We start from the raw sequence: 288,358 nt of genomic DNA on the forward strand, positions 1-288,358 counted from the left end.
CTACTCGTCTCCCCTCCCTCCACTGGCCTCCCGGTCCTGCCCCCACCTTGGGCTGGAGGAGAGCCTTACAGGTTGTCAATGAAACATGGAATTATTTCCTTTGATGGCTTAGATAATAGTAGGAGCCAAAGCAATGAGTGAGGTCGGCTGAAGCCAATGCAGTCCTGCCCGGGACTGGAGAGCCAATCGCAAGAGCAGAGGGCGGGGCGTCGGCGCCAGCAGATAATTGCTAAGTGCATCGCTAGCACAGTTGGTCCGCGCTGCCGAAAGGTCTGGTCGCAGAGACAGGAACGCGTAATCCTCAGCGTGCTCCAGCCCACAGCTTCGCTCCACTGCTCCGCAGGGCAGCTGGCCTCTGGGCACCGGCCCTTCTGCTTCGCGGAAAAGGTACCTCTGCCTGCGTCCCGGGGGTGCAGCGCCTGCGTCTCCATTCCCAGTGGCTTTGCAGTTTAGCTTAGGTGGAGGGATTGCAGAAAGAAAAGTTTCTAGGAGGAAATGTGACAAAGGTGGGAGGGAAATCACTGTCTTTCGTTGGGAGGAAAACAAGCGGACAATTTGGAAAACTTCTGCGCTGGCAAGAAATGGGCTTGTTTACTATTCCTAATTAGCTGCGCTCAGGTCTGTCTAAATAGGTCTGCTCTCCGGGTAGGGTGTCTGCAGGGCCGGGGTGGGGATTCGGGTGTGCTAGGTGAAAGAAGTTGAATCCCAGGATGTGCTGTTTCCCGGTGCACCCATCATGGGTAGGCTGATTCCTAGAAACGTGAATGGTTGTTTGTGTTTTCCGCTGTAGGGTCTGTCCCCTTCGTATTACCTTGATCTGTCTTCCCCAAACTATTGTGACCTTCAACTGGAGTCCTTCCTCAAACTTCTGCCTCCTGCCCTGTCTCAGTTCATTTTATTTGGTGGAATGAGACATTCCCTGGGGTGGGGGTGGGGGGGAGGGCTGTCCTGTTTGACCTGGTGGACACCTGCGTGGCAACTTGGTGACACACCAGCAAAACAGTTCTCAGAGGAAAACATATCACATAATCTCTTACCTCCCGAAAACTCTGGAAGACTTTCCAGGCTTGGGGTGTCCTGAAAAAAAAAATGGGATAGAGTTCGGTTTGGTCCCGGGTGAACGTACACCCTTGTCCCCAGAAGGGGTGCCTGGCCCTGAGCATCCCCACAGCTCTGGGAGGTGGAGGCTGGTGGAGGGGCTGGCTCCGTGTAGGTGCGCAGGTTGTTTTGGTGCACAGGTGCATTTGTGGCAGAGGTGGTGCTGAAGAAACCATCCACACTGCCTCTGCGAACTGCTCTTCAAGTAAAACAGCTCACCCTGGCAGGCAGCTGATTCAGCCCAGAAGCACCCTTGAGCGTTCTAAATCGAGAGACCTCAGGGGCCTCTCTTGCTCTGAGACCCTTGGGAAACTCCTTTCTCCCCCCCTCGCCTCCCCCACCTTTGGCTTCTGCCAAAGGGAGGTGTTAGGGAGGTGAGCCACTGGGAAGCAGGGTCCCCATGGGGAAGCAGGTAATGCGCTTGGTCTTGAACTTCCTTCCTCTTCTGCGACGGCAGCTTCTGCTTGTGTGCCCGCCGCACTTCACCAGGTGCACTGCCTACCTGAGGGAAACTCTGAAGCTGATAGCCTGGGGCTGGTCATTTTCTTCCCTTTGATTTCGGTTAAACCTGCAACTGGGAGTTGGGTTCCCAGTCCAACAAGAGTGAACGTGGTGGGAGGGATTCTCTAGTGACACCTCTTCCTCAGGGCACCTTTCAGCAGAGATATAGATAAGTCTTGATTCTCCAGCTCCACAAATCCCTTTCACTTTTTAATTCTTATTTTTTTAAACCTCCGCAGCAGACTCTACTCCACCTCCTGTAGGCAGCTATTTTGGATGGGAACTGTGATTACTGAAGTTCTACTCACAATGGTTAAAAAAATGCCTGCCTTTTTTTTTTTTTTTTTTTTTTTTTTGGTCAAAATACCATCAGCTTTCTCTTCTGCACATCGGATCTGACAGTAAACACAACAACAAATTTGCAGCCCTGCCAATTATAATCTCTTTGTATTTGGGGGGCCTGGATTGGAATCCAGACTTTTCCCAGCCGGTGGGCATGGTTAGTCGTGGACCTCATCCTCTGTGGCCTCACTAGGGCATGCGGCCCCCAGGGAGCCCAGGAGAAGCAGCCCCTGGCACAGGGGGGATCTTGCAGGAGAGCACCTTGGTTTTCCTGAAGGCGGTAAGGAAACTGGAAAATGCTTTTGAGTTTGAGGATTGCAAAACTGGGGGTTCCCTCTAATTGATGCCGATCTGTTGGATTTCTATCGTGATAGGAAACATTAAAAGTAAGGCACTTGAAACAGCTCCTGAAGAGTGACTCATGCACAGAGGGAAGAGGCAGTGTGGGGGAGGGGGCGGAGGGGGCCTTGGAAAGTACAAATGGGACACGCTGGAGCGCTCGCTTTCCTTCCCTCTGCCTCCCCCTCATTCCTCTTTCTTGTATTTCCTCATTCGGAACAGGGATCATTAAAATAACAACTTTAGACCAAAAAAAAGGATCTTAGGAGCTGAAAAATATTTGACAAAGTGCAAAACATCTTCACAGCTTCACCTTGGTTGGGGTGAGGTGTGAAACCCGGGACCCAGCGCCTCCGCTACCATCTAGTTTGGAGAATCTAATTGCTGGTGTTAGACTGATTAACTCCTTGTGAATCTGCGTGCCTGTTTGTGTGTGCAAGGACCCATGGATACTCAGGAAATTAAATGTGTTACTTGCCATTTCATCAAACATGACGGCTTTAGCCCGGACCCTGGAGAAGCACCATCCACAGACCAGTGTTTTCTCCTCTTCTCAGTTGGCCAAACTGGATCTCTCTTAACCACTATGGTGGGGAGGGGTTGTGTCTTTCTGCTTTTCCAAGCCCCACATGAGTTACCTGGGAAATAAAAGTCCTCTCCTTACTCCTCTGTCCCTCCATCCCCGTCAGCCTTCTGTTACCCCTTTTCATCATAAACATAGCAGTAAGTGATCTTTTTGCCAACATACTTGGATCTTGTCATTGTATGCTGATTTTTCTCTTAAAATTGTCCCCTGAAATAAGATTGAAAACATATTAAAATTTTTATCAGAGAAGAGCCTTTCTGCCTTCTACTTTAAAATTGAATTTTGTGGTTTTGGGGAAATCTTAATAAGTACATCTGTTGTGTTAGTTGTTCTGGGAAACACTTTGACCTTGGTTTTTTCTGTGGTTGTGTGAATTTCCTGCCTGTCCTAGGGGAAGGTGTGTCTGGAGATCTGAAACCTTCTGGAACATCTCAGAGAGTTGAAGAGGTTGGAGCACGGTATTTCTGGGTATTCTAGGTGGGGCAACGGCTGTTTTGAAACCTAGGCCCTGAAATGTATTCACCATACTCTGTTATTTTCCCTCTTCATCTTTCATTTAGGAAAATTTCATAGCCAAAATTATGAGTGAATAGTTCATCTGACTCACTCTCCTTCCCATGCCCCTTCCTCCCTTCCCCCTTGGGAGCTATTTCACACTGAAGCAGGTACCTGAGTAATCTTGCTCAATCTGACATGTAGGGGCACCTCTCTTCCCTGGTTTCTTTTTGTTTCTTCCTTCATGTCATTTCAGGGTACTCCAGGGTGGAGATCTAATTGTAGATACCTTGCCCAGCTCACTCCTGAAAGGGTTAACCAGGGAACTTCAGGAATTGTGGGATGCAAGGGAGCCTTCCCTGGGGGAGCAATGAGGTAATCCTTTCCCCCAGTTCAGTTCTATGCAGACCTCCCCAGAGCACCCAGGGTGGTGCAGCAGACCTGCGGACCTGCACAAGGCAGATGCTTCTGAGCACAGTGCTGTCTGGCACCCAGGGAGTTCCACCAGGTGCAAGCGCTTGCTGTGCCACTGCCCTGAGGCCAGCGCCTGCTGCAGCCCCGTGCACAGAGCTGACCTTGGAAACATTAGCACGCAGGGAAATTTGTCTGCTGTGCGCTCAGTTTCTTTGTTCCCCTATGTCTATTAATAGTTGGAAAGGATCAAATCTACTCATTCATACTAAGGTGTGAGCAGTTAATAGTGTTACCACTTCAGAGGCATTTAAGTTCTTAAAGGAGATCAAAGATGTGCATATGTCCCCACTTGTAAGGGGGAGCTAATCATTGAGTACACATGGACATGAAGAGGGGAACAGTAGACACCAGGGCCTACTTTAGGGTGGAGGGCAGGAGGAGGGTGAGAAGCAAAAACCTGCCTATCAGGGACTGTGTGTATTATCTGGGTGATGAAAAAATAATCTATCTGTACAGCAAACCCCCATGACGTGTGATTTACCCATTATGACAAACCTACGCGTGTACCCCCTGGACTGAGAATTTAAAAATTGGAAAGAAAAATGAGAAAAGATGTACACAGTCAATTTCTGGGCACCTGCTAGTGGGATTAGGCAGACCGAGTTTGGACACAGAGCAGAGTGGGGAACGGTGGCCTCGCCTTTTAGCTCTGGCTGGTCCTGCTCTGACTGGTGCTGAAAACATGCTGCAGTGTCCCAGAGCATGGTGATGTTACTATCTGGGCTCTGGTACTTGAGGTAGATGCCTCGGATTTGACCTTGGACACGTGCTTATGTGCCTGTTCCGACTTTCAGTTCTTTCAGATACAGAGCCAGAGGTCAGGACTATGTTCTCACAGGCTCCATTATGCTCCAACCTTCTCTCTCGATTTGCCACAGAGCCCTACGTCCCACTGCAGATGCTACAGCTCTGGAAGGCCTCGGAGCTTGCAGAGCACCCTCCCTTATGGGCCATAGTGATCAGCGATGCTTTCAGAGCTGGAACCCACGAGGGCAGCTCGGAGGAGCGGTGGATGTTGTACCAGAAGAAACACAGGATGAGGGCTGATGTAATAACTGATTTTGGTTTAGGAGGGGATGTTATATGGAGGATGGCGACCAGCTGTTCTCCATCTCCAGCAAGGATTGAACTAGAGAAAACAGAAATTGCAGCAGATGTACTTAGATTAGGTATGAGGAAGAATTTTCCATCAGCAAGAGATGTTAAAAAGGGAAGGTTGTTGAGCCTCTGTGGTGATCTTTAGGAAATGGATAAGCAGGGGCTTTAGCTGGGGGAGGAGCTGTGGATCTGTGAGGAGGGAAAGCCAAGGGCCATCACGTCCAGGCTTCTGTGCCCTCTGCTGATGAGAACCCTGACCTATGTCTCCAGAGTCTCACCGTCCCTCTGGGGCTATTGAAGTGGCTGAAAACCAGAGTCCCTGGGATGAAGGAGAAAGGAGTGCAGCCTACCTGGGGTGTTCCCTTGAGCCTGGGAGCACCTCCCCCTACCCTGCCTTGTGCCAGCTGCCACCTGGACTGGCAGATCCTGTCTGTTGCATGGGAATCTTTCACCACATCTAATCTTTCACTTCTAGATGTGGCAAATGATGCCTAGAGAGGTAACAGGCCTTGGTGTTATCACACAGTGAAGCCAATAGCAGAGCGAGGACCAGAATCCCGGTCCTCCATCTCGCAAGTCAGTGTTATTTGCTTTATAGCTCATTTTCTTCTCATTTCCAAATTGAGTAGACCATTTGCTTTCTTTGGCTCCTAATTTCTCTGTAACCAAATGGCAAAGACAGGGACACCTGTGGTTAAGCAATATTAATTGAGTGCCTGTTACTAACACCGTGCATGCCACCAGCTTCTCTGTTGATTCTGATGACTCTTTAGTTCTGATTGAGTGGCTGGGAGGGGCTGTTGACCCATCCCTGTGGGGGCTCCTGAGTTTGGCTGCGAGGCCAGGGTGGCAGGAATGCATTCTACAAACCAGAGCTGAGAGGAGGGGATGGGTAGACTGGAAGAGGATGAGAGGAGAGACACGGAAGCAGAGAGATACTTAATCTGAATCTTACAAAGGGAAGAGAGACTTTAAATTTCTCTGCAAACTCCTCATTGGATATGTGAAATAAGACAGGCCTGCAGCATGGATCACTCTGGGTAAAACACATCACCTGTTACCTTATGAAACACAATGAACATACTATGTGAGGGAATTCAGGGAGGTGGCGTGGTGGCCCAGTGGCGGGGCGGCTTAGCTCTGAACCAAAAGGCTGGCTGTCAGTGAAGTCAGGGAGTCTCAGTTTTGAGAATGAGACCATGGCCAGCTGTGGAGGCCTTTGCTTTGTGTTTGTTTGAGCCAAGTAGGAAGCGAGATAAACTGGTGAACTCGGCACCACAGAATCCATCCATCCTGTGTGTAGCCCTGAGAAGAAAGAAGAAAGCACCCAAGTTAGTGCTGAGCTAGGCAGCAAGAGGATAGTGCAGGGTTGGCAGTGAGTGTCCTGTGGGGAGGGCATAGCCCTCCCATGTCCCTGGCTGGCCAGGGCGTCCCTGTGCTAACAAAGGCATCCTGGGCCTTTGTGTCCAGCATGGGGGTAGGAACTAGAGGGTCCTTCTCCTGCAGGAACTGGCCCAGCAAGACCATAAGCCCCTCAGACAGCAGGGCAGGCTGTCCTTCCAGAGTGGCTGAGACAAGGCATGGAGATGCCTCAGGGGCAGAGGGCCTGGGGAACACCAGGGGCTGGGTGGGCCAGGCAGGCGGCCCAAGGTGTGAGACAGACTCAAGCTTGGGAAGATGCAGACACGAGAGGAGCAGTGGGTCAGCCCAGAAAGGGAGGAAACCCAGGGACCGCAGTGCTCATCTGCAGAGGGAAGAGCAGCCCACGTGGCTCATGGTGAGAACCCAAAGGATACGCCTGCAGGGTTGCCGACCCAGTGCCCGCATACATCCATTCCACTCACCGTGATGTTCCACTGAGCTCACCACCCTGTCCTCAATTTCTTTCTTCCTTTCCTTCCCTTCTCCCTTCCTTTCCCTTCTCTTCCCTTTCCTTTCCTTCTCTTTTTCCTTCCCTTCCCTTCTTCCTTTCCTTCCCTTTCCCTTTCCATCTTCAGGGTCTCATTCTGCTGCCCAGGCTGGAGTGCAGTGGTGCAATTATGCTTCACTGTAGCCTCAAACTCCTGGCCTCAAGCAATCCTCCCACCTCAGCTCCCAAAGCTCTGAGATTACAAGCCCGTACCACCGCATCCGGCCCCTGCCCTCGATTCTGATGACACAGACCTTACTGGAATGTAGTCAGGTGTACTAAGTGGACAGAGTACATCTGGGCGCAGGGTACATCATGATTCTCCTTATTTGGGGTGGGCAGAGGAACCTCTGGGAGCGAGGAACACCTGAGTGGGACCTGAGGCGTGAATAGGTGCCATCAGGTGGATGGGAAGAGGGTGGGGAGGAGGGAGTCACGGTGGCAGGACTCCATCCAGCGCATGATCGGCACAATGTGTTAGTGAGACATGGATGTTCCTGAATCTGCTCATACGAGGCATGTTTTGGGGGCAAGGGGAGCTAGGCCTGTGGGTGCCCACCAGGTAGGGAGGGGCCGCTGCCTCATGGAAGGGCAGAAAAGTGTCAGGCTGGAAATGACATGCTCACATTTGCATCTAGGAAAAATGGTCCAGCAGTTGTAAAATGAAGAGTGGAGGTGAGGTTTGAGAGGGGCTCAAAGGGAAGGGGGTCACGCCTGGGCCCAAGAGGCCAGTTCAGAAGTAATTTGCTGCTGTCCAGCTGAGAAATGGCAAGGGCCTGCAGGAAGACAGCCGCACCAGGGAGAGGGAGGAGGCCGAGGCTTTGACTTCGTAAGTTACACTAGATCAGGCAAAAATGAAGAGGAATTATGCATCCCCAGGAGGAGAAGCTGACAGGTGACAAAGAAAGGTCATGGTGTTAGATGAAAGAGAGAGCAGTGTTCCCACTGAAGCTGGGGTGGGAGGAAGTGGGTTTAAACTATAGGAGAAGGCTCTACATTGGACGTTAGAATTAACACTCCAGTGGAGGTGATGCTGAGATGTGGGGAATGGGGTCATTCTGGGGGGTTGCAGACTTACTCTCTTTTTCAAAAAGTATTTTTAAAAATTAGCCTTCCTGATTGAGAAGTGAGCAAAGAATGGGAATAGACAGTTCACATAACAAAATGGCCAGAAAAATGTGTAAAAGGGTCTCTCCTCACTAATAATTAAAATGTGAAATGAAAATAAGGTATTGTTATCCATTTAACACATTGGCAGAAATTAAAATGATAATATCATATCCAGTGTTGTTGGGAATTGGGCATTTTTAGACTTAGCTGGTGGGAAGATAATTTGGAAATATGGGAGACATGTCTCAAAAAAATAGACCCTTTGAGCCAGTAAGCAATTCCTCTTCTAGGAATTTATCCTTAGGAAATAGAGATGCACAAAATAGTTCTAATTAAGAACATTCCTTTCAGCATTATTCATTATCAGAAAACATTGCATGGAGGCATTAGTTAAATATAATATGGCTCCTCCATAAAATGGAAATCAAGGGAACTATTAAAATTACATTGAATAATACATAAGAATGTAGGAACATGCTAATAATATATATTAAGTAAGTAAAGACTTAAAAGTAAATAGAGTATAATTGCAATTATAACAAAAGGTGTATGTAGTCCTGAAAACTTCACTGCCTTTTGGGAAATGTACGACTTTTGATTTCTTTTTTTTTTTGAGAGGGAGTTTCGCTCTTGTTACCCAGGCTAGAGTGCAATGGCGTGATCTCGGCTCACTGCAACCTCCATCTGCTGGGTTCAGGCAATTCTCCTGCCTCAGCCTCCTGAGTAGCTGGGATTACAGGCATGTGCCACCATGTCCAGCTAATTTTTTTGTATTTTTAGTAGAGACGGGGTTTCACCATGTTGACCAGGATGGTCTCGATCTCTTGACCTCGTGATCCACCCGCCTCAGCCTCCCAAAGTGCTGGGATTACAGGCGTGAGCCACTGTGCCCGGCTGACTTTTGATTTCTTTAAAGTTTTTTGTACTTTCCAAATTTCCTACGGTAAACATGTTATTTTATAAATTAGATGACATACTTTTTAAATCAGTCATTCCAACCACACACATTCAAGCAGGGCCTATCCCTATAGCAAGCTGGGTGCAATGCTGTTCATTAGGATGTGAAATGCCTGCATCCTGAGTCCATCTGGTGGGAGAAGAGAAATGCTCACATGAAATCCAGCAAGGGCCGCCTGCTTCATCAGAAAGGGCTGGACGTCTGTCGCAGCCAGGTGCGGAGTGTGCGATCCCTGTGCAGGGAACGTCTGTGTTCCTTCCTCCTGGCCACGCTCACACCTCCGGACCCTGTCACCTGCGGTGGTCAGGCCTACCTTAGCATTTCAAGGGGTGTATCGCATATATCTCCTCATTTCACAACCAGAGAAGTTGAGGCTCAGAGCAAGAGGCTGTGCCTTGGGGTCACAGAGCCAGTGAGTGGCTTTGCTACTATGGAAACAAGAAACTGTGCTGCCCCACACCATGCTTTTTCCAGAGTGGGCTACTTTGGGGGTTCCATGTGCTCTAGAAGAGGGTGGTGGATTTCCTCAAGAAAACATGAGCCACCTTTCCTTCCTTTCATCCTTCCTTCCCAGAAGCCACGCCTTTGGCTCAATCTACTTATTAATTAAGACCAAATGAATGTGAGGCAGCTATCCCATTTACAGCAGGGAGTCTGGGTTTTTCGCACCCCCATCCCCACCCTGTGGTGGCCCTCTGCGTCCCCTCCTGATGGATGTCGCATTTGTGAATGCTTTTCCTGAATGTGTGTGTTCCCCGCTGTGGTTTCCTTTGGTGCATAAACTCCAGGCAGCCCAAGACAGTCTGCACAGGGTGAAAGTCACAGCTGGCTGGCTCCATGATGTGTGCCAGGGTCACCTGGGGGCTCCGGGGTGCCTTCCCTAGGCAGGGCAGGTGGCGGCTCTGATGGGCACACCCTTGGACCGTTCACAGGCTAATTGGGAAAAGTGGACAGGCCTGCCTGAAAGTAGGGCAGGACAAAGAGGAGCGGTGTAGGCTGCTTGGCTGTTTGCTGCTCTGATTATTTTAATAATAACTCATTGTATGGTGTTTTGTATTCATAAGCCTCTGAGGTGGGTGGGGAAGGTGCTGGCACCCCCATTTTGCAGAGGGAGAAACTGATGCTTGGAAAGGCAAAGCCACTCTACTTAATTTTTAAGGGCAGCAGGAATAAGCCAGGCATGGAATGAGCTAGATTTTCTGTCTGCAAATACAGCCCTACCTGTCATCGGTAAGGGCTCCTTGCTGGCCTACCTGATGTTTCTGGAGAACGAGGGGTGCGAGTAGCACCCTGTGGAGCCCTGGCAGATGCTGGAGAAGTTAAGAGTAATGACTTTGGGTCCAAGGGTGTATTCAGCTGAGGTCGAGTGTAGGTGCTGAGAAAAGTGGATGCAGGAGAAGGCGAACATGGACTCACAGGACTCACGGGGGCAGAGGGTCCCAAGCCCTGAGCACTGAAGGATGCTGGCCTCATGGAAGGCAGGAGGGGCATGCTGGGTGCAAGTGCAGATCTGGAGCTGAGAGCCGGCACGGACTGTCTGTGGCTGCCCAGGGGCAGATTGCCTCCACCAGGAGATGGGAGAGGACAGTGGCAAGAGGTGCCCCAGCATGCTAGGCTCCATCTCAGAAGTCCCTCCTGTTTATTACACCTGCAATCACTGGCTGTGAGAGGACTAAAGGGAGGGGGAGCCCAGAGGCTGGGGGGCTCATAGCTGTTTTTTCCCCTCTGCCATCTCCCTGGCTTTTGTTCCTGTTGAGAATGCAATTGCTCTGTGGGGCTGCAGGAAGAGAGAAAGGGAGATTGGGAGGGTTGCCGTCTTGTCAGTTCTTACCGTGCCTTGGGAAACAGATGATTTTTTATTTCTTTAAACTTTTTTATATTTTCCAAATTTCCTATAACAAACCACTATTTTACAAATCAGAAAACACGCTTTTTTTTTTTTCTTCTGAGACAAATTCTTGCTCTGTTGCCCAGGCTGGAGTGCAGTGATATGATCTCAGCTCACTGCAACCTCTGCTTCCTGGGTTCAAGCAATTTTCCTGCCTCAGCCTCCCAAGTAGCTGGAATTACAAGTGCCTACCATGTAGGCATGCCTGGCTGATTTTTGTACTTTTAGTAGAGATGGAGTTTCACCATGTTGACCAAGCTGGTCTTGAACTCCCAACCTCAGGTGATCCACCTGCCTTGCCTCCCAGAGTGCTGGGATTATAGGTGTCAGCCACTGTGCCTGGCTTCCCCCACTTCTTTTTCATAAGGGACTGGGAAGGGGGTATGTGTTTAAAAGCCAAACAGAACAGCCTGAGCTTATGCTTTTAGTGTTCCCTATAAAATGATGACCTACCTTAACCCCTCCTGCCATTAAACATTGAAACAGACGGTGCCAGCTCTCTGAGGGGTGAGCCTCATACAGGTTTGCAGCAGCCATGTGGGTCTGCCCTGCCAAGTCCCCACTCTTTGGCGATGCCCGGCCTTGCTCCTGCAGTTCCTGACTCAGTCTCAACCTGGAAAGATGCAGGACACTCCTCGAAATGAGGACACCAAGGGGGAGTGAGGGGGAGTGATGCTGCCGTGGCTTGTTAGCAGTTTTCACCATTTATCAAAGGAAATGAAAAACAAACAGTGCAGTGATTTTAATTACTCTGCATTGAGGAGGTGATCAAACAGCCAGTGACTTTAATTATGGAATCCAGAGCCAGGCAGCTCCGCGGCAGCTTCAGCCTTGCCCAGGATACCCCACCCCTCTGTGGACTAGAGCTCAGCTGTCCCAGCCATGAGCTTTGCACCTTTGCCCTCCCTGTAAGTCCTAGAAGAATGTATGGAAATGGGAAAATCTGGCTTCCTCATGGGCTGGGGATTGGGTTGACTGGGATGATAGGGGCCATGGTAGACTGGATCATGGATGAGGGAGATATATATATATATAAAAGGTTATACATAAAAAAAGAAACACTGCAAGCATATTATTGGGGGTGGGGCATTTGGAAGAAAGTGTGCAAATAGTTGCTATCTCCCGATCTCAGCTGGAACCGGCCGGTCTGCAGACTATTTAGTGAAAGTTTGACAGATCCAGCTGCTGCCTCTCTTAATGCCTCAGGAAGGCTGTGGTGGAGATGCTCTCTCTGGAGTTTGAAAGAGGCTGAAGTCCAAACCTTCGAATTCCAGGATTCACAGATTAGGGAAAGTCCCGCTTCCTCCCTGCTGGAAGACCATCTGTCAGCTGGCTGGCTCTCCTCTTGACATCTTGCCGTCTTTTGGGCTGGTCCTAATTGATGCTTGGCTTTATCCTTGTTAAGTACGTTTTTCACCCTCACTGCCCCCTCTACCAGTAGTTTTTTTTTTTAACTAGCAAGTGCATTGAACTTGTGAGGTTGAAACATTTCATAACAGGCTTTTTTTTTTGTTAATTCCTTGGTGTCGACAGTGCAGTGAACACAGGTTTTCACTGTGTCTTCCCAGTGGACTCTTGGGATTCTCACTGTGTCAAGATTATCTTGCCCGAATGTAAGCATCTGTCTTGCCTGTAGTTAGATTATAGGACACTGCTATTTTTGTTTTTTTCAGAAGTCTGCTATAATCTACCTATTGATAGAGCATTTTGCTAACTTTAGCAAAAGCCACATTATGTTTCAGAAGCAGAAAAATTGTCAACTGGTACACAGCGTCTGGGAGAGAGCAAACCTGAGGGCAGCATAGTTTTAATTGCCTGGAGATGCCCATTAGTAACTTTTTGTCCTCTTCTGTGGACAGTCAACAGACTGTCAAATAATTTTCTCTAGAGGAAATATTTGAAATAAGAGTATATTCTCTAAAGATGCAAAGCTTTTGAAAATAGTAATGAAGATGCTTAATTTTTTTTTTTTTTCTTTTTGGAGCTGTTTGGCCATAGTGATCTGGGAACAGACCCAGGGTATCCACATACTTCTTTCAGGAGGAGATCCAAGTTCCATGAAAATGGAGGAACTGAGCTCATCGAAAAGTGAAGTTGTAAGAGCTGCAGATGCGATATTTATTGGTCATTGATATTCTACCTGCAGACTCACTCAGCACTTGCAGTCACATTAACTGGGACTGAATCTCCCGATGGAATTCAGTATCTTGCTTTTGTCTTTTCGATGCATGAGTTTGTACAGTTTATGGCCGTGAGGTCACCCTGTGGGCGCTGGAAGAATCTTGTTATTTGAGCTCACATCAATGCAATCGATAGATGCTTGAGTTCTTACCCTGATTCTGCCACAGACCACGTGACATTACGCAAGACATTTAATTTCTTGAGGCCTCAGTTTCTTCATCTGTCAGATGTAAGAAAGATACTTTTACTACCCCAAGTGAGTTTAAAATGTGATGAATGTAGGATCACTTTGGAATGCTGGAAAGTTTTATTGCTAAAGTAGGGTGTATTAGACAGGGATCTCCAGAAAAAGAGAACACACACACACACACACACACACACACACAGAGAGAGAGAGTGAGAGAGAGGGAGCACACATGCAGAGATTAGGAATCAGCTCACATGTTGCTGGAGGCCAAGGGAAGGCCTGCAATCTGACGTTTGCAAGCTGGAGAACTAAGAAAGCTGGTCATGTAATTCAGCTTGAAACTGAAGGCCTGACAATCAGGTCTACCCATAGTCCCAGGGGCCAGAGAAGATGGATGTCTCAGCTCAGGGAGAGAAAGAGCAAACACACCCTTCTCTGCCTTTTTGTTCCATTCTAGCCATCAACAATTGGCTGATGCTCATCCTCGGTGGTGGGGGTAATCTTTGCTCAGTCTACCAGATTCAAATGCTAATCTGAGAACTCCATCTTCTACATGCCCAGAAATAGTGTTTTACTATTTCTGGGCATCTCTCTGGGCATCTCTTAGCCCAGTCAAGTTGACACATAAAATTACCTGTCACATGTGATAAACTTATTCATTTACCTCCTTTCTGTAGAAGAAACAGTCTTCTCTTCTCCTGTTACTTCTCAGTGGTTAGGTTGGCTAGTGGAATACTTGGGCACTTTCCAGAGTCCCCCAGGCTGGGATAAAGAAGAAACCCAAGGTCCATTAGTTGGACTTTGGCTGAATTGTTCCATTTCCAGTTATATGAGTCCTGGTTTTCTGGGTACATGGAGGGGAAAGATGGAAGGGACCGATCTTAAAAATGTGTGTACTTTCTTAGTGGATTTATCTTCCAGTCATTGCCAATTGCCCTATCAGCCAAAACTCAAGGCCAGCATCAAATTTGTTCAACTGATTTTTATTTCTCTGATAGCTTCTGCCATCTCATGCCAGCAGGATGTAGTGATCACTTGCAGGCACACATTCTGCAGAAAGTAGACAAGGAGCAGTCTCAGGTGTGATGTTGAGTCTCCTTGAGATCGTAGAGCCGGCAGCTGTTGAGTCAATGTTGCACTTCTGTGTAGTAAGCACTGTGAGTGTTGAAGGCAGGAAAAGTGCTGAGAACATGGAGATAAAAGCCCAAAATATCAGGGCTTGCTGCTGCTGCTTTAGAGAGACCAGAGAAGACATTTTAGTCCAGCAGGAAGAGGAAGTGTCTACTCTCCTGGGAAGGCTTCTGTCCCTGGAAAAGCAGGATCTCATGGGTCCCTTTCTCAGCTCCCTTCCAGTTCTTTCCCATCTTCCAGCACACAAATGTCACCTTGGAGTAGGTGGACACAGGGGCCCATGCGATCCTGCTGGGTCGCTCATCTAGCCAGCATGTATAACTTGATCAGTTGTACAAGTGGGGCTTTTGTCATGGGGCTGTGGGACCGAGCAGTGACTGGAGAGGTTGCCCACATGCAATGTGTTAGAATGAAGGATTTGGTTCATGTTTATAAACAAGGTCCTAGCAATGAGAGACATTGACACAGTTAGAAGGAAACCCAAATTGCCTCCTAGCCTTGCCTTTCTGCCAGGGGCTTGCATTTCAGAGCTAAAGATGCTTTGGAGAAGTCATTTTAAAAATGTGTTTTAGGCTAGCTGTGGTGGCTTATGCTTGTAATCCCAGCAGGAGACCGAGGCAGGTGGATCACCAGAGGTCTGGAGTTCAAGACCAGCCAACATGATGAAACCCCATCTTTACTAAAAATACAAAAAAATTAGCTGGGCCTGGTGGCAGAAACCTGAAATCCCAGCTACTCAGGGAGGCTGAGGCAGGACAATCACTTGAACCTGGGAGGTTGCAGTGAGCTGAGATCGCACCATTTTACTCCAGCCTGGGCAACAAGAGTGAAACTCCATCTCAAAAATAAATGTATTTTACAGTGTACTGTAGGACTCTGGTTGACTAAAGACCAGCCAAGGACCAGCCAGATCAGAGCCCCATCATTATTACTTTCTTCTTGCAGAGATTTAAAGTGGAATTAAGTGATCAGAAATGCCTAATTGTTCATGGACTCTTTGTCACTGGCAGGTGAGGATGATTGTAAATCACTGCTTTCTCTTGACCCCAAATCAAGTGGCGGAGTGCAGCCAGGCACTGTGCAAGGCTGGGTAGACTGCGGGGTGCAACCAGCTTTGCCTTTTCTGACCGTGAGATCTGGAATTCTGTCAGAGCCACAAATTACTTCTCCTTGCAGCAATTGAAAAGAAAGAAAGATAACTGGAAGATAACTGGGATGCTTTAATAAGGATGACAAGAGCCTTGAAGCAAATGCTAAATCAACAGTTTGATTTAAAAGCTTGGAGAGACCCCGGATTTGGAGTCAGGACACATGGGCTGGAATCCCTGCCCTGTTTGTGCAAGTTCACTGTGGTCTGAATAGTGGATGAGGCTGCAGGATGGTATAGCTCAGAACAGAGGTGCACTTGGTGGGTAGAGGGAGAGTTGATGAGCTTGCTCAGTCCCTTGGGGGACTGCCATTGCTGCCCCCGGGGGCCACACTTGCTTTTTTACCTTAGTGCCACCTATAGGTTCAGGTGCCTCACCTACAGGAGGGCCTTGTGGGGCTGGGGGCCGTGTTGGGGGAGACCTAATACTTTCTACCCAGACCTGTTTCTAATCACAGAGGCATCATTTTCTAACCAGAGAGGAGCCCCTCCATTGGCTGTAGATGCTGGAATGTCTACATAGTAGGCACGTGCTGCCTGGCTGTCCTTGGAGACTGCCCTGCCCAGGACAGTGCAGAGATGAATCCTGCAGGTGCTCTGTTTAGGACCACCCTCTGGGCTCTTCTTAACAGTGCTCAGGATAAAACTCGAAATAGAAACAGGAAGTTCTATTGAGACACAACAGATTACACTAGTGCATTTTACTTTTATTACTGCATTTCCGGGGCATTTTATTTTGTTATTTTATCAGTTTATTATTATCTAGCTAAAGTACTTAGAATGGTGCTGGGTACCGAGTACAGAGAAGAGAGACAGTTTTTGCCTCTAAGGGGCTCACAGTCTAGAGGAGAAGCAGGCAGCCAAGCACAGCATCGTGGGAGTGCACAGGGAGCCAGGGAGCCTGAGTAGGGGGCACTGGCCCAGCGTGGGTGGGAGGAGTAGGGATGTCTCAGAGAGGTGATGCAGAGGAGAGAACCCAATCTAGACGTGGAGGGGACAGGGAGCAGGCACATTTTTGGTGGTAGTGGGGTGGGCCTCTGGAGTGGCTGGGATTGGTTGGCCATGTAGCTGAGCTGGACACCTTGCTGGTTCCAGATGCATTTACATCTAGTAGGAGTTAGCAGTTGCTCAGATGCATTTACATCCCGTAGGAGTTAGCAGTTCTTTGGGTTTCAAACTCGCTCTTCTCTGAAACTGACGGGTAGTCGAGGCCCTGGGGAGAGAGCACCTGCCATTGGGGCCACCGCAAAACACATTAGACTGTACTACGTTTCACCCTAGGGTCGAGCTGCAGATTGAATGATGTCACCCAGGACCATTGTTCCTATAGGACTAGGTAGCCTGTGATGTTGTTTTTCTTCTTGCCCCTGACACCAGCATCCAACAGGGTTCTATTGTACACAGTTCCCATTCTGTGGGGCTCCTTAGAAAATTAGCCGAGGAACTCCCCCGGGTGCCAGGTGGCTTGTAATATCTCATTAGGAATAGCTGTGTGGGAAGAAACAGTATTTTTAGCAGTGGGTAGGAAGTGTTATTGAAATATGACTTATTTGACATTATGGAACTTAGAATCATCGGTTCAAGTCAGATGGTACTATAGTAACTGTAACCACCTTGGGGACTGAGATCAAAAGAATGGGAACTAGATTTTGGCACTAGCTGATTTCTCTTTTGTATACGATTAAACAGTATTGAACCTATTTCAGAATACCAGAAACAATGCCTTGCCTAGTATTGCATAAATGTTACTCAGAGAATGAGTTTCTGGACTCCTGGAGGAGTTCTGAATCTTTGGGAATTGATCTGCTCTCTGACTAAAGGATGTAGCACGTTGCCAATTTCTAATGAGGTGAGAGCCACAGCAGGGCTGTGTGTGAGCTCAGCTTCATGGGGCGGGGGGGGCAAGTGAGAAGAAACGCCAGCCACAGGCAAGGTTTGCCAGGAAACAGACTTTGCAGAGTTTGGTGCTCAGGGTGCCTAGGGGTGGCTCTGGGGAAGGATACCCATAAAAGGGAGGAGCAGAAGCAGGATTGGGAAGAGGGAGAAACTGGGCTTTGGTGCAGGTACAGTAGCCTCAGCTGACCCCATGGGGAGTCGTGGAGCTGAAAAGGCTCATCAAGGTTGTTCCATGTTGTGTTGCAATGACTAGGCTTTTTCACCTTTGCGGCTGTCAGTTCTGGATGAGGCAGGAGCTGCAGGTACCTGGAGGAGTGTGACTTTGGGGCGTGACTCTCTGAAGCAAGCCATTCCTGAAGGGACAGGTTGCTGAAGGCTGAGTGCCAACTGTATTCTCAGCAAGTCGAGGCAAGTGTTTCTTGCTTGAAAGGGCACCTCAGCCATGCATCTCCCTTGTCCACCAAAGATGTTCCAAGGACTTATTTTAATGTGAGTCCAGGCCACTCCATCAGTAGGCAACTCACAGCCCACTGACTTGGGAGGATCACCACTTAGTTTCGTTTGGTGGCAAATAGGAATTACTACTTAAATTAGGAGTTGCTGTTTTTTTTTAGATGGAGTTTTGCTCTTGTTGCCCAGGCTGGAGTACAGTGGCATGATCTTGGCTCATTACAACCTTCGCCTCCCAGGTTCAAGTGGTTCTCCTGCCTCAGCCTCCCGAGTAGCTGGAATTATAGGCATGCACCACCATGCCCGGCTAATTTTGTATTTTAAGTAGAGACGGGGTTTTGCCATGTTGGACAGGCTGGTTTCAAACTCATTACCTCAAGTGATCCACCCGCCTCGGCCTCCCAAAATGCTGGGATTACAGACGTGAGCCACTGCACCCAGAGGCTTTTTAAAATTCAGATAAATATATGGGGTACTGTATGATTTTGTTATGTGCATTGAATGCGTGTTGGTAACATTAACGAGTTTCTCATTATCCACCCGTTACTCTTCTAAGACTTCATTGTCTTTCACTCCACACTCTACGTCCCTGGGTTATACTTTTTTTTAGCACCTACTTATGAGGGAGAATGCACCTGGCTTTTGACTTTCTGTGCCTGGCATGTTTTACTTAGGGTAATAACCTCCAATCCATCCATGTGGCTGCAAAAGACATGCTTTCATTCTTTTAATGACTGCATAGTATTCTGTGGTAAACCACGCTTTCTCTATCAATTCATTCATCGATGGACATTCAGGTTGATTCACTATCGTGACTAGTGCTGTAATAAACATACAAATGCAGGTATCTTTTTGGTATATGGATTTCCTTTCCTTTGGGTAGATACCTAGTGGTGGGATTGCAGCTAGCGCTCAGTTTGAGGTGGAATCTGCTTTCCACTTTGACCCTAACATCTTCATGTGTCACAGATCTCTGGGCTTTGCCATTTTAGACAAAATGCTTACCTGTAAGTTTCTGAGGGTGGCAGAAGAGGAAGGCACACCGGAGCCCAGCTGCCTGCCGCTGCTCTGTGCCTTCCTCTTGCCAGCCCCCGGAGATCTGACGTGGAAGCTGGTCTTTCTAGGCATCTCTGCACCACTGCGTCTGCTGCTCAGTCACAGAGGGCTTGTTTCCCCAAAGCTTAAAAGGGCGCTTTTGGTTTCTCCCTGCCCAATGTGATTCTTCAAAGGAAGATAGTAAATATTCTGGATGAGTTAGTGAGCTGCAGGGAAAGAACATTATTTCAGGAATTAGGGATCTCCGTTTTGCTTTTTATATACAGGGTCCATTTGGGTAAGTGTCATCATTTACCAGGGCATCTTTTCCATTTTCTTTGGGAATGTGAAAGGGTTAGGCTAGATGTTCCCTAAGGCCCTTTCTGGTGCTGTGATGTTTTCATTCTCACTTCCATCATTAATGTGACCTCATTCTCTCTATGCCACTCAGTTCCAGTTGCCTTCGTGTCTTGTCCCTTTATTTTGGCCTCTTCACCTTCCAAATTCTTTCTTTACTGTCTACCTAAGTGTTCATGTCTTCTGTTTCCTTCCCGCTCTTCCCTGATGCTGGTCTTTTTCCCCATGGAGCAGCTTCACCTTTCCCCTGCCTGGCAAGTAGTGTAAGAGGTTATTAGGAGGGGCAGGGCTGGTGGCATTGACTAAGGGTCAGTCTGGCCATGGCAGGTGGGCAGGATGGTTGAAGACACCAACAGTTCACTGCCAGGGTTAAGCAGAGCTAATGAGGAGAGTGAGGAGTACATTAGAAGGGTATAACCCCCAGCCTGGGCAACATAGTCGGACCCCATCTTAAAAAAAAATTAAAAAGTTAGCTGCACATAGTGGCACACACCTGTAGTCATAGCTATTCTGGAGGCCGAGGCAGGAGGATTGTCTGAGCCCAGGAGGCTGAGGCTACAGTGAGCTGTGATTATGACACTGCACTCCAGGCTGGGTAAGAGAGCAAGAGCTTGTCTCAAGAGATAAAAAATAGAAATAAACAAAAGAAGGGCATCACCAGCTCACAGCGAGGCTTCCATGCTGTCCCCAAAGCCAGGAACTTCCCAGCCAGGGAATGAATCTATATCAAAATCTGTATCAATACAGTCTCATTTCCTGGAAACTGGCCAGCTGCTGCTCATTTCAGCTAAAAGGCACGAAGAACTGATTTGGAGGAAGAATTTGACAGTGTAACTACATTAAGAGGTGGAGCGGTGAGATGTGTGCCTCCTCTCCAGCATCAGGGCTGTTGCCAGATGGCCCAGCTGTCATTTCTGACAAGACCCTGCGACTCTGATGTGTGGCACTTGCTCATTACCTGGCATCCCAGTGGTCAGGGCCAACTGCTCCATTTGCCCCTCACAAGATGGCAAAGCAGATTCCACAAGACACCAACACTAATGCACCAGGGGGTGAGGAGCATGGGTTTATTCCAAACTAGAGAAAGAGAGCAGCCTTCTTGGCAGGTGCCACTGCTACTCGAGAATATCCTCCTGGTCGGCACACCTGTAAAGATGCTCCTGGACCATGTGCCAGGCACACGCCTTGTCCTGCGATGATGCTCTGCTTTCTCATGAGTTGCTTGATTTTAGCCCCCAGAAGCCACACTCTGTTCAAATGAGAAATGGAGTGTCCCTGACCTGAATGAGCATTCTCATTGAGGTCTTCACTGTTTAGTGCCATGACCCAGAGAGCTGAGCCAGAGACAAGGGATCGGGTTTGGTCTCTGGACTCTCAGACCCTTGAACATCTCTGCTTTTTCCAGTGCTCCTCTACAAAGCACATAAGAGGTTTCACTGGGTAAAAAATGCACTTCTGTGTTTTGTTTTGTCTTTTTTTTTTCTAGCCATGCCAAGTCACTCAGGTTCAAGTAGAGTTAGTTAAGGTCATGCTGGGTAAATCCCGGAATCATGGTGGCTTAGTACCTTAGAAGTTTAGTTTTCAGTGCCATGAAAGTCCAGTGGGCAACAGGGGTTGGGGAAATGGGGTTCTGTTCCATGCAGTCATTCAGGAACCAAGGCTTTCAGAGAGCCTGCCTTCTTTACCATGTGGCTTCCAAAGTTGACCAGGGCAGTGGCATCCATGATTTTTGTGCACATTTCACCACCCAGAGCTCAATTATGTGGTGCCCTAACTGCAGAGAGGCTGGGAAATTCAGTCTGATCTTTTGTGGACAGGAGAAAGGAAAAAAACAATGTCCCTATTGCAGAGGGTGTGGAAGATTCAATTCTAGAAAATCAACTCTCATTATTGGTGCATACATGGTATCTTTCTACGTATCCATCCATTTTTTCGTCTTATGTATGTATCTATGTTTCTGTCAATCAATCCATCATCTATTTAGTTTCTATCTACCTATGTTTCTATCTATCTATCTATCTGTCTATCAGTCATCATTTCACTATCACTAACATCAGTTACCATCGTTGTGAATAACAGAGTGGGCACCCATACAACATCTTCTAAAGAAAAGCTGAGACCTGGCAACCACTTACATCTGTCCATGTATTTCTCTCTCGTCTCTTCTGCCTTCACCATCTGAGGCAATCACCATTGTGAATCCAGTTCTCATTTCTTTGCCAGACATTTTTAGAGTCATATCTTTTCTACATGTGTGCCCAAGATGTCTACATTTTCATTTCAGTTGTTTTTGACTTTATAAAAAGGATCTTGTAAGCATGATCTTTGGATTCCACTTTTTCACATAAATATTAGATTACTCTGATTTCTCCATATTCTGGTGTGTTGCTGTGCCCCATTCATGCTGTGACTGTACCTCGGTTTATTCATCCACTCTCCCGTAGGTGTGCTTGTGGGCTGATTACAGGCTTTGCTATTTGAACAGTGTTACTATCATCATCTCTTACATGCTTTGTGTCGTACGTGAGCAAGACTCTTTCTTGTCTGAGATTAGGAGTGCAGTTGCTGGGTTGTTCAGCTTGATGAGATGATGCTTAACTTTCAGCTTCTCCTCCTGTGAAAATGTGCACAGGAGCTTGTATACAGCAGGGCCAACTCTTGATGTGGCCAGATATTTTAAGTTTCATCAATCTTCCTGTTGTTTATTGATGATTCTAATACACAAACAATAACCTTTCTATGGTTAATTTCCCATCGTTGCTGAATTCCCAAAGAGATCATTATTTTCCCAATTTCTTACTGCATCCCAAAGTAGGGGTGTCCCAAGTTCTCAAACCAACTCTCAATGGAAATCTGAATGGAAGTTCTAATGGAAAGACTTCCATTAGAAAGGGTGGGGGAGGCTGCCATGTAGACATTCGTAGGGAGCTGCTGGGTAGTGAGTCCCTTCCTCTGCCTTCTCAGCATTTAAATTCCTGTGTCTTCCTGTTTTGGCTTCTCTAGATACTTTTACATGGACTCTACATTTTCACTGATTTTAGGAAGGTCAGGAGACAAATCAGCGCCAAGCAGTTAGAATTCCTCAAAGAAGCCCAGTCAAGTTAATATGCGGTAGAGGAGAAGGGAGCGAGAGTGTCTGCTGGCTGACTGACAGCACTTGCAGCAACCTCGGAGTATGAATTCAAATAAAAATAATGGTGTTCCCTGCAGCAGCTTGCTCTGTCTCGTCAGTGCTTTCCTCTGCAGTTGAATACAGGTGCAGAACGGTGCTTCCCCAGGCCTGAATGCCATTGCTGCATTTAAATCTGCCCTCAATCTGTCTGGTTTCGTAGGGGCAGTCTTGTGAAGATAAATCATGTAAACAAGTTACGGTAATGGAATACATATTTAGAAACTGCATTTTTGAAGGCTTGTATTCACCGTTGAAAGGAAGAGTCCTATAGTCGTTCAACTTGTTAGGAAAATCCACCTGTCTGGAGCAGGCACCTGCTTCACTCAGTTTGCCGATGCATAGTAAAATGGGGGGACCCACGTGGGCTTTTCTCCTTTGGGTGGGGGAGGGTAGGAGCCTATTTTTTAACATGTGAGTGGCTTTTCCGCCTGGGTGCGCAGCCCTTTGGTGTGATGGAATGAGCGATGGGAAACATGAGGAGCATGTTTTATTCTCTCATATTTTCTCCTCCTCTCCCTGCTTCTCTTTGCAGGTGGTGATCTTTTCTGTTTCTCTCTGCCTCTGGCTTTCCCCCGTGATGTGGGCTCTGTTTTTGCTCTGACTTGAAGTGGTAAACTAGTTGAAAATCCAAGCTCTCCACCCGTCACTCACTTTCTTCCCTCTGAAAGTGCAGAAAGAGGAAGCAGATGCTTTGGGCCTGCTGTGACCCAGAAAGGTGCTGGAGTTTATCCATTAGTGTCCTACAGAAGCACCTGCACTCTCCCTGACAACTGTGCTCCATCGTGCTGGCCGGACACACCAGCTGGGTGCATTTGGGCTTGCTGCGTGTTATCGCCTGACACCTTGGGTTCTCCCCAAATCTTCCACTGCAGGGTCCCTTTAGAAAGCCAGATAGAATGGCTTTTATCTTGCAGAGCCTCTGCTAGCCCCTACCTGCCTCTGGTCCTCAGGTTCCTGGTCTCCCTGTTAGGTGGAGGCAAAGGGACGTACTGAAGCCTTAGTGAGTACCTACAGGGTAAGGAGATGTTCCAGAAGGATGACATGGGGGCCTGCCAGAGCGATTGTCTTCCAGCTGGCGTGAATATTCTATTTATGTGTTGAAGCAGGTGGGAAGTGTGTCTGTGTTTATGGAGGGTGGTGTATGCTGGATCCCAGAATGTGAACCTTTTCCATGAGATCAGAACCTTGTTCATTGCTGCAGACTGAGTGCTTAGAGCAGTACCAGCCATAGAGTAAACTCTCAATAAAAATTTATTTCACAAATAAAGACAGAATCCAAGTGATGTTGTATGTCCAGGACTTAGGCAGAGGCCATTTGGCGAATTACATGGAAAATCTGTGGTATTTGCTTAGAATTTACAGTGAAAATCTGAAGCCTTGGGCTGGGCTGGTCAGCGCCTGCTCTGCTCATGTTTGCTGGAGTCTACAATTCAGACTTGTCCACGCAGACAAAGGAAAAGAGATCAGAGAGGGGAGAGGTGGTAAGGAATTAGCCGCATGTGCCTGCCCTCGGAGGCTGGCCCAGAGAGCTGCCCTGCAGGCCGGGGCTGGCTTTGCTGCTCTGCTTCCTGGATGTCATCAGGCCAGTCTGTGCCATGTGATTGACAGCTATGGTTCCACGGCCCGGGGCTGGGGGTGAAGCGCATGTGTCCAGCAGTGGCCGATGCCCCTGAGTCAGGAATCAAAGAGCCTGGTTTTATAAGTGAAGAAAATGGTGCCATTAAAAGGCAATTATTCAAGTGGTGGGAGTCAGCGATGCAGCTCCTGGCAACGCCAGGCAGGAGAAGGCAGTGGTGTGGGGAGTTTTTGCTCCATCTCTCTCTTTTTAAACAAAGCTCAGGCTGGAAAGCAGAGCTTGCACCTGCATCTGGGTGATGTGCAGTGGGAGACTTAGACTGCCAGATTCCTTTATCTGAGCAACATCAGGAATGGGGAAGACAGCCTCAGACCAGAAGAAAGGTCCTCATCCTGAGGAACAGGGAATTGAAAAGGCTCTTCAAGCTGGCTGTGTACTTGACCTTCACCCTGCTCTCAGCTGCTGCACAGGGGATTCCCCTGCCTGTCGACTTAGTGGGTGTGTGAATGAAGGGAGAGTGTGTGCTGGAGCCTGTGGCCCCAGGAGTGCGGGTCAGACGTCTTCCCCTGTGCTGCACCCTAGCTGCCTGCTGTCCCCTCTCTCTGATGGAAGATCAAGATGATTTCATTTCTAGAGTACTTTTCTTGTTTTTTTTTTTTTTTCTTTTTTTCCTAAGCCTGCGTTGTCTGCTGCCACGGCAACCAGCCCTGCCTTACCCACCTTCATGTGGGGGGAGGTGTGACCGGGACAGGACAGACCCTGCCTCCAGCTCATCCTCTGAGGCTCCTGCGCAGGCAGCCATGGCAGAGATGTTTGCAAAAACCACTTGCTTGCCTCCTGAATCTCTCCTGCTGTTGGTAGACAGCCTAGAGAGCAAGGAGGTTTTTCTTGCCTCAGAAGGACAGTGGCGGGGGAAAGGGAGCAAACATCGTACAACAGGCACCAAAGCAACAGATACGGTTTAAGGTTCAGGGAATAAAAACAAAATTATAACAAAAGAGCAGACCAAGGCTGGAAACAAGTCAGCCCTCACTCCCGTACTCCCCTCCCTTCTGAGCTGAGTCTCATCCCTTCTCCTTTGTTTTAGTAAATCAAAGTAGAAGCAAGTTCAATTGCTTTTTTGAGATGAAATTTTTTTTAAATTGGCCTGAGTTTAAACAGCAGTGGAAGGCCTTTTGTCTGTTTCACGTTCATAACCAGGTCATAGTTCATCTTAATTGATAGCATTTTTCGTCTGCCATGGAGTTTGTCAAAATTGAAGGAGATAAAAGTTCAGCCTCTCTGCCTTGGATCCAGGGAGCCAGTGAGCTGGTTAGCACTGCCAAGGTCAGCTGGGCTCGGGGACCAGGCTGTTTGGTGGTGGTGTGGGTGGGCAGGGGGTATCATCTGGTGGAAGGTTCCAGGCTGGATGGAGAAGGGTCAGCAGGACTGGGCAGAGGGCACAGTGGCTTTTTGAGGTGTCACGCCATGTTGGGGGCAGCAGTAGGTCATGGATCTGCTGAGGGGGAGTGAGGTTGCAGAGGGGCAGAATCATGGTTGTGCGGGCAGAAGCTGAAATAGAATGTCCGGGAAGATGTTAGCGCGTCCCAGCTCAGTTCAGGCAAACACGGAAAAGAGAATCTGGGCACTGAGGTCAGAAATAGCTTCTGAGGCTCCATCTGGACCATTGAGGCTCTTCAGGTCCCAGTATATTAATTCTGCACCGAATTTCTATCCTAGGCTTTCCTTTTGTAAATTTTTATGGTGGTCCCTAGCCGGAGGGAGCAGGGAACAAACTGAAGGGCATGCCCAGTGCTGAGGACAGAGGCCCAGGGGAGGGGTGAAGGCTGTGAGCACAGAGGTCAGCCCTGGCTTGGAAAACAGCACCACTTAGGAGCTGAGTGACCTCTGGGTGAGTTACTCAATTGCCAAGCCCGAGTCTTCTTATTTAGACAATGAGGCTGTCAAGTCTACACAGATCTTGGAGGGAATTAAATCAGGTGATTTATATAAAGCCCTCAGCACAAGGCCTGGCTCGGGAAGCACTTCAGTGAAATCTTTATGACTCTGGGTCAGGAGCTCTCACAAGAGGCCAGGCCTGTTGGGATCATTGTTAGAGCAGCCACAATTCCTGACACTGGAGAGCTTGCAAAGCTCTCCATCCTCAAATTTTCAAACCTATAGAACTTTCTTAAAGAGATTTTTGATAATCTTTTCTTCTTACTCAGAAGCTCAGAAAGATTTGGAAGACAGGAGTTGTGCCTCTGTTATCCCTGAGCCTGGGGACTGCCACAGGGAGTTCTGGTTGCTGGAGTGCCTGGGCCTCCGCCATACTTTGAATGACATGCTTCTCCCTTTTCACCCCCTTGGGAAGCAGGTCATGGGAGGTGAGCACTCATGGGAGGATGAGAGGGTGAGACAAAGTTCTCATCAAACCTCTCCTTCTGCCAGGGTCAGCGCCTTGTGACAACAAAAATAGATTTTAAACGTTTATGCAGTACGGGGTCTTCACAGGCCGGAGTTTCAGCTGGCAGGAGGAGTGGGCAGCTGCATTTCCATGGAAACGAGCCATCTTTGTGGATGGTACTGTTGATACCAAAGAGAAAGGCTGTAATAGCGATAAAAGCTGTGATTTCAGGATACCGACCGTGTTATCTTCTCGCTTAGCCTTTCATGTGGTTCTATTTATTTCTCTTCTTAAATATTTGCAGCATCCCTCTGAAAATAAGAATAACGATTATATAAAGTTAATAATATTAATGATAATGATGGTAATATCCCCTTTTCGCGTATCTCCGCTATGCCCCAGTCTGTGCTAGGTGGCTCGTCTACATTATTTCTAATCCTCACAATAACCCTGTGAGAATGTTCCCCCCATTTTACAACTAAGGAATCCAGGGCTTAGCGAGGCTGTGTAAGTTGCTGAACAACCTAGTTGGCAAGCAGCCACACCTGGATTTGAACCAGTGTCTTTCCCTCTGAAGAGCCCTGCATGGGTTTTGGACTCTCTGAGTCAGAAGTTATTTCAGCACCATCAGAAATGGAATGGAGTAAAAAATACTAATCTTTTTGAAACAATTTCCTCTGCACAGATACCCCAAAAGATACCTGCATTTATCTGTTGATTGCAGCACTATTTACGATAGCAAGGTCATGGAACTAACCTAAGTATCCCCCAATGGTTGATTAGATAAAGGAAACATGGTACATATATACCATGGAATACCACACAGCCATAAAAAGAATGAAATAATGTCCTTTGAAGCAACCGCGGTGGAGGTGGAGGATGTCATTTTAAGTGAACTAACTCAAAAGCAGAAAATCAAATGTTGCATCCCCTCACTTATAAGTGGAAGCTAAACAATGGGTACATGTAGACATAAAACACACTGGGGACTCCAAAAGAAGGGAGGAGTGGAAGCGGGGGTGATGGTTAAACCATTACCTATTGGGTACAGTGTTTAATGCTTGAGGGATGGGTGTGCTCTCCCCACCATTATGCAATATACACATGTAAGAAGCAAGTACCTGTACTCCCTGAATCTAAAATAAAAATGTAAAAAGAATATGACTCTTTTCCATGAAGCCCCAGATCGCTCTGGAGTTTTAGCCTGCATTCCTTTAATCTGTTCTTGAGAAGCAGAAAGAAGCAGAAAGGAAGGTTTCATATCTGCATCTGAGGATCCTGAAAAAGGCCATTCCTTTCACCTTGAGAAACATTTCAGGACCTGGCTGTTCTCCCCCAGCCTCATTTTACTCCATCTAGGTTTTGAGATTCTTTTCCTTGCATTTTTCTGCCTTTCCCCCTTATGTTGAAATATTCCAAATTAGCCCCACCAATGCCCCTCCTATATATATTCTCATGCCTAGTGGTAGTAAGAGTTCTTTCTCTGTGCCAGGAAAAAGAATTAACTTCTGAGTTGGAACTCATTTCTTTCCACTCTAATCCTATCCATCCTCAAATTTTCAACCCTAATAGAACTTTCTTGAGGAGTTTCTTGATAATCCTGTCTTCTCAAATCCTGTATCACTTTCCATCAGCCAAATTGCTGAAATTAGTTGCCCATGCCTTAGGTGTTGGTGTGTGTATGTCTCTTCTTACTCAGTAGCTCAGAAAGATTCAGAAGACATGGGATGTGCCTCTGTTATCCCTGAGCTTCACTCACAGTAGATTTCCTCAGACCATTATGGAATCAATAAAAGCTCTCCTCCTTGATATTTCCTTTATTTCTGACACCTAGCTGCACCTCTGAGTCTCACACTGTCACTGCTATATGCATGGATCTGTAGAAGCTAAGACCCCAGGACAGCATGTGAGAACGTAACCTGCTTTAGTACTGCATCCACCTCGGGTGGGGGCCTCTTTCCTCCATTGTGGGTAGCATTATCCTCTGTGAGTATTGCAGAGTGATAAGAGGTCATTCAGATCCTCCAGTGGTTGCTAGGCCATGTGCCTGCCTTTGCAATGTGCTGTGCCTGGGAGTACAGATGGTGCTTTCTTTCAGGTCCATTTCAGACTCAGGAAATCAAATTCCTGTCTTCCCCTACTCTTGTATCCCTCCTCAGAATGTCCCAAGGCTTGATGGCACAGCACAATATGAATGTTTCGGGGGAGGATACTAGACACTGGCTCTGATGGGACAGATTGGACTGACCAGTAAGTGATCAATGGCTCTGTCTTTCCTCCAGCTGCTGGAGTAGAGCATGGGCTTGTCAGGACCATGGACAAGGCTAAAAAAATGGAAATCTTTTTTTTCTTCCTTTTTCTTACCAGCTGTCTTGGTGAAGACAGTGAAGGCCAGTGAAGCTAAAATCCTCTTTTGAACAAACTAGAGGAGGGGAGCAAGTGACATCCTCTCTTCTTGGGAATTCCAGTCTTTGCATCATAAATTGGACCCTTTGGTTGTCTAAAGTGACCTACATGGACAGAGCTCTCTTTTCCTGTGGGAAAACCCTCATGTACCAACCAGGCTGACACTTGTCCACTAATTGCCTCCCACTGGAATGTAACTTGTTTGGGTATTCCACTCAGGTGTCATCAATTTCAGAGGGGTCCTTATTGCCTTTTTAAAAATTGCATGTGGACTTGTTCAAATCAATGTTCTTATATAAAACAGTGGAAAAAGCCATGATATTTCCTCTTCCCTTGAATTTCTTTTAGTATACACATTTTATATTCTGCATTTAAAGCTATTTCTATTGCACAGCTACTTTACCGAGACTCAGACTCCTACGGGCCTGCTTGGTCCGACACGTACCTTGAATATCCTTTCACAGTGTTTGATTTTTGCAGTTGCTTGTATAATGAGGAAGGAGTGTGCAGTGAGTGTGGAGATTCCTATTAACCAGGTCACCTGTGAATCTATTTTCATGTGCTTTTTTATTAGAAATAGCAGGGAACACGGTAATGTTTAAACGCAACCACTTATAGAAGCTTGGCTTAAAAATATACCTTAGTAAGTTTTCTCTTCTTATTTGACATTTCAAAATGTTGTACTACAGTTTCTCATCATCAAAACACCTCTTCTTCATTTACATTCTGGGCCGTGAATAGAGAGCATTACAAATGACTGTGATATTTTGGGTTGGCATTGGGACTGGCAATCCTCTGCCTCAGAAGTTCCCATCTTTGTAGTGCCCTATTCTGGTCTTGGTCTTGCTTTTGAAGAAGATAGACTATAATGAAATAGACTCAGAACAAGATGGTAAGGCCAGGTAGGACGTGGAAGTAGATAAAAGAGAGTTATCTTCAGACACTCGAGGGAGGATATCGCTTGAAAAAATGGAGACTGGTATGGTCCCATGTTGTACCTAATGACACAATCACTGGATGAAAACTTTGGTGGGACAGATTTTGATTCAGCCTAAGAAAAACCTAACAACTAGAGCTTCTGGACTTTCTGGAACAGGTTGCCTTGTGGGAGAGGAGGTGGACCTCCAGGCCAATTGGGCCACCTGCCAGGTGAAATAACAGGCCTACATCAACCATGAGACACAGTACATGGCATAGCTATTGCTTGCTGGGGGCATTGAAAAACCACAGGTATTATTATCTCTTAGGAGCAGAAACTGTAAATCCTTTTGAATTGCTGAATACAAATGCCCTGAATGAGCCACTAGAGCCAGGGCTAAGGACAGAATGTGAGAATGGAGTGTTGAGGCAGACAGCCTTTTATTTCAGGCAAATACTTTACTAATACGGCCTGGTTATTTAGATCATGTCAAAAACCACCTAAAATGAGTCACAGTACTTCATTTTGTTGCATTGCTCAGGACTTGGCCAACAACTTGACAACATCAGGATGTTATTTAAAAATATACTACTGTTCCCTTTCAAATGCAGAGAGTTTTATGGTTGCTATGGCACTTTCTCATATATTCCTCCCTGTGATCTTCACTATCACTTTCTAAGGAGGCATAGAAAATATTATTATCTCAATTTTTATATGGGGGAAACAGTGGCATGGAAAGTTGAGTGACTCACCCAATGCCATGTGGTAGCACCAGATCTGGGATGGATCTAGCCTGTGGAAATCTGAGTCCTGGAAGTGAGGCAGTATTTTTGGCTATGCTAATGACTAGCAGTGTAACTGTGGACAGTCTTATAGGTAAGATGATGGTGTTGGAATAAGATAAAGTCCAAAGTACCTTCCATATTACTGTTGTCTGAGCTTCTCTTGCCTCTCCATAGAGCATGCTGTCTGCCATGGTCCTGGTAGACAGCATGCTTGGCTGGTAGTAATACGAGTTTGCAGGCTGGGTGAAACAAGTGGAGTTTGCGGGCCGGGTGAAACAAGCGGAGTTTGCGGGCCTGGTGAAACAAGCGGAGTTTGCGGGCCTGGTGAAACAAGCGGAGTTTGCGGGCCGGGTGAAACAAGCGGAGTTTGCGGGCCGGGTGAAACAAGCGGAGTTTGCGGGCCGGGTGAAACAAGCGGAGTTTGCGGGCCGGGTGAAACAAGCGGAGTTTGCGGGCCGGGTGAAACAAGCGGAGTTTGCGGGCCGGGTGAAACAAGCGGAGTTTGCGGGCCGGGTGAAACAAGCGGAGTTTGCGGGCCGGGTGAAACAAGCGGAGTTTGCGGGCCGGGTGAAACAAGCGGAGTTTGCGGGCCGGGTGAAACAAGCGGAGTTTGCGGGCCTGGTGAAACAAGCGGAGTTTGCGGGCCGGGTGAAACAAGCGGAGTTTGCGGGCTGGGTGAAAGTGGTCAGATGCACTGGGGTGTGTTTCCGGGGTGGAAACATGACACTTCAGCTGCCATAAGATCCATTTCCAACAGATCGATTTCAGAAGCTTGAGATCCTTGGCTGCAGTTTGATTTCAGGTTTGGAATCTGAGAATATGTTTATTTACTTTGTGGGTCCAGTTGTGGCGCGCAGTGATGGAGGTGGCCTTTCTGAATTCAACAACTCTAAATGGAGAAAAGTCAGCTTGAACAGTGAGGTCTCTGGTGTTACAAAGTATGAGGTTGCAAGGAAAGTTATAGTTTAGTCTGATTTTATTTCTGAATTTTCTAATTGTAACTATCCAACTCCAAACTAGAGTTTATACTGCTTAAAATCTCTAGACAAAGCTAACTTCCTCCTTGACTACGAAAGTAATATATGATTGTTGAAGAAAAAAAATTAAAAATTGCTTTTGCAATTTTCTATCATTTCCCACAGATAAGTACTATTAAAATTGAGCTATAATTTCCTGGAATGTTTTTTATACCTCTGTACATATTTTTAAACAAATGCAGTATAATACCACACAGACTTATAAATCTCTTTTGCTAATGATAAACCTTTTCCTAATGCTCCCTTAAAGAAGGATTTATCTGAATTTGGATTTAGGAGCCACTTAATTTTCTAGTGTGATGTTGCATCAAAGTTCATTTAACCTACTTTCTATTGTATGTATTAGGTGCTTACGACATTTTGTTAATATATATAACATGTGAAAATATCTCACATACATCACTTTTTAGAATTTTTATGTTTGTAGAGACAGAATATCTCTATGTTGCTCATGCTGGTCTCAAACTCTTGGCCTCAAGTGATGCTCCCACCTTGGTCTCCCAAAGCACTGGGACTACAGGTGTGAGCCATGACACCCCACCTTCACAGAAACGCTTGACAAGGCATTAGATATAAGTCTGGTTTGTTCAAACAGAAAAACTATAGCTGGATTTCTAATTTTAGGGTATAGCAACTCTGTTGGGTATTTATGAGAAAATTATAACGTATAGACGTAATATGGTTAATCGATACGGTAACGTCAAGGGAGACCCGCCTCTCTGTCACCATTGTCAGACCTGTTACTGTGATCCATTTCACATGGTTAATATCCTGCATAAACATCAAAGCAGTGGACTCATTTTTCTTTTCTGTTGATTCTCCTGTAGCCTGATGAAGTCCTCCGATATCGATCAGGATTTATTTACAGACAGTTACTGCAAGGTGTGCAGTGCACAGCTGATCTCCGAATCGCAGCGTGTGGCCCACTTCAAGGTAAGGACAGCTTTCCCACTCTGTTTGCAAATGCAGGCGGGAGCATCTTGGGTCGTTGTTGTAGGACTCCAAGATCCTCCCTCTGGACTTGGGGCAGATTTTAAGAACCACGGGGCTTGAGCCCGTACAGTCTGAGGTCAAGGCCAGCACAAGTGTTTATGTGTGGAGTTAGGAGTGAGAGTTGGGGGTGTTGTTGTCAGATTCGGGCTGCTTCCCGGATCCTTTTTTAAAATTTGTATCTCAGCCTCTGGAGACTCTGCTTGGGCTTTCTCTACTTGTTAAATCTGTCATGTGCATCCACGAAGTTCCTTTCAATGCATTGTGCCAGCTCCTCTCTCCACCTATGACCCTGAAGATAAGCTCAGAAGACCTTTGTTAACCACTGAAGGGAAAGAGGCAGCAAGTAATGAAGGACCCGGGTCACTTCCTCCCTGCAGATTGCTTCCACCTGATGGCCAGTACCCAGCATGTGCTTATCACCATCAAGATGCCTTCTGCAGAGTTATAACAAAGTTTTAAAGTGCAAATACTCTCGAAAGTCATAAATCAGTGGCCCTGGCTCTTTAGGATGGGGGAACAAATGGCTGCTTTTTGATCCTCTATTGGGAGCAGAGGATGAGAGCAGAGAGGTTGGCCTGTGTCTGAGGATGAGGAAGGAATGAGGTGCCATGGATGGAGTAAAGAGAACTGTGGAATTCTGAGATGCTGGGCGCTACCAGCGCGTGTTTTGTTTTCAAGAGAACATATACCAGTAGGAATATGAGCTTCTTTCTTTTATTTCTCTCTCTCCCTCCCTCTCTCCCTTTTCTTCTTCTTCATCTTCTTCCCCTCCCTCCCTTTCTCCTTCCCTCCCTCCTTCCCTCCCTCTCTCTCTTTCTTTTCTTCTTCTTCTTCTTCATCTTCTTCCCCTCCCTCTCTCTTTTTCTCCCTTCCTTCCTTCTTTTTTCTTTTTTTAAGACAGGGTCTCACTCTTTCACCCAGGCTGGAGTGCAGTGGTGCAAGCATAGCTCACTGCAGCCTCCACCTCCTGGGCTCAAGTGATCCTCTCACATCAGCCTCCTGAAACAGTTGGTACTACAGGCACATGCCACTGAACTCAGCTAGTTTTTTATTTTTCTTTTTAGTAGAGACTGGGTCTTGCTAAGAACACGAGTTTTCAAGTGTAAGAACTTGAAAGTAATTTTAGGTTGGAAGGCTTAGCCAGCAATTTTCTTTTTGTCTGACAAGTCTGACAAATGCCAGTTGTCACTGTCAATCCTCAAACTCCTCTAGCCCTCAGATTCCTCTATGCACAATGAAAATAATTATAATGACACACACACATATGCACCCAGAGGGACAGTCAGCAGGCCCTGCATACTCCTCAGGGTTCTGTGATGACCAAATCAGATCTATCGAAATCGTAGCTGTGAAAATGCTTTGGAAGCTGTAAAGTCCACCAGACATGCAAAGTTATGTTCTTATTCATCATTAATTCCTCTGCAGCAATGTTTTGATGGAAGCAAATGTTTGGTGAAAACTTTAAAATCAGCATCTATGTAAAAAAATTAGTATAGGCATTGTTAAAAGGCAACCAAGTGTTAGAAGTCAATTCAAACTTAAAAGAATTATCTAAAAAAGTCAATCGTTTAAAATTAAGTACTTTCTAATTTCTGTGGCTATGGCTTCATAAACACATTATGGGTGTGTGAGTGTGTGTGTGTGTGTGTGTGTGTGTGAGTCTCGCTCTGTCACCCAGGCTAGAGTGCAGTGGTGTGATCTTAGCTCACTGCAACCTCCACCTCCCAGGTTCAAGTGATTCTCCTGCCTCAGCCTCCCTAGTAGCTGAGACTATAGGCATGTGCCATCACACTGGGCTAATTTTTTATATTTTTAGTAGAGATGGGGTTTCACCATGTTAGCCAGGATGGTCTTGATCTCCTGACCTCATGATCCCCCTGCCTCAGCCTCCCAAAGTGCTGGGATTACAGGCATTAGCCATCATGCCCGGCCATATGGTTTTATTCGTATGATTTCCCCCGTTAAGGAAATGGGGGAATTTGTCCCTCTCTGAAATTCCATAGCCTCCTATTAGTTCTTTATGTTCTTCCTTTATTAGACTTTTTGTGTTCGTTTGTAATCATCTTACTAGATTCATAAGGACAGAAATGGAGTTTCATTCATTTGGTCTTCCATAATTGCTGGAATAGCGCCTGCACATGACAGATGTTCAGAGAGTGTCTGTGGAGGGGGTGGGTGTGTTACAAAACTGTACTGGTGACCCTGTCCCACACTGTCTTATCAGAAAAGTAATGTCAGAACATTGAAAACAACGAAAAATTGTTAAACAAAAAATTCAGCTGCTCAATTAAGTGTTATTTGATCACACGTTTTGTACATCTTTCTGTTAGCATACTGTACTCTTGCTGTTACACAATCTAATTGTTTAGAGAATGCGTTAGTGTTGGTTGAATGTAGCTAGATGACATAGAGAAAATGAAGTGATTACAGTAGATCTGCAATTAACAGTGTTACACGTCATCGAGGTAACATTAAATGCATTCCCATTAAATGTGGATGGGAACTCTCAATGATAGTTTCCTCCCTTTCTCCAGTCAGAGGTAAGGCCCTTTCTACAGTGAGAAATAGCTGTGCATTCTTGCTGCAAAGCTGCTGAGCGTGTGAAAGGGACACAGTCAAGACTGAGGGTATCTTATATCAATCTCCGGTCTCCCCAGCTTTGGCTGAGGCTTCTCCAGCACCACATCTTTGTCTCTAAGAAGACAGTTTGCCTCAGATGATCTCTAAGGCCATTTGAAAATTGATATTCTGATTCTATCAGTCTGCCCCTTCCCTCCAGAGACACCTTCCCTGCTGAAGTGACTTACAGAACGGGTCTCTAGGAGATTGAAACTCCATCCAATTCATTGAAATTGTTGTCACACTTAGTCTCCATGTCCTATTACTGATTTGTTTTGGTATGATTTCATTGTTCATTTCAACCTGATAATTTTCTCAGCTTCCCTATGGGGCAAATCAGTGAGAATCCACCATGTATTTTCTGTATGTCCAGCAATATTAGTGTTAGTTACTTCAGGGGATTCTGAACCTATATGATAAGTGATCCTTGTCCCTAAGAAGTTCATAAACTTCATTGAGAGAAAAAGTCACAGATAGTTCAGTGGGGCAAAAATACCTGTGTGATTCCAAGCACGTGACCTGTAGAATTCTGCTGTCTTTTAAGGAGCTACTGATGGAATTTGATACAAAGAGAAAGTGTTAGGGTTTTTTTTTCCCCATTTGGTGTCCTGATACATGCTGCATCATGCTGTTAACTTTGTAGATATCTGCATATTACAAATTTAAAAGAGTGAGGCATCACTGAGAGCTATTATAGCCAAGAAAGACTTGCTGGAAGATGTCGTGGATTTCTCCATGCCTCCACAAATGGGTTAAGTTTAGGGGTGAGTGGAACAAGGACAATCTTAGTATCTATCTTTCAGGAGTGTTGAGGGGGCTACCCTGGCAGCATTGTGTTAGGAAAGGATGGGGTCAGGATGTCAAGGAAAGAGGAGTTTGGATTCTGTGAGGCTCTGAAGCGTCTGGCAGCATAACGCATTAACTGAACATTTCTAAGTGATACATAGATGGTGGTGGTCAGGGCATACTGTTGGGGAAGAAAATGGCTTTTGGTATGACTTTTGCTGTGAGACTAGTGTGTTAGCCTTCCGAAGTAGGAGAGCAAAAGAAAAGAGATGGGTTAATGCCAAATAATTGGACACCCCATTTGAAAGCCTGAACCTTTGCACAAGAGCACAGAAAAACCTAATACATGTCTAATCAACCAAACCTTTTCATGCTATGCTTTAAAAATCTCTTTTTGTGGCCAGGCGTGGTGGCTCCCGCCTGTAATCCCAGCACTTTGGGAGGCCGAGGCGGGTGGATCATGAGATCAAGAGATCGAGACCATCCTGGTCAACATGGTGAAACCCCGTCTCTACTAAAAATACAAAAAATTAGCTGGACATGGTGGTGCGTGCCTGTAATCCCCGCTAGTCAGGAGGCTGAGGCAGGAGAATTGTCTGAACCCAGGAGGCGGAGATTGCGGTGAGCTGAGATCGCGCCATTGCACTCCAGCCTGGGTAACAAGAGTGAAATTCCGACTCAAAAAAAAAAAAAAAAATCTATTTTTGCATATGAAGTCCTCAGGTGGAAAACAATGGGGAACATAGAGGCATTATTTTTCTTACCTGCTAAGCGTTAAGAACACATTAATGTTTCAGTGGGAAATATAATTAGATGTCTCTATTCACTGGACGAATAGTCTGAGTCAACACCACAAGTAGACACAGACACAGAAGGAAGAGAAAGCTTTCAAAGGAAAGGGCCTAAGCATTGTGGGGGTTAAAAACAGTTTTCCAGGGAGGCCATTTGTGTGATTTGCTGCAGTTTCAAGTGGCTACAGAATAATTTCCTGCAAAGGGAAAGAGTTGCTCGTATGAATGAAGGAGTGGCTTTCTGCAATGTGGGAAGAAGGAAAAAGTACAGGGCAGAAAGATGTACACTCACACACCCACCCACAACACATACACACACACACATACACAGAAACACCCGCATAAACACCCACACACACCCACAAATACACACATAAACACAATAAACACACACACAAACATAAACATACCCATATACACATACACACACTGCACACATAAAAACATAAACATGTGCTTATACATATACACACATACATCCGCTCCTAACACCCACATACCCACACATACACACATACACACACATAAACGCAATATACCACAACCTCTCACACATACACACATAGATACACAACCCCACACACATAAACACACATACACACAAACACACAAATACAAATACCTATACACATAAACACAAACACCCAGGTACACAAATGCACACATAAACACACACACATACACCCACATAAGCACATAAACACCCACACAAACACACATATGCACACATAAATGCACAAACACACCTCCACACGTAAACACAGATATGTAAATACACATACACTTAAACACACATAAATACACCCACCTCCAACACACCCACACCCATGCATACACACACACATATATATATACACACACACCCCCCAGACACCCTCTCTCACAAGCATGCCCACATACATATATGCAAAAGCACATGTAAACACACATACAGACACATAAACACCCCCCTACACCTTCACAGACCCATACACACATAAACACACCTACACACTCCCATGCTCACATAAACACACATACACAAAAACACGTACACACCCCAGACACTCCCTCCCCCAACATACACTTAAACATACCCACATACATATACACAAATGCACATGTAAACACACCACACCCCCTACACACACCTGTACATGCACACATACAATACACAGAAACACATACATACACCCCAGACACGCCCCACACACAAATACACACGTACACATGCACTCCCAAACACATACACACACATAAGCACCAATATGTACACATATACACATACACAAATGCACACACAAACACATATACATACATACACATAGATACACATATACCCCCCAACACCTCCTACACATAAACACACTATACACACACATCCCTGCATACCCACACATGTACACACACACACATACACATAAAAACACACATACACATATACACCCATAAATACACCTGCACAAACCCACACAAACACACACATACACCAATACATGCACACACATACACACAAACACACAGAAACACACATACACACCACCCATACCTACACACACATACACACACATATACTCGCATACACATACACACACACACACACAGAGGGAAAATCCTTATGTTGTGTATCGGTTTTTGTAAACTGTGACTTTAAGTGAAATGGCGTATAATTAAACCAATCTTTTTCTGCATCAGTGTTATACTGAAATGACATTGAATGAAACGATGTTAGTTGAAGACCTGCTAGACCTGGTTTCACTTAAAGGTTCAGTTTCCAAGAACCTGTGAATGATGTTAAGTAAGGACTTTCTCTCTCCATATATATATATGAACAAATAAAAACTTTATATATTCTCTATATATTATCTATGTACATATTAGAATATATAGTTAGAATATATACATATATATATCTGAAAAGGAATTCATAAACACACACACAGCCAAAGGAAGAAGGTACCGAGTAGACCTAGGAGAGTGAGAAGAACTGCTGGGCAGATCCCATCAAGCCAGCCATACATGCGCCTGCCCAAATGCTTGTCCCTTCCGGTGAACCCTAATAACCCTTGCGTTGATGTGCTGCATGTCTCATTAATTGCTCCAAGTGAAATCAGTGGTTAAACATCCTTGTCCCTCCCAAGAGGACTGCAAGCTTCCTGAGGGCAAGTGGGAGCCACGTGCTAAGTGTTTTTGTGCATTCCTGCCTTTGATGAAGGCCGAGGTGTCCGCACCAGAAGAGATGATGATGTATTAATACACTGAACGTAAGTCTGTACTTGAGAGCCCAATGTCAAGACATGGTTATGAGTGATGGTTTTATAGGTATGGCAAAGGCATTTCTCCAAGGCAGTGGGAAATTTTTCAAGTATCTCTAAATCTTGATGTAATATCAGTACGGGTGAAAGAGCCCCTTTAGCCTACCTGGGAATGGCAGAATCTAGTATTATTCACTCATCATGGTAGCAGCAGGCATATTGGACCTACAGAGACATGCCAAAAATATTTGTTTTCTGTTTCAGCTGTTTTGATTGCCTTCCAACAGAACTTTGGCCTTGCCTAGCATCTATTTAATCCAGGGGAGCAGCTGGAAGGGCATTTGCTAGCTTCTGTTAAGTCAGGTTGGAGATCAGGTGTAAGTATTCTGTGGGTGGTGATAAAAAGGTGAAAATGAAGGTTTCTAAAATGAGCTGATTAAAGTTTCACAACTTTCCAGAGCTATTAATGCCTTTGTCGCCTTTTCTCTCATAGACCCTCACACCTTCTTCTTACCTTTGCTTTTTCTTTTTTCTAATAGCTCGAAGTAAGCGTGCAGGCTAAACAGCTTCCTTCAGATGTATGAGGTTGTGGGTTTTAGATCAGGCTCTGACTGTAGCCTGTCGGTCCCACCCAGCACTGCACCAACTGGACCTGAGTCCAGCCGGGCCCACACTTACCCTAGGTATTGCAGGCGAAGTGTTCCTGGAGATCCAAGGGCTAACTGGGCAAAGACTAGGAAAGGTCTTTATGGCAGGATGCCTGCGAGGATCCCTTCTTTGCATTACACATTGAGAATCACTGTTTCAGTGTTTTTGAATATCCTGGCATCATGACTGCTTAATTCTCCCAGAGGCTGTTAGTACAATTATTGGTACATTTGTCCAGGGTAGTATCTTCATAATATCCTAGACTTACTGACACAGATAATATTTCTGATACGATAAATAAAATTATTCCATATATGGAAGACCTTTTTGGATGTTTGGTGTGTGGCGGCCTAGCTCCGATTATCTGTTAATGTTCACCTTTTGTTTCCATGTTCATTTTATTGAAGAGTCTTAATCTTCTGTAAGATTTGTAACAAAAGGTTATATTTTCCTTTTGTTTTGCTCCAGCAGGGCCAGCATGGGCATCTTACCTTTTATTAGTCATTGTTAGTAAAAATGGTTCATTGGAACACAAAATGAAGTGCTGGTAAGAGGCTTTAATGAAGTAGAGAACAGTAGGCTGAAGAACCCACCCAACTCATGGCAACACGCACGTGGCTAAGAGCAGCTGTTAGATGATGTGCTTCGTGATCGTTGGTTAAGAGAACACAGGTAGAGTGTGCTCTGTTGCCTGAATTCTCATTTGCAGAGAGCAGATGACGTCACTTAGTGGAGTTTAGGAGTCAGACCTACCTGCAGGAGAAGTTGGAAAATGCACCTTAAATGTGTGGGTAAAAGGAAACAGATTTAACAAACACATAGCATCATCTCCACCACTCTACCCTTCTGGTCACTAAGTATCCATTTCATTCTTCCTCCGACACAGAACACACACATCCCCTCTTAACAGGAGTGACTTCAAGTTTTTCCCAATCACTGTTCAGCTCAAATTTCAGGATCTCCAGGAGTGGGCCTCCCCTATTGAGTGGGAATGTGACTCCTCTTGGTTCAGCGGCTTAGGAGCAAAAGAAAAATATTACCACTTTCCCCCTACACTTTTAGATGGTGATGATAACAGTAACATTTCCCATGTAGAAAAAAGAAGAATGAAGACAGAGAATTCACTGATCCTTAGCAAAGGACAACTTTGCCTGCAGGGCAACACTGTAATGTTTCCCTTTCCATAAAGTGGGGCAAGTTCATGGAATAGAATCTGATCTTCCTCTGTGGGAGGGACTTTCTTTTTCATTTTCCCCAATGACCCCGGCACTGACCCCTGGCGTTCTCTTCTGTCCATTATTCTCCTGGCCACGTCAGAAATGGATCCTCTCCCCTCCTAGGGACTGCCAGCATTCATAGCCTACTTCCTTCCAGAGACTGATTTAAGGCTTGCAGAATATTAAAAGTGTTTCTAATTTAGTATCATAATGTCTTTAGTAATATTTTTTCAATAATGTAAAAAGATTTCCGATTTATTTTTTAAGAAAGTTCCATGTCTCAGTAACAAAACAAATTCTCTCCTAAATACAATTTCACGACTGCTTGTTTATTTTAATGCTTCCTTATCCCTGTGAGGAAGTGTTGTCTCTTTTTTCCAATTTAATGGTGGGTATCTTGAGGTTATCTTTAAAAAGCAGGTGGAAAGGCTATGCCCTTCATTTGATTTTTGCCAAAGGCCTGAGTCCCATGCTCAACTGAGAAGTTTCCCTGGATCTCCAACCCTCAATATGTTTAAAAATGCCATCTCTCATGGTTGGGTGTCTAGAAGCAATTGGCAAATGGCCTTTCCAACTCTCCATGTCCTAAATTTATGGATTATCTCTCTTTCATATGACTTCTATCTGCTAAGGGGTAAGTTGCATTCTGACTTTTTTTCTTGAAAAACTTGACCAAACACCAATATAGACAATTACTAACGAATATAGTAACGAAATAACATATATTAAAGTGTTTTTTATCCTCTTCCAATTCTTCTAGAACTCTATCCATGTCCTAGAATAGAACCAATCTGGTTCTCCTACAACTGTAAGCTCCGTAGGCAGGTAGTGTGACTTCCAAAGTATTGTAGGCAAGTTTTGTCAGTATTTTGCTACCATGTAAACTAAGTCCGCAATATCTGAACCTTCCCCATTTACTACACATCTGCCAAGCCAATGTCACATTTTTGTTGTTGTTGTTATAGGATAAACCCAGTATCTATGATAGACAAGGCAGGCTAATTCTGGCAACAAATACTTTCAGCATCTTAAAATAAAAAATTTTTTTCTTGCTCACATTGTAGCCATTGTAGGTTAGTGGAGGGAGATTTGGGGTTACATAATTGTTTAGAACTCAGACTGGCAGAGGCATCTGACATTGCCCTGAGTATCAAAATTCAACTGGGCCGGGCGCGGTGGCTCACGCCTGTAATCGCAGCACTTTGGGAGGCCGAGGCGGGTGGATCACGAGGTCAAGAGATCAAGACCATCCTGGTCAACATGGTGAAATCCCGTCTCTACTAAAAATACAAAAAAAATTAGCTGGGCATGGTGGCGCATGCTTGTAATCCCAGCAACTCAGGAGGCTGAGGCAGGAGAATTGCCTGAACCCAGGAGGCGAAGGTTGCGGTGAGCCGATTTCACACCATGGCACTCCAGCCTGGGTAACAAGAGCGAAATTCCGTCTCAAAAAAAAAAAATCCAACTGGTATCTGGGAAACTGATGGGGATGATGGGTGACTGCACAGGACATTTTACGGACCAGCCCTGGAAATGGCTGATATGATATCTCCCCGATTCCATGGAGAACTCAATCTGTTTTCTTCTTTTTTTTTTTTTTTGAGACGGAGTTTCGCTCTTGTTACCCAGGCTGGAGTGCAGTGGCGCGATGTCGGCTCACCGCAACCTCCGCCTCCCAGGTTCAGGCGATTCTAATGCCTCAGCCTCCCGAGTAGCTGAGATTACAGGCACGCGCCACCACGCCCAGCTAATTTTTTGTATTTTTAGTAGAGACGGGGTTTCACCATGTTGACCAGGATGGTCTCAATCTCTTGACTTCGTGATCCACTGCCTCGGCCTCCCAAAGTGCTGATTTTCTTCTTACTGTAGAGAGACTGGGGCATGTCACCTTGCTGGGTGCGTAGGAAGAAAATGAAACTGGTTTGGCGAACACACAGCATTGTCTCTGTGCACCGTATATGTGTGATACTGGAGGAAACGTGGTGATTAGGACCTGCGTTGTGGATGCTGGGGTGAAGAAGAAAGAGAAGGAGAGGAAAGACTGTGCTTCCCAAAGGGAGTGGTTTTGGCAAACGAATGAATGAAACAACCATTGAAACTGAGTGTTTTGGAGCTGCTGTGAAGCCGGTGCCCATTTTACTACAGTGCGGGGAGGAAATGGAAGCAAGCAAAGTGCTGTTTGTCTAAAAGACAAAAGAATAACATGCTATTGACTTAGACTTTTCTCTCCGTTTCCCCTGACTTAGTCGATTAAGCACAAAAGGTTTTCCGGTTGGGACTTGGAGCCTGTGTGCCAAGTGGCATGTCTGACCCGTAGCATTTCTCTTGTGCCTACGTTTTGGGGCCAGCTGTCTCTCAGGTCCTGAGCTGTGTGCCTCACTGCTAAATAGCCTGAACCATCCCACCTTCCACTTGGAGGTGGAAGGACAGGGTCCTCCTGAGGGTCTCCTTAGCTGTGCGCTGTGATTGAGGACACTGCCTGTGGTATCCTGGGGCCTTATTTAGATGGACGTTTGACAAACATTTTCCTTTGCTCTCCTCTTCAAGAAAAGCCATTCATCTTTTGAGTGGCAGCTCCACGTAGACACGTGACTTTGTTTCTTGCTTTGCTTTTGACCCCAAATGCATGGCCACATCCAGCAACCAGACAAAATGCTGTGTCTACATCTTGTGCTTGACTTACCTCTAGTTGCTGTTTTGTTTCTCCTGTTTTATTTTATTTTTATTTTTGGGACAGAGTCTTGCTCTGTTGCCCACAGTGGAGTGCACTGGCACAATCTCGGCTCACTGCAACCTCCGCTTCCCAAGTTCAAGAGATTCTTCTGCCCCCGCCTCCAGAGGAGCTGGGATTACAGGTGTGCACCACAACACCTGACTAATTTTTGTATTTTTGATAGAGAAGAGATTTCACCATGTTGACCAGGTTGGTCTTGAACTCCTGACCTCAGGTGATCCATCCTCCTTGGCCTCCCAAAGTGCTGGGATTACAGGTGTGAGCCACCACGTCTGGCCTCTCCTGTTTTATTTTAAATACGTATCACTCATTTATTTTATCTGATTATATTACATGTAGTTACATTTTGGTATGTGTTCTTGAAGTATCTGAGCAAAGTGGTGGAATATAAATATGTGAATATTTGTTATTTTAGCATTTTATTCATTTTTTGAAGATGCAGTAAATTCACAATTCAAAATTTAAAAACTATGAAAGAGTATGGTATGTAAAAAGTTCCCTACCTATTCCTGTTTCTTAGCTACCTAGTTCTCAGAGGAAACCAGTCTTCCCAATTTTCTTTGAAATATTCTTTGCATATAGATGCAACTTAATTTTTCCTTTTATCTATTTTTCAGAAATGGTAACATGTTATAAGTTTCATTTGTCTTAATTGTGGCATAGATTTTCATTTTATGATTGTATCATAATTTGTAAAGTACTTGATAAATTGACTGATAACTGCATGGTAGCCTTGATAAAACCCTGGTAAAAAAAAGACTTTCTCCTTATGAATACTTGTGCAGTGATGCATGTATCAGTTGCTTTTCAAATCTTGACCCGAACTGATTGGTTATTGACTGTGACAATTTTTCTTCCAGCTTTTCTATTCCCCCTGTTCACGTGAAAACATATGCAATCCTGACCCCCAAGTAGTTCAGCCATCTGGGATTGTTTATCTTTTCAAAAAGATATTAGCAGGCCGGGGAATCCCCAAAGTAGGTGGGGTTGAGTGTGGAGCAAAAACATGTGTCTTCGCCTAAATTCCTTCTGATACTTGGAGGTATTGAGAACAGCCTGCTCTCCTTGTTTGCTATGATTTGAGAATTAATTAGTTTCCTCAGGCTTCTATACTGAGATGATTTAATTCCAAGTGGAACTTTTCTAACTTTGAATGCTGTTGCTTTCTCAGAGGATCCTGTGAATTCATAACTGCACCCCCTCAGGTGACCAGGCCACCTTCGCATCCCGGCTCCGGTGCCTCCTCTCCACCCCCTCCCCAGCCCCCCTGCTCCCCCAACCTCTGGGATCACCTTTGCTGCAACTATGCCAGCTGCAGGAAAGGCTCTTATAGTCCTTTTAAAGTTTTTAGGTTTTACTGATAGGAAAAAGAACAAAACTGTTTTCTAGCTCTGCCGAATACTCCTCTTCTGAGCCTCTACGGGCCTGGCTCTGCCATTCCCCAACTTTGTTCTGACTTGGGAAGTTTCCCTGCCTTCTGGACCAAGACCTCCTTCCCATTGACGTTTTTCATTAATTCCATGGAGCTATCAACTTATCATCAATACATCTTCTGGAAATTTAGCTTCTCCAGGTTCTGCCCTTGATAATACCCCTTATCTGACTCTCCAGGTCTCTGGCCCTAAAGCCAGCTCCCATCTTTAACCTTTCAGGGAGCCCTCTGGGATGCTGTCACTATCTTTAAAGACCAAAAGTGACATCTGCTTTTCGCATTCAATGGAAAGGTTCAGGGTGCCTTTTGATTCACTTGCTGAATTTTCCTTCTATCCCTGGAGGTAATTCACTCTTAGTTTATCCTCAGAGCAGGTCTTAGCTATGAAAACAGCTTTTGGTGTACTCAGGGTCGGAAGGTCCGTGCTGGAGGAACAGCCTTAGCTAAATCACTCAACACTGCCTGATTTTAGTTTCTTCTTCTGTAACACAAGAAGGTTAGGGATCTTCTTTGTTTTTAACCCCTTTCCTCATGCCCATCCCCTCCCTCTGCCCTCATGGATAACTATTTTAGGACATTTGATGTGACTTTTATTTGTATATGTTCTTTAAGATGCGCATGGGTTTGTGGGTATGGATGTTTTTTACATAATTTTAAAAGTTTAGAATAGTTTTAGTTTTACATGAACGTTATAAAGTATGGAATATTTTTATGTACCTGGACACACATTGTTTCCCTTACTGTTAACATCTTATATTGCTATGGTACATTTGTCACAGCTAATGAACCAGTATTAATACATTATTACTATTATATGTTATATTATATATGTATAATATAATATAATACGTTATATTATAGTAATAATGTATTAATAGTTATATAATATGTATAGTATAAGATATATATATAGAGAGAGAGAGAGACAGAGTTTTGCTCTTTTCACCCAGGCTGGAGTGCAGTGGTGCAATCTTGGCTCACTGCAACCTCTGCCTCCCAGGTTCCAAGTGATTCTCCTCCCTCAGCCTCCCAAGTAGCTGGGATTATAGGAGCCTGGCACCACCCTCGACTAATTTTTTGTATTTTTAGTACAGGTGGGGTTTCACCATGTTGGCCAGGCTGGTTTTGAACTCCCGACCTCAGGTGATCCACCCACCTCCACTTCCCAAAGTGCTGGGATTACTGGCATGAGCCACTGCGCCTGGCCTATAACCTATATATTAAAGTGTCAAGTCCAATCTTTGTTCAGATTTCCTTAGTTTCTCCCTCATGTCTTTTTCTGTCCCAGCTTCCCACCCAGGATTCTGTGTTATATTTAGCGTCATGTCTCAGTAGGCTCCTCTAGACTACGATAGTTTCTCAGATTTTCCTTGTTTTGGATGACTTTGTCAGTTTGAAGATTACTGGTCAGGTATTTGGTAGGATGGACTTTAACTGAGATTTATTTGCTGTTTCTCTTATGATGAGACTGGAGTTTTGTGTCCTTGCAGAGTAAGACTGCAGAGGTGAAAGGGTCCTTCACATCAAGGGTACATGCTATCCATGTGACTTATCAGTGTTGCTGTTGACCTTATCACCTGGCTGAGAAAGTGATGGTCAGGTTTCTCCACTGCAAAGTCACTCCAATCCCTCCGTTTCCATTGTGTACTCTGGGAGGATATTATCATGCACAATGTATATAGGCATGCATTTTTGTTTTATTTTATTTTTTGAGACAGAGTCTCACTCTGTCAGCCAGGCTGTAGTGCAGTGGTGCAATCTCAGCTCACTGCAACCTCTGCTTCCTAGGTTCAATTGATTCTCCTGCCTCAGTCTCCTGAGTAGCTGCGATTACAGGTGCACACCACCATGCCCAGCTAGTTTTGTATTTTTGGTAGAGACAGGGTTTCACCATGTTGACCAGGCTGGTCTCAATTCCTGACCTCAGGTGATCTGCCCACCTTGGCCTCCCAAAGTGCTAAGATTACAGGCATGAGCCACCATGCCCAGCCTGGCATGTGTTTTTAACACATTATTGTGTGATATTGTGGTGCAAATCTCATTCTTATCTTGCTGTTCATTTGGCAGCGCATTTCCAAGAGCCATCCATGTTCCTGCATTTATATGTAATCTATGACTTCTAACTGTTGCCTAACACTCCATAAAACGCATCTATTACCTTTTGACTTTCCCATTCCTTCAGGTATGGATACTAAGTTTGCCTCCAGTGCCTTACTAACACAAGCGGTGCTGTGACAAACACCTTAACAGATGCCCTAAAGAACCATGGGGGATTTCTCTGAGATGATGTGGAGACAAAAGTGACTCCACCTTGGATGCTCATCCACCACGTTGACTTCCGATTACCCCAGTCCCGTAAATGCTTCCTGATTGCTATGACTGCTATTTTATCTCCTGTGTGTGGTGTAGGAACCGGTCAACCTTGATGTTATGGCACACGTTACAGGTTGTGACCCTGGCCTGTTCTGGAGGGTGCCTTTAGCTGTCTTGCACAGATCATGTATCCCCTTTCCCTATGGAAATATACCCAGCCCTGGGTCTGGGGGTAGCAAGTGTGAAGATCTACCTGTCTGAAAACCAACCAAGGCCACACTTCTGTCTGTAAGTTCCCCCAGTGAAACTTTTTTTTTTTTGAGACGGAGTTTTGATCTTGTGTCTAGGCTGGAGTGTAATGGTGTGATCTCGGCTCACCACAACCTCCACCTCCTGGGTTGAAGCAATTCTCCTGCCTCATCTTTCTGAGTAGCTGGGATTACAGGCATGTGCCACCAGCTAATTTTTGTATTTTTTTAAGAAGAGACGGGGTTTCTCCATGTTGGTCAGTCTGGTCTCAAACTCCCGACCTCAGGTGATTCACCTGCCTCGGCCTCCCAAAGTGCTGGGATTACTGACATGAGCCACCGTGCCTGGCCATTCAGACACTCCTCACCGCCAAACTGAATTCATCTCCCCTGTTTTTTTTGGCTCCTTCAGCATTTGGGGGCTGTACATACAGCTCTTTCATGGAACAGATGGATATACAGCCATCATAAGGTGTGTAATTACTGAGTCGGACTCAGCCTTGCTCTACTCTCCAACCAGTCACACATGAGGGTTCCCAGATCTCTACATCCCTGCCGGTAATTGGCTTTCTTCAGCTTTCACATTTTTTCCTAATCTAGTCAATATATTATTGTTACTTTAGATTGTAGTTCTCTAATTATTATGAAGGTTGAACAACTTTTAAATATACTTATTAGCCCTTTTGTTTTCCTTTTTAAAATGATTCCTGTTCATATCATTTGTCCAGTTTCCTATTGGTGTGCTTGTATCCATTCTCTTTATTTCCTCCTGTGTTCCTTGTTGGATTTAGACATTGTAAATATCTTCTCCCATTCTGTCATCTTCCTATTATATCTGTTCATGGTGCCCTTTGTTCGTTTTAATCTTGCCCATTTTCATATGATCAATTTGATAAACATTTTGCCCTGCAGTTTGTTTAAGAAGCCCTTTCCATTAATAGTTAAAAAATTAAGTAAACCATCTTCAGTTAATCGACACTTCCATTTTTCATCATATCTTTAACTCTATTTCGAGCTTACCTTTAATATTGCATAAGGTGGGCATCCACTTTGACTTCCTTCCATACGGTGAGCCAGTTTTCCTACGACCACTTACAATTCACTCCTTCCCTGTAATCTGGGGTGTCGCTTTGCCATGTGTTAATTCCCACATGTGCATGAGTCTGAATCAGATTCTTTTCTTTTGCTTTATGAATTTAATTTTCTTGATCTTTTCTAGTCTTTTGTATTTAGTGACTGTGCTTTAATATCTGAAAGGGACAAATCACGTACCTATCTTCTTGTATTGTAGAGTTGACTTAGCTATTTGTTTAGTGTATATTCTTTAATCCATGTGAATACTTGAAGTTCACAAATCCGGTGGAAATCTTGACTGAAATTTTGTCCAATTTAAGAAATACATGTGTGTGTATGTGTGTGTGTATGTGTGTACACACATGTATGTATGTTTTTTAAGATGGAGTTTCACTGTTGTCACCCAGGCTGGAATGGAGTGGTGTAATCTTGGCTCTGCAACCTCTGCCTCCTGGTTCAAGCGATTCTTGTTTCTCAGCCTCCCAAGTAGCTGGGATTATAGGTGCCTGCCACCATACCCAGCTAATTTTTGTATTTTTAGTAGAAATGGAGTTTCTGCCTGTTGGCCAGGCTGGTCTCGAACTCCTGACCTCAAATGATCTGCCCGCCTTGGCTTTCCAAAGTGCTGGCATTTCAAGCGTGAGCCACTGCACTCAGTGACAATATTTTTATAAGTCATCTTTTCTTGTAGCAGGAGTATCTATCTTTTCAATTTAAAACTGATTTCTATATTAAAATTTCAGAAAAAGGTAACTTAATAAACGTATACACCATGAGAACACACATAAATGTTGTGTGATTGGATTCTTACTACTATCTTTCCATCCTTTTGTTAAGGGTTAATCAGTAGGCTTTTAACTAAATTGTAATCATGTTGAGAACAAAGTCTATGCCTTTAATTTCTTTGCTTTCTATTTTTAAATAACACAAGTTGTATTTGAGATTCTGAGGAAACATGTGCAGGTTTGTTCCATGAGTATAATACATGATACTGTGGTTCGCTGTATGGATCCCATTACCCAGGTAGTGAGCATAGGACCCAGTAAATAGGTTTTCAGCCATGCCCCTCTCCCTCCCTTCTCTAGCAGTGTCTGTTGTTCCCATCTTCATGTCCATGTGTCCTCAGTATATAGCTCCCACTTATAAGTAAGAACGTGAAGTATTTGGTTTTCTGTTCCTGTATTAATTTGTTTAAAATTATGGCCTTCAGCTACATTCATGTTTCTGCAAAGGACATGATTTGTTCTTTTTAATGGCTTCGTAGTATTCCATGGTGTGTTTGTACCACACTTCCTTTATCCAATTCACCACTGATGAGTACCTAGGTTGATTCCGTGTCTTTGCTTTTGTAAATAGCACTGCAACGAACATACAAGTACATGTGTCTTTTTGGTAGAATAATTGACCCAGCAGTCCCAGCACTAGGTATATACCCAAAGGAAAATAAATCATTCTACCAAATGCTTTTAATTACATTTTATCCTTTCTGTGTCTCAACATAAAACATAAAAAGAGTTTTGGAAATTGTTTTTTTTTAAATTGGTTGGCATCCAGGGTAAGCATCTTACTAGAGGTGAGCTTTTAAAATTAGTTGGCGTCCAGGATAGTTGGCATCTTATTGCAGGTTTTCTCTGACCTCCTCTTTTTCCTTCTTCACTTTCCTTTTTTCTTCCTCTTCACTGATTTGCCTGCTCCTTCCCTCTCTTTCTTACTGCCTCCGCTGAGTGAAGATGTCTGATGTGACAGTGTAATGGGAGCTCGCGCCTACCTCCATTTATTGAGTGAAGCTCAGCACGTTTTTTTTTGCAGTGCGGTGCAGTACCTCTGGGAAGGAGCAATGTAACTTAAAACTAGCTGTGTCAATAAGTCAAGGTGAGTTTTCAGCTTCATACTACTGCATTGCCAACCATTAGAAAGATGTTACCATTTATTGCCAACCTGTCTCTTAAATATCCTGTAATAAAAAGCCAAAATATGCTGTCTTTGTTTTTCCAATTTCACCATAAGCTGCATTTTCATTACCACATTTTCTTTGCAAAGTGCTGTAACATTCTTTATTGAAAACTTTATTGTTTCAGGTGTTCACATAGTAGTCTCCTTTGATCTAAAGAAAAAACATTATTTTCTTAAATGAAGGGAAAGGAAAGTATTATAGTGTATCCTTTTTATTTTGCTAGTGACCTGTTTAACCCCTGCCTCGTGGGCTGTTATTGCCTCGTGTCTGCTTTTCAATCTATTTAATTATGATGATCCAGAGACATATTTGACCTGTACCCTAAGTCCATGTAATAATAAGCTATATGATAATGGAGTTTTCCTAGTTTAAAAAGTGTTTCAATCTGATTGTGTTGCTGTGCACAGAATTAATCAAGTCAGTTTTCTTCGAGACTATGTGCACGGGGAAGGCAAGACCATGTTTGAAGAAATAGTTATAAAAATCACATGCTGAATTTGCTGAATGAAGGCACTAAGAAAGCACAGTACGCCTTGCCTCTAGTATTAAGAACCTGAATGTCTTTGGAATTCCTTGGCATGGCTGAGATAATTGATACTGGTGATGCTATTTACGGAATAATCAATTTTCTGATCTTGTTGAGGAGAAAACAAAGTTTTGAAATTAATGATGTCACTGTGTCCCTATGGTGAATTTCTCATGAAATGTTTTCTGAGTAAAGAAATATGAGATAATGTTCACTACATTAGCACCTTAAAGACCAAAAGGAAAGCAATCCTGTAGCTAAAGTGTGAATGTGGCAGAGAGGCACATACTCTGTTTAATAAAAGTAAAGAGCCATGCTGGATCGTAAGGTCCAGGGTTATTTCCTTCCTCTTTGAGGTCATGGGACACTTCCATCATCCCTCGCCATTTAGACTTGATTCCAGAATTAAAGAGGGACTTTTGTTTTGTTTTGTTTGAGACAGCGTCTCGCTCTGTCACAGGGGCTGTGCAGTGGTGCAATCTTGGCTCACTGCAACCTCTGCCTCTCAGGTTCAAGTGATTCTCCTGCCTCATCAGCCCCCCATGTGACTGAGATTACAGGTGTACACTACTATGCCTGGCTAATTTTTGTGTTTTTAGTAGAGACTAGGCTGGTCTTGAAGCAGCTGACCTCAGGTGACCCACCTGGCTCAGCCTCCCAAAGTGCTACAGGCATGAGCCATTGCACTCAGCTGACTTTACTTTCTTTCCTTTTTTATCCCCCTCTATCCTTCCACCTCCCCCTGCCCAAGAGAGTCTTATCTTGGTCTCTGGGCATATTCACTCTAAAAAACTGCAAGTTCCTTCTGCTTGTTTTTCTGACAGTGGTACACAGAAAGATACACTGGTTAATGTGCTTATATTTAGGTCAGCCAGATAGCATAAGATCCTAAAGGTGGGTGACTCGCAGCTATTTCTGAGCGTTTTCTTCTAAGTTTGGAGTCTGGTGATGAACAACTGTGATGTGTGGCTGCATTTATTATCCCAACATATGTTTTGAACATCTGCACTGTATAAATGCACCATAATAGCTTCTATTTTCTCCTCTATGGGGATTCTAGATTTAAAAAAACACATCAAAAACCTTGCATTCATTTTGGGTAGGGAATTAAGACAGAAGCAGAAATGACATCCATACAAATGAGAAGGGTGGATGTAGCATTGTCTGCCGTTTGCAGAGACAGCTGAGCTCACTCTGAGCCTTTGGTGATATGCTGAGACGGAGAAGCAACATCCAGAGACAGGTAAGTATGAGCTATCCATCACAGAGATTTAGGATGACTTGGCGAGAAAGCAAATGCAACTCGACTTATTCTCTATTTAATGAAATGTAAATAATAGAAAGAACTGGTTCGGGAGCCAGAAGCTCAGAGACAGCCGAGGGTGCCATGGGGGCTCAGGACGCTCACCTCACGGCTCTGCCGGATCCCCGCCAGTCGGGCAGGAGGCGGACCCTCCGTAGTAGCGGCAGCAGCGAGGACTTGAGCGCCGGCGGCAGCGACACCATGAATCTCTCCTTTATGGCCACGCAGGGTGGTAGGATCTCTGGAAGGCAGCTAAGCCACTGTGAGTTAATGACTGCTGTGCTGTGAAGGTCATTGATCATTGTCTGCCGTTTGCAGAGACAGCTGAGCTCACTCTGAGCCTTTGGTGATATGCTGAGACGGAGAAGCAACATCCAGTGAGCTGCCCATGATGGGAGGAGCTTTCATGGACTCACCCGATGAGGACTTCGGCACTGAGTACTCCCTGTTTAATTCCTCTGCCAATGGCCACGCGGCCTCCAACGGCCAGGGCCAGCCGGAAGATCCTCCTTGATCCTCCAACGACGCCCTCTTGCTATGGATTGCCATCATAGCCACGCTGGGGAACATCGTGGTGGTGGGCGTGGTGTACGCCTTCACCTTCTGAGAACGGCACACTCTGCACCACCATGGGGTGAGGCTTGGCATGTGGCTCTGTCTTGCTGTTGGCCTTTAGCTGCTCCCATGTTCTAGAACCAGGAGTTCTGACCGGGGGCAGCGGCCGTCCTTCTGGAATTTCCGCCTGGCAGCCCTGATTTCAAATATCCCACGTTGTGGTCAAACTGAGTCAGAGAACATGGAAGTATGGGCCTCCTGCTCCTAGAGACATGACGGGGCAAGGCCTCTAGAAGGCAGATTGGGGATTCTTGAAACTATATTCCAAGAACAGGAGACCAGATGGAGCAGCTAGTTAGTAAACCCCGTCTCTACTAAAAATACAAAAAGATTTAGCTGGGCATGGTGGCGCTTGCCTGTAATCCCAGCTACTCAGGAGGCTGAGGCAGGAGAATTGCCTGAACCCAGGAGGCGGAGGTTGCGGTGAGCCGAGATCGCGCCATTGCACTCCAGCCTGGGTAACAAGAGCGAAACTCCGTCTCAAACAAACAAACAAACAAACAAAAAAACATAGACGTGGTTTGACGATAGCTTTCTGGTGGTAAATAATCACTTGTGTGTCTTGTTTTTATTCAAACTTAGGGCATGGGGTGCTGGGGCAAGAGCAGCCCTCAGAATTTCAGCATTCAACACCCAATTCTGGTTTCACATTCAGCCCCTTGGCCATCTGATAGGGCCATTGGATGGTCCTAATTTGACTTTGAAATGGCACCTTTGTCATGAGACACCCAGCCCTTTCCAAGACCCAAGTGCATCGGGAGACCCAGGAATGAGGGGTTTACTGGTAATAGGGTAGGGTTTCTGGGGGTGTCAGTGGTGGTTTTTACCTGTTGGCCGGACTTTTTCTTCTTCTTCTTTTTTTTTTTTTTGCCAGTCAGTTTGAGCTTATGAGGTTAGCCTTGAACTGATGACCTCGCCTTCGTGAGCGCCATGACCTCCGGCGGGAGCCACTTTGGACCCCCTTTTTCTTCTTTTTACGAAGAGGAGCGGATGTCTTTAACAGCTAGGTCTGCCAGGCCGTGGACTCTTCAGGCCACCCATGTGAAGATGCTCTTTCTTCTCTGAGGAATTGTGAAATTTTAGAGATGAGCAAGGTTCATGTCCACTGAATGATTCAATGGATGGGTCAGAAAGGGGTGTAATTCACCTGTGGTAGTTCGTGGAGGAGTCAGAACCGAAAGATGCATCTTCACTCCCAGCTCACTGCTCTCTCTGCCCTAGCTAAGCACTTCCCTGAGGAGGTTCCTGAGAAGCTGCCCTCAGGAGAATGTCCAGGCATCTTGAAGGTGGGTGCAGGATTGGCAGGCAGCTCAGATCCCCATCTTCTACGCTCAGTTTGGATACCGTGCACTCTCCTCCAGCTGTGAGTGCTTCTGCCCAAGCCACTTCCTTAAATTCTTAAAAATCAGTATCCGGGGGGCCTGGCAAACAAGGAAGCTTCCAAGTAAAAACACATAGAGAAGGGCCCACTTTTCTTTCTTCCTTAGGAAGTCCCATTGCACAGGACTCACCCCTGCCCCCTACACCTTCCCAAGGCAGCCTTCCCATGCAGATGGATCTGGAAAGGTCCCAGAAAGGGGCTTACTCACCTCTAGGCCCAGAGAGGTTTTCTGCTCACTTTCTACACTGCAAAAACAGAAAAATCACATCAGCAACCCCCTCTGTGATAGAGAAACTTAAAAAGCTGGTTAGGAAGCCCTGTGTATATTTAGGGACAATTACAAAAAAGCTGGGCTTGCCACTATGGTCTCAGGAGAAATGAGCGTTCTTGATGACAGGCAAAGGGACATCTTAGTTGTCTAGAAGTGGCACCCTTCTCTGGAAGCTGCCATAGTAAAAGGATTACTAACCCAGCTCCACACAGTGCCTGCTCGTGGCTGCCAGTTCTTACTGGTCACATACGGCACTGCCGCCGTATGTCATCCACCAGCTTTGGCTTAAGAGGAGGTCACAAGTGCAAAGAAACTGACCTTGGCAATGAGGGAGAAGGGACACGACCATCTCCCTGGAACCCCTGGAATCACTGACAGGGCGGAGGGTGGGCTGGGTAGTTAGCCATGGTGTGCATGGGTGTTTCCAGCAAGTCTCTCTCCATCAACCCCCAGGTCTGTCCCATAAGCAAGGTCTTTGACAGATGGATGTCTCCATGAAAAAGCCCAAGGAGAGAAGCCCAGAGCCAAGGCAGGGTTGCTTGATGTCTACATGGAGTCACTTCTGCCCACATGCTCAAATCTTCCCTTCTGACCCCACATCCCTAGGAGGCCCTGGTCCTTGTAAAGATGCAGGAGGCAGCTCTCTGGCCTCCAGTGGCCCATGGAGATGGCGGTTGGGAGAGAGGGTTCTGTGTTAGCTCCAGTGAAGGGAGGAGAAGGGAGGAGAAAAGAATGGCTTCTAGCACTGAAGACGACCAGCATCCCAGGCACTGGGTGCTTCTGGCTGCAGTTTTCCCTGTGGAGGCCCCTCAGCCTCCACCCCTGACCTAAATGTCAGTTACATTCAGTATTCAGGCCTCTCTCCCTCTTCAGTGTCAGAGCGGTAGATGATCCAGGGTGTTGGAGACTCGTCCACTCTGCGTTGCACAGATGACAGTGACTTCCTCAGGGTCACTCCATCTTGGTTTCTTATGGTTTCTTATCAACTTCTCACCACCATCTCTCAAATAACAGTGAGGATAGATATGCCAGTTAGTGTCTGATTAAGGAGCAAAGGATGGATTTCCAGCCAGAGTGAGCTGTGCTCTCCCTCCTGCCTCAGTGGGGGTCCATCTTAGCAGTTTGAAAAGGGGAAAAAGATGCTGGTCCTCACTGCTCGAGTACTGTGTCCAGGTGCCACTGGACTTGTGTGCACATTAACTCCTTACCATCACCACACAGCATCCTTGTCCCAGTGCACAGGTAAGGAACTAGAGGCTCAGAGGAGTGAAGTCACTTTCCTGAGCTTACAAGCATGAACGTGATGAGCTAGGATTTGAACCTGGGAAGCTGGGCTCTAAAACCAGGCTCCTTCTGCCTTCTGCGACTGGGTAGCACCTCCAGGGCACATTTACACCAGGCCTTGAATCTGCAGAGTCTGTTTCTCAGGATGCCACATCATGGTGTGACCTGGGCCTGCTCTGGCTTCCACAGGTTCCTGACCATCATCAGAGTAGAACACGCTCAACGTCCCTCCCAGTGTTCTCTCTGCCCGGACTTTAGGGGTGCTGGTCCCTGAGGCCTACCCCTTCTTTAAGGTTCAACTCAAGTCTCCTTGGAAGGCCCCAGTGAAGTTCCCAGACACCGGGTTTCTTGGGATGCAAACAGAAGGGGACCCCCCCCCACCTGGCCAACACCCAGAAGCCCAACAGAAGCACTCACACATAGAAAGAGGCTCACTGCAGCTCGAACTGCAGTCAGAGTCCTGGGACCATCCTGTTCTGCAGGGTGACCCCAGGCTCCCCAGGGTAGGAGAGGGATCCCCCTTGCTCAGGCTATAGCTGGGACCTCTGTTCTGGCTTCTCTCTGGGTGGGGTTGACCCCAGAGCCCACCTAGATTTGACGAGTCAGTGCTGAGAAGAGGCTTGCCTGTTAAATAGCTTCACCTCGGAGAAAGGGTCCTGCATTTTCTGGAATGTTCTCTGTGATCACCCCTCTGTGTGCCCCTCCATTGCTCCTCTGCAAGCAATTAGGTGTTCCTCACCTGTGTTTGTGTGTGGGACACTTTGGATTCAAAAGAACAATTTAGGCTGCACGCAGCAGCTCATGCCTATAATCCCGGCACTTTGGGAGGCCTTTGGCAGGAATAGGAGTTTGAGACCAGCCTGGCCAACATGACAAAACCCTGTCTCTACTATAAATACAACAATTAGCCAGACTTGGTGGCATGTGCCTGTAATCCCAGCTACTCAGGAGGCTAAGGCAGGAGAATTGATTGAATCAGGAGGCAGGGGCTGCAGTGAGCCGAGATCACGCCACTGCACTCCAGCCTGGGCAATAGAATGAGACTCTGTCTCAAAAAAAAAAAAAAAAAAAAAGAGCAACTTGTTGCTTTGTGAGGTTGTGAGTAGCTGCCACTGGAGGTCTTTGAGAAGAGGCCAGATGCCGCTGTGACCAGGCCTGTCTTAAGAGGACTTGGGCCTCCAGGGACCCAGGCAGGATGATGGCGCAGCTCTTCCTACTCCCAGCCGACGTTGTCCTTCCCCTTTCCCGTGAAACCAAGGTCAAGAGGCAAATAAGACTCCCAGCTCCACTCCACCCCCCAGAGAGGAATGATTCTCTCTCTTTTCAGATCCCCCAGGATCTGAGGGAGAAAGGATGGGAGGAGGGGCGGCAGCACTTTTCCAGCCCGGGCTGAGCTGGAAGTCTTGGAGGCCCGCCAGACCACGCTGGTGTATCCTGGGGTGGGTCTCTGGAGACTGAAGAAGGTTGGCCAGTCTGCCTGTTGTCAGCACTGCTGCCTGAGCACTGCAAGACAAATGGCACTTCCCTTCTTCACAAGCGTGACCTGCCTTTGTTACTAGCAGTAGTATTATTACCAGTTATTGTTCCCACTGCTGCCAGTTTTGCCCCTCTTTTTGTTGCTCTATTTGTATCTCATTTAATTCTCAAATTGCCCCTGGGGACAGGAATGAGGATGCAGAGAGATGCACATTAATTATTGTCCCGTTTTTCGTTGGAAAACACTGAGGCCAGGGCTGATTTCTCATATCTAAGAAGCCATGATTCAGACCCAGTTCTTCAGCTCCAGAGGCACCCTGCATCCATGCCCCCCAGGGTCGCCCTGGGATGGACCATCCCGGGATATGGGATCTAAGAGGCTGGGGCTGAGGTTTGGTTTGGTCCTCAAGAGCTTGTAGCCAGATTGCCACAGTCAAGTGTAAGTCCAGGAAAGGGGCAGGCAGCAGTGCACATGGATTTGTCGGTTTCAGAACCTCAGACTGATAAGAGGCTGTAGAGAGCATCTAGTCGGGACCTTCAATTTTTCAGGAAGAGCAGCTGAAGGCATGTGGAAAATTAGTGGAGAGCTGACAAGTTTCTGCCAGGCGCCCAGAAGTCTGTGATCCAGCACATTGTGCATTTGGTGGGAAGCAAAGGGCTTTCCCGGGATTACCTGCGTTGGTTCTAAGGTGGGTTGTGCTCACTGCAACTGCCACTGGCCCCCTTTGCTGCTTCCTGGCAGATGCCCAGTGATTGTCCCTGAGCAAGTCCTAGGGTTTGGCTGAGATGCTGTGACAGGGGAGTCCAGGGAGCTCCGCTCAGGGGTCCAAAGGGACCAGTCGGAGCCTGAATGTTCTGTGTTCACCTGCTCCAACCCCTCCCATCCTGGCCCACTCCAGGGGCCCCTGACCTTGATCACTCAGTGAGAAGGATGGAGGAGAAGGTGGCTGAACTGAGTACTGAGAACCCAGAGGAGAAGGTGGCTGAACTGAGTACTGAGAACCCAGAGGGACAGGGTCCGCAGCTTCCAAGCAGGAAAAGCGACCTCTGAAAAATCTGGATAACCAGAATTATCATAGCACCCACGTACTCCCAGTGCGTTCTTCTGAGATCAAACCTTGAGCACTTACTGGGTTTCTTTTTGAGGAGGAGGGAAAGTAACAAAGGACAAAGCAATGCAAACCATCATGATCGAAGACGAGGAAAGACTCCTCTGGAGCGAGAAAACAGTTACTGCCAGAAGCAGAGTGGAAGAGCCAAAACGTACACAAAACTGACTACATAAATTTTGAAATATAAGTGTATAGTGTGTTCTGAGTCACTGTAGAAGTCATGCATTGATTTTCAAGATAGAAAATAAAAGCACAGAACAACAAAAACAACAACAAAAAGAACTGCCTGTGTTTTTTGTGGACTAGATCTGTATGCGTAATATATTTAATGATTAAAAAGGGGACATGTGGTTGTTTCACATACAGAGCAAAGCTCTGTTTATGGCAGCACATCTCTGAGAATTAAGGCTGCCCAAAGCCAAGTTTCAGCAAGCACTGCTTTTCTGTATGTGGACGTTTTTCACATGCGTGACCATGAGGAGCTGGGCATCCATGGCATTAGGAAATAAAGTCACTGCTAACGCCCTGAATTAAAAGAAAGGGAGAAAGAAACAAAGCAAAACTCTGATAGTGAGGCTTAGTGTTTGCTTTCATAGTGGTGTAGATGTTTGTAACTTTAAGTGCTCCAGTGAGTATTCACACACTGTGGATTGAACTGCCCACACACAAAAAGTTGAGAATGCTGTTTCTCAAACTGGGTTTAACTTTGACCTTCTACAAATTCTTTCAGAGCTTTGAAGTTTTTCTTTTTTTAAATAATTCTTAATGCATATACTTTACCAGATCAAATGTTCCTCTTTTTTGTGATAATAATTAATATATGTTTTTTCTTGAACAAGATGAGATTATTCTTATTTTTTCTCAGACAAGGTTCATCAGATCTTAGAATTTTGTTCTTGTGAAAACTTGAGATCTTTTTTATTTATACTTGAGAAGTATTTGTTTAAATGATATTATAGTATATCTGAGCCTACTACACAATTACCCCTTTTTGGTCTTAATATTTTAAAATTGCTTTTGTGCCAATAATCTCCTAAGTCAGTCAACCAATAATTTAGATTATGAATATGATCATAATCTATGACCAACAATTTAGAATATGAAGATGATAGATTGATTGATTGACCCATTTCCCAGATATGTCATGGTTGCTGTTTTTAAAATGAACTTGCTTATTTTTTTAGGGCAGTTTTAGTTCACAGCAAAATTGACTAAAAGGTACAGAGATTTCTCGTGTATTCCCTGCCCCACACATGCACAGCCTCCCCCATTATCAATATCATCCATTAAAAAGGTGCATTGTTAAAAGTAATGAACCTATATTGACTTACATCATTATCACTGAGTCCATAGTTTACTTCAGGGTTCATTTTTGGTGTTATGTATTCTATGGGTTTGGACAAGTGTATAATGATTTGTATCTAAAATTATAGTATCATACAAAGTAATTATTTCCCAAAATCCTTTGTGTTCTGTTTGTTCATCTCCACGAATTCCTGGCAACCACTGATCTTTTTACTGTGTCCTTAGTTTTGCCTTTTCTAGAATGTCATATAGTTGGAATCATACATTATGCAGCCTTTTCAGATTAGCTTCTTAAATTTATTTTTTATTTTATTATGTTTTTTTTAGCTTCTTAAATTTAGTAAATGCAAGCTGCATTTAAGTTTCCTTCATGTCTTTTCATGGGTTGATAGCTCATTTCTTTTTAGTGATGAATAATATTCCATTGTTTGGATGTCCCACAGTTTATTTATATAGTCACCTATTGAAAACCTCTTGGTTACTTCCAAGTTTTGGCAATTATGAATAAAGCTGCTATAAATATTCATGTGCAGGCTTTTATTTTTGACCAAGTTTTCCACTCCTTTGGCTGTATACCAAGGAGTGTGATTTCTGGGTTATATGGAAAGGGTATGGTTAGTTTTGTAAGAAACTGACAAATTATCTTCCAGAGTGGCTGTACCATTTTACATCTCCACCAGCAATGATAAGAGCTCCTGGTGCTCCTCATCCAATAGTACCATTAGTGTTCTGGATTTTGGCCATTCTAATAGGTATGCAGTGGTATCTCACTGTTATTTTAATTTGCAGTTCCCTGATGACGTCTGATATGGAGCATCCTTTCATATGCTTATTTGCCACCTGTATACCTTCTTTGGTGAGGTGTCTCTTAAGGTATTTGGCCCATTTTCTAGTGGGGTTAGTTGCATTCTTGTTGAGTTTTAAAAGCTCTTTGTATATTTTGGATAACAGTCCTTTATCTGATATGCCTTTTGCGAATATTTTCTCTCAATCTGAAGCTTTCTTTTCATTTTCTCAACAGTATTTTTTACATAATAGAAATTTTTAATAATAAAGTCCAGCTTGTCAACTTTTTCTTTTATAGATCATGCCTATGGTGTTGCAACTAAAAAATTATCACTAATCCCAAGGTCATCAGATATCTTCCCATATTACCTTCTAGAAATGTCGTAGTTGTACATTTTATTATTTTATTGTACTTTAAGTTCTGGGGTACAACTGCAGATCTTGTAGGACTGTTGCCTAGATACACACATGCCATGGTGGTTCGCTGTCTCCATCTCTGCAGCACCTGCATCAGGCATTACTCCCAGTGTTATCCCTCCCCAACCTCCCCACATAGTTGTATATTTTAAATTTAGGTCTATGGCTCATTTTTAGTTCCTTTTAGTGGAGAATGTAAGGTCTATATCTAGATCATTTTTGTTTGGCATGTAGAGAGTAGATATCCCATTGTTCTAGCATCAGTTGTTGAATATACTCTTTTCTTCATTGTGTTGCCTTTGCTCTTTTGTGAAACATCAATTGACTCTATTCCTGTGGATGTTTCTGGGCTTTCCATTCTGTTCCATTGGTTGATTTGTCTATTCTTTCACCAATACTAAACTGTCTTTATTACTGTAGATTTGTAGCAGATCTTGAAGTCAGATAATGTCAGCCCTCTTACTGTTCTTCTTTTCTAATATTAAGTTGGCTATTTTTGTTTTTTCCTTCTCCATCAAAACTTCACAATCAATTTCTAAATCGATTTCAAGTTATCCACAAAATAACTTTTTGGGATTTTGATTGGGATTGAACTGAATCTATAGAATAAATTGGGAAGAACTGAGGCCTTGACAATACTGAGTCTTTCTATCCAGGAACATGGAGTATCTCTCCATGTATTTAGTTCATCTTCGACTTTATTCATCATAATTGTATAGTTTTTCTTATATAAATATTATACATGTTTTGTTATATTTATAAATAACTTTTTTTGGTGTGCTAACTTAAATAGTATTGTGTTTTAATTTCAAATTTCACTTGCTCTTGGTTATAGAAAAATAATACACTTTAATGTGTCAGCTGTGCATTCTCTAACTTTGCTGTAATCACCTATGAACTCTGGGGGCTCTTTTATTGATTCTTTGAGATCTTTTATAAAAACAGTCATGCCATTTGTGAAAAAGGATAGTTGTATTTCATTCTTCCCCAAAGGTATACTTCTTATTTCCTTTTCTTGCCTTATTGCATTAGCTAGGACTTCCAGTTCAATGCTGAAAAGCAGTGGTGCAAGGAGACATTCTTGTCTGGTTCCTGATCTTTGCAGGAAAGATTCTAATTCCTCACTGTTATGTATGGTGTTAACTGAAGGTTTCATGTAGATGTTCTTTATAATATTGAGAAAATGTTCCTCTCTTCCTTTTACTGAGATTTCATAACATGAATGGGTGTTGGATTTTGTCAGATGTTTTTTCTGCATCTATTAATAGAATCATGTGATTTTTTTTTCCTCTTTAGCCTGTTGATATAATGGATTACATTAATTGATTTTTAAATGTTAAACCAGTCTAGAATACCCCAAATCTCATTTGGTTGTAGTGTATCATTTATTTTGTACATTATTGGATTGAATTTGCTAATATTTTGTTGGAAATATTTGCATTTATGTTCTTAAGAGATATTGGTGTGTAGTTTTCTTTTTCTTATAATACTGTTTCATGGTTTTGTTATTAGAATAATGCTGGCCTCATAGAATGAGTTAAAAATCAGGTAATGAAATTATTGAAGTTTTTTGTTTTTTTTTTAATAAAAGAAAGTATCTTCTGAAAGAGACCATAAAGAGTTGAGTTGGTGTAATTTTTTCCTAAAATATTTGGTAGAAGTCACTAGTGAACCCATTTAGGTTGGTGCTTTCTGTTTTGGAAGGCTTAATTCAATTTCTCTAATATATATAGGCCTATTAACATTGTCTATTTCTTCTTTTGTGACTTTTTTCATATTGTGTCTTTTAAGAAATTGGTGTCATTTCATCTAGGTTATTAAATTTGTGGACATAGAATTTTTCATAGCGTTTTAAAATTATTGCTTTAATGTCTTGAAACTTGTAGTAATGTTCCCTTTTTATTTCTGATATTAGTAATTTGTGTCATCTCTCTTTTGTTCTTAGCTTGACTTGAGGCTTATTGATTTCGTTGATGTTTTCAAAGAACCAGCATTTGGTTGTGATAATTTTTCTATTAATTTTCTTTTTCTAATTTTATTGATTTCTGCTTTAATTTTTATTTATTTTCATCTGCTTGATTTGAATTTAATTTTTTTTCATATTTTTCTAGTTTTCTGAGGTAAAACCTTAGGTGACTGATTTTAAATTTCTCCTCTTTTCTAGTGTGTGAATTCAGTGCTATGAATTTTGCTCTAAACACTGCTTTACTGCATCTCACAAATTTTAAGTTATGTTTTTATTATCATTTGGTTCAAAGTATTTTAAAGTGCTTCTTGAGACTTTTTTGGACCCATGTGTTATTCAGAAGTGTATTGTTTAGTCTTCAAGTATTTGGGGATTTTTAAACTCTTTCTGTTATTGATTTCTAGGTTAATTCCATTGTGGTCTGAGAACTGATATCAATTTCCTTTATTTCTACTATGATTTTCATTATTTTAAATTTGTTAAGGTGCGTTTTGCAGCCAGAATATGGCTTATTTTGCAGCCAGAATATGGCTTATTTTGATGTATGTTCTGTGTGAGTTTGAGAGTGCACATTCTGCTGTTGCTGGATGGGGTATTCTATAGATGTCCTTGATATTCAGGTGATTCATGGTGTTGTGCTCATGTTCTCACCAGTTTTCTGCTTTTTGGCTCTGTCCACTTTGGGTAGAGATGTGGTGACATGGCCAACTATAGTAACAGATTCATTTATTTCTCCTCGAAGTTCTATCAGTTTTTACCTCATGTGTTTTGACACCTTGTTATTAGGTCTATACACATTAAGGATTGTCATGTCTTCGTGGAGAATTAACCCCTTTATTATTACATAATACCTCTTTTTATCCTTGTTAACTTGTCTTGGGCTGAAGTCTGCTCTGTATGAAATGAATATAGCTATTTCCGCTTTCTTTTCACAAGTATTAGCATGGTATATCTTTCTCCATTCATTTTATGTTAATCTATATGTATTTTTATATTTAAAGATGGTTTACTGTAGATGACATATGGTTGAATTTTTGGTTCTCTTCATCTAGTCTAACAATCTCCAATTTTTAATTTGTGCATTTGGACCATTGATGTTCAACGTGATTATTGATACACTATTATGTCATACTTAATGATATGATATAGTTTCTGAGAAATGCATCTTAGGGGATTTCATGATTGAGCAAACATCAGAGTGTACTTACACAAACCTAGGTGGTATATCCTACTACCGATGGTGTAGGTTTGTACTTACGCAAAGCTAGATGATATCACCTAGGCTACGTGGTAGAGACTATTGCTCCTGGGCTACAAACCTGTACCGAATGCTACTATACTGAATAATGGAACACAACGGTCAGTATTTATGTATCTGAACATAGAAAAGGCACAGTAAACATATATAAAATGTAAGAAACAGTCCTACCCATATAGGGCACCTACAGTGAATGAAGCTCGTGAGACTGAATGTTGCTCTGAGTAAGTCAGTGAGTGCTGTGAACTGAGGACCTTACTGTTCACTACTGTAGACTTTATAAACCCTGTACACTTGGGCTACATTAAGCTTATGAAACATATTTTTCTTCCATAATAAATCAACCTCAGCTTGCTGCAAATTTTTTACTTTATAATTTAAAAAATGTTATTTAACTTTTTGATTCTTTTGTAACGACACAGATTAAAACACAAACACACTGGATAGCTGTACAAAATATTTTCTAACTTTTATCAGTATTCTATAAGCTTTTTTCTATTTGTATATATATGTTTTTAACTTCTCAAACTTTTTTGTTAAGAACAAAGACACAAATATGCACATTAGCCTAGGCCTAACAGGGCCAGGATCATCAAGACAATAGATGATCCTAGGCAACAGAAAATCAAGACAATAGATGATCCTAGGCAACAGAAAATCAAGACAATAGATGATCCTAGGCAACAGAAAATCAAGACAATAGATGATCCTAGGCAACAGAAAATCAAGACAATAGATGATCCTAGGCAACAGAAAATCAAGACAATAGATGATCCTAGGCAACAGAAAATCAAGACAATAGATGATCCTAGGCAACAGAAAATCAAGACAATAGATGATCCTAGGCAACAGAAAATCAAGACAATAGATGATCCTAGGCAACAGAAAATTGTCAGCTCCATTACAATCTTATGGGACCACCATCATCCGTGTGGTCCATTGTTGACTCAAATGCTGTCATGCAGCAAATGACTGTGGTTAGATTAATGTCTAATATATTCGTTACTGTTTTCTATCTGTCACCCTTGCTTTAGTCTCTGGTTTTATCTTGTGCTCTTTTCTACATATTGTGGTTTTTATTGAGTATTTTATATGATTCCGTTTTCTCCCCTTTATTAACATATTAGTTATTCTTAGTTTTTACTCTTTTGTTGCCTGGACTACAGTTTGTAATATTTACTTGCAACTAATCCAAGTCTGCTTCCAAATAGTGCTATACCCCTTCATGATTGGTGTATCTCATAATATCAGAATGGTCCTAATCCCCTCCTCCCTTCCCTTGTTTTATTGCTTTCAGTCATTTCTCTTACAAATAGTTATATGATTGAATGCATTGTTGCTATTATTATTTTGAACAAACTATTATCTGTTAGATCAATTAGAAAAAAATCCTTATATTTTACCCTCATCCATGCTCTTCCTAATCTTATGCAGAGCTGAGCTTCTGACCTTTATTATTTTCCATTTACATTATAAAAATTGTTTTTAATTTTTAAAATATCTGCCTTTATTTTGGGCATTCCAATGGAAAACCCTTCAGAGAGCCCCCAGAGCCCTCAGGAGAAAGCTCCAATGGTCATGGGGCACAATCTTTCAATTTGGAATAAAGATAAAAATATTAGTGGTGCACACCTGTAGTCCCAGCTACTCCAGAGGCTGAGTCAGGGGAATCGCATGAACCCGGGAGACGCAGGTTGCAATGAGCCGACATTGTGCCACTGCACTCCGGCCTGGTGACAGAGCAAGACTCCATCTCAAAAAAAAGAAAAAACTTAGTCTTTCTTTTTCTCTGACTCCTTGCTTCTGTCTGTCTCTGCCCACACATATCAGAAAGGAAATAGAGAGAGAGAGGAACAGAAACCTTTTTAAACTATCTAAACATCATTAATATCTAAATATAGTTTTGGATTCCCTTTCTCCCTCTCTCCCTCCCTCCCTCCCTCCCTCCCTCTTTCCCTCCCTCCCTCCCTCTTTCCCTCCCTCCCTCCCTTTCCCTCCCTCCCTTTCCCTCCCTCCCTCCCTCCCTCCCTTCTTTCCTTCCTTCCTTCCTTCCTTCCTTCCTTCCTTCCTTCCTTCCTTCCTTCCTTCCTTCCTTCCTTCCTTCCTTCTTTCCTTCTGTCTGTCTCTCTCTATTCATCCAGCCAGCCAGCCATCTATCCTTCTATCTGTTTCTCAAGATGGAAACAGGCAGACAGACACAGCAAGAGAGGAGCTAGGCAGGATGCTAAAGTTAAGGCCAGCTGGGAGCATGTCCCATTCATAGTCAATTGAGGGGTCTGGCCTGAAAAAAGCCCCTCCCAATGGCTAGAAGCACAGTTCAAAAACCCAGAGTAGAGAAGAGGGATGGAGGAAAGTCTGTACGCTGCTAAAACTGCCTTCAAGTTTAGCCATTGTTTTATTTACTGATAGAACACTGTATCGGCTTAGGTTGAAGCCTCAGAAGTAATGCTGAGAAATAGTAGCAATAGCAATAAAGGCAAAGGAAACTTAATCTCAGCTGAGTGCCGCTCAGGGAAAGCTGGTAAGAATTATCCACTTTGTCAGTGAAGTTTTCTTCTGTCAGAGCTAACAGAAGTTTGACGTGATGACAACTATCAGGAGCATCAGCAGGGCCCTCTGTGGCTCTAAAATGGACTGGATTTATGCGGCATATGGAAACCCAAGGCAGCTCTTCATGGTGGAATTAGTCAGGGAGTAAGAGGTGTTTATTGGTTTCTAAGTGTTCTTTTCTGCTTTCAGCAATGTCTTTTCTCATAAAGCTTGCAAGCAGGGCTTGAAAAATAAGGTGTCCTGTCCTCTGGGGGTTGTCATACATTAAACAGCCTGGCATTGGGACCTTGGAGCGGAGCCATGCCAGTCAGCAAGAACGCATTCCACTGTGGAGCTTGATAAATGCTTGCCAGGGCAGGAGGAAGAGAACATCAGAAAGTTCTTTCCAAGATGCACGTGGGTGATTAACTTGCAGATCCAGTCCCCGAGCATAACTACTCAGTTTATTTGTGAATTTCCAGTTCTTTGAAGACTTTCCTAGGTCACAAAGAGATGCAGGAAAAAGCCAGTGAAGAGCCTGATCCCTTAACCTGAAGTAGAGGTACCCCCTGCCCCCCATTCTTGGGCAAGGTACTGTCCCTTCTTGCTTCCCCTGCTAGGAAGCTGGGCTGTGCCTGGTGGAGCAGTGAAGACCTGGAGAAGAATGAAAGACGTGGACACCTGATACTGGCTCCCTAGGACCTTGCCTTGCAGCAACCTGCCAGCACCTCAGTGCCCTGGCCTATTGCCTGGCTCACTCCTTCTAGGGTTCTGACCTGGAATTCAAGGTCTTGCCCCACATCCAAAGGCTGCCTGTTCTAGTGCATGTTCTAATGTTCAACACAGCAGCCTCTACATGGGGGATGCTGCAGGTGAGGAGGGTGTGACTTGTCCACAGACCCCGTGCCTGATAAGCTTCCTGGTGGCAACAGTTCAATTTACTGAGGACCGAGTGCTGTGCTAATCTTTCTATGCATCCTGTCATTTCTTTCTTCTGATGACCTCTTAAGTGGTAGCTATATCAATTTTGCATGCTCCTCTTTAGAGGAGATTGTGGCTCATGGAAGTCGTGTAATGTGCACAGCTACAATACCTGAGCCCTGTTATTTTACAGATTCTCCAAATATCACCCTCCTTAATCTTGCTACTTACCCAGCCCCCCACCTTCACTGTCTGAGGTGAAAGGACAGCTGACAATGCAGCTGAGATCGATTGTGGTCTCTTTCATTCAGTAAGGATGTATGGGGCTCTCAGAATGTGCCAAGCACTGAGCCTGGTCCCCAACACACAGGGTGGACAGTAATGTCGGCACTGTCTGGGAAGTGGCACGGGGTGCCTTGAGGGCAGGGATTAATGTGTGCAGCACAAGTGTGATGTCACTCAGGAGGCCATAAGTGCACAGGCAGAGGCACACTTCACAGACAGGTGCTGGTGCTTTTTGATGGTGTTAGTAGCTAGTGGGGTAGGATGCAAGGTGTGGTGGACAGGCCTGTATTCACAGAGGCACTGTGAGGTGGGATCTGCAGAGTGAGTGAGGGTTCAGCGGTTACACAAGGGAAAGGAGACTCCACGTGGATGGCACAAAAGCTCAGAGCTCCGAGTATGTGGACCTGGTGTATAGCGTAGCTTTGCTGGAGCACAGAGTGAGGGGAGTGAGTCTGCAAAGCTAACCAGGCCTGATTCCCTGCCTGTGGCCCCTGGAGGTGAAGAGCAGGTGAACTGGCTAAAGCGGGGGCAGTTAGCCAGTTCCAGGGCTGGAAGGCTTTGTGCCCATTCAATCCTGCCCTGGGAAGTAGATCAGATCTCCCAGCACAGCAGGTGTTCTGGGACTTCCTGCAGTTTCCTTGACACCCTGGAGAAAGAGAGAAAATAAGGAGAACTCTGACTGGAAGGGGAAAGAATTCTAGAGTGGATTTGATGAAGAAGCAGAAGGGAAGACTGTGAAAAACGCTTCGGGTTTGCAATTCCAGGCACCTTCACCTCTCCAGTTGCTGCAGCAGCTGTGTAGGGTGGGGCGGGGCCAGGAGGGGAAAGAGATACCATTCTAATTAGTGCATTTAAGGGAGAACTGTAGGTCTGCAGTTTCAAAAGTTTTTTTTTTTTTCTTTCTCTCTCTTTTAAATACGATGGAGACAGTGATAAAGAGCTGGGTGAGATTCAGGGTTCTGGTTAGCAGACAACCACTTGGGGAGTTGCTGACTTCAGCGCTTACTCTCTCCCTTTCTCAAGTGCTTTTCTCCTCTGGGGCTAAATACAGAAAGAAACATCCAGAGATGAAACATCAATGCTCTTTGTTTTGTTTTTCAGTACTGATCGGTGTAGATCATGTGGGGGTCATTTATTGGGAAAGAAGATGTGGCATGGCAGGGGACATGCCTTGAGGGGGGTGTCATGTTTCAGCAGCACAGACAACCGTGGGGTGTCTCCTCCCTCTGGGGAGCCTCATGGAGCCTGAGGTTAGGTGCACCAGCTGCTCTGCATGTTCACTGGGTATCTGTGGCTATTCAGGCTTTCAAGGCAGGTTAAATATGGAGCGGAAACGTCCCCTTTCTTTGTAGCTGCTCCAGCCCCTGAGAGCCTGCCAGAGGGGGAGAGCTAGGTTGCTCTGAGCAGGGACTTCACAGCATCAACCTCTATCTCTTCACACACCAGAGTTGCTATTGAAGACTCTGAGTGAGAAGAAAGCGGGAAAGAAGAACAAAGAAGAAAGTGTGGAAAATTAGAAAGCTGCGGTTATATATTTTAAGCTCTTCTTTTGCTATGCGGTTCATTTTGTAACAGGAAGTGACCAAAACCCGTCTAGGCAGTGTGTTGGCTAAATGCTATCATACTTGCAGTGGTAGTGAATGGAATATAAAACATCCCTTTGGATGCTCAAGAATGCCATCAGTTTGCAATTTGCAGAACAGAAAATGTTTATTATAAAGTATGAGGAAATTTTTATATGCAACATTAATGCAATGGATTGTATAAAAAAAATCTGGGGAGTGAAAGTTTACATCTTGAGTTCCAGAGTCTCAGACCTTTAAATCAATACTCCACTTCACTGATGAGAGCAGTTTCCCCACTGATGCATCAGTCTAGCCAGTCAAAACGTAAAAGGAGCCCCGTGGGAGGAAGCAGGTGTGATCCTAAATTCTCCCCTCAGCCTAGGGACAGCCGAGGCTCTGAATTGAATTTCTGTAACTGTAAATTCTGGAGTTAACTATGTTGGCCAGAAATTGCACTAAAAAGCAGTCTCGTGGTCTGGTGATCCTGGTATTTCATAAGGATCCCTTGCAGTTTTCAATTTGTGTCTTTGGCTGCCTGATGGACAGACCGGGTGAGGTTTGTATTTGTGTCTTTAGGAGTCAAGTATGCCAGGGCCTTTTGGCATGAGTGCTTCACGTGAGTGTGCAAACTATTGGCCGAGACTGCTCATGGAGGCTTGCCCCCAGATCAGCCGCAGTGATCAGACGCATGGCTATAATCATGGGCTCAAGGCTAGGGCTTTCAAGGTAAGGGCTAAGTCCAGAGTAGATGTGTGATTAGACAAGGGTCTGGGGAGTTATACCATGGCCAGGATGCTAGAATAGCATTGCTGGTGACACACTGGTAAGTGGAGAAATACAGGTGCAGAGAGGACTTCTGAGGCTTTGTCTTACGTTGGAGACAGAGTATTTCTGCGTCTGTCAGCCTCCTTCTTCTGAGCTTCCAGAGCCATCTCGTCTTCCTCTGCTGACAGGAGAATGAGATGCCATTTGCCACTTTTGCCGGGTGTCCCCAGCCCACCTGTAGACCCTCGTCCTCACGTCAATGCAATCATTGCCACACAAAAGCACAACACCTGGATGATGACAGCTGGCTGTGTGTGTCCCCAGCTGAGACAAAGACCCAGAGAGAAGAAAACTGAACCACAGGGGAGGGACATGCCTGATCTGGGAACACCTGTGTCCACTGGGGAAGGGAGAGTTGGAAAGGCAGCAGGATAGTGTGTCTCACAGCATTGGTGAGCTAAAACCCAGACCACAGTTGCCCTGCAGTTTCCTGCTCCAGGCCACGTGCTCTGCTGGTGGGCTTCATTCCTTCTTGAGTTGTGTTTCCCCCATCCCTAAGACAGGGAGGCAACACAAAGCCCAAGTAAACTCCAAGGAAGAAGGCTGATAGAGAAGCAGGACTGTGGGCTCTCCTGTAGAGAGTGCCTGGGGTCATGTGGCTGGAGAAAGACTTTGTGAAATGCAACGTAGTATGTTTCCTTTCTGGGTGCCCCAGGTTTTAACTAGTAGTCAGAGCCAAGACACAGAGTGCTATATGGTGTGTTGCTTTATGGTGTAGGGTAAATTCATTTCTGAAGCACTTGATGTCCAAGTCAGGGGAGATTCTGATGCCTCCAAACGCCCATGGAGTCTCTGTAGCCAATGGTGCAGACAAGCTGTTTACCCTCCACATGCGTGAGGTCAGTTCTTCCTAAAGATATCCTACCCCAGTAAGAAAGAGCCTCATTATCCTACTTCTATGGATGCATTAGTGCTGATGCATAATGTGGATCAGCACTAATGCATCCGTGCATTTGATTAAATGATATTTACTTTCAAGTTCAAGAAGTTCCAAAGAGGTAAAAAGGAAAAAAAAATTGCCTTTTGGTATCTCCTAAGTCATCTGGCAGATAACTAATTGCAAGGGAAATTCTTTTTGGTGAAAGAGGACATTCTGCTTAACTGAATGAGAATACCAGGGAGGGGGGAGAAATAAACACAGTTTGTTTTCCACAGATGGGAGCTTGCATATGTCCTTGAGGAGCGTGCAGATCTGGGGCAGAAAATATATAAATATGTGCTTCTACTAAGAGATCCCAAGGAGGGGCGGGTCTGTCACACTCTTCCTGAAGAAGGTGACAAGAGGAATTCAGATGGATTATAATTACAGATGTCACATCTCAGGGGACCCCTCAACCTTGAGAAATCCCAGGGCTTAGACAAATGACATAGACACAAATGAGTGACTCTGGTCCTCACAGACCAGCAGGTTTGAAAACATTGGGGACATTGCTCGCCATGAGCAATTCATTTTACTTGGAAACATTTGCAAGTGTTGGACTTTTCGGCATGACTTGGAGATAAGATTAAATGTCAGGAGAGCTTTAGAAACACCCCCAAATGGAAAATTTGTAACGCTTGAAAGGAAGCAGCAAATTCGTGAAAGGATTTCAAGGCTGTTGTTAAGTCATGGTATTAGGAAAGAAAGGTCAGCCCTTGGCCGATTGGAAAATCGATGGAGCGTGGCTCTGGGACTTGTCTTGCGCCTTGTGTGGACAGTGAGAGGCGGCATTCCCCCGCCAGGTGCACACTGCCCATTTTGTGCCTTCTCTCACCTATCCTTCAGTTTTCTTACCTGGCAACAAAAGGCAAAGTAGGGTTTTGTTTGTTTTTTGTTTCTGTGATTTTTTAATTGATAGACTTATTTTTATGTGCAGTTTTAGGCTTACAAAAATTGAGCAGAGGCCAGGCACGGTGGCTCACGCCTGTAATCCCAGCACTTTGGGAGGTTGAGGCAGGTGGATCACAAGGTCAAGAGATCGAGACCATCCTGGTCAACATGGTGAAACCCCACCTCTACTAAAAATACAAAAAATTAGCTGGGCATCGTGGCGCATGCCTGTAATCCCAGCTACTCAGGAGGCTGAGGCAGGAGAATTGCCTGAACCCAGGAGGCAGAGGTTGCGGTGAGCCGAGATTGTGCCATTGCACTCCAGCCTGGGTAACAAGAGCGAAACTCCGTCTCAAAAAAAAAATTGAGCAGAAAGTATCCATATACTCCCTCTCACCACGGTTTCTCTCTGTTATTAATATCTTGCATTAGTATAGCATATTTGTTGCAATTAATGAACCCACATGGACACATCATTATCACCCAAAGCCCACTGTTGAGCTCAGGGCTTATTCCGTGTATTATACATTCGATGACTATTGACAAATACATAATATGTGTCCACCATTACAGTGTCATACAGAGCAGTTTCCCTGGCTGAAAAATCTGATGTGCTCCACCTAGTCACCATCCCCCGACCCCACCTCTTGAGCAACCGCTAATCGTTTTACCATGTCCATAGTTTTGCATTTTTTAGAACATCATATGGTTAGTATCATATAGGATGTGGCCTTTTCAGATTGACTTCTTGTACTTAGTAATATACATTTAAGTTTTCTTTATGTCTTTTCATGGCCTGATAGCTTATTTCTTTTCTTTTCCTCCCCTCCCATCCTCCTTCCATCCCCCTCCCTCCCTCCCACCCGCCCATCCTCCCTTCCTTCCTTCCTTCCTTCCTGTGCCACGGAACTATGGTGCATCCATACAATGGAATAGTATTTTTTTTAATTTAGGAAAGCTCTTTATTTGAATCTTAAAAGATCATGTGAAATCTGAGAAGTCTCATACTCAGTGTCTTAACATTATTCATATTTCTACCACAGCTTCATATGAGGTAAAGGAAAAAAAATTAACAGTCAAATAGGTAACTACATAACCATACAGTAAAATTTTTTTTCAAATAAGATTAATAAACCGCTGCACTTTTAAAGTTGTACACATTATAATGGGTCAAATGCTGCTGTTTTAGATTGCAGCTGTAGAGGGCTATGACAACGGTACAGATTTAAAACTCTGACATTCAACGAGAAGTCCCATTAAGACTCAGTATCTGAGGAAATCCATGTTGCTGGTACCCGCTGAGGCTCCTTCTGAGCCTTCTGTATGGCAGACAACAACTGGGCACATGCATCTTTTTTTTTTTTTTTGCTTTTTAAAAGGCTTTATTGGGGAAACATACAGGGTTGGGGACCGTCCTTGAGCCCTCAGGACGCCATCCTCCATGTTGCTGGGCAGTCGAAGTCCCCAGGGGCCCCTGCTCAGAAGTGTGTCACCAGTCTCTGCAGGGGCCTCGTCTGTGACTCCTGGAGGGGCCCACTCCGGGGTAGCCACTAGACCCCCATCCCTCGCTGCTGCTGCTCCTGCTCCAGGTTCCGCTGTAGGACCTGCTGCTGGTTGGCAATGAGGCGCCGGATGCCGTTGACAAAGTTGCCCTGGTCGTGGGGGATGAGGCCGATGAAGATTTTCTTCTCCGAGGAGTACAGGAGCATGAGCACGCGGATCTCGCACGACGCCTTGTAGGAAAAGTGCACGCAGCCAGCGAAGCCATTGTCCATGATCCGGTACAGGCTCTTCAGCGTCTCCAGGTCCTTGGTGAAGTAGAACTGCACCAGGCACTAGTTTCGGAACAGCGGCACCAGCGTGGTCAGCAGCTGCTGCGGGATGAGCTGCATGCACAGCTTTCTCGGCCACTGCTCAATCCTCAGGATCTCTCCCTGGTTCACGTAGACGTGGGACGGCAGCCACCTCTTGGACCAGCTGTTGGGCTCAGACCTGGCCTCCTGCCACTCCATGACGCCGCTCCACGCCAGGAACTTGTTGACGATCTGGACTGGGCCTGCGTGGATGCCACCAGGTCCCACTGCCTGCTTGCAGGTGATGATGACCTGCCGGATGGCGCTGACAAAGCCGCTCTGGTCGTAGGGGCCACTCTGGTCATGTGGAATGATGGCCCGGTTAGCAGAGAGGAGGGGCCTCCTGACCTGTCGGGAACGGGAAACTTTGTGACCAACATACACCTCGGCTGCGTCAACGATCGGAAAAAACAGCTGAGGCAGCCCTTCTGCTCCCTTCAAGTCCGGAAGAAAGCTTCCAGTTGATCCCCAGCTGCCAGAGGGAAATCAGCCTTGGCAGGTACCACCCTGGCCTCTCCCTGACTCCCAGATCCCAGCACCTCACAGCACTCGCCTCCCCACCTCCAACCTGGCACCAGCTTTGCTGGCTTAGCAGCTGCAGCTTCCTACTTGAATTCGGCCCCTTGGATACCTGCAGCCCGTCCGCAGGCATCTTTGCACCAGGAGACAGCCAATCCCTGGGACTGGAGGTGTTTTAACCTTGACAGATTGACTTGGCAACTGGGCCCAAAGAGAACAAATACAGCAAGTTCAGCTACCCCTGAGAGATCATATCTAATAAATAAGCACAAGCCCTAAAAAAAAAAAAAAAAAAAAAAAAAAAAAAAAGTCAGGCGTGGTGGCTCACGCCTGTAATCCCAGCACTTTGGGAGGCCGAGGTGGGTGGATCACGAGGTCAAGAGATTGAGACCATTCTGGTCAAATGGGAAAATTTCGTCTCTACTAAAAATACAAAAAATTAGTTGGGCATGGTGGTGCGGGCCTTGGGAGGCTGAGGCAGGAGAATTGCCTGAACCCAGGAGGTGGAGGTTGCGGTGAGCCGAGATCGCGCCATTGCACTCCAGCCTGGGTAACAAGAGCGAAACTCCGTTTCAAAAAAAAATAAATAAAATAAAAAAATTCGGATTTTTCGGCTTGCCATTCACTTTGCTGTGAAGATAGCGTCGGGCAGCGGGACAAAAAAACTTGGACTTTCGCCGAAAGTGGGACTAAGATGAGTATGAGAAACTCGCCGAGAAGAGAGACTCACGGAAGAGAGAGAAAAGAAGGATGGAAAACCAGTGCAGCCTGCCAAGCAAGAGTTTCTACGGCACAGGGACTACAGGGTGGACTTGGAATCCAAACTTGGGAAGACAATTGTTATTGCCAAGACCACACCTCAATCTGAGATGGGAGGATGTTATTGCAATGTCTGTGACTGTGTGGTGAAGGACTCCATCAACTTTCTGGATCACATTAATGGAAAGAAACATCAGAGAAACCTGGGCATGTCTATGCGTGTGGAACGTTCCACCCTGGATCAGGTGAAGAAACTTTTTGAGGTCAACAAGAAGAAGATGGAAGAAAAGCAGAAGGGTTATGATTTTGAGGAAAGGATGAAGGAGCTCAGAGAAGAGGAGGAAAAGGCCAAAGCATACAAGAAAGAGAAACAGAAGGAGAAGAAAAGGAGGGCTGAGGAGGACTTGACATTTGAGGAGGATGATGAGATGGCAGCTGTGATGGGCTTCTCTGGCTTTGGTTCCACCAAGAAGAGTTACTGAGGCTTTCTATGCTTGGCCTAACTTTGGCCTATGCTGGACCTAACTTTGTGTGTGTTTGTAGTGGGGGGGGCGGGGTGGTAATTTCTTTTTGGGTAATGGGAAAGTCCTTAAGAGTGTTAATGGGGAGGGACAGAAGTTGGGGCTCATGGTTTCCTCTACTTTGGGAGAGGACACAGATTGCAGAGGCAATGCTGTGGCATATTCCCTCAGCCTCAGTATATCACTGGAGTCATAGGACCCCTGTCCACCTGAGTTCCCAATAAAGAACAACCTCCCTTTCTGAGGCTGCTTTCCCAAAACTCTCCCTGCATCTCAATCTCTCCATCTATCCAACCTCTTGTCTGAGCATCCCACCTTTATTCTGTGTTCTGCCTTTGTTCTAATTTTAACTCATGTTCAGCCTGCAACAGAAGCATTCTCTAGGTCCCAGTTTCCAGTTGATTGCATATCCTTGACCAGCCCTTTTTCCCATCCTGCCCTATGGTTCTCTAGCCACCTGTGCATGCATGTGTATTTCTGCCTGGTTCTATGATGTGTGTGGATGTGTGTGCATGAATCTGTCACATAGAGGGGGCCTGAGCTGGAATCTCAGAGCATTGCTGCCCTGAGACCCAATGTTCTTGGCTTCCTCAGAGCATGTAACAGGAAATTAAATGGGATGAGTGTTTGGTTAAAAAAAAAAAAATCCTTTTTTTTTTTTTTTTTTTTTTTTGCCAAGACACTCCTTTAATAAATATCTCATACAATGATTCTGCCTTCGGCTCTGTTTTTCCTGTGTAGGCCTAGGGAGTGCCAGGTGCCTCCCTCCTCCTATACTATTTTGGCTCCTGCTATGAAGGGAATAGTAAAACAGCTTTATAGAGAGGAGAAGCTTTAGCTGGAGAACAGCTCTGTCTTCCTAGGAACGAGGGACAGTCAATAACCAGGAAGGACAGAGGGCCAAAGGGCCCTTGCTAATCTTACTATTAGATGGGCACTTTTTATTTTGAGATGGAGTTTTGCTCTTGTTACCCAGGCTGGAGTGCAATGGCGCGATCTCGGCTCACCGCAATCTCCACCTCCTGGGCTCAGGCAATTCTCCTGCCTCAGCCTCCCGAGTAGCTGGGATTACAGGCACGTGCCACCATGCCCAGCTAATTTTTTGTATTTTTAGTAGAGACGGGGTTTCACTATGTTGACCAGGATGGTCTCAATCTCTTGACCTCGTGATCCACCCGCCTCGGCCCCCCAAAATGCTGGGATTACAGGCGTGAGCCACCGCGCCCGGCCAGATGGGCGCTTTTAGGAAGGGTTTTTAGCTATTGTTTCTCCTTGCTTTTAATGACCCCAGCCCCGCCTGGAGTGGCTAGAAGCCAGCAGGCACCCACATGCTACTACCAGTGCCTCGGCTTTCCCCCAGCCCGGGTCAGGCTGTGGGAGCCACTGTTATCTGTGTTCTCTGCCAAAGACTCTTGGGGGGCCTTATACCTACCCTGTGCATTGGGGCTGGACCAGGCTCCTGCGTCCTCACTCAGGTTTGCTCCCACTAGGCCCACTGCTGTATGATCTGGGGGCCACCACCCTGGGCCAGTGTTCTCTGGGCTGCCCCCATGGTGTGGAGGCAGGACTGGTGCCCACAACACTTCCTCCTTGCTTCCACCCCTGGCAGCAGGGAAGGGCTTTGCCTGACAACACCCAGCTTTATGTAAATATTTTGCAGTTGTTACTTAGGAAGCAGGGGTGTCCCATGCCCCATGGCTCCTACTCTGTGCGGAATGTATTACAAAGCCTTGGGGGCGACGCCCGGCCCTTGGATGCTGTTTGGAGAAGGAATAAATGTTTTCTCATTCAAAAAAAAAAAAAAAGGAATACTGTTCCATTGTATGGATGTGCCATAGTTTATCCTTTTATCTACTGAAGGATATCTTGGTTGCTAATGGCAAAATTTTTAATCTTATGACTATATTAGTATTACTGGAATTGAGAGAGGAAAGTGGCCAATTCAGGGAAAATATGCATATTTATAGTCTACTTTTTTTTTAAAGACTTTTTTCAGTTTATAAAAAAACAAAGCTGAACCATCTGAAATTACCAATATTTAATCATTTTCACATACAAAAATGGTAGTTTCGCATGGTTCAACACAGCATATGCTCACAGTATGTAGCTCACATACAGACGTGTAGAAAATTGAAAGGAGTTTTGCTGTAGGCAACGTAATAGAAAATTCATGTAAAAGTATTTTCTGCCTCAAAGTCCAGCCTGTCTAGTTTCAACCCCATAGCTAGTTCTAGTATTTTTAATCCCAGAAAGAGGTGAACTCATTGCATGCTTTGGGTGGATAGCAACACCGGTGCATTTTGAATCAACCCACCAGATGTGGAGTCACGGCTCCTCTGCTGTGCAGCGCCCCTCTTGATGAAGTTCGCTGGTGCTCATAGCAATCCAATTAATTGAGCGGCCAGTGGGCACCAGGGCACAGGCCTGGCCTTCTATAGCTTCCTTGCGTGTGGACTTATAAGGGAGAGCTTCTATTTCTTAGGTGAAGACAAAACATTGCAGAATATGCTGGTCAGTGTCATGAAAAGTATGCTGATCTTAGAGTCAGTAGTTGGTCAATAAATATTATTAAAAGAATCTACGTTCTGAGTTCTGGAGATTTAACAGTGAGCAATTCAGACTAGTCCCTGCCCTCAAGAAGCTTCTATTGCAGAAGGCTGGATACTAGGTGAGGGGAACTGCATGAGCAGAAGATGGCCTAACTCAGCCATGAGCCAGAGAGAAGGACCTGTGTGACCTTGGCCGGTTGCTCAGCCTTTCTGAGCCTTGGGGTTTTTGGAGGATCAGATGAGATAGGCTATGAGATAATAGTGTATGTGAAATCACTTTGTAAATTGTACATTACTCTCTCAGTATAGTTTCTGTGGTTATCTGTTTTCAGACTATAACCCTTTGCTTTGGAAGTGTGGCTCAGGCTGGGATTTCACAGGCTTAAGTACTTTGGAATTCGTAGGACAGCTTCCATGTTACCTTTGATTCCATTGTGATTTTGGTACCTGGTCACATCTCTGGTCCCCTGCGCTCTCTGGATGCCATCCTGTGCTCCTCCGCTCCTTCTGAACATCCGTTCATTCAGTGTGTTCTGGAAATTTTTTCTAGAATTGGTGTACAATGTTTGGTAGAATTTCTTAGTGAAACCATCCAAGTGTGGCATTTCCTTTGTGAGAAGATTTTAACTGCAAATTTAATTTCTTTAATAAATAATCTATTCAGGTTATCTGTTTATTCTTAAGCTTTGGTAGTTTGTTTTTTAAAATAATTTGCTTATTTCATCTAAGTTGTAGAATTAATTGGCAGATTATTTATAATATTACCTGATTATTATTTTAATATCTGTGGAAGGAGTCATGTACTTTTTTCTCTCATTCCTGATATTTGTGATTAGTATCTTTTCTCTGTTACTCTATTGGTCTGACTAGAGATTTCTCAATTTTGCTGATCTCAGAGAATGAGCTTTTGCTTTCATTGATTTTCTCTGTTGTATTTCTGTTTTTGTTTTCTTGATTTTCACTCTAATACTTCTATTTTTTCCTTTCTTCTGCTTTCATGAGGATTAATTTACATAGTCCTCCTTATCCATGGTTTTGCTTTCCACAGTTTCAGTTACCCACAGCCAACCATGGTCTAAAAATATTACATGGAAAATTCCAGAAATGAACAATTCATAAGGTTTAAGTTGCGTTCTGTCCTGAGCAGCACGTGAAACCTCACCCCATCCAGCTTCATCCTGCCCTGGCTGTGAATCCCAGTGTCTCTGCGCTGCAGGTGCTGTCTGCCTGTGAGTCACACTTGCAGACCTCAAAGGTTGTCAGATCCACTGATGAGGCATCACCATGCTGGTGTCCAAGTCACCCTTACTTGACTTAATGGCTCCAAAGCACTGGAGTAGTGGTGCTGGCAACTCAAACATGCCAAAGAGAAGCTGTAAAGTGTTTCCTTTAAGTAAAATCATAAAAGTTCTCAAGAAGGAAAAAAGTTGTATGCTGAGGTTGCTAAGATTTACAGTAAGAATAAATCTTCCATCCATGAAATTGTGAAGAAAAAGAAATTCGTGTTACTTTCACTGTCGCATTTCAAACTCAAAGAGTTATGACCTCAGTGTGTGATAAGTGCTTAGTTAAGGTGGAAAGGCATTACATTTATTGATGGATCGCGTGGACAGAAACATGTCCTGATGGACAGCCGTTGGGTTTGGCACTATTTGTAGTTTCAGGCACCCACTGTGGGTCTTGGAACTTATTCTATAAAAGAAGACTGTGGTCGTCTTCTTTTTCTAGTTTTATAAGGTGCAAACGGAGGTCATTGATTTCAGATCTCCCTTCTTTTCTATTATAAGCAGTAGTGCTCTAAAGTTGAGATGGCATTTCAAAGTCTCCATATAATGAATACAGAGTGTTAAAATTGATTGGGACATTTGAAATTCTCATGTTCTACCTTTACATTTTATAGTTAAGGAAACACACATTAGTCAGCATGTTACAATTAATTTATGTACCGCTCTTGGTGTTTATTGAAAAAACTTCTCTGTGAAACCGGTTTTGGAATGTTACCTATCTTTATATTCAGAGACAGACTCTGTCTGTTCTGTTTTAATCTTGTTAACTGAATCCAAAATTACATTCCAGTTACTCTTTGTGGACCTAGAACAGCCTTCAGTGAAATGCAATCCTAATTTTCTTCTGTTAGCACAGCCTGTTTGTTTCCATCTATCCTCGGGTCCAGAATTCTTGAGGAAGGGGAATTTCATTACACATACCAAGCCAAAAGAAGATGTCACACTGCAGAAGGTGACTGTGTGAATTCTGGTCTATAAGTTGGGAGGACAAGGACTGAATGAGGATGGTAAATGAATGGAGGCTCACGGAAGGAGATGCTGAGATTTCACAAGAGAATAACTAGAATGTGCATGCTGGCTATTCTTTGTTTTGGTAGCAATAACTCAACCAAAATACTTCACATTCCAGATTACTTAATCTGGTATATTTTGACCCTTGTCGTGTAAGATAGGCATCAGAGGTTTGAACAATGAATGAATGAATGAATGAATGAATGTCATGTACTGCTGTGTACTATTTACCTTCTGTAATTCATGAACATTCAACTTTTCTCATAGGTGAAATATAGCAGCGTTTGTTTTTCTTTTTTTTGGTAGAATTGGTTTAATCTAGTAAAAAACACAAGCTATGAATATTAATCAGTCAGCTTCCTTTCTCACTTTGGCCCAATTTTGTAAATTCACTCTCAGCAGAGAGGAGTAAGATTAGAAATACCAGGAATCAGATTGAAATTTGACTTGGAATCGATGTATCACCCCCTTGTTGAAGTCCAGAAGAAAGGCCTGCACAGAACAGATGGTTGTGTTTAAGGCACTAATTTCTTCTGGCTTCCTAATTCAGCAAGGAAGAAAGGAATCAGCAGCCGCAGCCTCCCCTTGGCTGCTGTGTTTTGTCATGGAAGTCAGAAACAACTGCAGTGGGCTGTCAAGGAGCTGAAGGCAGCTAAACCCTCTCTCCTTAAAAAAAATAATGGTCATAATTTTTCCACCCTTATTAATCAGTTTTCAAAATTTTTAATACATTTCTATGAAATGGTGAATCAGTCAGCAGGTGAAAAGAAGTGGGCCAGGCTGACTTGAAATCTAGCTAAGAGCGGGTGGCGGGAGGGAGAGGGCTATGCATGCTGCCAATGACGTTAGGATGAAGACATTATTATTTTCCCTGGATGGGAAAATGTCCAGCCTGAATGCATGATTATACTGGTTAAGCACTTCTCAGTAGTTTTAGACTAACTTTATATGTGCATATTTATCTGTGGGCTGACTTTTGTGGAGAGACTGAATCAAAATTAGATTGTCAAGAATGATGAGGGTCAGGAAGAAATTATAGAATCCTGACCACGTGTTTGAGAAAGACAAGCAGAACTGAGTTTGACAGACACTTCTGTTTCCTTTGCTTTAACTTCAGTCTGAGACAGCGAGACTAATTAATATACTAGATGTAATCATTTCAAATCAAGGAGCATTGTTTTGGACACCTATGGTATATTGTACTTTGTTAGAATATGGAAGACTCATCAGGCTTTGTTCTTTGCCAAAGGGCTGTGGTTTTGAGCCACATGAGATAAGCCGGGCAGTTATTAGTCTGTATTTTATGAATTGCTGAAATGAAAATCAGAAAGGGCTAAACTATGTGGCCAAGACAATGAGAGCCATGAGAGGTCAGTATAGGATGAAATTAGTGTCTGGAGCTGCAGGAGAAGATTTCAGAGCCGGGTCAGTCTTGCGATAGACATTGAAGGGTCTGCTTACATACACATAGTCTAGTATATCAAAGGGAGGCATATGTGTATCCCAAGAACTGGGGTGACACTCAGTGAACACTTAGAAGCACCAATATGCAATGTGTGATCTTAGGGTGCTGGAAAACTGATCTTGGAGCCCAGCACTGTAGTTAAGACTTTAGTCTCTCAAGTCAGAAAGCTTGGGTTCAAATCCTGGCTCTATACAGGGGACTTGCACGAGTTAAATATTATTTAACTTCAGATTGCAGAGAGTTAGAAGTTCGTAATGTGTTTTAAATCAGTCAATGCAAGCTACCTCTCTTGTTACCCCTTGACTTATGTACTTTTATCATCACACCCTGGGAAGGATTTGACCTTGGGCAAATCTGTAGCTCAGGGGATCCCTGAAAAGGCTGGAGTCTGTCAAACCCCAGGAGCAGCGCTAATGAGTTCTCCACTGAATAAGGATGGGGGCAGCGTGCCTTTGTGTCCATCAAACTGACTAAACTCTTTATGAGTTTTAAGGGTCTGTCTATGGAGTCTGCCAAATTTTCTAGATAAACATTTGTTATTATTTGCAAACAATAAGTTGTAGCTCTTCCCTTCCTATTCTTCGATCTTTTTCTTTCTTGGCAGGGAACTCCAGTGCTATATTCAGCAGCAGTAGTGATGGTGGCCAGATTTTTTTTGTTTCTAGTCTTTAAAAGAATGCAATCAGTATTTCCACATTAAGTGTAATGGTTGTTGTAGATTTTTCATATACTCTGTATGGAGAGAAGAACAGTCCTGTCTTTCCCTAGCTACCTGAATTTTTAAAATACAAATAGGTGCTGGATTTTGTAAAATGATTTTTCTGCATTGATTTAGATATTTATTTTTTTACCCTTTAGTCTATGTGGTAAATAATATTGATTTTTTAATGTCGCGCTATGTTTGTATTACTAATTAATCCATGATTGCATGACATATTACTTAAAAAAACTTATATTCAGTTGGTTAATTTTACTTAAGGGTTTTGACATCTGTATTTAAAAGCAATGGACCTATCAACCTCATAAAATGATCTGGGCATTTGAACCTCTAAAACAATATTATTGGTGGTGTTAGTGGTAGCGGTGATGGTAGGGAAGAAAGGAAGTGGTTGATCATTTCAATTATTTTTATTTGAAGACTATTTCGCTCTTGTTGCCCAGGCTACAGTGCAGTGGTGCGATCTTGGCTCAATGCAACCTCAGCCTTCTGGGTTCAAGTGATTCTCCTGACTCAGCCTCCCAAGTAGCTGGATTACAGGCATGTGCCACCACGCCCAACTAATTTTTGCATTTTTAGTAGAGATGGGGTTTCACCATGTTGGCCAGGCTGTTCTCAAACTCGTGACCTCAGGTGATCCACCCACCTCAGCCTCCCAAAGTGCAGGGATTACAAGCATGAACCACTGTGCCTGGCCTCAATTTCTTTAATACTTGAGATTTTTTGAAGTTTTTTTTATTCTTGAAATTTTTGATCATATTTTCTAGACATGTATCTATTTTGATTTTTGTAGTTGTTCTTACTAGTTTTTATAATTTTAATTTCTAAATAACAGCTTTATTTTGATATAAATACTATAAAATCTACCATTTTAAGCATATAGTTTGGTGATTGTTGGTTATTTCATGGAGTTTTGCATGGATCACCACTGCTTCTAGAACATTCACACCACCTCCCCCCAGATCCCTAAACTCGCTGGCTGGAGTGCAGTGGTGTGATCTCGGCTCACTGCAACCCCTGCCTTCCAGGTTCAAGTGATTCTCCTGCCTCAGACTCCCAAGCAGCTGGGAACAGGTGCCCACCACTAGGCCAAGCTAATTTTGTATTTTTAGTACAGATGGGGTTCACCATGTTGGTCAGGCTGGTCTCGAACTCCTGAACTTGTGATCCACCACTCAGATTACAGGTATGAGCCATTGGTGTCTTTGAAGCACAACATTTAAAAAAAATTGATGACATCCAATTTATTTATTTTCTTGTCACACGTGCTTTTGGTGGCACATCTAAGAAGCCATTGTTTAATTCAAGGTCACAAATATTCAAAGACTTATAGTTTTAGTTGTTACATCAAGGCCTACAATACACTTTGAGTTAACTTCTGTATATGGTAGGAGGTAGGCATCCAACTCCACTGTTTTGCATATGTCTATTTAATTGTCCCATCATTATTTGTTGAATTGTGCTGGGATAGTTGTCAAAAATCCATTAACATAGATTAAAATGGAAGGGTTCATTTATCGATTCTTAATTGAATTTCATTGATCTATATGTCTGTCTTTATGCCAGTACCACTCTGTTTTGATTACCGTAGCTTTATAGTAAGTTTGGAATTGGGGAGTGTGAGTGTTCCAACTTTGTTGTTTGCAAGATTGTTTTGGCTAATCTGAGTCTGTGTGAATTTTAGAATCAGCTCGTTCCTAGGTATTTCTTTTTCTTTTTGATGCTATTGTAAATGGAGTTGTTTAATTTCATTTTTAGATTGTTAATTGATAAGTGTTTAGAAACGCAATTGATTTTTGTATTTTGATCTTGCATCTTGCAACCTGGCTGCACTAGTTTATTAATTCTGATTTTTGGTGGGTTGGTTAGGATTATGTCATCTGCAAGTAGAGAAAGTTTTATTTCTTCTTTCTAGTTTAGATGCTTCCCCCACCCTCCTCACCACCATGATTTGTCACTTAATTGTCCCGTTGTGAATCTCCACTACAACATCAGGTGGAAGTGGTGAGAGAGGATATTCCTGTCTTACTCCTCATCTTAGGAGGAAAGCTTCTGATCCACCATGAAGTGTGCTGTTAGGGTTTTTCACAGATGGCCCTATCAGGTTGGTTTCTATTCCTAGTTGTTGAGAGTTTTTGTCATGGGAGGGTGTTAGATTTCGTTCAAAGCTTTTTCTGGCTCTATTGATATGATCATAGGGTTTTTGTCTTTCCTTCTATAAATGTGGTACATTACATTAATGGGTTTTCATCTATCAAACTGATAAATCTTACTTGGTCATGGTATATAATCCTACCATCTAATATGTCTGCTTTATATTTTGTTGATTTCATGTTTTTGCTTCATATTGGTAATATCTTCTCAACCTCTCAAATATAATTATCTTTCTTATTTTAAATTCTTAGTTCATATATTCCAGTATTTTTGTTTCACTTGGTTTTGTGCCTGTTGCCTACAAGAATGTCAGTGCTCCAGACTAAAACAGGAACACTGAGCAAGGGATTTGATATAGGACGAAAGATAATGGTTCTTTTTGGAAGCACAGAGAGTCCCCAGCTGACGATGTTTCAACTTAACAATTGTTCGACTTTATGATGGTGAGAAAACAATACAGCTTCTGTAGAAGCCATACTTCAGTACAGTATTTAATAATTCACATGAGATCACCAACACTATATTATAAACAGGCTATGTGGTAGATGGTTTTTGCCAGCTGTAGCCTAATGTAAGCGTTCTGAGCATGTGTAAGGTAGGTCAGACAAAGCTATGGTGTTGGGTACCTTATGTGTGTCAAATGCATTTCGATTTCATTTACCGCAGGTTTATGGGGAGAAATCCCATCGTGAGTCAAGGAGCATCTGTACTGAGTTTGAGTAGGGTGGTTGGATGGCTAAGGGTCAAGGTTGTGAAGGTGGTTAGGAAGAGGAGAAGGAAAGTTGGGAGGGGAGGGAAAGATAAGGTTCTGAGAAATGAAAACTGGCAGTTGAAGAGCTTGAGAGCTGGAAGCCATTAGAGCAGAGCCGCTGCCGGAAGAGGGCTTACTTCATGCTCCGCACCGCTCAGCCTGCTGTTTCCAGGTGGCCGATGGGTTGGTCTTGAGACCGCTTCTCCCTGATTTTGCCTCTCACTGAGGTGCTATCCAGCTGAAGCCAGAAGACAGCTCACTCAGTCTGGTTTGTTTTCCTGCCAGTCTGGGCTTGGCAGCCACCAGGGAGAGAGGAGAGAGCTAGAAAGGAGAGGAAAGGAAAGCCGCAATTTTTTTTTTTTGAGACGGAGTTTCGCTCTTGTTACCCAGGCTGGAGTGCAATGGCGCGATCTTGGCTCACCACGACTTCCACTTCCTGGGTTTAGGCAATTCTCCTGCCTCAGCCTCCTGAGTAGCTGGGATTACAGGCACGCGCCACCATGCCCAGCTAATTTTTTATATTTTTAGTAGAGGCGGGGTTTCACCATGTTGCCAGGATGGTCTCAATCTCTTGACCTCGTGATCCACCCGCCTCGGCCTCCCAAAGTGCTGGGATTACAGGTTTGAGCCACTGCGCCCAGCCAAGCTGCGATTTTTAAAAATCGATTTTTCTAGGAAGCACTGGGGAAGCTGGTGAAAAATCTAAAGCCCAGAACTCTATCCCTAGTCATCCTTATTATTCGGTTGAAAACGTGCCTTTTAAAAAACTCCCTGTGCTTCTGAATCAGGTGATCCAGGCATCAAACAGAGAGAATGGAAAGGAGAGGACTCTTGCAGTCTGACCTCCGGCAGTCCCCTCTCAGTTGTCCCCAGGAGGAGATGCTCTGCATGCCCTTGCCTCTAGAAATGTAAACCTCTGCCTGTGTTTTTCTCTGGTTCCCCTGGTTGAGGGAGAGGCAAGATATGGAGCTCGGGTGGGTACCTGTATGAGTCCATTTTCACGCTGCTGATAAAAACATTCCTGAGACTGCGTAATTTATAAAGAAAAAGAGGTTCCTCATGGCTAGAGAGGCCTCACAATCATGGCAGAAGGCAAAAGCACCTCTTACATGGTGGCAGGCAAGAGAGAATGAAAGCCAAGCAAAGGGGGTTTACCCTTACTAAACCATCAGATCTCCTGTGATCTCACTACCATGAGAACAGTATGGGGGAAACTGCACCCATGATTCAATCATCTCCCACCAGGTCCCTCCTACAACACATGGGAATTGTGGGAGCCACAATTCAAGATGAGATTTGGGTGGGGTCACAGCCAAACCGTATCAATCCTGATTGAGTAAATACTGATTATATATTTCCAAAATACGTAATCCAGCCTCTCTAGCCAGGTGGTTGAGTAGAGGATGCATTATAATTTAAAATAAAAGTCCTGCAACTCAATCAATCGTCTACTCAACCACCTGGCTAGAAATGTTTTTCTTTAATCATGCCATCAATGGAAAGCAACCTGCAAACAGACTAAAATCTGGGTCTTTGAGTAGGCAAATAGAAAAATTGAAAAGCAGGTGGGGGTTGAGCTGCAGGTGATAGTGGAATTGCAGCTGGCAGCGAGTGCCTGCTCCCCCTAAGGCTTATAAAGATGGATTAAATAAAACAAATATTGCTGGAAAAATAAAATATGCTTTTGAGTACTTAACTCTGTTTGGGGACTCAGAAAGATGGAATTAAAGAGAAAAAATTTCTGTCTTCCCATCATTAGGTGAAACAAAGCTACTCACATATTTTTCTACAGTGTTATAGCTAGCCCCAGCTGCACTGGTGAGGCATGAGAATTTTCAGCCCTGCACCACTTCCACTGGGTAATTTTCTGTGCAAGAAACTGACTCAAGGGCAGGGGGAACAACATTAGTGCAGAGACGGGAGAGATGGATATGCTGTTCTGTGCATATTATTTTATACTGAGAAATGTTCTTTATAGAATTCACTGATTGATTTTTTCAGGTTATAAATGTTATACATACCTAGAAGTATTTTTTTGAAATAACGTGAATATAAAACCTTCAAAAATCAAGTCACAATTTAAGTGCACCGTAGGAATTTGACTTTAAAAATATAATTTGCTGAGAGATGGAGAATCCCTTTGTTCAGCAAGTACTCTATTATTTTGTTGTTTTGTTAATCCAGCTTTTTCTTCTATTATGCTTTGTTTAAAGCAAGGTCCATTTAAGCTATGTTACGTAATCTGACTTACCTAGCTACTTAAATAGTTAATGAGTATTTAAAGAGGAACAGCCTTTGCAGAATATTTAAAGGTGTGTTGTAGGGTTGGAGCAACAGAAATGGAAGATTCACTCAAAATAACAGAGTTCAATTTAAGAATAATTATATGATACATGCTACGAAGTATAAAATAATAGGGTAAAAACAGAATCTAATGTAAAAATGTTATGCAGAATAACAAGGTGATCAGAGCAGGTTGGGGAGCTCCTGGGAGCCTTGTTGCAGCTTCTGACCTTATTGGGGTTGGCTGAGGGACTGTCCTGCCCACCTTGTCATTCACATAAGGGTGGGGACTAAACCTCACTTGAAATTGGTGGCAATTTGCCAGTGGTGGGGTTAATTTTTGGACTCCACACGGTGCTATTTTTATAAAGTGCTGCATTTTTTCTTAGTCTAGCCACAAATTTTACAGAAGAAACCTGAGACATGGGAAACTGTAGCCCAGGATTGGCTCGTGTTGTTTAAACTTCCGCATTTTCGGAAGGATTTGATAACTTTGCTATTTCACATTACCCAGTCTTCTCTGACTGTAATCACTGATCGCACTGGCTTAATTCTTTCCCTTGTCCCTAACTTTTAACTTCTCTTCAAGGGCTTTCTGGGGAAATAGCACTTTTTTCCCCAGACAGCAAAAGAGAGGCCTAGATGAGCCTGTGTTCTTTTATTTCTCATATGATTCTGTTTAAAATGCACAGACATCATGGAGACATATTTAGCTCTGTACTGAACGCCAGAGAAAACTGTCCCTCCAGGCTTTGGTGGTAATTTAATTTTTTGAGTTGCAGGACTTTTATTTAGAATTGTAATGCATTGATGTAGTCACTTGTGTAGGCAGACAGCCACATAGATGATTACAAACATGCTTCCACAATCACGGGCACCGCACATCCCCCTGTATGTGATTTTTTTCTCCAACAAAAGTTTGCTTTTTTCCAATACTTTTTATGATAAGTGTTCCTCATGTTAAATGCTCTTGTAAATATATTTTAGAAGAAACAAAGTGACCTAATTCTGGAAACATTGAGGCTACCCTTTGTGCATTTGGAAATTGAATTTATTGCTGTGTAGCAGAAGAAAGACCCCAGGAGAACATCTAGTGTAGATGGATGGCATGTTATTAGTCAGCCTCGGCTGTCATAACAAGATGCCAGATTTGGGGTCTTAACCAACAGACATTTACTTTGTTGCCGTGTTGGAGTCTAGAAGTCCATGATCAAGGTGCCAGCTGGGTTGGTTTCTGGTGAGGGCTCTCTCCTGGTGTGTAGACAGCTGCCTTCTTACTGTATCCTCACATGGCCTTTTCTCTATGCATGCGGACAGAGAGTGAGAGAGCACAATCTCTGGTGTCTCTTCCCCTTCATATAAAGACACCAGTCCTATCAATTAGGACCCCTCCCTTATGACTTCACCTAACCTTAATTACTTTGTTGTAGACTCTGCTTCCAGATACAGTCACTGGGGATTAGGGCTGCAATACAATTCAGTCCAGAACAAAACAAATATCCACCACCCTATAATTAAAAGCAAAGGCATAGCACCTTTAGCCACAGAAGCCTGCATATCTGACCACAGGTTAAAGGGCACTTTACCAAGCTGGTGTCTGATGGATCTCTGATTCTTGGAGACAGTGGAGCAGTGAACTCTGCCTTGTCCCAAACCTCTCTTCCTCAACACGCTGCCTCTGTATGAGCCGTGGACTCTGCAGCCAGGCAACTGCCGCCCTGAATCTCTACTTTTGCACAGTTGCAGCAGACCCTCAGTTTCTTCAGCGCTTGTGCTTCAACTGCAGTCTTCATCAGCTCACCTCCTGAGCGGTTTTCCTCCACCGTGCACTTTGTCAAATGCCTGTGAGCCCTGCCGCCTAGGACTGTCTCTGGTCTGCGGGCTCCCTCCCTCCTCTGTGACTTGCACTGCACTCATGGAGTTTAGAGACGGCAGTATATGTGTGAGGCTTTCAGTCTCATCTTTTGAATGCAAAAAGATCTATAACAACAGTGATTTCAAATGTACGCAACACTTTTACACAATGGTCTTCATTCATCAGGGGTCTTGGTTTCTTGTTCCGAGGTTGACTTATTCTGTTCTGCACGTGTTCAATCACTGAACTGATGAATCTTTATTGAGCACCAGCCATGTGTCAGGCGTTGTGATAGATCTGGGGGATGTAACAGTGAAGCCAACAGATATAATCCCTGTTTGCTGAGAACTTGTAAGTTGTCAGATCTTGAGAAAATCTCTTGGTCTTTCTGGACATATTTTCCTCATCTTAAGGTAGGACTATTTGAATGATACATCATCAGTATTAGAATGAATCTTTAAAATAATTATTTTTTCCATTCCTATCATTGGAATGATTTGGTCTTCTAAGTAATCTGAAATTTCAAGGAAGCATTAATAAGAAAATTTAAAATCACTTGTAATCCATATAAACAACGCTAATCTTCTGGTATATTTCTTCCTGGACCTTTCCTTGAATATGCATACAGAGACATATACATTTTTATTTAAAAATTTGCATTCTGATTGAAAACTACCTTTTAAATTTTATTTTATATATATATATTTGAATATTATTATGCTTGCCAATGGCTCTTTGGTATCTATGGATATTTTATAGTATTTATCCTTCTTGTTTTAGGGCATTTAGCTTATTTTCCCGTGTTTACTATACATAAATGGCATTACAGGTCTCTGATTGCTTCCTTAGAATAAATTCATAGAAGTAGGATTGCTGAATCAAACAAGTTTTTGCTCCGGATATATATTGCAAAATTTCCATCCAGGAAGCTCGTATCAATTTACATGCCTATTATCTATGTGCACAAGGGCTAGCTTTTTCTGCATCTTCCCCAATATGGATATGTATATTTTGTCAATCCTAGCCAATTTGCTGGGTGAAAGAAACACATTTTTTTAAATCAAAAAATTGTAAGGTAGCTTTTGGATGAATTTCCTTTTGTAAGTCGTTTAACTATTAGTATTTCTATAATTTCTATTTGTGTCCTTTGTCTATTTTAAGATTCTTTCTGAATAAATTTGGGAGGACACTTTTGATCTCAAACATATTAAGCCATTTTCTTTTACACACTGCAAATATTTTTCCTATTTTGTGGGTTGCTTCTTATAGAAAAGTATTTCAGATTGAAAACACTTATTTATTTATTTTTTGGTAGCCAGCTTCATCAGTCCTGCATTTTTTTCTTTCTTTGCTTAGAAAACTTTTCCATCACAAGGTTAAATATATTTTCCTAGTTTTTCTTTTGGTCCCAAAATTATTGAACCTATTTTGGAGCTTTTTATTATATTCTATGTATTTGTCTGTTTATTCTGCCATTAAAACCACGTTACATTTGTTCTGGTCTTTCATGTATAAGATCTTTAGTTTCTTTTTTTCCTATTTTATTTTTTATTCTATTTCTATGGATTCTAGAAATTGTCTCTATCTTGACCTCTACACAGATCTGCAGTGTTGATTCTGCTATTAAACTGAAAGACCTTCAAAATTAAGCTGTGATGTTTTAAATTCCCATTCTGTATTAACTCAGACACCGATATCTTATCTCAATCTGTTGTCTTATCTTGTCTTTTAGCTTTTACGCTGTTGATATTTTCCTGAATTAAATGACATAAAACATGTGCCATTAAAAACTTCTATGTCTTGTAGTAACTATTGCATAAACAATTGCTTGATTTCCTTGATAGTTTCTCAAAAGTCTTCTTTCATTTTTTTTTTCATAATTTTTTATAGATGTCACCCATCTTTGGCTGAGCAGAAGGTTATTAAGGCCAGCCATGTGTCCCCTCTATGTGTGGTTGGCTTTGGATCTTTCCATCATCTACCTAAATCCTTTTAGGATCTTCTGATGTATGTTAGCACTAGGATTTAATTAAAGACCATTTCAGTAGCCCAGTGGCCTGGGCAGGAGGTCAGGCCTGGCACCTCGGGGTGTTCCAGCAGAGGAGTTTGACTTCTTCCTTCCCTATGTTGGTGAAGCCTTCCTTTAGGGACCAGTTTTCCCTTCCTAGAGTTTTAGTTGGCCCATCACAGGGAGTTTCTGTGCCCAATGTTCTTCCCCTGAGAATTAAGGGAAGATACATCAGTTTGGAAAAGAGTTCCATTCATTAGAGGGAATCCCCAGCACTTGTAGTTTTCTGTGTGGCTTGTCTGTATTTAACCCTGCCCTCCTAGTGAGGCCACACTGCACCTTTTCCAGGGCTCATCCCTGGGGCCCTCAGTGAAGGGATGCCACCTGGCGTTCTGCCAGGATGCCCTCTCGTTCATCCTGTGTGATGGAGCCCCTCATCTCACATCAGCCCGTTGTTTCACAGGAATCCCAGTGAGCTAGACATTGGTGTTTGCTGTCCTTTCCCTTTTGGCTCCTCTTCTCTCTGGAATGACCTCAAATGTGGTGGCATGTGAGAATCACTCTTTGCTCCAGGTTTTCCTGTTTTATTGAGGTCCTTGGCTTATTTTAGCTGGTTTCTAGAAGAGGTATAATTAGATGCCTGTGATGAAATAAGATGGTGGAAGACTTATCTAGGAAATCAGGAATGGATCTTTAAGCTTATTTGAGATAGCACCTCTCCTGCCAACCTCACAACTGTGATTCCGGGATGAAACGAGTTGATGAGCGTGAAAGGACTTTGAAGACTGCCTGAAGCATTGTGCAAATACACGGTTGCTTTGTTATCTCCACATTTTATGGGACCAGAAATCAGTAGCCTTGTTGGAAGCATATTTGAGTTGTGAATTTTTTGAGGCACGTGTGACAATGGAAGATGGTTGTTTAGGTGGCGCGCAAAGCCGTTCTATTTCTATGCGTTTCGCCTCTTCCTTTCACAGCGATACATCTGACATAGAGGTTTGTCTTGTTCTTTATTCCCCCAAAGAGAAGACTGGCCTGAATTTCCATTTTAGACGATTTCTTTGCATGCCAAGAGATTGTTCCAGCAAAAGAAACTAATCTTCATATAGGTCTGTCCCCGCACAATGCCTAGGACTGGGGGCAAAGGCTTTAATTAAAATGGAGGAGTTGGTAATTTCTGGTCGATCTGGGAAGCTTAAAGTTGATGTGGTTTGAATGCAAGTAATGACTTTTGCTCAAAATGCAAATAATAATGCAAAAAAGAACCTGGGATTGACTCTCAGTGCAATTGGAAGAGATTGTTATTTCTTTTTCATGTCTTTTCCCTTAAAGTAATGGTTCTTTTTTCCTCCTGAAACTCTGTAACGTATACATTTAACATGTGGGTATTTTGTTTTTCTTAAAATTCTTTTCACTTGGCCATTTCAGACTCCTAAAAGCAGTGGAAATTTTGGGTACTAATAAATCTGGGCGAAAGTCATAAGGATGTGTTGTTGCTTATGTTTATTTGGAGGATGTAAGAGCCAGTGTCAGACGTCTCTTTTCCTCCAGCCCTTCTCAGTGTAGTTGTGTGGATAGCTTAGGCCTCCCCATCCTCTAGTCTCTATTCATACACAGGAAGTGAAAGTGACATGTAAGTACCCTGGCATTTACATGTACCAAAAGGAAGTTTTAAAATTTTAAGTAGCATGCGTTGCTCTTGGGTTAAGAAGGCTCATCTAATACCAAGTACTGCAATGAAACAAAAATGCATTCTAAATGTTAACAAGACATTAACGAGGGTAGATGAAAATGTGGTCGATTATACCAGTATACATTAAAAGCATTTCTGATCAGTGATGCTTTTTACTAATTACAATAATTGTGGGTAAAAAGTACACATAATGTGAAATCAAAATGGGTTAAGCATTGTAAAATTATAGTTATTACATGAATGTTACAAACAAATTTGTTATGAAAATAAAGACTAAAAACCATTCATACTCCCCATAGCCTCATAAATCGTTATTTTTTTCTTTTCTACCTGTATTATCTACTTACGCACTTTTATGTCATTGTAATCATAGTATCTGTGTAGTTTTGAGTTTAGCATTTTTCTTTCAGCATTCATTGTATATGTATGTATGCATATATGTATATATAAAATATACATTAAAAACCTTTATATATGTGTGTGTGTGTGTGTGTGTATGTGTGTGTGTGTATAGATAAAGGGTTTTTTGTCCCCAAATCTCCTTTTAATATAGGTCATGCCACAGCTGCTTTAACCAGCCTTCTCTTGTTGAATCTGCAATTGTCTCCCTAATTTTTTGTTCCTATTTAGGTACTGCTGCAATGGATATCTTGCTTCAATTAATTTTCACTTTCTTGTTGTAGGAAAGTTTTTGTTCATTTGTTTGTTTTTTTTTTTTTTGAGACGGAGTTTCGCTCTTGTTACCCAGGCTGGAGTGCAATGGCGCGATCTCGGCTCACCGCAATCTCCGCCTCCTGGGTTCAGGCAATTCTCCTGCCTCAGCCTCCCGAGCAGCTGGGATTACAGGCACGCACCACTGTGCCCAGCTAATTTTTTGTAATTTTAGTAGAGACGGGGTTTCACCATGTTGACCAAGATGGTCTCGATCTGTTGACCTCGTGATCCACCCGCCTCGGCCTCCCAAAGTGTTTTTTACAATAAATTGAAAGGAATGAGATTACTGTGCCAAATCTCAAAGACTTTCTAGTAGGTACAGGGTAGAGAGGAGCCAGTTAGAGGAAGACACTCTAAGTGTCTCAGAGTTTCATCTAGAAAGAGAGGTGAGAAAGCTGGGAAGAAAGGAAAAGGCAGCTGAGGTGGGCTGATCACTTGAGGCTAGGAGATCGAGACCAGCCTGGCCAACATGGTGAAATCCTGTCTCTACTAAAAATACAAAAACTAGCAGGGCGTGGTGAGTAGCTCAGTCTCCCAGCTACTCAGGAGACCAAGGTAGGAGAATCACTTGAACCTGGGAGACGGAGGTTGCAGTGAGCCCAGATTGTGCCATTGTACTTCAGCCTGTGTGGCAGAAGAAGACTGTCACACACACACAGGCATGCGCGCGCACACACACACACATACACACACACACGAAAGAAAGAAAGGAAAGGGCTCCATGGCAGGTCTCCATCCTTAGGTGTCATAGGCCTAGGTTGGAGGCAAGGCAAGCTGTAAAAATCCCAGGACAATCTTCAGGGAACCTCTTTCCCTTTGTCAACCAAAATAATTTGGAATCAACTTTGGATTTGAGTCAGACTAACCGGGAATATGACTGCACATTCCTCCCACTGAGAAGTCTGCAGATTTTCACTTCCTGCTGGAAGTTGTTAGCAGGGAAGGCATTGGATCTGGTCCCGGCACCCTGGAGAAAGCAAAGAGAGGGAAAAAAGATGTCCAGGCAAAATGAATGCTGCTAAATGATGATCAGGGATGCCTCCACCGTCATTCCAGATGCAGGAGGCATTTGCCAAGGCTCTGATTTCCGTCACCCATAACCCTAGGCTAGGGCACTACTGCAGGTATAGCCATTCCCTCTCCCGCCAAAACTGGGGTGGGGGCCGTGAGGGAGGAAAACAGGCCTGTAATGATCAAAATCACTGATAAGCCTCAAATCCCAGCATCTCACATCACTAATGGCTTCATGGCAGAGCTTGGAATTTATTTTCCCTTTCTTTTCAGCCAACGACTTTTTACTAGTTTGTCTAACTGTAGTTAAATAAATAACTCAGTGAACTCTGCCTTTACTAGAAAGCCTTTTTAAAAGCAATGGAATACCTTAAGAGGGGAAAACAAAAACAGCCAGAAACCAGACTGTGTGATGAGATTTCCAGTTTTGCTGTAATTTCATTCTCTGGAAATCCAGAGCTTTAAGAAATTGATAATGCAGGGAATGTGAAAGGAAGTTCTTCTCTGGTAACAAATGCAGAGTTGAAAGTCTACGTCAGCCACATTTGAGCTCACATTGTTACCACTTGTTTTTCCATCAATTATCGTCTGTGTGCCTTTTCACCAGCCCAGGCTGTGTCCACGTTCAGCATCTTGCAGGTTAAACGCTCCTTTTTATTCTTTTCACTGCAGCAGTCGTCCCAATATAACCATGACTCCTTCCTTACCTCCAAAATACCCTCAGCAAAATGGGAGAAAATATGTGCAGTTGTTAGCAAGCTGCAAATTTATTTGCAAAGAGAACAATATACGCCTGCACTGTCATTTTCATGTGGAAGCTGAACAATGATGTTGACTCATCTGACATACATCTACAGCTTTTTCTCATAACAATCTTCTAGGCAGAAAACAAACAAAAATCCTTCAGATGAGCTTTGATTAAAACCTATGTAACCTAGAAATAGTGCTACAAGTGTTGACAATGTATTTCCAAGTCACATTTCACTACTTCTACACGTCTGTAAAAATTTTTCATGTTTCATTGGCACTTTTCAACCCATTTAAAGGCCTTAAAAGTGTTCAGGGATTGTCCAGAAGCCTGGTCTTTTTGTTCTAGGAAGAGAATAAAGGAATTAAGAAAGTAATGAATGCGGAAATTGGACAGGAAGGATTTACAATCTATCCTGTAAACAAGAAGCAACTTGCTGTGTCTTCTCTGGAAATCACTTTGCCTTCATGGCTGATTGATAAAAGTAAACCACCATCTAGGAGACAGGCTAGGATGCAACTGTAAATAAAGCCGCAGTGGAACAAAAGCCTTGAAAAGAAGGAAATAACCTGAGTAAAGGAATAGGGAAGGGGGATTGGAATTAGGGAACAATGGATTGAAGAGTTGATACAGTCAACAGCGAGAAATCTTTAACATTATGCAGATTACAATTTTTCATATGCAATGTCTCATTTGATTCTTATGACACCCTAACAAAATTGTGATATTCATTTTGTGCATGGAGAAAATGAGACTTACTGTGATTATAAACACATTCCAATAAGAAACTGGCCTAATATCACACAGCTAGGAAGTGGTAGAGCTGGAACCCAGATTCTGAATGTCTGAAGATTTTCTTAGTGTTCTTTTCACTCTGCCATCCTGCCTCAGTTAGAAACTTGGAAATTAGAACTGCTGTATTCTCTAAAAGTGGTGGGCATCTGGGTGGACTCTCAGTTGAGCAAAGAAGGGGAAATAGGCAACAAAGAGGGCATCAGTTTCTCCATGCTGGGCATGAACCTCAGTGTGTCCAGAAATCAACAATCCTGCTAATTCCGAAGAACACGGGTCTTTATTTGCTCAACTGCATCATCTGCTGGCAGGTAGCTTAGGCTGTGGTCAGGCCCCAGACTGACATACAATTCTCTTCAGTTTGCTCATGATATCTGACCTTAGAGAATCCTATCCCTTCTGATAGCTTATTAATAACTTGGGTATGGGAGAGCCATCAGAAAAGCCTTCTACTGAGGGTGAGGTGTACCAGGCTCCCAGGGAGGCATTGTCCCCAGACCCTGAGGGCAGGGCAGCAGCAGTGAGAGTGATCACTGTTCCTCTTCCCATCACAATTGATCCTTATGTTATTTCTTTCGTTTTTCTGTTTTTATTTTGCGGAAGATTAAATATAGTATATCATCCACTCTAGGCTAAATGATCCCACTGCCTTCACCTTCTTCATTACTGTGTTTTCCCATCATGAGATTACATTGGCTTTAGAACTTGGGGCAAACCGCTTAACCTCTCTGAAACTATACCCTACACTCACAGGAGTTTGCAGAAGCGTCTTCTACTGACAATACAATTCTTGCATTTGCAGGCACTGCCAGATTTCAAAGGATTTGAAATAACTTCTCTTTTACAGTATCTGTTTCTGCTTTTCCTTCTCAGAGTCGAAAACATGCAAGCAAAGTCCGACCATATTACATGCTTCACCCCAGGGACGGAGGGTGTCCTGCCAAGAGGCTCCGGTCAGAAAATGTGAGTATCTGGCACCATGTGATATCCTTAGACGATTTTTTCTGTGTGCCGAGAACTTTGCAGGTGTAGGAATTGTAGTCTAGTCCAGATTCCTAGAAAAACTGGGTGAGAACTAGTTCTCATTAAATATTACAGATATTATAATATATATCAAGGTATTTTTTTTTCCTGCCAGAACTTGCCCATGTAGTCTTGGAGGAGTTTTTGATGACATTGCACTGGGGCCACAAACAGTGAGAATACACAGAGGTTGTAAGACAGAGAGCAAGCCTGGGTGAGGGGAGACAGGACCACGACATGATAAAGTATTAAGAAGACAGGACCTCAGGGGCAGATGCTGTCGGAAATACTAGATACTTCACTTTTTATATATTTTATTTTCCCTCTGCTGTGTAAAACAGAATGCCTTGTTTGTTAATTTATAATGAAGAGTGTGCATATCTTGTAAATAAAAATACCCAGGCTTCTCGACCCCTCTCCCTGAAGGAACATTTGCTTGGGAAGACAAATGACAATTATAAAGTTGCTTTGAGGGTGTCAAGTCCAAGCAAAGGGTTTATTTCGGCCAGGCCAAGGCAAGGGCTGATGAAATAAACATTCCTTCTTCCCAGTAGGGGTTACTTTTCCTAATGAGAGGAATATTCATATCCAGCAGCTGCAGAGGCTCCTCCTGATAAACACTGCAGATTAAAGAGAAACTCCTCGCCCTTTGAGTTAAGAGTAGGCTGCGGGCATAAAATTCCTACCCCACCCCATTCGCGTGCTTGTGATCTTGTCCTGCTGCTGCCATGTAGATGATGGTTTTCTTTTCTTCTTAAAAATTAATATATGATCACTGAAGAAACTTTACAAAACCTCCACTTGTGTATTTTTCAGAACTGCCTATAAGCAAAGGTTGTGAGCATCAGGGCTGGTGTTCCTAACAAATTCTAAACATGCCTCTTGGTGTCACAAAACGAGCTGTTCATACACAGACTAATCTGGAGCACTGCGGATCTGTCTTTACTGCCTTGGTGAAGCAGCCTTTAGAGCTTATTGGAAGCAAAAGATGTCATGAAAACTTTGCAAGCTGCTAAGAGCTGGGACTGAGTCTAGTTTTTTGGTTTTTTTTTTTTAGTCCTTAGCTGTAGGACCCTGGGCAAATAATTGATCTCCTGGAGCCCCGGTTTTCTCAATCAGGCAGGCCGTAATCATATTTCACTTTCCTCACTGGGCCATGGCAAACATTAAATGAGATGGTAGATAGGAGGTGTACTGTGACTTGCCAAGCGTCATATCCTGGCACTGAGGAAACAGTGCAGTGTTGCCTTAAAGAAATTTGTAATGTATGGGAGATTGACACTGTATAAAGAGGAGCTGTCATATCACAGCATAAGTATTTATTAACATCCTGCACAAAGAACCATGGAGACAAAAAGCAAGTGGATCTTGCCAAGGGGCTCTGGTCAGGGAATGTGTTCCTGAAGAGTTGGCATTGGAGCTGGGGCTTGGGGACATGAATGGATTTTACCAGCTGGAGGCCGTAGAAGTGAGAGAGGAGGATACCAATTTCCTAGGTACATTCCTCTCAGAAAAACTTACTAAGCCATGGGAGAGTTGGCCTACACCAGCTTTTACGTAACCTTGGAACACTGTGGCTACTGGAATTGTGCTTCCCATTGGGAGAGTATCTATTAGCAGAAAGGATGGACTTCGTGAAATGATCCAGCAATGGGATCTGAATCCCTTCATTTAATAGCCATTTAGTGTCTCACGCTAATGGTCAGAGACAACGGGGTTCATGGCCACTTTACAATTAGCTATTTGGATACAGATTATTTTCTATCTGCTCAGGTTGTAATAATGAATGTTGCACTTACGTCTGAGCTCCTAGGGAAGGCTTACAGTGGCAAACAGAGATTACTGGGCTCAAGCTAGTGTTGTATTTGTAGCGACTCAAGATGGTCCTTGTCACTCTGGTCAGGTGCACAGTTCTTTTCCCTCAGGCTCTGGTGCTGCTGATAACCATGAGGACAGTTTACAGTGGGGAAGGTGTTTGGATTTCAGAGCAAGAGGCAGCTGTTTGCATTCTTTAACAAAGGTCTCTTGGAAAACTTTTTCTTCTGCTGTTTCCTGGGTTTTGAAAACCTAGATCTAGCAATGATTTATTTATCAAACCATTTTTCTATAAGTTATTCAGTATAATATAAAAGCAAATCAGTTAACAGAAAAAGCAATAAAATCGTCTTACTTTTTGAAAGTGATAGTTGATGCTTTTGTTGCACTGCGTTTATGTTTATAGGCAAATATATAATTTCCATTATGCATTTTGATCTATTGTACACAGCATGGAATTCATCCCCAGCACTTCTCAGGAGCTTTAAGGGCATATGCTGGAGTGGGTGGGCATGGTGGCTCACTCCTGTAATTCTAGCACTTTGAGAGGCCGAGGCAGGCAGATCATGAGGTCGGAGTTCACGACCAGCCTGACCACCATGGTGAAACCCGTCTCTACTAAAAATACAAAAATTATCTGGGTATGGTGGCATGTACCTGTAATCCCAGCTACAGGAGGCTGAAGCAAGGGAATCGCTTGAACCTGGGAGGCAGAGGTTGCAGTGAGCAGAGATTATACCATTGCACTCCAGCCTGGGTGACAGTGACAAAGCAAGATTCTGTCTCAAAAAAAAGAAAAAAAGAGTGTATGTTGGTAATTATATTAATCAACTTTCTTTTGCACAGACTTATACCTAAGGATTGAGAGATGTTGTCTGGAGAATAAGAAATGGTATCTTATTTTGGGGCATTGAAGCCATTGCTGGGTCCGGAGCCAGGGAGCACTGCTGTTCTGGGTGAGTGGGTGCAGTGGCTCACATCTGTAAACCCAGCACTTTGGGAGGCTGGCAAGAGGAACAGTTGAGGTCAGGAGTTCAAGACCAGCTTGGGCAACATCATGAGACTCTGTGTCTACAGTTGTTGTTGTTTTTTAATTAGCCAGGTGCATACCTGTCGCCCCAGCCCTTCAGGAGGCTGAGGCTAGAGGATTGCTTGAGTCTAGCAGTCAGAGGCTTCAGGGAGTTAGTAATAATATCTATCATATAGAGTTATCATAAGACCCAACTGATATAAGTCATCTTTGGCATTTTGTTTCCAAAGCACGTTCTGCATGTGAATTATTACTCATACTGTCTCCACCAGCACCCTGTGTTCTCAAAGATTGTAACACTGTCTTCCACCTGCCTCTCAGTTCCTACTCATCTTCTCTGCTCCCAGGGGCTGTGACAGGTTTGCACCCCAGTGATACCTGATGGAGACGAGCATTCACATCTGCCCTGAATATCACCAGTGCACGGCTTCCGAAACAGAGAAAACTTGTTCCTGACTTCCCACACCCTGACCACACATGAACCCTGCTCCCACCCCCATTCATAGTAACTCCAAATTTCCGTACAGAGGCAGTGAAGGGTTATTTTACTTCCAAGGTCTGCTGTTGCCATTTCCACTTCAGGCCATTGGACTTTTGCTGCTGTTGTTTCAGACACCCAAATTCATTTCTGTCTTCTGTTTTGACATTGTCAGCTGTTGAAATTTTCTCTTCACGTGCTTTTCTCTTTAGCATCCTTACTTGGATCTTCCATTTTTTTCTTCTCCTGGAAGACATTTTTCCCTTGGGACCACAGAGCAAAATTAAATGAGAAATAAATTGTTATAGTCAATTGCCTTAGAGAAATTTTCAGTAATCCCTTGAGCGCTAGAGACAGAAAGGACTTCAATGTTCACAAAATCCATTGAGACTCCATTTTTCACCCTTTTCTTATCTTCTCACCCATGGGTCATATGCTTTGGGAAAAACATGATCTGTTTGGGAAACAGCACTTTTAAGTAAAAGGGTGATTCAGTTTTACCTGTTTTTTTTTTTTTAAATATACTTTGATTGTAGCAAAACATAAGTAACTGTTGACCAAAATTACAAGTCAGTATTAAGTAAACAGTGTTTTCATGTGGAGTTAAGATAATTCCCTCTAAACGTAGAGAAGCTTGGCATTTGCTCAGTGTTATTTGGGTCATTACTCTTAATATAAAGGCTTTCATTTAGATCTGAAATATGCTGCATAGCTTGAGAAACTGAGTGTCACTTTCACAAATTCCTAAACATCCTAGAGTCTAGGTGGAGAGGAATCAATCTGATCTAAACCCTTCTTAATACGTGGTGAAAATAAGGAATTACCATGACTTGCCCAAAGTGGTCAGACCTGAGATTAAAATGCTGCGTCCCTAAAGGCTATTCCTAGCTGTTTCCCACATATCTTGAGATGATGTCTTATTTTTCAGCATTGTAACCATTACTGGGTCTGGAGCCAGGGAGCACTGCCGTTCTGGTCAGGGTAAATATCGTGGTGGGCTTTTATCAGGGGCTTTCCACATGTTCTAAACGCTTTACAGATGCAAGTGACTTTTCATCTTCACAAGCCCTGAGGAAGGCAGGAGTTGTCACCGTCCCCGCTTCACAGAGAAGCAAACAAACAGAGATTAAGTAACTTGACTGTGATCACACAGCTGGTACTTGACAGAGACACGGCTGGGAAAGTTGATCTTCTGTGACACTGTAATCTGGCTCCACAGCATCCCTTCAGAAGACGGTAGTGAGCATCTGTGAAGCACTGGGGGACAGGGACACCTTCCCCAACACAGAGCAGGATCTACTGGGGGAGTCAAATGTGTAGACCACGTATCTTAATGCAGCGTGGTAAGTGGTAAGTGATACCATAGGTTCAAGGACAGATTTGAGTAAGCGTAATAAAAAAGAGTGGGGAAGGGCTCTTTTGAGTGTGCAGCCAGCATTGGTAATGTCTTCAGGGAAATAAAGTCAGAGGCATTGCTTGAGTATGAAGTTCTGACACTGTTAAATTCCTAGGGCTGCTGTAACAAATTGCCACAAACTGGGTGTCTTCAACAAAGAACATTTATTCTCTGGCAGTTCTGGTGGCTAGAAGTGTGAAACTGAGGCATGGGCAGGGCCTTCCTCTGGGGAGTCTGACTGAGAATCTTCCATGCCTCTCTCATAGATACTGGCGGATTGGCAACTGTCCTGCAGAAATCTCTGCCTCTATCTTTTCATTTTTATTTCTTATTTTTAGAGATGGGGTCTTGCTCTGATACTCAGGCTGGAATACCGTGGCATGATTATAGCTCACTGCCACAAACTCCCAGGCTCAAGGGATCCTCCTGCCTTAGCCTCCCAAGTAGTTGGGATTGCAGGCATGCACCAGCATACCTGGCTAATTTTACAATTTTGTAAGATGGGATCTTGCAGTTTCCCAGGTTGGTCTTGAACTCCTGGCCTTGAGTGATCCTCCCACCTCGGCTCCTCAAAGTGTTGGGATTACAGGTGTGAACCACCACACCTGGCCCTTTCCTCTGTGTTTATCTCGGTGTGTTCTCTCCCCTTCTTCTAAGGACACCAGTAATTGGATTTATGACCCAGTATAATGCAATATGACATGTTCTTAACTAATTTCACGTACAAGACCCCGTTTCCAAATAACACTGCATGTCCTAGGCTGATGTGAATTTGAGGGGGGCCATTATTCACTCAGTGCCACGGCGGAGGCAAGAGTTGAGGGTTGGGATAGTGGGACATGGTGCATAACATTGACATTTACTTTGTCAGATGTCCTCCTGTCTTCTCAAGTGGTCTGCTGCTGACTTCATGGTCAGTTCTCAAACACAGATGCGTTTGCCAACAAGTGCTCTGTGTTAGAAGTGGAGATTCTATCCCCAGTTCTGCTACGCGTGACTTTCACAACTTTGCCTTAGACTTTCTAAAACTTAATTATCATGGTTTTAATCAAGGACTATAATTGCTGACCCGTCTGTCTCTCTGCGCTGTTAAGGGGCTTGAGATGAAATCTTGTTTGTGAAGGTGCGTGATAAGTTGTAAAGTGTGTGTCAAGTGTTCCATCATGGAATTTTTTCTTCTTTCTTGTGGATTATCTCCTGACCTATGGGCCCATTCACAATTAATCAATCAGCCAATGTCTACTGAGCTCCTACTATTTACAGAATACAGAGCCACATACTGCAAAGGACACAGAAAAAGGATGAAATATGGGGTTCCTCAGGTAGTTGGAGAGATAAGTCGTGCAGAAAGCAATGTAAAAACAACCAAGGGCTGATGTGTGTGGCCCTGACTCTAATGAAGTCAAGGATCAGAAAAGTGATTTTTTGGTGGGAATGCTTAACAATGGCTTCCCCAAGGCAGATGCTTTAGAAGGCTCTGGAAGGTTTGTGCCATGGAGGGGCACCTGTTCTTGGCGGAGCTGCCTGCTGTGCAAAGCCTTGGAGGCAACGATGAGGAAAGCCTGTGGGAGAACTGGTTAGGCAGGAAGGTGCAGGGGCCCTTCAAACAGACTTTCATTCAGTATTTATTTCGAAAGGCCCTTTGAAAAATTAGCAACACACAAATATAAAACGAACACATTTGTTTTATATTCAAAATAAGGAATCAAGCCCATAACCCAGTTATCACATTAACACTTGTTTGGAATTGGAGCTCTTGTGGGTAGCCGTTGTTACCCACATTTGGCCAAGATAGAGATTACATTCGTGGATATGATTATGAAGTACTATGTGACATATGTTTAAAATTTTCCTTTACTGCCTTTTGTTATAGCAAATTATCTCCCCACCCCCACACCACCTTCACCTTTCTTCCTTCCTTCTTTTCTCTTCTTCAGCCTTCTTTTGTGAATTTCCGAATCGGCAGTTTCTTGGGAGGCCAATTAAAGGTTTATAATGTAGGTAATAACACAAATCTCTCATTTTTAGGAAAACACATGCATTATCGGGTTCAGGATTATAGCTGACTGCAACTGTCAGTTCCACGTTGGCCACGCCCCAGGTTGGTGATGAAACCTCCAGTAGCTCTGTGCAACTTGGAACTTGGATGTGCATGGTGCAAAAGCACGGGAGAGAGTGCGAGAGAGAGAGAGTGGGGGGGAGGGAGGGAGAGAGAGAGAGGGAGAGAGAGAGAGGAGAGAGAGAGAGAGGAGAGAGAGAGAGAGAGAGGGGGAGAGAGAGAGAGAGAGAGAGAGGGAGAGAGAGAGAGAGAGAGAGAAAGAGAGGGAGATAGAGGGAGAGAGAGAGAGAATCATTGAGAGAGAGGGAGAGAGAGAGAGATTTGTGGACAGAATGTTCCCTCGACCATGAACCAAGTCAGCTTTGCCAGAAGCAAGAACCATTCAGAGTTAGTCAATGGAAATTTAGCTTAAAAGGCATTTTTTACCGACTTCTTCCAGTGCAGATTTTGTATTGCTTCTAGTTAGGTGACCCAAGAGGCTGCTTAGCTCTCCCACCCCCAATCTGGTTCTGGTGAGGGTTCTGGGAAGCAGGGCTGGAGCCTGGGGTGTGTCTGGGAAGGGATGCAGACTGGGTTGGCCAGTAGGAGGGGGTGGGTGCCTGTGGGCAGGTGGAAGATTTGTAGAAGCAAGTGCATGCCAATCCACAGATGTTTCCAAAAGGTCAAATAAAAGGAAAAAATCAGGACTTAGATAAGGACTGATCATATATGGAAGTCTGTTGCAACAGGGGGAATGTCCCCACTGCTCATTTTAGGGAGAAGTAGAGCACGGCTAGAAGGAACTGGATGTTGGAGAGTCAAGTAAGTAGGTGCAGTGAGTGAGCAGCTAAGCAAGCATGCTTCTCTGCATATGCAGTCCATCGATTCCAGGGAAAGGCTCTTGGCAGTAGTGACGTCTTGTCTACATTCTAATGCTTGCATAAGCTCTCAGTGCTCACACAAGCGTAAGAGCGGGGCAAAGTTCAAGGACCTTGGGAAGCAGAGAAGGCTGACCAGAGTTTGCTCAGGTCGCGTTAGTGGGCATTTTGTCCCGATTTGTTAGTGGGGATGAATAGTTCAGTTAATAGCTGCAGAATGGGAATTGGGAGAGTTTGTGTCTGGCCTTGTCAATAGGTAAATAAGATGATCATCCACACGTCTTAGCTAAGTCTTTTGGAGAGAGGCTCGTTTTTGCAGTCAGCCCTTTCCTGGAACAGAAGAGGATGGGAGATTTAAAAAAACGATTCCTGTTTTCCAGGAGCAGGAGCTCATATTTTTCCAGGAGCTCAGCTGAAGTTCAGCATTGTCATGTGGGTGGGGCTCCTGTGGGTGGGACGGGACCAAGACGGTCGACTTTTGTCTTCATTGGCTTGTGATCTATAACAAAAAACTCATAGCCTAGGTGGCTTAAACATGAGAAATGCCATTCTCACGCTTCTGGGAAGTCCAAGATCAAGATGAACGTGTGCGGCCGATTCAGCTTCTGGCGAGGGTTCTCATCCTGCTTTGCGGATGAGCATCTTATTGCGGTTCATGTGGCATGTGGGAGAGCAAGAGGCCAGCTCTTTGTGTCTCTTTTTACAAGGGGACTCATCCCATTCACAAGGGCTCCACTCCCATGACCTAGTCATCTCTCAGAGGCCTATCTTACAGCCTTTACATACGCTCATACTGGGTATTGGGCCTTCAATACTGAATTTAGCAACCCTAGATTCTAGACTGGCTTTTCCCAGATAGCATTCCAAAGGGCTGATGTAATCCAATTATGACTGCCGTAGCATTGTGCACATTTCTCTTCTCCAGCAGGTCATTAGGAAGCACTACTGATTCTCTGTTTCATTCCCTTTATGTCTGGCACCCTTTCCATTGTTCTGTCTTTAACCGGTAGAGACAGTTCTCCCTGTGCCATTAGCGAGCCTTTCTCTGCTTTGCTGTACACTTATGTTAGGGAGCGCTGTCACCATCCAACTCTCAAGGGTCAAAATCCCATTTATTCTCAAGCTCCATTTTTCTTTGCTTCCTTCTAGAGAACACCAGGCATTCAGCATTTCTTCTTTCTATTTAGTATTTTTTCCATAGTATTTTTATGATTGTTATTATTTTTGCTGTCCCCATAAATGGAAAAGAAGACCACAGACAGAACTTTAAATTAGACCTTGTCATTTACAGGAAATCTGTATTCGGGAGAGAATGTTCACAGGCCCCTGCTAACTAAAATCTGTTGATGGCCACGCCGTAGTTCTTCACATCAACACAGGAATTGTTGCTGTGTTTATTTTTTGAAAGGGATGATGACAACATGCATTTGAAAAGAGTCATGGTGACTAATGAAAAAACAGTACAGATGGTTATTTTACTGAGTCTTCCAGCTTTCTCTTAGACTGATGTGGAGGCTGATTGTAGAGGGACTGGCTTCATGACAAGAAGAGAAAGAGGATACAATGAAGTCTTCCTCCCATTTCTGTCCTTCAGTTGTTCAGAGGTGTATTAGTCAGGGTTCTCTAGAGAGACAGAACTAATAGGATAGATGTATATATAGACAGGAGCTTATTAAGGAGGATGGACTCACATGACCACAAGGTGAGATCCCACAGTAGGCCATCTGCAAGCTGAGGAGCAAGGAAGCCAGTCTGAGTCCCAAGACCTCAAAAGTGGAGAAGGTGACAGTGCAGCCATCATTCTGTGGCCCAAGATCGAGGAGTCCCAGAGCTGAAGAGCTTGGAGTCTGATGTTTGAGGGCAGGAAGGATCCAGCATGGGACACAGATGTAGGCTAGGAGACTCAGCCAGTCTAGTCTTCCCACGTTCTTCTGCCTGCTTTTATTCTGGCCATGTTGGCAGCTGATTAGATGGTGCCCACCCAGACTGAGGGTGGGTGTGCCTCTCCCAGTCCACTGACTCAAGTGTTGGTCTTTTTTGGCAACACCCTCACAGACACACCCAGCAACGATACTTTGCATCCTTCAATCCAATCAAGGTGACACTCAATATTAACCATCACAAGAGGTAATTCATTGCCCTTCTAAGGATATTTGATGGATACCTAAACAAATGTATTATTCTCCTATATTTTACATCAAGTGCGGTACAGTATATGTACCATTTTACCTTTGCTTTTTTACCTAATGATACATATCTTGGAGGTCATTTGATATGAGGTAAAAAGTGTGTGTGTGTGTGTGTGTGTGTGTGTGTGTACAGTGGATGCTCATTATTTGTGGATTCCTTGTGCAGATTCGCCTACTCTCTGAAGTTTATTTGTAACCTCCCATCAGTACGGGCACACGTTTGTAGTCATTCACAGCCATGGACAGAGTAGTGAAAGGTTTGAGTGGCCCAAAGTGCATGTTTCCAGCTGAGGTTAAGCCAGGTGAGCCTCTGCCTTCCTACTTCGACTTCCATACTGTGAACAAGTGTTCTTCTCACAGTCTGTTTAGAGCTGTGCTTGTTACTTTTTCTGCTTTTGGTTGTCAATTTCACTGTTTAAAATGGCATCCAAACACAGTGCTGAAGTGCTGCCCTGTGTCCGTCTGGAAGCACAAGAAGGTGGTGAGTTGCCTCAGGGAGAAATGGTGCTACATAAGCTTCCTTCAGGCGGCGTGACACTGCTGCTGGCCATGAGCTCAGTGTTAACAAGTCAACAATGTATATTAAATAATGTCTTTTAACAGAAACGTACATAAAATGAGGTTACGTTTTGATCAGTTGAAAATGTTATGACCAGAGGCTCACAGGAAGCTAATGTTGTATTTTCTCTAGGAGCAGTGGTTCAGTATTTGCTCATTCAGTGTTCACAGCAACTTTACAGAACAGAACTACCACAAATGAGAATCGAGTGTACACACACGTGTACACACATGTATACGCGCACACACAGAGACACATAAACATAAACTCAAACAGTTGCGGAGTATTTCATTGTATGGATGGCCCATAATTTATGTCATCACCTACCGATGGACATTTGAGCTTTTCCTATCACTTGCTGTTACAAAGAATGCCATGATGAATAAATGTGTCAAGTATGTAAGTATATATATAAGAATGTTTCCTAGACGTGAAATTGCAGGGTAAAAAGATGTGTGCATTTGTAATTTTGATAGGTATTGCTCTGTGTCTCCATGGAGGCTCTGCTCATCTACACTGCCCGGGGCTGCCAGGACCCACTATCTCCTGGAGCAGCTTTCTCCACAAGCCTGGTGGCAGCATGGAACATAGACTTTGGACTTTTCTTTGTGTTGTTTAAGACAAATACACGGAACTTGGTGTTTGAGAGGCCGCTCTGTATATCAGGGGCATGAGAGTAACTTTAAGCATCCAGATGCTTTCCATCTTTCCCCACTCGGAGTACCCCCGGTGGGAGGAGAGTGAAGCAATAATGTTTCAGGTCCCAAGGAGAGGATCGATGTGTATGGCTTCCCTTCATTTGCATCTCTTCAGGGTAATGTGCAACTTCTGTAGTCTAGTTAAGGACAGGCCTGCTGTTACTATCTGGAAGACCCGAAGAGCAGTTAGAAAATCAATAGATGTGATTTAGTATTTACTCATGTGCCTCACTGTCTCAGGTCAGGAGTCAGAAAATAACCACTGGCCAAATTCAGCCACTGCCTGTTCTTGTGTGCTCTGTGAGCTAGGAATAATTTTAAGCTTTTTGACGTTTAAAAAAAAAATCAAAAGAAAAAGGGTATATAATGACACATACAAATTACATGAAATTCAGGCTGGTGTGGTGGTTCACACATGTAATCTCAGCACTTTGGGAGGCCAAGGCAGGCAGATCACTTGAGTACAGGTGTTGGAGATCAGCCTGGACAACACGGAGAAAGAATCCCTCTCTCTACAAAAAATACAAAAATTGGCTAGGTGTGGTGGTGCATGCCTGTGGTCCCAGCTAGCCGGGAGGCTGAGGTGGGAGGATCACTTGAACCTGGGAGGTGGAGGTTGCAGTGAGCCAAAATGATGCCTTTGCACTCCAGCCTGGGTGACAGAGTGGGTCCCTGTCTCAAAAAAAAAAAAAAAAAAATCACATGAAATTCAAATATTAATACTCATAAGTAGAAAGTCTTATTGGAACACAGCCACACTCATCCCTTCACGTATTATCCACAGCTGCTTTCACGCCACTAGAGCAGAGTTGAATAGTTGCAACAGATATGGTATATCCCAGAAGGCCTAGGATGTTTACTGTGGCCCTTTACAGAAGATGTTTGCTGCCCGTTGCAACTCTAAAGGTTCCTTGGCTTCTGTTCCTCATCAGACTTTCAGTTTGTGGTTGTGAGGTTGAAGGTTTCGCCTAAGACAGAAGCATCATTTCAAGCCCCTGAGTTTCCACTTGCATTGTTGCTGTTTGGCTTTGTTTCTTTTCGTACAGAAAGTTTGAAATTTATGAACACATTATGTGGAAACAATGATGACAGCTTGCTTCTGTTTCTTTTTTTTTCTCTTCTTTTCTTCCCCTTTCCCTTCCATTCCCTTCCCTCACCTCCCCTCCCCCTTCCCCTTTTCCTTCCCTTCCCCTCCCCTTTCCCTCCTCTCCCTTTCCCTCCCTTCCCCGCCTCCCCTCCCCTCTCCCTCTTCCTTCTCTTGCCTCCCCTCCCCTCCCATTCCTCGTCCCCTTCCCCCCTCCCCTCCCCTTTCCCTCCTCTCCCTTTCCCTCCCTTCCCCCCTCCCCTCCCCCTCCCTCTTTCTTCCCTTGCCTCCCCTCCCCTCCCAATCCTCGTCCCCTTCCCCCCTCCCCTCCCCCCTTCCCCTCTCCTCCCCTTCCCTCCCCCCTCCCCCTCCCTACCTCTTCCCTCCCATCCCCCTCCCCTCCCATTCCCCTCCCATTCCCCCTCCCCTCCCCTCCCCTCCTCTCCCATCCCCTTTCCCTCCTCTCCCTTTCCCTCTCTTCCCCCCTCCCCTCCCCTCTCCCTCTTCCTTCCCTTGCCTCCCCTCCCCTCCCATTCCTTGTCCCCTTTCCCTCCCCTCCCCCCTTCCCCTCTCCTCCCCTTCCCTCCCCCCTCCCCCTCCCTACCTCTTCCCTCCCATCCCCCTCCCCTCCCATTCCCCTCCCATTCCCCCTCCCCTCCCCTCCTCTCCCATCCCCCCTCCCCTCCCCTCCTTTTCCCTTTCCCTTCCCCTTTTCCTTCCTTTCCTTTCATTCACTTTTTCTTTTCCTTTTCCTTTTCCTTCTTTCAAGATAGAGTCTCTCTCTGTTGCCTAGGCTGGAGTTCAGTAGCATAATCGTAGCTCATGGTCTCAAACAATCCTCCTACCTGAGTGTCCCAAATATCCGGACCAAAGGCACGAGCCACTGTGCCCAGCTAATTTTTAAATTAAAAGCAGTTTTTTAGTAGAGACAAGGTCTCACTATGTTGCCCAGGCTCGTCTTGAGCCTCTGGCCTCAAAGGATTCTCCCCAGCTTGGCCTCCCAAGGTGCTGGGATTGCAGGCAACAGTCAGCCCACCCGGTCATTTTATGCTGTCTGTCCTGTAACCCAAATACCTGAGTTTTCTAGGTCAGCCCATATTTACAATGTTCTTTCTTGTCAATGCAAATCACCTCACCTAACTATACCCCCAGGTGGAATAAAAATCTTTTGTTATACTGGTACAAATACACAGATAATAATTGAAATGAAAAAATAGTAGAACTCGTCATTGATGGAAACATCTGGCATACTGCTTCAGCTACACGTGATTTTCTAGGCCTGAGACCAATTCTCTAGCTTGGGACTCTGCTTCTGAAACTCATTTATACTGAGATATATATCATAGTTATTACTTCTGCCTAGAATCTGATACAGAGGAGAGGAAAGAAAGACTGCTTGAAAAGACAGCTGTGGAAATAATTGTTTTCCCTGGTGGAGATAGTGCCATGGGTCTTTGCTCACTAGAAAGCCTAGTAGCCCACCTCCTGTACTTTAACTCCATTATTTTGTTGTTGACATATAATTGCATACACTCTCTTGTTTGTATCTTTTTTTTTTTTTTTTAGACAGAGTCTTGGTCTGTCACCAGGCTGGAGTGCAGTGGCGTGATCTTGGCTCACTGCATCCTCCACCTCCAGGGTCCAGGTGATTCTCCTGCCTCAGCCTCCCGAGTAGCTGGGACTACAGGCATGTGCCACCAGGCCCAGCTAATGTTTGTATTTTTAGTAGAGATGAGGTTTCACCATGCTGGCCAGGATGGTCTCAATCTCTTGACCTTGTCATCTGCCCACTTTGGCCTCTCAAAGTGCTAGGATCACAGGCATAAGTCACCATGCCCAGCCTAAATCTTTTTAATATGTCAGGCCCTATGCTGAATATTTGGTAGAAATTTCATTTGAACTTTATAAATATGAGTGAGAATCTCCATCACCTCTGTTGAAAACATGTGGCGAGGGTTTAAGTCAAGAATCTTACCCAAAGTTACTCACCTTGTGGGCGATATAGCCAAGATTCAAACTCAATACAGTTTGGCTCTAGAATCTGAGGTCTGTATTACCATGTGATCTTCAATAATTTATTTTTTCATTTAGAAAGTACTAATTGCTTGCCTACCAAGAGTCAGGCAGGTTGCTGATTGCTGGGAATTTTAATGGTAAATGGAATAGATACAGTTTCTGTTTGCAGAACTTACAAGGATAGTGGTGGGGGGAATGGATGTTAATAAAAATCATACAAATATTTAAAGAAAAGTAATGGGAAAGCTTAGGATAAGTAAATCCACGAGGTCTTTGGAATCGGGGAAGGGCTTTCCTGAATACCTGATGCTTGAGTTGTGTCTGGAAGTTGATTGGGGATTAACTAAGTCAAGAGGTGTATGTTTGGCGGTGATGGTGGGGAAGGGTGCAGTGTGATAATTCCAGGCAGGGAAGTAGCGTGTGCAAAGACCCTAGGTCTGAGAGAGCTTGGCATTTGGAAGGAGTGAGAAGGAAGCCATAAAAAGAATGAGTTCTTGTCCTTTGCAGGGACATGGATGAAGCTGGAAGCCATCCAAGCAAACCAATACAGGAACAGAAAACCAAACACTGCATGTTCTCATTCACAAGTGGGAATTGAACAATGAGAACACATGGTCACAGGGAGGGGAACATCAGGTTCCACACCAGGGCCTGTTGGGAATTGGGGGGGCAAGGAGAGGGACAGCATTAGGACAGATACCTAATACATGTGGGGTTTAAAACCTAGATGATGGGTTGATAGGTGCAGTAAACCACCATGGCACATGTATACCTACGTAACAAACCTGCACATTCTGCACAGGTATCTCAGAACTTAAAGTAAAATTAAAACAAAAAAAAAAAAGAAGAAGAAGAAAGCCAGCATGAGCATGGCTGGTGTTTGGAGAGAGAAGCAGGCAGTCATGGGAGACCCAGAGTGGACTGATGGGAAGAAGGGCTGAGGGGAGCTGTTGAGGATCAGTCTTGTAAGAGTCCACTGAATCAGTGTGGCCTTGGATGAGGCTGATGGCACAAGTGAAAAACGAGACATTGATAGATTTGGAGGATACCTGAGTAGGTAAAAATGGATGAATGGAATAACTAGTGCAGGAGCAAAAGAGGTTTCCAAATGACTTCCAGGCTGAAATCTGGAAGGTTGCTGTCCCATCCTGCAGCCACAGGGATGCTGATCTTTAAGGCCGTGACTGCAGAGAGCAGGAAGACCTGAGAAGCAGGGAGGATGTGAGGGAAAACCCTTTCTCTAGGTTGTTCCAGGTTCTTCAGGTGGAGCCAGAGTGGCATTGCATGAAGGTGCAGTTTGCTTCCAGCCAAGGAGGTAGTGGGCAGCCTGGCAGGAGGGACTGGGCAAACTCTTGTTCTCAGAGCTTCCTTTCAGCCAAGCCTTTCTCCTTCTCTGATGAAAAGAGGAGTAGGAGGAAGAAGTCAGGGCAAGCTCAGTGGCAGAGGGTGTCCCACAGGGGCACAGGCCAGAGACACCCTGCAGGTGTGCTGATGCCCAAAGCCAGGAGAGTGGGCTGGGTTCTGGGCAGGTGCCAAGCGAGAGGGCACCCTGGTGTCACAACTTAGGGTGGCAGAAGGTGGTCTGGAGGGCTTCCCGGGAGGCTGCGATGTCAGCAGTGATTTGATATGTGCTTCCAATAGGAGGACTGGGGTTACTTAAACAGCTGGGACAACTCGGGTGTGGTCTTGGGATCTCAGCTCCAGTGACTCCTGGAGGGTCCACCCTGTTCTTTAAATTTAAAAGGCAGAGATGGGAAGACCCACAGAGCATAGTGTTAGACTTTAGGAGGTCAGGGGTCTTTCCTTATTCATCTTTGTATCCTCGGCATTTCGCACAGACGGGTTCCACACATGATTGTTCATATTTTTATAGTAACTACCCTGCTGTGTTTCTTTGAAACAATTATAATTTTAAAATTTATTTTAACAAAAACCTGCCATTTGTGTGGAAAGTCTTACAGAACAATAGATTGCATCTGGTTTTCATTACACACCTATTGAAGTCGTCCTTCTCTTGTAACCACCTTCTTTCTGGCTGTCTCTGTTGGTCATTGCTGCCCTAAGCTTGACTTTATTTTATATCAGGCCCATTAGTGCAGGGGTTGATGTTATAGTTTGGATATTTGCCCCACCTAAATCTCAGGTTGAAATGTAATTCCCAGTGTTGGAAGTGGGACCTGGTGGGTGGCAATTGGATAATGGGGATGGATTTCTCGTGAGTGGTTTAGAACAGTTTAATTAATGGTTTATCATGAGGACTGCACCATCCCCTTGGTGTTGTTCTCATGAGAGTGAGTGAGTTCTTTTGATATCTGGTTGTTTAAGTGTGTGGCACCTTCTCCCCACATCTCTTGCTCCCACTCCTGCTGTGTGGGACACCTGCCTTCCCTTTGCCTTCTGCCATGATTAGAAGCTTCCTGAGTCCTCACCAGAAGCAGATACCGGCACCATGCTTCCTGCACAGCCTGCAGAACTGTGAGCCAAACCTCTTTTCTTGCAAATTACCCAGTCTCAGGTATTTCTTTATAGCAATGCAAGAGTGGCTTAATACAGTTGATTTGCAGCTAACAGAGGTCTCTGCCCTTCCCACATTTATTCCATGTTTCAGCCATCAGAGAGAAGGAATGTGTTCCTCAGGAAGTTCCCTGAAGGACATTATGGCCGTGCCTTGGGGGTGAAAGGATTGATCATACATATTGCATGACCCTTAGTCATGGAAGAGTATAAGCCATCCTTAGCAGTGTCTTTCCCTTGGCATGCTAAATGGGCCCTTGAAAATCAGCCAAAATCTATTTTTGTGCAGGGTAGTTTGAATAAAAGAATTCTGGTGGCCGCAGACTGCAAAAGAGAATGACTGTTTTATGCCACAATTGCTCTCTAACTTCAGTTCTGCCATGTCCATTTTCCATGCTGGCGTTTGCTTTTTCAGGGCCCGCTGGGGTGCACAGGAGTCTCTGCCTGGGTGTGGCAGCTGGGCTCTTCAGTGTTCTCTTTCCTTCCTGCTCTGTTTCTTTTTTTTTTCAGGTGTCTGATTCTCCAGTCTATCTTTCTTTCCCTGATAGATGGATTTCTTTGGTTAACTGCTAGAATCCTACGAAACATAAGTTTATTTTTCTCATAAATCTCAACTCTTTTCTGAAAATTTGTATAATTCGCTTTTAATAAAATTTCTTTCCTTCTGTGTCTGGGTCCGTTTGTCTTCATCTCTTGCCAGGTGCAGGGGGAGGTCTGGAAGCCTCTCGCTTCTTTGCTTTCCTTCGTTCTACTTAGCACCGTGAGTCTTTGCTCTCATATGCCTCTCATAAATCATGCTTGCTGTCACCATTAGGTGACCCCGTGGCCATTCTGTTTCTCTTTAGTAACCTCTGGGCATTCTTCGTGCCTAAAATATTATTCTTGCAGAGCAAAGAATTCTGCTTCCTTCACTACCTTCTGGCTTGTGACTGTTCCACTTTGTTTGGGTTGATGCATTCTTTTAGGAACACATATTTTTTCTTCTTGCCTTAGAATCAGCCAACGTTGTGACATTAAAATACAAGATACATTCATAACTTTGTGTGACCTGGATTTGGTGCAGGTCATGCTGAGACAATGATGAATGTCTTCTGATCAACACGAGAGAACCTGGCAGAAAATACATTTTAAAACTAGGAGTGAAGTACTGAGTTCCATTAATTTGCAGTAAATTGTCTTTTTGGACTTAGGTCTGGCAAGCCCCTCCTGTGCACCTGACTTGTGTCACAGGCTACACTGGGAACTCTGCATATGTTGCTCTTACATAATTTTCAGAAAATTCTAGCATGTAAGCGTTACTGTGTGTGATTTGCAAATGATCTAAGGAAGGGGCAGAGGGCAGTGGAAGTAGAGACAAGATCAAACCGAGGTCACCTGAATCTGGCAGCTTTTTTATCTTGTCACCTCCTTGTGGCCGCCTTTGATGCATGGCATTTCTTTATTTTTAAGAACATACTTTCACTCACTCCTGCCTCAACCATTTCATGTATAAATGACCTTAGTAGTCCCAGGGTCCTGTAGAACATTTTTTATGAGACTGACTCAAGGAATTCTTCCCCTCAAAGCCCACGGTCAGTGCAGCAGTGTTCATGGGGTCATCTTAACTCTGTTCTTTATTCCCAGGTACCTGCTGAGATTTGGTGGCTTGCAGACTTGCTGAAAATCTGAGGGGTGAGATGGTGTGATGCCACTAATTCAGCATCATGTAAAGGAGAGGGCATAGCTTTGAAATAATCTAAGTTTAAAGCAGGGAGTACAGGACCTCGTGTGAAACAGGTGCTCAATAACTATTACTTCTTTCTTCTTCCCAATGGACCAGATGATGGTGAACCTCTTTCTGATTGGATATTTGATAGTGTATTAGTCCGTTCTCATGCTGCTGATAAAAACATACTCAAGACTGGGTAATTTATAAAGGGAAGAGGTTTAATGGACCCACAGTTCCACATGGCTGTGGAGGCCTCAAAGTCATAGCAGAAGATGAAGGGCACATCTTACATGGTGGCAGACAAGAGAATGAGAATCAAGTGACAGGAGTTTCCCCTTATAAAACCATCAGATCTCATGAGACTTATGCACTACCACAAGAATGGTATGGGGGAACTGCCCCAAAATTCAATTATCTCCCGCCAGGTCTCCTCCACAACATGTGGGAATTATGAGAACTACAGTTCAAGTTGAGATACAGGTGGGGACCCAGCCAAATCATATCGGATAGAAAGTAACAAAAACCAACAACAAAAGACTGATTAGAATGAACCAGTGGGTCTGTATTCCAAGGCCAAATGCTGCTTAGAGATGCACTTCTTAAAAAAAAAAAAAAAAGAAAGCCCTAAGTAATTGTCAAGAAACTAGAAAAACAGAGAGAAAATATTATGGTGCCCAATATCATTCTTGTTTTAAAGAAGCTAAATGAATATAGAGAGTGAAAAAATATGGTGTTGGCATTTGCACACTGGGGCTTTGCTCAGAGGAACACATCTTGTCATTACTTGGCCACAATCCAGCCCCAATATTTAAGTCTAGCCAGAAGAGAGTTAAGATATTTTGAGCAGCTCTAAATGACAGCACACACAGCTCCTGAGCTGCACATATGGAGCGGCTGGTTGTATTCCCCTCCCTTCTGCTCATGGGCGGTGTTATCCAGTCACGGCACAGTGACTTTAATAGATATTAAAAATGCAGCTATTTGAGCATGTCATTCTCAAAGCCCCATTGAAACTCTCTATGGCAGCACTGTGACTGAACATGGTACAAGGCCATTACCTGCCTGCAACAGGAGCCATTCCTTTTGATCTGTGACCCCGGATAGCAAAATAGTTTTGTAATCATGTATAATTTGTCTATTAGCTTTGTCTTTGTACCAAGCATAGTTAAAAGAAAAATAGTATGGAAAGATTATTTTTATTATGAATTCCTGATGGAAAAAGTCATTTTCCTTCAAAGTTATTAACTTGGTTTTACAGCTGACCTTTAAAAGAGTGTTTATGACTTTAAATGCTCCCGAGCTCAGCAAATATTATCCTCCATATAATTTAAATAGTCATTATAGCTTTGTCTATAAGCTCAGACTATGTATCATCAGATGCAATGCTGGCCATTTAAAGTTTTTGACATTTTATTGTAAAAGAAAAAAAAATCTTGTTCCATTGGTGTGTTGAGTGATGGTTGACCTTTTCTTATTAAATTTCCTCTTCCTATTTCATCTGTATGTAATCCTAGAAGGTCACTGGTTGGCAGTAGCAACCCCAGACTTGAATGGTCATGAGGTCACATCCTAGAACTGACAAATTAGTTTGTTTGGCCTCTCATTATCCATTATTTCCCTTACCGTAATGGGGGATGAAAAAATTCAAGCTGGAATTGTGGCCTGAAATGTCTTAACACCAAGAATTCAGGGCCTTAAGTGAGCGTCTCCTCCCACCTCTCTTACTGTACATACTTTGCATTTTTATGGGGTTTTTTTGTATGCTTTATGACATACTCCTGGGCATGAGTTTTCTGCGTTCACAGCTGATGATGAAGAAAAAAAAAAAAACAGAACGAGAAAGAAGGGAGGGAGAAAGGAGAAAGAACAGAGCACTATCAAGGGAAAAGTAAAACTGAATCATAACTGAAGAATATCTTAGCTTGGAAGGGTTTTTGTGGCTTCTCCATGGAGTCTTGTCACCTAGAAATAAAACGGAAAATCTGTAGTCCTGTGTGCATTTCACTTGGACTTCCAGAAAGGCTGGGAGATCTTGGGTGAGTCATGTAACTTCCCTGGATGATTTCTTCCTCTGGAATAAATGATCAATTGTTCCTTTCCAATTTTAATAGCATGTGATTTAAAAGCTCCTTGAACACCAGTACCATGATTTATATTCTGTTTATAACAGAAGGGATTAATGAATTGTTTGTAATTTCAAGTAGTTCTTTTGTTTTATCATGCAATCATTCTCCATTTCTATAAACCATTAATCCAAGTTTCGTGCATATTCTGGCCTAGCATAAGTGGTGAGCACAGCCGGGCAGGGTCCCTGCCCTCCACTGAAGGTGGCGGCTCTCATAAGTGCTATGGATGAATGGACATGGTCCCTGGGAGAGCACATGGGGAGGGGTCACTTGCCTCGGAATGAGGGAAGGTTTCTGCAGCAGTGATTCTGAGTGGCATCTGAAGGGTGCAGAGGCTTTAACTGGGTAAAGAGGTAATGGGAGAGCATTCCAGGAAGAGGGTCAGCATTATGAAAGTTTGGGAGAAACAGAAAGAAGGCAAGTGAGGCTAGGGCAGAGCAAAGTAGGGTGTTGTGGTAGAAAAGGTTAGCATGACCGATACGGTAGGAGCCAGATCACGTGCGGTTTGTAGGGAAAAGAGTGATAATATCATTTACCATTCAAACCATTGCACTTCTGAAAGTGAAAGAGCACTATTAATAGTAAAACTGGGCCGGGTGCAGTGGCTCACACCTGTAATCCCAGCACTTTGGGAAGCTGAGGGGCAGATCATTTAAGATCAGGAGTTCAAGACCAGCCTGAAAATACAAAAATTAGCCAGGCATGGTGGCACATGTCTGAAATCCCAGCTACTAGGGAGACTGGGACAGGAGAATCACTTGAGCCTGGGCTGCAGCGAGCCGAGATTGCACTACTGCTCTCCAGCCTGGACAAAAGAGGGAGATTCCATCTCAGAAAAAAAGAAAAAAGAAAAAAAACTGGAATGACAGGTGTAACCTGATACAAAGACCCTATTTGAAAGCCTTTAAAGAATTTTTTGTCTTTAAGTGATGAGAGGACATTAACATGTTTTAAGCTGGTGGACTGAAATGATGAGACTTGGATTTGGAAAAGCGTACTGTTGCAATATGGAGACAAAATTAAAGGACGTCCCGGAGGCAGAGCAGGCAGGTCTGTTAAAGCCTATTTGTGGAGGTCCAGGGAGACATGACTGGAGATTGGACAAGAGGTGGAGATTAGGAGAAAGGGACAGATAAGAGAGCATTTAAAGTCATCATTTTCAGTGATAGGCCACTGATTGTACCTGGTCCTGGTTCTTTCTATTTAAAGTAAGTGTAAGCCACCATGCCTGGCCATCCCAGCACTCTGGGAGGCCTAGATGGGTGGATCAGCAGGTCAGGAGTTCAAGACCAGCCAGTCCAATATAGTGAAACCCCATCTCTACTAAAAAGTACAAAAATTAGCTGGGCATGGTGGTAGGCGCCTGCAATCCCAGCTACTCTGGAGGCTGAGGCAGGAGAATTGCTTGAACGGGGAAATGGAGGTTGCAATGAGCGAAGATCACACCACCACATTCCAGAGTGGGTGACAGAGCTAGACTCCATCTCAAAATAAATAAATAAATAAATAAATAAATACTAAATAAACAAAAGTAATTGCAAAAACCGCAGTTACTTTTGCACCAACCTAATACTTCCTTAGATCCATGCACTTTGATATTATTCTCCCAACCTGACTCAGGGCTTCACCAGGGAATGTGCTTGGCCAGTGGAGGAGACAAGAAATGTGTGTGCATTGCACTTAGACTCCTACTGCTTTGAACTCCGTCCACCAATCTGGGTCCATCTCCTGGAGGAGGAGAGAACATGTGAAGAGGCGTGGACACCCACCATAAACTTCAAAACCAGCCACTTCCAGCCAACCAAACAGCAGACACAAGCACTGAGGGCTGCGGAGCCTGTTCAGACCAGAGGATCCACTCAGCTGCCCCCTGCCTGAATCAGGTGGACTAGATAAATGATTGTTATTTTAAAGCATTAAGGTTTGGTTGGATTGATTGCATGGCAATAGATACAGAAGATGTTCATGAGAGAAAACTCTAGAAGAGGACCAGGTTTAGTCTAAACAACTTCGTTCAGACATGCTGACTTTGAGGAGTGGTTAAGACATTGAAGAAAGAGGTGATGTGGCCAGGCGCAGTGACTCACACCTGTAATCCCAGCACTTTGGGAGGCCAGGGCGGCTGGAGCACTTGAGGTCAAGAGTTTGAGATTAGCCTGGCCAACATGGTGAAACCTCGTCTCTACTAAAAATACAAAAATTAGCTGGGCGTGGTGATATGTGCCTATAGTCCCAGCTACTCGGGAGGCTGAGGCAGGAGAATTGCTTGAACCCAGGAGGTGGAGGTTGCAGTGAACTGAGATTGTGCCACTGCACTCAGCCTGGGTGACAAAGTCTTGAAAAAAAAATAAAGGAAGGAAGGAAAGGAAGGAAGGGAGGGAAGGAGGGAGGGAAAGATGGAAGGAAGGAAGAAAAAAAGAAAGGAAGGAAAAAAGGAAAGGGGAAGGGGAAGGGAAGGGAAAAGAAGAAAAGAAAGAAAAGAAAAGGATGTTAACCAGGAGTGGCCATTCCTCTGCGGAGGTCAGAGGGGAGGCTCTGAGTAGGAGGGAGAAATCTCTGTGTGAGCTCTGCAGTCGAGAACATCTACCAAGAGAGCTTGAAGAGAGAAGAAAGTGAGCCTGGAAACCTACTGGCTGCGAAGATGGCGAGACCACCAAGGAGACCTGCAAGAAGCAGGCAGAGGACAGGAGGAAAACTAGGAGTGCGCTGTGTCAGGGAAGCTGAGGGATGCTCAGCTGAGCACTAAGAAATCAGTGCTAGAGGATGAAATAAAAACCATGTGCATTTTATTACTGAGTGTTCAGTAAGGCATACACTGAGTGGCCCGTTTTTGTTTCCTTGAGAGGGGAACTGAGTGATGAGCAACACAAAACAGCAAATGTCCCTAGCGTCTTACCTTTGCAGTGATTTTGATGAAGTTAGAGACAGGAATAGCAGAAACCCATCCTCTGGCTGGGAATGGGGGCAGTTTGCTGGGCAGATCTGGCTCTGAACACTGTCCTAAGGTGAGGAATTTGCCATCTGCATCCTCTTTCTGCACTTGTTCCCTCTCACAGCCACCATGCTTGACTTTCTGACAGCATCTTCACCCTGTTTCCAGAACCTTGGCTTGCAAACTCATTTATACTAAGGTGTAAAGGACTGATAAGCCTTAGTCTTTTGTTTTGCTCAGAGAACTACACCTGAAACAAGAAATCTCTCTCTGCCCTGGAAAATGCAGTACTCTGAGTGTGGGGAGGATATTTTCAACCTTCCTCTTTTACTTGAATTACTTCTTGCAGTTGACTTTTAAATGCCTTGGACATAGAAACCAAGGGTCACGCAAGGGTAGACTTTTGGGCGCTTTCCGTCTACAGTAATCATACCTCAGAGGAATTTTCCTTTCTTTCTCTCCAACCCTGCTTCCTCTCTTAAATTTCCTTTTAGAATTTGATTAATAGCACCAACTTCTTCCCTTCACTCAGGCTGGAAATGACTGAATTATATTTGACCTGCTCGCTCACCACATCCGGATGCTGTGATTCCGCCCTGCCTGCCACTGGTGGCTTCATCTCTGTCCCTCCCCTGTGGTTTCAGAATGAGTTCACTCTTTTATCAGCTCCCCCTTGGCTCCATGCCCCTGCCTCCTGACCCTTGTTCCAAGTCTGTTTTCTTCTATTCAGCCTAGAAATTGTGCTACCAGAATTGCCTTTCTTAGGTAAGGATCTGAACTTGGGCCCATCTATACATCTTTGATGGTGCATTTTCTCCTAAAACCTAAACTTCTTATTCAAAATGCCCATTGTCCCTTCTAAGGTCTGCCAAACTAGGGCTTGCCTGCCTTACTGATTATTTTTGTTTGAAAGTAATTGAAAATTGCAGGATAGCAAGAGAAGAGACAAGCTAAAACATTTTATTCTCCTTCATTCCCAGTGGAGGCTGGAGGTCTATCATTTTATGCCCCTTTGTGAAGATGCAAGTCTCAAACTACTCAAAATAACCTAACCCCTGGGGTGGGTGTTGCTTAATCATTCAGTGGGGAGGAACTCTGTGAATTACAGCTGAGTTGCTCCAGGAGGCTGCCCTGAGGAGGGTGCTGGAAGTGAGGCGAAGGCTCTGACTTGATGTATTCTTTCGCCTAGGACAGAAATGGTGAGCCCTTGGGTACATCTTATCACATTTCTCTTCCCTTATGTGGGACACTGAAGAGCAGGGTGTTCCTAATATTTTATAGAAACATAGAAGGAATCCAGCATGATGACTAAGCCAGCTGGACACCTGCAGAGGCATCTTGCATCCTGGTTCAGCACCATCTCCCTACGCCATCTTCACCTGCAGCTGGAGTAGGCTGGCCTTCCACGTCTGTTGGCTAGGGACACAAACTCCCTGGATTCATCTGGATTAAGAACCCAAGACACTGGTCACGATCTGTGAATCAGTCTCTTCTGCTTCCCATGAGGAAGAAACATCTGAACAGGTAGGGTTGAAGGAATCCAAGGTCCCATGGAGGGGACTTTTCATAAGGGGGCCCTTCACAGGCCTGTACTATCTCATTCTAGTCTCAGTCTTTCTGGACTCAGCTCCGGGCATTCACCCAGGTGAATCATAATCATGTCAAACCTGATCCTCCTTGCTCCCGGGAGCATTCTTCCTAGCTGTATTTTTTTTTTTTTTTTTTAAATAAACACGGCTGTACTAGGGGAAGGGAGGAGGGACGGGTCAGTCTTCTCTCAGGCTCCCGAACACGGCAGCTGACACGCTCTGCTGCTCTAGCCGGACCTCGTTGGGCTCCAGGTCCATCAAGTCCTCATCCTCATCCTAGCCCAGCTGGATCTCCTGGGGGTTGACCTGCTGCACCAGCTCTGCCAGCTCCTCCCTGGAGGCGTCGCTCCTCAGGAACAGGATTTGCTCTGGGCACGCAGGGGCTGGTCTCACTCCGCCTCAGCTGCCAGCTGTTCTGTGCGCTGTTCCAACAGCTTCATGTCATCCATGCCGCTCTGCCCAGGGGCCAGGTCGGACATGGTGCCCGTGGCGCTGCCCGAGACCTTGAGCATTTGTGAGGCCATGAAGTTGACCTGCGTGTTGTATGTGGCCTGCACGCTCTGCCAGATGCACAGCATCTCCTTGATGGTGTCCTCGTTGCCGTGCCGGACCTCAAAGTTCTTCCATGTCTGCCAGAATGCCCCGGTCATCCGGGGCTCGCAATCTGGGAGCAGAAGCTGTAGATGGCCTGGGCGCAGTCGATCTCCCCCAGCTTGCACACCATGTCTGCAAACCACAGGCACATCTCACGTGCATGCTCATTGGACAGCACCTCGATGGCCTTCTGGTAGATGCCTCGGGTGTGGGTGACCCCGTAGATCTCAGCCGCCCACTTGATGTAGATGTGGAACATGTCGTACTGCTGCACAGGCTCCACGGTCCTGGTGGCGCACTCGTACACAGCCATGGCGTGCCAAGCCAGGCCCTACTCCTCCTCCAGCCTTGGCATATTTTGGTGGGCAGCCGTCCAGAGCCTGTTCAAACAGGTCCCGTGCCCGCTCCAGCTTGCGGCCCCCGTAGCGGTCGATGAATTTGCTCAGGTAGGTGCTCCAGATGTCCGACACGTTGGGCCACTTGAACAGCGAGATGCCATGCTCCTATGCCTTGAAGCTCTCCTCGAAGTACTTGTGCTCCTCCAGGAACACGGCTTAGTTGATAACGATCTGGGGTGTCACGATGCACAGGTCCAGGATGCGATCGTACATGGCCTTGGTGAACTGGAAGGTGCTGAGGCTCTCCTCCAGGTCGGCGAGCATGAACCACACCTTCAGTGACTTGTACACGCAGTTCTGCACGGGCTCTGAGCCGTCAAAGTACTCGGCCCGGCAGGCAGGCAGCACCGTGGACTTCTGCAGCAGCAGCAGGGCCTCGTCATAGTTCTCGTGCCGGAGCTCCAGCTCCCCGGCACTGACACCATAGCTTGCCAGGTTATCCACCTACTTGAAGTTCACCTTGGTGGCCTTCTTCAGGATGACACGGGCATCATCTAGCTGCCCATTGTCCTCATAAAACTTGGCAAATGCCACCCACAGAGTGTGAGGCTTGCCTGTGGCCTGGAAGGGGTCCACCGTCTGCACAGCCTCTGTGTAGGTGTTGATGATCTCCCGGGGGCGGCCCTGGTGCAGGGCGACACGCTTATGCCACTCATGCACGTGGTGTGGGTTCTGGTGCAGCAGGACGCTGTTGAGGAGCAGGGGCCGCCTGCTGATGAGCTGCTCAAAGCGGGCTAGGCGCAGCTCCAGATCCACATCGTCCTCCTCGTGTCCCAGCTCTGAGGCGGTCTCCATCTTTGCAGTGATCATGCTCTCCTTGAACGGGGCGTACCTGTCAAACACCTGTGTGAAGTCCCGCACGGTCATCACCGTCCGGATGGCTTCCTCATACACATCCCAAGCCTTCTCAAAGTGGCCGCTGCGGATGTAGTAGTCGGCGAGTGAACACCAGACCTTGCCCAGTTGGTCAGTGAAGCGGCTGAGACCCCCACGGATGATGGCGTCCACGTTGAGGGACTGGACCTTGTCCGGGTTCTGGGAGATGAGGTCGCACAGCTCGTGTCACAGCTGGTAGTTGGACTTGCCGGCCTTGGACACGAAACTCTCGTCGTTCACCACTGTGGCCAGGCACTGTGCGACTTCATCCAGCCAGTCACTTCACTTGAGGTACTCAATGTACTCCTCTGCACTCTCAGGACTCACCTTGAGGAAGCGCCGGTAGCCACACACAGCTGTCTCGGGCAGTGGATGTGAGCGCAGGAAGCGCAGATACAGGGGCCAAATTCGAGAGTGCTGTGTGATGGGCAGCGCCCGGAAGGCACGGTCGAAGGTGCGGCAGGTGTGTGTGACACGCCCCTGGTCCATCAGGAACTGGCAGTAATCTAGCCACAGACGGGGCATCCTGTGCATGAACACAAAGACCCTCTCATGACAGTTGTTGACATTTTCATAGGCGGGGTCGGTCACACAGCGATGCTTCACCTGTGCCCGACGTGCCTTCAGGTATCGGTACCAGAGTTTGTAGGAAGACAAGGTCTGGCAGCTCAGGCCATGAGAGCCGCGCCATTAGCACCATTTTCCTGGATGCCCAGGCCCCTAGCTGTATTTTTTCAAAGCTGTCCATCCTTCCAGAAATGGATGTCTGCTCTCCTCTTCCTTTTTCTGGAGAAGCTCATTCATCACTCACGGATCCAGTCAGACAGCACATGCACCACGAAGGCCACCAAGATCTGTGGCTCCACAGCCAGAATTGGCCACTCCCTCCCCATGCCCCCGTCCCCATTCTGTTTTGTGGTGTGTGTGTGTGTCCCACGTACCAAGAGCCTCCCACTCTCCTTGAGGAGCCTGGAGCAGTGGGATTCTATTAATCCACTGTGATCCTCCTGCGGCACTCACACTTCAAGTCCTCTTCTGCGTCATAGGCACTCAGTGTACCTGGGATGGATAAATGAAGGACCGAATGAGAGAACAGCCCCTGGGTTTTAGCCATACCTCTGCCAGTGCAGAACATCCCTCGTGAAGCTGATTTCCTGGCCCTTGGGAAGTGTTTACTGGGCAACTCAGGCAGGACAACCTCCAATCCACAGTCTGGGGCTTCTCCTGACTTCTTGAGTCCATTAGGGAAAATCAGGAAGGAAGCTCCCTGTTCAGCTGTCATCCCAGGAGACTGCCCTCAGGTGTTCATGGAAATTATGCAATCAAGTAAATGTTTTAAAGCCCTAAATTCTTGCTGAGTAGGGAAAGATCTAAATTATTCAAAAGCTCCTTTCAGAGAGGTCAGCCTTTGGCCAACACAAAAAATAAGTCAACATATTTATTTTCTTTTCTGATTATAAAATGATGTATGACAATTATTTTTTAAATATTGTTTATTTATTTTAGTTGAAAATTAAAGTCCCACCCCTAAGGCATATTACTGTTAACAGAGGGGTATAGATTGATCCTTTCAGATTTCATTACTTTTATATATCTGCAAATATATATATATATATTTATGAACATATATATTTATATACAAGTGATATATATTTATATGAAAACCACATATATAAACTATATTTCTATGTTTATTTTATATATATAGTTTTTTAAAGCAGAATTGGGGTCATATTATCAGTGATGTTCTTATTCTAGTTTTTTGAGACAGGATCTCCCTCTGTCACCCAGGCTGGAGTGCAGTGGTGTGATCATGGCTCGCTGCAACCTCAGTCTCCTGGGCACAGGTGATCCTCCCACCTGAACCTCCTGAGTAGCTGGAACTACAGGCACGTGCCATCACACCAAGCTTGTTTTGTTTTGATTTGTTTTATTTGTATTTTCAGTAGAGACGGGGCTTTGCCATGTTGCCCAGGCTGGTCTCGAACTCCTGGTTTCAAGTGATCCGCCCACCTCAGCTTCCCAAAGTAGTGAGATTGCAGGCGTGAGCCACAACACCTGGGTATTCTACTTTTTTATGTGCTAAAATAGTTTAGTCAGATTTCTATTTCAATACATATGTTTTCTTTCGAATGCTTTACTGTTTAGTGTTATATTGATTAATATTTTGTAATATATTAAACCAATTTCATAAAATTGAAGATTTACATTGTTTCCAGCATTTCAGTATTATTTTTGTCCACTGGTACAGGTACTTACATAGAGACATTCTGACACTTGGTGTCGCCACATTTCAATGCATGCACATTTCATAGCCTTCGACCTGTGAAGCCAGGCTGCCCTTCAGAAAGGTGGGACCGACTGAGATTCCCAACACCAACATCCCTCATCTTCACAAATGGGATTATTAATATAATACTGGATATTTTTAATCTTTATAAATTTGATAGGCAGAAATGCAATTTCTTTCATTAATACAAATTTAATTACTAGCAAGATTATCATTTCCTATGTTTATGTCTTTTTATTTTTTCGAGATGGAGTTTTGCTTTTCACCCATGCTGGAGTGAAGTGGTGTGATCTCGGCTCACTGCAACCTCCGTTCTCCATGTTCAAGCAATTCTCCTGCCTCAGCCTCTGAGTAGCTGGGATTATAGGTGCCCACCACCACACCCTACTAATTTTTGTATTTTTTTTAGTAGAGATGGGGTGCCATCCTGACCTCAGATGGTGCACCCGCTTCGGCCTCCCAAAGTGCTAGGCTTACAGGCATGAGCCACCATGCCCGGCCAATGTCTTTTTTAAACCTTCACAACCTCTTCCAAATATTCCATTGTTATTTTTCCTTAATTATTGACTTTTATCTTTTTCTTTGTGTTTTTTCTCCAGTTTGTGAAATTGTCTTCTAACTTTGAGACAGCTATGTGTGTGTGTGTGTGTGCATGTGTGTGCATGTGTATTATCAAAGGTTAGTACTGTGCAAATACATTTTTGCTAAAGGAGATAACACCAACTAAAATAGATTCCTCAAGAATCTGATTTACTATTTTTTTTTTTGTCCATATTCATACCTTTATAGAGCTTATATGTCAAAAACTTTACACAGTGACACCATCAGCCCCTGGCCCACCTCTCTCCTTCCCACTTCTGTGTTCCACCCTGCTTAGATCCTGGCATACAAAGGTTGATCAAAGGCAGCAGCCACCTCAGACTAGCACAGTGCCAGTCCTGCAGGGGATAGAGTCCTGGCAGGGTGAGGATGAGGCTCCCGCAGCCCAAGACAGGTCCCAGACCTTGGCCCACCCAGTGAAGACAAAGGGGCCTCAGGTCCCCAAACTTAGCTCACGTAAGAGCAGATGCCCACAATTGCCCCTGCCATGCCAACTTGTATGGACATGACCCTGGCCCAGCAGTGCAGCAGGCTGAGGGTGTGGTGGGCTCAGGCCCATGAGCTGAGGGGGGTGGGTGCGGATTAGCGCTGGCCGGCCTGCTTCTCACAGTACAGCTTGTTGCCCACCCAGAAGTGTTCATGCATCTTTTTTTTTGGATCATAAAATCACTGCATTTAGTTCCACAAGAAGTAAAGGCCATATACTCTAAAGAACAAGTCCAATGTTCAGATACTCTGTATTATCATGTTTAAGATCTAATGATCCAAGGTTAGTGAAATGCCTCATATACAAAGATCAATAGTTAAAAAGTATATAAAGTGAAATAGCAAGCAATATCCTTGAATTCTAAATGAAGATTTTAGACATCTTGCATTGTATACAGTATCAAGCCTAGGCATTAAAATGTTTAGAGAACCATTACATTTACAGAACTCAATTATGACAGACCTGTATTATGAAACAGATACTTCACCCACAACTTAGGAATGCTGCTACTTTTTACTTAAGAGCTCAAAGTTAAAATGGTATCACAAATTAAAGTTAATCTGTGATTACAAAAATTAAGGTGTTATCCTGGTTAAGGGGAGTTACCTCTGATAAGCTACAACTTTCAATAGCCTACAATTAACATGGCATTTTAGTATCTTATGAGAAAGAAGGAAATATTTTAATTTGGACATCTGTGCTAACTAGACAGAAGTGGAAGATCTCATTAAACTTTGAAAACAATGTCATCAATTTATATAAAATCCAAATCACTGAGACAGACCATAGGGGGCCCCAGTTTCAGGTTTCACTTTATAGTACAGATGTAAACAAAAGAAGGAGCTCAAAATGCCAAATAAAGCAAGACTAAATAATAAAGCTGCATCAGTGGTCTCTGGAAAGCTTTTTTATATGATGTGTTTGAACTTGGAGAAAGCATCAAACTTTAATATAAGCTTTGCATGTTGCTAATGCGTTTTTGGAAGCCATAAATCAGGCAGAAAAAAAAAAAAACTAAGAAAAACTAAGTGATACAACATGAAAATGGCAAAATATACACTCCAAACATTTTTTTTATTGCAAGAAACAGAAAGCACACAACAGCCTGTACATACATATAAAATATTAACTATAGACAGACAGATGTAGAACATGTCATCATGTTCATTAGTGTACAACCTAAACGATCTATCTGCAGCGTCCTTAGCTTAGCCGGAGGTGCGGGGCAGAGAAGGTCCGGACAGCGGAGAGCCAAGTTCGAGCTCTGATGATTCTCCGTGTCCCCAGAGAGTGGGTCGGGGAGGTGTGACAGCTGACGACGAGGGTGGGAGGAATGAGGGAGTGCTGCAACTCTGGAAAAACAATTCAGCTTTTCTGTGGAGCTAGTCATGCGTTCATGGGCCTTTTGCTATCATTCTCTTCCAAAATTGCCCAGAATCCAGGCTATCCTTCCCATTGCACTGCTCTAGTTCTAGCCTATCTTTCTCCAGAAAGATAAAGATTTCCTTCCCTTAGGAAGGGGCAAATTCCATGGATCATCAGGACACTCCTGCTCCATCCTGGGCCAGGGGATCCTCTGTGCCAGGGGACTCTGGGCACATTCCCTTGAGCTCATGGTTAAGGAGCTCCACGTCTGGGAGGCCCGTGTCTCCCTGGGACTCTCAGGCATTCCCTGCACTCACCAGCCCCAGGGCGTAGCCATTGGGCCTTCGCTCTGGGTGGGGAGCACTGCTGTTGGCCCACACTCCTGGGGGGTGGCCGTTGAGACAGAGGCTGACCTGCTCTCCATCACTGCCATGATCTGCTAGGGCCTGGGCACTGGTGCCAGCTGCTGCCTTGAAGGGTTCTTGCTGCCCTAGGACGTGGCTGCGAATGATCTGGCGGAACTCTCAGATACAGTAGGCATAGATGAAGGGATTCACAACCGAATTGGTGTGGGGGAAGACGATAGCCAGGTGCATGAGCCAGAGAGAGGCGTGGTTGCAGTCGGAGCAGAAGAGGGTGAAGCAGTTGATGATGTTCAGAGGCAGCCAGCAGAGGGCAAAGAGCACCATAATGATGGCCAGCGATTTGGCAGCATGGACCTCCTTCCTGGGCTTGACCAACTCAACAGTTGTGGAGGCGGGGGCAGGAGTCCCCATGCCTAGGAACTGTTAAGTCAACAGTTCCAACTGTTAAGCATATTTCTCAGTTCAGACTTAAATTTGATTATGTCCCCATCAAAAAGAATCTCCATTTTCTGAAGGTCTGTTAGTTAATTTGAGATAATTTGTTATAGACAGGTATATCGTATTACTGAGGCTACAAGGTAGTTAGCAGATGAGGGCCAGTCCAGGTTTTTCTGATACTTTATTGTGTTAGAAATATTGAGTTCTAATGTTACAGCTGAGGAAGTATACAGTTTGAGAATTGTAACTCATAAGGGATTCACTGCACCGTAGCTATGCCTGTGTGGAGTCTACATATGACCAATACCAACCCATCATCCAGCTGAACAAAGATACTGTAACATTATGATTTGAGTGGTGCTTTTCCTTGCTTTGTTAACCATCACAAGAGTCTGCAGCACAATGTTTCTTTTAACAAAGCTAGAACAGTTTTGGCTTCTTAAACTTCATATTTGGGTAGGTTAAGCTGCCTTACGTGTTCAGTGTGAATAGTGTTTAAGTTGAAAATATTGTAAAAAAATTATATTTTTTCCAATGTGAGTTCTGCAGCTCATAATATAACCAGTCTGAAGGGTTCTCCTACTCACAGACCCCTTCGTTTACTGTGAGTTAAGCCTCACTGCTAAACAAAGTATTTTGAAACTGGAAAACCAGGCATGCTGCCTTCCATAATACACCACTATACTCATGATGGCAGGAAGGTGGCTTGAGGACTAGCGGCAATGACACGGGATGGATTCAATCATTGCCCTTACTTATCTCTGATCTTCTTCCCATCCTTACACCAAATAGTCACTTGTTCCTACCTTCCCTATAAACCTCTCTTGCCTGGCTGCAAAATTTTAAGGCACCAAAGACAAAATTACATTATGCTCTGAGTGATTACTTACAAGTACATCAGAATATTTATTTACACAGAAAAGCACCGGAAAGGAGGAACACAAAATAAGAAAGACAACTGACACAGTACTGAAATTTTTCTTTTCTTTTACTGCTATATTTGTACAATAAATGAAAAAGGAGGGAAAACCCTATCAGAGCAATGGGCAAGGAAGTGGCAAACTAGGTAAGTCTCCTGGCTCCCTGCTAGCTTGGGGTGAGCAGAGCTGCATCCAGTGGAACTAAAGCTGTTCCAGGATTATCGAAAACTGAGCAGCAACCTTGGGGGACCTGGGTCATCATGTACTCCCACAACTGAAGGTCCTTCTGTGGCCTCGATTCCCGTCTCAAGGCCACACCTTCCACTTACAGTGGAGTGTTCCGCACCCAGCGCATCGACCTTTACCAGCAGGCCTCCCCACCAGCTGCCCTGCGGTGGATACCTAAGCCAGGTTTACGGCCACCCTGGAAATTTCCCTTATGTGGGCCTGTAAAAACCTGAGGAAAAAAGGGGCTAACATTAATAGATGGGGGTGGTAATAGGGGTCAGCTAGGTAAGCAAGGGGGATTGCCACCAGTTGAGAGGCGAGACTGGTGCATTCTGTTTTTTTCGGAGGTCTTCTTGGAGGTGATAGAGAGCGTTGACGTTTTCTTCTACAAGGCCTGTTTCATTGATATAGTAGCAGCACTGTTCCTGAAGAAACAGACAGGTACCTCCTTTTTCTGCCATTAGCAGGTCTAGGGCCTGTCGGTTTTGGAGAGTTACCTGGGCCAGTGACGTGATTTGTCACTGGAGGTGCTTGTGTACTACTCAGTCAGCATAGAAAAGTAACTGAAAGATTCTTATCTTTCTGTCCTTGATAAAGTAGTAAAGAGAACCAAACAAACTCAGGCCTGATGGGAAAAATGATTCCTTTATTCTAGCAATTTACTCCTTGCTGTTGGTATGGGAAGTTTTATTAAGTTCTGTTATTAGAGTTCATATCACAAAATGATATGTAACAATAACCTTTACTTGGGGTAAATCATGAATTTTTTTTCTTACATGTGAGTATAAAAGATGAAAGTTGAACAGCATGGAATCTGTCATTGCCAAATTATTAATGAATGTATAGTTCCGGTATTCTTTGAGATACAATATCATTAATTTCCTAATTGTATTTCAGTGTTTTTGTGTGTGTGTGTGACCACTAAGCTTCGATCTTAATATAAAGCTGTTACCTTCTACGGAATTTAAGTCTGAAGATGTAAAGAGGGAACAGGCCTTGTGTAAAAGAAGATACTCTTTTTTTTTTAATGCTCCTTACTGTGATCACAGAAATATAAAATAATGCAAGTGCTCTCTAGATTTGTTGATAAGCATTTTATGCTTGCATTTAAACTTGAAATGTGTGAACAGAATGAGACAATCAGTTAAATCAGAGTACACCCGCGCTGAGGGCTTGCCTGCCGTGTTCGCGGCTCTGCCACTCTTGGGGGGGAAGGGCTGCTCAGCTCAAGGTGCTCTGCTTGTGTAGAGCCTGTGTCCTCTGACAGTCGTGTCCCCAGACAGTTCAGACACCCTTGGGGATGGCACTCCACACACAATAAAGACGCAGGGGCTGGGGAACCCCAGCACTCGGTGCCCTTTGTCCAGGGTTAAAATCGGCCTATGGGGTGTGGTGAGACGGCAGGCTGCACAGGTGTAACTAATGTATCTTTTCCTTAAAGTTGTAATAATGGGTAATTTGTCAATAAAGCATTCCTTGGGGGAAAGTCCAAAAAAAAAAAAGAATTTTTTTTCTTTAAAGCTGATCAAAAACCTTTATTTTTGGTCCTCATCATTCAGTAAGCCACGTATGCAGAACACTTCTTCATCTCTGCTCCAAGCACCAGCAGCTGCATCCAGGCTTGACATGGAAGACAGAAGTAGTGGAAGACCTTGCAGAGAAAAGCTAATTGATGAGATCTCTGCTTATCCCAGCATAGGTGACGGCAGAACAACAAGAGTGTCTTTAAGTGCAAAGACTCCGTTCTTCAAAGCTGAGTCCTGTAGAGAGGGGTGAACTGAAGGCTGCAGATGAAGGCTCACAAATCTGCCCCACTCAGCAATCAATCCAAAGTACCTTCCAAAAAAGCAAATTCATCCACAGCTTCTATTGCATTATCCAAGCCTCTCCTCTGAAGGGGTTTCCTTTCTCCCTGCTGAGCGCAGCAGTAGGCATCTTTTGCAGTGGTCTCCACAAATAGCTCCGCTGCTGGTGCCAGAATGAAGATGGCTTCCTGTCCTGCTAGCGACACGTCGTGGTCCGCCTTCACCAAGGCGTTTACTCACGCCAGAGGCAGCCTCGAGAGATGTGCCCCAGGCACACTAGTTGGGGCTGGGGACTGCGAGGCCGCTGCTTCCCTAGCGGGTCCGTCTTCCTTTCGGGGAGTCCCGCTTCCTGAAGCCGCCGCCGCCGCCGCCGCCGCCGCTGCCGCCGCCACCACCGCTGCCATCCTGGCCCTGAGGATTTTTTTTTTCCTTTTTTTTTTTTTTTTTTGTGCACCACCCCACCCGGCTAATTTACTTTTTGTAGAGGCGGGGTCTCCCTATATTGCCCAAGCTGGTCTCCAACTCCTGTGTTCCTCCCGCCTCTGCCTCCCAAAGTGCTGGGATTACAGGTGTGAGCCCTCGCGCCCAACCTTTTTGATGGTGACAGAAAAGGATGCAGTTGTCAGCAAGATGACTGGGGGTCCTGGGGGAGGAGGGTGTGGAGACTGTAGCCAGGATTAGGGTATAATATGAGTGTAACGTCTTCTCACTAGTGAGTTAAGAGAGCCATAGCATAGTGGGGAGAGAGGACATGAGGAGAGGACTTGGGGGCTCCTTTCAGTCACAGGGTGAGAAAATACAACATAAGGCCTGGGTTATAAATGATGTCTCTCTGCTTCCATTCATTAGCTGTGTGGCCTCAGTTTCCTCGTTTCCTACCTCTTAGGGGAGAGGTTCAACAGAGGCAGCTGAAATGAATGTATTTTATAGGGTTTCAGGCCGTTGTTACTGAACAAGAGAAGCTTGTAACAGGAAAAACTAGAAGAGTTTGGTGGGCTCAGGCTTTGGACTTTTTAAAAGCAAGACCCTGCAGGGAGGTTTGCTCTCAGAGCTTAGGATGCACCCAGAGACGCGCCCCTAACCCCCACAGCTTCAAGACCTCTCACCTCAGCTGGACCACAGCCGGAGCGTCATGAGCAGATGAAAGCCAGCCACTTTCAGGAGGACGATTCGGAACCCAATCACTGACAGGAGCTGGTGTTAGTCTTCTGCTGTCTCACTGCAAGTTGCTGCAGCTTCCTTGGAAAAGCTCTTCTGCTCAGCCCAAATCTCAAAGAAGTAGACCCGAGTGTGAATTACTTAAAAAATTATGGAGCATTAATTTTGATATTTCCCTTGGTATTTTCCTGTCATTTAGAGGAGCTACAGCTGTTTGGCTGTTTCCTTACCACCGAGATCTGTGAACATATTGCCTTAGTTATTGTTGCTAATGGAAACCTGAAGAGCCTGGAGCTTGGGAGCAACCACACAGGAGATACAGGGGATACAGCTGATATGTGATGCTTTGAGTTGGTGAATATTGGGCTAGAAGAGTGCATGTTAACCACTGTCTGCTGTGATGCTGTTGCCTCTGTTTTTACCACCAACACAACACTAAAAAGACTCAATGTGCTTCGAAATAGCTTCAGTGATGAAGGAATTGTAAAACTTCTGGAGAGCTTGATGCGCCCAAATTGTACACTGGAGATAGTTGGGCTTCCATTAAGTGGCACGAGCACAGAAACCCAGCAGTTGCTGACGACCGCAAAGGAAAGAAAACCCAAGTTGATCTTTCTGTCTGAAACTTGGTCTGCAAAAGAAGGCAGAGAAATTGGTGTGCGGCCGCTTTCTCAGCTAGGTTCAATAATAGCTAATTCTAATTTACAGCACATGTTTTCCGAATTTTCTCCACCCGTGTAGCGTCAAATACAGCACCTAGGCAACTCGTTTAATCATGTTCTACGTAAACCATATTTGTTATAAATTACTACCATGACTGGAATGCTGGAGAATTAGGGTTATGATTTTCCTATTTGATTTGTGTGTGTGACCTTGATCCAGTCAACCACTTTCTTCTTAAAATTCCAACACTCTCAAGAGTATAAAAGGATTATATGAAGTAATAAAGGGTTACAATGCATTGGGAAAAAATTTTTTTTTTTTTTTTTTTGAGACTGAGTTTCGCTCTCGTTACCCAGGCTGGAGTGCAATGGCGCGATCTCGGCTCACCGCAACCTACGCCTCCTGGTTCAGGCAATTCTGCCTCAGCCTCCTGAGTAGCTGGGACTACAGGCACGCGCCACCATGCCCAGCTAATTTTTGTGTTTTTAGTAGAGACGGGTTTCACCATGTTGACCAGGATGGTCTCCTTCTCTTGAACTCGTGAGCCACCGCGCCCGGCCTTTTTTTTTTTTTTTTTTTTTTTTTAGCGTGGTGTGTAGCTGACTGAAGACCCCCAGGTTCGAGCGGTGTGGGGGGTGGAGGGACGGAGGGAGAAGGAAGTGGGAAGTGGAAGGATACGGGATTGTGAGGAGGGGTAATTTCTAAACAGATTATCGAAACCCAAGACTTTCCAGAGCGTGGCAAATTGCCCTGGAAGAAATAACTCAGGAAGGCCGCGGTCCGGACCGAGGCTCCCGGGGCCAACTTCAGCGTTCAAAGTCTCAGTTCAGCTACTGCCGGCGTCCGCAGGGCGGGAGAGTGACCCGACCCGAAGCTGCGGCTCCGACGTCCGCTTGCGCGAACCATGCGGCGCGCTCCACACAGCTCCGCGGTTAGGGAGCAGCCGCCGCTGGGGAGAATTGGCTTCGGGAACGTGGCTGAGCGTTCAAGGTCTGCTCCCGGGCCTCGGGCAGCCTGTCCTATCTGACTCTTAATTCTGGGCTGTGAAGCCCGGCAAAGTTACCACTTTTACTCCGAACACGCACCACGTGCTTTGGGTCAGCGACGTGCTCAGCCAAGCTGAGGGTGGCCAAACTCCTTTGGATGCTTTCCAGCTTCCAGCCAGCATGACCTGCGAGGACGCATCCAGCCCGGGGCCAGAGCCCACAGAGCCGGAGCCTCCAACGGAAGGGAAGGAGACTGCCTCGCTGGAGAAGGAGGCCCCCCAGACGCAGGGCATACGCATCAAAGTGGAGCCCGTCCCGAGGGAAACCAAAGGCTCAGAGGACAGTGGCGACGAGGATCCCTCCGGCTACCCGGCCCCACCGCGGCCCGAGTTCACCTCTGTCAATCGGGCAGGGGCCCTGAAGCAGGACCCAGTGGGGCCGTGGGGCCTGGCACCTCCCGGGGACCCCCCGCCCGCCTTCCTGCATGCGGGCTTCCTGCCGCCCGTGGTGCGGGGTCTGTGCACACCCGGTGCCATCCGCTACGGCCCGGCGGAGCTGGGCCTGGTGTACCGGCATCTGCAGAGGCTGGGCCCAGGCCCCGCGCTCCCTGAGGCCTTTTACCCGCCCCTGGGCCTGCCCTACCCGGGGTCTGCGGGCACCAGGCTGCCGCGGAAGGGGGACTGAGGACTGGCAGAGCCGCCAGCACTCGACCCTGCGACGGCTGGGGGCCCCCCAGGACTGCGGCCCTGCTCTGCCCGAAGCCCTGAGAATTAAACGCCGGCTCCCCCTGAAAACAAAAACAAAAACAAAAAAACCTTTTTTCCCTTGGCTTTTTTAACCTTGGCTTCCCTTGCAACCAATTTGGACATTAGGAGAACTGTCAGAATGAGGAGATCCTGAACAGTCTCAAGTATGTCCGCCCTGGGGTGGATACGAGCCCACCTTCACCCTTGTCCAAAAATGTGAGGTGAATGGGCAGAACGAGTATCCTGTCTTAGCCTATCTGAAGGACAAGCTCCCCTACCCTTATGATGACCCCTTTTCCCTCATGACCCATCCCAAGTTCATCATTTGGAGCCCCATGTGCCACTCAGATGTGGCCTGGAACTTTGAGAAGTTCCTCATAGGGCGGAGGGAGAGCCCTTCCGAGGCTATTGCGGCACCTTCCCAACCATCAACATTGAGCCTGACATCAAGCGCCTCCTTAAAGTTGCCATATAGATGTGAGCTGCTCAGCACACAGTTCTCCAACCCCATCCAGTCCCGAGGAGCCTTAGTATTCAGCATACCCTCAGACTCTGTTGGACCTCAGCATTCCGTTGATATCACTCCCCTTCACTGAAGAGCCTTGCCTTTCCCCTCTGCCCATTTCCTTTTCCTCTCCCAACCCTCTTGTGATTGAACTAGGGCTTCAAGACTTGGGTAAGCTCTGGGCCTTCACAGAATGATGGTACCTTCCTACACCTTCATGGGTGGTGTCTGAGAGGCGTGAAGGGCCTGGAGCCACCCTGCTAGAAGAGACCGATAAAGGGCAGATGTGGAAACAATAAAAAAAATTAAAAAATTATTATTTTTTCTTTTTTTGCATTCACGACAGCCAGTGCTTTATTGGCTATTTAGTAAATGCCTCTTGGCTGAAAACTTTTCCATCTTTTCCCCACAGGGGTTCAAGCTGGCAGCATTTGCCATCCTATGGGGTCCAAGGGTCAGGGTAGGTGGGGAAGAAAGGGTTGTGTTGCCTCGACTCTCCAGCCTCCTCTACTTGGCAAGGAGTCTTGCTGCTGCATGGTGACATGGGCCATCCATGCTGGGGCAGAGCTGGCAACTCCAGGGCCTGGGTCTAAGGTACCATATTCCACCATTTGAAGGCAAAGGATACCCGGTGGATGGTGGCGCAGGCACAAGATGTCTCCCACATCTGCCAGGTAGCAGTCGAAGCCCGGAGGCTCCAGCAAGCAGCGCATCTTTTCTTCCAGGCAGCAGGTGCCCTTGATTTGGGCTCCGAAAGGCTTGGGGATCCCCAGGTTCTTGCCCATCACAATCATCCACAGCAGGTTAGGGAAGTATGGCCTCACAAAGAGCCTCTTAGGCTGCTGTTGAGAGGGGACATTAGTCAGCTTCTCCAAGCAGAACAGCTGGGGAATCTTGATGATGTCCTGTTCCACCAGGCCCAGCTGTCTTCAGGATGTCATGGTTCAGGTGAGTGCACTTCTCCACGTATTCATTCTGCTTCCTCAGGCTTTCATCAGCCAGAAGCTGGTCAATTGTTTTGGCTTCCGTTCTGTTAGACAGGAGCTGATCTGCTCTAACTCCATCAAACAGAAAAGCATCACCATAGCCTTCCTTCTGTTTCTCTTGGAAGAGTTTGTAGCAGGTGCCGGGGCTGGCCAGGAGCAGCTGGAAGCCCTTTTTGCCCTCACTCTTCTCATCTGTGGGTATGAAACACATGAACTCATCCACGTGGCCGGTCATTAGCCAATCTGAGTAGAGTCCACCAGTGCTTGGACCTGCTGGGCATAGAGGAAGTCACAGAGGGTCTTATTCATGGCCCAGCCCTCCACGCTGGGGTAAGAGCTGCTGCCAATGAGGACTCTGCCCAGGGGGTATTCTTTCCCTTGGACCTTGACAGGTGAGGACACCATCACGTTCCCGATGGAATCCATGCTGGCCACTTTATGGTCCTCAGTGTTGTGGGTCATGTAGCCAATACCAGGGCTCAGTGAGTATTTCATGGGGAACTCATCAAGATTGGGGGCTCGAGGCATGTCAAGGATCAAGGATGTGGTCTTGTGGGGTGCCTGGGTGTAGCACCCAGGCCCAATAATGAGAACCAATACAAGGGAGCAGAACTAGCCAAGGATTTCTGGATGTTGTAGTTTTGGCTGTGATCCAATAGAAGACAGCTGAAAACAATGAATTTCATGGCTAGGAACCAGCTTCATCATTCAGCACCCCATGCAGGGTTCGCAGCTGCCTCCCTCTTCAACCTCAACATCTGCATATTTTCCCCATCCACATTCAGCATTTTGTCTCCAAAGCCCTTGTCCCAGGTTCTGATGATCTGTCTCTACTTGGGTTACTGGATTGATGATATGGGCAAGCGTAGAGGTCAGGAAGGAGACCCAAGCATCCGGGATCACCTGCCTCCTTGACTTGCACACTGCATTTCAATAGAAAAAAAGGCTGGCCAATTGGCGCCTCCTGAATCACCTTCCTGTAGATGGCAGGCTTGGTATTGGGGAAACTCTCCGGAAGACACTTTTCACTTAAACAAGATCCCCACTGCTCCATCCAGAGACCAGAACCTTTTTACATGTGATTCCTAAAACTGTAAACCCGAAACCCTTTCACATGTGATTCCTAAAACCGTAAATCCAAAACCCTTTCACATGTGATTCCTAAAACTGTAAACCTGAAACCTTTCGCATGTGATTTCTGAAACTGTAAACCTGAAATCTTTCACATGTAATTCATAAAGCTGTAAATCCAAAACCCTTTTACTCGTGATTTCTAAGGCTACACTGTAAGCCTATATAAAGGCAGAACCTTTCCTTGTTAGACTAGCTGGGTTTAGACAAATCATCACCCGGATCTGGGCAGTAATAATATTAATAATAAACCCCTTCTTTCGCCCCCCCAAAAAATTACATATAGGCTATATATGTAACTTGTTTGAAAATGCTCAAAAATGTCCATTTTATTGGTCAGGGGTGCAGTACAGGCACCACGTGGTTGTCCGCAGGAGCTTTGGGGGTCTGAGCAGACTGAAGGGATATGCCCTTCCCAGGGCTGGGCCCACTGACCACCCTTCCGCCCAGGGGCTGACCCTCGGGCCCCATCCCCAGCAGCCCAAAGGCCGTGTTGAAGAAGTTGATGGGAGTGGAACCCTTGGTGATGAGAATTGATTTCAGGTCCAGGGACTGGAGCAGTTTGACCTGCATCTCAGGCCCAGCCACTGCAAGGTTCCTGATGGTGCTGGGGCCCAGGACCTCTGTCATCTGCTTGAACTTCTTCACCTCCACCTCAGCCAGCTGCTGAGCCTTGCTCACCTCCAGCTCCAGCTGGGCCCGGGCATAAACCAGTTCCAGCTCTCGGACCTTCTGCACCCGCTGGAGCTCAGCCTCTGACTCGATGGCCAAGGCCTCTGCTTTCAGCTTGGCCTGCAGCACTGACCCTTCTCCCTCAATCCGGGTTGCCTCTGCACTGGACTTGGCCTCCGCCTTGTCGTTCCTGGTGCTGTCCACGGCCATGCTCAGAGCCTCCAGCTCCTGGAGTTCCTTACGCGGTTTCTCAGCTTCTGACTGGTCCAGGATCTTCTGCCGCTCAAGCCAGCCGCGGGCTTCCCGCTCCAGTCTCAGCCTCGTGCTGGCTGCTGCTTCCTGGGAGTTGGTGGTGATCTCAATGGCCAGCTGGACGCTGCTTTGCAGGGCATCCCAGGTTCTCTGGTCCGCGGGCTCTACTGACTACATCCCGATCCCGGGGCCTGGGCAGGGCCATGCCATTGGGGCCCTTGGCTTCCGAGGTCTCAAAGCCAAAGACAGCAGTGCGAATGATGCAGGCCGAGTTCTTATGGAAGTCATCAAAAGTGACAGAGGCCACAGCCCCCTGCACCGGGGATGCGATGGCCTTGCAGGCATCACTCATTGGACCAGGAGCCTCTGGGGGTGGCTGATCACATGGAGTTTTTTATTTTTATTTTTGAGATTCATATTTTATTTACAAGTAAATGAAGAATGTCCCTGTAAACTCTAATTCGGGATACAAAGAACAATATAAAGTAGTTGCTGGTGCCACAGTGACATGTGAAGGAGTCTATGCCACTGTTTCTTGAAACAACAATTTTGTTATTTTTTAAAAACCCCACCTACATGATTTCTTCATGTTGCATGTGTAAAAGAATGAAAAATAAGAGTGATTTTTCAAAATTCTACAGTCTCTGATCAACTGTGAGGTGACCAGGATGTCACTTTCACTCAGTGACAGCCCCTACTCTTCAAGAGCAACAGCCTCTGGGCAAGACTTAGTACTCCTCCAGAGTATCTGCTCAAGGAATGGAAAGACCTCGGTCCTTCAGGGCCTGCACTTTCAGCTTCTCTGCCTCCAATTTGGTCTGCTGTTCCACCCTTTGCTCTTCTAGAATTTCTTCAATGGATACTTGCTGGAGGGGTGTGTCACTCTCCTTTTCCAAGTCTATTTCTCCTAGTAGGACCACACAGGCCCTGAGCCGCCTGGTGGCCCATGGGAAACAGCTGTTCCTCATCACCAACAGTCCTTTCAGCTTTGTAGACAAGGGGATGCGGCACATGGCGGGTCCTGATTGGTGCCAGCTCTTTGATGTGGTCATCGTCCAGGCGGACAAGCCCAGCTTCTTCACTGACCGGCGCAAGCCTTTCAGAAAACTCGACGAGAAGGGCTCGCTTCAGTGGGACCGGATCACCCACCTGGAAAAGGGCAAGATCTATCAGCAGGGAAACCTGTTTGACTTCCTACGCTTGCCGGAATGGCGTGGCCCCCACATGCTCTACTTCGGGGACCACCTCTATAGTGACCTGGCGGATCTCATGCTGTGGCATGGCTTGCGCATGGGCGCCATCATCCCCAAGCTGGAGCACGAGATCCGCATCAACACAGAGCAGTACATGCTCTTGCTGACGTGGCAGCAGGCGCTCCAGGGCTGCTGGAGTGCATGCAGACCTATCAGGACTCGGAGTCAAGGCAGGTGCTGGCTGCCTGGATGAAAGAGTGGCAGAAGCTGAGGTGCATCACCAAGGCCCTGTTCAATGCGCAGTTTGGCAGCATCTTCCGAACCTTCCACAACCCACCTACTTCTCAAGGCGCCTCGTGCGCTTCTCTGACCTCTACATGGCCCCCCTCAGCTGCCTTCTCAACTACCGTGTGGACTTCACCCTCTACCCGCGCCACACACACCTGCAGCCTGAGGCCCCACTCTGGATGGACCAGCTCTGCACCGGCTACATGAAGACTCCCTTCCTCGGTGACATGGCTCACATCTGATGAGGGCAGCTTTATTGTCCCGGACAGGCTCCCCACCCTTCCTGCCCCATCTAACCAGGGCATCCACCCAGACAAGCAATAAAAATGGTCTCCTCCCTGAAAAAAAAAAAGGCCCAGAGCCCTGAAGATCTCTGGAGTTTTCGGTCTGGGTGGAGGCTCAGCTGCCTGTGGTTGCAGAGGGGCAAACCCAGAGAAACTGTCTTGATCCACCACAGACGCCACGACAGTTGCCTTGCCTAGGTAATCCTTCTTGGCCAGCTGAGCCATTTGGTCGAAACAGTCTGCCCACAGGGATCACCACGGGCTCATACAGCTTCTGCTTCCAGACACACTCCATAGCCTTGTCGATTTTGGAATGTCTGGGCTCAGACTTCATGCTAGTGGCCAATGCTAACTGTTCCTCAGCTTTTTTCCATTCCTCCTTCTTGGCATACATGAAAGCAATGTTATATAACACCTCATAGGCAAACAGCTTGAACTGAAGCCCCAGGATTTCTGTGAGAGATTCCTTAGCATTTCTATGGTGCTAAGCACCCTAGATTAATGTTCCAGAGATGGAACTCTGGAATGCAGATTTCCATATAAGGCATATATACACTTCACATTCTTGATGATTATCAAGAATGATAAACTTTCAAATGTTTATCATATGCGGAAAACACTCATAGCCTCACCAATGGGCCCTTTTTACAGGAGTGACTCCATGCCTGTATGCAGAGTACTTTTTTTTTTTCCCATGGTTTCTCAATTTTAATATCCTTCATCCAAAATTAAGCCCACGGATCTTCCAGCTCATCTCTAAATGTATGGTAACTGCACCATGTGGAAGAATAGCAGTTGTTACACTCCTGTGCACCCCCATTCTGCTCTCAGTACCCTACAGCAGGCTTGCCCATCATCAGAAGACTGAATCAGTTACTATTTTCTTTCCTCCGTTAATCATAAATGGAAGTAGCCTTGATTCTCTTCTTTGAAGCTTAAAATTGATATTATTTCCTATTGCCCAGTTTTCTGCATGATTCCTCTTCTGCCTCTAATCGTTTTAAACAGTTAGTGATTTCTTTCTTTAAATTTTCTTCTGCCAAGTCACAGGACATCTCTTTAAGCTTCACTCTCTTCTCCAAGGTAAACCAGTCACACTTAAATCCCAAAGATAATCTGAGAAATTCTGTGTAGAGTCTTGGAATGCAGTAATATCATGAGCTGGACTTGTACCTTGGGCCTGTATCATCGGAGAAGCTGATCTTGTATCCTCCTCTTTCTTACTCTCAAGGTCACAAGTAGCCATATTCAGAATTTCTAATCCAGAATCACTTGAAGTTATAGTACTGTCTGTCAATGAAGTGGGTCTGGGTAACGGTAGTGAGGAATGTTCCCTGGACTGCAGCAGGCTCTCAGAACACACGCGTTCAACGTCATTCTCTTCCATGCTTGGCTCATCATTCATCCTGATGCAGCCTGAGAGATTTGTTCCTTGGTTGGGGCCACCTGTGGGGCCTGGGCACTTGTGATGTCTTGTTACACCCAAAGCACCGTCCTTTACTTCTCCATATGTGAGCCTTTCACACAAAGCATGGATTCAGTTGGCTACACCTGAGAAGGGTGTTGATTCCAGGGTTGGAACTACTGTAAAACTATCCAGAGATAAGGCATCCAGCAGAGGTGTGTACCAGCATGTATGTTTCAAGGTCAGGGGTGTCTGATGTATTCTTGCTTCTTGACCACCATACGGTTTGTGGCAACACTGCTTCAATTTTTCTTGAAGAGGCTGTTGAATTGCATTTTTGCAGGAGAGGGAATCATAGTGAGGGAATTCCTCATCTAAAACGCTCTGAAACAACAAGCCATGGTGTTCGCCTTCAATTAACCTCTTTCGAAGTGACTCAACTGTTGTTTTCAGTTTCCTTGTCTTCTGCTGAAGTGCCTGGCAAGTGTTCGATAACTCAGTTTATAGTTTGAAGGTTCCATTGTTCCCAAATTGCTTCCTCTAATTTATGCCATAAAGACATAGCTTTTTCACTGGCAGAGTGGGCTTCTCGATCTTGATCCTTAACCTGCTCCTCTGCATCCTCCAGCCATTGGCTGGCTTCTTGGAGCCTCTTTCTCAGGATGCCTTCCTGGTTGACAGCATTTTCTTGCAGTTGTTTAATGGCTTCTAGTTGTTTCTGACTGGCAAGAAATTCTTTTCTGAAATAAAAATGTTCCTGCCTGAATCTCTCCTGTGATTAATGTTCCAGAGAACATTCTTGATTTGGCTTAGCAGAGTATGACATACTGGTTTTTTAGTGTCCATACAATATACATACACCCAGTAGTATGTATATTAAGCATGCACTTAGTGGTAATGGATTTTTTCTCCATGGCCTAAATCAAGACCATTAGAAAGCGCTGGGCCGTGGGAGCAGTAACCATCTGATGACTGTCTTATGCATCCGGGTCCAGGGACATGGGCGATGTGCCTCGTCTGTGTTAGAGGGTGGGAGGGGTGTGTTTGGCGCTGCATGGGATCTGCTGCTCCTCTCCTGGATTCACATCCCTACCCAGGGCCCGCTTTCACTAGGTGTTCTGCCCTATCCTGGTTCAAGGAGGTCATCCAGCTGACTTTACCAAGCAGAATTGGGATAGATTTGATATACATTTGTCTGACAACATGGAAAAGGGTTTTCCTCCTCCTTTCCCTCCAAGGTACATTCTACTGCTTCGAACTTCCAAGTATATCTAGTGACCTTTTAAAATATAAACGTTTTCAGAAAAATGAGGGTTGCTTTCCTTGTATGGGCTTATTTTCTTGACTACCTGAACTGCAAGGGATTTTTATATATTCATATGTTCCAAAGTCAGCAATTCTCCTGTGGGTTCATTATTGAATGTGCTATAAATGAAGTCTTTTGCAATTAAAAAAAGATTTGCCCACATCCAAAAAAAAACAAAGTTCTTCACCCGCAGGGGGGACTTCTTGAACACCTGCCCACAGTAAATAGACAATCTCCTCCGAAAACTTCTTCATCTTCTTTAACTGAGACACGAAGTACCAGAAGTGGGACTTGGTGATGATGTGATTAGGCGCAAAGATTCTCATGCGGTAGAGGGGCAGTGTGTGGCATTTGGGGGTGGGCAGGCAGTGACCCACCACCTTGTACTCTCGAAGTGTGCCCGAGGCCTTCATGGTGTTCTCTCTGTGCTCGCCGCCTCCCGCAAAAAAGCTTGTTTAAAAAAAAATCTATTTATTTATTTATTTTTTAAAAAATTTTTTTAAGAGATGGGTCTCACTATGTTGCCCAGGCTGGAGTGCAGTGGCTATTCACAGGCACAATCCCATTACTGATCAGCACGGGAGTTTTGACCTGCTCCATTTCCAACCTGGGCCGATTCACCCCTCCTCAGGCAACCTGGTGGTCCCCTGCTCCCGGGAGGTCACCATATTGATGCCGAACTTAGTGAGGACACCCGATCGGCATAGCATACTACAGCCCAGAACTCCTGGGCTCAAGCAATCCTCCCATCTCAGCCTCCTGAGTATCTGGGATTACAGGCACATGCCACCATGCCCAGCGAACTTTTCGTATCTTTAGTAGAGACGGGGTTTCACCATGTTGGCCAGGATGGTCTTGATCTCTCGACCTCGTGATCCACCCTCCTCGGCCTCCCAAAGTGCTGGGATTACAGGCATGAGCCACCACGCCCAGTAGAACACTCATAGGAGTTTAATGTCATAAAAGCTTATGACCAAGAAGTATGGTCATAATAGCATCATGCTATTATTATATTATTAGTATGTTAGGCATGTCATATACATGACAAGGCTGTGTGGGACATAATGGTCCTAGTGCCCCAAGCACCCTAGATTAATGTTCCAGAGAAGGGATTCCCAAGACCCCACCACTTCCCCTGTAGTTACCACCCAGGTAGAGCTGGGGGGCTGCAGCCGGCAAGGTGGAGGAAATGGGTTCCTCCATTTCGCCAGCACGAAGAGCTCCAGGCCTTCCTCAACCTTCTGGAGGACAGTTTTGTCCAGGAATTCCTCTCCAAAGACCCCTGCTTCCAGATTTCACGTAAGTATCTCCTGGCCATGGTGCTGGTCTACTTCCAGCGCGCCCACCTGAAGCTCAGCGAGTGCACCCACAGCAGCCTGTTCTTGGCCCTGTACCTTGCAAATGACATGGAGGAGGACCTGGAGGGGCCCAAATGTGAGATTTTTCCATGGGCCCTGGGAAGAGATTGGCGTTTATGAGTGGGGAAGTTCCTGCAGCAGAGGGATAAGCTGTGGGCACGGATGGATTTCCGAGCTGTCGTGAGCCGCCAGTGTTGTGAGGAGGTCATGGCAAAGGAGCCATTCCACTGGGCTTGGACTCGGGACCGGTGCCCCTACCATGGCAGGGTTCAGAGGGTCTGTCCACAGGTCCCTTTCCGCCTTCCCCGGGGCCCTGGCCTCTTGCCACTCCACTGTTCCCCCGTGGCTTGCCCCAGCACCGCAGCTGCCACCCACTTAAGCCTGTGTCATTCAAGTGCTCTTCTCTGACCTCGGAGTGTCATTGCCTTCCCTTCCAAAATTCTCTCTCAGCATTCAAAAACGCCTGGGGCTGGGACTTTCTCCTCATCTTACCCCCTCCCAGATGCAACTGGAACCTGACACCTACTGCCTCCGCCTTTTCCCAAAGCTTCTGCCATGCCCTGGGCACTGAAGTTCTGTAGAGTGAAGAATGTCACACCTGCTGGCCCACTGACCCACACACCATCAGCCATGTTCCCACCCCTGCCCCTTCCTCCCAGCTGCAGCTTTACCCACTCCAGTCCTGGTCCCCTCTAATAAATTCATGTCTACAAGACAAAAACAAAACAAAACAAAACAAAAATGGTGTGGTTTTATTTATTTATTTATTTATTTATTTATTTATTAGCAATTACATTTTTTGTTATAAAAATCTCAAAAATATCTATCTTTGCTGGAGGCCAATCTTGTAAAGTGGGGTCAAAGGCAATCCTGCTGTTTCTCTCTGAAAGCTAAACTCCCTTTGAATGAAAAAAATCATACTAGAACACCCAGAATTTTATTCCCAGGCTTCATAATGCAAAAGGCAGTTGGCCTCCTTAGGAAACATGAAAGTATTACCTAAACCACAAATATTTCTATCAACTCCATTCAATCCAATTAAGGAAAACAAAATGATAAAAATAGGAACTGAACAGAAAGTAAATTCATTTTCTACTATGATTAACATTCAAAGGTTGCTTCAAATTACTTTTAATTATCATTCTAGCCAGGATCACACTAAATAAGACCTCATGATGGTCCCATATGCAGCCATTTCAACTAAAGCGTGGCACAGAATGCTCTGACCTGAGCCACAAGCAGCACAGTCATCACCTCCCCCAAGCACAGGTTGCTGCGGTGAACCACCCTTTCCTTTTCCTTTCCTGTTTATATTCTCTACTGCATTTCAGTTTCCTAAAGGTCCCAGCCACACAGTGTTCTTTTAGGGATTAAAGTAGGAGGGAAAAAAAAAGAAACCAACATCCATTCTCGAAGAAAAAAAGTAAATCCATGTCATGGTGAACTTCAGCTTCCTGACACATTTGAGATCAGTGTTCTCCAGTCTGAACATAGTCTTCCGTGACCTGGGAGAGTGTGATCAGGTACTGCCAGCTCAGGGCAGCCAAGAGCATGACAAAGGACAGGTAGCTGGGGGAGTAGTGGCTTTAGGAGATTAGCTGAGAGTTGAGAAGATTCTGCGTCCGGATGGTGGAGATGATCTGCCTCGTTTTACTGGAAGATGGGTCTGAGTCAGGGATTCTATTGTAAATCTCTTCCATATACTGATATATGATGGCTTTGACAGCTGGCATATTGGTGGCATCCATTATCAGGGTCACTGCTTGCCCTTTCTGAATTTTCACTACCCTTCTGAACACCTGGAGACTTTTGAATGAGGTGATAAACGAGTTAGAATGAGCAGTATCACATCACTTACATGTGATTTCATATTAGCATACTTGGCTTAGGAAGCCAAGCACTTAGTTGTGATAAGAAGGAAGTCCAGCATCAGGGAGAATGTGTTGTGAGCAAAGTCTTGGGCCAGCAGGACGCTGCCACACTGGGCGCTGAGGTCCCACATCTGGCCGTTGAAGGTCACCACGTGCTGGGCCCCAGCCATCAGGGCATGATCTGGGGAGAAGCAGCCCCAAAGGCAGGGTGAGTGAAGCCAGCTTCACCCACTGCAGTGGGAGCCCAATACCTGCTGGGCACCCTGATGCCTAGAGCCCCAGCTTAGCCTGCCCTGAGGCCGGGAGTCCCCCTCCCCTGGTGCAGCAGCCAGAGGCCCAGTGATTTCCCACCAGCTTCAAGGTGACATGAGCTAATTCAGCCCTAACAAGGAATGGAGTCCTGAGACCTGCTACAAAAATGCTGTGCTAAGTAACGAAGCCTGACTCAGAGGCCACATATTCTATGCTTCCATTTACATCAGATGTCCAGAGCAGGCACAGCCATGGACTCAGCAGGCAGATTGGCAGCTGCAGGGTTTCATTTTAGGATAATAAAAACCTTTTAAAATCGATTGTGGTAAGGCACACACAGTTCTGTGAATAAACTAGAAGCCACTTGGGGAAAAAAAACAACATATGGACATATGTAAATGTCCATCCTATGTCGTGACACCCAGTATGCTAAATAAGCCAGCTCATAAGGAGTTTTAAGTTGTGAGAAGGAGGACTCCACACAGTTGTTGCTGCCTATTGTGGAGCCTCTTCAGGTTAGGGGCTCTCAGCCATCTCTAACCTCTGCCCTCGCTGCTCTTGGAATTGTACCCCCAAGATGCTCTCTGCCTTCTCCAAGGAGGGAGCCACAGAATCCTGAGGTGAATGTGCCCTAACCTGTTCCTCTGTGCCCAGGCCTTATGCATTCGCTGACTGACTCAGCCCCCATTGTTGGGGTCCGGCACGTCTGCTGGGGGGCTGCCGACCTGCGGGAGTCCCCGAGACCGCCAACGTAGATGTCTCGTTCAACCTGAGGGAGAGAGTGTGCGGAAGTGAAAGAAGAAAGAAAAGCGGAGTCTGGAGGTCTGCGTGACTCTAAGTCAAGCAGCAGCTTTATTTTTGTGGGTTACAGCTTTTATACCTTTTTTCTTGTTACATTTACTTTAGCTCAGCAGAAAAGGGGGTAAACAGAAAAGGGAACAGAAACCACATAAAAATAGTTATCAGGGGCTTGTGATAACAGCTCACAAAGCAGTTTGAAGGAGCTTGTGGTAATAGCTTACAAAGCAGTTTAAAGGTTAATATATGTTTTTTAAGAGTACACAGTGCAATCAAACAATGGTGTCCTCATGGTGGCTTGTTAATTATGTTTTCCATCAGGAGGTAGAGCAAAGGCTCAGCTCCTGAGAAAATATGGGCAGGGGATCTCTGCCCCTCTCAGGCATCTCAACTGCAGCAAGTCTGTTGCTTACACAGAGATTAAAGGGGATATGAAAGCAGTCAGCACAATGCCCTCATAAACCGCAGGCCCTTGCTCTATATCTTGTTTTTGCCTCAGTGGTTCAGCCGGAGACCCTTGCCTCAACTCGACAGCCCTCGAGAGTGGGGGCAGAGCAGATAGGTCCAGCAGCCAAAATGGGGCGAGTCATGCTAGCTGTCTCAGGCCTTTGGCGCGAACACTGCAGGGGGAGAGCAGATAAGTCCAGCAGCCAAAATGGGGTGAGTCACGCTAACTGTCTCAAGCCTTTGGCATGAACGCTGCACCCCTTGCTTCTGGGGGCCTTTCCTACCCCCATCGGTATCAATAAAACCTGTCTCCAGTGGGAAAAAAAAATCTGATCACAGATTTTTATATATATATGTGTGTATATATATATATATATATAAAATATGTTCTTCACATGTACCCCCAAACCTAAAATGCAATTATATATATGGGGTATGTGAAGAACATGCAAGATAGTTGCATAGGTACACATGTGGCAGTGTGATGTGCTGCCTTCCTCCCCTTCACCTATATCTGGCATTTCTCCCCATGCTATCTCTCCCCAACTCCCCACCCCCTGCTGTCCCTCCCTATTCCCCCGAACAGACCCCAGTGTGTAGTGCTCCCCTCCCTGTGTCCATGTGTTCTCATTGTTCAACACCCACCTATGAGTGAGGACATGTGATATTTCATTTTTTTTTTTTTTTGCAAACTAACACTTTCATTGTCAACACAACCAGCCCACCTGCTCCAAGAAGGTTATGAACAATGGGTGTCTGGGGTCTGTGGGAGAGAGGGGTCAGCACTGTGAGAACTGCTGGAGCCACCACAGGGGCTGGTTGGGTCAGAGGCAGGGTCTAGGGTGCCAGCAGCGGAGGAGAAGCTGGGCCTGGGATTCCCCCTGGCTCATCTGCAGCAGGCCAGTGAGAGCTATCAGCTCCAGCCCACTGAGCCAGGCGGTGGAGTGGCCTGGGGAGGGTTACAGGCTGGGGAAGACCCAGGGGGACATTATGGGAGGTGGTGGCAGCCATTTCAGGGAGCTCATCACCTGCTGGGGGGCCTCGAAAAGGTATAAGGGGACACTCTGTCCCAGGGGCAGTAGAGGGTCTGAGAAGAAGAGGTCTTCATGGCACATCACCAGGAACCCTGCATCTGGGTGCACCTGCTGCCCATTCTCATGCCCTGTGGCAGGGGCCACAGGCCGGGGACCCCTACCTGAGGCTGCCTCATACAGCAGCCAGAACAAGGGGTGACATAGCGTCTGGCCTGAGAAGGAGGCTCCTGAGCTACAGTTGACCCCCCACACCAGCCGAGGCCCTGCTTTGGCTTCGTACTTGGGGTCCCAGGGTGCTGGAGGAGTCATCTTCGAGGGGGCCTCCTCCCAGGCCATCTGGGGGGAAGGGGAACTGGGGCTCCGAGGGGCTGCTCAGCGGCCGGATGTGGCGGATCGCCGGGCAGCAGCAGCTGCTCTCTCCGGGTCCAGGAATGTCTGTGGGATGGGGGCTGTGGGCTGTCCCGTGGGGGTGTCTCCAGCTCCCTGGGGGCGTCTGCTCCTGAGCTCCAGGCCTCACCCTGGTCCCTGCCCACGGTGGGGCCTGGTCCCTCGGGCACCTCTTCCAGGCCCGTGCTCCACCGCTGTGGCAACTAGGGCAACATGCCGTGTGCCCACCGCCCAGCCCGCTCAGCCTCCCTCCGTGGCGTGGCGCGAACTGGCCCACGTCTTTTTTTTTTTGCCACAGTGTTTATTGTGCCCCTAGAACCTCCAGGATCTGTCCCCAGCTCCTCTCTGTTGCCCTCTTCCTGCTTCTCCTCAGTCCCTCCACTCCAGCACCCCCAGCCCTGATTCTCTCGAGCTCCTCCGCAGGCCCTCTGCACAGGCGGCTGTTCAGCCAGGCCGCTCCTCGCCGGGACCTCCCTAGTGTCCTCCATCATCCCCTTCAAGTCCCTGCACCCAGGTCACCTTCACACAAGGCTTTTCCTCCCAGCCCTGCCCCTTCCCTGCTTCACTCTTCAGCATAGCTCTTCCAGCACCTCATTCTCTGATACACCATGTGTTTCACTTTGTTTGTTCATTATCTATCTCTCCACACTGCTCGTTTGCAAGAAGCAAGATTCCATGCCAGGTCTCTGACTGGCTCTTTTTTTTTTTTTTTTTTTTTTGAGACGGAGTTTCGTTCTTGTTGCCCAGGCTGGAGTGCAATGGCGCGACCTCGGCTCACCACAACCTCTGCCTCCTGAGTTCAGGCAATTCTCCTGCCTCAGCCTCCCAAGTAGCTGGGATTACAGGCATGCTCTACCATGCCCAGCTAATTTTGTATTTTTAGTAGAGACGGGGTTTCACCATGTTGACAGGATGGTCTCGATCTGTTGACCTCGTGATCCATCCGCCTCGGCCTCCCAAAGTGCTGGGATTACGGGCGTGAGCCACTGCGCCCAGCCCCGAATGGCTCTTAACCACCACACATTAGGGCTCCAGGTGACTGCGCCCCCAGCAATGCTGCCTCCCATACCACCAGCAATTAAGTTGGCCGCTGGAAGACAGGACAAGCTTCCCAGAAGAGAGATATGGAACTAATTCACATGGGCTTTTTAAGAAGCTTGGAATTCTGGGACCCACACCTCTGCCCTTTTTGGGAACTGTTTTATCCTACCGACAGGACTTTTGGAAGTTTGACATGGAATGTTATAAAAAGTATGGAGAAGTGTGGGGGATTTATGATGGTCGACAGCCTGTGCTGGCTATCGCAGATCCCAACATAATCAAAACAGTGCTAGTGAAAGAATGTTATTCTGTCTTCGCTAACCGGAGGTCTTTCGGTCCAGTGGGATTTATGAAAAGTGCCATCTCTATAGCTACGGATGATAAATGGAAGAAAATATGATCATTGCTGTCTCCAATCTTCACCAGTGGAAAACTCAAGGAGTCCCTATCTTTGCCCAGTATGGAGAGGTGTTGGTGAAAAACCTGAGGCGGGAAGCAGAGAAAGGCAAGGAATCAACATGAAAGACATCTTTGGGGCCTACAGCATGGATGTGATCACTGACACGTCATTTGGAGTGAACAACAACTCTCTCAACAATCCACAAGACCCCTTTGTGGAAAGCACCAAGAAGCTTTTAAGATTTGATGTTTCAGATCCATTCTTTCTCTCAATAACAATCTTTCCATTCCTTACCCCAATTCTTGAAGCATTAAATATTTCTGTGTTTCCAAGAGATTCTACAAGTTTTTTAAGAAAATCTATAAAAAGGATAAAAGAAAGTCGTCTCAAAGATACACATAAGCACCGAGTGGATTTCCTTCAGCTGATGATTGACTCCCAGAATTCGAAAGAAACTGAGTCCCACAAAGCTCTGTCTGATCTGGAGCTCATGGCCCAATCAATTATCTTCATTTTTACTGGCTATGAAACCACCAGCAGTAGTCTTTTCTTCGTTATGTATGAACTGGCCACTCACCCTGATGTCCAGCAGAAACCGCAGGAGGAAATTGATGCAGTTTTACCCAACAAGGCACCAGCCACCTATGATACTGTGCTACAGATGGAGTATCTTGACATGGTGGTGAATGAAACACTCAGATTATTCCCACTTGCTATGAGACTTGAGAGGATCTGCAAAAAAGATGTTGAAATCAATGGGATGTTGATTCCCAAAGGGGTAGTGGTGATGAATCCAAGCTATGCTCTTCACTATGACCCAAAGTACTGGACAGAGACTGAGAAGTTCCTCCCTGAAAGGTTCAGTAAGAATAACAAGGACAACACAGATAGCACATATACACATCCTTTAGAACTGGACCCAGAAACTGCATTGGCATGAGGTTTGCTCTCATGAACATGGTACTTGCTCTAATCAGAGTCCTTCAGAACTTGTCCTTCAAACCTTGTAAAGAAATACAGATCCCCCTGAAATTATGCTTAGGAGGACTTCTTCAAACAGAAAAACCTATTGTTCTAAAGGTTGAGTCAAGGGATGGGACTGTAAGTGGAACCTGAATTTTGCTAAGGACTTCTGCTTTGCTCTTGAAGAAAGCTGTGCCTCAGAACATCGAGACCTCAAATTACTTTCTGAACAGAACCTTGAAATAAAGGTGGGCTTAATAAAAAACAAAAAAAAAAATCCCTTTTTTTTTTTTTTGCTTTTAAAATATTTATTGAGCAGAGAAAAAGAAAGGGAGCTAAAAAGATAAAATAGATGTTGAGTTAACAGCTTTCTTCCAAGTTCTGGCGGACTTCAGACTTTAAATGTGTGGCTCAAACTTCAATTCTCCAGCTGGCCCTGATGGAGGAATTCCTTGTTGTAATTTTTTTTGTTCAGTCTGCTGTATGACCTGATGATATTCCAGCTTCTGAGCCTCCAGTTGATCGTGCTGATGCCGTAGCTCTTCCTTTTGTTTCTGAAGCTCATTTTCTTGTAAAGCAATAATATTTTTGTATTCTTTTAGTTCTTCCTCTGTGAAGAACTGTTGCTGATCTAATGTCTCCCAGCTATCTGGCCCCAAGAATTCTTTTTTTTCTGTGGCTTTCAAAAACTCCTCCAGAGTCACCAAACGGTCTTTGTTGGTATCAACCTCATTCATTGCATGTTCCCTCATTGTAAGCCTTTCTTCTTCCATTTCTACCATATCATCCTCTTCAGTTTTAGGGTCACATACTTTCTCCAACTCTTTAGTAAATAGGGCTTCTAATTCTTGTTCATCCAGAAATCCATCACAGTCGCTGCAGGAATCCGTTCAGGTCTCCCTGGCCCTCTTTCCAGCTTTTATCTATCAGTCAGATGTGACTGATGAGATGCTGAGCTTCTTCCTCACTCTGTTTTGAGGCCTTAGAGTATAGATGGGTGTGCCTTTCACTGAGCAAATCATACAGACTTTCCTCAACATGTTTACCAGAGAGCAGTTAGCTGAGAGCATCCTGCACAAGGGCAGCACCAGATGTCGGGTGGTGGAGAAGTTCCTGAAGATCCTGCAAGTGGTGGTCCAGGAGCCAGGCCAGGTGTTCAAGCCCTTTCTCCCCAGCATCATTGCCCTGGGCATGGAGCAGGTGTATCCCATTATCGCCGAGCATCCCTCTCCTGATGTAAAGGCCGAGTTGTTTGAACTCCTTTTCCGGATGCTCCATCACAACTGGAGGTACTTCTTCAAGTCCACTGTGCTGGCCAGTGTCCAGAGGGGGATCGCCGAGGAGCAGATGGAGAATAAGTCCGACGTTGCGTTGCACGCACGGCTGGCCACCAGCACTGTCACAGGTCTGGGGCTGTCCACCCGGACCCCGGCTGTGAGCACTTCTGAGTTGAGCGCAGGCTCTGGCACAGGTACCAGCACCCCGTCCACACCCACCACCACCAGCCAGAGCTGCCTCATCGCCTCATCCCCCACCCTCATCTCAGGGATCACCAGCCCCTGTCTCCTGGACTCCATCAAGACAACCCAGGGCCATGACCTGCTTGGCCCCCCCAAGTCCGAATGCGGCCACAAAAAGATCAAGGCAGAGAACCCGGGGGGTCCGCCTGTCTTAGTAGTCCCCTACCCCATCCTGGCCTCGGGCAAGACTGCCAAGGAGGGCAAGACGTAAGGTATGCCCGCCGACCTTTTTCACCAAGTCGGAGATGCAGATCACTCCAAGTCGCACACAGAGGCCAAGCCCCACAAGTGCCCGCACTGCTCTAAGTCCTTTGCCAGTGCCTCCTACCTGGCCCAGCACCTGCGTATCCACCTGGGTGTCAAGCTCTACCACTGCTCCTACTGTGATAAGTCCTTCCGGCAGCTCTCCCACCTCCAGCAGCACACCAGAATCCACACAGGTGACAGACCCTGCAAGTGCCCACACCCTGGCTGTGAGAAGGCTTTCACTCAGCTCTCCAACCTGCAGTCTCACCAGCACCAGCACAACAAGGACAAGCCCTACATGTGTCCCAACTGCTACTGGGCCTACTCGGACTCCGCCTCCCTGCAGATCCACCTCTCGGCCCACGCCATCAAGCATGCCAAGGCCTACTGCTGCAGCACGTGTGGGCAGGCCAAACCTCGGAGACCTACCTGATGAAGCACATGTCCAAACACATGGTGGTGGAGCACCTGGTGAGCCATCACTCACCCCAGAGGATTGAGTCTCCTGGCATCCCGGTGCGAATCTCTCTCATCTGAGCCCACTGGAGGTGCCGCCCCACCCGGCCCACTGGCAGACACAGACCCAGGCAGCACCAGGCCCCGACTCCCTCTGGGGGCCCTCCAGGAACCACCAAGCTCTCTCACGACCTTCCCAACCTTCCAGAAAGCTTGGTCCGCAGAAGCCCTGCCTGGTCCAGTCCGGGGGCGGCCAGGCCAGCTGCAAGATTCTGGACTGTTTTGGTGGCATCCAAAGACGATCTCAGAGCACTTAGAACCTCTCTGTTGAGTTTTCTTTTTGTTCCCCACCCTTCACTTGCTTCACTGTTTTTCTTTTTTTGTTTGTTTGTTTGTTTTTTAAGTTTGTTTTGGAAATAACAGAAAAGATATTTATTGGCCAGGAAGTTGGTGCTGCTAAGACCGAGAAATTTAAAGAATCGGACAGATGGACGCTGAGAACCAGAGGGCAGTGTGGGACCTTCTCTTGCCATGGCCTCTGGTCTTGAGGAAAGGCTCAGGCCTGGGTTTCTGGACTGCTAAGGGGACCCCAGGTGGGAGGGGCAGGAAGCAGCCGGAGTGAACCCTTTGCCCCTGAGCACCAGGCTCGCACCTCTTGAGCTGTGCTCTGTGGCATCACTGAGCAGAGGGGTGCAGCAGCTTCAGGAGGCAGAAATGAGAGGGGCAGGAGATCCACAGGACCGAAGGGTGCAGTGGTGGGCTGGGTGGTGGGCTGGCCCAGAGAAATGGGTTGGGGACGGGGTAGGTAAGAGCTAGCCCTCTGCTGCTGCCCTGAAGACCATCCCAGTCTACCTCAGTGCTGGCCAGGAAACCCTTTGGCTACCTCTCCCACCATCCCAGACTGTGGGCAGGGGAATGGAGAGGGAGTGGGCCTGGGGCTGGGACCTCCCTCCAGAGTTTCCTCCACATGTGGGCAGTGCCCAGGGAGGGGTTATCCCCAGCCCAGGCCCTAGGCCTCTCAGCAGGGAAGGGATCCTCGGGGAGGTGGGTCCCAGGAGCAGACCCTACCCCCAGGCCCCACAGACACACCCCAATCTGAAAGCCATGCTTGTCCTTGTATATAGGAACCATGTACAGAGCCCAGAGAAGGCCCGCACATGCCCCCAGGAAAAAAAAGAAAACTAGACAGAAACTCATCTATATATTCTGTAGCTGGAGTTCCATTTTGAATATTAACTGTGATATTTTTATACACCTTTTAAGCCTTAACTGGCCATTGATTTACCAGTTTAATGTTTCCTGGGGTTTCTTTTCCCATGGGATCCTCTGCCCCCACCCCCAGCCCTTTGTTTGACTTGCCTCGTCTGATTCTCAGTATTGTAGCTTTTGTCCGCATGTTACTCCCTGTAAATATGCTGTTAAACATACTGTTAACACCACTTTGCTTTTTCTATGGGACCTCCAGGCCACCATATTTAGAACTAGTTACCTTATTAAAGAAGAAAAAACAGTCTGTTGGCTTCTCAGTCTGCCTCTCGGAGGCAGGGAGGTGAGGGCAGGTGCCCCTCAGACACTTCAGGAAGGAAGTTTGCATTCTATTTAAAAAAGGGGGTGGGGAGCAAATGAAAATCAAATGTTGGAGGAAAACACTAAGGGCGGCAAGAAACAAAGGAATTACAAACCCTCTGCTCTTTGCATTTCTCTGTTATAAAGAATAAACTGTACCTGCACCCCCACAAAAAAGAGGCTCCTATTTGGGGAGCCCCTGGCAGAGGGGCTATGTCCCCCTGGACAACTTGTTATGACTCCATCACAGGCCTGGCCGAGCTGGGACAGGATGTCATCAAGACTCTGATTCTGCCTCGGCTGCAACAGGAAGGGGAGCGGATTCGCAGCTTCCTGGATGGCCCTGTGCTGAGCAACATTGGCCGGATCGGAGCTGGCCATGTGCAGAGTCTCCTGCTGAAACACTGTGCCCCTGTTCTGGCAAAGCTGCGCCCACCGCCTGACAATCAGGATGCCTATCAGGCAGAATTTGGGTCTCTTGGGCCCCTCCTCTGCTCCCATGTGGTCAAGGCTCAGGCCCAGGCTTAGCAGGTCAACAGGACCACTCTGACCATCACACAGCCCCCAGCCCACGTTGACCTTCTCACAGGCCCCACAGCCTGGTCCTCACACCCCTTGCTTGCTGAAGGTTCCTGGCTCCATCACACTTCCCAACCAGACACTGGTGTCTGCACGAGCAGCTGCACCACCACAGCCTTCCCCTCCTCCAACCAAGTTCATTGTAATGTCCTCGTCCTCCAGTGCCCCATTCACCCAGCAGGTCCTGTCTCAGCACCTCAGCCCCTGGCTCAGGTTGCACCACAACCTCGCCTGTCACCACCACTGTCCCCATCGTCAAGCTGGTCTCCACCGCCACCACCGCACCCACTAGCACCGCTCCCTCTGATCCTGGGAGTGTCCAGAAGTACATCGTGGTTTCACTTCCCCCGACAGGGGAGGGCAAAGGAGGCCCTGCCTCCCACCCTTCTCCAGTTCCTCCCCCAACATCATCCCCCTCTCCGCTCAGCAGCAGTGCCCTCTGTGGAGGGAAGCAGGAAGCTGGGGACAGTCCCCCTCCAGCTCCAGGGACTCCAAAAGCAAATGGCTCCCAACCCCCTAGCTCCAGCTCCCCTCAGCCTGGCCCCCGGATTCCCACACATGCAGACAGGCACACACATGCATGCACACTAGGCGGAAGGAAGTTGTAGATTGCTTCCTTCATGTCATATTGGGGTCCGGCACGTCTGCTGGGGGACTACCAACCTGCAGGAGTCCCCTAGACCGCCAACGTAGATGTCTTGTTCAACCTGAAGGAGAGAGTGCGCGGAAGTGAAAGAATAAAGGAAAGTAGAGTCTGGAGGGCTGGCTTAGGCTGTGTCCAAGCAGCCATTTTATTTTTGCAATACGTTTCATTATATACTTTTCTGAAGTCAAAGTTGTTTATGCCAGATCAACGTACTTAAGTTACAGTAAGCAAGTTATGCCCACTAAGTTACGCCCAGTAAGTAAGTTAAGTCCAGTAAGTAGGTTACGCCCAGTAAGTAGGTTACGCCCAATAGGTCAAGGTAAGTAAGTTACAGTCACGCCCAGTAAGTTACGTTAAGTAAGTTACAGTTACACCCAGTAAGTTACAATAAGTAAGTTACCAAGTGTAAATACTTAAGTTAATATTTTTACAATGAAGGTAACAAGGGTCCAAAATGAACACAATCAAGCAATAAACCATAAGAAGCCAAAAGTGGACACATTGCCTCCCAAGTCCTCATATCCATAAAGTAATGTCTGTTAATTATTTTGAATAACATAGTCCCTCTCTCAGTTCCTGCTTTCCCTCAGCTCGACTTCCCCAACTGGGCATCTGTGTCCGGGCTCAAGCTCACCAGATTGAGAGGCCCATTTCCTAGGGGCCTCACACGGGAGTGATCCCCACAATGTCACTTTATTTTTAGATATTGTACAGCCAGTTTCTCAGAGTAAAAATTTGGTTTCTAAAAATAAAAACTAAAAATTACATATATATAAAAAAATTACATGAGTGTATTGTGTGCTGCTGAGGTTTGAGGTATGGATCCCATCACCTAGGTACTGAACATGGTACCCGAGAAGCAGTTTTCAAACTATGCTCCTCTTTTCTCTCCGATCTAGTAGTTTCCAGTATCTATTTTAACCATCTTTATATCCATGTGTACTCAAGGGTTAGCTCCCATTTTTAAGTGAGAACATGTATCTGGGTTTCCGTTCTGGCATTTGTTTGCTTAGGATTATGGTCTCCAGCTCCATCCATGTTTCTGCAAAAGACATTATTTCATTGTTTCTCTAGCTGTTTACTATTCCACAGTATATATGTACTTTTCTTTTTTTATCCAGTCCACCACTGATGAAATACAATGTTGCTTCTATGTTTTGCTATTGCGAATAGCACATCAATGAACATACAAGTGCATATGCTTTTTTGGCAGAATGATTTATTTTTATTAGGGTAAATACCTGGTAATGGAATTCCTGGGTTGAATGGTAGCTCAGTTGGAAGTTATTTGAGAAATCTCCAAACTGCTTTTCCCAGTGACTAAACTGATTTTCATTGCCATCAGCTGTGTATAAGCATTCCCTTTTCTCTGCAGCCTCACCTGTATCTGTTATTTTATTCACTTTTTAATAGACAGGCATTTTTCAACTGATGTGAGATGGTATCTCATTGGGGTTTTGGTTTACATTTCTCTGATGATTAGTGATGACGAGCATTTTTTCATATGTTTGTTGGCCATTTGTATACCTTCTTTTGAGAAGTTCTGCTTATGTTCTTTGCCCAGTTATGAATGGAGTTATTTGTTTTTTGCTTATTAAGTTTCTAATATAGATTCTGGATATTAGGCCTCTGTCGGTGCACAGTTTTCAAATATCTTCTTCCATTCTGTAGGTTTGTATACTCTGTTGTAGTTTCTTTTGCTCTGCAGAAGCTCTTTAGCTTAATTGGGTCCACTTGTCCTTTTTTTTTTTTTTGGTTGCAATTGCTTTTGGGGACTTAGACATAAATGCTTTGCCAAGGCTGATATTAAGATGGGTATTTCCTTGGTTTTCTTCTAGGATTTTTATAATTTGAGGTCTTACATTTAAATCTTACATCTAATTCAACTTTAGTTTTTGCATATTGTGAAATGCAGGAGTCCAGATTTATTCTTCTGCACATGGCTAGCCACTTATTCCAGAACCATTTGCTGAAGGAGTCCTTTCCTTGTTGCTTACTTTCATTGGCTCTTTTGAAGATAAGCAGCTGGGGCCACATGCCTTTACTTCCGACTTCTCTACTGTTTTCCACTGGTCCTCATGTATCTTTTTGTACCACTACCATGCTGTCTTGGTTACTGCAGTCTTATAGCATAGTCTGAAGTTTGGCACTGTGATGCCTACAGATTTGTTATTTTTGCTTAGGATTGCTTTGGCTATTCAGGCTCTTTTTTGATTTTATATGAATTTTAGATATTTTTTTCTTATGTGAAAAATGGAATTGGTGGTTTGATAAAAATAGCACTGAATATGTAAATTGCTTTGAGGCAGTATAAACATTTTAACGATATTGATTCTCCAATTTATAAGCATGGAACGTTTTTCTGTTTATTTGCATGGTTTTTTATTTCTTTCAGCAGTTTTATAGTTCTCCGTAGAAATCTTTCACCTTCTTGGTTAGCTGTATTCATTTCTGCAGGCTTCTTAGGAAGCATGGCTAGGAGGTTTCAGGAAGCATGGCTAGGAGGTTTCAGGAAACTCAAACTCAAGGCAAAGGCGAACAGGCAGCACGCTGAAGGGGCGTGAATAAAAGACTTTCTGGCTCTGGCTTTTAATAATTTGGGACTCCAACTGCCACTGTACTGGACTGTGATTTATAAATCTAGTAGCTACACAGGGGTAGAGGCTGAGCTGAGGATTTACCATAATGAAATGTGCTAAATCTTCATTTAGGAGTGCAATCGTGAAGTGAAGGCGTCTGCTTTCTTTCCAGTATCATGTCATCACAGATAAAAGCCTCACACAAAGACAGAACTACACCTCCCCAGCTTTGAATTGGTGGGGCACTAGCAGAAAATACTTCTAGCTCAGCTTTACTCTTCTTCCACACTAGGCTGGGCCCAGCAGTACAGGAGAGAATGAAGGGAGGAGCTCCAGGAGGTGAGGGAAGAGCCCTAGTAGGGTGGCCATCACAACCACTCACTGAGAGCTGCCCTTCTTAAAAATGTATTCTATTTTAGCCACTGGGTTGCTTCCTTTCTCCTTTTCTCTCCACTGCTCAAGAACAGATTTAAGGCCAGGTGCAGTGGCTCATATCTGTAATCCCAACACTGTGGGAGGATGAGATGGGTGGATTGCTTGAGCCCAGTTCAAGACCAGCTTGGGCAATACAGCAAGACTCCAGCTCTTAAAAAAATAGAAGCTTGAGGAGCCCCTCTCCCTTCCATAATTCCCCTCATCCACTGCCCACTCCAGGCACTCACTCAAACTTGCTCTTCAACTCTGTATACAAGCAGAAGCAATAAACCAATCTGATTTTCTTTTTCTTTTTTCTTTTTTTAAGACTGGGTTTCACCATGTTGGTCAGGCTGGTCTTGAACTCCCGACCTCAGGTGATCTGCCCACCTTGGCCTGCAAAGTGCTTGGATTACAGGCGTGAGCCACCACGCCTGGCCTGATTTTCTTTTCAATTAAAAAAAATGCGTAGCTTGATGAAGGCGTGGATAGCCTGAAGGCAGCCATTCAGAGCAGACAAAAGGATCGGCAAAAGGAAATGGACAATTTTCTGGCTCAGATGGAAGCAAAGTACTGCAAACCTTGCAAAGGAGGAGGGAAAAAAATCTGCTCTCAAGAAAGAAAAGAAATAATGGAATTTTTCTCTTCAGAGGTCCTTAGGTGTAAATTGATGCTATCGTAGGCAGGGTGCAGCCAAGATTTGAAGGCAAAAGTCAACTCAACTCTTGAGAAAAGTTGTCTTTCCAGCCTGAATTTTTCAGATAGATTAGACCAAGCAGAATCTGTCAACTTGATCTTAGTATTTCCTAGAAAGCACCTGACATTGTGTGAGGTCTCACCTGAAGGAACTCGGTGGTGACAGTTGGGAGGGCGGAGGGAGGCAGTGTCCTTCCTGACAGAACTTGCCTCTATGGATCTCTATCTAGATCCATGGTTCTGTTCATGGTGTTTTCTGCGATGCGTGTGTCTGTTAGCGTAGGCTCTCCCCAGCTAGAACACCTTCCAAACACTCGCTGGACAGCTGCCTTCCACATACTTCCCATTTACATTTGGTCTTAATGATCTTGAATAGACCCTCTATTCATTTTACTCAGTCACGTTTTGTACTGATGTACAAAGCAGATTAGAGGGAGGAAATGAAAATTGGAGGGAGCACCTTTGAATTCGAGGTCCCTATAAACTCAGTTCACACATTTCTCCCGCAGCATCTCAGTCCTTCAACACCGGCCCCCCGTTCGTTCATTTTATTAAGAGTTAGAGCACACAGATTTTTCACAAGGCCGCATAGACTGCTGTGTGCACAGTCCTAGACATCTGTGAACTTAGATGGAAAAAAAATTGCATCTTTATATGCACCAATCTCTTGAAAGTTAGTATTTATTTCAATTATAAATGTGATACAGTAATACTAGCAGTTTCTGACACCAATAAAAACCAATATTTTAAAACTGTATTACTGTTGGTGAAGATATCTTGAAATATCACTACTATGAAATGAAACTAGATTTTGTTATTTTATAAAGAAGCATATTGTTACTATACCTTTTATCACACAAGCGCTACATATTTTGATGGTTGCATTTCAATAGATTGTGATCCTGTGAATTTTGCTTTATGTATTTAAAAATGTTTTGTGCAAATCAAAACCACAATGAGATATCATCTCACACCAGTTAGAATAGTCATCATTGAAAAGTTGGGAAACAGCAGACATAGGAGAGGACATGGAGAAATAGGAACGCTTTTACGCTGTTGGTGGGAGTGTAAATTAGTTCAACCATAGTAGAAGACAGTGCGATTGTTCCTCAAGGATCTAGAACCAGAAATATCATTTGACCCAGCAATCCCATTACTGCGTATATACCCAAAGGATATAGACACATGCATAAATATGTTAATTGAAGCACTATTCACAATAGCAAAGACTTGGAACCAACCCAGATGCCCACCAATGATAGACTGAATAAAGAAAATGTGGCATATGTATACCATGGGATACTATGCAGCCACAAAAAAGAATGGGTTCATGTTGTTTGCAGGGACACGGATGAAGCTGGAAATCATCATTCTCAGCAAACTAACACAGGAACAGAGAACCAAACACCACATGTTCTCACTAAGTGGGAATTGAACAATGTGAACACCTGGACACAGGGAGGGGAACATTACACACTGGGGTTTCTCAAGGGGTACGAGACAAGGAGAGGGAGAGCATTAGGATATATACCTAATGCATGTGGGGCTTAAAACCTAGATGACAGGTTGACAGGTGCAGCAAACCACTATGGTACATGTATACCAATGTAAGAAACCTGCACGTTCTGTACGTGTATCTCAGAACTTAAAAAACAAAACAAAACAAAACAAAACAAAACAAAAAACAAACCTGAAATGCAAAGAGGGTAAGCAGGCAGCTAGCAAGTCAGTAACTTATGTCAACTCTTTTTTTTCTTGTGTCAGTTGTACTGCTGACACTGAAATAGATAATTGTATTACTCTTTACAGTCCCAAATGAAAGAATTTCCAGAGTTAAGTTTGCCATCGCCTGTCAATCTCTTGCACACTTTAATATTCTCTTCTCTCAGAGGGGGAGATTAGAAAAAAAAACCAAAACCAAAGTTTATCTTGAAAATGGGTCTTTAGGCTTCACCAGGTTGCTAAGGGCATCCGAGGCACCCATAGGTTAAGAATCCCTGAGCTGGACACAGCGTGAAAGTTGCAAGAAGGTTCTAATTTGCTCCTTGATGAGAAGCTGAGGTTTCTTCTGCTGCCTTGACTCCTTTTGGGTATTCCTCCTCCTCAGTTCTGCCCATGTGACTGAGTCAAAAATTAGCCGGGTGTGGTGGCACGTGCCTGTAGTCCCAGCTACTTGGGAGGCTGAGGTGGAAGAATAACTTGAACCCAGGAGGTGGAGGTTGCCATGAGCCGAGACTGCCACTGTGCTCCAGCCTGGTGACAGAGCACAGAAAAAAAAAAAAAAAAAAAAAAAGATCTTTTCAGAGGCTCCTGGAAGCTTCTCCAATGCTGTATCAAATGTATTAACATCCACCCACATTCTACATTTTTATATAAAAACTTGAAAACATTATTTTAATTTTGTTTTTTAAATCTTTTAGATTTTGAGAACCTAATTTAATTTACAACTTAATGCAGTTTCTTGACAACCAATATGCTTACTCAGGGGTTCTAGCAACATGGGAAAATCTAACATACAAATTGTTTTCTAAATGCCATGAAATTTTTATGAGCACTAAATTTCACAATTAATGAAGTTGACACACGATACGTTTTGTATACATTTAATCAAACATTTAGCTATAGCGATTTTTGTGATTTTCTTTTCATATTTTGGAGACTTTTTTTTTTTAAAGTCTGTTTTATGGGTCCTGGAAAGCACCTAGATACTTGTGCCAGTGTCTAATGGATTAAATGTCTCAGGGGCCACAGCCTCTTATATTCAACCTCTACACAGGGCGCATCCTCCACCTCCTCTCAGTAACCGAACACTTGGCTCCCTCTCCTCACTCCGGGACTTTCCTGCCACCTTCTGTAGGAGCGGAGGCTACTGGCTTCCTTTGCTGTGGACGCTACCGGCAGCATTAGTCAGCACATTCCTGCTTCCTCCTTGCTTCGTGCGTTTTACTCAGTGCAAAACCATCCCCTGTACTTGACGTTTCATTTTACCCACAAACATCATCCTGATAGCTCTGGTTTTGCTGTAATCTGTGGTTTTACTCTTTATGCTCTTTGATCCCTGAATCAGTAACCTTCCTGCTGTCCAGCCACCGCCCTGCACAACTTTCACCTCCCACGGGGACAGGGTATCCCGCCTTCTAACCTCAGAGCTCTATGGCAGGGTCTGAACTTTGTTCAAGGCCTGTCTCCAGCTTCCCAAGCAAAGCATAGCCATTTTCTCAGTAAATGTTTCTTTCTTAAAAATGCATGAATTCTCTTTGTCTCCATTGCGATCCAACTCCCCAATTCCAGAGTCTTATTCCTTTGTTAACACCTGGCACCTCTTCTGTATTAAATTGCAATATATAAACTTCTAATCAGAACCTCCGTCTCATCTAATTCTCCACCTCCTGATTCTTGGGACTCATTCTCTTTATCTCATCCATATCTCCCGTCCCTTCCTGCTTTTCTTCCAACCCATCCAATACTGACCTCTTTGCTTCTCTTTTCTCAGCTCTCCTTCCGACCAGTCTTTTGCCAGCATCCTCAGTGTCTTAGCTGTAGCAGCAGGGATGGCAGTCATATTAATCATTAACATGACCAAGTGCCTGCAGTGGGCCAGACTCTAAGTTCAGTGCTTCCCATGCATTGCTTCACGGAACTGTTTGATGTGGGTGCTATTATTTTCTTCATTAAGAAAAAACTAAGCCGAGGATAAGACAGATGAAATAACTTGCTTCATATGCTCTGAAAATTTCAGGCCTGATACTTCATGCCATTTTCCACTCTATGTATATATAATCGGACCTCCCCCCAGCTTCACTTCCTTTCCTTGAGCAAGTTTATGCAGACTTCTCATCTCATTTACCTCCTGCTCACATGGCTACGGGCACCTCTGAAACCCTGGCCGAGGTTACTGATGCCTTGCTAATGACCGTGCCAGCTGGCCGTTTTAATTCTTTTCTCACCTTTCCTGAGAATATGCCAAAAACTACTCAGGTTTTCTTTAAAAAAAACACTTCATTTTTTTCCCTCTTGGATTTAACCACTCTTCTCCTCCTCATTTTCCTTCTGTTTCTGCCCACTTCATTCTCTGTGGCTGACTTGCCTTCCGTTGCTCCTCTTTCAAATTCTAATCCACCCAAAATCTCATCCTGGCCTCCCATCCCTCCTCTCGTTAAATCGGGGGTGTCCAATCTTTCAGTTTCCTTGGGCCACATTGGAAGGAGAAGATTTGTCTTGGACCTTACATAAACTACGCTGACGATAGCTGATGAGCTAAAAAAAAAAAATCTCATCATGTTTCAAGAAAGTTTACAAATTTGTCTTGGGCCACATTCAAAACCATCCTGGGCCACGGGCTGAACAAGCCTGCTCTAAATGCATTTCTGTGTTTTATTCACTGTAGTGACTTCAATCACCATTCTGCCTGCTGACCTTAAGACCTCCTGCTCACTTCTAGACCTCTGTGCCCAAATGCTTCATGAATCTTTCCATCTGGAAGTTGCTTAGGCACTGCTTATGTCCAATCAGAGCTACCTCTAGTCCAAGTGTTTGAGTCTTAATGAGCCCGCCCAGCTGCTAGGCTGGAGTCCTTCTTATTTTTAACCCCTATTTCAGTCCATGAGTACCTCCTCTCTCTTGTTATCTGCTTAACCCCTGATCTCTGATTCCTCCACCCACTCCTCACTGGTTTTCACGTCCCGCTTTGCTTCCCTCCTGCCCATCTTCACAGACTGCCAGAGGACTGTTCTCTATCGCAAAACCCATCACTTCTCGAGCTTTTCTCTGCTCATAGTTCACCTCCAATCACTCCCTCTGCTTGTGGACTGCCTCCCTTTACTCCTTTTGTCATGTACTCATACAATCCTTCCAACACTTTTTTTTTGACAGTTGTTTCTGTTTTCTTTAGTTTGGCCTCTGTGTGCCTCCCGGGCAGCCATGATGCCTCTTCATTTTGGACCTCCACGTGCTTGTACCATACTTTTCTTATAGTGGGTGTTCTGTAAATATTCATTGAATGAATGACAGTCATGAGGTGCCACTTGAGTGTGAGCTAGACCTTACTGCTGAAAGGTATAAAACTAGCATTCCAGGAAAGCAAGGGTTCTGGGTGATATCCAAGTTTGAGGGAAGGTGCTGCCATTTCCTGACTGACGTTTGCTCCTTGATATTGGTATGGCTGACAGGGTCGTGTCCCTCCTCCACCGCCTATGCATTTTCCCCGGGGGCTGTTTGCAGCAGTCTGGAAAGGTTACAGGAGTCATCATTTTTACCAGGTTTATATGTTTTCCTGGACTCAGGCCCCCAGTCAACAAAATGGACTTCTTTGGTGGTTTTCCTTCTCCATGTTCCTGAGGCCATTGTGGTTGAAAGATTCCTAGGAGATCAGGTGAGGTTGGTCAGTCTTCCTGATCACCCCGAGGGGCTGTAGGTCTGAATAGCATCAGTGGACTTTACACAGCGTTTCTCCTGCTCTGCACCGTGGCATGACTACATCTACTGACGCGTTTACTTATCTGTGTTCCTTAATAATCCATTTTGGATTCTTAGCTTCTGGGAAGACTGAATTCAAAAGATCTAATTTCCAGCTTCGTCTCTGCTACCACTTTACTGTGTGCCCTGGGACAAGTCACTCCCACTCCCCGTGCCTGTCTTTTTTTCTGGAAAAGGAAGATGCTTCCCAAGCACCCACCCAGACATGCTGTTCTGGGACTCTGAGTGTTGTGGTGCGTCCCGGGGTTAAATGTCCATATGTCTTTGTTTACAGGTCTTAATAGTGAGACACTGAACTCACTGCTTTACAGAGACTGAATACACTGAACACCATGCTTAGCAAATTGTGATTGCCGGCTGTAGGAATATCCCTTCCGAGAGGAGATTGAAAAGTGGATGTAACACAAAACCTGCTTACTCAGGCTTTACCATGGGTTAAATTCCTGAAATCAGCTCTCAAATATTTTTTAGATCCAGTTTCTAATTTATATCCTATATTTTAGTAATGCTTTTAAAAAAATCTGGCACTGTCTGAAAATGGACTATTCTAAATAAGTATGTTTTTCAAATAACTGGCTATGACTCTATGAGCACAAAAATGAATAGTGCTCATTTTATAAGGGTGGAAATCCTCACAAAACATAGAGAGCATTATCTTGTCTTATAAACAGAAAATGTTGAGTATAATTTAAATTTCTTATGTGGCTATAGTCATGTCTTTTATTCCTCTATTCAACAAATATTTATTAAACTCTAATATGTAAGCCCTATGCTTAAGCGGTGGGCATCCCGTGTCTTACTTTACATTGACCACCACCAAAGATTCCTCTTATCGCTTCATTCACACAAGTTGACTCTTTTGACGTTATATATTACATTTGGAGTTCTGAGCAACGATAATGCAGAGTTTCTGCCTAGAGCATCAGGTTTGGTGGGCAGTTCAAATTATCACGATCCGTCAGTAAAAAGGTGAGTCAGCTGTGTCTCGCTCCAGCCATTTTAGTCAGCTAGACATGGGCGTTCCCCCAATAAAGGGTGTGAAATTGCGTATGTTCTTCAAGCGTCAAACTCAACAGGCTCTGTAATCTTTAGATCCCTTTTCTTTGTATTATTCACAATAAAAATTGATATAGAGCCCATATGATATGCTTAGGGTGCATTTAAAATTGTTATACACTCATTTTGTTACAAAGCAATAAATATTTATTGAAAAATTCAAGCAAGAGAATGTTATTGCAAAATATTTATTTATTTATTATTTTTTGAGATGCTCTCTGTTGTTGCCCAGGCTGGAGTACAGTGGCACAATCTCGGCTCACCACAACCTCTACCTGCTGGATTCAAGTGATTCTCCTATCTCAGCCTCCCGAGTAGCTGGGATTACAGGCATGCGCCACCACGCCTGCCTAATTTTGTATTTTTAGTAGAGACAGAGTTTCTCCATGTTCGTCAAGCTCCTGTTGGTCTCCTGTTGGTCTCGAACTCCTGACCTCAGGTGATCCCCCTGCCTCGGCCTCTCAAAGTGCTGGAATTATAGGCATAAGCCACTGCAACTGGCCAAAATATTTAATTTTTACATTTCTGTCTTTAGAGATTTTTAAATATAAACAAACCTTTTTTTTTTTTTTTTTAATGTTAGGAGATTTTCAAGGTTGGCCTCCAGTAACCTTGAAAATAGCCTTAAGCAGTTTTAGGGGACGGTGGTGTTCTGGAATAGTTGCTGTTAAATATAAGGTGACTCCTACTTTCCCTTTGACATTCATTTTAAACCTGGAGATGGTTTCTACAGAGAGTTGGGAGAAGAGACTGAGGAGTGTTTTTAATGAGAGACGGATGATTACCAGGGTCTTCCAGAATGTCAGAGCATGCCAACAGGCTACTTCTTCTCTCTCTGTCTCCACTCCGTGTTACTTTTCCAAGAATGGGAGGCAAATTAGCGCATTACAGTTTCTTTAAAAGATTATTGTTGACACATGCACACGTTATGTTTATTACAGCACTGTTCACAATAGCAAAGACTTGGAACCAACCCAAATGCCCATCAATGATAGACTGGATAAAGAAAGTGTGGTACATATACACCATGGAATACTATGTAGCCATAAAAAAGGATAAGTTCATGTCCTTTGCAGAGACATGGATGAAGCTGGAAGTCATCATTCTCAGCAAACTAACACAAGAACAGAAAACCAAATACCACATGTTCTTACTCGTAAGTGGGAGTTGAACAATGAGAACACACAGACACACTAAGGGGAACATCACACACTGGGGCCTGTTGATGGGATGGAGGACTAGGGAAGGGATAGCATTAGGAGAAATACCTAATGTCGATGATGGGTTGATGGGCACAGCAAACCACCATGGCACGTGTATACCTACGTAACAAACCTGTAGGTTCTGCACATGTATCTCAGAACTTAAGTATATATTAAAAATTTGTTTAAAAAGAGTATTATTGGCCTGGCGCGGTGGCTCAAGCCTGTAATCCCAGCACTTTGGGAGGCCGAGGCGGGTGGATCACGAGGTCATGAGATCAAGACCATTCTGGTCAAAATGGTGAAACCCCGTCTCTACTAAAGATACAAAAAATTAACTGGGCATGGTGGCACGTGCCTGTAATCCCAGCTACTTGGGAGGCTGAGGCAGGAGAATTGCCTGAACCCAGGAGGTGGAGGTTGTGGTGAGCCGAGATCGCGCCATTGCACTCCAGCCTGGGTAACAAGAGTGAAACTCCGTCTCAAAAAAAAAAAAAAAAAGAGTATTATTTCTCCTTACTCTGAAATTATGTAAAATAAGCTTCTATTTAATACCAAATATAATATTAATATAATTAAAGGTATACCTCACTTTAAACTTTTGAGGTAGTTCTGGAAAGTTATAAGCAAACTGATAATTTGCTTTAAAAATAAGTTTCTCATGGATTTTGTATTTTATTTTGAAAAATGCCTGATCTTGTGCCCGGACCTTTCTTCTGTTACTATTTTCCTGATGTTCTGCATCTTGTTCTGGATTTCCTATCCTGATTCAACATGTTTTCAACTGAAATCCTCATCTTACCCAAATAATTTCCCCATTCACTGCTATTATCTGACACGGAGCATCACTGTTCTCCTAATCACCCAAATGGAAACACTAACATGCTAGGCTCCTCTTCTTCATGTATCCAAGCCCAAAGCCCTAACTCACTGTTCTTGAAGCTATTGCAAAGTGTAGCTTGTTCTAGTACCATCAGCCTTAGCAACATGGAACTCTCCAATAATACACCTTTTTTTTGCCCTGCCTCCTAACATGACATTCTCTGGACACAGGATCTCTAACTTTAAATTTCTGAAGGGTCTTCTACATCTAGGTCATTTACATATACTTAGAGAGATTAGTTCTTTTGGCCTCTTGTGGAACTGACAACAGGATACACTGTGAACAATCACATCCACCCTCCACTAGGAGCGATATTTGGTTTCCTCACAGCCTTATGTGCAACTAAACCCAAGAATAGACATGGGTTTTGTCTCTTGGTCCTCTTTACTAAGGAACTGATGAGTAACCTTTACAAGTTAACACCAGGGGAATGATTTCTGAGCTGATCTTGTCTGTCTGAGGTTTGTGTTGTTCTTACCCCAAAGTCTGGATCACTCTGGAATGCCCATGGCTTGCTCCAGACCCTTATCAATACCTCGACTTTGGTTTGGTCCTCTGCAAAGTGTTTCCCTGAAGACTGTTCTCTGAGCCTTGGTGGTAACATCACAGCACTATAGTTCTATCCCTCTAACCTTGTTCACCTTTATCTTCTGTAACACCAAGGATGATGGGGGGCCATCGGAAAGCTCTTTTGGGAAGAGCCCCCTGTTCTTCCCAATAGAGTCAAAACATAACATACATTCTCTATTTGGAAAGCTCCGTGACACTCCTTGAGTAGTACAATTAAGCCTCCTCCAGGCAACAGCAACCGGGGACATTACTGATTGAGTTGATTGTATATATAACTACACAGGATTGGGCCACCATTGCTTCTCTGCAAACTGTGATGGCATATTTTTATCTGATATTGCTTCTCTGTGTCTTCTTTCCATTTAGAAGATCCTTAGCATCTGTGAAGGATTCTGTCATTCATTCAATCAACACTAATCCTCGTTTTTCTCTTTGAACAAAGCTTAGTGGTTCCTGATTGCCTAACAAATTTATCACACATTTCTTATCCTAGCATTTATGGCTCTTATTAATACAGCTGCAACTTACCTTTATGATTCTCTTTCCAACTCACACTCCCTTGTTCAAAATCCATACCTAGACAAGTAGATCCTTTTTCCATGTCCAGTGCATGTGTAGCTTCCTATCCTCACTCCTCTAAGCATCGTTCATCTTTCCTACCTGCAGTCACTAATGGTTAAAATCCTGCTGTCTCTGAGTCTCGGCTAGGAACTATCTTCCCTGTGGAACTCGCCTTGAATTTCTTGCTGGAAATAGTGTCTCCATGATTTTGGTGTTCATAGTATCCTGTTTTTACCGATCACCTCTGGATGTAGCTAATTATTAATATCTACCTCCAAGGTGTCAGCTCCTTCGGGGAAAGGGTGTGTCTTACTCAGAGTACTCCTGGAATACTGTGGGGATTCGTGGCAAGGGTCAGGAAACATTTGTTGAATGAATGAATGAATGACAGTTGTTGCATAAATAGGAAACTCATTATTTTTGCTAATTTAGACCTGTTCTAAGACTACCTTTCACAACTAATATTTCTTAAACTGGAGCCCACCTATAATAGTTATCTGGAATCCCTGAGTATGTGATTCTTAATGAAATCTGAAAGCAGTGCCTAAGGCTCCACCAAGAACAGTGATTTCCGTCGGCCTGTCCCTGGAATTGTCTTGACACGACTTGTAATAGGCTATGACTGCTCAACAAACCCAAAAGCTTCCGCATTTCAGCAACTTGTTAACAGGCCCCTGAACAACTCTAGTTAATTCTGTAGAATATACAGGATTCACTTTGAAGTACATAATATTATTAACACAAGTCCTGTGAATTAACATTGTGACTAGGCAAGCATTGCAAATTAGATGCAGTTATGCTCGCTCTGACTTTTTAAAATGTAGAACATAATAGAGTTTCAAGGCATTTTAGGCTTGGAAATGAAATATACCAGAGTTTTGATTTTTGCAAAGACAATGACAAACTTAATGAAAGACCAAGAATGGGTCTGTTCTACTCCCTGAACCCCCTGCGATAATTGTCCGACTACAAAGATGAATTGGGGGCTTTTATAAAAGGATGGCAACTCCCTTTAACTGTGCTCATATTTTTAAGGTAAAAGTATAGAGGACAGCCAACTCTTGCTTTGAGCCAGATTTGCTTGCCCTTCTTTGAAGGGGGGTGTTTTCCTAGGGTTTCTTTAGAGCCTTCTGAGATCCCCACCAGGTTCATATCAGTCCCACTCAGATACACATTTAGGTCTGAATCCTTCCGGGGAACACAGGTTGGGAACACTCTTAAGAACCCACGTACACAGAATATAACATGAGTATAAATTAGGTATGTTAGAGAAATAAAGTATTGTGAATATGTTAAATTAGGCAAATAAAAAAGGTTCATGATATGACAGCACATAGGTGCACATTTATAAATAAAATCTCTATTTTTATGTGATGGAATCCCAACAGATATGCTCATATTTCCAAATGAGGGATAGATTTATATCAATTCATCTTCAATCATAGTTTTCCTATTAGGTATTTTTATCACGTTCTTATATATGTGAAATCATTAGTAGAAGTAAAGCAAAGAATGCTGGTCTCTTTCATCTTTCAGCGTTATTCAAGCAGGAAAGACAACTGGTTTCACAATGTGCTTTTAGGGTACCAGCCCTTTTAACGGGACTGGGGGAAATTATACTCTAAAAGCATTCATGAATTCATGACTGTGAGCTTCCATCCATGGATAATTGTGATAAATGTTTCATTTACATTTCTATTATTATGGATTATCTGTTTTCTTTTTAGTTTAGATTAAAACATAATATACTCACATGTGAAATTCAAGTGAAACCTTCTGTGAATCACAGGTCTGCAGATTTTAAACATAAGTATGGTTACTCAAACATATTGTTTACACCTGATCAACCATGTTTTAATCAATGCCAAATAATTTGTTTTTTTAAATAATGAGTCTTCAAGAAAGAAATATACAGCTGGGCCAAGTGGCTCACACTTGTAATCCAAGCACTTTGGGAGGCCTAGGTGAAAAGATCACTAGGTCAAGAGATCGAGACCATCCTGGCCAACATGGTGAAATCCCTTCTCTACTAAAAATACAAAAATTAGCTAGATGTGTTGGTGTGTGCCTGTAGTCCCAGCTACGTGTGAAGCTGAGACAGGAAAATCACTTGAACCCGGAAGGCGGAGTTTGTAGTGAGTGAGCCACTGCACTCCAGCCTGTGACAGAGCGAGACTCCTTCTCAAAAGAAAGAAAGAAATATACAAAGAAAGCGCTAATAGGCATTAACTAAAAATTTGTTGCTTTGGATATTGGTTTATTATTTAGTATCTACTTAGAACATGTGGACAGCTACTTGAAATAGGATTTTGCTTTGCTATTTAACATGGTTAATAGTAAAATGTGTAAATGAATGATAATGCTTTAGGCTGTGTATGTGCATGAATCCCCGCAGCCTTCACATAGCTCTGCTAGCCTAGGTTAGAACAATACACAGACCTCCCATTTAGATACTAGATATGACAGAGATAATTAGCTGTCCTCCAAAAGATTTGTACCCTGCCTCCCAGAGTACAGAGAATTGCTGCTGACAAGTGTCTTACCTGCAAAAGACATCATTTCCCAGCCCTCCTTACAATTAGATGGGTCCTGATACTAGTTCTCACCAGTGGAATCTGAACAGAAGTGAAACACATCACTTTTAGGTCAAATTGTTTAAAAGAAAATGTAAAACAGTTGAACAAAGAAACAAATTCGTGACATATTCATGCATCAGAATACTGTTCCTCAATAGGAAGGAAAGAACTACTGATTCAGGTAAAAACACAGATAAGTTTCAAAACATTGTGTGCTAGAAGCCAGACACAAAAGAGCGCATATTGTATAATCCCATTCATATGAGGTCCAATAATAGACAAAACTAGTCTACGGTGAGAAAAATCAGGAAGTGGTTGCCTGTGGGGAATGGTGGGTTGGCTACACATGAGTACTAGGGAACGTTCTAGGTGAAAACAATGGTTGGCATCTTCTTCTGAATGGTTATTACACAGGCGTAACAACTGTCAAAACTCATTGAACTCAACACTTAAGATCCAAGCATTTGTGTGTGCATGTGTGAATTACATTTTAGTAAAACCAGATGTGCCTTCTCGATTTTCTCTTTCCCCGTTCTCTAATTCAGCAGTTCTCAACCAGAGGCAATTTTGTCTCCCAGGAGACATTGGCAGTAGGAGGAGGAGGCATTTTTGATTGTTGTGCTTCTGGTGTCCAGTTAGTGGTAGTCAGTGATGCTTCTCAGCATCCTACAATGGCACCCAACGGCCCGCCACAACAAAGCATCATGCGTTCTGAAATGCCAGTGGTGCTCAGGTTGGGAAACTGCTGTGGCTGAATGCAGAGGGCGTTGAGTCCCGGGAGACAGGTAGACCCGAAAGATAGAAACATTCTGGCCATCAGCACAGGATGTTACATGATCAAGAAATAAATTTTTACTGTGATAAGGCACTGAAGTATTAGAGTTTGTTTGTTTCAGTGGTTAGCATTGCTTTCATATACCAGCCTTTAAAACCTCGATGCTAAGAATAATATTTATTGCAGTGTCCTCCTTATGAGGAAATGTGAGTGAAATTTATCTTAAGTTTTAATATTGAGCAAAGCTATGCCTCCTCTAAACCATTATTGTAATTTTATCTCAAAGACATTGTCAGTTTTATAACTTAAAGTGTTTTCCTTCTTGTTTCAAATCACAGAGAGTAATTCTTAGGCAGCTCTTACATCTCCAGGAATGTATGATTTGTGTTTCTGCATGCTCCTCTTGTCTTGAATATTTTTCTATCTTTATTTCCCCCTAGCACCAATCCCATAACTACCTCTTGGTATTTCATTATTTTTTTAAAGCCTAACTCGTATCCTTTGCATAAAACTTCAGCTTATAAAAAATAAATAAAATATTATTCAAATACTTAGCATTTCCTTATTTAGGTTTTGAATTAATAATGGTTTTCATATCTCAGACCTTGAAGGGATTTTTATCTTGTCTTAACCTCTTAAGATCGAGAGAGATAAAATGTTGATAGTGATAGTTCATAAAACTGTTTTAGCTCTAAAATAGAACGTGTTTTCTACTGTATATAAAAGCTGTATTCTTTATACATGGAGTATAACTTGTTCATCACTAATTGGACACACCTTTTGAATTCTTCTAATAAGGAAATGGGATTCATGCCACTCTATAGAGGACATTCTTGGCTGCTTATTCAACATCCATCCTCTTCTTCTTTTTCCTCTTGCAGAACTCCAATTTTATTCAAGATTCCACCCATTTGAGCTAATCTATAAGCTTCCGGGGAGAAAGACATCCACTTAGCAGCATGGGTGGTACTTTGGTTGGAGTAAGCTGTGGCCTTTGCCTCCCTGTCAGTCATTGGTTTAATCCATGGGTCGGTCGTGCTGTTCAGGCTACTGAATTGCAGAAGTCAACTGACGTGGGGAGTGTGAGTTCCAGGAATGATTTTCCTCAACCTTAAAAATAGACATGAGGGAAGATCATTGTTCTGTTGCTTGTGGACACTGTTGTATCTGCCTGAGATGACGAGAACTCTGGCAGCCATCACAGGGCTATATGGAGAGTTAGCCGGAAGCACAAACCAGCTGGCCAGAGAGATAAAAGATTTCCAAACCACTAACCAAAAAAACCCCTGAGCTAAATTCCCTCTCCATTTGTTGTATGAGAAAATCATTTTCATTGTACTTGTACTTGAAAGTATCCTTTCCAAAATATCTTCTTGTACCTCTCCGCTGACTTAGGGTGATTTTTTTTTTTTTTTTTTTTTTGTGACGTTGTCTTACTCTGTCACTAGGCTGGAGTGCAGTGGTGCAATCTCAGCTCACTGCAACCTCCGCCTGCGTTCAAGCGATTCTTCCGCCTCAGTTTCCCGAGTAGCTGGGACCACAGGAGCGTGCCACCACGCCCAGCTAATTTTTGTATTTTTAGTAGAGACGGGGTTTCACCATGGTCAGGATGGTCTCGATCTCTTGACCTCGTGATCCGCCTGCCTCGGCCTCCCAAAGTGCTGGGATTACAGGCCTGAGCCACCGCGCCCGGCCCGACTTAGGGTGATTTTAACATTTACAGTGTTCCTGTGTGTGGCCAGTATGAAATCCAGGCTTATGAACTAGAGAATGCGAGACCTTTACTTTAGTCAAACTACGCTCTAAGAAGCAGAACGTGGCCGGGCGCGGTGGCTCAAGCCTGTAATCCCAGCACTTTGGGAGGCCGAGGCGGGTGGATCACGAGGTCAAGAAATCGAGACCATCCTGGTCAACATGGTGAAACCCCGTCTCTACTAAAAATACAAAAAATTAGCTGGGCATGGTGGCACGTGCCTGTAATCCCAGCTACTCAGGACAGGAGGCTGAGGCAGGAGAATTGCCTGAACCCAGGAGGCGGAGGTTGCGGTGAGCCAAGATCGCGCCATTGCACTCCAGCCTGGGTAACAAGAGCGAAACTCCATCTCAAAAAAAAAAAAAGAAGCGGAAGGTATTAGCCCAAGCACCCAAGGGAGGAGTTGGCAAAGTTTTTCTGTGAAGAGCCAGAAAGTAAGTATTTTAGACTCTGCTGGCCGTACTGTTTCTGTTGCCACTCCTCAACTCTGCGGTTATAGTACAAAGGCAGCCATTGATGAAACATACATGAATGATGCATGGCTGTGTGCCTGTAAAATTGTATTTACAAAAAGCAGTCAGTGGGCCAGGTTTGGGTTGTGGATTTGCTGACTATGGTTTGGGTTGTGTGGTTTGCTGACTTCTGACCTAAATTACATTCAAGCCAACTAGATAATCAAGGTTGATGGTTGATGGGGACATGGAACAGGTAACTGTGAGATCACTTACCTTGATCAGTTTTCTCTCCTTTTCTTGTATTGTCTTCCTTCCTGTACAATAACCATTTTGCAGTAAGGCGGAAGACAGGGCTAAAGTCAGGAGAGAGAAAATTGAGAACAAGAGATTTACATCACAGACATTCTACTGAATCCCTTACTGAATAACCAGTGGTTGGCTACACTCCTCTGAAACCATTTGTCTAGAAAAGCTCATAATCTTAATGCATTTGAATGAGAAAAATACATTTGAACCAGGTTTACTCCAATCCGTCTGTTTCTATACAAAATATCTTTGACCAAATAAAAGGTAACATGATCTGCCTTCAGAGTTTGCATAAAGGCAGGTGCATCTGGGCAGTCTGGACAGGGATGCTGCTCTAATTAGGACAATGGGAAATCCGTTATTTCTGAAAGTGCCTGCCTGTCATATTTAGCCAGCATACTCTGAGATCTAATGAACCTCTCAAAAACAACAAGGGATAATGCAAATCAGGTAAGACTGATTTAGAAAAATGCCAGTGATGAGTATCTGTTGAGAAACAACTAAGAGAGGAAAAGCAGAATGGAAATGGGAGTGTCCTGGCTTAGCTGGTCTGATGATAAAAATTATGCAAATGTGCACAGCACATCTTTAGAATGCTATTATTACAAAGCCCATCTCATACTTCTCATTGCTCTGTTTCTTTAAATGCAGTGCGTCCCTGAAAGTAGGCTGACATGAAATCATGATGTTAAAGCAGATCTTTAGTGTACATAAGCCCCAGAGTGAAAGGATCGCGGTGGATCACTCGCTTCCTCTGTGACAGCTGGTGAGGGTCCGTGAAGCGTGTGCCTCTTAGACTAAGCATTTTGTTTTCAAGCAACTGCTCTTTGAAGCCCATTTAGAATAGAAGTACACATGTTTCACATGAATACATGCTACCTTGAGACATTTCTATCCAGCACTTTAGTGGACTCTGATTAATACTAGCACATACAAACATGGAACTAGAACAAAAGAAACCACCCCTTAGGAAGGCTCCTCAGGAAAGATGCTGTATTAGCTTCGTTTCTAATTAGGTCCTTTCTGTCTTTGGGGGAATGGAGGAGACCTGAATCCCTCTAACTCTTCCACACAGTCGCTCCCCACAGCCTGATTGCCACTTAGCAATTAATTGAAAAACCCATGCTTTTAAGTTGATGCCAGATGACTCAGCAGGAATCAGCACACTTACAGGTGTCTCAGGAAGCACAACTCTAACGCCTAGTACTTCTTGATGACTTCCCTCCTGATGGCACTTCCCGCAGTTTGCAACTAACTAGGCAGTTCCACGGCAAAACGGGTTACTTGCAAGTCATGTGGGGATGGAAAAGGAGTTATAATTGTAGCACTATTAGTGGAAAATATAGACAGGTTAAACAAGAAGTATAATGCTGAGTTCTAATCCTTCAGTTAGTAAAAAAATTCTGTAGTTGAGTGTGGGGAGCTAAAGGTATCATCCCAGCTAGATCTGGAACCTTCTTTTGACCTGGATCCTCCTCCCTGCCCACTTTTTCTCCTGCTCTGCAGTTCTTTCCCTTTTCCAGATTGTATCATCTCTTTTCTCATCTCCACATCTTATATATGCTTGGCGAAGTCCTGCCCATCCTTCAAGACTCAGTTCAAATCCTTTTTCCTCTGTGACGGCCCCAGCGCTTTTAGGGAAAGTTATTGTCTCTTCTGTGCTTCTCCTTGTCTACTGTAGATCCCATCACAGTGTATAGAGGTTGACTGACCCAGTGATGTGTCATTGTCCTTCTTTCACTGCAAGCTTCTGAAGTTCAGAATTACTCATCATTGTCTCCTCAACGCCTGGTATATAGTAAGTGATCAATACATATCAGTGAATATGAGTCAGACCACTGAAAAGCTAGATGTCATCTTCAGACATTGCCCAATGATGTACTTATCTATAAAACAGGTTGGAACAAAATCAAACTTTCTTTGCAAGGCTGTCAGACCACACTACAGAACTGAAACCCAATAAGCTCCGAACCTTACTAACAGCTTAGAGGATAATTTACATCTGGACATCCTATGTGACTTAGGTCCACCGTAGAGACCACATCTGGCTTTTTCAGTGGTGTTGCCATCACTTTCTCCCCATTCTATTTGGATTTTATTATCAAGTAAAGTCCCAGAGTGAGGTAGTCTACACCTTTTATTGTGGTCTTATCCCAGGGCCACACTGCTGGGCAGAGGACTGAAAACAATGAGAACATCGGGGAATGGCTTTTGTGCAGAGAAATCTAAGTGCAGAGGGAAGAACAAGCCCAAAGGACAGGGAAAAACAACAACAAAAACCTAACACAAACTAAGCAGAGTTGCTTACCTGGATCTTTGAGGAAGAGCCTTAGCTGGGAGCAAGTGAAGGGATGTGTATCAGGAAGACTCAGGGAGGCACAGAGTTTTGCACATAGGGACTCACTCAGGAGAGTGGAACCAGGGTGCAATTTCACATGTGACATTGTCAGGAAGTGAAAGCTTTCTGCTGGCTCTCACTGCCCACACAGGGGCATGGGGCACAGTCCTCCTCTCCACCAGCAGCATCTTTCTCTATCTATCCCCTGACCCTCCTCATTAGTCACCAGCATACACATGTATTGTGTTCCAGTGGTTGATTTGTAAATATGTTACCTAGAGTATGAAACACTTTTCCCCCACTCCCACAGGAATAATGTAAAATCTGATTAGATTCCTAACTGATCCACCAATCCTTATTAATTTAGAGAATTAAAATAAACTTTTAGCTTTCTTTTGATTTAATTAATACCCAGTTCTTTTTTTTTTTTTTCTTTTGAGATGCAGTCTTGCTCTGCTGCTCAGGCTGGAGTGCAATGGCATGACCTCGGCTCACTGCAACCTCTACCTCCCACGTTTAAGTGATTCTCCTGATTCAGCCTTCCCAGTAGCTAGGATTACAGCTGTCCGCCACCACACCCAGCTAATTTTTGTATTTTTACCATAGAGGAGGTTTCACCATGTTGGCCAGGCTGGTGTTGAACTTCTGACCTCAGGTGATCTGCCCACTTTGGCCTCCCAAAGTGCTGGGATTACAGGTGTGAGCCACCATGCCCGGCCCTACCCAATATTTACAGCATGATTTCTATGAGAAGGTATATTTGGGACTCTAAATGTGAAATGCTTTTTCTCCTATCCTTCTCTGCCCTGTGTGAGGAGACTTCTAGGTCCTCGGGATTCACAGGCAACGCTCTGGGGATTACAGTCCTGAGAATTGGTTAGTTTCTCACTTTTAAAACAAGTGCCACCTCTGTTACTGCATTGAGAAGACATTTTCACATCCCTGCCTTCTCGCTGAGTGAAGATGCAATTCCAGTTATAATTGGGTGGGAAGAAATGGCATTGTCCCAGTGGATAGGGGCCTCACATGCTTTGGAGACATTTTCTTGTACATGGGCCATTCTTGTGGTGAGAATTTGTATGTTGGTGATGTTTCAGACTAACTTCTGAGTGTGTGTGCTGTGTGTGTGTTGATGCTCACAGGTGGAGATGTATGTGCGCCCTTGTCACCGGTGTCTGATTCCATCTCTGTCTCCTTCCGCCGCTAGAGTCACAGCATTCCGCAGGTGCTTTGTGCAGCCTGCTACACTCCCAGCAGGTTCCTCCTCCTGCCTGGAGCAGGGTGGGTGTTTGTTGGCGGTATATGTACAGCTTTTTCCTTTGAGGATTTCATTAGATAGTTTTATTTTTATGCATCAAAGAAAAAAGAGAATGAATATTAGACTTTTTGAGAGTAATGTGAATGTGACTTTATCATATTTGATGGCAATTTACCTAAGGACACACTTAGGGCTCTTTATAAAGAAATGCAGAGAGTCTACAAAAGATCATTGCAAGCATAATAAATCTGGGGAAGCGGCTTCAAGATGTGTGTGATCCAATCGTATACTGTACTTATCTGGTTGTAAATAAGAATTCCTCCCTACTAAGATGCTTCTAGCTAATAGCTCTAAATTACAGTCGCGTGGCCTGGCTTTAAGATGAAAGCTCTAAGGTGTAGGAAATCTCCACCTTCAGTGTCACCTTAAGGCTTAAAAGCCTTAAGCTTTCTCATGGCATTGACTACTCTGCCTCTGAGCATCTCTTTCCCCCTCTCCCCTCCCTCCCACCTTATTCAGATCATGCTAAAAGGAAACAGACATTTCTAAAAGAGTCTACTGGGCTGGGTGTGGTGGCTCATTCTTGTAATTCCAGCACTTCAGGGGACTGAGGCAGGTGGATTATTGGAGGTCAGGAGTTTAAGACCAGCCTGGCTAACATGGTGAAACCCCGTCTTTACAAAAAAACAAAATTTAGCCTGGCATGATGTTGGGCTAAGCTGTAATCTCAGCTACTTGGGAAGCTGAGGCAGGAGAATTGCTTGAATCCGAAGGCAGAGGTTGCAGTGAGCTGAGATCATGCCACTGCACTCCAGCCTGGGTGACAGCAAGATTCCATCTCAAAAAAAAAAAAAAAAAAAGTCTACCCAGTGATGCTAAAACTTTATCTGGCCTGTGATCTAGCTGGGCATTGATGCCACACTTCCTGTCTGCCTTGCCCTGCAACTCAAATGGACAATTACACCAAGGAGGGGATTATGCAAATCCTTTGACCACAGACTAGTACCTGCATTCATCCATAGACACTATAAAGAGTTCTAGAAAACCAAGCGTAGATTTTATTAAGAAAAGTTGGGAACACTTACTCTGAATGGTCTGCTAACTCCCTTTACATTCATATTCAATAATAGTGCCGGTTAATAAGATCAACAGTGGCAACAATCACCTGAGTGGAATTGCTCTCATTTAGATCATGACTCATGCCCATGTTGATGTTTTCAAACAAATTTCTGAGACTAAATAACATGCCCCAAAAGTTGATAAGAATGTTCAGCTGCAGACATTTGTGGTTACTTTGGAATTAGGGAGAGGCAAGTCCATTGTTGACCTAGGTTCATGGGGGGCAGAGAATTATGTAGATGGTCGCTGGGTCCTACTGCAGAGGGCACGGTAGATTCTCTCCAATTCCTAACATCCAGACAGAACTCACCTTGGGGAAGCATGGGCTGCTGAGGAGCATGGGATCTGTGCCCTTTGCCTGCAGGGAGAGCAAGCACATAAAAAGGCCTTGAGTGGGCTGGGTGCAGTGGCTCATGCCTGTAATCCCAGAACTTTGGCAGGCTGAGGCAGGCAGATCACTTGAGGTCAGGAGTTCAAGACCAGACTGTCCAATATAGTGAAACCCCATCTCTACTAAAAAAATACAAAAACTAGCAGGGTGTGGTGGTGGGCACCTGTAGTCCCTGCTACTCTGGAGGCTGAGGCACAAGAATGACTGGAACCCAGGAGGTGGAAATTGCAGAGTTGAGATTGCACCACTGCACCCCAGCCTGGGTGACAGAGCGATACTCCATCCCCCCCCCAAAAAAAAAAAAAAATGGCCTTGAGTGCTTTCTCCATAAACTTGCTGCCTGTCAGTCCCCCTTGTCCAGTTGGGTATTTCTCCCTACTTTCTCTAATTTGCTTTCATTAAAGTCTTTTAGTTTTATTTTTAGAGACATGGTCTTGCTCTGTCACCCAGGCTGCAGCGCAGTAGCACAGTAATAGCTCACTGTAGCCTCAACCTCCTGGGCTTACGCAGTCCTCCCACCTCAGCCTCCCACAGTGTGGGATTACAGGCATGAGCCACCACACCCAGCCTCAAAGTCTTAACAACTCCTATGACAACTTGTTAATTATCAAAATAGAGAGAGAAGAAAACATCAGTTTGGGGTAATGCATGTAAAGGGAGCCCTCAGGCTGATTTCTCTGCTCCACCCATTTCTCATCTGAGTGAACAGTATTTTGAAGTTGCCTCCAAGAGTTGGACTTGATCATTTTGTTTTCTCCCATTTGTAAGGATTCCTGGATTCCAGGTCAGTGCCACAGGGGAACCTTGGGAAGTGTATGTATGTCAGAGAGTTAGAGGAAGAATGTCATCACAAATTGGAACTTGAATCCACAAGAGTATGAGAGAGAATTGCTTCCACTCCGGAAGTCATTATCTTGTGCCCCCAGAAACCATATCTGTAGAGCAGGCATGAGAACTATGCTTTAGATGTGCTCCTTTGCACATTTTACTTTGTGCTACCAATTTTTGCTTGCTTTTCTCTGTGTGTGTCTCTCTGTGTCGCTGTCATGGAGACAAACTGAATGAGGAAAGGAAAAAGGAGATCAGGTGTGCGGTAGCTGTTCTCCAGAGAATCCTACCCAAGGGTCATGGGTGATTTCTGTTTTTCCTCCACCTTTTCCAGACTGTCTTTCTACTGTGGCCTTTGAATAAACTGGAAATTAAAAATATATACATGAGAACTGCAGTTTCCTAAATCATTTGACACTCCAGTCACCCTGCAAGTATTGTTATAAGGAGTTTCCCCCAGAACAAACTGGCTTACTTTTATCTTCAAGAATGGGATTAGTAGGACTTGGTTAGATTGTCTAGTTCATTTGGGCCCAAAGTAGGTTTCTTCCTCTAACCCAGGCCTACCTAAGAGGATGCCAAGGTCTGGGAAGAGCCTGCCTAACCTCCACGGCAGCTGGTGACACTCTGACGCAGACTTGTCCCTGCCCTGTGGATTGCTTTATGTTTAGGGCAGAATTGCTACCAGTTATGAAGTGGAGGATGCCGTGTTAGTTAATGACGAGCCATTTATACGTGGCTATCTGTATGAGGTTCTAATCCAGAAGTTGGCAGGAAGGAGTAAAAGAGAACTGAAACACAAAATGCTAAGTGCATTGTGGTTTCCTGGATTGGATTCTGGAACATAAACAGAACATTAGTGGAAAAACTAGTGAAATCTGTAGGAAGTCTGGAGTTTGGTAACAGTAATATACCAATGTTAATTTCTCAGTTTTGATGAATGCGTCACAGTTCAGTAAGATGTAACAGGTGGGGAAATGAAGAACGGTATATGGGAGCTTACTGTACTATCTTTCTGTACATTTAAAATTATTCACAATTAAAAATTTATTTAAAATATGATAAAAAGAAACATACCACCCAGAGTCATAATAACTTTAGTAAAGTAGGTCCCTACTGACAGATTATTTGAAGTTTGAATTTTTTGTGTTTTTCTCAAGAAATATACATTTTTACTGAATGCTTTATTTTGTTTTTATTCATTTATTATTTTAAAAATTTTTTAAGAGACAGAGTCTTACTCTATCACCCAGGCTGGAGTGCAATGGTACAATTATAGCTTATTGCAGCCTCGAACTCCTGGGCGCAAGTGACCCTCTCACCTCAGCCTACCCAGTAGCTGGGACTACAGGCATGCACCACTACGCCTGGCTAGTTATTTTTTATTTTTATTTTGTGGAGATAGTGGGGGGTCTCACTGTGTTGCCAAGGCTGGTCTCAAACTCCTGACCTCAAACAATCCTGCTGCCTGGACCTCTCAGAGTGCTGGGATTACAGGCATGAGCCGCTGTACCCTGCCTTAATGCTTTCTTTTGAATATTTTGTGTTAGAAGATATTTATTGGTGGAACTAACACAGAAAAGGTAATAAATATGTGATTTGTTTTGACATTTTCATACTGTCTATATCAGAGACCAACCACTTATTAAATAGTGAGTGGGAAAATCAGAATACCTTCCATCTGGGTCCTTGAAATTGGGACTTGAGAATCTTCAGTGTGTGCAAGGTTTAATATGCAAAAGGATGATTTCACCCTACTGGGAAAAGATGGTATTACTGAGCAATCAAAGACAAAATTACAGGATTATAGAAGAGATACAACACGTTCCAGCTCTTTTCTTTGTGAAAAACAAGTGCTCAGAACTTTTTAAAGAAAGACAGAGTTTCATATCCAGAGAGATTAACTTCCCAGTGGCACAATTTCACAATGATAGGTATGCCAGCAGTCCAGGGGACAGGAGGAGAAAAGGCAGGTGCACGAGATCCCCGTGGGCTTCCTGGAGAAATTGCCAGTGACAAAGCTCCAGCTCAGTCTGACCAGCTAGCAAAGTAAAAGGGCCTAGGTAGGCATTGATATCTCAAGGAGACTTGCTTTTAGAATCCTCCATGGAGTACAAAGCAGTAATGAAGATCTCCTGCTAGAGGATGAGACATTTGGATCCTAATCAAACTGACCCTCCCTTCTCATTCATTCATTCATTCATTTATTTTTGAGACAGTCTCATTCTGATGTGCAGGCTGGAGTGCAGTGGTGTGATCTCGGCTCACCACAACCTCCACCTCCCGAGTTCAAGTGATTCTCCTGCCTCAGCCTCCTGAGTAGCTGGGATTACAGGCACACAGCACCATGCCTGGCTAATTTTTGTATTTTATAGTAGAGATGGGGTTTCATCATGTTGGCTGGGCTGGTCTTGAACTCCTGACCTCAGATAATCTGCCCTCCTCGGCCTCCCAAAGTGCTTGGATTACAGGCGTGAGCCACCACACCCAGCCCAAACTGACTCTCTCTTTAAGTAAAGGGAGGAAGAGTCCAAGGAGACACCTCTTGCAGTGGATTTGTGGCATTTTTTAGTAGGGGGCAGACTCTCTTGCAGGGCTTGATCCCCTTCCTGTATTTCTGATGCAGCAGGTCTGGTGAGGGCCCGGTAATTTGCATTTCCACGAGTCCTCAGGTGATGCTGTCGCTGCAGATTCAGGTACCACATTCTGAGAATCCAGACTTTTTCCTGAGTATCGTGAATCCAGCTGAGCTTTGAAATCTGTTTGCCTTTAAAGCCCTCCATTAACGTTGTATCTTTTCTTAAGGTCCAACCCTTTTCTTTCCCCATGCTGTAGTGATAAAGATAGCGGTGGAAATCGGAGGACAAGTGTCTATCTCTGACTGGCTTCTCTACAATTGGAAGTAGCACTTGGAGTGATAAAGATGTAAAACCACAGGCCCTTGTAGAGGGGCCAAAAACACTCATCTTGATGCCTTAGCAGTTTTTCTCTGACTTGGAGGGCCCAGCTATTGTCAGCATTGCAGCTTGTTTGGACGTCCACATGGCATTGTAAATGGCCCCACAGGGGAATGTGCTGAACGAAGGGAATCAGATGAGTGAGGTGGGTCATGCTGGTGGCAGTGCCAGCTAGGGACATCCCTGTAGCTCTGCTCCACGCATGGCTGGGCTTCCTCCCAAAAAGCGAAAGGGGATCTCATCTCATAAAGCACACTCTTTCTCCCTTTTTATCCATCAACCTTATAAAATTGTGGGATGAGAGGTTTACTTACTTTTGATAGAATTATTTTTCAAAATTTGATTTCTTTTTTAAAATAAAAAAGTAACATCTACTGTGGAATGTTTAGACAATTCATAAAGAACAAAGAAAAAATAATTTTGCATAATCAAATGTATATATCTATCACTTTTTCAATATTTAGAGGCACGCTTTTCAGGTTTTGTTTTTACTCTTGCTCTTTCACATGTGCAAATCTTCCTCTTTCTGGGTACTATATAGATCATGCTGTATGGGTCTCAGTCTGGGTGCAAGCTCTGTCTTTATTAGCAGCTACAAGGCCCCATTTGATAGTCATCATTTCCCCATCACTGCCTGACCTCATCGCCTCTGATTCCCTCTGCCCCCGTTTGGCTGGTTTCCTTTGCTAATCTGTGCACACACTGCTCACCTCATACTCAAGGCCTCTCTACTCGCTGTTCCTTCTGCTTAGAATGCTGTTCCTCAGTTCCTCACTTTGTTCTGGCCTTTATTCAAAAGTTCCTTCCATAGCGAGGCCTTCTTGGACCCCCTTTAACATTTCTCAAACTTCTTCCTGAAAACTTCTTTCATTTATTCCTCCTTAGCAAGCATGACTAACATAATATGTATTTTACATTTTACTTACTTGTCTTAAATACGGTCAGCTTCTCCAGCTAGAATATAAACTCCATGATGGGGACACCACTGGATTGCTTTCTGCACCCTACAGGACAGTGCCTGATGCAGGGTTGACACCCCGTAAATAGCTGCTTTAAGATGTCGAATGAATGAGCTTAACAATTCATCATAAATTATATTCCATATTCCATGGCGTATTTTTCTATATTAAGATTTTTAATAGCTTTGTTTCCATTTAATAGCTTTTTCCATTATATCAATATATGACTATACCGCAGTTAATTAGACATGAATTTAATAATGAATTTACTACAGTTTGTTCAAATATTATCCTCTATTCACCTCAGTATTGTAAGTTTCTGCTTATTTTGCCGTTCTAATCAGCACCTTAGCAATCTACCTTGTATATATTTGCTTGAATCCTGATAATTTTTCTAGAATAAATTTCCTTTCTGGGTCAAGAAGAAAATATCTTTAAGGAGCTTGATCTATATTTCAAATCACTCTCCAAAAGGCCGTTTCTCTAAGCAGGGATTTCTAATGCTGTTTCTTTGCATCTTTGACAATACTAGACATTGTTTTTCAAAAACTTTCCAATTTTTATGAGTAAAAAATGGTAACTCATTAAATAATTTTATGTTCTTTACTGGTAAGATTGACCTTTTTATATTTTTTAAAATTGGATATGTATATTCCTTCTCATTCTTTCTTTTTTTTATTTTTTTTTGAGATAGAGTTTTGCTCTTGTTGCCAAGGCTGAAGTGCAATGGCAGGAACTCAGCTCACTGCAACCTCTGCCTCTCGGGTTCAAGCGACTCTCCTGCTTCAGCCTCCTGAGTAGCTGGGATTACAGGCACCTGCCACCATGCCCAGCTAATTTTTGTATTTTTAGTAGAGGCAGGGTTTCACCATGTTGGTAGGGCTGGTCTTGAACTCCTGACCTCAAGTGATCCACCTGCCTGGGCCTCCCAAAGTGTTGGGATTACAGGTGTGAGCCACCGCACCTGGCCTGGATATACATATTTGTTTTTATCCATTTTTAGTTTATGTCCTTTGCTTAATCGGTGGGGGGTAAATCAGCTTTCTTTTAATGCTTTGCAAGTGTTCTTTCTATAGATCAGCATTAAAAATGTGTATAGTTAATATCCTTTGCCATTTGCTTTGAAACACCTTCGTGCTCTTTTTTTCCTACATGACCTTGATCTTGGCTTCATGTTATTTCTTGATATACAGAATGTTTCTGTTAAATGGGATATGCATTTATTTTATGTTTTGAACTGTTTTCAGTGTAATGCTTAAAAAAAGACTGTATGAGTACTTCTATTTATTTCTCCTAGTTACCTATGGTTTTATTCTTTTTCTAAATTGTTTATTCAGTCCTCCAGTTCCATTCATTGAATAATGTCCTTTTCCACCCTGAATTGACATTTCCTTTATTACATGCTAATTTGATGTGTTATTTTGTTCTTTTGGCTCTGCCTGTTTTATTAACCTGTGCCTTTCTGTAGCAGAAATCCACTTTAAACATTATTAGAGTTTTATAAAATGTTTTTCATATTTCAGACTACAACTGCTTCTCATTTTTGACTTTCAAAATTATCTTAATCATTTAGTATCTGTATTTTTCTTGAAGAAATTCAGAATCGTTTTTTCCAACCTCCAGTGTTCAAACTTGTAACAGTTTTGCAAATACATTTGGGAAGAAATTACTGCTCTTGGCTAATTCAATTGGCTAATTCTTTAGTCCCTTTCTTTAGCACAGTTATGAGATGTTATTTGATATGCAGCGCTCCTGGGGCAATTCCCAGTTTCTGGAAGTTCTTCAGCTAGCAAAGCTCTGTTCCCCTGGGTGTCATTTTTTTTCCTGCTCCTTGCTACCTGGGTTCCCAACATTAGGAGACAGGGCCTTCCATGAAAACCATGTCCGCTGGGCGTGGTGGCTCACACTTGTAATCCCAACATACTGGGAGGCTGAGGCAGGAGGATCACCTGAGGTCGAGAGTTTGAGACCAGCCTGACCAACATGGAGAAACCTTATCTCTACTACAAACACAAAATCAGCCGGTCATGGTGGCGCATGCCTGTAATCCCAGCTTCTTGGGAGGCTGAGGAAGGGGAATCGCTTGAATCTGGGAGGTAGAGGTTGCAGTGAGCTGATGGCACATCACTCCAGTCTGGGCAAAAAGAGCAAAACTCTATCTGAAAACAAAACAAAACAGAAAACCCCATGATTTCAGGATACGGCGCTATTGGAGCTTCCTGCCTCTGCCCCGGTAGCCCTTCCGTCTGTGGGTAAGGTGGGGAGCTGCATTCACCAGCATGCAATATACTAACTGCCTCCCCCACCTAACTGCTTAGTAGGCGTGGGTGTCACAGAATGGATGTAGAAACATGGCAAAGCCATGTGTGTTTATCATTGACGTGATAGCATGTGCTAAAGATAACTTGAATGAAAGCCCATGGTTCGGAATAACTGGTTAACTATTTTGTTGGTACAAATCTGGGTCTGGGGGACACAGTGGAGAGATCCTCGGGGTCTTATCTTTGTTTCAGGGGTTTCTCTTTTATGAGACATCGCCCTGAGTGGGTCAGTTTTTAAGAAAAACAATAGCCTATCCTTAAATATAGTATTTGCTCTCTGAGTTAGGCGTCATTCTAAGTACTTTCCACATATAAGCTCATTGAGTTCTCATGACTGCCTTATGAGAGAAATGCTATTATTATTTGGTTTTTACAGCTTATCTCAGTTGAACTCCTTGTGCCTTACAGCAGGTAGAAATTCATTTTAGATTCTGGCATCAGGTGGTCTATCAAATTAATTTTCAGTGTGCCCTTCATCTTTTTCTGTCTTCGTTAATATTTAAAAGTTATAGTTAAGGAGACACCTAGGGCTGCTAACCACATACATTCTAAACCTGTTATTAGAAAATAAATCACATATACAAAATTCAGAAAACAGATGTATCCCTCAATGAGTCCTAAGGTAAACACTATTATAACCACTGCCTAGGTTGTGAAATAGACCTTTGCCAATCATTGCAGAAGCTTTACCCTTTGTCTCCTCCCAAGGTTGACCCTCTCCGTTCCACCAGCAGTAATCACGATCCTGACTTTCCAAGGACCACTTTCTTGAGATTTTGTATAATGTTATCACTAATGCACCCCTTTAATGTCCATAAGTTTATTCTTGCCCAATTTTAAAAATCTTGACATATTTTTTACATCTAGTCTGCAGGTTCCTTCTCTATCTTTTATTCTTTTCTTTACAATTTACGTATAAAAGAAGCTGGGGCATTTGACCTAAAGAGTTATCTAAAGTATAGGTTTTGCTAATTGAATACTAGTGATCCCCATTAAACACTTTCCCGTTTTTCCTGTTCTCTGGAAATTGGCAGATGGATCCCGAGACTTTATTGGATTTGGGGTTGATACATTTGGCAAGACTATAAATGGTGCTGGCTTCTTTCATTAGGAGGCACATGATATCTGATTGTCTCTCTTCTGGTGATGTTAGCAGCTGTTGATGCCCAATGCCTGGATGCATTAATTCATTGAAGGTTGCAAAACTGTTTTCTTCTATTTTTTTTCATTGATTAATTGGAATAATTTTAGAATGAGCAATTTTCCTCATTTATTGTTTGATACTCTGTGCTACAATTCTTTTAGGAAAAGCAAAAAAATTGCTTCATTCTTTTCTTTTATTGATTGTCTAATGAAAGAACTGGTTACCTGTCATTCTACAAAGGTGAACAAACAGGTTTTTAGGAAATATGATTATGAATTCATGTATTTGAACCTATTAGAGAAGTCTTGGTCCTTTTAAAGATCCAGTTGTCTTGTTTGCTTCAAGGTTGCCTTTGAGTCCTTGTATCCAGACTGTGGTCGTCATTCCTAGCATCCTTGTTGTCTAGCACGGCAAGAGATTCCCGGATCATGTGGTACACTTCCTAGAATTAGCCTCCCCCCACCCCAGAAAGGCTGGGTTTCTTTTCATGGGAATGGCACTTCAAGATTGCTAGGGTTTTTGAATGCTAGGGACATTTTATAGAGTTTTTCATTGCTTTTAAGGCCTCTTCACTGGTTAGAATTAAGAAATGTATATGTTTATATGGTATCTCAAGCGTTTATACTAATATCTCCAATTCAAATCACAATTACAGGTTTGATATTCTCTTATATTCCATCTCCTTCATCTTTTTCCACATTGAGTATGTTGGTTCACAAAGACACAAGAAATGATGAATTCGAATATTCCATAAGTATTGATCTACTTTATCCAATAATATTGCACATGTCCCGTGAATAACAATGTTGATGCTACAGCACCAATATAATGAACTGAGAAATGAAATGTCTCTATTGCAGCACACAATCTCCCCAGTGTCTCCCCATCTTAAACATGCTGCATCTGTATTATCCGAGTTCACAGCCGTTATACACTGTACTTTACCTTTATTGCTTCCATTTACATGTATTTACATATCTATATGTATATATCTCAGACTACCACCAGTTCTTATGTCAGTGTCTTCACAGTCATTCTGGTTATTAAAATCAATCTTACATTCTAGTAGGCACATCAGAGACAGCTCATGAGAACAGGCTTCCCCGAGTTCTTGCCTGTTTTCTCATTGGGCCCTTTATACTTAAACGTCAGCTTTGCAGGATACGCAAAATTTGTCACACGCCATTTTACAAATCTAAAATACATTGCATCATGTGTTGTTGAAATAAAACATTGTGGTTGAAATGTCTGATGATAATCTAATTTTGTTTTCTTTCTGTCTTTTTTTAGGTAATTTGAAAATATCTTTTTACAAAGTTTAGTAATTTTCCTGAAAAATGTTTTTGTGTCAGTTGTTTTGGGTTGACATTTAGGGGTGTACATGAGGCTCTTTCCGTACACTTGGCCCTCCATATTCATGGGCTCCACATCTGTGGATTCAGCCAACTGCAGGTCAAAAATACTTGATGAAACAAAGTAAAAAATCACAACACAATAAAAATAATCTAAATAAAAGATATAGTATAACATTAGCATAGCATTTATATTCTCTTAGGTATTATAAGTGGTGCAGGGGTGATTTAAAGTCTACAGGAGGATGTGCGTAGGTTATATGCAAACACTGACATTTTATTTCAAGGACTTGAGCATTTGCAGATTTTGACAAATGTAGGGGTCCTGGAACCCATTCCCCACGGATACTAAGATGACTGCATATACTTCCTTTAATTTTAATTGTGGGAGAGTTTTCTCAATTTATAGTTTGTTTTGTTATCTTGCTTTGTTTTTTTTCTTCAAGATCTCCTAACATATATATATATATATATATATATATATATATATTAGATGATTTTTGTCTTTGTCACTTGCCAATATATCTCATTGTATATCATTCTTTATTATTTTTAATTGTTATTCTTCATTTTATTTGTCTTAGAGAATTATTCATTGTATTTATTTACTTGTTTCTTTTAGTTAAGTCTTCATTTCTGAAGAGAATGATTTTTTTTTTTTTTTTCTTGGCGGGGGTGGGGGGTGGGGATGGAGTCCTGCTCTGTCGCCCAGGCTGGAATGCAGTGGTGCTTGAAACCTCCTGGGTTCAGGCAGTTCTCCTGCCTCAGCCTCCTAAGTACTACAGGTGGACTACAGGTGTGTGCCACCACGCCCAGCTAATTTTTTTTATGTTTAGTAGAGACCGGGTTTCACCGTGTTAGACAGGGTCGTCTCGCTCTCCTGACCTCATGATCCGTTTGCCTCAGCTTTCCAAAGTGCTGGGATTACAGGCGTGAGCCATCGCGCCCAGCCTATTCTTTTACCTCTAGTTTTTTTTTGTAGTTTTTCCAGCTGATTTGTGAATGTTCTGCTTCTTAATTCTGTTGTTTTTTCATATCTTGTATGATTTTCTTAAAGTCTCTTAGTTTGCTTTGAAATATGAAGTCATTGTTTTGATCTTTTTTGTAAGCATGTGTTTCTGGCATGTTTTCATGGCCTCTAAACATGCTGTTTTGATCCTTTTTTAAAATAATGAATTTCTATAGCATTTGATTTTGCTGTTTTTCTCTTATTGTCATTATACTGTTTCTTAAACTATCAGAAGGAGGTATGATTCAAGATTGCTTTCCTGGCTGGATACAGTGGCTCATGCCTATAATCCCAGAATTTTGGGAGGCCAAGATGGATTATCTGAATTTGAGGGTTCGAGACCAGCCTGACCAACATGGTGAAACCCCATCTCTACTAAGAATTCAAAAATTAGCTGTGCTTGGTGGCGGGCACCTGTGATCCTAGCTACTGGGGAGGCTGACACAGAAGAATCACTCGAATCGGGTCAGCAGAGGTTGTAGTGAACTGAGATGGTGCCACTGCCCTCCAGCATGGGCAACAGAGCAAGACTCTGTCTCAAACAAAAAATAAATCAAGGTTGCTTTCCTAACTTAACAGAGCTTCTTTGGAAGAGAGAGAGAGGGCCTATGTGTGTGTGTAGTATAGTATTTAAGAACAAAATGGTTTGTTTACTGACACGTATTAGCTCCACTCTCCCCTACATTTGTCTGAACCTTCTCTTTTCTTTGTCTCCATCATTTTTGTCCTCCGCTTTGATTCTACTCTCAGCAGTTTCTCCTCAGTGTGAAGCCGTGGCCTGAAAAAAGTTCTGTTGGGTGGTACGGAGGGTCGGCTGTGTCTGCCCCTCCAGGCTCTCCGCATGCCTCTTTTACAATCTGCTGAGGGGATGGGACATGCGCTTCTGATATCAGCTGCTGTTCTCACACAGGCCTGCCAGGCTTTCTGTGAATACCTGCTGCTATTGAGGATTCCTATATCTCCAGGTCCAGCAGAGCTCTCACTGATTCCCTCTACTTCCCTGCACAGATGCTGATGGCATGCAGATTCTGTGCTATTACTGGTTTATCTCCATTCACTTACATTTTGAGGTTCATGAGAACAACCTTGTCATCTAGTTTCATAATAAATATTGTCTGGGGGTCTTGCACGCCCTGCGCTCGCCATGGCGGCCCGGGAGGCGACGTGAGCGGCTCCGCCGACCCGGAGCAGGGCCCTGGCCGCACCCTGAGCTGCTGCTGAGCGCCCAGGGCCATGCGGCCGACACAGCTGTGGTCGCCGCTGCGGCTGTGTTCCCTGCTGCTGCTGCTGCTGCTGCTGCTGCTGCTGCTGCTGCTCGGATCCTGCGCCGCGGCCAAAGTGCTCCCGTCAGACTCTTTCCCAGCTGCCCGCTCCTCAGCACCAGAGGATTCACCGATACAATGAAGAACAGGTCCTGAGTTGGGAGCCAGTGACCCTGAGCAATGGCACGAGGCCTGTGGTCTACTGGGTGCTGTTTAAATACAGCAGTGATGAATGGCTGACGGTGGACACGTCCATAGGGGTGAATTGTACCCAGATCACAGCGACAGAGTGTGACTTCACTGCCGCCAGCCCCTAAGCGGGCTTCCCAATGGATTTCAATGTCACTCTACGCCTGCGAGCTGAACTGGGAGCACTCCATTCTGCCTGGGTGACAATGCCTTGGTTTCAACACTATCGGAATGTGACAGTCGGGCCTCCAAAAAATATCGAGGTGACCCCAGGAGAAGGCTCCCTCATCATCAGATTCTCCTCTCCTTTTGAGATCCCTCATACCTCCACCGCCTGTTTTTGGTACTGTCAATTACTGGGAAGAAGCTGGAGTCCAAAAGGTCAAAGGCCCTTTCAGAAGCAACTCCATTTCATTGGATAACTTAAAACCCTTCAGAGTGTACTGTTTACAAGCCCAGGCACAACTGCTTTGGAACAAAAGTAACGTAAATGGGCACTTAAGCAACACATCTTGCTACAAAATCATGGCAGATGCCTCCGCCAAGCTTCCGCAAGTCATCCTGATCTCTGTGGGAACATTTGCGTAGATGTCAGTGCTGGCAGGGGCCTGTTTCTTCCTGGTCCTGAAATACAGAGGCCTGATTAAATATTGGTTTCACACTCCACCAAGCATCCCATTACAGATAGAAGAGTATTTAAAGGATCCTGCTCAGCCCATCTTAGATGACTTGGACAAGGACAGCTCACCAAGGGATGACGTCTGGGACTCTGTGTCCATCATTTCATTTCCAGAAAAGGGGCAAGAAGATGTTCTCCAAACACATTGAACCAAAGCATGGGTCTAGCCCACCAGCCCCCTGGAAGAGGCCATCAAGCCAGCGGAGCTGCTGGAGTTCTGTCTGGACTTTACAGAGACCAGTATTCCCTTTTCCTGCCTCCAAAAGGCATGTCCCTGCCTTGTGAGAGACAGTGGGTCTCATGGGAGTGACAAGCTTTTCTTTTTTCTTGAAGAATTTTCAAAATCATACAAGTGTCCAGAATGATTCTACGGAGATGTCCCAGGAAAATTAAGGCTTCTCTTAAACACTAAAAAGGCATGTAATTGCTTGTTAGCAAAATGGATGTGACATATCTCTGATGCATTTTTTATTGTTGGTTGGGCTGAGTGGTGAGAAGACCTGGTTTTCATCTTCTCAACTTTGGCAAATGAGCCGGAGCCCCTTGGGCAGGTCACACAACCTGTCCCAGCCTGTCCCAAAGAGTGACCTGAGTGGCCCTTCACATTCACAGTGTGCTGGCTTCAAATGTAATTAATCCTGTAAATATATTCCTAGTAATTTAAGATTTTTATTTTTTCTTTTTGAGATGGAGTCTTGCTCTGTCGCCAGGCTGGAGTACAGTGGCGCAGTCTCAGCTCACTGCAACCTCCACCTCCTGGCTTCTAGCGATTCTTCCGCCTCAGTTTCCCAAGTAGCTGGGACCACAGGCACGTGCCACCATGCCTGGCTAATTTTTGTATTTTTAGTAGAGGCGGGGTTTCACCATGTTGGCCAGGATGGTCTCAATCTCTTGACCTCGTGATCCGCCAGCCTCAGCCTCCCAGAGTGCTGGGATTACAGGTGTGAACCACTGAGCCCGACCAAGATTTTGTTTTTAAGCTAGAAATAAAAGACTGTGTAGTGCATGTTTTTAAAAATAAATAAATAAATAAAAAATAAATGTTGTCTGTGAGTTTTTTAATTTGGCTTTCTAGTTCTATTTTTATTTGGGAATTTAGAGAGATTAAAAAAATGATACAGGAGGGGACTTAAGATGGCACTGTGAGAACAACCCAGGATCAAAGCTTGCGTTGAATCCGCAAACGGTGAGTCAGAGCTGCATTTCCAGACTGATCTTTGTTGCCCAAAGAACGGGGAAACTCCCAAGTATAAAAAAGACACGGGACGCCAGGCAGTAGGTCTGCCTGGCGAAGCCAGCCGCCAGGGCGGCGGCAGCCGGCCCTACCCAGCAATCCCCACAGGGCGCGCCTGTCCGGGTGCCCTGTTGAACCGGCAACCTGAGACTTGAGAGGGCTGGACTTGAGACTGAACGAGACTTGGACAATAGGCCAGCCCAGGGGATTGCAGGGACCGATCGTTTGGGATACCCAGTGGGACGAACAAAACCACGATTTCAAACTATCCCGAGCAGACGGTCCGAGACGCTCTGTGGGGGAGGGGCGTCCCCACTACCGAGGCAACCCGCCCCAACTGAGATACACGCCCACTGCTGACGCAGCCAGCCGTGGCCGAGGCAACCTGCCCCAACTGAGATACATGCCCACTGCTGACGCAGCCAGCCATTGCCGAGGCAACCCGTCCCTACTGAGATACACGCCCACTGCTTACGCAGCCTGCCGTTGCTGAGGCAACATGCTACAACGAAGAGACTCTGCCGCAGGGCGTGGTGGAGACCACAGCAGAGCCTGCAGGAACAGGGCGAATCACACAACAGCAGGGCAGAGCCTCGGCAGCCAAACAGTGGCTAGTCTGCCTTCTAGCTGGGCAGGACACCTCATTGGACTTCGAAAAATAAAGCCCGAACCCCCCAACACAGAGCATTTGAGAAAGAAAGGGTTTTTTTTAATGAGCTCTGTTGCAGCAGAATCAAATATAGCAGCCTAACAGCCCTGAATGAACAACAGACCGCACAGCTCAGCAATTAAGCCCCTATAAAGTACAAACTGTCTCCTCAAGCAGCTCCCTGATGCCTCTATATCCAAAAGACAGACATTAGGCAGGCATCATCCTGGGACAAAGATAGCAGAAAAAGAAACTGGTAGCATCCCACGCTGTGCCACAGATGCTAGAGGTGCACCCCAGACAAGCAGGGTCTGGAGCGGACCTCAGCAGTCATACAGCGAAGGCGCTAGACTGGTAGAAGGAAAACCAAGCAAAAGAAATACTTCATCATCAACACTCTGGGTGTCCACTCAGAGACCCAATCGAAAAGTCAGCAACTACGCAGACGACCAGCGGACAAATCCACAAAGATGGGAAGAAACCAGCACAAAAAGGAGGAAAACACCCAAAACCAGAACACCTCGCCTCCTAGAAAGGACCGAAACTCCTCACCAGCAAGGGAACAAAGCTGGACGGAGAATGACTGTGACGAAATGACGGAATTAGACTTCAGAAGATGGATAATGAGAAACTTTTGTGAGCTAAAAGATCATGTATTAAATCAATGCAAAGAAACTAAGAACCTTGAAAAAAGATTCGAGGAAATGATAACAAGAATGGATACCTTAGAGAGGAATATGAATGAATTAAAGGAGCTGAAAAACACAATACGAGAACTTCACGAAGCAAACACAAGTTTCAATAGCCGAATTGACCAAGCAGAAGAAAGAATATCTGAAGTCGAAGACCAACTCAATGAAATAAAATGAGAAACCAAGATCAGAGAAAAAAGCGCAAAAAGGAATGAACAAAGTCTCCAAGAAATGTGGGACTATGTGAAAAGACCTAACCTACGTTTGATAGGTGTACCAGAAGGGGACGTAGAGAATGAAACCAAGCTGGAAAATACTCTTCAGGACATCATCCAGGAAAATTTCCCCCACCTAGCAAGACAGGCCAACACTCAATTGCAGGAAATACAGAGAACACCACAAAGATATTCCGCAAGAAGAGCAACCCCAAGGCACATAATCGTCAGATTCAACAGGGTTGAAATAAAGGAGAGAATACTAAGGGCAGCCAGAGAGAAAGGTCGGGTCACCCACAAAGGGAAGCCCATCAGACTCACAGCAGATCTCTCAGCAGAAACACTACAAGCCAGAAGAGAGTGGGGGCCAATATTCAACATCCTTAAAGAAAAGAACTTTCAACCCAGAATTTCATATCCAGCCAAACTGAGCTTCAGAAGTGAAGGAAAAGTAAAATCATTTGCGAACAAGCAAGTACTCAGAGATTTTGTCACCACCAGGCCTGCTTTACAAGAGCTCCTAAAAGAGGCACTACACATAGAAAGGATCAACCAGTACCAGCCATTCCAAAATCACACTGAATGCTAAAGAGCTTCAACATAATGAAGAATCTACAACAACTAACAGGCAAAACAGCCACTTAGCATCAAAATGGCAGTATCAAATTCACACATAACAATATTAACCCTAAATGTAAATGGACTAAATGCACCAATCAAAAGACACAGACTGGCAAATTGGATAAAAATCCAAAACCCATCAGTGTGCTGTATCCAGGAAACCCATCTCACATGCAAGGATACACAAAGGCTCAAAATAAAGGGATGGAGGAAGATTTACCAAGCTAATGGAAAGCAAAAAAAAGCAGGAGTTGCAATTCTCATCTCTGATAAAATAGACTTTAAAGCAACAAAGATCAAAAGAGACAAAGAAGGCCATTACATAATGGTAAAAGGATCAATACAACAAGAAGAGCTAACGATCCTAAACATATATGGACCCAATGCAGGAGCACCCAGATACATAAGGCAAGTTCTTAATGACTTACAAAAGGACTTAGACTCCCACACAATAATAGTGGGAGACTTTAACACTCCACTGTCAATACTAGACAGATCAACCAGACAGAAAATCAACAAGGATATCCAGGGCTTGAACTCAGACCTGGAGCAAGCAAACCTGATAGACATTTACAGAACTCTCCACCCCAAATCCACAGAATACACATTCTTCTCAGCACCACATCACACCTACTCTAAAATTGACCACATAATTGGAAGTAAAGCACTGCTCAACAAATGCAAAACAACTGAAATCATAACAAAGAGCCTCTCAGACCATAGTGCAATCAAGTGAGAACTCAGAATTCAGAAACCGACCCAGAACCGCACAGCTTCATGGAAACTGAACAACTGGCTCTTGAATGTTGACTGGGTAAACAACGAAATGAAGGCAGAAATAAAGAAGTTCTTCGAAACCAATGAGAACGAAGACACAACGTGCCAGAACCTCTGGGACACATTTAAAGCAGTCTCTAGAGGAAAGTATATAGCAATAAGTGCCCATATGAGGAGAATGGAGAGATCCAAAATTGACACCCTATCGTCAAAATTGAAAGAGCTAGAGGAGCAAGATCAAAAAAACTCAAAACCCAGCAGAAGACAAGAAATAACTAAGATCAGAGCTGAGCTGAAGGAGATTGAGACACGAAAAACCCTTCAAAAAATCAATAAATCCAAGAGCTGGTTTTTTTAAAAGATCAACAAAATAGACAGACCACTAGCCAGATTGATTAAAAATAAAAGAGAGAACAACCAAATAGATGCAATAAAAAATGATAAAGGGGAAATCACCACAGATTCCACAGAAATTCAAACCATCATCAGAGAATATTACAAACAACTCTATGCACATAAACTAGTAAACCTGGAAGAAATGGATAAATTCCTGGACTCCTGTGTCCTCCCAAGCCTAAACCAGGAGGAAGCTGAAACTATGAATAGACCAATAACAAGGTCTGAAGTTGAGGCAGCAATTAAGAGCCTACCTCACAAAAAAAGCCCAGGTCCAGATGGGTTCACAGCCGAATTCTACCAGACACACAAGGAGGAGCTGGTACCATTCCTTCTAAAACTATTTCAAACAATCCAAAAAGAGGGAATCCTTCCCAAATCATTTTATGAGACCAACATCATCCTGATACCAAAACCCGGCAGAGACCCAACGAGAAAAGAAAACTTCAGGCCAATATCCATGATGAACATAGATGCAAAAATCTTCAATAAAATATTGGCAAGCCAATTGCAACAGCAAATCAAAAAACTTATTCATCATGATCAAGTAGGATTCATCCCAGGGATGCAAGGCTGGTTCAACATACACAAGTCTATCAATGTAATTCACCACATAAACAGAACCAAAAACAAAAACCACATGATTATCTCAATTGACGCAGAGAAGGCATTTGACAAAATTCAACAGCCCTTTATGCTAAAAACCCTCAATAAACTCGGTATCGATGGAACGTATCTCAAAGTAATAAAAGCTATTTATGACAAACCAACAGCCAATATCATACTGAATGGGCAAAAACTGGAAGCATTCCCTTTAAAATCTGGCACTAGACAAGGATGCCCTCTCTCACCACTCCTATTCAATATAGTACTGGAAGTTCTAGCCAGAGCAATCAGGCAAGAAAAAGAAATAAAGGGTATTCAAATAGGAAAGGTGGAAGCCAAATTGTCTCTATTTGCAGACGACATGATAGTATACCTAGAAGACCCCATCGCCTCAGCCCAATAACTCCTGAAACTGATAAGCAACTTCAGCAAAGTCTCAGGATATAAAATCAATGTGAAAAAATCACAAGCATTCGTCTACACCAATAACAGACTTAAAGAAAGCCAAATCAAGAGCGAACTGCCATTCGCAATTGCTACAAAAAAAATAAAATACCTTGGAATACAACTCACAAGGAACGTAAGAAACCTCTTCAAGGAGAACTACAAACCACTGCTCAACGAAATCAGAGAGGACACAAACAGATGGAGAAACATTCCATGTTCATGGTTAGGAAGAATTAATATTGTGAAAATGGCTATACTGCCCAAAGTAATTTACAGAATCAACGCTATCCCCATCAAGCTACCATTGACTTTCTTCACAGAACTGGAAAAAAGCACCATGAACTTCATATGGAACCAAAAGAGAGCTCGCATTGCCAAGTCAATTCTAAGCAAAAAGAACACAGCGGAGGGCATCACACTACCGGATTTCAAACTATACTACAAGGCTACAGTAATCAAAACAGCATGGTACTGGTACCAAAACAGAGATATAGACCAATGGAACAAAACAGAGGCACCGGAGGCAACACAACATACATACAACTATACAATCTTTGATAAACCTGACAAAAACAAGCAATGGGGCAAGGATTCCATGTTTAACAAATGGTGTTGGGAAAACTGGCTAGCCATGTGCAGAAAGCAGAAACTGGACCCCTTCCTGACACCTTACACTAAAATTAACTCCAGATGGATTAAAGACTTAAACATAAGACCTGGCACCATAAAAACCCTAGAAGGAAATCTAGGCAAAACCATCCAGGACATAGGAGTAGGCAAGGACTTCACGAACAAAACATCAAAAGCATTGGCAACAAAAGCCAAAATAGACAAATGGGACCTAATGAAACTCCACAGCTTCTGCACAGCAAAAGAAACAGTCACTAGAGCAGATCGGCAACCAACAGAATGGGAAAAAATTTTTGCAGTCTACCCATCTGACAAAGGGCTGATATCCAGAATTTACAAAGAACTCAAACAGATTTACAGGAAAAAAACAAACAAGCCCATTCAAAAGTGGGCAAAGGATATGAACAGATACTTTACGAAAGAAGACATATATGAGGCCAACAATCATATGAAAAAATGCTCATCATCACTGGTCATCAGAGAGATGCAAATCAAAACCACATTGAGGTACCATCTCACGCCAGTTAGAATGGCGATCATTAAAAAATCTGGAGACAACAGATGCTGGAGAGGATGTGGAGAAAAAGGAACACTTTTACACTGTTGGTGGGAGTGTAAATTAGTTCAACCATTGTGGAAGACAGTGTGGCGATTCCTCAAGGCCTTAGAAATAGAAATTCCATTTGACCCAGCAATCCCATTACTGGGTATATATCCAAAAGACTATAAATCGTTCTACTATAAGGACACATGTACACGAATGTTCACTGCAGCACTGTTTACAATAGCAAAGACCTGGAATCAACCCAAATGCCCATTGATAATAGACTGGATTGGAAAAATGTGGCACATATACACCATGGAATATTATGCAGCAATCAGAAATGATGAGTTTGTGTCGTTTGTAGGGACATGGATGAATCTGGAGAACATCATCCTCAGCAAACTGACAGAAGAACAGAAAATGAAACACCGCATATTCTCACTCATAGGTGGGTGATGAAAAATGAGAACACATGGACACAGAAAGGGGAGTACTAAACAGTGGGGTCTATTGGGGGGAAAAGGGGAGGGCCAGTGGGAGGGGGAGGTGGGGAGGGATAGCCTGGGGAGAAATGCCAATTGTGGGTGAAGGGGAGAAGAAAAGCAAAGCACACTGCCATGTGTGTACTTACGCAACTGTCTTGCATGCTCTGCTCATGTACCCCAAAACCTATAATCCAATAAAAAATAAAAAATAAATAAAATAAATAAAATAAAATAAAAAAATAAAAAAATGATACCAGCCGGGCGCGGTGGCTCACGCCTGTAATCCCAGCACTTTGGGAGGCCGAGGTGGGTGGAACACGAGGTCAAGAGATCGAGACCGTTCTGATCAACATGGTGAAACCCCGTCTCTACTAAAAATACAAAAAATCCGCTGGGCATGGTGGCGCGTGCCTGTACTCCCAGCTACTGAGGAGGCTGAGGCAGGAGAATTGCCTGAACCCAGGAGGCGGAGGTTGCAGTGAGCCGAGATCGTGCCATTGCACTCCAGCCTGGGTAACAAGAGTGAAACTCCGTCTAAAAGAAAAAAAAATGATACCACTGCTACCAACAGTTTCTGAGAATTCTCATTTTATTTTGTATATGTGTAGTTTTCACCAATCAACAGATATTTATTAAATGGTCTGTGGCAGGGCCTATTATGCTCACCAAGAATATAGCTATGAACAAAATAGGGTTTCTACCATCAAGACGTATAATAGGAAAAAAAATGTTATTTAACATGTATACTACTAAATAAGTGAGAAAATGTCAAATGTAAGTAATTTTTATAAATTAAATGAAATGAGATATGTATCTGTTCTTTTAAACCATTTGATTATTTGAGTATATATGTGTGTATATAGTGTGTGTGTATACAGTGTGTGTATATAGTGTTTGTGTATACACATTATACACACACACATATAGATACACACATACATACACACAAATATATTTGACTTACCTACAAGTATTTATGAATAGTATTTTCTGGATTAAAAATGGTGTTTCCATATAATGCATTCTTTTATCTTCTTATGAATAGGCAGATAGATTTTATTCTCCGTGTGACAGAGGAGGAATTTCATGTTTAGTAATTATAAGTGACATCTAACACACTTATAGCCAAAGCTTCACCAAGTATCTTTTGAATCTGAATCTGCTTTTTTTAAACTTAATATTCTATTTTTTAATACCACATTACATAAAACACTGTGCTAGGGGTTAGAGATGACACCTTTTCAGCCCAAATGATTAAGTTTCATTAGTGACAACAAGATACATGCTTAGTACTGTCAGGCAGGGGGTTGCCGGGCAGGCCTGATGAAGTTCTGTGGCAGTGAGGAAGCATGAGCTGTCTTTGTGGCAGGGTGTCCCAGGGAGCCTGGCGAAGGAGATTGCATTTGAGTGGTCCTTTCATGTAAAGAGATGGGGCCGTTTCTAGTTGGAATGAGCCACGTGAACAAAGACAACCTTAACACCACTGGAGGAGCCCGAGAGTTCAATCAACTGTTTAGTTTTTCTTCATACACTCATCATTCAATAAGCTTCTATATTGCTCTGTGCCAGGACAGAGATAGAAAGATAGATAGGGAAGGAGCTTAGTCTAGTGGGAGAGACTTGTGCTCCCCACCTGATTTGAAAGTGAGACCTTTCAGTGGGACTGAATCTTCACTCACCTGCAGCATCCAATAAGAACAGGCAGCCGGGAGATGAGCAGAGGATTTTAGAGCTGAGATTCTGAGCCATTTTCTTGGCAGGCTGCTTGGTGTTCCTAACCTTGAAAAAATCAATTTGCTTGGAGCATATTATGTCTGAAAAGCACCCGTGGGGAAAAAGACTAGGAAGTGTGTTGAGTGTTAGATGTTAGCGGAATTTAAATGTCATGATAAGGAATTTATTTTGGAGTAGTAAAGCATCGTTGAGAGTTTTTGACAAGACTGACCTTGTCAAAAGGTCAGCATATCTGTGAATTCAGCCAAAAATTCAAAAATCAGTTCCCCCACTTTCTGAAAAGATGACATATTGAAGAACTTATTTAAACCCTCTGAGCTTCATTTTCTCGACCTGTAAAAACCAGAATTTATTTATGTGTTTATTCACTGACACCTCATTTATTCATTCATTTTGTTCAACTGATATTTAATAAATACTCAGTTCGGGACCCACATGGTCTAATGCAGTAGCCACTCATTCAAAGGAACTATTGAACACTTGAAATGCAGGTAGTCTGAATTGAGATGTGCTGTCAGTGTGAAATATACAGTTGATTTGGAAGTTTTAATATGAGAAAAAGAACATACACTACCTCATGAATAATTTTTATGTTGAATATATCCTGAAAGGAAAGAAGAAATAAGTTTAGGAGAGCTGTTGTACAGCATGGTGACTATGATATGATAGTCACTATGATACAGCCAATTATGATACATTTTATTATTGAAATGCCAAGAGAGTTGATGTTAAGTGCTCTCACCACAAAAATTATAGCTATGTGAGGCAATCATATGTTAATTAGCTAGATTTAACCATTCCAAAATGTATATAGGCTTCAAATACATAGAATTTTATGTCAATTAAAAAAAATTGAAAAAAATTTTGAAATTAATTTCATGGTTTTTTTTCCAAAAATATGGCATTTAGAATATTTCAACGTGGCCTCATTTACAGCTTGTACTCTCCTTCTATTGGGCAATGCTGCTCTAGATACTGGGGGTACAATATTGAATAGTGATCAGAGACAGATAGTACGTTTAAGTATCTAAGTCATCTAATTCTAGAATGTGAAGTAAGTGCTGTGATCTTCCCACCTCCTCTCATCCCACCTTTGCTCTCTCTTGGCCTCTATTCATTTGTGGCATTTTCTGAGCCACTTCTCTTGGTTAGGGGAGCTTATTTAATTTACATGGTTGTCCTCTCTCAGGAGCTCTGGCTAATTTCTTCCTTTTGGGGTCTTGAAACTACTGTGACCATCTGTTTCAATATTTTTTCAGTGACTGCAAAAACAAATGAAAGTCATCCAAATTCCAAAGGCAAACAGAATTCTTCCACTCTCTTGAGTAGAAATCTTCATTCTCTCTTTCCTTTGTTGTCAAAATGACCATTTCCCCCAAGACACGGAAATTGAGAGTGTTCATCCACAGAGTCGGTGGTTTCTATCCAGGTAGCAGAGCATGTATCTGTCTAGTTAGCAGTGGAATCGGAGGCTTCCAGCCAGCCTTCCTGAAGACACTACAGCTTCTCCATCCTTTGTATCTAGACATACCCTTTGTTTACAACAGTAACATGTCATTCCCATTATATCTGTTTCAGTACAGTGTATGAACTTTATGCCAATTGGCCTTTTCCTGAGACAAAGCAATCACGTTGGTAAGAAAGCAAGGGAGATATTACATTAGGTGGAAACAGAGTTAAGTGATCAAGTCAGAATTGGTTAATGACTGGCCATGTCAAGTCACTCAACTGTTTAGTTCATGTTTATCAAGTCTCTTTTATAAATCCAGACCTGGATCATCAGGCACTGGCGATGATCTGAGGATAATTTCTGAAGTTCTTATAAATTTGCTGCCTTTAAGATGTTTTTAGAAAGACAATTCTAAAATGAAAACAAAACAGTAATAAAGCAGTTAAAGGGCAGGACTGGCAAGGTTGTTAACGACTAGGAGAGGTCAGGGAGGAAGACATGGATGAAATTTGTAGACATCTTGAAAGAACTCTGGGAAAAAATGAAACTTAATATCTGGATGTGACTTAAACAGGTCAGGAGGAGAGAGAACAGCTTGACCCAAATGGAGTAGAACGGGATGCATGAGAGAGAACTGTGGGAGACAACATTGCTCAGGATCCTGTAGTCAATCAGGAAATGTGACTTCCAGGCCTTTTGGTTCCAGTAAAGTGGGAGAGAAGAGACCTCATTTTCTGTGTTCTGCTTTTCTCCAAAGTTAAATACCAGAACATAAGCAACAACATGCATAACACTGGAAATAGTTACATTTATTGGACATTCTACCTTACTACAGGGTATGTGCTGAGAGGTACAGTTACATCTGCCTCCAGCGGAAGGTATCAGATGACTGTTGCCTTCAGGTGTTGCTTAGTAGCAGCTGCAAGTAGAGTTTCATTATAGCCGCAGAATGTCTTCTGCCAAAATGAACTGCAGTGATCAGGATCGTAGAATGTTGAACCAGCGCTCAGACAATTTCATATACTACACAGGAGCCAACATGAACAAAATACTCCTCATTATGATTCACTTCCTGAATGAGTTTCACCTTCAAGCAGAAGATACCTAGAAAAGAAAAAAAACCTAACAACTTATGCTTCACATTTTCTTTGAGCTTTTGAAATAATTTTAAATGAGTCTTTTAGGCATTTTTCTCCAGAACAGGTTTATTGTGATCTAATTCATATGTCACACGATTCACCTGTTTAAAGTATAAAATTCAAGGATTTTAGGTGTATTCACGGAGCCATGTTTCTGCCAGATCTACAGTAACCTTGGAAATCTTTACTCATTGCAATCACTCCTCATTTCCCCTCCTCTCTCCCTTCTCCCCACTCCCCCACTGCCCTCTGGTTCCTAGACAAGCACTAATTCACTCTAGGTATTTATAGATTTTCCTGTTCTGGAAATACCACGTGAATGGAATCATACACTATGTGGTCTTTTGTGAATGACTGCCTTCGTTTATTTAGCATAATGTTTTCAAGATTCATCCATGCGGTAGCTTGTATCAGTACTTGATTCTTTTGGTTGCAAATACCATGCCATTGTATGGACATACCACATTTCATTTACTCCTTGTGCAGTTGGCAGACATTTGGGTTGTTTCCACTCTGGGGCTATTATGAATGATGTCGCTATAAAAACTCATGTAAAAGTTTTTATGTGGACATATATTTTTATTTCTGTTGAATGAAATACATTCAATTCTCATTTTCCATAGTAGTTATTTCCTATATAGTTACCATCAACACTGAATTAGCAAATACTAGCCACTGCTCGTAGGTAAAATACAGGATTCGGTCTGGGAGACATCTGGGTCACATTTTATCAATCCATCCACATGTAACCTTGTTTTGTGTGTGTTTCTTTTTAGAGATACCTTATAGAATATATGTATACATATATATAATTACATAAATATGTATAATTATATGTCTTATATATACATATGTATAATTATATATTTTTTATATGTATGTATATGTAATTATATTAACAGCCCCTCTATTGTCAGGTACGTAAAATTGCCTGGTCCCTCTTCTATAATTATGACATAACTATGTCCCATGATACCTTATTGTATAACAATGGGTTTTCCTCTTCTATTATTTTTCATTCTTCTATATGATAATGAGATTGCCCAGGAGAGCAGAAATCTGGGAATATATATTAAAACTACCATCGTGAAACTAACACAGTTCCCTACGGAACCCTCAAGTTGGTTTATAAGTTGTTGACACCTTTGGTTCTTTACCTGGTCATCTTCCTGTCAGTTGGAAAAATGTTGGCTTGCAATAGACCTCCCTGTGTTACCTGTCTCCTCTTTTGACTTTTATGTCATGCAAGTTACTGATCCTCCAAATGAAACCTCTCCTCCATTCATTCAATACATATTTGAAGGTCTTCCAGTGTAGTAAGTGTGGTGCTAGGTGCTGGGTCCTCACTATCAATGAGACAATTTCCTAGATCTTAAAGAAGTTTCACCGTCTCATGACAGGGACAAATATGAAAACAAGTAAGTGTAATACTTCCACGTTCTGTAAAAGAAGAATGTATAAGGCACCCAGGGGACCCAAAGGCTGGTTCTCACTTCTACCATATAGTAGAGGGAGCCAGAAGAAGCTTCAGACTGGTGCAATGGCTCACTCCTGCAATCCCAGCACTTTGGGAGGCAGAAACAGGAGCATTGCTTGAGCCCAGGAGTTCAAGACCACCTGGAAAATGGGTTGTAGAGATCCTGTCTTTACAAACAATAAAAAAATATTATCCAAGTGTGGTGGCATATGCCTGTGATCCTACCAACTCTGGAGATTGAGATGAGAGGATTGCTTGAACCCAAGGAGTTCCAAGCTGCAGTGAACTTTGATGGCACTACTGCACTCCAGCCTGAGTGACAGAGCAAGACCCTGTAGCCAAAAAACGAGAAGCAACTTCACTTGAAGGAAGTGATGAACCAGGAAGAAAGGTTCTGGTATGACTGAGTTAGACACAAAGTGATTCAGAAGGGCATTCCAGCATTTCCTTTAAGAAAGGCCTAAAGATGAAAACCCACATAAACAGGCCTGATTTACATTAATGTTTTTTAATCTCACAATTAGGAGAGTGTGAGTGTAATATGAGACTGTAATTCCTTGATTATAATACTTCCCCTTATTTTCTGTCTGCTTCTCCAATTCTCCTGGTGCCAGCCTCCTTGATAGCAGGGCATGGAGTCATACTCACCTGGCTCAGCATCTAACACAATTAGTTAAGTCCTTAAAAATGTGTTGGGTAAATGAATACCATAAATCCATTTCTCATTACTCAGTTTAAGGGCAACTCTTTGCCCTGGAAACTAGTTCTCAGTCATTTTGTACGGTGATGCTGGCCTCTGTGTGTGGGCACCACTAGACTTTCCTTAGAAATTTCTACCTGTGAGAGCTTCAGGGAGAAAGGCCAGGCATGTTGAAGTTTTCCCTGAAAGTGGCAGAACAGATGCACAGATTCTAAAGAGGATACACGGATGAACATATGCACAGATTCTAAGATTGAGGATTAAGTTCTGGCCTATGAACTTGCTCCTAATTTTAAAAAATTACATGCTTTGACCTATGTCATGCATAAGTAGGTAAAAAAAGGCAGTATAATTCAAGCACCGCCTTTTACCCTGAAAATCTTCCTTTAAAAAAGAAATAAGACGTGATTTCATTCTTTCTTATGGCTGAGTAGTATTCCATGCTGTGTGTGTGTATATATATACATTTTCTTTATTCAATCATCTATTGATGGACACTTACGTTGATTCAATATCTTTGCTATTGTAAATAGTGCTGCAATAAACGTGAGTGAAGGTACCTTTTTAATACAATGATTTTTTTTTGTCCTTTGGGTAGATACCCAGTAGTGGGATTTCTGGATCAAATGGTAGTTCTCTTTTTACTTCTTTGTTACACTAACAGCCCAGACTTCACCGATACGCAATATATCCCTGTCACAAAACTGTACTTGTATCCCTCAGATATATACACATTTTTTTAAAGTGAGACTAATAATATCCTCCAACATATAGTAAAGAGACACCAAGTTTGGTCTTTCATTCTTCTTGAGTGAACTGTTTGTCCTTTAATGGGCTGGGACCATTTAGGAAGCCCCTGATTTGCCTCTTCCTGGTACTCCTGGTCTGTGCCCTCTCCCTGGCTTCTGTGCCATCTCCTAGGCTTGGCTGGGGAGGAAGGCAGCTCAGGGGAACCAGGAAGCCAACTCTTCCCTTTCCCTTCAGGTCCGTTTCCCTTCAGGTCCATTTCATCTCTGTAGTATTCCACACAGAAGTATAAAAGTATTTGTACTTTTTTGTTTTTTCTCTATGGAGAAAGCTCAACGCACTTCAGTTTTAAACCCTCAGTAAGAATATTGCCAATGGGCACAGCCTCGGGGCTACTAGATTTCCTAGCAGGAAAAGACCCACTGGGAAAGCCTCTTCTCTCTTCAGAGGTCCTTTTTTACTCACTAACCACCTCCACCCCCCCGAATGTTTCAAGTCTCCTCCTGAACTTCAGGCCAGCCTCCTGCTCCTGGGACACACACACACACACACACACACACACACACACACACACACCCTTCCTTCCAAGGACAAAATGCTAATTATCAGAGATATTACAGACTAATGCCTTAAGGAGGAAGGAGTTCATTTCCTAACTACCACATAATTTGCAAGGCAGCACTCTCTCTAGCAGTCTGCACATCTTATTACTCCGCAGATAAAATATGTAATTCCCTTCCTCCAGCCCGTTGCCACCCTCATCCTCCTCACCATCCAATTTTAAATTGTACTCTCTGGGCTCACTAGGAATAAGAGAAGGGGCCATTGTGGGGCCATATAGTCATTCCAGCTTGCTCTTGAACAAAGAGAAGCTTGGCTGTTGCTGCACCATTAAGGAATAGATTAACCTCTTATCTAAAAGTCTGTTCTACCCTCCAATTTTAACTAGGCAGGAGGGGAAGCATGGATTAATCCTCCCTTCATAAATATAGGTAATTGATGACCTGAGTGCACAATAGCAGCTCACATGGTCTGACCAAGGATTTATTGTTTTCTGAATTATGATTCATTTTCGTTAATTCTTACAAAGGAATAAAAATCCAACTGGATTTAAGCATTTTGTGCAGCATTTAATGACTCACCTTTCTTGAAGAAAAGAAAAATTACATAAACTCTCCCAGAAAATCAGCCAGCACAGGCATTATAGCTTTATGATAGACTCAAGTTAATTATGAAAAACACTCAATTCCTTAAAGAAATCTTTAAAAATCTTGAACATCGTGGGCATGTATCCTGGTGAGGCTAAAACTGGTCAAAAGCAGAGCAGAATAACAAATGAGAATTTCTGCTAAATAGTTCAGGCCATCTGAACTCTGCTATTATACTGACTTTAATGAGTATAATGGGTCCGGTTAGAGACTGCTTTCCTTAACTGTGCCAGGCTCAATGTGCTCTCATTTCATTGTGGGCCCCGTTTTTATTTGGACAACTCATCTCTGCAAATTTGTCCTGAAATCTCAGTATCCAGTGTTAATATCTACTAACTAAATGTATGTCAAACTCAGTCACTGAGTAAGTTTTGATGATGATTATCATGAAGAAAAAGAGATTGCAGAACAAAAACTAGATGTTTCAACACTCTCGTTCATCTGGGATAAGTCTCATTTGCAAAAGAATGGAATGGGAGAAAGAAATCCTGGGACCTGGGTTTGTCTCACACGTGGCCTTTCTTTCTCTTCACACAAGGAAGTGATGCTGACATGGTGGATAAGAACAAGTGCTGCACTCTCTGCAACATGTCATTCACTTCGGCCGTGGTGGCCGATTCCCATTATCAAGGCAAAATCCACGCCAAGAGGTTAAAACTCTTGCTAGGAGAGAAGACCCCATTAAAGACCACAGGTACGTGTAGGAGCAGTGATCATGTGGAGACCCTGAAAACCAAGTGCTGGCCTGCCATGCGGGTCATGCTCCTCTTTCATAGGCAGCTGCCAGAACCAGAACCCAGTGGTAGATGTCACTCAAAGCCTAAAGGATGGGTGGCCTACCTCAGTAGACCTTGCTGTCTAACTACCATTTCAGGTGCACATTCTATCAGCCTGGCTCCTTCCGATGAAATAATGCATCAGCTTGCATCTGCTGAAGAGCTGTGTGCATTCTGCAAGATGTTGTCTATCATGCCCACTATGTATTATGTAAGATGTGGTGTTTATTCTGTTTTCTAGATTCCCTCTGCAATCAGTGTGGATCATGCATACTAGATTATGTGTAATAGAGAGACCCCCTCAATGTCTGTGTAAAGTAGGACATCATGCTTTTTTACCTGGAGGGCTGGGAGGAACAGAAAGAAAAACTGTAATCCTTAAAACTGCTTTAGTGTGCCAAGAACTGATTTTTTTTTTTTCCTGAGATGACATTCTCATCATCTTTGCAGGGGATCCTGTGATTCATCTTGCAGGAGATCCTGTGACTCAAACCTATTAACTTTCACAAGTAAAAGCTTAAATATTGATAACCAAGTATTTGACCTTCTAATTGCTTAACTGAAATAAATTCTTCAGAGGTCTATCAAATCATGAAACTAAAATACTGTTATAATTTAATCAAGATGGACTATTTGGACAAGATTTATGTTGTGGCAGAAATGTGACCAAACAGGTTATAATCCGGAGAAGCTGGGGGCACATTTCCTGGTGCCTGCTCTTTCCACTGCAATTGAAATTTAGCAGTACATTTTATCTTGCTGTCTAATGAATCACGCATAAACTGTGGGTGTAATTATTTTTTAAATGGTATTTTGGAAACTGGAGAGAGTCTAAAACAATGCTTGGCTTTTATCCTTACCACTGTTTTTCTTAAGAAAAACATATTATTTTACTAGAGAATCACAAGGAATTATTTTACTGTATTTTTCTAGTTAGTTTAACTAAACAGCATTGTTTTTATAAAGGGGGCTGTGGCATTCAGCCCTAAGATGGGTTTGCAAAACACAGGAAATCTGGAGACAAGCTCTGTGTTTGGGGGCACAGGTTGTGTGTCAGCATTTGATGAGCAGCCAGTCAGTCGAAACTCCTGATTCTTGCTCCCTGAAAGGTTGCATATTCACCTTGTAACCTACTCTCCATCAAATCTCTTAAAATAGACACCTCAAAATCGCCGCATGGCAAAACTGTTCTTCATGAATTTAAACAGTTTCAAGACAACTGAGCATCTGGTTGTTTTCCCGAATTTGACCACTCTCAGAACTGGAAACTAGAACTTGGAGGTAATTTGTTAGCTGTCATCAATATATTCCAAAGGAAAAAGAAAAAACGAAGAACAGCCTTTACTGAATGGCTTAGTCATGGCTGTTCATGGGACTGGCTCAGCCCTCCCTGTTGCAAAAAGCAGGTTGCTAGGTAGGCAAGAAGTGAATGAATAGGGTGTGCGGCACCAACAGCTATGGCTCAGGTTGGGCCTGCCTTGTGCCAGCACCCCCTTTGCACCCTGCTCATACCCACCTCTGGAGCGTGCCCTTCCATCCATTCCCCTCTGAAGCTGCTTTGAGCAGAAAGGATCATGGAAAGTAGCAACAGCAGACAGATCAGAGTGCCTAGAAAGCTAACCTGGTTCCTGGCTTGGGCTGGTCTGAACCTAGCTGTTGGCAGGGAGCAGAGAAAGCAAGGGCGCCTACTAGAGGGAAAGTAGTCAGACATGAGGCAGATTGGTTAACAGGAGAAAAGGCATGCAAATGCATCAACGCGTATACACGACAGCCTTTGAAGTGAAGACCCAAATGCAGTAGAAATTGGACATTTTTATAGTTAGGTTCAGCAAAGTAAGGGCATATATAATGGACTGTACAAAAAGGGAATGATCTAATGCTGTTGGATGGAGTGGGGACACCCAGCAGGGCCTGTCTGTCTAGAGTCTTCTTTGTCTCTCTGGGCAGTACTCCCTCCTTCTGGATGTGGGGCAGGACCCTCTCTGGAAAGGGGGTCTAAAGCCCTACTGTCAAACATTGGTCAGATAATTTATTTTATTTATTTTTTTTTTTTTTTGAGACGGTTTCGCTCTTGTTGCCCACACTGGAGTGCCGTGGTGCAATCCTGGCTCACTGCAACCTCTGCCTCCCGGATTCAAGCAATTGTCCTGCCTCAGACTCCCAAGTAGCTGGGATTACAGGCACGTGCCACCATGCCCAGATAATTTTGTACTTTTCGTAGAGACGGGGTTTCTCCATGTTGGTCAGGCTGATCTTGAACTCCCGACATCAGGTGATTCGCCTGCCTTGCCCTCCCAAAGTGCTGGGATTACAGGCATGAGCCACTGCACCCGGCCCCACAATTTCTTTATGGTCAGTTTTTACCCAGAAAGGTGAGGGGAATGAGGGGAAAGTTAGAGTAATATTTTTAGGTTTTATGACTGGATTTGGGGTAGAGGGGTTCTGGTTTCTGACCTGCCTTGGAGAAGAGGGTTTCCAGGCCAGCCTTGGATGAGAATGGGACAGGGACAGGAGGGTAGGAGAATGTCAGAGAAAAACTTTGCTTCTGAGGCTGCTGCTTGGGTCTTCATCTTGAGGTATTTTTTTCTGAGCCCCAACGGCAGAAGTAGGCATTGGGGGGATGTCCCAGATCAAGGGTTGAAGGCCTGATATGAGGATGGCACCAGCATCAGAGGCTCTGGGCCCAGGGAGCACACAGGTGAACCAGCAGTGTGCTGGCGTAGGGAGGTCCTGGCAGATGGTAGCAAGGCCTGCTGCAGTGCTGGGTTCTAGGAAAGGATAGGCTGTGAAGACCATGGCAGGACACCACCACTTAATACGAGCATACTGGGCTGGAGTCCATGCCTAGGGAACAAAACAGGAGCTGTATTCTAGCCTTAGAGTATAGGTTGGGGCTTGGTCTCAAGTTACGGCAGGTACAGGAGAAAGACCTGGAGGCCCTGGACAAGAAAACCCACGCTGTGGCCCCCTGAGCTATCAAGTGAAGCTCCCTGAATAGAGTCCAGATGCCGTCTTCCCTGGCTGTCTGCAGCCACACCCAGCAGCAGCTTCCAAGGGCTTCACCCTCCACATGGTGGTTGCCTTGTGCTCCTCTAGGAACCGCTCTGCCTAATTAACCAAGTTGGCTTCAAATTGTTTCTGTAATAAAAAGAAAAGGGAAAAAAAACAGAAAAGACAATCAACTGAATCAAGATGCAAGAGAAGCAATTCGGCTCAGGTATGCTGCCCTCACCCCAGTGAATAACAGGCTCTTGAACTGCAGTGATTTCTGTGTTGGAATAATTGAACCACAACTCATTGCTTCTGCCAGCTACTTTGATGAGGGTGAGCAGTTGGGACCTGTGAATCACTACCTTTCCACCTCCTCAAGCTGCCCTTTGATCAAGCATCCTCTGGGTCTCCTGCAGAATGAGTTGCAACTTGAGTTGCCGTCTCCAGATGGGTGCATATTTACTAGGATTTCTGAAATGCTTGGCAGAGCTGCTGGAATAACACTCATTCATTTACATATTGTCTGTGGCTGCTTTTATGCTGCAGTGGCAGAATTGAGTCATTATTACAGGGATGATCCAGGCCACAGAGCCTAAAATGTTTGCTATGTGACTCTACATATAAGTTTGCTGACTCCTGATCTAGATACTGGATAATCTTGAAGAACATGCAACAAGGAGACTCACAACAGGTGTTGGTGTGAGTTTCCATATAAAATGGAAGCAGTCTTCCAGATTGTGTACCAGTCAGGAGCTGGGGAGGTACCTGGGGTAGAGATTAATGAAAAGGATGTGACTGAGAGCAGGCTCATACCTGTAATTCCAATATTCTGCTGAGACTAGGCAATATAGTGAGACCCTTTCTCTACAAAAAAACTAAAGCCTGGGCAATATAGTGAGACCCTTTCTCTACAAAAACTAAAAGTTAGCCAGGCATGGTAGCACATGCCTGTAGTCCCAGCTCCTCAGGAGGCTGAGGTGGGAGGATCAGTTGAGCCTTGGAGGCTGATACTGCAGTAAGCCGAGGTAGCACCACTGCACTCCAGCCTGGGTGACAGAGGAAACCCTGCCTTAGGAAAGAAAGAAAAAAGACTCCAGCCGTTGGGTTTAGGGCACACTTTAATCCAGTATGAGCTCATTGTAGCTTAACTAGTTATAGCTGCAAAAACCCTATTTCCAAATAACTTGACATTCTGAGATTCTGGGGGACATAAATTTGAGAGGACACTTTTTAACCCAGTATATGAGCAAACTCCAGTTAACTTCTGGCAGCCGGCAAAGATCACAGGCTCTGATGCTGGGCCCGCCAGCTCATGATTCTCCTCCCACAACCTCCTTTTTTTTTTAATGATAAACCAATATTAGCAAGATCTCATCAAAATCCTGAAGAAAACATGACATTTAACTGGTCTCTTTAGAAAATTTCTTTTGAAGAAAATACGAATGGGGAGAAATCTGATGTATGGAAAAAAAATCCTTAAACTCCAGGTATTCTCCATTTTCCACCATTCATCAAAGTGATTTTTAAGATTGTGCATAATCTGAATGGTCAGGTTCTATCCTGCATTAATAAGAACATTTATCTGTGTCTGTAGCAGAGACTTTGCTTATCTGACACCCATTTGCTTCTTATCTTCCCCAGACATACAATTGATTGTGTGTTAAGGCCTGGCTGCAAGATGGGAAAGAGCCGTTCAACTGCATTAGCCTTTGTATGAACAAGAAATAAGCCTGTATTGTGATACTTCGTGGTTGTATGATACTACAGGAGAGTCTAACCTATCTTGTGGCTACATTATCACTTAGAGTTACTGTTTCAGCTGTAAGCTTTTATGAACACATCTGTCATTCATGGTGAAGATGGGTATGAGTGCGATCCTCCATATAATTTCCAGACATCATTAGCTTGACAGGTAATGACATCAAATTTAGCAATAACCTTTCTTTCATTTCTGACCCTTCAAAGTTTGAAGTGGCCCTAGGGTTATGTGTGTCTTAACTAACAAGGCTGGCTGGCTGGAGAACTGTTCCGAGGTATGCTCCGCAGGGACCACAGTTATTACTGCCTCTGTTCATGACTGCACCTCTGGGCACATAGTAGGCATTTAATTAGTACTTGTTAGATGTGTAAACATTGGAAGCATACACTAGAATAATGATACATAGTTAAGTGTCTACAGTTTTATTTTCAAATTAGTTACCTTGGTTATTTAAATTTTAGTCAAGTATGATGATTTTAAAAAAACAGTGGTTTTCCAATGTAACAGGAATCTATCATTCCTGTCCACTTGCTTGATCTTACAAAACTCCTGTCTTTGTAAAATAGGGGATATACAGAATAACAGAGGCCACGAACAGAGCCCATAAAGTCAGACACAGTTTTAAATTCTGCTTATGTGCACGGGGACGTTCACAAGTGGTTTTAATTCTTCAGCCCTCAGTTTGCTATGGGTAAAGTGCCTCACTATAAAAATTCCACACTGCAGAATTATTAGAGTGAGTCAGAAGACATAAGTAAAATACTGGGTACAGTGCCTGCCACACAAATTAAGTGTGGAGTGGAGTATTACTCTATGTAAATACATACGAGTGTGTGCACACAGTCGAGACTCATTCTTTGAGGATTCCGTACTGATGGATCCACTATGATTTATCTGTAACGCCACGTTAATACTGCTGGTGCTTTCGGGGTTATTCCCAGACGTGTGAAATTGTGAAAAATGTGTCATGCCAAGTGCACATTCCCAGCTGAGGTTGAACACGGTGACATTCTGCCTTCAGGTTTCAGCTCTCATTTAGTAAATAGTTCCTCTCTCTCTCTTTTTGTCGTCTATTTAGTGCCACATGTTTTGCACTTTTTGTGCTTTTTGTTGGTGATTTTGCTACTTAAAATGTCCCCCAGGGTAGTGCTGAAAGGCTGTCGAACGTTCCTAAGTGCAGGAAGGCTGTGGTGAACCTTACTGAGAAAATTACAGTGCCACTGGTGGTGTGTTTAAAGTTAATGAACCAAACATTTATATTAAATTGGACACAGTTAAGCAGAAACACATATACATCAAGGTTGTCTATTGATTGATCAAAATCTTCTAACCACAAATTCGTAGGAACCTAACACTGAATTTCTCTTAGGAGCAAATGTTCAGTATTTGCTATTTCAGTGTTCCTGGTAACTTTGTAAAACATAACTGTCATGAATAACAAGAATAGACTATATTCATAGCAAAAGTACTTTCAATTCATTACATTTATGTAAAATAAGTTTCAAAAAGCCTGTTCATCTCTCAACAATTAAATAAGAATATATACTATTTAAAAGATTCTGGGTGTGGTGGTGGTGGTAAAACTACATACAGTTGAATAGACTCCATCTAGCTTCATAATGAAATCAGTAATCGTAACTGATAATTATAAAGATGTTATAAGAAACAACATGTGCGTTGTTTCACCTAATCTTCATAAAAAGCATGAAGCTCACAGTATTATTGTATCTGATTTACTGAAGGGGAAACAAGCCGCGCAGACTGAGTACCTTGCCTGATTTTATATTATAAGATACAGAATTGGAAGTCAAGCCCAGAACCTTTGATTTGCAGAGTACTGGACCTTTCTTTCATTTCTAGCAATACATAATGTTTCATAAAATGATTTACTGATATTTGCTCATCTACTGAGCAGAACATTTCAAAATCCAAGGCTCTCACTGAGTGAACTGGTAGCAACAAAGACAGGTATTTATACACTTTAAATCAAGTATTTCTTATTAGCAAGAACAGTAAACAATGTAAGAAAAGGAACAGATGAGCAATGATCTCGTTCATTTCATGTGTCGTGTGTTCATTGTATATTCCTCTTCTAAAATCTTGTTAGTTCTCTTCTTTCTTTCCTTATATCCTATTGAAAATGAGAGAGACAGAGCTTCAGAACTTTTCCATAAATTTTCATACCAGACACAGAATTGCTTATTTAAGTTCTCTGTTGAATAAGTAAGGATCAGGGTATTCTAGGTTTGTTTGAAAGTTACATAAATTCAAATTTTGAATAATATATGCATTCTAGGTTCAATCACACCTCATATTTGCATATAAGATTTTATACACCATAGCAGTTCTTTCATCTGAATCAGGTTATTTGGTTTGTGTGGCATAATCTGTCTAGATGCTTGTTTTAATAGATGCAAACAATAGTTTGTCAAACAGGCACGTCGTAATAGTGGTGCATTTTCTTTTAAATTAGGAAAGCTGGCGTGTTCTGAGGCATCATCTCTAGATCAGTGCATTTGTTCCAGTGATGTTTTTGGCTTTTCTAAGCTTATAAATGTAAGTAATAGATTCACAGGATTGCAGAGCTGGAAGGGGCTTAGTGTTTGTTATTTTAGCTATCTCAGATTCCTTGCGAGAAAACTAAAGCCCAGAGGGGTGAAATCATTTACCCAAGGTGATACAAGTGGCTCACAGCAAAGACACTTCTCATGCAGTAATGATTCCCTGGTGTCACTGACAGGAGAAACCGTGCCGGTTAGTCCCTGATTGTCCTACAGTGAGTAGGATTTAGATCCATTAGCAATGTGAGGTGAGCTGAATTCTTTTGGTCATAATTTTCATGCACTGGGTCATAGCAAGCTTGGGGCAATGATTAGATCAAGACTGCCTCCGTTCTTGCGTTATGGTTGATAACTAATGAAACAGGAGATCTATGATTGGATCTAACTGAAGATTTTAACAAGGAGCAGAGCCTATGGCTTAGGTGATTTTCACAAATCTTTTTCAACACCGTGAACTCGCTTTTCTCTTTTGGGCGATCACATGGTGGTATAAGACAGCTGATGATCTCAGCGGCTTTTATGATGTGGTTATACCTTTATTTCAGGAAATATTCTTTGAAGTACTTTTATAAAGGAAAATAGTAGAACATTAATATAATCAATTTCCTGTGCATACTCTGAAACTGTCAACAGAAAACATGGTCAGGACTTGGAAGCCATACACAAAATGCATTACTATTCAGACAAAAGTACAAGTGAAAGATTTGCTGGCAACAACTCCTGAATCATCTATTAGAGATAAGAACCCTAAAAGTGTCTAGTCTATAAAATTGAGAAGACACTCATAAAGTAAGCACTACACCTGAAATGATTGGTAGTAAATGTCCAAACTATATTCTCATTCTTTGAAATAGCTATACATTTTAAATGTCAGCCTCAAAATTCTTGGTTAATGCTCAGATTGGTTTCTTTAAGAATCAGATACAATGGGTACCAATTACTGCCTGGCATTTGAGTGCAATTAATAAAACATTTTGAAATATTTTTTGAAATCCATGTAAATTACTTCTGCTGTCTGACCGTGAATGAGAAGGCCGGCCCTAGCCATTCACTGGGGTACCCTCTCCCTCTTTAGAGCCAGGCAAAGGGCGAAGTCTCGACCTGTGGACTCTGGCTACTTTATGATCTAACCCAGGATGCTGTTGTGTTCTCGGCCTCCACAGGCTGGAGGTCCAGCCCTGGGGCTCCCTTAGAAGTAGATTTTAATAATCTGTTTTCCTACATGGGCCAAATCTTTTCTGTGCCAACCTAGACTGTGGAAAAGAAGAGCAAGATCCCATGGGTGGCATTCCTAGGGAGGTCCCACCACAGTGGATATACTGTTTTTAAGCTGCCCATGTCTCTATCGACAGTTGCAACTCCCTTTTCTCCTCGTCCCCAAGAAGCCAATTACTTTGCCAATGACAGGCCTATCCCTCTAACATTCAGGTCCTTTTGCCTCTCAGACGAGGTAACACAAATCCATTTGCTCATTCTCTCTTAGGGAAGGGGAAACCAGACTTCAGGGCCTAGCTGGCATTTTGGAATGGAATGCAAAAATTCCTCTCCTATCAGTGAAGTGAGCCTATAAGAAAACAAGACATCTAATTTCTCAATAGTTTACTCTGCTCTGTAACTTGTCACGTGACACAGACGCCTAGCATGTTCACTTACTGAAAACAGAAAGATGAAACTGAATGTATTTCCTCACTTTGTCAGCCTTCAGAGTTGTTTCTCTTGTGTAGGTTTCCCACTAAGTGATTTTCTTCCATTGTTTGCTGAGCACTCAGTAGTTTATGGCTCTAATTGTAAATCCACCTAAGGTTTTTAAGGGGTATTTTGGCCATCCCGAGGTACCATGAATTGTAAAGGGGAGACTAAAGAGCCCCAACGAAGTTTGTTTTATTTTTATTTTTATTTTTTTGAGACAGAGTCTTGCCTTGTCACCCAAGCTGGAGTGCAATGGCATGATCTCAGCTCGCTGCAACCTCTGCCTCCTAAGTTTAAGCGATTCTTCTGCCTCAGCCTCCAGAATAGCTGAGATTACAGGCGCATGCCACCACGCCCAGCTAATTTTTGTATTTTTACTAGAGATGGGGTTTCACCATGTTGTCCAGTCTGGTCTTGAACTCCTGACCTCATGATCCACCTGCCTGGGCCTCTCAATGTGCTGGGATTATAGGTGTGAGCCACCTCACCTGGCCTACTTTATTGTATTAAATTTGTTGTTGTTGTTGTTGCTCTGTTGAATTGAAGAACCAAGGAACAAAGTTTTTGCAACTCTTCTTGGAGGCAGCAGTTCTTCTTGTTAGTGGTTCTGGCTGAAGACAATCTGGAAATTCTGAGTGCAGTTCTCAAAACTGTAGACATTGGTAAGTCTTTGGAAGCCAGGGGTCCTCAGTCATCTAAAGCAGGGATTGCTGCCATCTTGCCATCTGCTGAGCTCATGTGGCTGAGAAGGAGGAGGTGGGTTGAAGGCCCACCTGTGAATTTTTGCTGTGATCTATCTTGCCATCTGCTGAGCTCACGTGGCTGAGAAGGAGGAGGTGGGTTGAAGGCCCACCTGTGAATTTTTGCTGTGATCTATCTTGCCATCTGCTGAGTTCACGTGGCTGAGAAGGAGGAGGTGGGTTGAAGGCCCACCTGTGAATTTTTGCTGTGATCTATCTTGCCATCTGCTGAGCTCACATGGCTGAGAAGGAGGAGGTGGGTTGAAGGCCCACCTGTGAATTTTTGCTGTGATCTGTCTTGCCATCTGCTGAGCTCACGTGGTTGAGAAGGAGGAGGTGGGTTGAAGGCCCACCTGTGAATTTTTGCTGTGATCTATCTTGCCATCTGCTGAGCACACGTGGCTGAGAAGGAGGAGGTGGGTTGAAGGCCCACCTGTGAATTTTTGCTGTGATCTGTCTTGCCATCTGCTGAGCTCATGTGGCTGAGAAGGAGGAGGTGGGTTGAAGGCCCACCTGTGAATTTTTGCTGTGATTATATCTTGATTAGTGCAGACTGCTAGTCATTAGTGTCTTCATTTTGCATTTCACTCAACAGAGTAGATGAAATCTTAATACCTGGCCCTTTCATTTTCAGTTAGCAAAACTAATATATCAAGAATGCTGACGAGCAAGCAAGGCAAGGACTCTCTCTGGTGTGTAAACGAACCTTGAGTCTGTCCTTTTTGACACAAAGGGAGGTTTTACTTGTAGTCAAAGTAAGTCCGAGAGAAAGAGGCCCTTCCATCTGAGGAATCCTGATAATTCTATATTCAAAAATTGTGCTTTTTTTTTTTTTTTCCTTTCTGAGAAGGAGTCTTGGTCTGTCACCAGGATTGAGCGAGATGGTGCAATCTCAGCTCACTGCAACCTCGGCCTCCCGGGTTCAAGCGGTTTGTCTGCCTCAGCCTCCTGAGTAGCTGGGACTACAGGCACATACCACGATGTCCGGCTAGTTTTTTATGTTTTTTAGTAGAGTTGGGGTTTCACCGTGTTGGCCAAGATGATCTTGATCTCCCAAACTCGTGATCTGCCCGCCTCAGCCTCTCAACGTGCTGGTATTACAGGCATAAGCTGCCGTGCTCCACCCCAAAATTGTGCTTTTTTAAAAAAAAATTGTATTTCATCCAGAGTGTAGTGTATGGAATGACTTCTACCTAGACATTCATGAATCTTGAATTACCAGCATGTCCGTCTCTCTGCTTCCGGTAAGATTCTATTTGACTCTTTCTCATTGTCTGGTATGGTTTACCTAGTATCTCCCCCTTTCCCATCAGGTATTAATAATCCTTAATTCTGTCAACCTCCCGGAACCACCCTTCCCGGGGACAGCCAGCATGCCTTCACATCAGGGATCTTCTCCCTTCAGCTCCCTCCCTTCTCTGTTTCAAAGCTGGTTTTCAGCAGCTTCGGGAAACAGTTGGCCATCAGTCTACATTCTGTCACCTTCTATGTGTCTCAAGTGTCATTAAGTTGTATTTCAGCCCCTGTCTTCTGGCTAAGTAATTCCACTCCTTTATCCTGCATCATACACCTTTCTTCCTCATGCCGTTTCTCTGGCTCTTATATATACTTTCTATCATTCTGTAAAACATCCTGGATGGCTTTGAAGGAATCTCTGATGGCTGGAATGTCAGCAAACTTATGACCAGATACAGGAACCTGATATCACCAGCACACGAGCTTTTCTGACTCACTCTTACCAACCACCCTTCCTGCCTCATGTTCTCCACAGCCCAGAAATGTGGGTCTGAGTGAAGAACAGGGGGCAGCAGTCAGGGGATCTGGGTTCTAGTCTTAGTTTTCTCTATGGTCAAGATGCCAGAAAAATAACTTTAGTGAAACAGACACTTTTAATCTTCACAACAAGGGTGTGAAATTGAACCGCTAGGAAACATTCTCACTATAGGTAAAATAACCCACCAGAGTTGTGATTTGAATCAAGTTTTGGTCAAAATGATATTTCATAATATTATTTTCTTTGTACCTGTTTCTCTTATGTTTTCTACAAATTATTATTACTTTTTTAATTTGTAGAGACAGCATCTCACTCTGTTGCCCAAGCTGGAGTTCAGTGGCATGACCACGGCTCACTCAGCTTCCTGGGCTCAAAGGATCCTCCCACCTCAGCCTCCTGAGTAGCAGAGACTACAGATGTGCATCACTGTGCCAGGCTAATTTTTAAGTGTTTTTTTTTTTTTTTCCATTGAGACAGGAGTCTCTCTTACACCCAGGTTGGAGTACAGTGGCGTGATCATAGCTCACTCAAGCCGGGAATTCCTGGGCTCAAGAGAACCTCCTACTTCAGCCTCCCAGGTAGCTGGGTGTGCAGTCTCACTGTGTTGTCAGACTGGTCTCAAACTCCTGGTTTCAAGTGATCTTCCCACCTCAGCCTCCCAAAGTGCTGGGATTGCAGGTGTGAGCCACTGTGCCTTGCCAGTGATTTTTTTTTTTTAAAGAATGCATATAGACTTCTGTAGAATGAATACATCTTAATAAAATAGTTCTGCAAAATTAGTTCAAAATATGTCCATTTCAGACTTTAAGCTCCAAGAGGTCCTGGGTGGCCCTCTATATCTAAGGCAGGGCACAGTGCCAGAACATAGCTGAATGAATGAAACATGACTATACAAATATTTGGTACGGTTGAAGTGCAAGTGAAGCCCAAGCCCTACGCTGTTGCTCCAGTCTGTGGGTTCCCAGTCCTGTCTGCCCATTGGAGGTACCTGCAAAGCTTTAACATCTCTCATGGCTGGGCCCCACCCCAGGGCATTCTGAGCTAAGTGGCCTAAGTGGGTCTGGCGTCCCTGAGTGTCTAAACATCCCCAAGGTGATTCTGACAGGAACTGAATCCAATGCTTTCCTAATTTAATTTGCATATGAGTCACCAGAGGCTCTTGTAAAATGAACATTCTTATCCAGTGGTCCAGGATGGGGCCTGAGATGGGCTTTTTATAATAAGCTGCCTAGTGCTGTGGATGGTCTTGGTGGGTGGTGCACACGTCCTCACTGGCTGTTAATGACACACTTGTCCTAAAAATCCCTCAAAATAAATCATTCGTATTCTCTCTCATGCCCTCCCTTCTGGCTGTGGCAAAAATGAAGTGTGCAGTTTGTGGCCAAACCATAGTTAAATTAATGATTGTGGGTGACACCCCTGAACAGTTCAGGCTCTAGGTAGGCTTCTGCTCCCCAGGGACTGAATTAGCCTAGGGATTTTCCAACATTAGTCTGCAAAGTCTTATCTGCCCTAAAATCAACTTCCTTCTTTGCCCATCAGACTCATTGCTCCGTTTGAGAAGCAGTGGTGTAGGGGTGTGGTCTTCAAGCCCTCAGGACCGGGGTACTTTCTTGCTTTCACATTTAATACTCTAAATTCTCTCTATCTTGGTGATGGCAGGGACCTGACATGATGGAGCAGAATAGCCCCATCTACCTCACGTCTGATCTCAAGAGTTCTAGAGCTGCTTTGAGATTTCACAGACTGACTCAGAAAAGCAGTTCCCAAATGCCAGTTGAGATCAAGTGCTTTATTTCTAGATTGAATTCAAAGTGATACATGCAAAATATATGCATAACTAATATTCATCCTTTAAATACAAAATAGAGCCAATTTTCATAGCTTGCAAACTGTGGGTTAAGACCAATGTTATTTTTAGGGATATGTGCTTAAGGCAACTCAAAATGGAGGTTCAATAGAGAACCCACGAGGTCTCTTTTTCATAGGCGAGGGATGGTAGCTGAAGAGTGGGTGTAGACACAGGCATTCCACTCACAGAATGGAACAGCACCAGCTTCCCTAAATTCATTCTAAAATCGCAGCTTTCCTCTAGCCCAGGACAAAAGGCCACCCTCTTTGTCTCTCTTCCTCTAAACTTAGCCTGCACTTTCTCTCTGCTGTGCCTCTGGCACTGATCACTTTTCTCATCTTTGAATTCTCTATAAATATTCATAGGATGTAAGAAATGATCCAGGAAGCTGGCTCTCTAGTTGAATCGCTAATGCTGCCGGATAAGTAAATCATTCCCACCCCTGATCACGGGGTATGGATTAGATGACTGGGGAAGGCTGGAAGAATTAAAAGAACCAAAGCTTGTTTCAGTTCCCAGGGGTCAGTGGACCAGGCTTCCAGGCCTTATAGGATAATGCCTGTGAGCCAGGTGATGCCTCCAGCCCAGTACTCCAGGAGCAGCAGCTTCAGTGGGCATTGAGAGTGCCAGTGGGTCAGCCAGTTCCTGTCAGGGAAACCCACATTGTTCATCTGGAACCCTGTGTTAAATGTGGGGTTTGAGGTTTATGAGGAAAGGCAATCATCATTTCTAGCAGTGCCCACTTAGCAGATTGTGGATTCTTCCCAAGCAATGCGCAAAGAAGGGAGAAGGGTGAAGTCATAACTCTTAGTGTTTCTAAAAGTTTACCACAGTCTTAATGTCTCTGTACTTTTTTTTTTTTTTTTGCTGTTCCCTTAGGTCCAAAGAAATGCCTAATAGGTAAGTTTATTAAATAGCTAGGTCCAAACAACTTAAACACTTATGTCCTAATAATTTAGTAGCCATCTGAATTCTTTTGTTTTTGAGACAGGATCTCCTCTGGTGCCTAGGCTGGAGTGCAGTGGCACACATATGGCTCACAGCAGCCTTGACCTCACGGGCTCAAGCAATCCTCCCATCTCAGCCCCGCCCTGTGTAGCTGGGACTATAGACATGCGCCACCACGCCTGGCTGATTTTCATATTTTTTGTAGATACTGGGTTTTGCCATGTTACACAGGTTGGTCTTGAACTCCTGGGCTCAAGTTATCCACCCATTTCAACCCCCTAATGTGCTGGAATTACAGGCGTGAGCCACTGTGCCTGGTCTAAAATAATTATACACATAAATTGAAAAAAAATTTTTAATATTTTCACTTCCTTCTTAAATAACTACACTAATGAATGTGTTTGCCTGGCAGGCACTGCACAACTTTCAAACCAAATTGGACCTTGCCACCTTTGTTTCTTGTTCCTCACTGAATGATTTGATTGCCTGGTCATACACCACAGTATCCAACAACCCAGCTTCACAGAAAGGGAAATCATTACAAGGAGTGTAGCATCTAGGTTGAAACTGCGAGCTACCTTGAGTTAATGGTCCCTGTGGTGACCAACAGATGTTACTAGACTTTCCCCAAAATGTCAAAGTATCTTACAGATTTCCTATGAGTTTGTTCACTGTGCATCGTAGGAGACCTCTGCACAGTTCGAGGACTATGGCCTAACTGGAGACTTTGAAACTGAACTCAGGGAGTGTGTCACCTTAACTGAGGAGGGTTTGAAGATTTAGTACCATGAATATACTGCAGGGCAACCACGGCTTTGCGGATCTGTCTGGACCGTGGATGCTATCACTGACGGCAGCATTCGGCGTTAGATCTGCAGGATATCCTCAAGTCATTCAGTTTATGTAAGACAAGTGATTCCTTCTCTTACGTAAATGACTCTGTGGAGAATAAGCTGCTTCCCTCATTCAAGATGGGTTATTTAACACTTGTTATGTGCCAAGCACAGTCCTGAGTACCTGGAATCTGTCAGTAAACAAAGGATAAAAATCCTTGCCCTCCTGGACCTTAGATTATGGCCTCTTCATTTCAAGGCAAAGAACGTGGAATATTACAGCCTTTGGATTCTTTTGCCAAGCAGCACAAGAAAGTCATGAAAGGACTTTTATTGCCTCTAAAGTTCTATTTAATGACTTATTTTCAAAGATGAAAATTCTGCAGAAAACAGGCGTACTTAAGACATGTAGAACCTAATCAAGTGACTGAAACTAGAGGGAATTATTCTATATTAATGAAAATCAATGATCTATGAATACTCTCTTAATGAAGACTGATGATATATGAATGCATTGTGAGTAAAGAAGCAACTTCTGTTAATAGGCTGATTATACTTAGAATGTTGATACATAGTTGAATTGGACAGTCCCCTTAAGTCATCCTCATCTTTGTTTATTCTCAGGAAATGTGAAATGGCATGTATTTTGAAACGCTGGATATATTATAGTGCTTTTTCATTTACTTTGTGGTATAAAATAAATAGCATGTGGATTTTTCTATCCCGTGGTGGTAGGTAGCAGAATTCACATCCAGAGTATCCTTCATTTTAGCTAAATAATTAGAGCTGTATTTGAATTTGTGATAACGGTGGGAAAACTGCTTTTCTCTTTTAGAGAAATAGGAGAAGCTGGTATTTTTACATTATATTCTGACTGGGCCAGTCTTCTTCGAACACATTTTCCTTCAAGTCTACAATAAATTAATAATAAAGCACTGCAAATAAAATCTTCTGAGATTTAAGACTGGGTTGTGGCATCACAAGTTCCGTAAGCAGTGTTTTTTAGACTTTGTACTAAAACAAGTTAGTATAATATGTGGCCTATATATAAATGGTAAAATAAAAATGTTTTCCATCTGCATCAGGGAGTGTATATCCGTGAGTACAAAGCAGATCACCCATATTCCAGAACTCAGAAACAACTATTGCTAAGACTTTTGTCTATAGTCGGCTAGTCTACAAAGCTTTATGCATATATATATAGCAATAGTAGTAGTTATAGTTATATAAAGTTTTGCAGCCATGTGTGTATAAGTGATTTTGTTTATATGATACATATAAACCGTATCTTTTAGTTTACATCCTATTCTGAACATTCCCCCAGGTCCCTACATACTTTTCTAAAACATATCTTTTTTTCCATTGCTGCATGTTTTTCGGAGTATAGGTGACTATGGTTTATTTAATCTGTCACCTACTAGGAGTATCTAACTTGTTTCTTAACCCTGTAAAATAAGGTTTATGAAACTATCAAAGATTTAATATTTATCTATCATATTTATCAAAACATGAGCATTCCCCCAAGTTGATATTAAAAGCCACTAGTACTTTTCTTCCTGCATTCATCACACATTCATTGAGCATCTGCTATCTACACAAGAGGCCCAAGCCTCTGCCAGAGATGCAAAAGAAATCTAAATATGAGGCCTGACTTTGTGGTGGGCATGGAGGTGAGGTGCTTCCCCGCAGAGGAGGCTGGACTGTTTGGAGCCAGAGCTATAGAACTACATTGACAGCTGCCTCTTAAGCCACTCACTGAATGATCTAATCTAACGTTACCATTGGTAGCATTTGCAAAAAACAGGGATACTTGCTGAAGAAATACTACTATCATTAATTTGATTTAGAGTAGGAAAAAAAGAAAGGCAGTTTGTCATAGGGACTGGAAATCAGAAAAAGTGTTTTTTAGAAAAAAAAATGCACATTTTCAAATAATCCCCACTGAGAGCAGATGTGGAAGCCTAGGAAATGTGTTTTGACTCTAGAATGAATCTGTTTGTTTATTTGGCCTGTTGCTCTGCAGGCATTATTGGAAATGAGTTGACACTGAAATATGGGGCTGGTCTTAGAGTCCAGAGATCTGGTCTTTGCCACTTCCTCTGCTGCTTATTAATCAAGGGACTCTACACTACTGGGTTCATTTCCCTGGGCTTCAAGCTGCCTTATTGACCAGACAAGATCTCTGAGTAACTTAAGAAAACACACAGAACAGACATAATAAATTGCATGATATCACAAACTGGGAAGAATTATTGTTGTGGATGAGAATGCCTTAGGTGAAAAAAAACACAGGCTTTGAAATGAATAAATTCTGGCTCGATTTCTCTATATCAAAACCCCCACATCCCTTGTGACAATGAATTAAACTTCACTATCCTAAAGCCTAGAAAGCATTAAGCATGAGTGAAAAGGGAGAGAAAAGGGGAGAAAAGGAGAAAGGAAGAAAATAAAGAGCCAGGGTCTAGGGAGGGAGTGTGATGGGGGACGTAGAGAGAGAGAAAGTGTATGTGTGTATTTGTATGTGTGTGTTAGACAGGGAGGCGGGCGGTGGGGGAGAGAGAGAGAGAGGAGTGTAGGGTTGTCAACTTGAATGGCAGAGAACCCGTGACTTCTTGACAAACTAAAAGGGACTAGAAGGCACAGGGACAGGCAGGTAGGAATCTATCTCACTGCTGGTGGTGTCACCCTCCTTTCCAGCTAAAGATGCCCACCTGGTGGTCTGACAGAGCTTTGAGATCTGTCCGTGGATCTTGTCCTCTTGGATGAAATGCCTGCTCTTGTCTCTGGAACAGTTGTTCCCAAAGTCTTTCCTAATTTCCCTGTAGGACGTTAAATCCAGTCTGTCCTCAGAAGCTGGAGCGACCAATTTCAGTTTGCCTAGGACTCTCCCTGTTGAAGCCCCAAAAACCACAGGTCCTGTCTCAGTCTCAGTCAGGCTAGGATGGTTGGGGCCATACCAAAAGCTGGAGTGAGGGTTTGGATGCCATGATAAGCAGGTCAGAGTAAATGGCTTCCTGTTTGAAAGTAAATTTTCCAAGAGGATGTGCAATCTCTGCAACTTACAGAACTAGGCCACTCCAGAAAACAGAATTTTGGGAGAATAATTGCTTTCAATATAGTTAGTTAAATCCAAAAGAAGGAGAGAGACTGCGACATGCATGTACACTTTGAGATGCTACCCTTCCGCAGCTCAGCCACCAGGATCTTGTCATGTACCGACATATTTATACTGACTGGCGCAGGCCCTAGCTACCTAAGCTGTAAATGACACAATCCAGAAGAAACAAGAAAACTCTTGGTTACCATATTTCTCTTGGTTACCATAAAACTCTTGGTTACTCATAATGTGAAGAATATTTTATTTATTCATTCACTCATTCATCAAAAGGTGTGGAATTTACACTACGTGTCTGTTGCATGCAAAGTGCTGGAGCCATGAAGAATCAGGTTGTAGACTATGTTAGGTAATTAGACAATGCAGGCAATTACCAAATGACAAAATTTTCTGATAGAGACTGATATGGTTTGGCTGTGTCCCCACCCAAATCTCATCTTAAATTGTAGTTCCCGTAATTCTCTCTTGTCATGGGAGGGACCCAGTGGGAGATAATTGAATCAAGAGGGTGGTTACCCCCACACTGCTGTTCATGTGAAAGTGAATGAGTTCTCATAAGATGTTTGCTTCCCCTTCTGCCATGCTTGTAGGTTTCCTGAGGCCTATTGCTCTGTGGAACTGTGAGTTAATGAAACCTCTTTCCCTTATTAATTACCCAGTCTCAGTTATGTCTTTATTATTGGGGTGAGAACAGACTAATATAGAGACACACACAGGAGCTGTGGAAATACTTTTACCCTTAAATCAACTGTGGTTATTATGCCTGCAAGAAACAAATATATGACGAATATTCATATTATTTTAGATTATTACTCAAGACAACATATCCCACAGGTGACAGATAGCTGCTGATAACAGACTCCTTGACAAACCTTGCACCAGGTACTAAGAGTGATGTTGAAATTCATTCTACATTGAGGTGATTCTTAGAATTCAAGTGTTGAAAACTGGCTTGCTTCACTTAGCTCAAGCCTTAGAGGAACTCACATTGATTTTACTGACTCTGAATCAACTATAGATCCATGACCTTTTGTTGAAAATATTTGGGGCTGATTGTATTTTGCAAATCAGAAATTGTAGGATTTGGGATAGATAATAAGGCACAGATACCATATGCTGTGTTTATATGGATATAGGACAGCAGTCCTGACCAAAGGTATTAATAGTTCTATTGCAATATGTATGTATGTTTATGTTAAATGTAAAGACTATAGTTTGTGTCATGTGACTTCATGTCAGCTTTTGGTAATAAATTGATTTGAAAAAACTTGACTTTCAGGTTTTTTTTTTTTTTTTTTGCATTTTTATGAATTGAAACAAGGATTGTGAACATGTACTGAAGAGAGCCAACACAAAGTGTCTAGTGGGAGCTTCTGTTCCAGTTTCCCTTACACACACACACACACACACACACACACACACACACAGATGCACATTCACACAGCTAAGGTTATAAGGCGGTATTTAAGAAATGCTAAATGAATTGTGCAGTGAGTAAATGCTGTATAAGCTTAGAGAAGGAAGACCTACTTCTTGCTGAGGTTGTTAAGACCCCACAAAGCATATGGGATTCAGGAGCATCTCATGGGAGAGGTGCGTGGCTATGTGGAGTGTCTGGTACAGGGCAGCACAGCAGGCTGGTCACGGCCTTGGACAGAGGCAGGGGGGACAAGAGCGCTTGCTTCATGGGGAAAGGAATTGGCATTGCCGTCTAACTTTACCAATATGAATTTATAATGTTAGCTCCTATTTTCGTGATTCTTTTATGTTATGCTAAAATGGGAAAATTAATTGAAGTTTTCAAAGGCGAGTAATTATTTCTTTCTGTCTCATGGATGATGTGACATTTTGGCTATTGCCTACAGCAAAACTAGCTCCATTGCTGTTGGATGTATTATGCTGCTTTCTGTTATGTGAAGACCTAAGAAAACTTTATTTTCTAGTTATTTTCAAAGAAAACATGCAATATTTAGATCATTTGTTCTCAACATTGGCCATGCTTTGGAAACACGGTTCAGGCTCTGGGAGGAGGGAGGTTTCAAAATCATCCTGATGCTTGTTTCCCACTCCTGGAGTTTAAGGTACAGTTGATCTGGGCAGAGTCCGGACACAGAAATTTTTCAAGCCTGGTGAGTCTAATGTTAAAAACCACTGGTTTCAATTAATATATTTTGGTTGAATCTATTTAAGGGATAGGTAAAGTCAATATTTAGTTAATTTTTTTTGCAATTAGAATAAAAACATAAACTATAAAATAAAAATTAACTACATATCAACTAAAGTTTTTTAAAGTATGTTTTTAAACCAAAAGATCTTTGCCCCACTCTTTATTCATTTTATTGGAATAATACATTCTGCTAAAGAATGTCAGTGTTATGGTTCATGTACACACACAGGTTTATCATTAAAACCTGGAAATTGCTCTCCTCCCACGTAATTTCTATATTTGGCATTGAATCAAAACCGTAAAAGGGAGAGAGCTTCTACAATTTGTTCCATCTACAGCCCAGGGGTTAGCTGCAAAGTACGTTAATTTTAAAAGAGATGGTTAGCCTGAACTTTAACCTTGAGGAAACCAGGGACCTTAGAAATTTGCCAAAGGTCACACAGCTCACTGATGGTGGAGCCCCATCCAACCAGAGGTCTGATTTTGATTCAAGGCTGTTTATGCTACTGCGTTTGTCTGCTTGTATAGGCTTTAAGGGAATATAAGCTGGGTTTAAATGGGTGAAGACAGTTAAAAACAGAAGCAAAAAAAAAAAAAAAAAAAAAACTTTAAACTTTCAGGCTATCCACAAGATGTAGAATTATTCAGGAGGAGAAGCTACAATACTAGTGTAACATCAAATTATTTTCTTATGTGCAAGATAAGATTATCTTATTTGATGGATATTCTATTGTGCCTCACTCCTACCAGGATATAGTATAGAAGGTATCAATTGATAAAATTGACTAAAATGTTTTATAGGGCCTACTTTAAAGAAAAATAAATTATGCTTCAAGAATCAACATTTATTCCGATTGTAAACATTTGATATGCTTTCCATTGCCATCAAGAACAATAGGCGGCTATAAATCCTCAGAAATTGATAAGGGTTCAGGAAACTTTGGAAGCAAGATTCAATTACCTTCAGAAAAGTAGATACAGATCTTCTCACATCCAGGTCAACTGCATATTTGTAGCTTTTATTTCTAAGTCATAGCTGAATGATACTGGGTGGCTGCTGGAATGGCCCACGTTTGAGCTTTGTTTCTACATGGTGATATATGACCAAATCCTGCAATGAGACTTTTAAGGGGCATGCTGTTTGTGAGTCTCTATAGAAATAACACCATTAAGTTTAAGCTAGCTAAAACGTCCCCATCTGATGAAATCTCTAAATAAAGGGAAAAGAACTTCTCAGGAATACTGTTACGATACAGGTATTACTTGAATTAAAATGTCATTTAGCAAATACTTGTTTCTATTTAAGGTTTTTAATAGAAAAGATAAAAATCGACATAAAAGTTACTTGAAACCTTGGCGATTTGGTTAACTGGTTCCTTGTTCTTGAGGTCTCAGCTTTTCCCTGGAGCAGCGACCCTGATGCTCTTGGTTTTGCCAGCTGCATCCTCCATCTCAGAAACAACACACACAGGATGCTTTTGTGGACTGTGTTAGGACTGACGGCCCATGTAAAATTTATATATTGATTTCTTCTCCAAAATATTTGGACCAGAATATTTTTTCCAGAATTTAATGAAATCCTATATGAAATACAAAGATGATGGATCTAGAAAACATCTCCCTTTGCTTATTAAAAAGTGTGAACAGGAGCCTGGGGGGTATTGAAGCGAACATTGGCTTTGGGAATTCCAGATTTTGTTTTAGTCCTGTTTTTCCCATGAGTAGATACCTCACCATCAGTAAACCACTAGCATTTCTGAAGTCTAACATCTGAAAATGGGATAAAAAACCAAGTCATAGTCCTTGTGAGGATGGAAGCAACTTGTATGTTGTAATGCATACAAAAGTTATTTATTTATTTATTTATTTATTTTTGAGACGGAGTTTCGCTCTTGTTACCCAGGCTGGAGTGCAATGGCGCAATCTCGGCTCACCGCAACCTCTGCCTCCTGGGTTCAGGCAATTCTCCTGCCTCAGCCTCCTGAGTAGCTGGGATTACAGGCACGCGCCACCGTGCCCAACTGATTTTTTGTATTTTTAGTAGAAACGGGGTTTCACCATGTTGACCAGGATGGTCTCAGTCTCTTGACCTCGTGATCCACCCGCCTCGGCCTCCCAAAGTGCTGGGATTACAGGTTTGAGCCACCGCGCCCGGCCACGAAAGTTATTTTGACTTTCCATTAGTAAGCTCCTTCAAGTCAGACTCTCTTTTCTGTTTTATTTTCTGGACCAGAAATAATCACAATGAAATGTGTTAATTGAATAGGCGGGACAAAGCAATCTCAAAATAGTGATATATGTTGGCCAGGCGCCGTGGCTCAAGCCTGTAATCCCAGCACTTTGGGAGGCCGAGGCGGGTGGATCACGAGGTCAAGAGATCGAGACCATCCTGGTCAACATGGCGAAACCCCGTCTCTACTAAAAATGCAAAAAAAAAATTAGCTGGGCACGGTGGCGCGTGCCTGTAATCCCAGCTACTCAGGAGGCTGAGGCAGGAGAATTGCCTGAACCCAGGAGGCGGAGGTTGCAGTGAGCCGAGATCGCGCCATTGCACTGCAGCCTGGGTAACAAGAGCGAAACTCCGTCTCAAAAAATAAATAAATAAATAAAATAAAAAATTTTTTAAAAATAGTGATACATGTCTATTCTGTTTAGATGAGTACACCTGAGCTACGGTATTTTTCTTTTGGTTTTTAGAAAAACGTTTCAGCATCAACGTTAGCAAGTACAGGTTGAATATAGCCTATTACAATAAACAAACAGCTGACGATAAAATTGGCATGACTCCCTCAATTAACACAACCCATGTCACCAAAAGATCGGTTTCTACCACTTAGCCAAATCCTTTATTTATTGGTTATTTATATTAATAGCACACAATGTACAATTCATTCATTCAGAATCTTTCTAAGTCATGATTTTCCAGTGTTACTTCAAGCATTAGCTTTCTTTTGACTGATAGATGACTCCCTTACCTCTATGAATTTATTTATTTAATTGCATTTTATCCAATATTTATTTTTAGCATTACACACACACACACACACACACACACTCTAATTGAAAGCAATTACAATAGGCTTATTGCATTACTAGTGATGCTAGAAAAATTATTGCTCCAGTTTTACCTGGTTCATTGAACTTGTCCCCTGTATTTTACCACTTTTTCTTTTTTCTAAATGCCCATGTTAGATCAGAATGCATTTTAAAAGTGAGTGGAGAGAGAGGGGGACTCAAGATGGCGCTGTGAGAACAACCCAGGATTGGAGCCCGCGTTGAATTCGCAAACGGTGAGTCAGTGCTGCATTTCCAGACTGATCTTTGTTGCCCACAGAACGGGGAAACTCCCAAGTATAAAAAGACACGGGACGCCAGGCAGTAGGTCTGCCTGGCGAAGCCGGCAGCCGGGGCGGCGGCGGCCGGCCCTACCCAGCAATCCCCACAGGGCGCACTTGTCCGGATGCCTTGTTGAACCGGCAACCTGAGACTTGAGAGGGCTGGACTTGAGACTGAATGAGACTTGCACAGTAGCCCAGCCCAGGGGATTGCAGGGACAGATCGTTTGGGATACCCAGTGGGACGAACAAAACCGCGATTTCAAACTATCCCGGGCAGAATCCGAGATGCTCTGTGGGGGAGGGGCGTCCACCACTACGGAGGCAACCTGCCCCAACTGATATACACGCCCACCGCTGAGGCAGCCAGCCGTTGCCGAGGCAACCCGCCCCAACTGAGATACACGCCCACTGCTGACGCAGCCAGCCGTTGCCGAGGCAACCCGCCCCAACTGAGATACACGCCCACTGCTGACGCAGCCAGCCGTTGCCGAGGCAACCCGTCCCTACTGAGATACACGCCCACTGCTGACGCAGCCTGCCATTGCTGAGGCAACACGCTGCAACGAAGAGACTCCGCCGCAGGGCGTGGCGGAGACCACAGCAGAGCCGGCAGGAACAGCGTGAATCACACAACAGCAGGGCGGAGCCTCGGCAGCCAAACAGTGGCTAGTCTGCCTTCGAGCTGGGCAGGACACCTGATCGGACATCCAAAAATAAAGCCCAAACCCCTCAACACAGAGCATTTGAGGAAAAAAAAAAGGGTTGTTTAATGAGCTGTGTTGCAGCAGAATCAAACATAGCAGCCTAACAGCCCTGAATGAACAACAGAGTGCACAGCTCAGCAATTAAACCCCTATAAAGTACAAACTGTCTCCTCAAGCAGCTCCCTGACCCCTCTATATCCAAAAGACTGTCATTAGGCAGGCATCATCCTGGGACAAAGAGAGCAGAAAAAGAAACTGGTAGCATCCCTCGCTGTGCCACGGCTACTAGAGGTGCACCCCAGACAAGCAGGGTCTGGAGCGGACCTCAACAGTCGTTCAGCGAAGGGGCTAGACTGGTAGAAGGAAAACCAAGCAACAGAAATACTTCATCATCAACATTCTGGGTGTCTACTCAGAGACCCAAACGAAAAGTCAGCAACTACGCAGACGACCAGCGGACAAATCCACAAAGATGGGAAGAAACCAGCGCAAAAAAGAGGAAAACACACGAAACCAGAACACATCGCCTCCTAGAAAGGACCGAAACTCCTCCCCAGCAAGGGAACAAAGCTGGACGGAGAATGACTGTGACGAAATGACGGAATTAGACTTCAGAAGATGGATAATGAGAAACTTTTGTGAGCTAAAAGATCATGTATTAAATCAATGCAAAGAAACTAAGAACCTTGAAAAAAGATTCGAGGAAATGATAACAAGAATGGATACCTTAGAGAGGAATATGAATGAATTAAAGGAGCTGAAAAACACAATACGAGAACTTCACTAAGCAAACGCAAGTTTCAATAGCCGAATTGACCAAGCAGAAGAAAGAATATCTGAAGTAGAAGACCAACTCAATGAAATAAAATGAGAAACCAAGATCAGAGAAAAAAGCGCAAAAAGGAATGAACAAAGTCTCCAAGAAATGTGGGACTATGTGAAAAGACCTAACCTACGTTTGATAGGTGTACCAGAAGGGGACGAAGAGAATGAATCCCAGCTGGAAAATACTCTTCAGGACATCATCCAGGAAAATTTCCCCCACCTAGCAAGACAAGCCAACACTCAATTGCAGGAAATACAGAGAACACCACAAAGATATTCCGCAAGAAGAGCAACCCCAAGGCACATAATCGTCAGATTCAACAGGGTTGAAATAAAGGAGAGAATACTAAGGGCAGCCAGAGAGAAAGGTCGGGTTACCCACAAAGGGAAGCCCATCAGACTCACAGCAGATCTCTCGGCAGAAACACTACAAGCCAGAAGAGAGTGGGGGCCAATATTCAACATTCTTAAAGAAAAGAACTTTCAACCCAGAATTTCATATCCAGCCAAACTGAGCTTCAGAAGTGAAGGAAGAATAAAATCCTTTGCGAACAAGCAAGTACTCAGAGATTTTGTCACCACCAGGCCTGCTTTACAAGAGCTCCTAAAAGAGGCACTACACATAGAAAGGATCAATCAGTACCAGCCATTCCAAAATCACACTGAATGCTAAAGAGCTTCAACATAATGAAGAATCTACAACAACTAACAGGCAAAACAGCCACTTAGAATCAAAATGGCAGTATCAAATTCACACATAACAATATTAACCCTAAATGTAAATGGACTAAATGCACCAATCAAAAGACACAGACTGGCAAATTGGATAAAAATCCAAAACCCATCAGTGTGCTGTATCCAGGAAACCCATCTCACATGCAAGGATACACAAAGGCTCAAAATAAAGGGATGGAGGAAGATTTACCAAGCTAATGGAAAGCAAAAAAAAGCAGGAGTTGCAATTCTCATCTCTGATAAAATAGACTTTAAAGCAACAAAGATCAAAAGAGACAAAGAAGGCCATTACATAATGGTAAAAGGATCGATACAACAAGAAGAGCTAACGATCCTAAACATATATGGACCCAACACAGGAGCACCCAGATACATAAGGCAAGTTCTTAATGACTTACAGAAGGACTTAGACTCCCACACAATAATAGTGGGAGACTTTAACACTCCACTGTCAATATTAGACAGATCAACCAGACAGAAAATCAACAAGGATACCCAGGGCTTGAACTCAGACCTGGAGCAAGCAAACCTGGTGGACATTTACAGAACTCTCCACCCCAAATCCACAGAATACACGTTCTTCTCAGCACCACATCACACCTACTCTAAAATTGACCACATAATTGGAAGTAAAGCACTGCTCAACAAATGCAAAACAACTGAAATCATAACAAACAGCCTCTCAGACCATAGTGCAATCAAGTTAGAACTCAGAATTCAGAAACCGACCCAGAATCGCACAGCTTCATGGAAACTGAACAACTGGCTCTTGAATGTTGACTGGGTAAACAACGAAATGAAGGCAGAAATATAGAAGTTCTTCAAAACCAATGAGAACGAAGACACAACGTGCCAGAACCTCTGGGACACATTTAAAGCAGTCTCTAGAGGAAAGTATATAGCAATAAGTGCCCATATGAGGAGAATGGAGAGATCCAAAATTGACACCCTATCGTCAAAATTGAAAGAGCTGGAGGAACAAGATCAAAAAAACTCAAAACCCAGCAGAAGACAAGAAATTACTAAGATCAGAGCTGAGCTGAAGGAGATTGAGACACGAAAAACCCTTCAAAAAATCAATAAATCCAAGAGCTGGTTTTTTGAAAAGATCAACAAAATAGACAGACCACTAGCCAGATTGATTAAAAATAAAAGAGAGAACAACCAAATAGATGCAATAAAAAATGATAAAGGGGAAATCACCACAGATTCCACAGAAATTCAAACCATCATCAGAGAATATTACAAACAACTCTATGCACATAAACTAGTAAACCTGGAAGAAATGGATAAATTCCTGGACTCCTGTGTCCTCCCAAGCCTAAACCAGGAGGAAGCTGAAACTATGAATAGACCAATAACAAGGTCTGAAGTTGAGGCAGCAATTAAGAGCCTACCTCACAAAAAAAGCCCAGGTCCAGATGGGTTCACAGCCGAATTCTACCAGACACACAAGGAGGAGCTGGTACCATTCCTTCTAAAACTATTTCAAACAATCCAAAAAGAGGGAATCCTTCCCAAATCATTTTATGAGACCAACATCATCCTGATACCAAAACCCGGCAGAGACCCAACGAGAAAAGAAAACTTCAGGCCAATATCCATGATGAACATAGATGCAAAAATCTTCAATAAAATATTGGCAAGCCGATTGCAACAGCAAATCAAAAAACTTATTCATCATGATCAAGTAGGATTCATCCCGGGGATGCAAGGCTGGTTCAACATACGCAAGTCTATCAACGTAATTCACCACATAAACAGAACCAAAAACAAAAACCACATGATTATCTCAATTGACGCAGAGAAGGCATTTGACAAAATTCAACAGCCCTTTATGCTAAAAACCCTCAATAAACTCGGTATCGATGGAACGTATCTCAAAGTAATAAAAGTTATTTATGACAAACCAACAGCCAATATCATACTGAATGGGCAAAAACTGGAAGCATTCCCTTTGAAATCTGGTACTAGACAAGGATGCCCTCTCTCACCACTCCTATTCAATATAGTACTGGAAGTTCTAGCCAGAGCAATCAGGCAAGAAAAAGAAATAAAGGGTATTCAAATAGGAAAGGTGGAAGCCAAATTGTCTCTATTTGCAGACGACATGATAGTATACCTAGAAGACCCCATCGCCTCAGCCCAAAAACTCCTGAAACTGATAAGCAACTTCAGCAAAGTCTCAGGATATAAAATCAATGTGCAAAAATCACAAGCATTCGTCTACACCAATAACAGACTTAAAGAAAGCCAAATCAAGAGCGAACTGCCATTCGCAATTGCTACAAAAAGAATAAAATACCTTGGAATACAACTCACAAGGAACATAAGGGACCTCTTCAAGGAGAACTACAAACCACTGCTCAACGAAATCAGAGAGGACACAAACAGATGGAGAAACATTCCATGTTCATGGTTAGGAAGAATTAATATCGTGAAAATGGCTATACTGCCCAAAGTAATTTACAGAATCAACGCTATCCCCATCAAGCTACCATTGACTTTCTTCACAGAACTGGAAAAAACCACCATGAACTTCATATGGAACCAAAAGAGAGCCCGCATAGCCAAGTCAATTCTAAGCAAAAAGAACACAGCGGGGGGCATCACACTACCGGATTTCAAACTATACTACAAGGCTACAGTAATCAAAACAGCATGGTACTGGTACCAAAACAGAGATATAGACCAATGGAACACAACAGAGGCACCGGAGGCAACACAACATACATACAACTATACAATCTTTGATAAACCTGACAAAAACAAGCAATGGGGCAAGGATTCCATGTTTAACAAATGGTGTTGGGAAAACTGGCTAGCTATGTGCAGAAAGCAGAAACTGGACCCCTTCCTGACACCTTACACTAAAATTAACTCCAGATGGATTAAAGACTTAAACATAAGACCTGGCACCATAAAAACCCTAGAAGGAAATCTAGGCAAAACTATCCAGGACATAGGAGTAGGCAAGGACTTCATGAACAAAACACCAAGAGCATTGGCAACAAAAGCCAAAATAGACAAATGGGACCTAATGAAACTCCACAGCTTCTGCACGGCAAAAGAAACAGTCACTAGAGTGGATCGGCAACCAACAGAATGGGAAAAAATTTTTGCAGTTTACCCATCTGACAAAGGGCTGATATCCAGAATTTACAACTCAAGCAGATTTACAGGAAAAAAACAAACAAGCCCATTCAAAAGTGGGCAAAGGATATGAACAGATACTTTACGAAAGAAGACATATATGAGGCCAACAATCATATGAAAAAATGCTCATCGTCACTGGTCATCAGAGAGATGCAAATCAAAACCACATTGAGATACCATCTCACGCCAGTTAGAATGGCGATCATTAAAAAATCTGGAGACAACAGATGCTGGAGAGGATGTGGAGAAAAAGGAACACTTTTACACTGTTGGTGGGAGTGTAAATTAGTTCAACCATTGTGGAAGACAGTGTGGTGATTCCTCAAGGCCTTAGAAATAGAAATTCCATTTGACCCAGCAATCCCATTACTGGGTATATATCCAAAAGACTATAAATCGTTCTACTATAAGGACACATGTACACGAATGTTCAGTGCAGCACTGTTTACAATAGCAAAGACCTGGAATCAACCCAAATGCCCATTGATAATAGACTGGATTGGAAAAATGTGGCACATATACACCATGGAATATTATGCAGCAATCAGAAATGATGAGTTCGTGTCGTTTGTAGGGACATGGATGAATCTGGAAAACATCATCCTCAGCAAACTGACACAAGAACAGAAAATGAAACACCGCATATTCTCACTCATAGGTGGGTGATGAAAAATGAGAACACATGGACACAGAAAGGGGAGTACTAAACACTAGGGTCTATCGGGGGGAAAAGGGGAGGGCCAGTGGGAGGGGGAGGTGGGGAGGGATAGCCTGGGGAGAAATGCCAAATGTGGGTGAAGGGGAGAAGAAAAGCAAAGCACACTGCCATGTGTGTACCTACGCAACTGTCTTGCATGCTCTGCTCATGTACCCCAAAACCTATAATCCAATAAAAAATTTAAAAAAAAAAAAAAAGTGAGTGGAAAAGGCCTTCAATATCCATGTTTACAAAGCTACTCCAGGCAGCCAAATACTTAGAGCTATTGTCCATAGCTCCTGAGAGCCACCGTGGAAATAACTGAGAACTTATTTTTTTTTTTTTTTTGAGACGGAGTTTTGCTGTTGTTACCCAGGCTGGAGTGCAATGGCGCGATCACGGCTCACAGCAACCTCCGCCTCCTGGGTTCGAGCAATTCTCCTGCCTCAGCCTCCCGAGTAGCGGGGACTACAGGCATGTGCCACCATGCCCAGCTAATTTTTTGTATCTTTAGTAGACACGGGGTTTCACCCTGTTGACCAGGATGTTCTTGATCTCTTGACCTCGTGATCCACCCGCCTCGGCCTCCCAAAGTGTTGAGATTATAGGCATGAACCATCGCGCCCAGCCCTTATTTTTAAAAACTTATTTTTCCCCTAAGCAATGGTCTCTTGAATTATCAGATTTTGGCACAACAATATGAAAACTGTGATCTCAATACATTAAGAATATTTATTTGTGTCCCAAGTCAAAAATGAAAGCTGGCAGGGCTAATTTTCCGGCTGTCAGTGAACTCTAGGGGATGTTTAAGCTGTGTAGTGAACAGGAGACTTTTGGTCTTCAGGGACTGAGGAAGAGTGGACTCAGTGTTGGACTAACGTGGCTGTGGTTCTCTGGTTGTTTCCTTTCACAGCAACACCCCTGAGCCCACTTAAGCCGCCACGGATGGACACCGCTCCGGTGATCGCATCTCCCTATCAAAGAAGAGATTCAGACAGATACTGTGGGCTCTGTGCAGCCTGGTTTAATAACCCTCTGATGGCCCAGCCACATTATGATGGCAAGAAACACAAAAAGAATGCGTCAGGCCGGGCGCGGTGGCTCAAGCTTGTAATCCCAACACTTTGGGAGGCCGAGGTGGGTGGATCACGAGGTCAAGAGATCAAGACCATCCTGGTCAACAAGGTGATACCCCGTCTCTGCTAAAAATACAAAAAATTATCTGGGCATGGTGGCGCGTGCCTGTAATCCCAGCTACTCAGGAGGCTGAGGCAGGAGAATTGCCTGAACCCAGGAGGCGGAGGTTGCGGTGAGCCGAGATCGCGCCATTGCACTCCAGCCTGGGTAACAAGAGCGAAACTCCGTCTCAAAAAAATAAAAATAAAAAAAGAATGCGACAGGAGTTGCTTTATTAGAACAACTGAGGACAACCCTGGATGTGGAGGAACTGAGAGGTAAAGGGCAGCTCTTCTCACTTCTGCCACAAAATTGAGCTTTCAGAGAAAAGATGGGGCTTTCACAAACCGGGATGATTTTTCTTCTTTCTTTAATTATTTAGGAAAAAGTGAGGCTCATCCAAAAGAAATGGACAAGAAAGGAAATGAGCAGAAGACTCGCTTTAGTTTAATTTTTTATCAACTCCTTTGTTTCAAAGTGTTTATTTTCATATTTGTAGTGACCGCTTTTCAAACCAAAGGCATCTATTCATGAACTGGATTGTTTTCCTTCTGCTGTATCTTTAGCCGCCTTTACTGAATGCTTTTTCAGAGTAGCAGTGTTAGAAAAGGGGGGCTAAATGGGAGGCCGAGGCAAGTGGATTGCTTGAGGTCAGGAGTTCAAGATCAGCCTGGCCAACATGGGGAAACCCATCTCTACTGAAATGCAAAAATTAGCTGGGTGTGGTGGTACATGCCTGTAATGCCAGCTACTCAGGATGCTGCGGCAAGGGAATCGCTTTGCCCAGGAGGCAGGAGTTGCAGTTAGCCGAGATCGCTCCATTGCACTCCAGCCTGGGTGACAGAGTGAGGCTTGTCTAAAAAAAAAGAAAAGATGCTAAAAGGCCAAATAGTATTAGAACCTGCTGAATTTGGAAACCATAGCATGAGGATTAGTTCTGTGGATTCCTTAGGAAGCCATCAACCAACTTGTGGGACTAAATAGCATATTTTATCAGCAGCAACCATTCAAGCATTTTTGATCACCAGCCTCCTTTTGATCAGCTTGATACTAGCAGCATAGAAGTGCAGTGACATTGCAACTGTATTTTCTGAGAAACGGCATTTTTCTCAGAAAAGTAATTCTGCAAGGGGTGCTATTGATACTAGACTTTAGATTTGGTCTAAGTTTGATAAGGTTTTGTGGGCAGATCAGGGGACTATCATTCATAACGCCTGTAAGCTATGGATAGCAAAATTTACAAATTAATTAGGAGAAGGCAACCTGGGCTTAACCAGGGTTCTGCATACACGGCCTACGATTCTAATTACCCTAACCTGGCTGTGAACCTCTAAGGGGTATAATTGTAACAGAAAATGACTTGGAACAATTCTAGACAAAATAAGTAATATAAAAGGTCATGCTACAACGAACTGAGAGGAAAGGACAGGTCACTTCTCAATATGTTGGTTGCAGAAGATCTCAGCAAGGGAACATGCTTAATTTAGAACTAGAAAAGTAGGTGGCATGTTAGAAGGTGAGAAGGCATTCCGTGTGAGCAGTATCGCATATGCATGGGCAAAGGTCAGGAACAGGCCAGAGACAGCTAAGAAGTCATCATGGAAGCCTCTTGTACTGCAGCATAGATTTAAGGTTGGAGATACATGACCACATCTGTAGAGCTTGATTAGAGATTGATCTTTTCCCCAAAATACCAGTTTTTTAAAAAGCTAAAAGGAGCAAATATTAAAAACACTTTATTTTCATGTATATTTTTTAGCTACAGAAAAGCAACATGAAGCTTTATATTTCAACATGTTGGATAATCTCATTGCAGAAGCTTTTGAGTCAATGGTACTACTGCTTTTTGATGGAGGATTCTTGGGTTTTCAGTCTACGTCATGTCAAAGAAAATAAGCAGGGTCTCTCCATAGCTGAAGGCCTACCTGCAATGTCTGTGTTACTGGCAGATAACAAGTTGTCTCACCAACTCCTTCCTGGCAGGGCACTGAAGGAGAAAAATAGGGCTTTATTTATGTGTTGGTGCCAGATACTATGACTTGAAGAAAAATTATTCCTGGAGCACATTCTTCCTGTCTATTTTGAATTATCAACGCTGCATCTTTTATGTACAACTACATCTTCATGACTTGGGCATCTGAATTCTGTAACATTTGAGCAGCTTGTCTTTCATACAGAAGACAAAAAGGCTGCTCTTCGACTCAATAACTCAATGTGACTGTGACTCAGTAGCCCATGGAATGTGATTAGCATTGAACACAATGCCCTTGAAACCAACCTTTCCACATGTGCCAGGTGATATCCTCATAGGTGTTTATTCAAGCATTAAATATTGCAAAAGCTTGAGGAATAAAGCAACTATGGTAACCCAGCACTTTGAAACACACACACACCACACACCCTCCTCTATTCTTGTAATGCTTCTAATGTATGGTCAATCAATTAATAAAGGCAAAAATACTAATCCATAAATATAGGCATGTCCATGACTTTAATAAAATGGTATCAGGCAGCTGAAGCATGATATAGCAGTGTTACAGGATGGTAGGCTTTTTCTCTTTCTCTCATAGCATTTCTCACATTTTTAAAACACTCCATTGTTTACTTACTTTTTTTTTGTATTTTTTTTCTCTCTAGTCACTTATAGATTATTAGCGTCTATGTCTGGTTCACTCATTTATATGTTCAAAACACCTAGAACAGTGGCACATATAATAGTTACTCAATAGTTGGCTGAATGAATGAATGAGCAGAGAATGTCCTAAAACAAAATCACCTGAAATCTTTAACATGGCAATCATTTTCATTTCTAGAAGTCTCCTGGTTTAATATTTTTATAAGAAATTATTTCTAATTCTGTTTTACTTTTCTTAAATGATGCATATTTTATGTGTAGTGAAATGCAGAGATATTACATGTTACAGTTCTATGAGATTTGACAATGCAAATCCCTGTATAACCCACAGCCCTATTAAGATACATAACTTTTCCATCATGGGAAAATTTCCACGTACTCTTTCCCAGTCAATTCCAACCTTCCATTCCAGAGAACCACTTTTGTCACTTTTTTCATGACAGATTCGTTTTCCTTGTTCTAAAACTCCATATAAGTGGAATCATAAAATACGTATTTCTTGTGTGTCTGGGTTATTTTGGATAGCATATTGTTTTATGAAATTTATTTATTTATAGCACACAAAGCAAAGTAGTACCTTTTTATTCTGAGTAGTATTCTATGGACAAAAATACCACAACTTGTCTGTCTATTCTATTCAGTGATGACCTTTGGATTATTTTGGTACTATTTTAGATAAAGCTTTCATGAACATTACTGCACAAGACTTTTTTTTTTTTTCTTGGTCAACGCGTGTTTTGCTTCTGTTGGTAAATAGCTAGGTGTAGGATTGCTGGGTCATAAGTTGTATATATTTTGACCATTTAAGAAACTGCCAAAATCTAAAATAGTTGCATTATTTTTCACTTCAAAAAGCCAACATGTAAGAATTCCATAGCCTCATGAACATTGTTCGTACCAGTCTTTTAAATTTTAGCCATTTTAGTGGGTTTAGGCGGGTGTTTCGTGATGCCTTTAACTCGTATTTCCATACTGACTAATGATGTCAAGTACTTTTTAAATGTGCTTGTTGGTCATTTGTCTGTCTTCCTTTGTGAAGTGTCTGTGTCTATTTTTAAAAATTTGGTTTTTTGCCTTTTCATTAATAAGACAAGGTATAAGGTTTTCACATATAATGGATTCACATTCTTTCTTGGATATATGCATTGTGAATATTTTCTCCTAGTTTGTGACTTGACTATTAACTTTCTTAAGCCTTTTGATGAGCAGGCATTTTTAAATTTTGGATGGCGAATTTGTCATTTTTATTCTTTTATAATCATTGCTTTTTGTGTCTTACCTAAAGAAATCTTTGCCTGTTCCTATGACCAAGATATTCTTGTATGTTTTCTTCTGCAAATTTCATAGTTTTAACTTTTACATGTAGGGTTATGATGTATCTGAAATTAGTTTTCATGAACAATATAAAGTAAAGGTTAAGCTTTATTTCGTTTTTACGTATTTGCACAGTTGTTACAGAAAGTTGCAGTAAATGTTTTCTTTTCCTCATTGAATTGCCTTGAATGACCTTTATTGAACCTCTATTGATTGTGTGAGTCTATATCTGGACAATCTATTCTGTTCCATGGGTGTCTTTGTCTTTATACCAGCACCCCAGTGTACTGATTTTTCAGGATTACAGAAGTCTCAAAGTGAGGCAGTGCCAGTTCTCCAACTTTCTTCTTCTTTCTCAAGATTATTTGGCTGTTTTAAATCCCTTACATGTCAACATACATTTTAGAATCAATCTTGCATAGAAGATTTGTTGGAATGTTGAATGGGATTGAAGTCAATCTATAGACCAATTTGGGAATAATTTATTTAAATTCTTCAAAATGTTGTGTCAGAAGATGTTCGGATTTATGAACATCCTCTGTCTCTCTATTCATTTATGTTTAAGTTATATCGGTAATGTTTTGTAGTTTTCAGTGTTAACGTTTTGCACATCATTTGTTAAATTTATCTCCAAGTACAGTTGACCTTTGAATAACACAGGGACCAGGGACACCAACCCCCTCCACAGTTGAAAATCTGCAAATAACTTTTGACTCTTCAAAAACTTAACTGCTAATAGCCTACTGTTGACTGGAAGCCTTGCCGATAACATAGTTGTTAAAATATGGTTTGCATGGTAAACATGTTTATACTGTAATTTTATAATAAAGTGACATAAAGAAAATGTTATTAAGGAAATCATCAGGAAGAGAAAATATATTTACTATTTGTTAAGTGGAAATCCTCATCATCTTCATCTTAAGTAGGCAAAGGAGGAGGAAGACGAGGAGTTGGTTCTGCTTCTCAGAGTTGGCAGAGGCAAAAGAGGTGGAGAAGGTGGAAGGGGAGGCAGAGAGTCAGGCACTCTCGGTGTAACTTTATGGAATACATCATTGTTTCTGACTTTTTTGCATTTTCGTTTCTCTAAAAATGTTTCTCCACAGTACCAGTCCTTCCACTGCTTGCTCTTATTTCAGTATCTGTATCAGAGAAGGGTCTGTGTCATAAAAGAAGTCAAAAAGCAGTCCTGAATCATTGGACCCCTCTGCCAAATTGTCTAACATCAGCTTGTTTTCCGGCACTGCTTCTTATACATCGTTTTCCCCGTCATCTGGCACTGGCTCAGAAGCACTCCCTTCCATCACGCTGTCTTCTGTTAATTCCTCGGGTGTAGTGTCTGTTAGCTCTTGGATTCCAAACTTTCATAATGCTTTCTCTATCAGAATTCTCTTCCATAGTGTCAACAGTCCTGTCCGTAGAGTACCATGAGTACAAGCCTTAAAGTTCCTAAGCACCCCCTAATGTAGGGGCTGATGTAGGTACATTGTGTTTAGTGAGGGGTAAACCACACTGATGCCTTCAACGTTGAATTCATGGGGTTATGGGTAGTCAGGGGCATTGTCCAATATCCAAAACACTTTAAAAGGCAGTTCCTTACTGGCACGGTACTTCCTAATTTCAGGGACAAAGCATGCATGGAGCCAATCCAGAAAAACAGTGGTTGTTGTCCAGGACTTCTTGTACACCCAAAAGACGACCAGCTGGTGTTTATATTTTTCCTTCAAGCCTACTGGGAAACCTGGGTAGCAGATTTATAGATAAGGGCAGTCCCTATCATAAACCTGACTGCATTTGCACAAAATAGTAGAGTTCTCCTATCCCTTCCTGCCTTAAACCCTGGTACTTGTTTCTCTTCCTTACAAATAAGTATCCTTAGTGGTATTTTTTCCCCAGAATAGGACGTTTTTTCTGCATTAAAAAACCATTCAGGAAGCTGATTTTCTTTTCTTTCTTTCTTTTTTTTTTTTTTTTTTCCCAAAGTCTCACTCTGTTGCCCGGACTGGAGTGCAGTGGTGGGATCTCAGCTCACTGCAACCTCCACCTCCTGGGTTCAAGCAGTTCTCCTGCTTCAGCCTCTGGAGTAGCTGGGACTACAAGTGCATTTCACCACACCTGGCTAATTTTTGTAATTTTAGTAGAGACAGGGTTTTTCAATGTTGGCCAGGCTGGCCTCCAACTCCTGACCTCAAGTGATTCTCCTGCCTCAGCCTCCCAAAGTGCTGGGATTGTAGACATGAGCTACTGTGCCCAGCCGTTCCTCAATAATTTTCTTAATAATGTCTGGGACCTCTTCTGCTGCTTCTTGGTTGGCAGAAGCTGCTGCTCCTGTTATCAGACCTTCCTTTGCTGGCATTAACTTCTCCAGCTTTAGATCCTTCACCTTACTTTTGCTTTAAGGTGTGCTATAATAAGTTCACTTATTCTTGAATCATGTTAAGTATGCCTTTCTTTTAACAATCTTGTACCACATAAAAGCTGCATTTCTTACGTAAGGCCAAAATATTGCTCAAAAAGTGCAAGGTTTTCATGTGTGCTGGTATAGCTATAGCAACAATCTCACAAATTTATTTTTCTTATTTTGTTTTGTTTTAAACAATGGGCCTTATGCTGGATTCATTTATCTTGAAGCGGCAGGCAACCAATCTGAAGATCTCATCCATAGCACACGTCAAACAATTCAACCTGTTCTTGTAGCCCTGACTTTCCCACGCTTCTTAAGAGCACTTCCAGCATCATGAGTTGCACGGTGTTATTCAAGGTTTCCAGCATTTCACTAAACATGATGAAAAATACATGAGAACCTCCAGAGATCACTCTTTACTGCAATACACAATTGACTGGGGAGACAAACTGCTCACATGGAGATGATTAGTGCCACATGACATTGTAAGTGAATCCTCACAGTACTTGCCCTCATTGCAACAGCAACAAAAGACAGTTCTGAAATTACTGCAGTAGGGCAGTGTTTACTTACGTTAGCTATATGCAGCTATGATTTAATGCTGCATCTTTACATTTCTTTACATTTCTTTTGACTACAAATGGTGCCATGCGTGTGGTCTGTGTATATGTGTGAAAGTTTTGATCACTTTCAACTTTTAATAATAGATTTGTGTATATTTTCTGATAGCAAATGATAAAATAGACTAGTAGCTAAATATATTTTATGCATTCATGACATATGTAACTTTTTATAATTTTTAAAAATATTTCTGGGCTTTGTGGTTCATCTATTTTCTCAAATTGTGGCATATCTCCCAATATTTTTCCAATATATTGATTGAAGAAAATGTCTGTATAAACAGACCCATGCAGTTTAAACTTGTGTTGTTTGAAGGTCAACTAAATTTTGTGGTGTTTAACCCTGGTATACATTGTATTATATTTTTGAAAGAAATTTTTTAATATATATTTTATTGTGCTTTAGGTTTTGGGGTACATGTGAAGAACATGCAAGATGGCTGCATAGGTACATACATGGCAATGCGGTTTGCTGCCTTACTCCCCATCACCTATATCTGGCGTTTCTCCCCCTGTTATCCCTCCCCAACTCCCCACCCCCCGCTGTCCCTCCCCTAGTTCCCCCGCAACAGACTTCAGTGTGTGATGCTCCCTCCCTGTGTCCATGTGTTCTCATTGTTCAACACCTGCCTATGAGTGAGAACATGTGGTGTCTGATTTTCTGTTCTTGTGTCAGTTTGCTGAGAATGATGATTTCCAGCTCCATCCATGTCCCTACAAAGGATATGAACTAATTTTTTTGGCCTCATGTATGTCTCCTTTTGTAAAGTGTCTGTTCATATCCTTTGTCCACTTTAGAATGGGCTTGTTTGTTTTTTTCTTGTAAATCTATTTTAGTTCTTTGTAGATTCTGGATATTAGCCCTTTTGTCAGATGGGTAGATTGCAAAAATTTTTTCCCATTCTATTGGTTGCCGATTCACTCTAATGATTGTTTCTTTTGCTGTGCAGAAGCTCTGGAGTTTAATTAGGTCTCATTTGTCTATTTTGACTTTTGTTGCCAATGCTTGTGGTGTTTTAGTCATGAAGTCCTTGCCTATGCCTATGTCCTGAATGGTTCTGGCTAGATTTTCTTCTAGGGTTTTTATGGTGTTAGGTCTTATGTTTAAGTCTTTGATCCATTTGGAGTTAATTTTAGTGTAAGGTGTCAGGAAGGGGTCCAGTTTCTGCTTTCTGCACATGGCTAGCCAGTTTTCCCAACACTATTTATTAAACAGGGAATCCTTTCTCCATTGCTTGTTTTTGTCAGGTTCGTCAAAGATCAGATAGTTGTAGATGTGTGGTGTTGCCTCCAAGGCCTCTGCTCTGTTCCATTGGTCTGTATTTTTGTTTTGGTACCAGTGCCATGCTGTTTTGATTACTGTAGGCTTGTAGTATAGTTTGAAGTCAGGTAGTGTGATACCTCCAGCTTTGTTCTTTCTGCTTAAAATTGACTTGGCTATGCGGGCTCTCTTTTGGTTCCATATGAAGTTTAAGGTGATTTTTTCCAGTTCTGTGAAGAAGGTCATTAGTAGCTTGATGGGGATAGCATTGAATCTGTCAATTACTTTGGGCAGTATGGCCATTTTCACAATATTGATTCTTCCTAATCATGAGCATGGAATGTTTCTCCATCTGTTTGTGTCCTCTCTTATTTCATTGAGTAGTGGTTTGTAGTTCTTCTTGAAGAGGTCCTTTACATTCTTTGTTAGTTGTATTCCTAGGTATTTTATTCTCTTTGTAGCAATTGTGAATGGCAGTTTATTCTTGATTTGGCTCTCTATTAGTCTGTTATTGGTGTATAAAAATGCTTGTGATTTTTGCACATTGATTTTGTATCCTGAGACTTTGTTGAAGTTGCTTATTAGTTTCAGGAGATTTTGGGCTGAGATGACGGTGTCTTCCAAATATACAATCATTTCATCTGCAAATAGAAACAATTTGACTTCCTCCTTTTGTAATTGAATACCCTTTATTTCTTTTTCTTGCCTGATTGCTCTGGGTAGAACTTCCAATACTATATTGAATAGGAGAGGTGAGAGATGGCATCCTTGTCTAGAGCCAGATTTCAAAGGGAATGCTTCCAGTTTTTGCCCATTCAGCATGATATTGGCTGTTGGTTTGTCGTAATTAGCTTTTATTATTTTGAGAGACGTTCCGTCAATACCTAGTTTATTGAGAGTTTTTAGCATAAAGGGCTGTTGAATTTTGTCAAAGGCCTTCTCTGCATTTATTGAGATAATCATGTGGGTTTTGTCTTTCATTCTGTTAATGTGGTGGATTATGTTTATAGACTTGCATATGTATGTTGAACCAACCTTGCATCCCCGGGATGAAGCCTACTTGATCATGATGGATAAGCTTTTTGATGTGCTGTAGCAATTGGTTTGCCAGTATTTTATTGAAGATTTTGAAATTTTATTTCATGTGTTTTATTTTTATGTGTTGCTGATATATAGAAAAGGAAACTGAATTTTGTTCATTGACCTTAATTCCTGTGACTTACACATAACTTTCTTCTCATTATTCGTATATAATTTAATGGTGCAAATAATTTCTTCCTTTTGTATTTTGTTAATTTTTTCATTAATCATTGGGAACCTTGTGAAATTATGTTATTCTTGCCTTCCTTTGCTTCAAGTAACAAATCAAATTTTTGAAAATAAAATCAGTTTTATAGATTAACAAAGAATTGTAAATGAGGTTGGCCTAGATAGTTATGAATCTATATAACTTGGTTACTGACTCAGCTTTAGTGCTGTTTGTTCCAGAGACCAGATGATACCTGTTTCTACTTCCAAGTTTAAAATTAATAAGGAAAAAGAGTTTTATCTTCCTTAATATGTAATGTAATGTAGAAAACAAAGGAAATCATTGAGTTATGGCATTATAAATTTCAATGGTCAGAAAGTACTTCAGAGGTTTTATTTATAGATTAAATTCTTGTGCCAGCATAAAACTCAGAAAGAAGGCAGTTTCTTACTTAGAAATAGTGGCAAAGTAAATTATAAAATTATGACTAGGTGAAGATAGAATATTCATTTTGCAGACCATTATCATTTATTCTTTTGAATACTTTAAGATGGAAAAATGCAGTTATTTTATTGTTGCAGAGGAAATGAGAGTATTCTACTGTAATTCTCATCTGAAGACACAGAACAAAATAATTCATTTAAAAATTTAATAATGTTTCCAAGAACTGTAAGCTGAGTTGTGCTGGAAAAGACAGTCAATATCATTGAACTATGTCCCTTCTTTTTACAGAGAATGATTCTGAGGCCCAGAGACGTAAAGTGACTATTCCCTTCCAAGTCAGGGCTAGACCCAGGGCTCCTCACTGAGAGTGACACAGTTTCTGGTGATTTATCATTGACGACCCAGAATCCAGAGCAATTAACTCTTTTGTTTAAAACAGTTGAGTTTGGGAGACTTAAATATTTTTAGTGCAGAAAACTTGCTTTGAACTGAAGTATAGGATAAGCATAGCCAACGCTCAGTTTTCTGGGAATGGATTATTTGCAACATGCAGTATGTACCTTTAACAAAGGAAAGCCCCCCACATTCATGACTCCATCACAGCTGGAGTGAATATCGCCATGCCAGACACTGAAGTCACTATTCATGGGGGCCCGGGTGAGAGAGGCCAAGTTCTAGAAAGAGAAGACACACCACTGGAGAAGCCCCTAGAATGTACAGTAGCTCCGCCTGTAATGCAGCTGCTGCCTCTGTGTGTGGGGATGAGGGTGAATTGCAAGAGGATGCAGGCGGCTTATCTAGGACTTCAAAGCATGAAAGTAGTATGTGAAACAAAGGAGTACATTCGCTTCAAGATAAGCAGAACCTGGTGGTGGGAGTGCTTTACGTTTTTTGTTTTGTGTTACGTTGTTTTGTTTTTTGAGATGGAGTCTTGCTCTGTCACCCAGGCTGGAGTGCAGTGGTGTGATTTCGGCTCACTGCGACCTCTGCCTCTCAGGTTCAAGTGATTCTCCTGCCTCAGCCTCCCGAGTAGCTGAGATGACAGGTGCGCACCACCATGCCCGGCTAGGGCTTTATGTTTTGAATCGTTTCTGCTGTGAGCTTTCAAGTGATAGAGGATTAACTGCCTCATATTTTCTTCCACTTAACCTTGGCACGGCCTTTGTCCACATCCCAGGCAGTGGACAGCTTAGTCACGTCAATGCGGTGACACTCCTCTACCTTCAGGGACCCAAGTTACCTGTGCCCAGGCACTCAGGCTGTGGATCTGCTAAGACCAGTGAAAGGAAAGGCACTCTAGGTAAATATCAATAGTAGTAATAATTTAAAAAACAGTTTTATAAGGTAACCAATGCAACTATGGCTGTACAATAATTACCTCCAAACTCAGTGTCTTACAACAAGTGACACTTCTTGTCTCTCACAGTTTCCATGAGGGATTTGGGAGTGGCTTGGCTCAGCGATTCTGCCTTGAGGTTCTTCACAGTATTGTAGCAGAGACATCCATCAGAGCTGCCATCATCTGAAAGCTTGAACGAGGCTGGGAGGTCTACTCTTAAAGGTGGCTCATTCCATTCTGGGTAACAGATTAGTGGTTGCCAGACATTGGGGAGGGCAGGAGAGGTTGATGATAATGGGGTGTTGGAAGCATAATGGAAATTATACTTTGACCATAGTGATGGCAATCTGGCTATATGATTTTGTCAAAATTTGAACGGCTATGTATGCACGCGGGTAAATTTAAAAAGCTAAGTAGAAGAAAAGAAAAAAGGCAGCTCATTCACACACCTGGCTTGTTGGTGAGAGGCCTATTGTTTTCTCCTTGTAGGCCTCTCCCCAGGGTTTTGGAAGCAGTGGTGCTGTAGTCTCTGGCTTCCCACAGAGTGAGTGATGCAGGGCAGCATCTGGAGGAAGCTCTCCTTTCTATGGTACCTGAAGGTCTCTGAGCACCACCTCCACTCATGCTATGTGTTAGAACATCTTCGTATCACCCACAGTATCCAAAACAAGGTGTCATTAATAGAAGTCCTGGAGGATAGGTTTCCCTCCTGTCGCTCAATGGAAAAACTACACTCCACATTCTCCACTCTGTGAGATACAGTCAGAATTATGGGTCTCAAACCGATGCTTGAACATTTCCCAGTGCTGAATATTGACAAAAATTAGTGTCATTAATAGGTACTTTTAATATATTTAATCAATTAAAATAAAAGCATTTGTTCTCTCAAAGCTAATATTTTCAGTCTCTGAAAGCTGTATGTATTGTATCTAGTTAAGAATCTGCAGAAAATAGGACCTTTAAACAGATAAAATAATTATAGAACACAATTCTAAATTAAATATTAGTGGAAGAGGTGCCAGAAAAAATACTCAGCTTAGATTACACCTGGTTATTTTTGCATTATTATTTTTAATGTGTTTTGACACCTCAGCTGTTCTATGTAGACTCACTCTGATCTTCAGATCCCACATTTTGGATGAGATGATTAAAGTGTTTAAATGGCTCGTGTTCCTGTCATATAATGGGGGGAGGAATGAAGTGGGAAAATAGTGTGCTATAGAAGAGATCATTTTCATTCACTCATTTTGTCATTCATTCATTCACTTATTCAAACACACTAAGTACCTGTTATGTGAGAGGCCCTGTGCTTAAACTTATAAGGGAAAGTGACTCATCCTCTAATCTCAACGGGTTTGAAGTCGGGAAAGGGATGGAGGAGAAGATAATATCTTTACTGAAATAAACATAACAGAAAATATGAGAAAAAGGAGCTTCAGAGCCCTCCAACCACGATGCTTTGGAAATGGAGAATACAGAAAAAAATGACTTCCAACTTGGAGTCAGCACTGAGACATGTAGAAGTTAGCAGCTAGTTTCCCTAGAGCAGAGAGAGCAGCATGACCACAGGCACAGAGTTATGGGGAAGGGGGATCATAACCAGCACTCGGGTCAGAGGGGACCTCAGGTAAGAGAAGGCCGAGAAGACAGATTGGAACCGAATTGTGAATGGCCTTGCATGTCAGGCAAAGCTGAACTGGTTTTGGTGGCCACTGATGTGGTTTTGAGTAGAGAGATGAATACTTGGCAGTAGAGCATGTGATCATTGGAGTGAGGAGATTCTGAAGGCCAGAAAACCAAATGGAATTCATGCAGAGGCCTGGTGAGGGCCTGGAGGAGACTGAGCCAGAGGCCAGAGAATAGGGACGAGGTGGAGAAGTGGAATAAGTGAAAGATATCTTGCTTGGTGCACTCTTCAGAGTGCTCTCCCCCTTAGCAAAATGAAAATGAGCCTGTACATTAGAATTCTCAAAGACACCGAGGCAAGGCCAACATCTCTGTCTGGGAACCCCAATAGGAAAAATAGAAGGGTCATGAGTAATATGAGTAATAATTTCGATTTCTGTTCCGTCTCAAATCCACCAGAAATGTAGTTGATGAACCGTCTCAGTAGTGTATTTACATCCTGTAGGGCCATTCTTCCTTCTGCTGGGATAGGTCTTTGCCTGCTATTGTTATTAATGAACTAATAAATGGAACACTCTCTAAAGAAGCTTGGTTAACTCTTCCGTCATCACTGACTAGGATCCGAAAGAGACGAGATTGGCAGCTAAAACGGAATCATTTTCGCACTACTGTGTCCACTTACGCACTGTGGGCAAACTTAAGCAGGAAATTAGAAACCTATCTGAATTTTTAATTTCAGAGTCAGCTACTACATTCGAAACAGCCCTACATTTGCTATATGGAAACACTGTCCTCTGTTATTAGATGTTGGTCAAGAAAAGGGCAAAAGCAAAACCCCCTACCCATATCTAAAGTACTTACCTGGGCTGGGCGTGGTGGCTTATGCTTAGAATCCTAGCAATTTTGGGAGGCAAAGGTGGGAGGATTGCTTGAGCATGGGAACTCAAGATCAACCTGGGCAACATAGTGAGATCCTATCTCTATAAAAAATAAAAAAAGTTAGCCAGGCATGGTGGTGTACACCTGTAGTCCCACCTACACAGGAGGTTGAGCTGGGAGAATCACTTGAGCCTCTGATGCAGAGATTACAGTGAGTCATGATTGCACCACTGCACTCCAGCCTGGGTGACAGAGTGAGACCCTGTCTCAAAAACAAAAAAGTACTTAACCTATTCTTTAGTTGCCGATTTTGGCTACATTGAAGAAGCTGACAATATCATGTGAAACTGCCATCTGATTCATTTTTCTTCTCAGTGCTCTAAGGCCTTCTCTTCCTGGGTGTTGACTGAAGATGTCTATTTAGTTTAAGCTCAAGAACCTGTGTAGTATTTTGCAGGAGCTCAGCATAGTGTTTTCATAAGGTTCCAGGAAGACGTATTATTATGCTGCCTCTAAAAAGCTGTGGGTTTTTTTGTGGCCCACATTCATTTGACAAAACAAGAGATGCTCGTGAAAAGATGCAAAATCAGGAGAAACCTGTCCTCTAACAAGTGGGAAACTATTCTGTTTGTTTCCAAAATTATAACTTTAATGCCATGCAAAATAGTAGCCTTAAGTGTCTTTTATTTTAAAGCTGCTGCAGATGGACCTAATTTTCTGCAGTAGATGGTCTTCTCTAACTGGCTGTAAACTTACGGTATAAGAAACAAACGTCAGGTTTATTCAAAGTACAACATACCTATTGATGTATTTGTTTACTGTCTCATTTGACTAATGTTTAATAAGCACCGGCTGGAGATAATGGCTGACGCCAGTAATCCCAACACTTTGGGAGGCCGAGGCAGGTGGATTGCCTGAGGTCAGGTGTTCAAGACCAGCCTGGCCAACATGATGAAACCCCATCTCTACTAAAACTACAAAAATTAGCTGGGTGTGGTGGTGCATTTCTATGGTCCCAGCTGGTCAGGAGGCTGAGACAGGAGAATTACTTGAACCTGGGAGGCGGAGGTTGCAGTGAGCCATGATTGTGCCACTGCACTCCAGCCTGGGTGACAGAGCAAGACTCCATCTCAAAAAAAAAGTCAGATGTACTCAAAGTAGAACATACTTACTGATATACTTGTTTACTATCTCATTTTGACTAATATTTAATAAGCGCCTACAGTTTAATAGGCACTGTGATAAACCCTGGAATACCAAGATGCCATTGTCCTGATACGTAAAGAAAGACATTCTCCCTCTTTTCAAAAAGTCCACATCATTGTGATTTCTGAGGCAAGTGAAATACTGTGAAGAGCTTTTTACCTGAAGATCTCTGGTATGTTTTGTGTGTATAATAGCATAGACATATGGTAAAGAAAGAAATGAACAAAAGCTTAGCTCATTCAGTACTCTGCAGTCTACTTTTCAAATAGATTCTGCTGCTGGCCATTATCACCTTATGTGAATGTTTCCCCAAGAAAATGGAGATTTTATAGTTGAGGGTAAGGTAAGGGAGGAAATAGCAGGTGTCCTGATAAATTGTGTCGGAAACCTTTGTATGACTTTATACCCAGGACCAAAACTGCTACCTGAAAATGGAGAAATTCCTTCTCCAGGAGCTTTGCTACAATGGAGTCACCTGAAAGAAAGAGCTTTTCATTTGTCCATCTATGAGTCACTCAACAAATGCCTATTAGGTGGTTATTATGTAACAGGCACTATACCCAGTGCTGAAGATGTAATAATGAAAAAGGCATGGTTCTTTCCTTCAGGAAACTTTTCAGCTAGTAGGTAAGGCAAGCAATCTAACGTTATTTGAAGGATGCTTTTTAGATCCTCAAATGATTTGCATGTCTTTACTGTACGAAATAGGAAAACTTCCTTTAAAATCTTGAAAAAGCCACTTCAACTTAAAAATAGACAACTGAAGAGTTCTTTACAAATATGGAGGCTGATGGGTTGCTGCCAAAAGAAATGTTATTTACCAAAACAGATGTTTTACTTAGAAGGTGAGTATCATGTCTGCATTAGATAAATAGGTTCCTAGACCTGAATAATGAACAAAAATATGCAATAACTTGAATTTGGAGCCTATTTTTACAAAATATGAGAAATAATGATATGTTTACCGAAATAGCTAATGGGCCAGTGGTGTGGTAGCACAGCTTTTCAGTTACCAGCTGGCAAACTGTTAAGTGATTTGCAGGGAGTTATCAAGTGTTGCTGTTTTGAAAATAAGAGTCTTGATTTCTTTTGCAGTTATATGTAAAAGAAAGGCATCTATCACTCAGTATAAACTCTAATACAGGAACTACAGTTTTACAAAGTTCTAGTGAATCAGTAAGGTTCAGTGTAGTTGACTCAGGGTCATAAGACCTGGATTTGATTCCTGTCTTTCCTACTAAGTAGCTGCGAGACCTTGATGAGTTGCTTCGTCTTTTTGGGCCTGTTTCCTCTCAGAAACGAAGGTGTTGGGAGAGGTGATCTCTTCTAGCTTTGTTATCCATCCAGTTTCCATAGAGGTGAGTCTGTACCACCGGGGAACAATTTATTCTGAGTCTGTGAACTTGGTTTGTGAAGAATTGCACTTCCAGAATATGTAAAATATCAGATTGTTGAAGCTTATGTTTAATGATGCGCTGACCCTACCTTGGGACCACCAATAAAAAGGGGTTATTTTGTTCCCTCTCTATTTTGTTTGACCGCCCTTGGACTTCTGCATCCAGGGGCAGAGCAGGGACCCAAGGCAGCTATGTGTTCCGGCAGAAAGCTTTTTATTATGATGTGGCTTGACTCTGCTCAAACTCTATCTTGACTTGTAGCCCTAAGCAAACCAACATGTAAGGAACTTTGTTTCAACACACTCCCTCATACCTAAAACTTGCTCTCTACCCTCAAGGGACAATGTCTTCTAAATTTATCGACTCCTTCCCTCTTCTCATTTCCATTTCATAACCTTCCTTTACCTGAAAGTGCACATTTGTGAGTTCTGTAGTTTCAGCTTTCAGACATAAAGGTTGTGTAGTGGAGTTGTTAGTGGTCTTGGCCTCTGCAGCACGTGTACCCAAACATGACTCCTGATCATTTATCTTGTTTCTAATTGTCACTCATTTTTTCCAAGTGTGGTTACCATGTGAATGGAAATCACTATTGCTGCAACCGAGTCTGGGGTCTGTCTCTACTAATGCTCGAGTCATCAGACCAACCCTCCTACTAATAATATCTGTAAACTCTGGACAAAATATTAAAATCATCTACTTGAAGACAATGGAGAGCAATCAAAACCAGGCAGAAACTGGAAGGAGGTGAGCATTTGGAATAGGAAAGAACGTTGAGTGAGTTTACCAGTTTTTGTGGCTATTTGCTTCAGGGCTGATCTTAGCAGCAAGCTGGCTGGCTGGAATGTAGGTTAAAAACCCATAGCCTTACTGGCTTGAAGACCAGAGGAGAGAGCTCTGGGTAACTGTAGCACAGGGAAGCAAAGCAAAGCAAAAAATTCCAGAAAAGGGAAAAGCACAGCTGTGTGTGTGTGTCTATATACATTGCCTAAACCTGTTCTTGATAACTAAACAATGTACCCATAGACCCAACTCCAGATATCCCAGCTCAGGCTAAAAGTACTGAGAAGAAATTTCAGCTGCTTCACACACACCTCCCAACTCCCTGCACCCCATCCCAACTTCCACCTCACCTCTACCACACACACATCACAGGGGAACAGAATATGGAGTTTGAATTCAGTCAAGTTTGCTGCCTGCTTTCAAAATCAATGTTCTGGAGGAATATAACAGAATCCAGAGTTTATACAATATATCATTCGTAGTGTTCAGATGCAGTCCTAAATTAATATGCATAGGAGGAACTAGGAAATGTGACTCAAGCTCAGGAGAACAAGCAATCAATAGAGACTAATACTGAGATAATCCAGCTAATAAAATGCAAGGATTTTAAAAGTAGCTATTATAACTATGCCCAAGGATATAAAGGAAAATATATCATGGTGAGTTAGGAAATAGAACATTAATCAGCAATAGAAACAAAAAGAGCCAAGAGGATCTGAAAAATAAAATATTCAAAGTGAAAAATTTATTGGATGAGTTTATAACATGAATTGGATTTAAAGAAAAAGAACTTGAAATTAGGTACTATCTAATCTCAAGAAGGCAGAGAAAATATTTCTTACAATTAATACACAGTGTGTGGGACAATGTCAAAAGTCTTTCATATGTGAAAGAAATACATTTATTTGCATGATTAAGAAGCTCATGAATCCTAAGACAAATATAAAGAAAATCACACCTGAAATTATTACAAACAGTAATTCCTCACTTAGTATCTTTAGCAAGTCCTTGAAAACTGACACTTTAAGTAAAAGGCCTACAGCGAGTCCTTGAAGAAGATGATTTTGTTCAACTTTGTTTTGTTGATGAGAAGAAAATGGTTTTCTTATACATTGTTTCATTAAAGTCACAATTTCTAAGAATATATTGACAACATCAAGAGAGAACTTGCTGTACCTAATGGTCAAATTGCTGAAGACCAAAGAGAAAAAGGAAATCTTGAAAGCAGCCAGAGAAGAATTATTTACTAAATAATTATTTATTATGTCATGACATATCATATGGATGTCAATGACAATATGAATTATAACTGATTTCTCATTAAAACAAAAAATTAAATCCAGAATTGAGTGAAACTCTTTACTGCAAGGAAAAAAGTCCTGTTAATCAGTGAAAATATTCTTCAAAAATAAAGATGTAATAATAACATTTTTAAATAAACAAAAACTAAAGAATGTGTTGCCAGCACAAATGCTGAAATAGGTCTTTAGGCTATACTGAAAAACCAGATAAAAAATTAGATCTTCAAGAAAGATGAAAATGACCAGGAATGACAAATTCATGTATTAGCATAGCATGCTTTCTTTGTTCTTAATTTCTTCAAAATACACACAATTTTTATGCCTCCTTTAAGAAACTGAGACATACCCAGGTACTTGGGAGGCTGAGGTGGGAAGATGGTTTGAGCCTGGGAGGTGGAAGTTGCAGTGAGCCGAGACTGTGCCATTGCACTCCAGTTTGATGAACAGAGCCAGAACCTGTCTCCAAATAAATAAATACATACTGAGACATAATTCACACACCATAAAATTTGCCATTTTGAAATATACATTTCAGTGGTTTCTAGTATGTTTATGAGGTTGTACAACTGTGAACACAATCAACATTAGGGTATTTCACCATTTCCCATTATTCCCTCACCATAGCCCCAAGCAAACACTAGTCTTGGTTTTATCTCTGGGGACCTATGTATTCTGGACATTTGATACAAATGGAACTGTACAGTATGTGCCTTTTGTGTCCCTTTTTTATTGACACGTAATAGTTGTACATATTTATGAGGTAGATGTGTTTTCTTGGATACATGCACACGACCTGTAATGATCAAATCAAGGTAGTCTCAAAACTCTTCACTCAGCTATTTAGCATAATGTGCTGAAGGATCATTCATTGTGTAGCATGTATCAGTACGTCATTTTTATTATTTAATGATATTTTAATTGTAGGGATACACTTTATTCATCAGTTGATGGACATTTAGATTGTTTCTATATTTTGACTATTATGAATATACTGCTTGGTACATTCATGAAAACGTGTTTGTGTGGATGTATGTTATCAGTTCTCTCGAATATATGCCAAGGAGTAGAATTGTTGGGTCATATGATAACTCTATGTTTAACTTGTTAAGGAATTGCAGAAGTGTTTGCAAAAGTGATTGCACCATTTTACATTCCCACCAGCAATGTGGGAATTGTTCTAATTTGTATACATCTTTGTCAGCACTTATTATCTACCTTCTTCATTCTAACTGTCCTAGAATATGACGTAGTATGTCACTGTGGCTTTGATTTACTTTTTCCTGATGGTTAATGAGATTCGGTGTCTTTTCATGTGTTTATTGAACATTTGTATATCTTCTTGGAGAAATACCTATTCATATTCTTTACTTCGTTTTTAATTGAGTTATTTGCCTTTCGTTGGGTTGTAAGAGATCTTTAAGTAGTCTGAATACTGGACTCTTATCAGATATATGATTTTCAATTTTGTCTGTCATTCTGTGGACTTTCCATTTCTTAATTGAAGCACAGACATTTTAAATTTGAATTAAGCTCAATTTACATATTTTTTCTTTTGTAGTTTGCATTTTTGCATCACATTGAAGGAAATATTGGCTAATCTAATTGTCACAAATATTTACATCGAAATTTTATTCTAAGAGTTTCATAGTTTTACTTCTTACATTTAGGTCCTTGATTCATTTTGACTTAATTTTTGTATGTAATTTGAAGTAAGAGCTCAACTTTATTCTTTTCCATGTGGTAATCAGTTGTAATAGTACCATTTGTTGAAAAGACTTCTCTTATTTGATTGTTGAGGCACCTTTGCTGAAAATCAATGGACCATAAATGTAGGAATCTATTTCTGGCCTATCAATTCTATTCCATTAATCCGTACATCTTTTTTTTCTGCAACGCAGCACAACCTTGATTACTGTAGCATTGTAGTAAGTTTTGAATTCGAAAAGTGTCAATTCTCCAATTTTGTTCTTTTTTCCAGACTTTTTTGGTGATTTTGGGTCTTTTAAATTTTCACAGGAATTTTAGAGCCACCTTGTCAATTTCTCCAAAAAGGCGGCTAGGATTTTGGTAGGGATTGTGTTGACTCTGTAGATCATTTTGAGGAGTATTAGCATTTTCGCAATATTAAGCCTTCCAAATTATGAACACAAAATGACTTTTCATTTATTTAGATTTTATTTCTCTCAACAATATGTTGTAGTTTTCAGCGTATAAGTTTTGCATGTGTTTTGATAAACTCATTTCTAATTGTTTTTATACAATTGTAAGTGAAACTGTTATCTTAATTTTATTTTTGGATTGTTCATGTAAATATGTAGAAGTATAATATATTTTAATATAAATCTTGTATACTGCAACTTTACAGAACTTAGTTTTATGTGTTGTGTGTGTGTGTATGAGTGTGTGTGTGTGTGTGTATTCCTTAGCATTTTCTAAATACAAGATCATGTAATCTCCTAATAGAGAGTTTTACTACTTCTTTTTCATTATGGATGCCTTTTATTTAATTTTCTTTCCTAAAGATACTGGTTAGAACCTCCAGTAAAATCTTGAATAGAAGTGGCAAGAGTGGACATACTTGTCTTATTTCTGATCTTAAGGAGGAAGCTCTTCATTGTTTACCATGAAATATGATGTTGTGGATTTTTTTCACCAATACTCTTTATCAAGTTGAAGAATTTTCTCTTTAAACTTCATTGAGTGTTTTTAGCATAAAAGGGTGTTGTGCTATGTCAAACGCCTTTTCTCTATCCATTGAGATGATCAGGCGATTTTTATCTTTTATTTAATTTATTCCATGAATTACCTTTATTGATGTTCATATGTTAAACCAACCTTGCATTCCTGATAACTTCCACTTGGTTATAGTGTATTATCATTTTTAGGTTCCTAGATTTAGTTTGCTAACATTTTGTTGAGATTTTGATGTCTATTTTTATTAGAGATGTTGGTCTGTAGTTTTCTTATGTTTTTGTGATGACTTTGTCTGGCTTTGGTATCAGGGTAATATAGACCTATGGTGAGTTTGTGGAATTTCAGGGTTAAACAATGAAAAAGATATGACCACAGGTGTCAGTAGCACACATGAGGTTTACATATGTGATGCTTTGATAGGCTTATACGCAAGAGAAGTGCCTCACTCTGTGCATTTCACAGGCTACAGTGTGAGGACCACTACCCAGAACAGGAGGAGGTCTAGGAAACTTTTAAAGGAGAAGGTAATCAGAGAGAGGACTTGAATGGGTAGCAATGTTGCTCAGCAGCATGGCAGGGAGTCTCTGGGCTAGAGAGTCATAAAGGCACTGGTGGCTTTGCATCTTTTATAGCTACAAGATTTATTTTTGCCTATGGCTAGCAGATGTTGAGTGTAGTTTCACAGGGTATGTAAAACATGAATGCTCTCTGTGACAAAAATCTGCTTACCTGGCTCTATTTAACTCAATTGAATGCATAAAAAATTTGAGTTTGATTCTGGTGGATTTTGTGCTAACAGGTCTCAGCCTGCTATGAAGGAGGGAACAACGAAGGACCGGCATATGGGGGCCATCTTTGGCTCATTTATGTAACACTGCCTTATAGAGTGAGTTGGGAAGCATTTCCTCTTTTGTTTTTAGAAAGACTTCATGAAAGATTGGTGTTAACTTTTCTTAAAATAGTAGAATTCACCAATGAAACCATCCAGTCTGACTCTTTTTTTGTATGAAATATTTTTGATTTCTAAGTCAGTGTCTTTACTTGTTATAAGTCTACTCACACATTCTATTTTTTCTTTAGTCAGTTTTGATAGTTTCTTCCTTCTACAAATTTATCTGTTTTAGGCAGGTTGTCTTATTTATTGAAATGCAAGTGTCCATAGTGTTAACTAGCAATCCTTTCTATTTCTGTAACATTAGTAAGACCATTAGTGATGTCCTCTCTTTCATTTTTTAGTTTAGTAATTTGTGAATTATCTCTTTTTGTCAATTTAGCTAAATATTTATTAATTTTGTTGATTTTTTCAAAGAACCAACTTTCGGTTTTGTTGACTTTCACTATTGTTTTTCTATAATCTATTTCATCTTATTCTATTCTAATGTATTATTTCCTTCCTTCTGCTTTCACTGAGATTTTTCATTGAGTATTTTGCTCTATTTCTAGTTTTTAAGATAAATGTTTAGTTCTTGAATTGAGATCTTTCTTATGTTTTTAAATGTGTATATTTGTACCTATAAATTTCCCTTCAAGTACTGCTTTTGCTGCATCCTGTAAGTTTGGATATATTATTTTCGTTTTCATTTATCTCAGTATATTTTTTGCAGTCCATTTTTATTTGTAATTTGATCTATTGCTTATTTAAGAGTGTGTGGTTTAATTTCCACTTATTTTTGGATTTCTCAAATTTCTTTTTGTTACTGATTTCTAATTTTGTTCCTGTTTGATTAACGAATATACTTAACTAATTTTAACCCTTTTCAATTTGTTAAGACATGTTTTATGGCCAAACATGTAATTCATCCTAGAGAATGATTCATATGCACTTGAGAAGGATATGTATTCTGTTGTTAATGAGTGAAGTGTTCTGTAGATGTCTCTAAGGTTTACTTGGTTTATAATGTTGTTCAAGTCTTTTATTTCTTGTTGATCTTTTGCTAATAGTTCTACCCATATTGAAGGTAGAATAGTGAAGTCTCTAACTAAAGTTGAATTATCTCTTACTCCTTTAAATTCTATCAGCTTTTGCTGTATGTACTTTTGGGGCTCTGTTCTTAGGTACATACATGTTTATAACTGATACATTGACCGTGTTATCATCATGAAATGTCCTTCTTTGCCTGTAAACAAATTAAATTGACGACAATAAATAAAATTTATTAAATGGATACTTATTGTTTTAAGTTGATTAATATAAATTACATTGTTAACTATGTAGACTATAGAGGTAGTTAATTAAATATTAATAAAATTGACAACTATCACATAAAGAATAAGAATGTAAGCTTCTTGGCCAGGTAATATCACACCTGTAATACCAGCATTTTGGGAGGCTGAGGCAGGTGGATCACGAGGTCAGGAGTTTGAGATCAACCTGGCCAATATGGTGAAATCCTGTCTCTACTAAAAATACAAAAATTAGCTGGGCATGGTGGCACACACCTATAGTCTCAGCTTCTCAGGAGGCTGAGGCAGGAGAATTGCTTGAACCTGGGAGGCGCAAGTTGCAGTGAGCCAAGATCATGCCACTGCACTCCAGCCTGGGCCACAGAGTGAGACTCCGTCTCAAAATAAATAAATAAATAAATAAATAAATAAATAAGGTTCTTATACTTCATGGAAAGTGATACAATATTAATTCTAAGTAGAATAAAAAGTTAAAGTATGTTTACAATAATTCTTAGAGAAACCACAGTGAAATACAAAGATATATAGCTAAAAAGATAACTGACAAATAAAAATGACAGTCTAAAAAATTCAATTAAATGAAAAGAAGCAGAAGGGAAGAAGAGAGAAGCAAAAAATAGATGAGATGAACAGAAAACAAGTAGTGAAAATGGAAATTCTAAATTAATCATCTTAGTAGTTACATTAATTATAAATGAATTAAACACTTAAGAGGCAAAAATTTTCAGAATATAATATTCAAAATACAACAAAACCAATCCTCACTGGTTTCTTTATATTAGTGGTTTATAATATGTATTAGGATATATGTATTAGTGGCTTATAATGGAGACACTTCTTTGTGTGAACTTATTATAGAGGCAATGCTTATCTATTATGGTGTTTTTATATATTAGTGGTTTATAATATATATTAGGATCTATATATTAGTGGTTTATAATGGAGACACTTCTTTGTGTGAACTTCCTACAGAGGTGACACTTACGTATTATGGTGACTAACTCACAATAAGGAGATTAGGATTCTAGTGGGAAAAGAAGTGTGTTATCTGTATATCAGCCTGTTGTATTATTGTTACCTTGATATATACATTATATTACATATATTACTGCATAGGGCTATATACATACAACTGTGAATACTATGGTTTATGGATTAAGTTTATTCAAAGATAATTTTAGTTAATAATGCATTTTTATCTCATATGAAAACTGCACCTATCATGAATTGTCACTCAATTGCATTTAGCTCACCTCTCTTCATGAATCTCAACCAGTGTTGGGACTGTTACATCCAAATTCGAAGCATTTTAGTTATATCTCAATCAGGCATTTCCTTGAATACTTCTGTTCTAAAGTGCTCCAGTCATTGGGCTAAGGAGAATTCTTTTCCCCAGGCAACAATGTGGATGGGCATGGAGTTTCTCTTCTATAGATATTTTCTTCTGCATTTTTACAAATGTTTATTCAAATAAAGACCATTAGTGCAATGGACCTATATTTTCTGTGTTTTTTATTTAGTTTTATGTATTCTTCTCTCTAAGCCATCAAATAAAACTTCCTTAAACACAATATTGATTGTGTGGTGGCTTTCCCTATAAGTCTGCTCTCAAATACTGCTTGCTTAGTAAAGTTAGGTTTTTTCTTATTTTAGTAACTTACAATTTTCATTCCTATCCATGTCTTACTTATCTTCCAAATAAACATTTTAGTTTAGGATAGTTTTAGATTCACTAAAACATTGTGAAGATAGCATAGTTTTTATACATGCCATACCCAGCTTCTCCTGTTATTAACATCTCACATTTGTCACAGTTAATGAGCCAATATTTTACATTATTATTAACTGAAGTCCACAGTTTTTTCAGATTTCCTTAATTTTTACTTAGTGCCCTTTTTCTGTTTCAGAATCCCATATAGAATCCTATAGTAAATTTATCCATCACATGTTTTTAGACTCCTCCTCTTGGCTGTGACAGTTTCATAGACGCTCCCTGTTTTGGATGATTAATAGTTTTGAGAGTACTGGTCAGGTATTTTGGAGAATGCTTCTCAACTGAAATTTTCCTGGTGTTTCTCTCAGGATTAGACTGGGATATGGGTTTTTGAGAGAAAGATGACAGAGGTGAAGTGCCATCTTCATCACATCATATCAAGTGTGCCTACTATTATCGTGACTTATTGCTACTGATGTTGGCCTTGGTTACCTGGCTCTTGACCATCTTGGTCACTCTTGGTCATCCTGTACTCTTTGGAAGGAATTCATTATGCACAGCCCAGGCTTAAGGAGTGAGGAGTTGTATTTCACCTCCTTCAGGATGGAATATCTACATAAATTATTGAAAATAATCCTGCATATGAGGTTTGCCTATCTTCTTTGTTTATTCAATCATTTATATTTGAATAAGCTCATGGATACATTTCTTTTACCCTTTAATCTAATTCTACTGTGATTATTTTATTGCTTAAGTTGCTCTAGATTTTGCTATTGGGAACTCTTTCTGTTGGCTCCCATGTGGCTTTGATATACTCAAATCATTGTGCGTGTGGGTGTGAGTAGTTTTTTTCTGTACTCCCTTATTTTCCAGCGCAACAAGATGCTCAAGGCTGATGTTGTAAATTTCCTGCCTCGGTCCTAGAAACAGCCATTTCTGAAAGGATTTCCGGTCCCTTTTTCCTGGAGAATGATATTAGAAACCAAGATTTGGGTGCTAGGTCGCTTGCTTAATTTAAACGATTTCTCCTTTTTATTCCATCTAATCAAATTCTTTCCCTTCAAATATTTTTTTACATTGCATCTATACCCTGAAGCTTATCATTCCCCTACTATAAGCTTAGAATCTCCTAAATGGTCTCTTTGTTCAACCTATTTTCTACTTGGCAACTGTAGAGATTTTTATAAAATACAAATCTCATTATGCCATTACCCTGGTTTAAAAACCTTCATAAGCTCAGTATTGTCCTCAGGAGAAAGTTTAAACTTAATATTGTTGGAAATGTTTTTTTTTTTTTAGGGAAAAAGAGAAAAAGAAGGGGAAAAAAAGAAAAAGAGGGAAAAAGGAATATTACTTCATTCCTAAAATGGGTTTCAATAATGGCCGATCAATATTTTGAGTGTTTAAAGTGGTTAATGCATATTTTATGTGTTTAAAATGGAGACCTCTATTGTGTTTATTTGTTCTGGCTCTGAGTTCAAATCCTGGATATCGTTATCAATTTGTTGTCTCGTTGAATCTAAATCTATGTGTCTTATGTATCTGGGTGTTAAGATCTCTTATTGTTACATTAATCCTTTTACCCTTGTATCCTTATAGCTTTGAAATCTATTTTGTCAAATGTGAAAATTGCAACTCCTGCTTTTTATTTATTTATTTTTGCTCTCCATTTGGTTGGTACGTTTTTTTTTTTCCAACCCTTTATTTTGAGTCTATGTATATCTTTGGATATACCGTTGGATTTTGTCTGTATCTTTTGATTGGGAGATTTGGTTGATTTAACTTTAGGGTTGCTGCCATTTGATATTAACTGGCTATTTTGTCCTTTTGTTGATAAAAATTCTTCTTTATGTTAACGCTCTTTACTTTTTGGTGTATTTTTAGAAAGGATCATACTGGTTGTTCCTTTCTGTGTATAATGCTTCTTTTAGAAGTTCTTGTAAAGCAGGCCTGGTGGTAATAAAATCTCTGAGTACTTGCTTGTTCCTAAAAGATTTTATTTTTCCTTCAAATGTAAAGCTTAAATTGGCAGGATATGAAATTCTGGGCTGAAAGTTTTGTTCTTTAAGTATATTGAATATTGGCCCCCACTCTCTTCTAGCTTGTAGGGTTTCCGTTGAGAGATCTGCTGTAAGCCTAATAGGCTTACCTTTATGGGTAACTTGATCTTTCTCTCTGGCTGCCCTTAATATTTTCTCCTTCGTTTCGATCTTGGTGAATCTAACGATTATGTGCCTTGGGGTTGGTCTTCTTGAGGAATATCTTTGTGGTGTTCTCTGTATTGCCTGGGGTTGAATAGTGTCCTGCTTTGCTAAATTAGGAAAATTTTCCTGGATAATGTCCTGGAGAGTATTTTCCAGCTTGACTTCATTCTCTCCGTCACATTCAGGTACACCAATCAAGCGTATATTAGGTCTTTTCACATAGTCCCATATTTCTTGGAGACTTTGCTCATTCCTTTTTATCCTTTTTTCTCTATTCTTGTCTTGTCGTTTTGTTTCATTAAGTTGGTCTTCGACCTCTAATACCCTTTCTTCTGCTTGATCCATTCGGCTGTTTAAGCTTGTACATATTTCACTCAGTTCTCGTGTTGTATTTTTCAACTCCATAAGTTCATTTGTATTCCTCTCTATATTGTCTATTCTTTTCAACATTTCATCGAACCTTTTTTCCAAGTTCTTAGTTTCTTTACATTGGGTTAGAACAAGTTCCTTTAACTCCCAGAAGTTTCTTATCATCCACCTTTTAAAGCCTACTTCAGATAATGGAACACAGTCCTTTTCCATCAGGGCTTGTTCCATTACTGATGAGTCCTTTTCCATCAGGGCTTGTTCGGTTGCTGATGAGTCCTTTTCCATCAGGGCTTGTTCCGTTGCTGATGGGTTCTGATTTTGAGTATACTCGGCCTTCTTAGGCTGTTTTTTTCCCTTCATTTTAGATGAACCGCCTTTCTAATTAGTTTTCTGAGTCGACGTCCGACTTACTGATTCCCAGTGCTGGGATCTGAGCCACCCACTGTGGCAGCCTAAATAGCAGCGATAAGACTGATGGTGCTCTTCTGCCCGGGAATCTCTGGTCTGGCTTCCCTCTTGAGTCCGCAACAAGCGGCTCTGACTTCCCGGAGCTCCAAACTCTGGTCAGTAGGGGAAGCGGTCCCGTTGGCTCTGCGTGAAGAGCTGCTGCGCCGAGACGCCGGCAAAACCGCAGCAGCGGCCACAAGAGTCGCGCTGGCGACCCGTGGGGCTCCTCCACTGGGAGTCGGCTAATCGGTGAGTGACGAAAATTCGTCTAATGATGTGGCGTCGTCTCGTTCTCTGAGCTTTCACTGGGAGCTACAATCCTGAGCTGTTAGTGGTCGGCCATCTTGGATCCTGGAAATGTTTTTGGTGTCTGGTTTCTGGTTTCTATTTTCCTCTCCAACTTCACCTCTTAAAAACTCTCAACCTTGGTTTGCACTGCATCCTTACTAAAATTACTTTTGTTTCTTATGAGCCTTTGCATAGTTTTTTTTCTTCCTGGAACACTGCCCTTACTCCTTTTTTTTTTTTTTGCCACCACACACACACACACACACACACACACGCACACGTACACCCTTCATTTTGTAGATTCCTACTAAATTTCCAAATTTCTCCTTAAATGAGCATCTTCTGAGGACCTTTCTCTAAAATGCTTCCAGGTTGGGCACACTTCCTGTCTCCACAGGGCTCTGTACAATTGCAGCAGTCATTGCAATGGGCAGTAATTACCTTTTCACTGTCTGTTCCCTCTGGACTGAGTTTGTGATGGCAGAGACCCTGTACCTTTGTTTCATCATTGTATGATTAACATTCAGCACAAAATCTGTCACTTGGTATGCACTAAAAAAGTGTTTATTTAGTGAATCAGTAAATAACCCATGGGGTATTCCCCACCATGCTAGCCTCAGGATGTGGTGGTCACTCACATGTCTAAAGAAATATGGGTTTCCAAGTGTTAAATATGTATTAATTTTTGTAAGCAAAGCATCCTTCAGTATGTGAGACATCTCCTCCACAATGGAAAGATGAGAACAGTTACTGAAAATTATCTGGTTACTCATAGTTAGGCAGAGTTCCTGGATTTCTTTGTTCTTCTTTGCCACGGTAGAAACAGAAGGCAGATGATAGCTTCTAGACTGCTTGGGATCAGTTCTTATCTAGAGTGTGGGCATGCACATGTGCTTGGTTAAACAGACTGGGAAGCCAGCCATGGAGACATGTACAGGAATTCTAAAGCAGCGAAGGAATTTACACCTGCACCTTGTAGCTCAGAATAGAACGTGGCCTCCAAGGTATCTTCAAACAACTTCCAAAACTTCTCCACTTTCATCCCAAGAGTTAGAAACTCATGAAGAATCTAACACAAGAACAAGTAGATAAGGTTTGACTTTGCCTATTCATACCCTTTTTTTACTCAGAGAAAACTTTGGTATCTTTTAAATATCTTCCCTAGGGAAACTGGGACAGCCATTTTGGTCTCATGAAATTGGCTTATATGTGAGGTTTCCAGAGCTGCTAGAATGGAAATGATCTCTGCTCCTTCTGAACATACGCACAACAGTGCTTCTCCTCTAAATCTGGTAGGATTTTGTAGACATGCCCTCCAATCCTCTTGACTGAGCTCACAAATCCCGAGGTTGAAGAAATGGAGAGAATATTAACAGCCCCCCTGTAGCAGATAGCTTATCTATGTAAAATTTGACACGCTTTACCAGTTTTTCTTAAGAAGGAAGAACATGCTTGTAATTAGGTTTGAAAACAATCTTTTAATGATATATTGTCTTAAAGGGATGACCCTGTTTGACCAAATGAGAAAATGGGGACAGCCAAATGGTCTGAAACATTTGGCTTCTCTAGTCTCCTGGTGCTCACACTGACTGTGTATGTGTGCTGTCCCTCTCAGCCACAATAATTAGGATGACTAAATATTTAATTATTTGTCCTACCCTTTGCCTTTGATAGCCTAGCAACAAAAGTTATTTAGTTGGATACCCTATATTACTGAATGTTCACCCACTAGAACAGTGAGCCATTTGGTGCAGGTATGAATTTTTTTATGGCCTCTAAGTTTATCTAAAGATGACTAATTGAATTTGAATTTTAGATAAAAACTCTTTTAACCTACATAGACAATAAGTGTGCAGATATTTGTGACATACTTATACTAAAAATCTATTTGTTGTTTATCCAAAATTCAAATTTAATTGAGCATCCTATATTTTTATTTCACAAATTTGACAACCTTAATGCCCTCCCTACTTTTTCAGGTTTAAAATATCTTTAAAAATTTAAATTTCAATCAAAAAGTATAAGGCCATTTTAGAAAGAGAAAATGGGTTCACTTTATTTTTATAATGTTAGCTTTGCCTGTTCATAATCCCCAAATTTGTAAAGTCATTTAAAAAAAGAATAACTGAAACCTTATATTCTTTGATTAATAAATCCTAGAGATCTAATAAGCAGAGTGCCTATACTTAAAAATACTGTATTGTATACTTAAAAATTTGCTAAGAAGGCAGCTATTATGTTAAGTGCTTTTATCACAATCAAAATAATAAGATAAATAAAGAGGGCGGAGGAAGCACAGAAGTGATAAATGGGTAAGAGCATAGATTGTGGTGATGGTCTCACAGGTGTATATTTATCTCCAAATCCATCAAGTTGTGCACGTTAAATATTGACAGCTTTTTTATGCCAATCCTACTTCAGTAAAGTAGCTTACAAAATAAAAAAGAATAAAATCACGAAAACACTGTTTTTATAAATAATTCTTTTCTGCACACATTCTTGAGATGTTTAGTTACAAAAAAATTCTGAGCTCTTATTTCATTCCTATTTGTCTAAGAAGATTTGGAAAGTCATCTAACCGAAATACATGTAAATGTTTATCCACATTGTTTGACTATTTTTTCCATTATATTGTGACATCAAAGCCTCCACCATCTTCTTTTTTCTTTTGAAAGGCTTTTAGTGGTAATTTCTCCCATTTAGCAATGTGCCCAGTTAGCACCTTTGCTATACTTTTCTCTACAGATAGATTATTTTATCTGCTGCCTTGACAGAGATCTCTAGATATATTGGAAATATTTACCACATATTTACAAAATGATTCTTAATTGCAATTAAGCTAGCATTGTTATTATTATTTTTGCCTGTTTAGGAAGTTTGGTTTGTAAAGTTGATAAATTTTCATGCAAGTCTTGTGAACTCTGTTCTGTTGTAGTTGCTGCTACTGTATATTCTATCCTTTAAAAAAAATTCCTGGAACTATCCCAAGAACTTCCCAGAACTTCCCAGAACTATCAAGGCAAGTTTCTGATATATCTTTGAAATTACTTGGCAAACCAAACCTAGATATCAAAAAACGTTTTTTTGTTATTTGTTCATTAGCAGACACTGCTTGTGCTGCATTTGTGATAAGAACCACACAGAGAGGCCACCTGTGGAATCATGAGACTCCTCTGTGCAATCAAGGTGGAGCCATTGGCAACTGTGTCTTTTCAAGTATCACTAAATAAATGGATCTTTATTAGATTCTACTAAGCCGCCCTTCTAGCCTTCATATCCTCTGCAAAGTCATGTACAACACTAAGACAGATGTAAAGGGCTAGTGCTGTGATTCTCAACCCTTAGGAGGCTGAGGCAGGAAGATTGGGCCCCGGAGTTCAGATCAGCTTGGGCAGCTTAGAGAGACTTCATCTCTACAAAGAATAAGAAAACTTAGTCGGGCTTGGTGGTGTATAACCGGTAGCCTAATCTACCCAGGAGGCTGAGATTGGAGGATTGTTTGAACCCAGGAGTTCGAGGCTGCAGTAAACTATGATCTCGCCACTGCATGGGGTGACAGAGTGAGACCCATGCCTCTAACTCAGCCTGGTCTAAAATTCCTGGCTTCAAGTGATTCTCCTGCCTTGGCCTGCCAAGGTGCTGGGATTACATGCATGAGCTACTGCACCTGGCCCAGTGAAATTATTTAGATGTGAAAGTTAAGGAAGAAAAGAGTGAAGAAAATCAAAAGAACCCACAAAACGAGTGGCAAGGAGGCAGAGATGCTCAATTCAGGGCACAGAGTAAGTGCTCAATAAATACAGCGGGCGGATGGAGGAAACTCAGAGCAAATGTGACCAAAGCCTACTAAACGGATGAGCGCAAATAGCCAGAGCGAGGTTTTCCAGACACCCAGTTGAGGAGCATTCCTGAAAGAAGCACAATGTAGAATAAACAAAAGAAAGTACCACTGTTCCCAAGGTAGTAAATTTAGAGAGCTCAAGGGTCAGTCCAGAGCCAGAATATACATCTCTGCGGAAACAAGCAAATTGTGCTTGATGAATCCATAAAAAATAACCAGGGCAACCTCTCCTGCCTTTCAGGCCCAGGGCAGGTGGGCCCTTCCCACAGTACCTTTGGGCTGGGTGAGCCACATGCTAATCCTTGGGTTCTGAAGCCGGTGTTAACTTTCAAAGGTTTTCATCTCCTCCTGCTTCAGCTCTTTGGCACATTCTTGCTCTGTGTTCTGGTTTCAGGGAGTTGCCGGCTTGATAAACTACAGGAAACCCACGTGCATTTTACATCCAATTTATAGAGCCCTGACTCTACGGTGCCTAAATAATCTGCGGTGAAGGCGGCTCAATGGGCCGTGAAATCCATTTGGAGATGGCGTGCCCCGCTTCGGAGACTGGCTGTGTGTCTGGCTTCCTTGTCCACTGTTTCTCTGTTTTAGGCAAGGGACAAGGGATGAGGCTTTGGTACCCTGCTTGCCTGCAGTCAAAACATTAGCTTTCTTCGCCGGCAACCCACCGAGAGAAGGGCCCTCTTCCTGAGTCTGGGCCGCTGTTTTCTCCAAGCTTCTTCAGCCTCTAGCTCTTGTCCTAGGGCCTTGGATCTGGCCCCAAAGGCAGGGCAGGACTTGTCAGAGGCACCAGGCTCCAAATCTGACCCCACGTCTTCTTGGGAAGAACTGCAACCTTTCACTGGCTGTGTTACCGGTGTTCAGATTGACTGGAAGACCATTGTGCATGCTGGGGGCTCTTTTTAGAGCTCCCTTAACCTGTATCCCATAATCATAATCCCGATTAACTTCCCCATTTGGCTCTGTGGTGACAGATGGCCAGTGGGGGTGACGCTTTCTCCATTTGGACTGCAGGTGTCCCTGGCAGTCTCCTAGAACCTGGACTGCATGTCCTGAGCTCCTCCCTCTTGCTAATGTTGGGACAAAGGATTTGAAGCGGCCACTCCCCGCCCCCACTATACCACTGTCCTCTCTACCTCCAGATGTGGCCTCTTCATCCCCTTCTTCCAGCCTCTTCAGACCCTGTCCTCTGGGCCTGATGCAGCATCCCCTGTTGAACCCACCAGGAGATGGTCCATCCCCCACAGAGTTCCAGTCTTGAACATTCCTCTGCCATGTTCTGTACCTGATCAGCCAGTGGCCCTGCGGAAAACAGATGGCACGCTGGAACCGGGCGATTCGAGAGTGTGTTTAACACAAGGCCTTTTTACATAGGTGTGGGAAGAGCGTAGGCTGGCCACGAAGTATAGTGAAGAACCCAGGGCAGCATCAGGGAGCTCTTACCCCCCTGCTAGGATTGAGGATCAAGGGCAGGGGACAGTATCAGAACCAGCCTGGCAGGACTCACAGCCAGCTTGCGGCAGTCCCCCGGGAGGGGCGTGAGGAAGTAGATTTCCGATCTTTCATGAGCAGAACTCAACAGGAAGCCAGAAGCAATGTGGGCTTGCTGTTGTGCACATGTCCAGTCTACGGGGCTTGTGGCCGAGTGGAAGACAGACGTTCCATCCAGAGAGCAAAGCAGAAGAGGTCCAGCAGAGCATGTGCATGAAACCGTGTATACTGGCTGGGCAAGGTGTCTCACACCTTTAATCACAGCACTTGGGAGGCTGACGCAGGAGGGTTGCTTAAGCCCAGGAATTCAAGACCAGCCTGGGAAACATAGTGAGACCCTGTCTCTATAAAAAATAAACAAAATGTAACCACATGTGGTGATGTTACTTGTAGTCCCAGCTACTCAGGAGGCTGAGGCAGGAGGATCACTTGAGCCCAAGAAGTCAAGGCTGCGGTGAGCTGTGATTGTGCCACTGCACTCCAGCCTGGGCAACAAAGTGAGACCCTTTCTCTAAATAAAAATAATAATGATTTTTAAAAAGGGGTACATTGTGTTTTCAGAGGCCGTTTTCACAGGCCTTTCCAGCTGTAGGCAACTCACCTCCCCTCCACTAACAAGAGAGGCTGTGAGGCAGCTCTGTGGCTGGAGTGCAGCGCTGTGGTTTGGATGTTTGGCCCCTCACACCTCTGTTGAAATTGAATGGAGGTGGGGCCTAGTGTGAAGCATCTGGGTCAGGGAGATCCCTCATGAATAGATTAATCCCTTCCTGGGGGATGAGTGTGTTTTCCCTCTAGTTCCTGCAAGAGCTGGCTGTTAGGAAGAGCTGTGCCCCTCTCTCTCCTGCTTCCTCCCTTGCCCTGTGATCTCTCCATGCAGCAGCTCCCCTTCCCCTTCCACCAGGAGTGGGAGCAGCCTGAGACTCTCCACAGATGCCCAGTCTTCCAGCCAGCGCCATCACGAGCAAAGAAACCTCTTCCTTTATCAATTACCCAACTTCAGGTATTTCTTTACAGCAACACGAAGAAATAGAGAGCCTGCCCCTTGCGGCTCTCACTTCGCAAGGTTTGGGATAGCAAATGTGAGTTCCGATTGGCTCCATTGGTTGAAACAGCAACTTGTAACCAGGAAAGGGTCCCGAGTCTTTTCAGACTGAAAACCTATCCGTGTAAAACCTGAACTGGCTCAAGCAAGGCCATCTCAAAGGCACACTCAGCATTAATTACAGGGCTCTCGGGATATGAAGAGAAAAATTTGACATTTACTTCCAGTGATTTCAGAAGAGGAGAAAGATGGCTCCCCTTGCCCTGTCCTGTGCTGTCCCACTCCCCTCTGCACAGACACACCAAGCCCAGGTGCCCGGGGCCAAGCTCTCCTGCCACCCTGCACAGGGGACAGAGAGGGTGGCAGCACATCCTGGCTGGTCTCTCCAAGAGTCATGATGTGGGGAGGGTGTGCAACCACTGGGTAGAGGCCAGAAATAAGTGTCTGAGAGTAACAAGGAAGTTTGTGTGTGTGTGTGTGTGTGTGTGTGTGTGTATGAGAGAGAGAGAGAGAGAGAGAGAGAAGGGGGAGAGTTTCAGGCAGGGTAGAGTCAGGGAACACATGATGAAATCACATCCTCCGGGTGGTGAGGGGGAGCAGTGCCTTGTTCGTGGAGGGCCTGCTATGGACTTGGCCTGCTAAGAGGTTCCTACAGGTCGTGTGATTTCACATTTATTGCACAACAAACCCATTAAGTATGCAGTGTTACTGAGTTTTGAAATGAGAAGACTGGGGGAGTCAGAGAAGTTAGGTCACTTGTTCAGAGTTAAACTGCAAACACAGGGAAAAGTGTGGGTTCAGACCCCGCTCTCTCGACTCTACAGACTCATTTCCACTGGAGCTAATTTCCCTCAGTCTGAGGACATCACTCTGTTCTGTTCTGTGTTCCTTTCTGTTTGGTTCCTCTACTGATCTACGTGCATGTGTGCACATGTGTGTATATGTGTGCATGCGTGTACGTGTGTGTATATGTGTGCATGTGTGTACGTGTGTGTGTTGGGTGCACAGAGTGAGAGAAAAAGAGGAGAAGAAAGTAAGTATACTATTCCTAATTATCTCCTTGTCCTGAACATAAAGGCTTGGCTAGAATTCTGAAAGAAACTTTCAGTCATACCTGTTGTAATAGAGAAGTGGTGGCGTCTCACACATGTTGTGCACCTGTCTCTATTCACAGCACCACTGGCATGGATGAAGCCCCGCTGGCCTCTGGAGTTTTTTGAACACTTTCATAGGTCAATACCAGGTTGATTTTCACTTGGAACTCCCGACCTCAAGTGATCTGCCCACCTTGGCCTCCTAAAGCGCTGGGATTTTAACTTAGAAGAGGCAGAAAATGGCACAGCTGAGGGAGGAAGGGATCCAGGTGGAATAAGAGGTCTAGGCCAGGGAGTATCTCTGCAGATGGCAAGACCTGGGAAATCCAAGATGCACAGCCCGTAAAGCTGTGGCTCCTGCACACTCCTCTGGCCGTCCCACCTCTGTCCAGGAGGCCCAGGAGGTCAGTGTGCAGTGGGTAAGGGTCAAAGAAAAGCCCCCACTGGGAGAAGACTGGATGGGAATGAGTGTGGCGAAGTGGAAAGTGCTCTGGACTGGAAGTCAGACTTGGATTTGATCCTTCCAGCCCTGACACCACCACGAAGTCCCTAACCGTGAGCCTAAGAAGCCGTCAGGTCAACTCTGTGCGTCTCAATTTTTTTGTGTGCTAAAATAAAAAGGTTGTTTAATCAGGAGTCAGCAAACTCTCGCCTTGGGGCCAAATCCAAACCCTCGCCCTGTTTTTATAAATGAAGTTTGATTGCAGCACAGCCGTGCTCAGTGTTTTACAGCTTATCTGTGGCTACTTTTATACCATAATGACAGAATTGATTCTCCCAGCAGAGACCAGATCGCCCATGAAACCTAAAAGATTTACTCTCTGGCCCTTTGCAGAAACTCTCTGCTGACCTCTGGCCCAGAAGATTTCTAGAGCCCTCCCGATTCTGAGATCAGACATTATGTCTTACCAGGCCTCGCATTTCACAGGCTCCAGGAGAGTGGCAGGTGGAAAGTGTGTAGATGCCCTGAGACCTAACTTGGGAGGCTGCCTTGCAGACAGTTTCTACCTACCCTAGCTTCCCTCATGGCCCCTCTGTTTTGGGATGCTACAGCTGAGGAACCACAGCCACCCTCCAGTGATACAAGACAGAAACTGGCAAGTAACTGACCCAGCTGCCTCACTCTCCATGGGACAAAGCTGACATTTGCCTAGTGGGATAAAGCCCCATTGGCCCACCCAGAAAACTGCCCATTCGCCCCACCTTGGGGGCTTTCTTTCCTTCCTGGCTCCCTTCCCCATTCCCTCCTCTGCTTCCTAAGTTCACCTCCCCATCAATTTGTTGCTGAGGCTGCTCTGGGGAAACCCCAGTGCAGACATGACATGTGGCTCATAAGCGCCTGTTGTGCTTGTCAGCAGTCATCTGCCTGTGTCACCATACTCTGCTACAACAAACAATGTAGCAAAATGTAGCAAATTAAAAAAAAACTTGCAACAAAGATAGAGGCATATGGTTCTAGGAGACAGGACTGAATTATAATTTTTGCTGGGTGAACTTGGGTAACACATGGACCTCGTGCCTTTGTCTGTGAAATTAGAGGGCCAGATTGCGTGAGTCCCTACATACCTACTAGTTCCAAAATGCTATAAAATTGGATCCAAGGGCGTCTTGCTAATCTGATGGCAATAAGTCAAAGCAGATATAGATTCACATTAATCACTGAAGGGTTTTTGTGATAACAGATTGTGCTTTGTCTTTTTCTAATATGATGGGGAATTGGGAATGTCATCAGTGTTAGGACAGTCCAAGCCTCGGACTCGCTGAGTAACCTTCACCTCTTACTTGAGCAAACCCTCCTTTTCCCGTTATTCCCCACTCCACGCCCCACCCTTGACCTCACCTCTCCATTCTTCTGAGCACCCACTTGAGAAAATCATGGCTAGCACATAGCTGAAAAGTGATGGGTCTAATCCTATGTGGCTTGGCTTCTGAAAGTAGAAAAGTTTGGGGAAGTCTGCCCAGAAAGTCTTAAAAATCTTGGTAATCTGGGACATACCTTCTGTGTTTATAAATTGTACGCTTTATCCCAAAACTCAAGGGTTTGGAGGAAACTTTTGCTCATTTAATCATAATAAATATCAAAGGCAAATATTTATTAAGTGCCAACTGTGTGCCAGACACAGCTGTGAACTGGGAATACAATGGTAAGAAGGCAATTATTGACTAAGTCATCGAGTAAATAATCTCTCAAATAAATGCCACATTGCAAACTGTGACAAATGGTCTGCGGAAAGAGTCCAGGGAGGTGGAAGGTGTGTGATGGGTCCCAAGGCCAGCTGGGGATGTGAGTGGTGGGGAGGAGACGCTGGGGCTGAGATCTGGAAGGAGTGGCCATTAGCAAGTTGGTGAAGGAGGGACCGTAGGTGTGTGAGGAACTTGAGGACAGAAAGGTGATTAGAGGAACAAAAGGAAGACCAGATGTAATCCCAGCACTTTGGAAGGCAAAGGCAGAAGGATCACAAGGTCAAGAGTTCAAGACCAACCTGGCCGAGATGGTGAAACTATCTCGACTAAAAATACAAAAAATAGCCGGGTATGGTTGTGGACACCTATAACACAGGCAACTTGGGAAGTCGAGGCAGAGAACTGCTTGAACCTGAAAGGTGGAGATTGCAGTGAGCCAAAATCACACCACTGCACTCCAGCCTGGGTGACAGAGTGAAATTCTGTCTCAAAAAAAAAAAAAAAAAAAGGAGAAAGAAAGAAATGAAAAAGAAGAAGACTGGAGTGGCACAGGCACATGAGGCTAAGAGACGAGTGGGAGCTGGAGAAGCAGAGGCAGGGGAGCAATCCTCCATCCTTTCATTCATTCATTCATTGAAAAAACATTGACTGAATTCCCATTGCACTCTGAGCTCTCCTCCACGCTTGCAGCTGTAGTGCAAGTGAGGCAGTTGCACTCGAGCAGCTCATATTCTAGTGGAGAAGGCAGAGCACAATCAGGTAAATGAATAAATAGTTCATGAGGTTCAGGTGGAGGCAAGTGCAGTGAAGAAAAGACAGTAGAGGAAGAGGTAGCAGGAGGCTGGAGTGAGACCGGGAAAAGGAGAAATTTTAGTGGGAAGTGGTTGGGGGAATCGAGTGGAAACCTCAGTGAAGACCTGACTTGCTAAGGTTGTTTTGATTCCATGAAGGATGGGAACACATCTCATGAGCAGTGCTGGCCTCCCTATCTCCTTAGTAAGCCAAGAGGAGCAGACAGCAAGAATTCCTTACACATTCTGGCTAATAGAAAATAACTGGGAAGGGCAGGATTTTAAGTCCTCTGATTAAGAAAAATTTTTTTCTTCAAGCTTTAAGTTCAGGGGTATATGTGCAGGATGTGCAGGTTTGTTACATAGGTAAATGTGTGCCATGTGGTTTGCTGCACAGATCATCCCATGACCTAAGTATTAAGTCCAGCATGCATTAGCTATTTTTCCTAATGCTCTTCCTCCCCCCACCCATCCCCCAGTATGTGTTGTTCCCCTCCATGTGTCCATGTGTTCTCATCATTCAGCTCCCACTTATAAGTGAGAACATTTGGTGTTTGGTTTTCTTTTCTTACATTAGCTTGCCGAGGAAAATGGCTTCCAGCTCCATCCATGTCCCTGAAAAGGACATGATCTTGTTCCTTTTTATGGCTGTGTAGTATTCCATGATATATATGTACCCCATTTTCTTTATCCAGTCTATCATTGATGGTCATTTAGGTTGATTCCATGTCTTTGCTATTGTGAATAGTGCTGCAGTGAACATATGCATGCATGTGTCTTTACAATAGAATGATTTATATTCCTTTGAGTATATACCCAGTAACGGGATTGCTGGGTCAAATGATATTTCTGCCTCTAGGTCTTTGAGGAATCACTTCATTGTCTTCCACAATGTTTAAACTAATTTACACTACCCCCATCCGTGTAAAAGTGTTCATTTTTCTCCAGAATCTTGCCAGCATCTGTTGTTTTTTGATTTTTTAATAGTAGCCACTCTGACTGGCATGAGATAGTAGGGTTTTGATTTGCAATTCTCTAATGATCGCTGATGCAGAGCTCTTTTTCATGTATTTGTTGGCTACATGTATGTCTTTCTTTAAGAAGTGTCTGTTCATGTCTTTTGCCCACTTTTTAATGAGGTTGTTTGCTTTTTCTTGTAAATTTGTTTAATTTCCTTGTAGACTCTGGATATTGAACTTTTGTTGATGGATAGATTTCAGAAAATTTCTCCCATTCTGTAGGTTGCCTGTGCTCTGATGCTAGTTTCTTTTGCTGTGCAGAAGCTCTTCAGTTTAATTAGATCCCATTGGTCAATTTTGGCTTTTGTTGCAATTGCTTTTGGTGTTTATATCATGAAATCTTTGCCCATGCCTATGTCCTGAATTACCATTGCCTAGATTTTCTTCAAGGGTTTTTATAGTTTGGGGTTTACATTTAAGTCTGTAATCCATCTTGAGTTAATTTTTGTATAAGGTATAAGGAAGAGGTCCAGTATGAATTTTCTGCATATAGCTAGCTAGTTCTCCCAGGACCATTTATTAAATAGGGAATGCTGGGTCAGGAGCGATGGCTCATGCCTGTAATCCCACCACTTTGGGAGGCCAAGGGCAGATCATGAGGTAAGAAGTTCAAGACCAACCTCACCAAGAGAGCAGTCTGGACAATATGGTGAAACCCATCTCTACTAAAAACACAAAAATTAGTTGGATGTGGTGGTGGGTGCCTGTAACCACAGCTACTCGAGAGGCTGAGGCAGGAGAATTGCTTGAACCTGGAAGGCAGAGGTTGCAGTAAGCCAAATGCCATTGTACTCCATCCTGGGTGACAGAGTGAGACTCCAACTCAAAAAAAAAAAAGGGAATCCTCTCAGGTTTGTTGAAGATCTGATAGTTGTAGGTATGCAGTCTTATTTCTGAGTTCTCTATTCATAAAATTGGTCTATGTTTATGTTCTTGTACCAGTACCATGCTGTTCTGGTTACTCTAGCTTTGTAGTATAGTTTGAAGTCAGGTAGCATGATGACTCCAGTTTTGTTCTTTTTGCTTAAGATTGTCTTGGCTATTCAGGCTCTTTTTTGGTTCCATATGAATTTAAAAATAGTTTTTTCTAATCCTGTGAAGAATGCCAATGGTAGTTTAATGGAATAGCATTTAATCTATAAATTACTTTGGGCAGTATGGCCATTTTCACAATATTGATTCTTCCCATCCGTGAGCATGAAGTGTTTCTCCGTTTGTTTATGCCCTCTCTGACTTTTGCGAGCAGTGGTTTGTAGACCTCCTTGAAGAGGTCCTTCACATCTCTTGTTGACTATATTCTTAGGTATTTTGTTATTTTTGTAGCAATTGTGAATGGGAGTTCATTCATGATTTGGCTCTCTGCTTGCCTTTTGTTGATGTGTAGAAATGCTAGGAGTTTTTGTACATTGATTGTGTATCCTGAGACTGCTTAGGTGGCTTATCAGCTTAAGAAGCTTTTGGGCTAAGACAAGGGGGTTTACTAGATATAGGATTATGTCATCTGCAAACAAAGATAAGTTGACTTCCTTCTTCCTATATGAATATGCTTTATTTCTTTCTCTTGCCTGATTGCCTGGCCAAAACTTCTAATACTATGTTCAAGAGGAGTGGTGAGAGAGGGCGTCCTTGTCTTCTGCTGGTTCTCAAAGGGAATGTTTCCAGCTTTTGCCCATTCAGTATGATGCTGGCTGTGGCTTTGTCATGTATGGCTCTTGTTATTTAGAGGCATGTTCCTTCAATACCTAGCTTATTGAGAATTTTTAACACGAAGGGATGTTGAATTTAGTCAAAGGCATTTTCTTCACCTATTGAGATAATCATGTGGGTTTTGTCTTTAGTTCTGTTTATGTGATGAATCACATTTATTGCTTGGCATATGTTGAACCAGCCTTGCATCCCAGGGATGAAGCCAACGTGAAGGTGATCAATAAGCTTTTTGATGTGCTGCTGGATTCAATTTGCCAGTATTTTTTTTTGAGGATTTTTGCATTAATGTGCATCAAGGGTATTGGCCTGAAATTTTTGGTGTTGTATCTCTGCCAGGTTTGGGTATCATAATGATACTGGCCTCACAGAATGAGTTAAGGAGAAGTCCCTCCTTTTCAATTTCTTAGAATAGTTTCAGCAGAAATTGTACCAACTCTTCTTTGTATCTCTTGTGGAATTCAGCTATGAATCTGTGTGGTCCTGGGATATTTTCAGTTGGTAGGCTAATTTCAGAACTCATTATTGGTCTATTTGGGGATTCGGTGTCTTCCTGGTTCAGTCTTGGGAGAGTGTATGTGTCCAGGAATTTATTCATTTCCTCTAGATTTTCTAGTTTATGTGCATAGAGATGTTTATAGTATTCTCCAATAGTTGTTTATATTTCTGTGGGGTCAGTGGTGATTTCCCCCTTATCATTTCTGATTGTGTTTATTTCTCTTTTCTTCTTTATTAGTCTAGCTAGAGGTCTATCTATATTTTTTTATTATTTCTTTTCAAAAGTCCAGCTTCTGGATTGATTCATTTTTGATGGGTTTTTATGTCTTTATCTTCTTCAGTTCAGCTCTGATTGCAGTTATTTCTTTTCTTCTGCTAGCTTTGGGGTTTGTTTGCTCTTAGTTCTCCAGTTCTTTTAGTTATGATGTTAGGTTGTTAACTTGAGATCTTTCTAGCTTTTTATGTGGGCATTTAGTGCTATAAATTTTCATCTTAACATGGCTTTAACTGCATCCCAGAGATTCTGTCTGGTACATTGTCTCTTTGTTCTCATTAGTTTCAAGGAACTTCTTGATTTCTGCCCTAATTTCATCATTTACCCAAGAGTCATTCGAGCAGGTTATTCAATTCCCATGTAGTTGTGTGGTTTTGAGTGAATTTCTTAATCTTGAGATCATGCTGTGGTCTGAGAGACAGCTTGCTATGAGTTCAGTTCTTTTGCATTTGCTCAGGAATGTCTTACTTTCAATTATGTGATCAATTTTAGTGTCATGTGGTGATGAAAAGAATTTGTATTCTACTGTTTTTGGAGGCAGAGTTCTGTAGATATCTATTAGGTCCACTTGATCCAGAGCTGAGTTCAGGTCCTGATTATCTTTGTTAATTTTCCGTCTCAATGATCTTTCTAATGTTGTCAGTGGGGTGTTAAAGTCTCCCATTGCTATTGTGGGAGGGAGTCCAAGACTCTTTGTAGATTTCTAAGCACTTGCTTTATGAAGCTGGGTGTTCCTGTATTGGGTGCATATGTATTTATGATAGTTAGCTCTTGTTGTTGAATTGGACCCTTTACTGTTATGCAATGCCATTCTTTGTCTTTTTTGGTTTTGTTGATTTAAAGTCTATTTTGTCAGAAACTAGGACTGCAATCCTTGCTTTTTTCTGTTTTCCATTAGTTTGTTAAATTTTTCTCCATCCCCTTATTTTGAGCCTATGTGTGTATTTGTACATGAGATGGGTCTCTTGAAGACAGCATACCGATGTGTTTTGACTCCATCTAGTTTGCCATCCTATGTCTTTCAACTGGGGCATTTAGCCCATTTACATTTAAGGTTAGTATTGTTATGTCATGATGCTGGCTGGTTGTTTGCAGACTTGTTTATGTAGTTGCTTCATAGTGTCACTGCTCTGTAAACTTGACTGTGTTTTTACAGTGGCTGGTAAAGATTTTATCCTTTCCATGTTTAGTGCATCCTTCAGGAGCTCTTGAAGGCAGGCCTGGTGGTGACAAATTCCCTCCACATTTGCTTGTCTGTAAAAGATCTTATTTCTCCTTCACTTATGAAGCTTAGTTTGGCCAAATATGAAACTCTAGGTTAGAAATTCTTTTCTTTAAGAATATTGAATATTGGCCCTCAGTCTCTTCTGGCTTGTAGGGTTTCTGCTGAAAGGTCTGCTGTTAGCATGATGGGCTTCTCTTTGTAGGTGACCTGGACTTTTCCTCTGGCTGCCCTTAACATTTTTTCTTTCATTTCAACCTTGAAGAGTCTGATGATAATATGTCTTGAGGAGACCTCTATTGGGAGGTCTCACCCAGATAGGAGGAACGAGATCAGGGACTTGCTTACATTAGCAGTCTGACTGCTTTTTGGCAGAGCAGGTATCCTGTATTATGAAGGACCCTTCCTTATCCAGACCATTTGGATTTTCCAAAGCTGGTAGGCTAGAATGGCTACGTCAACCAAACCACAGAGATTGCAGCCACGCCTGTCCCTGGGAACTCCTTTCCAGGGGGAGATCAGAGCTCTATCTGCAGAACCCTGGCTGCAGTGGCTGAAGTCCCACAGGGAGTTCCTGCCCAGTGAGGAGGAATGGATGGGGTTTCACTTAAAGGAGTGGTCTGGCCACCATCTGGCAAGGCAGCTGTGATGTGCTGGGGGACCCTTCCTTGTCCAGACCATTTGGTTTCTCCAAAGCTGGCAAGCTGGGATGGCTGCATCTATTAAACTGCAGCAATGGTGGCCGCCCCTCCTACTGGGAACTTGGTCCCATTTCAGGCAGACTGCAGCCTGCTGCCATTGGCTGGCAGAAATTCTAAGCCATGGCTCTTAACTTGTGAGCTGCCATGGAAGTGGGGCTCACAGAACAATGCTGCTTGCCTCCCTGGATTCAGCCCCCTTTCTGGGAATATGCATGGATACCTCGTTCACTGTGATGGAGATCCTGGGGCTGGCTGTGTAAGGGGTCTCTGTGTGCCTCAGTGGCTGCCCTGCCAAGACTCCACACAGCTCTGTGTATCAGATCCAAAGCCATGGTGGTGTGAGCTCATGAGGGGATCTCGTGAGGGGCTGCAGCAATCTGTGGGAGAAGCGTGATTTTCCAGGCGGAGTCACACAATCACTCACTGCTTCCCTTGGCGGTGGGTGGGGGTTCCTTTTCCTCTGCGCTGCTCCTGGGTGGGCCAGTGCCCCACCGTGCTTTTCTTCATTCTCAGTGGGTCGAGTGGTAGGCCTAGTCAGTCTCAATGTGAGAACCTGGGTATTTCAGTTGAAAGTGCTGGATTCACTTGCCTCTTTCATCTCCGTGAATGCCGCGGACTGCAGCTGCTTTTCATTGACCACCTTGCCCCTCTAGACTTTCTATACCAATTATTTTATTATTATTATTATTATTTGAGACAGAGTCTCGCTCTGTTGCCCAGGCTAGAATGCAGTGCTGCTATCTTGGCTCACTGCAACTTACACCTCCTGGGTTCGAGTGATTCTCTTGGCTCAGCTCCCCCAGTAGTTGGGATTACACGCTCCTGCCACAGTGCCTGGCTAATTTTTGTATTTTTAGTAGAGACAGGGTTTCACCATGTTGGCCAGCCTGGTCTTGAACTCCTGACTTCATGATCCACCTGCCTTGGCCTCTCAAAGCACTTGGGATTACAGGCATGAGACACCACACAGAAGCCACCTGGGCTGGCCCAGTTTTAAATTTTTTATGGATTTGCTTTTATTTATTTTTCAGGATTGTTTTGG

General features: G+C 43.4%; 1 long non-coding RNA gene and 13 pseudogenes across 8 annotated transcripts; 8 read left to right on the forward strand and 6 right to left on the reverse strand.

Moving 5' to 3' along the window:
* Positions 1 to 248: 248 nt before the first annotated feature.
* On the forward strand, positions 249 to 142,202 carry LOC144578980 (5'-nucleotidase domain-containing protein 2 pseudogene; annotated as a pseudogene). Its single transcript, XR_013525678.1, has 4 exons — positions 249 to 387; positions 32,291 to 32,396; positions 97,705 to 97,794; positions 133,025 to 142,202. The product of XR_013525678.1 is annotated as a 5'-nucleotidase domain-containing protein 2 pseudogene (transcript).
* LOC144578978 (cytochrome P450 3A21 pseudogene) lies at positions 249 to 153,673 on the forward strand (annotated as a pseudogene). The gene is made up of 4 exons (XR_013525675.1): positions 249 to 387; positions 32,291 to 32,396; positions 97,705 to 97,794; positions 133,025 to 153,673. The product of XR_013525675.1 is annotated as a cytochrome P450 3A21 pseudogene (transcript).
* LOC144578981 (speedy protein C pseudogene) lies at positions 249 to 153,673 on the forward strand (annotated as a pseudogene). Its single transcript, XR_013525679.1, has 4 exons — positions 249 to 387; positions 32,291 to 32,396; positions 97,705 to 97,794; positions 133,025 to 153,673. The product of XR_013525679.1 is annotated as a speedy protein C pseudogene (transcript).
* LOC144578979 (zinc finger protein 362 pseudogene) lies at positions 249 to 157,130 on the forward strand (annotated as a pseudogene). The gene is made up of 4 exons (XR_013525676.1): positions 249 to 387; positions 32,291 to 32,396; positions 97,705 to 97,794; positions 133,025 to 157,130. The product of XR_013525676.1 is annotated as a zinc finger protein 362 pseudogene (transcript).
* On the reverse strand, positions 73,284 to 74,646 carry LOC118146950 (prostate tumor-overexpressed gene 1 protein pseudogene; annotated as a pseudogene).
* LOC144578858 (zinc finger matrin-type protein 2 pseudogene) lies at positions 75,156 to 75,839 on the forward strand (annotated as a pseudogene).
* LOC100408576 (pre-mRNA-splicing factor SYF1 pseudogene) lies at positions 123,055 to 129,539 on the reverse strand (annotated as a pseudogene).
* On the reverse strand, positions 129,596 to 130,290 carry LOC100408206 (adenosine receptor A2a pseudogene; annotated as a pseudogene). Its single transcript, XR_013525265.1, has one exon. The product of XR_013525265.1 is annotated as an adenosine receptor A2a pseudogene (transcript).
* Positions 129,596 to 133,674, reverse strand: LOC144578982 (DNA polymerase epsilon subunit 4 pseudogene; annotated as a pseudogene). Its single transcript, XR_013525680.1, has one exon. The product of XR_013525680.1 is annotated as a DNA polymerase epsilon subunit 4 pseudogene (transcript).
* On the reverse strand, positions 150,311 to 151,207 carry LOC100404212 (histone deacetylase complex subunit SAP25 pseudogene; annotated as a pseudogene).
* Positions 155,950 to 157,350, forward strand: LOC100894751 (uncharacterized; annotated as a pseudogene).
* Positions 157,351 to 157,734: 384 nt separating this feature from the next.
* LOC144578835 (transcription initiation factor TFIID subunit 6 pseudogene) lies at positions 157,735 to 168,839 on the forward strand (annotated as a pseudogene).
* Positions 168,840 to 169,542: 703 nt separating this feature from the next.
* LOC103787535 (uncharacterized) lies at positions 169,543 to 180,116 on the reverse strand. Its single transcript, XR_004732840.3, has 6 exons — positions 180,019 to 180,116; positions 178,882 to 178,993; positions 177,678 to 177,757; positions 175,974 to 176,306; positions 174,389 to 174,460; positions 169,543 to 173,636 (listed from the first exon to the last, which is right to left on the reverse strand). It is a non-coding gene; the product is annotated as an uncharacterized LOC103787535 (long non-coding RNA).
* Positions 180,117 to 193,589: 13,473 nt separating this feature from the next.
* Positions 193,590 to 200,175, forward strand: LOC100400935 (interferon gamma receptor 2 pseudogene; annotated as a pseudogene). The gene has a single exon (XR_013525677.1). The product of XR_013525677.1 is annotated as an interferon gamma receptor 2 pseudogene (transcript).
* The last annotated feature ends 88,183 nt before the right edge of the window (positions 200,176 to 288,358 follow it).

This window comes from Callithrix jacchus, chromosome 13, assembly GCF_049354715.1.
Source record: "Callithrix jacchus isolate 240 chromosome 13, calJac240_pri, whole genome shotgun sequence".
Lineage (NCBI taxonomy): Eukaryota > Metazoa > Chordata > Mammalia > Primates > Cebidae > Callithrix > Callithrix jacchus.